The sequence below is a fragment of the Electrona antarctica genome (assembly GCF_951216825.1).
Source record: "Electrona antarctica genome assembly, chromosome: 6".
Lineage (NCBI taxonomy): Eukaryota > Metazoa > Chordata > Actinopteri > Myctophiformes > Myctophidae > Electrona > Electrona antarctica.
In genome coordinates, this window is record NC_136811.1 from 17,400,157 (window position 1) to 17,688,514 (window position 288,358).

Below are 288,358 nucleotides of genomic sequence, written 5' to 3' on the forward strand. Positions count from 1 at the left end.
TACACGCTCACTAAAGATTTTTATTGTAACCTGTGAAAATTGATTATGTAGATGTTTTATACTGTATGCTATAATTTCTCAAAACATTTCAAAAGTCTTCAAGCTATAGACCTATAGACTTTCATGGACTGGAGTCCCCCAAGGCTCTATACTATTCCCCTACAACACCAAATATCTTTGTTGAGAAATATCCAAGCTTATAGAGTGGCTATTTTCAGCCAATGTTCACCCCAGAATAGATATGTTAATTAAGTGTTCAGATGGTTCAACTGTGGTCTCTGTAGTGTGCCTCTCTTGGTGCGCCAATCCAGTTTGTTTACATGTCGTCTCCATGAATCCCTGACTCAGGCTTTTCGTCCTATCAAACTCCTACACACTGCAACCCTCAGCCAATCAAAACGCTCTGATGAGAGGGTACTACTGAACATGCAGTGTATCAGAGATAATGATACTAGCATCTCTTCTCTGACCCCTGGGTGCCACGGACGGACGGCACGGCATCACGCCTCACGCTCCATAAAGAGCTGTTTGGACCCTGCCCTTGTAAACACAGCAGACCAATGCCAAGTGTCGCCAACGGTCACGACCAAGTGTCTGAGCTGTCACACTCAAATATATACTTTTTCTTTCTCAATGGAAAAGCTGTCGGTCGGTTGGTCGGTCTCGGGCTCCCAACTCACCTGTTGTGGCAGAAGCTGGCACAGCTGTGATCGGCAGAGTTGGCACACACACAGCGACCTGTAGATCTGCGACGCCGGGACAGGGCACTGCCCAGACCATAAATCGTTGTCTTGCTGCACCGAGAGAGAGAGAGAGAGAGAGAGAGAGAGAGAGAGAGAGAGAGAGAGAGAGAGAGAGATATCAAGTACTGTTGATACGTTTCAATAATGATGTTTTGCGAGTCAATAATTAACCCATTATTAAGACCTGAGGCCGATTCTACAAATGTATTCTAAACCAGAACTCAAACTTTTTCGTGTCGAGGACCCCCAAATGATTATGTATTTGGCCGAAGACTCCCCCCATCTGAAAATGTTTTGTGCCAGGGACCCCCAGGCGAGAAGATTCGTGAAAAGAAATTCAAAGTTTCATAAAACGTTTTCAAACACTTTCAGAATTTTTCAAAAATGTTCAAAAATAGCAGATGTACAAGCTCGCAGTGCGGCACAAAGTGACACGCTGTGAGCTTGTAGATCTGCTATATTTGAGCCACTGTGAGCCACAGTGAACCTAGGAGTTTACAGGAAAAAATAAAGCGTTATGTTGCTATAATATATAGCTAAAATCTAATCTTTTGCGGTTTTAATGGGTTGGATGGGATGAAATATATAAAGTCTCCCCCTGCCTGGGAATCCTAACCGCTCATCCAAAAGGGAATCCCCCCCTTGACCAGAGGGAGATATTACCGTAGTCGTATCCAGGGCTACTCTGTTATATTCAATCTATGATTCAACCCTGGCCCTGTTGACCTCGGGCAGGGCTACTCCGCCACACCTATTTTAATCCTTCCACTGAAAACAGATAATAAGCGTTTTGTTTGTTTAAACTTTGATAATGATGACGCGCAGCAAGATTAATTATACAGTAATAATCATTGCGTGCAGATAGCATGGGATGAGTTCTCCAGAAACCGTATACTGATAACCTATGGTTTATATCAAACATCCGCTTAGGTACGTTACATACAGAGACAGAACACGGAAACGTTGATAAATGGATTGGATGCTCATCACTTTTGACTTCATGGCGATTTGTGTGGGTGTTTGCAGTGGTGACCGTTAAGTAACTATCTACTTAAGTATAGCTCTTGAGTGCAATGTTGAGGTATTTGTACTTTACATATTTCCAATTTCCAATACTTCTACTCCACTACATCTCGGATCCAAATGTTGTACTTTTGCTCCACTACATTTATTTGAAAACTTGTAGTTACTAGTTACTATTGTAGAATATTTATTATTATTACAAAACATACATTACCCACTTCAGCCCTACTGTATACATTTTGGTATTGCAGTATTGATACTTTTACTTAAGTAAAACATTTGAGTACTTTTTCCACCACTGGGTGTTTGTACACATGTGTGCTTGCCTTGAACATATGATGCATATGATTCCAGTTGCTCTCTCTCAGAGTTGCACCTGTTTGTATTTGTTTTGCTGGCCTTTTTATCACAGATTATGTACGTATTAATTTTCAGGATTCACATTAAAAAGCTCCAAAAGTAGCAGATCGACAAGCTTGCGGATCAGCTACGTTTGATGTTTTGTGACTCTGTAGTATGAAAAAACACTAAAAGTTAAAAGATAAGAGAGGTTTCTTCCCAACCGCGACGATATGGACTTATGGAATTAAGTGCGTGTTTTGTCAATAAAAAACAATCAACAGTCAAAAACTCAATCCAAACCTTGGAGTGTTGACCCAGATGATGTCCAGGTGACAGAAGTAGTGACACTCCGAGTCCAGCTGGTTGCTGCAGGCGCAGCGCTTGGTCCTGACCCGGTGTGGAGGGAGCACGGCGGCACTGGCCTCCACGTCTGTCCCCTCCCTCAGAGGAAGAGACAAACCTGCCGTCGGAACAGACAAGAAGAGACAAGTTTGATTGATTGATTGATTGATTGAATACTTTAACTATTTGCAAAAAAGTACAGACGTACAGCTATACAATAATGTTAAAAGGATAACACAAAAACACTTGTTTGCTTGGGGCAATAAGATCAGTGGCGCTGATTCAGCTGTTCCATTCATGTACTGTCAGCGGCACATAGCGTGCAGTACCATACAGGGAAAAGAATAAGATATCAAATGGATTCAAATAGATACACCTCTTCGGGTGGTGGAGACTGACTTTCCTTGGTGCAACCAATTTAGACATTTTATGAGTTAATAAGAAAAAGTGGACTTTTTTATTAAGTTAAAGAGGCTTGAATTATTATGAGGTTTATTACTTTATTATATCACAGAATTATGAATGAGAGCTGAATGTAACTAGACAGCAGACCAGACGAGTAGCATGACAGCTCACTCTGGTCAAAACATCAATGAAAAATCATCTCTAAGAAAAAGATCAAATGTTATGCAACAGGTTATAGCGAGTGATTGCTGCAGCTATTTGTCATTGTAGTTATTATGCAATGTCGACTAGAATTTGTTAAATTTAAGAAGAAAGGCGAAGGAAAAGGACTTGCTGAAACATGCATCTATAGCCTATAGAAGACAGTTATTGCGTTGTGGCGCAGTGTGTAATGCACAAGTGATTAATTAATTGTGTGCATTGCTCCCTCCACACACAAAAAAAGCATGTCGTTTTCAACAGGTTTTTAAACTTCATTCATGGTTGAGCAACTACCCAAGTTTCAGATGAACTAATTAATGAAATGCAGACTACTCCAAACTCAAGGTCAAGGTTCACTTTGTCTCCCAATGTGGGAGAAATGTGTCTTGGGGATGCAGTACGTACTGGACACTACAAAAACACATGGCCTACATGGGCTAATTATAATACCAGCATCATTACAAAACCCTCCTCCTTACGCATTGCATGTAGCTGCATCTGTTCTCTCTGGGGGTGAAAACAAACAAACAAACATCAGCAGCACTCACCATCATGCAGGGAAGCCCACACAGTGATGAGCAGGAGCAGTCCAGTGTGAGAGGACATGGTTAATAATGGCAGCTGTGTGTGCACAATGTTATCCTTTAAGAGTCCAGTGGGAGAAGAGCTGCTATACAACACTGTTAGTCTGCAGGTGCACATGAGCCTCTCAACTTATACCCAACCTCCCCAGCCATGATGTCACACTGCAAGCCCCGCCCCATGCAAAGCCTGGTCTGCTACAACTTCAGTTATACAACCCCAGGGGCTGTTTGACTAGCCCAAACATTCCAGGAATCTTTGCCATTTCATTGTCTCTACACAGTACACACCACCACCTCCTCCTCCACCTCCTCCTCCTCCCCCTCCTTTCCAACCATCCCTCCTCTTTTCCCTATATCCCCCCTCTCCTCTCCCCTCCTCCTATCTGTCAAGCTAACACACTACAGCCCGCCGCAGGCTGGGACCCAGCACTGTACAGGGAAGAGAAGTTGTTCACTTATCGACTGCCACATGCAGTGGTGGAAAGTAACTAAAAGTGCATGTACTCAAGTACTGTATTTAAAGTACAATTTTGTGTTGCTTTTTACTTTAGAGAGTATGTCCAACTGTTCTACTCCAAACACTATACATCTCAGAGGCATGATATTGTACTTTTTTACTGCACCACAATTATTTGAAAACTTTAAAATTACTTTGTAATTAAAGCTGCAGTATGTAACTTTCCTCTTTGAAAACTTTAAAATTACTTTGTAATTAAAGCTGCACTATGTAACTTTCCTCTTTGAAAACTTTAAAATTACTTTGTAATTAAAGCTGCACTATGTAACTTTCCTCTTTGAAAACTTTAAAATTACTTTGTAATTAAAGCTGCACTATGTAACTTTCCTCTTCTAGCCCGGATTTGAACCTGCCTGCTTGCACAGGGGATAAATTTAATCTTGACCTTCGGGTCAAAATTCGTGTCAGATCCTGACACGAATCGTGTCAAAGGTGAGACATGACCTTTGACACGATTTAAATGTCTGCTCAATAGAAGAGCAGGGAGACTAAATACAACCACTCAAATGAGGCTATATGAGTTATATTGTATAAACATCTACCATACAGATTTTTATTAAATACAAAGCTTACATAGTGCCGCTTTAAGCCCTATTTTATACAGTATTTAGACCATTATTTGAAAATAGATGATCTGCAAGCCCACAACAGTTTGAGGATCTGCTACCTTGGAAATATTTTGACACATTTTTAAAACATAATAATAACTAGAACTGCACTCTATCGAGCCTACTTGCGTGTTGCACACTAGTAGGCCATATAAATGGCCTACTAGTGAGCAAGCAGAGAAAGTACTGTCGACCACTACAAACTTTCAAATCTGTACTCGATGGTGACGTAATAAAGGTAGGTTTCAGATTACATATATGTATACATAGAGGCATTACCTTTAATCCACCCGACACTGAAACATAAAGGTACATATCTTAATATAACCAGTACAACTTACATATACATGTATGTATATGTAAGTTGTATATATACATATACAACTTACATATACATACATGTATATTGCACTGCCACTATGTACATGTATATGCACTTACAAATATGTATGTATGTATGTATGTATGTATGTATGTATGTATGTATGTATGTATGTATGTATGTATGTATGTATACGTATGAGTAGTATACTGTGGTTACTTGGGTTGTTTTATGACATCTTGATGATGTCTTGATGATGTCATCAAGATGTGATTCACCATGTTAATGATTTTTTTCAGACCTCCAGTTCTAGGAAACACAGAATGGGGGTACTTTTTATTATTTCCACACAACAGCTCTAAGGTATATTAATTACATAGTAAAATGTTGAAAATGAGTGGAATGCCCCTTTAAGTTAACATAAGTACCGTATAACTAAATGCATTTGAAATTAAAGAAAAATGTTGCTTTTCGGGATTCCAATTTAAAAATAGCAAAACATTATTCAGGATTCCAATAAAGAAATAGCAAAAATAGTGATCTACAAGCACAAACGTGTTTGAGCTTGTAGATCTGCTATTTTTGCTACTATTGTGTTTTTAGGAAAAAAGTTAAAATACGGAGGTTTCTGCCCTACAATAGAGGCCTTCTGGAGTGAGTGTGGTATTATAATTATAATACAAATCGTGAGAAGTAACAGTTTTGGACATACAGTATGAGGTTTCTACCTGACAGAGACGATATCCTCTGGCAATTACTGTATGTCTGTTGTCAGTGTTTGAGTGATGAATGATGGCTTCATTCTTCCTCCAACTATATCTGTCGAGTTCGAAACCATACGTCCAAAAAACCTTTTTATTCAACTATATCTGTCGAGTTTGAAACCATACGTCCAAAAAACCTTTTTATTCAACTATATTTGTCGAGTTCGAAACCATGTACGTCTGAAAAACCTTTTTATTCAACTATATCTGTCGAGTTCGAAACCATGTACGTCTGAAAAACCTTTTTATTCAACTATATCTTTTGAGTTCGAAACCATGTACGTTTGAAAAATCTTTTTATTCAACTATATCTGTCGAGTTCGAAACCATACGTCCAAAAACCTTTTTATTCAACTATATCTGTTGAGTTCGAAACCATGTACGTCTGAAAAACCTTTTTATTCAACTATATCTGTCGAGTTCGAAACCATACGTCCAAAAACCTTTTTATTCAACTATATCTGTCGAGTTCGAAACCATACGTCCAAAAACCTTTTTATTCAACTATATCTGTCGAGTTTGAAACCATGTATGTCTGAAAAACCTTTTTATTAAACTATATCTGTTGAGTTCGAAACCATATAAGTCCTAAAAACCTTTTTATTCAACTATATCTGTTGAGTTCGAAACCATATAAGTCCTAAAAACCTTTTTATTCAACTATATCTGTCGAGTTCGAAACCATACGTCCAAAAACCTTTTTATTCAACTATATCTGTCGAGTTCGAAACCATACGTCCAAAAATCTTTTTATTCAACTATATCTGTCGAGTTTGAAACCATGTACGTCTGAAAAACCTTTTTATTCAACTATATCTGTTGAGTTCGAAACCATATAAGTCCTAAAAACCTTTTTATTCAACTATATCTGTTGAGTTCGAAACCATATAAGTCCTAAAAACCTTTTTATTCAATTATATCTGTCACATTTGTAACCATGTACGTCCATAAAACCTTTTTATTCATATTATTTTAAGGAAAAAGAAAATAGTGCTGATCTACTGTACAAGCTCACATGTGGCACCTTGTGAGCTTGTCTATTTTCAAAGCATTTTTATACATTGCAAACTTGGACATTCTGCAAACTGAGCACTTTTACATTCAGTACGTATGTATTGAATTGAAGTATTATTTTAATAATACTTTTGTACCTTTACTCAAGTAAAACATTTTATTCCAGACTTTTACTTGTAAAAGAGTATTTCTTGTGACTAAGTACATTTACTCAAGTACTGTATTAAGTACTTTGTAGATTTTTATTATGTAACCCTACCCTTCTGGATGGGAACCCCTTTTGGGGTTCTGTACAGTATGTACAGTATTCAAGAATTACAAAATATGTATGCTGCTACACGTATAAATATTTGAAGTTTTTCAGAAAACTTAGGTCAGGATTTAGAAGGCGTTTTTAGAATCGGCCTCAGTCCAAAATGGGTTAACCTCTTCAGCCCTATATACATTTCGGCCATTTGAAAATAGATGCGACACATTGTGAGCTTGTAGATCTGCTATATATTTGAAAACTTGAAATGTGACATTATGCACAATGAGTACTTTTATTTGTGTACTAGCTTTAAGTATATTTTGAAGCCAAGACTTTTGTAGTCTACTTTTACTCAAGAACATTTTGAATTCCAACTCCAATTCCAGTATTTATATGTTGCAGTATTGATACATTTACTTAAGTAAAAAAGAAATTGAGCACCTTTTCCACCACTGGAGATGAATGGCGATTGGCTGATTTGAATATGCTGTGATAAGGAATGACATGCAGGGGAAGACCGGGGCGGGAGTGGATGAATGGATGGATGGGGGACCCTGGAAACTGTGGCCGGAGGGGACAGGCCAGAATGACATAATCACTGCTGGAAGAAGTACTGTACTGAGATCTTTTACTTAAAGTATAAAGTATAAAAAATATAAAGTATATTTAAAAAATACAATGTTATATTCAAGCAAAAGCCTGATATTCAATATGAATAAAAGTACAAAAGTGTTGGCATCAAAACATACTACTACCTACTTAAAGAACAAAAAAGTAGTTTTCAAGTTTTCAATCTTGTGAAAATTACTGATCTGGTATTTTCATATAGCCGTAGTTTAAATAGGGCTGAAGTGGTAAATGCATATTTTTTTCTAAATCTATAAAATATACTCAATATTACAAATAATTGTAGTAAAAAGTATAATATGTGTCTGTGAGATGTAGTGAAGTAGAAGTAAATGTACTTAGTTAGTAGTTACTAGGATCAACCTTCCATCCTTGTATTTGTCAACGTCTCAGTAAAGACAAGGACCTTCATCATCAGGACATGTTCTGAAAAGTTCTTATCTCTGTTTTCACTCCATGCTGTTTTCTCCTGCTAAAATAATTAGCATAACTTGCTGAAAGGGGATTTATTCTTAGAAACAAAAACATTTATTTCTTGTGTTTTGTTGATGTCTCCATCCTAACAAGTCAAGAAGTGACACACTAAAGCAAAACATAAACGTTTTGTTTGAGTTTTTAAATGACTGACAGAGTCCTTGTCCTTGATACAGGAACCCTACAATAGGCTTATACTGTAGCTTTAAATATTTTTTCCAAACTCTGGTAAGTTTTGTGGTAGCCTTTTCATTTGCTTATTTTTGCTTTTGGAAATATTTGAAAAAAGGGCCATGCTTTGAACACCACAAATGTTATAATAAACTTTGTCTCTGTAGATTTGATTACCAAAAGAGGAAACCTTTTTTAAATAAACATTTGTGAAGTTTTGTTTTATTTCATTATTATTATTTTTACTCTTTGCTACACACAGAGGGTGATAAACTGAACAAATAACATTCAAATCATAGTGAAAAACTTTAACTAAATAGTTTCAGTGACAGAACAAGTTGAACAACACATAGGCTACCTATTTAAGGCTGAATTGTTTAAAAGTTGAATGATTCTAGGTTACATAATATATTAAACGCCGCTTTGAAATCTGTCTGAATGACCCAGGTTTGACCTCTGACCTTGTGAAGTCACTCCTCATTATCTGACACTGTCAACTCAGAAAACCCACCTCTTCAGACCCAAGCCTCAGCACTTCTCATTCCCTTCTTTTTGAGCGGTGCCAAACAGCTCCCATGCCATGAGTGACCGAGTGTGTACAGTACTGTATGTCTGTCTGAGTACGATTGGCGCACACACACACACACACACACACACACACACACACACACACACACACACACACACACACACACACACACACACACACACACACACACACACACACACACACACACACACACACACACACACACACACACACACACACACACACACTACAGTCAACATTTTTCAAACATTTTCAAGATTTTCTCACAAATAATCTCACAAATACTGTCAATATAAGAAATTGTAAAACTAGTAAAATGTGTAGGTCTACAAGCTCACAACGCGAGGCATTGTGAGCTTGTAGATCTGCTATTTTCACAATATTTATCTGTGTAACCAAGTCAAACAACATTTTACGCCTCAACTCCTATATGATTCCAAGTGCTTGTCAGGGTGGGGGGTTCCCAGCTCAAATATGATTATTTTGGGGGGTCACGGCCTGAAAAGGTTGTGAACCACAGGGATATAGACAACCTTTAGTCTAAAACAGCCTGGCTTTCTCCTGTAAATGAGTGTCTGCATCATCATCACTTGCCCACATTGTCTCAGCTAAGGCACAAATCATCCTGACTGACACGTTGATCTGCCTCCATTTCCATACTCATCATTACCTAATTTCCTTATCAGACGATTGATTCCTCCACCTGTCAGCTCGGGCTGAATAGCTGCCATGAAGATACAGCCGCAGCACGGTGATAGCATCATGTTTTCGCTGATCAGGAGTGTATTGGGAGATTAGCGGTCGTTTTCATTTACATGAGCGAGGGCTTCCATTTGGCTATCAGGAAGGGCCGGGGCATGGCTACTGTGTCCAGTCACCGGGCGACACAAGGGTCAGACATAACCCCGGGCTAAAGTCTGCCCCCGGGCAGGGAAGAAACATGACAGTTTATCTGTGTGAGTGGGCTAGTATCAACCATAATGGAAGTATGCAATAACTGCAACGATGCTTTGACAAAGGCGTTGTTTTACATTAATGCACCAAGAACTGTATGGCAGAATAGGTTTGTTCAGTCAAATAATAGAGGGCAAGAACACTTTAGTAGAGTTTTAGGTTGTGTAGTTTACCTTATGTAATAATTGCTCCATTGACTAGAAATTGATCATTCAAAATATACTCCTCTTTGGCTTATACATTGTACGGTGAAACAGCTCTCAACTCAGACACTCTTTTAGCATGTAAACAAACAAAGCTGATTCAGATAATATATAGCATCACCAAACCCAGTTCTGTTTTTGTTTTATTTAATAAGAAATGTCAACTTCCTGTTAGTAAAATCAACATGGAGTTGACATTTGTATCACATGTTCTACATTGCCTGAATCAGGTTTATTTGCATTGGTTTACATGCCAAAAGGATGACTTTGAGAGCTGTTTCACCGTACAGTGCACTGTGGAGCATATTTTGCATTATCAATTTCTAATCTCGTTGATTAGCAATTATTTTTGATGTCTTGTCCACATTAATTTATCAGAATCAACTTCATTTTCACATCACAGTTTTACTGGTGTAAAGAAGAGCGTGCTAAATCTTTTTGTAGTTTCGTGAGAAGTGAGGATAGAGGTAGAGTAGAGCAGGGGATAAAAGAAAAACGGGATGGAAAAATCTAAAATCTAATCAAAGGTATACATATGTACGTGTACTGTTGTACATGATGCTTAGAACATTTGCATCGGATGCAGGTTTGCAGTATTGGAAGAATGAAGTACTCACATACTTTTAAAAAGTTAAAAGTTAAAGTATCAATACTTCAATGTCGAAATACTCTGTTTAAACGTAAAAGTCCGGAATTCAAAGTTTACTTGAGTACAAAATTATTGGTATCAAAATGTACTTATAAGTACCAAAAGTAGAAACTCATTATGCAGAATGTCCCATTTCATACGTTTTCAAAGTGTCGCATCGTGACGCATTGTGAGCTTGTAGATCGGCTGAAATGTACTGTATAGGGCTGAAGTGATAAATGTATGTTTTGTAATAATAATCAAAATCGATCATTCAAAATCGACAAAGTAACGTAGTAACTAAATGGTGCATTTATATAGCGCCTTTATCCAAGGCGCTTTACATAGTGCATTACATTCACCCATTCACGCACACATTCATATACTGATTGCGGCAGAAGCCATGCAAGGCACCAACCAGCACATCGGGAGCAATTTGGGGTTCAGTGTCTTGCTCAAGGACACTTCGACATGTAGACAGGAGGAGCCGGGATTCGAACCGCCGACCCACGGATCATTGGACGACCTGCTCTACCTCCTGAGCCACAGTCATCGTAACTAATAGTAGTGGAGTAAAGTAGGCCTATTGAAAGTAGGCTATTGAAGATTGTTACAAGCTGAGGATGCAGGTGCCTACTCCAAACTTCTTCAGACAACGGCTCCAGTACAGCCCACTTTGCGTACTCTCTCCTCTACCTCCTGTAGTCCACGATCAGCTCCTTTGCTTTTTTGGCATTAGACTAGAGCAAGGTTGTTCTCAAGCTTATAGTGACAAGCCTGGTACAGGCGCTAGGCAGAATATAACGATTACAAACACATAAGCAACCAGGGAAAATACGATAGGCAAACCAAAGAAGGAACAAGAACGGAGAGATGCAACTAAAAGTCCAAAGGCTGAACGCTGAAGAACATATATACTGTAGCCCACACTAAGTGGAACGCAGCAGGAATGTCCATGGAGAGAGAATGGCCAGAAGGGCAGAAGGGCAGAGGGGCAGACACACAGACCATGACATGACTCTGTGTTGAATGCTGAGCTGTACAGTATAGTCCACGAACAACACTGTCCTGAAGGGATCGCAATTCAAATACATACATGAAAATGAAGACAGTATTCACACCAGCATTGTATTGTATACAGTAAGTCTGAAATACAATAAATACAATTTTAAGCATATTATCTAATAAGAATACTAAAGTGCAGTGAATTAAAAACAGCTGCATCCACACCATTCATCATGTCAGGATAAGCATAACCGTCCATGGCAGCATGACATTCTGTATAACAGAACAGCAAGGCAGAACGGCGGTCAGCCTATGGATACTGGATAAAAGCTGAAAAACTGAGCCTGGCTCATCTAGCTTTGATGCTCCGGCAGCCTTTTGCCCGAGGGGAGCGGGGTCAAACAGTTCACAGGCCGGTTGGGTGGGTAGGTGGGGGGGTCCTCCATAATGCAGGGGGCCGCACTGCTCCTGCACCTGCTGCTGACATAGATGTCCTCAATGGAAGGAAGACTGCTGTGAGGGGATATGTTCCTCTGGGCAGTTTCAACAACCGATCAGCACTGCAGCAGAGCAGTTACCCAAAGCCAGGTGCTGATGGAGAATGTGAGAGTAGGCCTACAGCCTCCACCACACACAGCCTCCAGCACTTATGTCTAAGTCCATTTTGTGGTGCCAAAGATAGAAAACCCAATCATTCGATTACCGTAGGCCTAGAGATTTCTGAAATTATTTATATCAATTATTTTAAGCCTGGAACCAAGCCACCCAGGCTCATGACCATTTGATTCATTTGAGTCATATACATATAACCACTTTCAGCCTTATTTAAACTTTGAAACTAGCAGATCTACAAGCTGTGAGGTTGGCTATTTTCAAAAGATGTGTATACATTTTAGACATGACAGCTTGTGAAAGGGCACATTCTGCATAATGTGGACTTTTACTACTTTTATTTTGATGGCAATACTTTTAATACTTTTAATACCGGACCTATAATAGTGTACATGGCCTACTGATACTTTTTACTGAGTATACTCCTTCCATCACTGCCTGCCACAACCTCCTTCCCGTCTGATGGTGCTGTGGCGGCCTGCAGACCCCACATTTCCAGGATCTGAAGGCAGCGTTGCATGCATGTTGTACAGCACTCACTGTACCTCGCCATTAATCCATGGCTACTGCCAGTTATAGGGAACATCCAAACAGGCTGGTTTTAATTGGGAACAAACATCATCAATACAATGCACTTGCTGATAAGGCCAGTCCCTAGCTGTGTCTGAGAAGTCCCTGACATTGTTCCCAGAGGCTTGAACATATGTCCTCCGTCGGCGTGTTCAAAACATTGTAGCATTCATGTTTTGTTGTTGGGAGGTTATTTTGGTTATTTTGCAATATTATTAGACACAGCAGAGCTTGTGTATATACTGTATAAGCGGGCACAGGTGCGGTAATTAGCCAGGGCACACAGGCAGAGGAGGCACACACCGTTCTCACCAGACGCCAAACAAAGACGCACAATCGAGAAACAGAGCAACAAGAAAAAAGTGCGCACTTTGAGCTTGTAGATCGGCTAGTTTTACAATTTCTTTGGATCCTGAAAAGTAACAGACAGGGGGTCCAGGGGGTCTCCAAAAAAAGGGCAAGACCACTTTTGTAAAGGTTTGGGTTAAAGTTGACTTTCCTTGATGTAACTCCAAACGTGGTTAATCTAAAATAGTTGCTCCATTGATTAGAAATTGATCGTTCAGTCAAAATATGCTCCTCGTTGACTTACATTGTACAGTTAAACAGCTCTCAAAGTAACTATTTTAGCACGTTTCTTTGTCATTTATTTTTATAAAAATGTCAACTTCCTGTTGATTTTACTATTTGTAGAACCAGATCCGGCTCCATGAATCCAGTCGGGGTTTTCTTCCTAATAAAAATAGCAAAAGCAACAGGAAGTTGGACATTCTTTTTTATTAGCCTATTATTATTCAAACGAAAAACAATACTGCTGCTTGGTGATGTTCTATATCAGGGGTTCTCAACCTTTTTGGCCGGGGACCCCCGAAAATGCTTTGGCAACGTCTCGGGACCCCCGCCCCGCCCCCTCCCAATATAAATTGACTGCTACAATAACCTTAATAATAGAGACAATACACCATAAATAAATACTGAAACCATCATCATTAGGGAAGGTGTATGCATGTACTATGTGTACTATATGTAAACTCTTCATTTCCACTTTACAGCCATTCAGTTGCAAAAAAAGAAATATATATATATATATATATATATATATATATATATATTTTGAAAATAATTTGGGGACCTCCCAAAATAATTTGGCGACCCCTCGAGGGGTCGCGACCCACGGGTTGAGAACCCCTGTTCTATATCATCTGAATCAGATTTGTTTGTGTTTGTTATGTTTCACTGTACAATGTAAGTCAAAGAGGAACATATTTTGAATTTGAATGATCAATTTCTAATCATTGGATGAGTTATTTCTGATGTCTTGCCCACCTTTGGAGTTACTACACAATAAACCTCTACCAAGGTGGCCTTGCCCTCTAACATAGCATCACAATCATAACCACTTGATTCATTTATATGTATAATAGATAATAGATAATTAATAATCACAATCTAAACTAGTAAAAGTAAATATTTGCTTCTGAGATGTACTGTAGTAAAATTGTACCTAAGTACGTGAGTACATATACTTAGTTACCTTAGATCCCGTCTTCTGCACTTTTTCCCATAGCGTTTATAACCCAAACAAGGAGCCGTCTAGCTCCATGTATACAACATGTTCCTGGGGTGAAAAGAACAGTGTCACACTGTCTTTAAAGGCTCCCTAAATAACTGTATTTACATACAACATGTTCCTGCCAGGGCCGTGTGACCAGCCAATTCCATTCTTAATTTAAACCTTTTGATTAAATTGGTGTGTGTGTGACTGTGCGTGCGTGCGTGCGTGCGTGCGTGCGTGCGTGCGTGCGTGCGTGCGTGCGTGCGTGCGTGCGTGCGTGCGTGCGTGCGTGCGTGCGTGCGTGCATGCGTGCGTGCGTGCGTGCGTGCGTGCAAACATAAACATTAAAGAGAGTGGAAGTATGACATACTTTTTGATGACATACTTTATCAAAAATAAATTACGTAGTATCTCATAATAATGACAGACAGACAGACAGACAGACAGACAGACAGACAGACAGACAGACAGACAGACAGACAGACAGACAGACAGACAGACAGACAGACAGACAGACAGACAGACGTAACTAGTTTCACATTATTTTATTAATATTATATTCATATTATATTATATTATTATTACACGTGTCATTAGCCCATGTGAAATAACCGAACTAGAGTCTATAAGACTATAATTAATCTTTCAACCACGACCACGGACGCGTTGGCGTCATTGTACATGTGAATGCACCGCGTGGTACTACTATACTACTACTACTACTACTATAGTAGTAGTATACTACTAATAGTAGTAGTAGTATACTACTACTACTACTACTATAGTAGTAGTAGTAGTATACTACTAATGGTAGTAGTATACTACTACTACTACTACTACTACTACTACTACTACTACTACTACTATAGTAGTACTACTATAGTAGTAGTAGTAGTAGTAGTAGTATACTACTAATAGTAGTAGTATACTACTACTACTACTACTACTACTACTACTATAGTAGTACTACTACTAGGCCTCACACTCGCGTTGCTATAGTCTGGGCTGTGGCTCAAGGTAGAAGACAGAGTGTTGAATGAACAAACTCCCGCCCATAACACCAGAAGGAGCATCTGACCTTGTTCCTCCAAAACAAATCAAACATGGGTAAGTAGTAGCATACTCTACCCCCACCCCTCCTTTCTCTGTAAATATTGATGCTACTGAGTTTTCCACCATTATTGTATTGTGTTGTTGTATGCATTACTGATTGAGCACAATGGACCACAATGGAAACAGCATCCTTTTAGCACAATCTTTGACTGTACTAACTGCAATGTTACCACACTTGTTAATAAAGTATAAGTATTCAATCTATCAAGTAATCTATCAGTCTGCTGCTGGCACAAAGGACTTACCCCAGTACACAGGTATTGGAAGGATGGTAGCCAGTGGTCACTGCTATTTCCTTCTGGAGGGAATGGAAGGGTCAGCCATGACGGCCACCAGCAGCATGGCTTCTTCATTGTGTTCACCTATCTGCCACCACCTATTCCCACGGTCACACCATCCTGTTTAGCACCAATGACAGAGACACTAGCTTGTTCAGCCTCTTACAGTAATGTACCCCCCCCCCCCCCCCCCCTTCACCCCTGCAGAGAAGAGGATGCTGGCAACAACAGACTGCTACTAGAACATCTGCAGCATCCACCGTTGCCAGATCTTTTGAGAGAAACAAGCAGCCAGGTCTATGAAATTTGAAAATAGCAGATCTACAAGCTCTCAACTTGTTGGCAACTTGTAGATCTGCTATTTTCTAAAAAGTTCTATGGAAGTATTTGGCATGTATATTATTTTTGAGGGGCGCCAGCCCCTCCTATATAGGTTTAATGTTTGTTTGTTTGTTTGTTGTTCAATGTTTGTTTTAAAAACGCCATTGACAATGAAGGGAAATTTTAATTTGTCGTCATCTTCAAACATTAAATGCCATTAACAATAAAGAGAATTTAATGTTTGTTTTGGCACCGTTTGTTTTACATCACCATTACATCACCTAATCAACATCAGTTAGACTTTAATATAATAGCGCCCCTCACTTCACATGGGTGTGATTTTTAAAATACAGATGGGGGTCTGTGGAGAAATGCATTAATTTGGGACGTCCTTGACATGCAAATGTTTGAGAGCTGGTTTAAACAATAATATTGATTTAAAAAAAAGGTTGAAGCAAGCTCAAATAACTACACTTTAAAAACAAGCCAAAAAACCCCAGCAACTACCAATATTTTACAAGCAACTTTACAGAAAAACAAGCCGCAAAGTGGCTTATAATAAGCAGACATGGCAACAGTGGCCTGAGCCCCCTCCTCAGGAGGAAGAACAGTGAGCTCTGGGCCCTCCGTAGTATCTCATAACAATCAGATCGCTTCTCATAATAATCTGATACGTTCTCATAATAACCACTTGTTGACACCTCACAATAATGAGATATTTTCTTCATGATTTATGACTTAGTATCCATCTCAAAATTATGACTATAGTCTTCTTATAATGAGACTTTCACAGAATTTGTCATTATCAGTCATTAGGGAAGGAGGTAGGGCCTGCACACCATTCTTTTGGTAAAGAATTACTTTATTGAATAAATAGACAACGTTTCGATCTTGACAGATCTTCGTCAGGTCAGTGAAGATCTGTCAAGATCGAAACGTTGTCTATTTATTCAATAAAGTAATTCTTTACCAAAAGAATGGTGTGTGGGCCCTACCTCCTTCCATAATTGCCTTATTGGCCCTGCACCCACTGTCGAGGTGCGTGTAAATAGGTATGCTCTGAAATTATCAGTCATTAGCCCATGCAAAATAAGAGGTGCAGGAACAAGAGTCTAATTGATCTTTCAACAACGACCACAGACCGGGCGGGACGCCTGGTGGTGGTTGATCAAGTGTTGGCGTCATTGTATACATGTGAATGCACCACGTGGTTCACAAAACAAAACTACAGACCTCTCAAAACAACCTAATACTATACTACTATTACTACTACTACTACCAGGCCTCACACACGCGTTGCTAGTCTGGGCTGTGGCTCAAGGTAGAAGACAGAGTGCTGAAAGAACAAACTCCTGCCCATAACAGTAACACTCCAAATTAAAAACTCTATCAAACTCTAGAAATGCATTTTATGTTGTTAATGCCACCATAATGTGGAATGACCTCCCGAAACACATGAGGGTTCTCGACCCCCCTATACCCAAACGCAAAACTAACCTAAAAGATGGCCTGACCTTAAAATACAATTGAGCAGCTTGAGTCCTTGAACAGCCTGCTGGTAGCATCCTCTACTCCACACCCCTCCTTTCTCTGTAAATATTGATGCTACAGAGTTTTACACCATTATATTGTATTTGTTTTGTATTGTATGCTTTACAGATTAATTGAGCACAATAGACCACAATGGAAACAGCATCCTTTTGGAATAATCTTTGACTGTACTAACTGCAATGTTAACACACTTGTTCATAAAGTATAAGTATTCAATCAATCAAGTAATCTATCAGTCTGCTGCTGGCACAAAGGACTTACCCCAGTCCACAGGTATTGGAACTTAAGGATGGTAGCCAGTGGTCACTTCTATTTCCTTCTGGAGGGAATGGAAGGGTCAGCCATGACGGCCACCAGCAGCATGGCTTCTTCATTGTGTTCACCTATCTGCCACCACCTATTCCCACAGTCACACCATCCTGTTTAGCACCAATGACAGAGACACTAGCTTGTTCAGCCTCTTACAGTAATGTACCCCCCCCCCCCTTCACCCCTGCAGAGAAGAGGATGCTGGCAACAACAGACTGCTACTAGAACATCTGCAGCATCCACCGTTGCCAGATCTTGTGAGAGAAACAAGCAGACAGGTCTATGAAAAACAAGCGCAAAAGCAGCGAGTATAGGCCTATACTATAGGAGTATAGCCTATGAGCACTTTAAACCTATATAGTATATACCTGTACATTGGCTATTTGAAAATAGCAGATCTACAAGCTCTCAACTATTTTCAAAAAGGTTCTATGGAAGTATTTGGCATGTATATTATTTTTGAGGGGCACTAGCCCGTCCTATATAGGTTTAATGTTTGTTTTAAATGACAATGAAGGGAAATTTCATTTGTCGTCATCTTGTCCTTAACAAACATTAAATGCCATTAACAATACACAGGCTACATGAGCATAACCTATATTGTACAGTAGCAGATCGACAAGCTCCCAACTCATGCTTGAAGATCTATAAAAAAAGAAAGAATTGGAATATCAATTATTTTTGAGTGGTGTAAACAACTCCTACAACTGGCTTTGTTAGTGCAGAAAAAATTAGCATGGTTGCTATGTTCACCCTGTTCACCCGGGTGTGATTTCATTACGTAAACCACTCCTACAACTGGCTTTGTTAGTCTGTGCAGAAAAAATGAGCATGGTTGCTATGTTCACCCTGTTCACCCGGGTGTGATTTCATTACGTCAGACAGGCTATATTACACCACTCAGTTCACACGGGTGTGATTTTTTAAAATTCAGATGGGGGTCTGTGGAGAAATGCATTAATTTAGGGCATCCTTGACATGTTTCAGAACAATAATATTGATTAAAAAATAAGGTTGAAGCAAGCCCAAATAACTACACTTTAAAAACAAGCAAAACTCCCAATATTCTACAAGCAACTTTACAGAAAAACAAGCCACAAAGTGGCTTATAATAAGCAGACATGGCAACAGTGGCCTGAGCCCCCTCCTCAGGAGGAAGAACAGTGTGCTCTGGGCCCTCCGTAGTATCTCATAACAATCAGATAGCTTCTCATAATAATCTGATACGTTCTCATAATAATGAAGTTAACTACTTTCTCATAATAAACACTTGTTGACACCTCACAATAATGAGATATTTTCCTCATGATTTATGACTTACTATCCATCTCAGAATTATGACCATATAGGCTTCTTATAATAATGGGACGTTCTCAGATTTTTTAAGATATTTCTTATCTCAGGTCCTCTGGGAACCTCCCAGGAGGACCAACTGTGTGTGTGTGTGTGCGTGCGTGTTCGTGCGCGCGCGCGCTTCAGAGCGTGAGAGAGAGAGAGAGAGGGAGAGATAAAGGGTGTGTCTCTGTGCACCAGGGAGGATATCATTTAAAAGATAATGAAAAAATAGCATTGTATGCAGAAATGTAATAAATAATAATACATTTGAATGCGTCCTGCTGCATATGATATACAGCACATTGCACTTTTCAGTACATCATTCACGTTTCAGCCGATAGAAACATTTGCGATTAGATATATGATTAATAGTGAGATTAACTACACAATATCATGTGATTAATCGCGATACACATTTTTAATCGACTGACAGCACTAATTGTTGTTTATGCTGTTGGTGTCCTGTATATGTTGTCTAATGCATATAACTAAAAAACATCGCATGGATGCACCTGGGACGTATCCTCCGTGATGTATCCTGAGGTCAACGGGGTTTCGGGTCTCTCAACATCATACCCCTCACTCAGGCGACCCAGCCGGGAGTGATCAAGTCCCGACTTACGTCCCAGTAGCTACCCTCAATCAGTCCCACTAGGCAAAAACCAGGGGCACACAATCCGTTGGAACTACTCCAGAACTACTCTGCCAGGGCTGGGAGGTACACTTCTGGCGCATGGAGGGACTAGGCTCTGTGGGTTGTCTCCTGTCCGGGCCCCTCCTACGTCTCACCAGGTCCACTCCTGCTCTCTCCAGGAGTAGAGCGAGGACCTGTGCGTTGCACCAGAGTCCCAGCACCAGACAGTTCATTCAGGAGTGGTGGGCATTGGGCAATGGTTCCGCAGGGTCATGGTGCTGCGGTTCCGCTTGCTGCTTGCATGTCCCTCCCAAAGGCCTCACCGAGGGCTGTTGGGCTTCCTCCTCACGGAGTACACAGGCTGGGGCGCTAACCCATACTGCGTGTAACAAAGTGTAACCCCAGGCTTTGTTGTGTCTTCCATTGAAAAATGAATACATTATTTCAAAAGATTTAAAAAAGTGAAAAATAAATAATAATCACAACCTTTCATCAAATTTACTGAATCAAATAATTTCCATAAAAAAAAGGTCTATTACAGGAGTAGTGAAAATAGTCTACAAGCTCACAACTCTTGCTTGTAGATCGGCTATTTTCCCTACAGTTTGGGTCCGGAGACAACACATTTCTCTTTTGGGTTCGACTCAAGCTAAAAAGTCTGGGAACCACTGGTCTAATGGATGGCTGGTTTGTATAATTAAGGAATACAATGCTGTATCTTATGTTGTGGAATGTGGTTGTCTGATACTGTATGTGGAATGTATGTCAGTGACAATCACTGCCACACTGTAGCAAGGGAAAACATTAGTTATCTCATTCATTTTCACCCGGACGTGCACATACTACATGTAAGTTGCTCAGCAGCACAGCTGTGTCATCCTTCTCTGCATATACACAACAAAAAGACTGAATGCAGGTTGCCCATGTTGGCTATATAAGTAGACAGGAGGCCTATATAGACTCTAGGCCTACTGCCTACTTATAGAGAGTACTGGTATGTGAAATTGTGAATGCATAAAGAGAGTAGCCTAACGAGTGGCAAAGAGGGTTTAACGTCGTTTAACGTTGTTAAATGCAATCATAAAGGACTTTTCTGTTTGGATGTGGGTGTCAATCAGCCCATTATCACTGTTAAGGCCTGCAGGAAAATGAGCATCATAGTAGACATTATTTCAACACATTAAAACCAGGAAAGCATTTAAGTAATTTTAGATTTTAGTTTTATGTAGCAACTACATTTTTCTGAAAACGCTTAGGAGTGGTTCTCAAAAATCTATTTTTGAAAAATCATTTTTTTGGTCCGTTTTATTTTTTATTTATTTTTTTGTCAACTCTTCTGCGAGGGTAGCTGTCTCAAAACATTTTCAGATGGGGGGTGTGCGGCCAAATATAATTTTGGGGGTCCTTGGCACAAAAAACGTTGAGAATCACTCTCTCTCTCTAGGTCATCCTCAGACTCCATCGTTGCTTCCAGTCATCCCGGTTCTCCATACATCTGGCCAGCTCATTGGTGCTCATCTTGCATTATGTTAATGTCGGATATCCTCGTGACACGGTGCCCGTGTGTTGGTTCCCACAGCAGGCTGGAAGCTCTTGGTGTCTTTGGCAGTGTCCTATAGTCTCATTCTCCTGGCTACTATTTTCTGGCTCACCCTTGGCATTCCATCATACAGATTCATGTTAGTAACATGTGTACTCTTGCTGATGTTAAGTACTGCATGCAACATTCTGGTGTAGCAGTAGCACCCATCTAGAGACTTCATTGTGGTATAGGAGAACAGACTCTATCGTTGCGTAGAAGAAGCAGAGTTCGATTTGACGGGGGAGATTGGAGTTCCATACGCTATGCCGTTCAGGGCCCTCCATGCAAGTGCCTTCCTCACTTTAGGATCTTGCTCAGTTGGGTTGGCCCATGAGCCCAGGTACTTGAAGTCCTTGACTTCCGTCAGAGCGGTGCCTTCTGTTGTTGTCAGAGGTGGATGTTCCGAAGGGATGTTATAGTTGATAACTTCAGTTTTCTTGGCATTCAGCCAAAGGCCAACCATGGCACACTCTGCCTCAACTCTGGTCAGGAGCTCCTGAGCTTGTTCCACGTGGTCGGAGAGCAGGCTGACGTCGTCCGCGTAGTCCAGGTCTGTCAGGAGTCAGGACTACTGTGGGGTGTTCTCTTGACCTCCTTGGTGTTATGGTGAGGCCAAGATCGTGCTCTCGTTCACTGATGGCCTTCCTTAGCACGTATAGTCCAGGACTATGCCGAAGAGGAAGGGCTAGGGTGTCCCCTTGCAGTACCCCAGGCAAGATGTCAAACTCCTCATTGTTGCCATCTGGGGTCACCACCTTAGCCCTTGTTCCTGCATACATGTTCTCTATTGCCCGTCTTTCATCATCGAGCCTCTGTGGATCGAGCCAAATGGCAGAATCACTGCCATATAGACTTTTTCAGGGGCGTAGCTGACCATTTGGTTGCCCTACTCATAGGATATTTGTGCTGCCCCGACCGCCCCCCACCCCCACCCCCTCCCGACGAGAGCACCGCTATTCCTCATCCAGATCGGCTATTTTTGCTGTTCGCAGGACGAACACACGGCTGCTCGTTATTACGTGGCAGAGCCGCGGATAAATTTGTTATTTTGAGGGTCGGCTTGGCACTTTTTGGCACATTTTGTTGCCCCCCTCGGCGTGTTGCCCTACTCGCAGTGCGTATTGCGCTTATAGGTAGCGACAGCACTGGACTTTTTCATTCTTAGAATCAAAAAGTGAGAAAACACCTACAAAAACAAAAACGAAAATAGCTGACTGTTGTGAGCTTGTAGATTGGCCATGCGCACTGTTACAGACTACAGAGCATAAATCAGGCTACAAGGAGTCAAAACAAAGTCAAACGTAAACAGCTACAATATACTCTTGTCCCTGTGTTGACTCCACGGCGGGAGCAAATCAATGGAAAAGTCAGATAAGGGCTTTGTTTCTTTCTGCCGCTACACTCCCCCTGACTGTGTCATGGAAACAGGTGTTTATTTTTAATTAACAACATTGCCTCCTCTACACACTGTCACTCCTAAATAATAGGCCTTATGGCTCTCTCTCTGAGCTCTACCTTTGACCCACTGACTCCCCTCATGGTGCACAGACTGACTCCCTCCTCGCTACACGGCTCTGTTTATTTGTGACATCACTGTTATCGGAGGAAAGAAACCTTCTATCTCCATATTTTAACTGGTTGCGTTTACTTTTTTCGTAAATGAGTGCCCTACTACAGTACTTGATCATACTACAGCGTCACACAAAACTTCAAAAGAAGGTTTGTTTGGAGTTGGTTTGGAGTTTTGGACATAATGAGGTTTCCACCCGACAGAGACGACATAATAATAAACCTTCCAAAAAGAACGCCTCCCTCCCTCATACTGCCGCCCGCGTTTGTAATGTTATGGAATGTTCAAGGCACACTGCACAGCAACAACTATATGGGACTTCCCCTTTGTTGTTATCCTGCTCATGCATGTGTCAGTGTGTGGTGGTTTACATAATACAACACATCCTACTTGCCATGATGAAGACTCCTTTGTGAGACGCGTTAACATTATTAATAAAGTATATCATTTTTATATTTTTAGTGCTCGGATCGCCGCCTTTTCTTCAGCATTTCAGTCCCTTTGATCTTTGAAGCACCAGCCGACTTTTAAAACTTTTGTCTGCACCTCCATTGAGCACCTTGTTGATTTCCTTTTTTCCACCCTGCTGTGCATTTGGTCATGTCATGTTGGAAGACAAGTGGAACTGAGCGAATTAAGCCAGTGACTCTAAATCATTTTCAAAGACGCCCTCATGTTTGGTATGAATGAGGCCACGACCCCCATAACTCTTGACAGTATGCAAATGGAACAAATGGACCCTATACTCACCTATCTTGTGTTTGCCCTGTGTTTTCGCCTTCTACCTCCTTTTTAATTACCTTTAATTACCTTAATGCTGGTCCCTAGCTCTCCACAGCTGTGCCAGGTCCTTAGTCCCAATTAAGTGTGTACACTTGTTTCAGTCAGACTGTTTCTTCCAGTGTGTTTCTGCCAGTCTGTTTCTCCTGTTTGCGAAAATAAACTTTCATTTTAGGTTCATCTCCTGAATCCTGACCCTCCCACACAAGCTGTTGTCAGTCAATTTGATACACATACAGTTATTTATTTAACGCACATGCACACTCAAAAGATGTATGTGTTACTAGGCCTTGATTTAAATCTGTATAGTCACTGTAGGGTCAGGGTCACCAAAGGTCACCAACTCACGCCTCCCATTCTCACGAGCTAAAAGCTTCATTTTTTTTAACTGAAGCCGTCTTCAGTTAAGCTGGCGATGGGTCAGGTAAGGTTAGTGACCTATACAGTGTGTGTGTGTATGTGTGTGTGTGTGTGTGTGTGTGTGTGTGAGTGTGTGTGTGTGTGTGTGCATGCGTGCGTGGTATTGTGTCTGGGGTTTTTTTCAATCGGAGGGAATACCAGCACGCAAGGAAATGCCCTGCAGGCCCTTGTATTTAGTTGGCACTGTGCCAAGAAAATACGTGACTGAAGGACATTTCCCTGAGTGCTGGTATTCCTACTGATTGGAAAGGACCTTTTCTAATTTAGATCTAGACTATATGCAACCAGTAACTAACTGTGTGTGTGTGTGTGTGTGTGTGTGTGTGTGTGTGTGTGTGTGTGTGTGTGTGTGTGTGTGTGTGTGTGTGTGTGTGTGTGTGTGTGTGTGTGTTGTGTATATATATATATGTGTGTGTGTGTGTGTGCGTGCGTGCGTGCGTGCGTGCGTGCGTGCGTGCGTGCGTGCGTGCGTGTGTTGGATTCATTGCTAATGTGTATTTTCAGGATATACCTGGGAGAGAATTTGTGAAGATTGTGCACTTGGTGAAAAGTTTTAGATTTAATTGATAGAGATTAATTTTGTCAATGGATTCTGTTACTATTGGGTATGCTAAATAACATACTTCTTGCCGGGAGCTTATAGACAACAATAGGGAATGCAAGGCTGATGTCACAGTAGGCTGTCACGCACTTGGTGACACGTCACTGTAACTATGGGAATTGCACATACGTTTCCTGAAGACACTGCAGCATACAGACTGAAAAGGACTGGTGATGGAGCCTTGTGGAATACAGGTGATGTTATAATGTTTCACAGGAGTAAATCGAGATACACCAAAAACTAAAAAAAGTGCCTCCTGGTGGCGCTATAATAGGCCAATGTGAAAAGGGTGCCATTTGTTCTTACGCCTTTGATGGCAAGTTTGTTACATGAACCTGTGTATTTTCAGTTTGCACAGTTTGATTTAGTACATTTTCAGTTTGCCCATTTTGCCTGGGGAGAGAGTACAGGAGTTGTATAATGAGCTTTGGCAGATTCTTCACAAGTCTTTTCCTTTGGCCTCACAAACTGTGGCTGGGAGGTCTTTAATTGGAGGCTTTGTTTCCATTAACACTTTACCTTTTTGTTGGGTTTGAGCAGGTAAGTATGTGTTTGGATCTAATGTACCGGAAGTCGTTTCCTTTTGAGTAGCAGCAGCAGCTCCTTTCTGCAAATCTGAGTTTAATGTTCCATTTGCATTTGTTCCTGTTGCATTGTGAATTGTTCCTGTTGCAGTCTAAGCTGTGCATCAATCTGATGTTTTCTATCCAAGGCAGCTGAGCTATCTGCTCCATCAGAGCAGCCTTTTCAGCCTGAGCTATAATGAGAGCGGATGATGTTGAAGAAGATGCTTTGGATGCAGTGGATTTGCGTGTCAATTTTGATTTTGAAATATTTGACACACTGTCATGGGGTCCAACATCATCAGAATTGACAGTGCTCTGGTTTTCACCTTCAGAGATGTGTATCAGTGGTTCATTTTCAACAGTGACATTTTCAACAGTGATATGCATTTGAAACTCATTTTCAACAGTGACATGTGTACCTTGATCATGTTTCACCTCTGATGCCATACTGAAACCCTCCAGAATATCAATATTGGTTGAAACCATTGATTTTGCCTCTCAATCTCCTCTTCAGGTAATGGCAAAACCACCAATGATGAATGATCTGCTCTTGCTTCACCACACACATTAATTATTTAATCTAAGTGACATTTCACTGCTCCTACATTGTCATTGTCTCCACCAGGCCGAAGGCATGGGGAGAGAGTATGTTTTGCACTCCGTCCGTGTGTGTGTGTGTCCGTCCGTCCGTGTGTCCGTCCTTCCTTCCGTCCGTCTGTGTACAGCTAATCTCCGGCACCGTTAACCCGGCCGATGCCAAACTTTGCACACACACTCCCTGGATGCCAACGATGAACCTCTGCCCCACATTTTCCAGAACGGCCTGTTATAGCGCCACCATGAGGCAGCTTTTCACATTTATTACCTAAAACTGCACCAATCTGCGTGAAACGTTGCATGCACACTCCCTAGAGGCCAAGGACAAACCTTTGACCTGCATTTTCCGCATCTGCCTTTTATAGCGCCACCAGGAGGCCGACTTTTGGAAAACACATTTTTTTATATTACTCCTCCAGATTCTGTCCAAAAATCTCACAAATCGTTACACAGTATCTCTATGGTCATGTGCTCAAGTCGGATCTGTCTGATATTTCATATTCAATCCTAATTGCCTATAATTGGCTTTCACAGTTTGCAAGATTGCCCCGTTTTGAACAATAGCCTCAAATCATGAACGCACCATGCAATTTACGTGAAATCTTTCACACATTTTCTTACTAGGCTGAGGAATATATCCCACCCTTTTCACATTGGCCTGTTATAGCGCCACCAACAGGTTGATTTTTGCAAAACACATTTTTGGAACAAAATGCCTCAAATCATCCAATTGCCATCAAAGGCGTATGAAGAAATGGCTACAGAAATACATGATCTCTCTGTAGTCATGTGATCAAGACGAGTCTGTTGGATTTCTCAGATTGTACACTGATTGGCTAACATTGCCTTCCCGTTTTGTACAAAATGCTGCACATGTCCTGCTCATCCAGAATTCTATCCTCAGAGATGCTATGAGTGATCTGGCTCTCCTCAACAAAATTAAGAAAATTGTTGCAAAAACAAATAAAAAAAAACATCCTCCTAAACATTTTGCCAAACATCACACACACTCCTATCCTCCTGGTGGAGACCTGTGCCCGGAAGGGCACTTTTTCTAGTTTGACTATGTTTCACAATTATTTTTTTCCTTTTCAGGATCCTGTGCCATGTCGGCATGTGGCCGGCCGGGCGGGCATCACCATCACCACTAGACATGATTGTTCATGAGTCACAGCCAGCTTCCACACAACTCACCCAATAGAGCTGCACAGGTGTTTCCTATCACCCGTCAATCAGTAGCGTCGGCAGTGAAACATAAATCGGTCCTGACTTTTTGATGTCCTTGAAGTCCTTTCTTTTCCTTTTCAAGAGCGTCGTTCCTACTTGAATGTAACGGCCATTAACTTTCCAATGTCTATACGTTTTGGCACGTTACTATCACAGGCATGTGAAGATACGTACGCAGTAGGCCTACACAGAAAAGATAACAGATGGATGTCCAAGCAAAGATTCCAGTTTGAGGGTAGCCTATTTATTGGATAAAGTTTGTAGCTCCAGACTTTTCTTTTTCTCCCTGGAAATAAAAACTTCTGGGTTTTCCGAGGCTGGTGTCATTCCCAATCTCTCTCCCCATTTTCTGTCAGCCTACTGTCCTATCTATAATAAAGGCATAAAAGCCCCCAATACATATTTGTAAAAGATATAGCCTAGTCAAAGTTCTGAATTTACAAAAAAACAAAACAAAAAAGAAGAAGAAGAAGAGGAAGACGAATAATAAGAAGAAAAGGGCATAAAAAAATTGCAGATCTACAAGCTCATAGCAGCACCTGTATATGAGCTAATTTTGCAGGGGGACCCCCTGGTATTCCCCCAAGGTGGGGTAACCATGTGCGGCTGTGCCGTCATATAGCACCAGACTGTGCATATTAGATGATGACTACTATGCTGCTGTATGCTGGGTGTAGTAGCGACATCTAGTGGTAGTACTGCAGAACGGAGCATTAGGCCATGTGTGCAATGTGCGCAGGAGGGGCTGCCTCATGCAATTTAAATGCCCACCCCATTGTATAGGCCTGACTCCTGAGCCTACAGTACAGATAATTGGCCACTTGCAAGAACTGCCCATTCCCCACAATTTCAATGCCATTTGGCCACTCAGAATAGCCAAATGGCATTGACCATGCCTCCAGGTCTTAAGTTAAGTCACAAGACCTGGTACTTAAGACACGCATAATACTGCCCAATGGGTTCAAAACCTAGTTTTTATAGTGTGTAGTCAGTGTCTTGAGCTCATTGGCCAACCTAGTTCATCTGGTCCTTACAGGTGATGCCACTCAGGCTCAAGGCTTCAGGGAGAGGACAGTGGAGAGGCAGAGAGAGAGGACAGAGACTAATCTAAACCGGTAAACTAATAATTGCAACCATAGGTCACAGATTACTATGAAAACCTGCAAAACCTGTCGCACCGGCAGTCCATCACACCTCGTTACACTCTCCATATATGGCCGTCTCCATAATATGAAGATCACGACACTGAGCTCATCAAACCCTGGATAGCCATAGACTGGTTCATCATCTACAGGCCCGAAAATGAATGCCCGGCCCTATACCTGGGTCCTCATCAAACCCTGTACACTCAAGACACTGCCCCCGCTGCCACCCTTAGATCTCCATATATAGAGCTGACCTGTTCTGACATTCCATGTGCTGATCATCTGACCTCATCAAACCCTGTACACTCAAGACACACTCCATATATGGCCAGTACAGAATTAATTCCATATGTTCGCCCAGCAGTCTGCCGTCACCCAGGCGGATGCGTGCATGTGACCTCGCCCTAAAGGGCATTTGCTTGATTATCGATTATTGAGAGGTGTCTGTCAATCAGAAATGTTGTGATCGATCAATATTCAACAGCAAATTGTGAAATTACAGTGACAAGAGAGTGTACACTACAGTAGGCTATATGTGCACGTGCCTGGAGCCTACACTATAGGTATAGTGACGAGAGAGTGTACACTACAGTAGGCTATATGTGCACATGCCTGGAGCCTACACTATAGGTATAGTCAGGTAAAGAAAACAAAACACAAGGTTTCAGAAATGTTCACAAACAGGTGCACTTTTTATTTAATTTGTTCCGAGACCAAAAGTTTAGCTGTATGCAAAATCCGCAGGCCCTTTGATCCTCTGGCGACCAGCCAACAGATCTCCATTTCAAGTCACAAGAACTGCATGAAAAAAAGACACACTTAAAAAGCTCCAATCCGGGATTTCCCAAAGAAATGATGTTCGAACTACAGCGAAGATGGCAGAGCAGCTCGCCTGGCGCTTCCATAGTTGGTATCCAGCGAACGAAAATAAAAGCCTGCATGGTACCGAGGCTAGTATCCAGCTATCCAGCAGAGAACATCAAAACAAATTCTGTATGTACTGATCTAAGCTCACAACGTGGCACATTGCAAGTATTTTCAATACTTTTGTGTGAAACTTTATAATTCAGCATTAATTTTACAGAAAATAAACAAAAAACAGGAAAGATGCCATTCCAGGGCACCCCCGATTTCCAGGGGGTCCCCAGAATGATTCATAGGAACCAAAAGGAAGCTTTTTAAGGCCTTTATATGCTCCAATTTTAGCCATCCACTCCTGGAGGGCTGGGAACCAGAGGGAGGCGAGGTCAACCCTCAAAAGAGCATGATGGTGTCTAATCCAGAGGTTCCCAAGGAGAGGGCTCAAGTACCACTAGTGGTACTTGAGCCCCCAAGAGTCGCCAAAAAAAGGAGAAAATGACTACAGGTAGTTCTTCTGACCAAGCAATTGGTTGAAATAGGCTATCCAGCCGTGCTGAAATAAGCATGACAGCACACCTAGCCATTAATAGAAGATTTGAGAATGGATTAATCACATTAGAAATATCATCAGTTTTGCTGATTAGTGATTAGAGAGTTTTATCAGAGCAGCAGCATTATTGGCTTAGGAATGGAACAAAAGGGGCTCCTGTATTTTAACATCAGTTATTATGGTGGTACATGGACTCATGGAGAGCCAAATATTTTCTGAGGTGGTACTTCAGTATGAAAAGGTTGGGAACCAATGGTCTAATCAATAAGGAACTTTTGGTAGATAAGTGATAGGAAGAAAGGGTGGGTCGGTATGACGGCAAACATTGGAGCATGGGGACTTTTTTAACGGGTCTGATAAGCAGACCTCACCATTTTTGAGTGGTGCAAACCACTCAAAAATAGATACTCTCTGTATCTATGTGTCTATGTGTCTATGTATGTGTGTACCTATATGTGGGGCCACGTACAGGTGAGCATGGTTGCCATGGTCACTGACATTACATCAGACCACAGCTGATCAAACTATATAAGACCTTGCACCACTCAGTTCACACGGGTGTGATTTTTCATTAACATGGAGCATGGAAAATGTCTCCAACCAAACCACATGTTTTATTGTGTTGCAATACTCCCCCCATACAGAAGCATAAGATAACAATTTATTTAGTAAATCTAAATTCCGGATCGGAGCAAAAAACAATGACCAATGTCATCAAATATCAATAAATAAGGACACTCCTCTTTGTACAGAGATACGTTCTCATTTAAAATGTTTTGTAATAAAAAATATAACTTCAGTGCATTATTTTCTCTTTGACAAGTTCTACTCCTTCAAATGCCTCCTGGACGCTCCCTTACCCTGACATCAAAGCAATGGCCTTTAGAATAGAGCAGCGATTCCCAACCCGTGTGGACCAGGGCCCACTAGTGGGCTGAGAGAATATTGCAAGTGGGCCCCAGTATATAATTGGCAAAACACTAAGATGTTATGATAAATTAATATAACATTATTAGGGTATTAAAAAAAAGGCATGGTATTTTTTCCTAAAAATCTTAAAAGGCCATTTTTATTGTATTTATTTTTTAAGCGTTCATTTATGACCGGGTCCAAATCCGGGGTAGAAGAGGAAAGTTACATAGTGCTGCTTTAACAAGCTGGAACACAATCGATTGATCATTGATCATCAAATACACGCGGCCCACCCATATGACCATATGACATACGAGTGGTCAGATGGGTGGCCCGCGAACACCTTTCAGATTTTCAAGCGGGCCCTATGCAGTGGTGGAAAGTGCTTAAGTACACATTTGAGGATTTTCTTTTTTAGTGTTGAGCGTTTCCAATTTTCAATACTTTTACTTCTACCAACCTACGATCTCATCTCAGAGGCAAATATTGTACTTGTACTCCACAACAATTATTTAACTCAATTAACTTTAGTTACTAGTTACTTTGTAGATTTTGATTATTAGAAAACATACATTAACCACTACAACCCTATATACATTTCGGCCATTTGAAAATAGCATATACAAGCTCATAATGCGACCATTGTGAACTTGTAGATCTGCAATTTTCAAACTTTTTTTTATGCATGTGAAATGGGACATACTGCATAATGAGTACTTTAGCTTTTGGTATTTTGACTATTCCGGGTAAATCTACATTGCAGTTTTGATACTTTTACTTACATTTGAGTCCTTTTTTCACCACTGGCTATATCCCGCAAAGGTTGGGAACCGCTGGAATAGAAACAATCTGAACATCAAACATTACACCCTACCCAACCCCTTCCCAAACACAAAACAAAAACAGGATATTATTTAAAAAAATTCACAGCCTTCCCCATCTTCATTTGACCTGTTACTGTACATCTCAAAACATAAACCCAGACAGAAAAGGCACAAGTAATAACTGTACAGTCTGAATAATACTGGGACAAAAAAGAAAAGAAAAAAGGAATTATTTTTGATTAAAGATTTTGGTCATTTACAAATTGTATTCAATATTCCTTTGACACATTCAAATAGATATTACGATATTAAGCGAGTATCAATAGAGATACATGTGGGATAAATAGAGATTTACAGAAACACTATTTCCACAAAAGAGAGAAAAAAAAGTGCATTTTCTTTTTATAACAAACCTGAATATTGCCAAAGAACGAACATTTAGTATTGAAAACTGTATAAAAACGAAGCAATAAAAGAAAAGAAGAACCAACAAAGCAAAAAATGGATGCATGGTGCATCAAGGTGTAGACACTAATTAAAGTCTGATTTATACATAATTGCACGGAGTGTCGCAAACAAAAATAACAAGCTCACAACGTGTTGTGAGGTGCCCCGTTGTGAGTATGTAGATTGGTTATTGTCAGCGAGTGACACTGTGGCGTGGAACTCGGTACGAATCAGGCTCAAGTGCTCCGGTCGGATCTTTCTGTCTCTCCCTTAGCTCCTCCTTCCACCGGCTCAGCAACAGACTGCGAATCCTCCCACGCTGGCGGCTGTCCAATGGCGTGCAAGGGCAAGGGCGTGGCCCGATTGGGGGGCAGTCTCGAGTGACTGTCTCTCGAGCAGCAGCGTTCAGCGGTCTCGGTGACGGCTACACACCTGGGCATGTGGCGGTGGTGTGTGTGGGTGAAGCTATACAAGCTGCCATATTGCTTTGAGTCCGTGGTCTCTAACTGTGGTCTGGAACAACTGACTGCTGCTGACCGGCTGGTTCCTTCTCCCTGGCTCGCTGACCAGGGGTGCCCAGGAGTCCTAAGCCCTTGAGTTCTGGGGGTCCAGCCCCAAGACAATTCAAACCTGGCCAGTGCCGACGGGGGAGAGTTCGTTGAGGACAGGTGGTGGTGGGTGGTGGTGGGGTGCGAGCGGGGTCTGGCCTGGACCATTTGAATGCCCCCGATGGGGATCATCAGGTAGGGTACCTTGGCCTGCTGGGAGTGCATAGGGAGGTGGCTGAAGACGTAGTCCGTGGCCTGGTGGCCAGGGTGGCCGTCACTGGGGGACAGGCGGAAGGCCGGAGGGAACAATGTGGCCTCTGGAGACATTGGCACGTCGCCTGCTGTACCAATTCTCTCCTGTAGAGGGCGGAAAGACACCATCAATACAATAACTCATGAACTTTTTCATAATCTCTGGAAATGGGAACCTACAATGGTAGTGCTGAGAGTAGTTCTGGTCAAAGGTAGGGCAAGTGATGTTTTTTGGTGAAGACAAAATGTTTATTTATTTTGTCTTTTGTTTTGTTAAAAGTTTAAAGCAGCACCCTTGCGCATCTATTCTGTCAAAAAGCAATGCTAAATCCAGTGGAACTCACCCAGGTGCTGTTGGTCCCAGGGCTCTCCCAGGGCAGGAGAGCAGGAGGTCTGTGCTGGAGCCCAAGTGGCGAGGGAGAGACCCGGGACCTCCTGGCCGTCCGGAACCCGCCGGAGGAGAGGCGGCGCAGGGGTGACGCAGCTCTGATGGGTGACGGGCCTCTCTCGGGGGACGGCGAGAGGTGTCGGCCGGGAGAGGACAGGTCCGTCCTCGGGGACAAGCTGCGGATCGGGGAGGACAGGTCTAGCCTGGGGGACAGGCTACGGCTGGGGGAGGACAGGTCTAGCCTGGGGGACAGGCTGCGAACCGGGGAGGACAGCTCCAGCCTGGGGGACAGGCTGCGGCTGGGGGAGCAGCTCCCGCTGCTGGGGGAGGAGAAGCATCGCCGTGGCCGGCCTGCGTTCCATCCGCCACGGCGCGAGAACGCGGTTCTCCGGCTGCCCGGCGAGGCGGCCTTCCCGCCACCAGGCCACGGCCTCCTGGGGGAAGGCTCCTGGCTGCGGCTAGGGCTGAGGCCCGGGGGCGTGCCCTGCTGGGACCGCCTGCCGCTGCTGGAGCGACGGGTGTCGGTGGAGCAGGAAGACGGCGGGTCGTCATGGGACGAGGACTCCTCCTCGTCGTCCTCCTCCTCGTCCTCTTCGTCCTCGTCCTCTTCGTCGGAGCCGTCCACGTCAGAGAACTGATGCTCCTCCTGCTCCTCGGAGCCGTACACTCGCTCCTCGCTGCCCCCTGTTGGAACAGATGCACGTAGACATAGTTTGTCTTATTATCTTTGCTGCGGGGACACCAAAACAATTTGTAAATGTAACCCCTACAAATCGAATCCTAGCTTCATACAAATTCATATGTACTCAAACCAAGCAATGTAATCAATCATAGCACTACAGATTCATTCATTCTGGTTACCAGGCATTAGCAAACAGTGATCACATTTGAAAACATGTGACCTAAAGTTTATGTCAAATAGGGTGTGAACTAGGGTTGGGATCCGGAACCGGAGGAATGAATCAATGCACGAGGAGTGAGACAGGCCGCTTCTTATCATCTGGCAAGGGGAGTTCCCCCGGTAGGACGTAGCGCGTGGAAGGAACACATTATTCCAACCAGTTCCTTTCCACTCCATCAGGCACCCCAGCTGACCAGGGGGAGGCAGTATAGAAACCAGGATTGGAGAGAACACGCCACCAGCGCCAACACCGCCCGCCAGTGGGAATCGAACCCGGAGACTTCTAGCCGTGAGGCGACAGCGCTACCAACTGTGCCACCGTGCCCCCAATACCGATGGTTCTCAAACATTTTTATCTCAGAACCATCTGAGAGTGGCACCATGGAACCAAATCAGCCCGTCCATTTGGTTCCATGTGTACACTCTTAGAGTTACAGACCTCCAAGGCCAGAATCCTCTAAAGGAGAGAAGTGTTAAGGAACCGGAATCATTAAATTCCTAAAGAATCCCAACCCTAGTCCCTGACACATTTGGGAAACAATGGCCTGAAAGACACAACATGAGCACACATTTTGGGAACCAGCTCAAGGCGGTGTGCCTAGTGACCTGTCTGCCCAACAAAGCTTCCACTGCACCCGTTAACCACTGTAAAACAACTTCGCCTGAGAAAAGAGGAGAACAGGACTTGGCTAGCACCCTCTGTACCTCTATTGATGAACACACAAACAGCAGCCCTGTGAATGGATACATATGAATGGCACGTCCTTGGCTCTAATGAATGAAGTGTGATGTCAGTAAGAAAGACACAGAGGAGGCGAGAGGAGAGGAGAGGAGAGGAGAGGAGAGGAGAGGAGAGGAGAGGAGAGGAGAGGAGAGGAGAGGAGAGGAGAGGAGAGGAGAGGAGAGGAGAGGAGAGGAGAGGAGAGGAGGATGTGACCTGTCACAATTATTACATAACTGTCTAATTGCAATATTATTTGAGATAAAAGCTATTATTTTGCATTTCATCATAGCAGATCTACAGTTTCTACACGCTTACGACATGTCATTTTGTTACAAGTTTTAAAGTGCTTAAGCGAATAATGGCTAAGTAAACAGTAGTGTCTTAAGACAGATTGTTGACTTGAATGGGGGAGAGAGATGGGGGAGTGACATGCAGTAAAGGCCGTCGGGATCGGGAGTCGAACCCGCGGCTTACTGCCAGACTCAGACTACCGGCCAAGGTGCCTGGACCGCTGAGCCACGGCCCAGGCCGGGATTCTCAGATTGAGTAAACAGTGGATAGCATAGATAGGCTAGATGGCTCACCTGCACTGCTGGCCAATGCAGAGCGACGTCGCTACGTGGCGGCCATCTTACTGGGGTGCAGCATAACATTGTGTCTATGGGGCATGTACTTTTTAAATAACCATAACTTGCTAAATTTTCAACCGATTTTCAAATGGTTTGGTTTGTTATAAACGTCTGAGAGAGATGTCTGCATACTTAAAAAAAAATGTAATATACCAACCTTATTGTAAATCCATCAAGATTTGAGCGATTTATGAGTATTTTTGTTTGAGCTGCCATAGAACATACTGTACTGTAGCCGCTCAGCAAGATGGCCGCCGGGTAAACTATGTCAGATACTCCGCCTTGAGCCATCTAGCCTTTATATATGTCTATGGTGGATAGTACCCAAAGCCAAAGGTTCAAACCTGCTTCTTCGCTCTCTGGCTCGTCCAATGACGACTCAGACACTCCCATGGCCTGGCACTTTTTCCCATGAGCCTTTGACTTCATGTGTTTGGTAAGGTTCCCTGGGACGGAAGAAGGAAAAGGATTGAGTGCCTCACGCTTGACCGTGTGGCCATGATGCACATATCATGCTGGATTTCGTTTGTTGGACTATCGTTTGTAATAAACGTTCTTGCAAGTTGGGGAGGCTATGTATCGAGTGCATGCATCCAAAACACGTCCGGCCACCACGTTAAAGGGGAATTTCTCCCTAAACCTTTTTTTTTTACAAAAGTAAGTTGATAATTATGTATATTGACCAAAATAATAATAATAATAATAATAATAATGATATAGGGGAGCTGAAGCAGCAGAAGGAGCTGGAGCTGCTGCTGGAGGGGTCTAACGTCAGCTCACGTAGACCAGGAAGAGTGCAGTATCAACAATGCATGGAGTGTTGCTGTCACATCATCTAGAACATGTAAACAAAAAACAAAAACCAATTGCACGATTGAATAAGAGTTCTAGCGTTAGACCCCTCCAGCAGCAGCTCCAGCTCCTTCTGCTGCTTCAGCTCCCCTATATCTTTTTTTTTTTTTTTATATATATTTTTGGTCAATATACATAATTATCAATTTACTTTTGTAAAAAAAGCTTTAGGGAGAAAATCCCCTTTAAGTTGTCAGATGGGTGGGCCGCGTGCATTTTCAAAACATGTTTATTTTTATAATCAAATCAATCAATCAATCAATCAATCAATCAATCATGTTCGGGCTTCGATCAATGAAACTAACATAGTATACTTTTAAGTTACTATTTATCGGTATCACAAGGAAAACTCTTTTAAAGACTGCCAAATATTCGTCAATTCGTCAATCGACCGCCATTCGTCATGTGGTGTTTTCAGAGTTTACCAATAGAGGGCGCTCTTCCCCACCCTGTGAGTGAACCTAGCACTTCCAAAGAAGGGTACACCCGGAAATGACGTGGTCTAAACAAATGCAACCCCGTCCGATCGAGTGTTAAAGATGGAGTGCTATGATTTTTTGGATAGGTATATGGATAGGTGTATGAAACGCAATGCACTTAATCACCGTAACTGCAACGGACGCCGTGCATTATGAGACGTATATACTGTATATATATGTATATATGTATATATATATATATATATATATATATATATATCTTACCTTTGGTTTTGAAGGCAAAGTTGCAGTGTTTGCAGATGTACGGACGGACGTCTGTGTGTGTGCGGATGTGCTTCCTCAGCATGCTGGGCTTCTTGCAGCGGATCCCGCACTCGCCACAAACGTACTTCCCCCGGCCGCGGCCGCGCACATACACATACTCCTCATTGGACCTGTACCTGGGAGGAGAGCCACAGAGACAGAGAGAGGACATTAACAATTTGACTGCTGCCCTGTGGTCATTGGTGGTAGAAAATGGGGAAAATACAGCATTTCAACATCCGCTTTCCAGGCTCGCAGACCACCATTGTCCACCATATCTTTCGCCAGAAACGTTAATATTCTAATCGCGATTTAAAAAAAGAAAATCACAAATCAGATCCGAAACTCGGATGGTCGGTGGTAGAGCATTAATTTACCCCCCAAAAAAACAACATAACATCTCTGTCGGGTGGAAACCTCATATGACCAAAATTGTGAGTTTTCAGGATTCTAATTCATAAGTAGCAAAAGCAGCAGATCTACAAGCTCGAAACGCGATCGCAAAGAGCTTGTATATCTGCTACTTTTGTGCGCCATAGTATGATGAAGTAGGGTGTTAATTTCCCAAAATAAAAAACACAAAACGTTTGAATATTGAGATAAGAGGTCCTGGCAGGTCCTGGACAGTTGGACACACACCATTCTTCACATAAAGGGCCTCTTTATGGAGGCAGGCTGGAAGGGGGAAGCCCCACCAAAAAACCAAAGTTCACCCCTGGCAGGCAAGCAGTTCCCTCCGTCCTCCATGCACTCTATTCCAAAGTGGAGCGAACACATAATGCCAGCCTTTCTGCAGCGTCCGGGCCTCCCTGCCAACAACAGCAGTCAGCTTATAACCCAGCAAGACCTGCGGCCGATTCTACAAACCTTCTAAATCAGTGGTTCTAAAAGATTATTGGTGCCAAGAACCCTCCACAATTATACGTATTTGGCCGCGCCAACCACCCGGTCTGAAAAGGTTTTGTGCAAGGAGAGAAGGTTTGTGTAAAAATAAAATGATTAAAAAAAATCTAAAATGTTACAAAAATAGCAGATCGCTCGCAACACGAAATGACGTGCTGTGAGCTATCTGCTATTTTTGATTATCAATGTTCTAAATCGTAAGAGTTTTCTGAAACACTTTTGATATTTTGCAGATGCTTCCCGGTTGAAATGGGTTAAGAGAGAAGGATAGGGAAGCCTGCCTATGGCCAACAACTCAAAAATAGGCTGCGTATTTAAAAAATAAAAATCCAGCTACACATTTAGATCCACTCTATAAAAACGTTGTTTATGCAATCTGGAATGTTTACTGAAGGGCTATTTGCAGACCCCGCAGTCAGTGGAACCAACCACAGATGGTTTATGTCCCTGCTATGAATTGTCCTCTCTATGGAAGAACTGCAATCTGCTTCTCCCCACCTCTCACCGACGACACGGACAGCAGGGCCAGGCAATTAACCCAAAACATATCCAAACTGTTTGAAATATATCAACAAACTGACAAGACTTAAGCTCTGTATTATACATCGTTGTACAACGGCGGTGTGCAAAAATAGCAATAAACATGCTCGTAGATCAGCTATTTACCCGTTTTTAATAGAGGGTATGCGCGTGACATCATCATCATAACCGGAAGTTAAGTGGGAATACTACTTAGTGGCAAAAAAAACTACTTTCTGGCCTTGATAGCCCGTACATCCAAACAGAAAAGTCCAATCTGATTGCATTAAACAACGTTAAACAACGTTAAACCCACTTTGCCACTCGATATGTCACTCAATTTTCCACTCACATCATGCATGCGCATACCCTCTATAATCATTCAAAGTTTTAAATAACCGTAATATTGAGTACCACCCTCCCTCCCCGCCTGGCTTCCCTTCTCTTCCCCGAACACGAGCCAATTGTGTTCATATAGACGGTGTATCCACTATCCACCACGGATACACAGTGGTGGATTTGAACCCCCAACCTCTGCGGTATCGCAGCCAGGCACTTTTTACTGCTGCACCACTTTTACCACCCGAGTGCAGTGCTATTGATTTGAAGTCATATCTCCAAGGCCCCTATAGTGTACAGTCCACATTCTGCACTGTACAACATTCACTGTGATTCTCTGCCTAGGAGGTTTAATTACCGGAGGTACAACTCAATCAGCGAAAGCGGCAATCGTCGAACAACGAGGACGGGCAAACGACGAGCAAAGCCAAGCTGTTAGGAACGGTCTCAGGAGTGACATGATTCTGTTGCATTCATTGAGGGGCAGCCTGCCGCTCTGCTCACTGACACACATACAGCGCAATTCTTCTGTCGCTGCTAAAAATACCCCCCCCCCCCGCTTACATCTCTGGCCGCGCTGCTAGACTGTATCTGCTCTCTCTCTCTCTCTCTCTCTCTCTCTCTCTCTCTCTCTCTCTCTCTCTCTCTCTCTCTCTCTCTCTCTCTCTCTCTCTCTCTCTCTCTCTCTCTCTCTCTCTCTCTCTCTCTCTCTCTCTCTCTCTCTCTCTCTCTCTCTCTCTCTCTCTCTCTCTCTCTCTCTCTCTCTCTCTCTCTCTCTCTCTCTCTCTCTCTCTCTCCCCCCCCCCCCCCATTCAATCTGAGAAGCACTCCAGGTGTTCCAGTGAGAAATCAGACCGATTGCCCCCATTTGGTACAATAGCCACATTTAAGAGGTGGAAGAATATTTGTGTGAAGAATATTACTTCCTCCTAGCAGTATGTGTGAGTTGTATAAAGCCGTCAATTCCACAGCGGCAGGAAGGCGACTCGTCTCCTACACATGATGACTGGAGCAATATACGATGAGCCTTTCAATGCTGTTGGGGAGAAACCTCTTATCTCCATAATCTAACTTTTGTGTTTTTAGTGCCCTACTTGATCATACTACCTTATCACACAAAAGCAAGTACTTTTGATGCTTTTGAATTTGAGTCCTGAAATATTACAGTTTTGGACATATGAGGTTTCCATGCGACTGAGACAATTTCCTTTTTAGAAATTAATTTTTTTTTACCCAATTTAGTCGCAAACATTTAATTTACATTTAAATGTTGCCAATGTATTCCTCCCGCTGCTTGCCACTGCTGTTCTTGCTCCCCAGGAGCCCCCACCGGGAGGAGGCAGCACTGTTTCGCCGTCCCGCTTCCTCCTTTTCCACATTCCCCGCTGAGTGGCTCTGTAGGATTACGTATACGTGCAGTGATCAAATATCACCCTCTCTGCCCGGCTTCCCCTCCGGGTTAAAGTACTTTCCCCCTGCAGCACCTGATCCGTGCCTATACTGTGATTGCTGCCATTATAACACAGCACATAAAAATGGTATTGAAACGCAAGTTGCTCTCAAGCAACTGAAAATAGCAGCATCTACTGTACAAGCTCACATGAGAGTACAAATCAGGGATAACTGTACTGTAAAACTGCATATCGTCGCTGTCGGGCGGAAACCTCTATCTCCATATTTAAACTTTGTGTATTTTTTCGTAAAAGAAAGTCCCTACTTGACCATACTACAGTGTCACACAAAGGTAGCAGATCCGTAAGCTTGAAGCGTGGCACGGCTTGGACAGGGACGTCGCTGACGATTTGGTTGCCCTACTCGCATACATTTATATCGTCATTACACAGCAGAGCCGTGGAGAAAATGTTATTATGAGGGTCGGCTTGGCACTTTTTGGCACATTATGTTTGCCCCCTCGGCGTGTTACCCTACTCGCAGTGCGTATTGTCACTAACACCCAAAGGGCCAGACACACTACACTCCCCCCTACGCCCCCCCCAAAAAAAACCATGTGCCCCCCCACCCCACCCCCCCTCGGTGTCCCGACCCACAGGTTGAGAACCCCTGAAGAATCCTATAAAAGTGTGTCTCATCTCTCATCTCATGTCATCTCATCTTACCCGCCTTCAAAGATGCGGACGTGGGGGGGCTGCTCGCCCTGTTTGGAGGTGGAGGCTCCTTCCTCCTCCCTCTTCCCTTTCTTCTTGTCCTCCTTGTGGGGGGGCGGTGGGTGTGGCTCCTTCACTTCGACGGGGGCGACGGCTGGGGCGGCGTGTACCTACACTCCAGACACAACACAGGCACGTTCACACACGCTGGAACTAAACACTGCAGAATCACACGCCATTGGTGGAAGGTAACTGGTGGAAAGTAAACTAAGTACATGCCCTAAAGTAATGTCTGGGACTACTTTCTTCTGACAGACACTTTCATCAAATATAAACTATTCATTGCGATGACATTCAAAAAAAGAAAAAGAAAAAAAGTTAATGTATGTAAAACTATAAATGGGAAAAACATTTAATTGAATTGAATGTGGCTGTGCAAGCATGACACATCTCACAATCTGAGATTATGGACCCCCCTAAACACCAGGGGGCAGTCATATGGTGTGGCACCATATGACTGCATAGTAGGAAAGCAACCCCATCTCACAGAAATACGGCAAAATAGCACGGAATTGCAATTCCGTACTATACACGCCTAGAAAACCCCCCAAATCTGTACATATTACACGACTACTGCTTTGACCACGACGGAGGCGTGGCTTTCACTAGTACGGAAGTGCTATTTCACCGTGGCTGGGAGAGTTCGGGTTTGACATTATTTACTATTCTGTCCATATCGAGGCTGAGTTGGCTCTACCTAACTTCGCAACACTCGACACGGCTACTTGCGGCCCTTTAGTGTTTCCCGTGGCTCAAGTTCGGTAGAGACGGCGTCGGCGCCCCTAGTAAATGTACTTAAGGTTACTTTCCACCACTGGCAGTATACTTACCTCAGACACACAGTGCGGAGTGCTGCTGCTGGCGGCAGTCAGCTTGGGCCTGTCGGGGGGGCCTTGTAGCGGGCCGGTGGCCATGGTGTAGGTGCTGGCGGCAGTCAGCTTGGGCCTGTCGGGGGGGCCTTGCAGCGTGCCAGTGGCCATGGTGTAGGTGTGTGCGCTGTGCCTCTGCTTGGAGCACAGCAGGGACATGGCCACCTTGGTGCTGAGGCCCGGCAGGTTGGGGTTGTGCACACTGACGCTCCAGCCGGAGTAGACGGAGGCGCGGGGGTCCTCCCGGGCCGCGGGATTTGGCTTTGCGTAGTTCAGGTAGCACCAGTTGACCGTGGTGGCTGTGTTGAGGCTCGGGTGCGAGGAGGAGGAGGAGGAGGAGGAGGAGGGGGCGGCGGTGACGACTGGTCCCTCCGGGCTCTGGGGGGCGCTGCTGCGCTGCGCGCACACCCGGCTTCCACCTGGGGCTGTCATGATCATTAGATGTTAAGTAGAAGATAAAGAAATAATTAAATGATGTGCTATTGCCAGGGATAGCATACAGGGATACAATACATTTAATACAATCATGATGTAATCAAACATTTTCGGAATTTTCTACAATTATCTACAAGCTCACAGGTTGCAGATCGAGTATTTCTGAAAAGGTTTGAAAATGTCTGAAAGTATTTCAACGCTTTTGACAAATGTCCCCTTAAATGTCCAATACAAGTGGTTACAAAGAGCATTTGGACAACAACTGGAAATAATGTAAAATATGACATTTCACTTAATTTCAACCAGCTGTTTTATACATATAAATGCAAACAATTCGGAGTGGAGCTAGATATTACATCTCCTTGATGAGGAAACATACACTGCCGACCCGTTTTTTTTTTCTTTTTACTTTTTCTCCTGTAAATATAGCTACATTATATGTATTTTTTGATGACATGTATAAATGTTTTTATATTCTGCTGGTGAATTGAACACACAATGACCAGGACCTTTTTGTGTTATCCTTTTATAGTCCAAGTGTTACTGTACTTCTGTGATGTTTATCTATCTTTGACTAATAAAGTAATCAATCGATAAATAGCGATTATTGATATTAGCTCAAATAATTGCGACCAGGTTATTATTACTACCGTGACAGGCCTACCTGTACCTACGCCCTCTTGCTGCACCACAGTCACCTCCTCTTCCCTTTTTGGCTTGGCCTCCTTCGTAGCTTCCTCCTCCTCCTCCTTTGGCACGTGCGGCTCCTCTTTCTGGTCCCCCTCTACTTTCACACTGGCCACCTCTGCCCCCTTCGCCTCCTCCTCTCCCTCTTCCAGTTTACTCCCCATGGCCTTGCTCTCTTTCTCCTCCTCTTCCTCCTCCTGCTCCCCCTCCCTCTTCTGTTCCTCCTCTTCCTCCTCCTTCACCCTCTTCTGGTGCCTCTGGGCCTCGGTGCTCAGCTCCAGGCTGGCAGCAGGGGACAGCATGCGCTTGCTGCCCCCGGCCCCCAGGGGGCCGTAGCAGCAGCCCTCGTCGGAGCCCGAGCCGGAGGCCAGCTCGGCGGGCAGGGACAGCGGCAGGTAGCTCTTGATGTCCGGCGCCGGGATCTTCAGGTAGGACCTGTGCATCTTGTCCAGGTGACCCATGATGACCATGGTGGTGCAGCAGATGGGATCCTGGGAGCGGGCAGAAGAGGCCAGCATCTGGGACAGGGTGGTGTTCATGGCGCTGCCGTAGTGGGGCATGTGGGTCTGGAGACGCACCGGCACCACCAGGGACACCACCGGCGTCAGCTGGGCCAGGCAGGTGATGATGACCGGCCGTGACTGGCAGGAGGAGCGAGGAACCAGGGACTGGTGGTGAGCAGGAGCAGGGGGAGACATGGAGGAGCTGGACGGCCTGGGGGACGGGACCTGGATGGTGAGTCTGGAGGGTCTGGGCAGGTACGCAGTGCTGGACCCTGGGGGGAAATGGATGGGGAGGAGAGACGACGGAAGCTGATGGAGGGGGATGCCCAGCCGCTCGGCCATGTGGATCTGTATGGGTGGAGGGGGAGTGTGCGACTGCAGGAACGCTCTCTGGACGATCCGGGCGGAGCTGGACAGGACCTCAGAGATCACCATGTCGGGGGCGGGGAGCAGCCGATGAGGGAACCCCTCCCAGGCTCTGGGCTGCAGGGCGAGCGCACCCCGAGAGAGAGGGAGGGTGTGAGGCTGGAACAGCTGCAGGGTCTTCCCTATGGCCTCGGGGGTCAGGCGGCCGACGCCGGCCTCAGGCGAGTAGCGAGCGGGGTGGCTGGAGTACAAGGGCCCGGGATTAGGGCTCTCCGCTCTGGGTTCTTCCTGCTCGGGTTTCCCCAGGGTAGCGTGCTTCACCAGCAGACATTTCCTCCGCTCCTTCCAGGCAGACGCAGGGTGCTGAGGGGACAGCGAGCCGTAGTCGAAGGACTTGCTCCTGGCCTCGGCGCTCTGGTCCGCCTGCTGCGGGCTGGCCGGGGTCTGCTCCGAGGCCGAGCGCCGCATCTCACGCTGGCCTTGGAGGTTCTGGTAGGACGAGGAAGGCACCATCAGCATTTGGGAACCCTGTTGGCCACTGGACCTCCCCGCCTCCTCCACGGAGACGGGGAGGGACGAGGTGTAGGACACGTTGCCCTCCTGGTTGGGGCTGCGAGGCACAGACTTCGTCGACTCGAAGCTGGACTCGCCCGACGACTGCGAGGCCTCCGCCAGGCGGAGCCTCTTCTTCTTTGGTGGCAGCTTCTCGGTGGGGAGCTGGGCCATACTCTGGCTGCGCTGCGGCCACTGGAACTCCTCCACTTTCTCTGGCTCCTGGGAGAAGAACAACATACAGTACAAGTACATACGCAATGGGAGAACCATGACCTTTATGGAGATGAAGAGGAAACATATAAGCACTATAAGCAAGACATACGTATATATGTATATATATATATATATATATATATATATATATATATATATATATACACAGTACCAGTGGTTCTCAAACATTTTCATGTCAAGGACCACAAAATTGATATATATTAGCCCACGGATTTTTCGGTGTGGCTCTATAGCAATTCTCAGGGACCCCATTGTACACTGTTACAGACCCATAAGGGTCAATTGGGTCCCTAACTATCAATATAGCTGGGGACCCCCCTGGACCCCACTTTGAGAGCCAAATGCAGATAGGCTACTTTCACTATTTCTGCAGAAAATCGTTGCTGTATATGAAATAAACGTGCTTCTCGATTATTTGATAAATCAATAAATGATATAATGACAGAAAAAGAAAAACAATGGACGTTTGCAGTCCTACTAGTGAACAGCCAAAGCACTAACTCCTGGAATAATCCTGTACCTTGGACGAGGTCACCGTGGCGGGGGGTGATACAGATGGCATGTCGGCGTCAGGCTCCACGGTGACAAGGATCTCTGGCACTTGGATGTTGGGTTGGCGTTGGAGGAGGCGGGGGGAGGAGGTGGGGAGGGCCGAGGCTTTGGGCTGCGGTGGGGGCGGAGCTTGTTGCTGAGGCGGCGCGGCAGGACTCTCTTGCGGCGAGGGGTCGTGGTGAGGCGGACACTCGGCGGACATCATGCTCTCCTGCTTCTCAAAGGAGCTGGTGTGCTGGATGACGGACACGCCCTTCCTGTCCTGATGTGTGGGCTCGGTCTGAAAGGGAACGCCTAGCAACAATACAAACCACAATTATGACATCTCTTACTCACCCATTAACGCAATTACCAGCAATTCGTTATTTTTTCCATGTTCCATGTTTTTTCTCTGTGCTTCTGCGAAAGAGAAACTAATTCGACCCTTGGTTGTCTAGTTAGCATCCGTTAAATAGCATGCTAGCAACAAAGGTGCACAGGGCATACTGACAAATAACTGAATAGTGGAAATACAAGCTTAAAACGTGTGACTTCTTTTGATCTTGTAGATGTGTATAAACCCCTATTTTTGAAAGTATTTTGAAAAATATATGGAAATTTGGAATGGAATTTAAGTGATTAGGATGATTATGCGAAACATTATTGCGATTAGTTCAAGGCATATTTTCTGGTTAAACAAAAAGGTTTTGTTCAAAATAAAGCTCTATGTTCTGATGGTGATCATAGCTAAACAATAACAGGCCTAGGGGTCCAGTCTTTGGTAAACAGAAAATACATTACGTTTCGGGTGTGATACCAAAGGGGCTAGCATCCGGTTTCTAAATTGCGGACATATATAGGAAGAGCTAGTTTCCTTATTTTCCCCATGATTTGCCGGACATTGCCCTTCGATTATATTACCATCTATCTGCGCCATCTACGAATATAATCGTACCCCCTTATAGGCTAGGGTACGGCATCAGCCATCTACGAATATAATCGTACCCCCTATAGGCTAGGGTACAGCATCAGCCATCTACGAATATGTTCGTACCCACCCGTATAATCCATATATGAAAGCGGTGACCGCCAATTTACCTTTTAGCATTGCTCGGGTTGCTATGGAGCTCCTCCGTCCCCACCAGCTATGGGATTTTTTCCATCCAGCTCCATTGAGCCTCCATTATAACATGATTTTCAAAGCCCTGTATCTCTAAGGCTTCGTACACACATATCAGACGAACATGCTCTGTGCTGTCCGTGTTTCAAGGCCGCCTCAATGCTTTTCCAATGGAAGTCACGTGGTTTGACCAAACAGTTGTGTGTGATGGGGGGAGGGGGGGCAATCAAACACAAGTGTTTGGTCAAACCACATGACTTCCATTGGAAAAGCATTGGGGCGTCCATGAAACACAGGCAGAGCACAGCACAGTTGTTCTTTATGTGTGTACGAAGCCTAAAGCTTCGAGCGCTGTCCATGGTGTGCCGTCGCAACATCCCGACGATCGTAAATCATTTGTGACTTTGTCTCGCATCGTGCCGGACATGTAACCGTTTCTGACGAGAGCTACGGGGATGAGCTAATACTACTGATCACTGTTCTCACAACAACAGCCCCCACCTCACTGATAACCCGGAAGTGAAACAGAGGAGCGTAGAGTGAGAGTGGACGGATGGCACAGGTTAGGTGTGCCTGAGTGAAGACCTATAGCAGTCGTTTACGGTTTTAATTTTGGGACCAGAAGTTCAGTCTGTAGAAACCAATGGGGCTCCCTTTGTCCATTCATTTACAGTCCATGTAGGATACCAATTTCATTTTTATCCCACGATTTTGTAACCCATTTTTCACCCCTGTGTCAATTATCTAATGTGATCCTGGGCTCTACACACCCTCCGCCAACCTAGTCCCCATATATGCGGGACATGGGGCGAGCAACGGACTTGAACTCATGCATCCTTCATGCCTGAGTGTCCAAGTTGCTCCTTTACACTTGACAGGGGGAGTTTCCCTGGTTGGACGTAGCGCGTGGAAGGAACACGTTATTCCAACCAGTTTCTTTCCCCTCTATTAGGCGCCCCGGCTGGCCAGGGGGAGGCAGTTTAGAGACCAGGATTAGGATACCAATTTCATCCAATCACGAGAGAGAACTCATTTCCAGTTTCACTCTCTCCTGAATGGATGAAATTGATATCCTGGCCTGAACATGTATTTTCCGTTTGCTAAAAGAGCTGGAGAGCTGGGGAGTATAACCACTGTTACTGAACAAACACAATATAGCACAGAGCACTTATTTAATATTTTAAAAAACATATCACTTTACAGCACCTTTATAATAGACTTTTGCTATATCATGGCATACAGTGGTGTTTCCATAAGGCAGCTCTGCTATCCGTTCATATTTCCATGTTTGTTTGGTGCTTCACATCAAAGAGGAACCGCTCTGCCGTTTATGTTAATACTGATGTTAATTTGCAGGGAACTTCTGTTTAGCAATTCAAATGTCTGCAGTGTATTGCCAGACTAAACATGACAAAACACCCCCAGAGCATCCGTTCCTCCTGCACAGTGTTCATTTAATTGAACTCTGAGAGTGTAAACACCCGGCTCCATTCTTACTCTCCCAGAGTTCACCCATTAAGACTCGAGGCAGATTCTACAAATGTTTTGTAAATCAATGGTTCTCAAACCGTTGTCCTTCGTGCCAAGGACAACCAAATTGATACATATTTGGCGGCACTGCGGCATTGATAGTTGCAGCCTTAAGGGATATCTCATCTCCATATTATAACTGTACGTATCATACTGTTCGTCAAAGCATCAAAAGTAGCAGATCCACACGCTTGAAACTCACGCTGCGCTTCGAGCTTGTGAGATCTGCTACTTTTGGTACTTTTGAATTTGAATCCTGGACATAATGAGGTTTCCACCCGACAGAGGTGCTATCATTCTACTGAACCGACCTGAGGGGGTGTGGCTGGTGGAGCAGCCCGGGGGCTGCAGGGGGCTGGGAGGGTCCTCCTCCAGGCTCTCCTCTTTCCTCCGCTTCCGGACCGCCATGGCCAGCGCTCTGAACTTGTAGTGCATCATCTGGGGGCGGTCTTCCCTCTGCGTCCCTCCGACGTTCCCTCGCTCTGGTTCCAGCCTGGGCTGCCTGGGGCAGGCGGCACGGTGGGCCTCATAGCTCGCTCTCTCCTGACAGGGGGCGCCACATGCCGCACAATCAAACTGTTGTTGTTGTTGTTGTTGGTGGTGGTGGTGGGGGTGATGCTGTGGCGTTCTTTCTTGCTCCGCCCCTCTGGCTGAGGAGAAGGAGGAGGAGGAAGATGACCCTGCCCCCTCCAGGAGCAGCTCCGCCCCTAGCGGGACTTCTATGGCGGGCTGGCGTTTCAGCAACCGCTGGGCGTGCTGGCCCGCCCTCATCTCCGCCACCATGGCCTGCTGCTCGTCGAGGGAGTGGCTGAGCGGGTGGCCTCGCGGGGACAGGGTGCATGCCGGGGCGCACGACTCCGCCTGGCTGGAAGACGACGGCACCGAGTGGCTTCTGAACAGAGGCACTGAGGACGGGTCGCGGGCGGCGTCGAGGCCGTGCGGGTGGCCCAGGCCGCTGGGGCCCCGGGCCTCCCCTTTGGGGTCATACGCGTAGGGATCTTTAGGGGCGCTGAATTTGGCAGACTCCGAGCTGCTCTTCCTGGACAGAGAGGAGCGCCGCGGCTTGACGCTGTCGATCTCACTGGTGTCCACCACGGCCTCGTTGATGGTGATGAGCTTGGTGATGTGCTCGATGACTTGGGTCTTGGGGACGCTGAAGGACATGCCCTTCTCGTCGGCCCCGGAGGACAGAGGCTGTAGGTGCTGCTGATGGGGGCCGCCGCGCGGCAGACGCCCGTATTTCCCCAGGATAATCTCGGCGTACGTTTTGGCACTGGTGCTGGGGGGGCTGACCTGGGACAGCTCGGTGCTGCCCGAGCCGGAGTAGTAGCCGGACTCTGTGCTGCCTTTGCTGCCGGGGCCCAGGGAGGACGAAGAGGAGGTGGAGAGGGAAGAGGAGGGGGTGTTATTGGGAGAGGCTCCCAGGGGCCCACGTTTCCTCTCACTGAGCCTCATGGCCAGCCTCTGTTTGACCGCCTGGGAGTCCTCGGGTCTCGGGGCCTCCTCGGGGGCTCTTGGCGCTGGCGGCTCCTGACTACCTCTCTTCTGGCCTGCTTTCTCCTTGTGGCGGTGCTCTCCCGTCTCCTCTTCAGAGTCTGTACTCTCGCCCTCCGTGGGCTCTTCCGGTTCCTCTCCCGGGCCCCCGGCCTCGGTGCCACTCAGGCTGGGCTCGTCGCGGCTGGACGCTAGGCCCGCTTTGATGCGGTGTGCGTGGGATTTGCGGTGCTTGTACAGGTTGCTCTTGGTCTTGAAGGAGAATCCACAGGGGACACAAGGGTACGGCCTCTCCCCCGTGTGGGAGCGGATGTGTTTCTGGAGGACGCTGGGCTTGGCGCACGGACGGCCGCAGTACGTGCACACGTATTTCCCTGGCTTCTGGGGTTTCTTGTCCCCCCGCCTGGACGTGCCGCCCGCCTCCGGGCCACCCCCCTCCTGGCTGGGCTGCGGCTGGAGGCCAGGAGAGGCGTGCTGCTCGCTGCGTGCGGAGGAGGACCCGGAGGAGTGCGGTGAGGTGGAGGACGGTTGTGGAGAGAGGAAGCTGCCTCCTCCCGAGGGACCCACGCTGTCCGAGTGCTGCCACGCCACCGCCTGATGCTGCTGCAGCCGCAGCAGCAGGTCACTGCGCTTGGGCTGCCGGTGCTGGTGGAGACGCCCCAGGCTTCCTCTGCGCGGGTTGGGAGGCTGCAGCGCCGGTTCGGCAGACACCGGCCGATGCTCTTGCAGTCCGGAGCGCTCCCCATCGGCCGGACGGCTGGACTCGGCCTCCATGGAGTGGGGAGGGGGGCCTCAGGGACAAACAGGGGGTCGGGCTCTGGGAGCCTCATGGAGCTGGCCGCATGGCGGCAGGGAGGTCAGGGGCATGGGGGAACATGGACTGGCTGAGTCGTGAATCACAAAGACAGAAGGAGGACCTGTGCGGCGCCGGCCAAAAGTCACCGGAGAGGGCGGAGAAAGGCATTGTTAAAAGGTGCCCCGGAGGTGTGAGGATGCAGGTAAGCATAGATGATGGCTCTGCTCTGCGCTGAGCCGCTCGTCTCCCATCCAGAACCAGCTGTGTTTTTAATGTAATGGCTCTGCCACCGTCCTCTCTGCATGTCTTCTTCTGCGGCGTCTTGGCAGAATCCACCGTTCAGCTCATAACAGGCTCTGGAAAACAAAAAAAGCAAGACGAGGAAGCTGTGAGTCACCGAAATGTAAAAATACACCCAGGTGACTGTTGCATACCCTTTACTTGTCAGCACGGTCGGATATATCCTCCATAAGTGACGATTTACAGTACAAATGCCAGTGGGTTTCATCCGTTTTATACTATTCTACAAAAGAATACAAGCTCACAATGCATCACAATACAACACGTTGTGAACTATAGTAAATCTGCATATGTTTTTGTGTGTGAGTGATTTTTTAAAATAATTTCATAAAACATAAATCGTCTCTTCTGGAGGTCTCTGGCACAAAGTCTTTTCATTTCAAATGGGTGTCCGCGGTAAAGTATATATTCCCAAGGGGGGAGTGTGACCAAAACGCTGCCACTAACCTTTCATGCTAAACAGCCGGGAGGGAGTGTTATATAACTTATACAGAGAAAGGCCAGAGTCATTAGTTTCCTCATCATCATCCACTTCCGTCTATAACAATTGACCCTCTCTCTCTCTCTCTCTCTCCTCTCTCTCTCTCTCTCTCTCGCTCTCTCTTATCATATCATATCATATCATATCCGGACTCATCGGGGCTGAACTTCTTGTTCTAATGTTCGGTGCGGTGAGCGGCAGCGAGCTGTAATGAGATCATTAGCACACTTAATTGCATTTAAGCACCATGTTATTGGTCTGACCTCACCTGTAATGAGAACGGCTGCCAGGCAGCCACGGTGCCGTCGCCACATGAGCGCACGCCGCTCTCATTTCAGGTTGTGGCGGGTATGATCAAACGTAGCCATGTAGTGTAATATTTAAAAAAGGAACCGATTTAAATGAAAATAATGGAATATGGAGGAAACTATCGAGGAAAAACGATATATATAAAAATAAAAAGTTAAAGCAAATATCTAATTACTGAAATAAAATATGGTTAAAGTGGTTAAACTGATTTTGAAGCTATATTAAATAATTTAGCTGGAACTCCCTCGAGGACCCCCACCGTGAGAACCACTGCATATTAGACACACGCACGCACGCAAGCACGCACGCACGCACGCAGGCACGCACGCACGCACGCACACACACGCACACGCACACACGCACACACACTCTTTATTTGCGCTCACAAAATTGTAATGTAATTTTCTTGAACACAAACAATAGTAGATGCACAAACTTGGAAAACCAGTGCTTCAGATCACGGGTACAGGAAGCATCGCCTCATCCATATGACGATTATTGCAGACACTGAACAGAGTTTTGCCAATGCCTTAGCTCTCGGCTTGGGCATTCCAATCTGCAGGCATCTTACAATTGATTTATGGACATTACAGAGGCTTCCAAATATGAACACAATTAGTTTAAATTTGTAACCAAGCTGTATAATAGCATCCTTAAGACGCTGGTACTTAAACACCTTGGTAAGGAATGCACACACACACACACACACACACACACACACACACACACACACACACACACACACACACACACACACACACACACACACACACACACACACACACACACACACACACACACACACACACACACACACACACAAAGACTGCATTAAAAACTCTGAGCGGGTATCATGTGACTCAGGAGCGGCCTACACTGCAGGAACCGGAGCGGGTTCTAGGTTCTGGCCCCCGGCCCGGCATGCATGGCACCAACCAACACTTGGACACAGACTGGACCAGGCCACAGCGCCATGGCAACGGATCAAAATAAATGTTGGAATCATAGCCTGGGCTTTAATTTGATCTGACCCTGAAGGGGAAACGGGAAGGTGGGAGAAGGGACTTTATTTTAATGACTCGGTCAGCAGTGAACGTGGAAAGTAAGGCCTACGTGTACTCAGGTACTGTAACTGTACTTAAGTACAATTTAGAGTTGTTGCTTTTCCTTAACCCATTTTGGGCGGGTACCCCTTTTGGTGTTTTAAGAATTATGTTGTACTTTAGATGTTGAAAAATAGCAGATCATCTCCCCTTGTGTGTATTGTACGTATATTGTCTTGTTTTGTTTTGTTTCTGTTGGATGTATTGTCAATTGTCATAGTCGTTTCGTTTACATGTATGTTTGATTCAAATTCAATAAAAACTAAATCAAAATAAAAAAAGAGAAAAATAGCAGATCTACAAGCTCATAGCGCGGTACTCAGTGCCACGCTATGAGCTTGTAGGTCTGCTATTTTTGAAAAATGTGAAAATGTGGCGTACATCTTTGAATATATATTCTTTCACAGCGAACATTTGTAACTCAAATATTTGCTAATATTTTTGCTAATATATATATATATATATTATATATATATATATAATATAATATATTTATATATATAATTATATATTTATATATATAAAAGTGTTATATAAATGCACCATTTACCACCATTTTACCTTTTATTTGGGCTTGCATAAAAAAATAATTATCCATCCTTCTTTAAAGCAGTGGTTCTCAGACATTTGCATGTGTATTTGACCACGGGCCCCATCTGGAAATATGTTGTGCCAGGGACCCTCATACAAGATGTGTGGAGTTCAAATGTTTCAAAACATATTCCAAATATATATATATATATCAAATATAGCAGATCTTACGAGCAATTTGAAAATAGCCCATCTAAAAGCTTGCAACGTGTTGTGATGCGTGAACTTGTAGATCAATTTGAAAATATGCCAATGCATAGTTTTAAAGCGCTCATGTGGTAGCTTCTTTTGGGCTTGTTTTCACAGAGCTGCATGGACACTCGTTTCTCTCTCAAAATCTGGCAACACCGGTAGAGAAAGAGAGAGAAAGAGAGAGAGAGAGAGAGAGAGAGAGAGAGAGATACTCCTGCCAAAATCTACTGTATGAGAGAACCACCGCTCTCTTAGCAAGATATATGTACCGTAATATCCTCCACTTATACACTTCCAGGGAAGCAGAGCTTATTAGGGGCCCTGAGTCTTGGCTTGATCACCAACAAAGTCCGTCGGAGGGAGGGATGGAGGGAGGGAGGGAGGGAGGGATGGAGGGAGAGAGGGAGGGAGGGAGGGAGGGAGGGATGGAGGGAGAGAGGGATGGAGGGAGGGAGTGAGGGAGGGAGAGAGGGATGGAAGGAGGGAGGGAGGGAGGGAGGGAGGGAGGGAGGGAGTGAGGGAGTGAGGGAGGGAGGGAGAGAGGGATGGAGGGAGGGAGGGAGGGAGGGAGGGAGGGAGGGAGTGAGGGAGGGAGGGAGGGAGGGAGTGAGGGAGGGAGGGAGGGAGCGCTCTGATGAAATCAACCCCTCCGTTCATCAAGATATATGTCCTGTAATAATCTACCCACTCACAACACAACCAACATCCATCTCACGGCTGATCGCCCGATTCTTGCGCCGCAGCCAATCAAAACACATTCTGGGGGCAGAGAGGAGCCAATCATAACATTTTCGACTGGGAGAGCCGTCCACCAACAAAGCGCTGGCGGTCGGTCCCGTCCCGGCTCAGAGCTGGTCCAGAGAATCATCAATTACCATCAGATGAGGAGGGAGAGACATCCACACTACAGTGCTCGTTCACCACACAGACTCTAGTGTTGCCAGATTGTGTAGGAGAAATATGCAGGTCTGTATATGAAAACAAGCCTAAGGGAATCAATTGTGTGTAGTATAGTAATACAAGTATACACACACACACACACACACACACACACACACACACACACACACACACACACACACACACACACACACACACACACACACACACACACACACACACACACACACACACACACACACACACACACACACACACACACACACACACACACACACACACACACGTCGAGACAGAGGCAGGTGAATGCTACACTGGCCAGATATCAAAGCTGACGGAAATCAATCCGAATACATAACCTGTGATTGAGAGAGAGAGGTGTGTGTGTGTGTGTGCATGTGTGGGGGGCAAGAAGAAAGATGGAGAGAGAGATGAAGTGTGGAAAAGGTGGAGTGAAGGAGAGAGGGAGAGAGAGAGGGAGAGAGAGAGAGAGAGAGGTGAATCGGTGTTCCAGTGGATAAACAGGCCTAGTAGGAGACCGAGGTGCCAGTTGTGGCAAGACAGCGCTGACAGTTGTTTTTAATGAGCCACACTTTTTGTCTTTCCTCCTGCCTGCCGTATGTTTCTAAAGCACGCACACACACACAAACGTGCACGCAGTACGCAGATACACACACACGTGCACGCAGATACACACACACGTGCACGCAGATACACACACACGTGCACGCAGATACACACACACACGCAGATACACACACACACGTGCACGCAGATACACACACACACACACACACACACACACACACACACACACACACACACACACACACACACACACACACACACACACACACACACACACACACACACACACACACACACACACACACACACACTGCAGTCGGCGGACTTCATTGCAGCCAGTTTACAATGGAGGGGGGGGGACGACGACGAAACGAGGATCACTCTTCCTCCTCTTGGAAAACGACTTGATAGATTCTCTGCAACGTTTTCCACTTTTCTATACCTCCCACACACACACACGCACACACGCACGCATGCATGCACACGCATGCACGCACGCACGCATGCACACGCATGCACACTGCACACACATCTGCTGAGGGCTGGCGTTCCACTGTTCCATCAGAATGTTTCTCTAAGCAAACTGGGGGCTTTGATTACAGCAGCATTTCGCCATCAACGCGAGGCAATTACGTACAATAACAAACCAGATCAACAAAAAAAAGAAGCACAATTCCCTCGTCTGTCTTCGACTGTCTCTCAGCCTCAGACAGGCAGACTTAACACAGTGGAGATTTCTTATTGCGTTCTTCCATGGCTATACAGTTAGCCCCCCTCCCCCCCCTGTTCTGTTGAGCTCCAGGGAGGACTTTGCTCATTTTAGATCCTAAATGCAGCTTACAGAGAGGCTGGACGCTACAGTACTAGAGATGTACCCATACCATGTTTTCCTTCCCTTTACCGAAGCCCATAACTAGATCTCATCATGTGATAAATGACATATGGGACTGGCATAGACTGACGCCCGTCAATGATACCAGCATTTTAGGCAGTATCGGCGATACAGGTATCTGTATCAGAGCATATATATTATGGGGCATAGCAGTGGTGGCCATTTTGTGGATCTTTTTATTTTTTTACTTCAAGCCACCCAGGGTTTGATTCTGTGATTTGTATTATTTTTTTAAACTGCAAAACAAAGGGTATTTATTGCGACTGCAGGTCGCAATTAACTATGGAATCTAGCATTTCCCGTCAGTGTGTGTTGGTTGGTTGGTTGGTCACCCAAGGCAAGCCCCCCAGGTCATCATGACGTCACATCACGTGACATCAGCCCCCACCATACATGGTGCCCAGGTCATCGTGACATCACGTATCCCTGATGTCATAGTAAATGCGACCTGCTGTCACAGTTAAGCTCATAGATGGAGATCCCTGATGTCATCAATATTGGCCAGCAACTCTACATCTGACCTCAAACCCTTAGATCTCCATATATGGATATATGTCACAACCTGTTCTGACATTCCATATGTTGATTCTTTCCCATTCACCATATATGGGAATGCCCCATGCATATATGAAGACAACATAACCCAAGCCTCCATATATGGTCACGTATCGTGACAGCACATCTCCATATATGGTCACGATACCCTGTACGTTCAAGACACTGCCCCCACTGCCACCCTTAGACTCCATATATGGAGCTGACCTGTTCTGACATTCCATATGTTGATCTGACCTCATCACACCCTGTACACTCAAGACACGCTCCATATATGGCCTCAGGCGTCTTACTGGTTAATATATAGTATACCGGTAATTACATACGTGTTTTTCTTCACAGAATCAAATGTTTTATAGTCATGAAAATCAAATAAAAAAATACGTAAAGTACCAAAGGGTAGAAAGTACTCATTAAGCTAGAGTGTCCAATTTCACAAGTTTTTGAATGAATAAAATGCATACAAAATCCATAGCAGATCTACAAGCTCGCAATGCGTCACATCACGACACATTGTGAGCTTGTGGATCAGCTATTTTCAAAAGGCTAATTTAAGTTAAGTTTTCAAATCATTGTACTGTAGAAAAAAGTACAACATTTGCCAAAGGTGAGCCAAGTGCTGCTGGGAATTGACAGGGTGATGACTCCTATCCAGTCCAGATGCTGAGGTGCTCACAAAGTTACAAAGTACAGACGGTGTGTGGGTCTTTGTGCACTTTATGTTTCAACCTTAGGCACCCATGCCTAAGGTTGAATCTCTGAATACAGCGATATACAGTAAACAGGAGAGACAGGCTGCATGGCAGGAGGAGGGCGACAGAAGGGGCAAAGAAAGCAAAACAAAAAAGTGAGAGTTGTAGAGAGAGAAAGAGAGAGAGACGTTGCAGAGGAAAACCACAAGAGGAGAATAAAGTTGCGAGACTTGCTGGGCTTCTTTGTCCGAGAACAAGTTTTCCTGGCCTGCGTGAGTAAGCTTAATGATCTCTGGCAAGGCTGTTGATGCAGAGCGCAGCGTGCATTATTCATGGCCGTCTAGACTCCTCCGAGTGGGGGAAGCACAGCGTCAGGGCCTTGCCAAGGAAGACCAGCCTGAGAAGGAAGGAATGCCACCGTTGGCTGGCACACCTTAACGCACGTGGGCTCACTCACACACTCACTCACACACACTGCTGTGTGAATGGGTGAATGAATTGCACTATGTAAAGCGCTTTGGATAAAAGCGCTATATAAATGCACCATTTATTTGACCATTTACCACTCTTTCATGGTTTGTTACCCTTAAACCACCCCTTTACCTTAAATTAACCCTTATCCCAGGGGTCTTCAACCAGGGGTTCCTCAGTGTTATTAAAACTATTTGTGTGATAGGGTAGTCTTTATTTCTTTTTAACTACTTGAACCTACAGTATAGCATCCATATTCTGAGAACTTTAGCCAAATAATTGCAGATCTACAACGCAATGTGTTGTGAGCTTGTAGATCGGCTATTTTCGATGATTTGGTGTCGAGAGACAAAAAGAGTAGACCAAGTACATAGTGAAAGGTCAAGTTTGCTGGGTATCGACGATTTCAGTGGTTAATTGTCTGAAAATACACATTGACATGAATGAATCCAGCATACACTGATGACAGTGCTGTCAAACACATTGACATGAATCCAGCATACACTGATGACAGTGCTGTCAAACAAGTCTACGAAGATATCCATGAAATCTATGAAAAGTTTAGTCTGCAATACAATGTCATACAATATGTCGTGGGGGTCCTCGTCTCATCTAGGGGGTCCTTGGATTGAAAAATGTTGAAGACCCCTGCCTTATCCTATAAGCCCTATAGCACACTGCAAAAAGAAACAGACCCTTCCCTCTGCATACTGTATGTCCCTTCTCAGAGTTAAAGAACCGGCCAGCACTAGAACAGCCCACACACACAATCATCATGTAAAGTACTCTACACAGCAAAGCCCTCAGTGATGAGTAATCCATGTGTGCATACTACTCTGCCTGTAGATCGGCTATTTTCAGTATACGGCACTGTCATACTGACACTGTACGGCTATACAGTACCGGTAATACATGGATCCTGATGTCCCTAATCTGGGGTAAAAATTGCAAAAATCACTGATCTATAAATCACAATGCATTGCATTGTGACACGTTGAATAATTGTTATAAACTATGATATTGTATATCTGCTATTTTTCATTTTTTATAGTATAAATATAATATAGTATAGAATATTGTATGGTTAAAGTGGTTTAAATGATTGTATTACTTACTTAATACACTATTAAGTACTTTTGCTGGGGGGGATTTGCTATAACTAAAGACTAAAATGTCCACCATCTAAAATCAAATCAGCATCTCCCAGACGTGACAGTCATGGGGTAATCCTAGCCTGGTTCCTCTGCACAGTTCCTTCTATTCATTTCATGAGGGGTTTTCCCAATTCTAATCCATCTTGTTCTACAACTAGTTGGCCTACTACTAGTGCTCCAATGTGCTGCTATACTTAATGGTAGGGTAAGAGATTTTCTTTGAATAGCAAGCCTATATATTCCGATAGTCCTCCTCACTGCTATAGAGCGTTCAGTAACAGGAGTCTCCACTCCATGTCTATCCAGCTCTTTAGAAAATGTTTCAGTTTCAGATCGGGATACCAATTTCATCCAATCATGGTGGACAGGCTACAGATCAAGTTAGTGATATTGGAAGTGATGACATAAAGAAATGAGCAGACATAATTGGAACTGGGACCCACCTGAACATCTATTTTCTGTTAGAAATCTTCCTGGACTAACACTTTATAGCAATGATTACTACCATAATATAGTGCTTTGTGAGCTTGTTGATCAGCTATTTTCTGTGAAAGCTCTGTCCATAACAGAAAGAAGACACTATTGGTCGAAGCAATAACACACGGCAGGGATTGGGTTATGGTGGTTATTGGCACGGCTGTGCTGCAGACGGCAAAGACGGGATGCGAAAGCGAAGGGCTGTCGCCCCCAAGCTAATGGCAATAGACTGCAAAAAAGCTTCTTTCCCCGAACAATCAGGTACATGAAGACAAGGACCATAGCGAACCAGGGCAAAGGAAAACGCTACCCCCCCACCAGCAATCCCTCACACATCGGCTTGAACTGATCATACTACAATCTGCTGTATATACAAGTATGGTATACAACATACCAAGATTATAATTATGCATATACATGTACATTTACGATGATTCTCTCTTATTATTCTTTTGCTCTTTCTTGCACTCTAAATGTTATAATTATTTTATTGTTATTTGCTGTGCTGCACTGCTGCTGCATTGTCTGAAGGAAGCCAAACAGAAATAAGTTTCACTCTTATGTACCTGTACACAAGATGTAACAATAAAGTACAACCTTGATCCGTTGTTTTTACTCTTAGCCACGGAGTGATATAAACTGCACAATTCACAGTGGTATAATACAGTACCTATCATCCAATCAGATGATAGGTCCAACAGTATGCGTACATTATTGTACAGTACACTACAGTATGTGTACAGTATGTGTCGTACAGTACGAGTACAGCACAATATGCGCAATATGATCAAGCAAAGTGATGCCTCCTTCCCCAATTCCGTTTCGTCTCCGAAAAATCTAAAATGGAAAGGACGAACAGGTGATAGTGGTGGTGTACTCTATACAAATCATTGCAAAGATTGTGGAATACAGTAGTTGTCCGACTACTCCTCCGGGAACCGGAGGAAAAATAACTCCCTGTCCCTTTCCTTTGGGTTTCCAAGGTGACCAAACCCACTGACACATCAGCATTCAGCCATATGATGTTTTGTAAAGGGAAGTTGAATTTATACAACTCAGTTTCAGGAGAAGAGACCTCCTTCTGCTCATCTCAACCACTCCTCCCTCCTTATCAACATCTTCCATTATCATTCGGCCAATCCCCGTCACAATCACCACAGTATAAATACACCTGTGAGCCATCACTTACCATGTTCTTACTACCTACGTGGTCTCGAACAATCCCCCCCATCCACCCCTAGCACCTCCATCTCCTCAGTCTCCCCCTCCGACACTCCTCTCCATCTCTTCCAGGAACCCGGGCAGTACAGACTACTCCCCCACCCTGAGTCTCACCCTACCTGGGTTCCCCATCCTCAACCTCCCCTTCTCATTCACGTCAAAAACGCCACACTTTGAGCAGAAGGTGTGGTCTCTTACTAGTGAAAAGCATCACACGCGTGAAGCCGTGAACAGAACACATGTCAGCAGTGAAACAACAACACATGGTGCTGATGCTGTAACGGGGCCTCCGTGATGGATGAGGGTGGGGCTCCTCCTTCACTCTGGTCTATTTATAGACCAGAGTGAACACGAACACACACACACACACACACACACACACACACACACACACACACACACACACACACACACACACACACACACACACACACACACACACACACACACACACACACACACACACACACACACACACACACACACACACACACACGATTAGGTTAGCCATCACCCTATTTTAGATCTGATCTCTACAACAGCATTTGTTTGCTTGATCTGTTGTTGGCCGTTAAAATATGTATTCTTTGTTGTACGAAGAGCTGCTATTTTCGGAATGCGTCTATGCGATCCTCTCGTATACGACAGAACACTTCAAAAGCATCAAAAGTAGCAGAACCACAGGCTCCAACCACGTTGCGAAGCTTGCAAATCTGAGACTTTGGGATTTGAATCCTGAAAACTAACAGTTTTGGACATATGAGGTTTCCACGACCACCCGACAGAGCAATACATTTACCACAATAATGGTGGTGGTGCAGTGTGTGTGTGTGTGTGTGTGTGTGTGTGTGTGTGTGTGTGTGTGTGTGTGTGTGTGTGTGTGTGTGTGTGTATGAAGAAGGAGTCCATGTCAACCTGCCAGGCAGAGGCAGGCATCATCGGGTTGGTGTATCACTTCAATGTACCAACCTATTGGGTCTGTGCCTAAAATGTGACTGAGACTGATGCTCACTGGCAGAGTGTTTGCACGAGGAATGTGCACGGTGATGTAATGTGTGTGTGTATGTGTGTGTGTGTGTGTGTGTCTCGTCAGCAGGAACTCCGACACTGATGCAGGTGCCCTGGGATCTCCTTATACGCAGTACTGCTTACACTGACTGTCCTTGTGGCCCGCGCTCTCCCTCCCTCTCTCTCTCTCTCCCTCCCCCCCCCCCCCTCTCTCTCTCTCTCTCTCGCAAAGAGTACGTAACGCACATACGTACAAATACATCTACACGTCATCGTCGTCATCATCATCATACTGTCGGGCAGAAACCTCTTATCTCCAAATTATTTTAACTTCTGGGTTGTTTTTGTAAATCAACGTCAAACGTAGCAGATCTGCAAGCTCGAAATGTGCTGCATAGCGACGCGCTTTGAGCTTGTAGATCTGCCACTTTCCCCGTTTTGATTTTCAAAAATGGTGAGAATAACCTACGCTATGCATGTAGATCTTCTGTTTGCTATTTTTGTATTAAGTATGAAATATGCCTTTTAGTGGTTAATCAGACTAAAAGCCTATTCATGCTCCAGTTTTAGGTGATAAGGTGACAACCGAAACAGTGGTTAGTAAAAACAGAGAGATGTGTTGGGGTGAGCGGTGAGTCGCTTATCACCGCAGCATGACATCATGTTGTAGTTTTCGGTGGTCACTTTATCATCTAAAACTGGAGTACGAATAGGCCTCAAGCAACTTAATCCCACATCGATTCGTTGATAAAACGTTAAAAAAAAAAGACCAAAAGTACAATCTTCTGGATCATGCGACATCATGTAGCCCTAGTGGATTCCACTGTCTCCATCTCAGGCCCACGCAGGGAGGAGGAGCAGGGAGGAGGAGCAGTGTGCTCTGCTCATCTCAGGCCCACGCAGGGAGGAGGAGCAGGGAGGAGGAGCAGGGAGGAGGAGCAGTGAGGAGGAGCAGGGAGGAGGAGCAGTGAGGAGGAGCAGTGAGGAGGAGCAGGGAGGAGGAGCAGTGAGGAGGAGCAGGGAGGAGGAGCAGGGAGGAGGAGCAGTGAGGAGGAGCAGTGAGGAGGAGCAGGGAGGAGGAGCAGTGTGCTCTGCTCACAGTCTCAGGCCCACGCAGGGAGGAGCAGTAGTGTGCTCTGCTCATCTCAGGCCCATGCAGGGAGGAGGAGCAGGGAGGAGGAGCAGGGAGGAGGAGCAGTGAGGAGGAGCAGTGAGGAGGAGCAGGGAGGAGGAGCAGTGAGGAGGAGCAGGGAGGAGGAGCAGTGTGCTCTGCTCAGTCTCAGGCCCATGCAGGGAGGAGGAGCAGGGAGGAGGAGCAGTGAGGAGGAGCAGTGAGGAGGAGCAGGGAGGAGGAGCAGGGAGGAGGAGCAGTGTGCTCTGCTCACAGTCTCAGGCCCATGCAGGGAGGAGGAGCAGTGTGCTCTCCTCAAAGTCTTTGGAATTGTAATGAAGGTAAACATTGGCAGCTAGCGCTCCTGTCCTGTACGCCCTGCGTCGATACACGCACACACACGCGTGCGTGCGTGCACACAGCCACAGCATTATACCTGCTCTGTAGCGTGCAGCACCAACAATAAGCCCCAGTACTTCATTAACATGCAGGGGCAACATGAAAACACGCCGCGGGGGAGCCAGCCATCGTTCACGTACGTCCGTCCTCCTCATCATCGGACAAACTACGGCGGCTAAACATTAAATTAGCTTTAAGTGCCCCATTTAGAAAATATGCTGCCATTTCACTACACACACACACACACACACACACACACACACACACACACACACACACACCACACACACACACACACACACACACACACACACACACACACACACCACACACACACACACACACACACACACACACACACACACACACACGCCCCGCGCTCTCTCTCTCTCTCTCGCTTACTGGCAGCAGCCTGGCACACCGGTTCCCATGGAAACCAGCCTACTCGGAGCAAACGGCAGATGGAGAGAGGGAGCCGACTCAGCCGAGGATCTAAATTTATCTCCCAGCATCCTCTGTGAGCACAGACTGCACACACTGACAGCGTAGGAAGTGTGTGTGTGTGGGGGGGTTGCCTGACCTCTGCGTGTGCCCACCCCACGCCCCCCCCCCCCCCCCCCCACCCTACCGTGAACCCCTCACCTCTAACCGCGGCCTGATGGGGGGTGTGGCGGTGGAGACACGCACAGCGTAGCCTGGCCCAGCCTGTGTGGTTTCTGGTCTAGAGGGGCGGGTGTCGGATCCTATTGGTTCACCAATCTGAGCCCCCGCCCCTAGTCCTCCCCTCCCCGGTAGAAAACAGCAGAGAACAATGACGTCACCAAAGTTGAAGCGACGCAGCTCTGTGCGGCGGCGCGGTTAGTGAAATACCTTCAAAACCTTCCAATGGGTTTCCCCAGGATTTTCTTTTTGAGCCGAATGCGAACGAAAATAAAAGCCTGGGCACAGCGGACCTCACGACGGCTGAGACTGGGGGGAAAAAAGAACCCCGTCATCCGTATTGTGGCGAAGGCTTTAATAGCAGATCGACAAGCTGACTGCGCAGAGTTGTGAGCTTGTTAATCGTTTATTTATTATTATTATTTATTAATTTTTTTAAATGTTTTGAAAATGTTTGAGATTTGTAGAATAAATAAGAGTTTTGATTTGTGGAATACAACAAGAAATGTGGTTAAACTTTGCCACAAATTTCTTTTTTTTCAGGTTAGTTACTACTAGCCGCTGTGTACTAACGTGCCCCCCCCCCCCCCCCCCCCCCCCCACAGACTGGGTATAGGAAGCCATCCAGAGGAGAAAACCACCATACAATCTGTTTGGCTGTAAATCTGCTATTAGAGCGACCCAGAAGACATTAGGCTGCCAGAACAGACGGAACAGTGAATGCATAAAAAAAGAAAGTGAGCAGTCCCCAGACAGACAGACAGACAGACAGACAGACAGACAGACAGACAGACAGACAGACAGACGGACGGACGGACGGACGGACGGAACTACACCAGTAGGGACCCCTTGGGACAAAACCGTTTTAAGGTCAACCACACCAATGCAACTCTTTGCAACTCAATGAGTTGCATTGGTGTGGTTCTCGTCCCGTGTCGACCCTTTGGTGTGGTTTGAGCTTTAGACGGGGGTCCTGGGACGCAGTACTGTAAAAAAGTCCACGACCACAATCAATTAGCATGGCCGCATCAGACTACATCCTACGTTATAAACAATAAAATTCACGTATAAGTCACCGTAGAAACATGATCAAAATGATAATAATAACACGAGTGCTGCCATTTTGCTTACTGTAAATCGCTCTGGATTAAGAGCGTCTGCTAAATGCCTAAATTGTAAATTGGAAGAGCAGATCGCCCTGATTGAAGGTAACAAACAGTATCTGAGTATGAGTGTACCCCATAGATAGCACCTGATTTTCCCTCCCATCCACTTGCATTGACACCCAGCGCATACTCCCATTTTGGGCCTAAAATTAACGTGCCGGACCGAAAGCACCGTGTGTGCGTGTGAGTCATGAACGAGCGAACAAACGAGTATTGGCTTGTTACCAAAATTTTTAACTTTTCTCCTGGGGGTCCCTGGAACATCAATGGGGGTCCCTGGAACATCAAATTGCATCAATCGTCCACCATACCGGGACCAGCTTGTTCCTTACTGCCAATCATCTCTCTTGGTGGAACAAGGAATTACATTACATTACATTACATCAGGGGTTCTCAACCCGTGGGTCGCGACCCCTCGATGGGTCGCCACATTATTTTGGGGGGTCCCCAAATTATTTTCAAAACATTTGTTTTTTTTGGAACTGAATGGCTGGAAAGTGGAAATGAAGAGTTTAAACATAGTACACATAGTACATGCATACACCTTCCCTAATGATTATATCTGGTTTCAGTATTTATTTATGGTGTATTGTCTCTATTATTAAGGTTATTGTAGCAGTCAATTTATATTGGGGGTCGGGCGGGGCGGGGGTCCCGAGACATTGCCAAAGCATTTCTGGGGGTCCCCGGCCAAAAACGTTGAGAACCCCTGCATTACATGATGCTTTTGGTCCCATCTGTGGATTAGAAGCCAAGCCAAACATAACGTTGCTCTTATGCATATTCTAACATTTTGTGTTTTCTCCTAAATCAACGCCCTACTTGATCAAACCACAGCATCACAGTAGCTACTTTTGCTACTTTTTGAAAAGTAACAGTTTTGGACATACAGAGGTTTCCGCCCGACAGAGACGATAAGTAAAACAAGAAAGGAAAAACGGCGTCCAATGTTTCAACACTGCTCTTGTAAACACGCTATAAGACAAAATGTCCCCCACAGTTCTCCTAGCGTTTTCATTCCAGTAAAACAAAAAGAGAAAAAAAAACTCCCAGCCTCCAGCATTCCCACAGAACACCCTGTAACTACAGTACATTCACAACACCATTGTCTGGCTGCTAAACTCCAACCATCACCAACCACAACATCATCATCATCATCATTACACCCAAGATAGAAGCACTGAGACACACAGCCTGACATTCACGCACACGCGCACACACACGCACACACACACACACGCACACGCACACGCACACACACACACACACACACAATTGTACAACAGCAGCAGCAGCATGCTCAGTCCGGTCCTACACCGTAGATACCTACCACACCTAAAGAGCTATAACCATTCAGTTCAATGACAAACCTCACAAGGTGTGTTTGGAGAGAGAGAGAGAGAGAGAGAGAGAGAGAGAGAGAGAGAGAGAGAGGAGCTGCTGGAGAGAGAGAGAGAGAGAGAGAGAGAGAGAGAGAGAGAGAGAGAGAGAGAGGCTGAAAGAGAGACAGAGCGAGAGAGAGAGAGAGAGAGAGAGATATGGAGAGAGATATGGAGAGAGAGGGGGGAGTGAGGTGGGGATAGGCAGGGCAGGTGTGGTGGATTAAAGGAATAGTTGACCCCCCAAAATGACTTTCTTTCTTATCAATTCCACAGCCCATGAAGCCCCGGAGTCTCCGCTATGGGTCATCCAATTATTGACTCAGGAATGCGACAAAACACTAAATCTCTAAGGCTTCATGAGGTGTGTAATTGATAGAAAATAAGTTGGGTTTTTTTTGGGGGGGTGAGCTACTCCTTTAAGGGAGGCGATATGGATAGAAGAGCGAGAGACACGAGGAGGAGAAAGACAGAGTGAGAGACGGGCGGATTACCTGAGGGAGAGAGAGAGAGAGAGAGCAGCCTGGTCTTCCCTCTCACAGAGACGTCTCGCAGCCACTGTGATACGAGCACAGAGAGAGAGCCCGACAGTGTGTGTGTGAGAGAGAGAGAGAGAGGGAGAGGGAGAGAGACGGAGCGGATATGACTGTTTGAGTGGGTGTGTTGCTTAGAATCAGAGAGAGAGAGAGAGAGAATGGCAGTGAGCCCAAACAGAGAGAGAGAGAGAGAGAGAGAGAGAGAGAGAGAGAGAGGCAGTGAGCCCAGAGAGAGAGAGAGAGAGAGAGAGAGAGAGAGAGAGAGAGAGAGAGAGAGAGGCAGTGAGCCCAAACAGAGAGAGATGGAGAGAGAGAGAAACAGAAAGTATATGAATAGTTCCTCTATAGACATCATTTATTAATTAGACGTGATCTGGAACAGCTTGTAAAGTGGACTATTAAAAATAATAAACCTTGCCTAATTCAATCAATCAATCAAGAGAAACGATTGATTGTTAAGGACATGTGTTCCATAGCAACATAAAAAATATCATACAAATGCAAAGACATATTCCACATGAAATCATACATTCACAATAATCATGCCCATCTATTTTTTAAATAACAGTTATTGTTTAATTAATATCAGTGTCAGCGCTGTACAACCTGCCATGTACAGTAGCTGCCATGTAGTTCAGGACATGCCTGAGTCATGTTGGGCACACACACACACAGTCGCACACGCGCATGCACACGCACACACACACACACACACACACACACACACACACACACACACACACACACACACACACACACACACACACACACACACACAGAGTGTGGTACTGTATGGTACAGTGGCGGTGGCAGAGTGCCTGCAGATGGGATTACAAACAGGTCTTGCACGGGGTTTTCCCTGCATGACTGCGACGCAGGCGGGACCCTGTCTGGAGGCGGGTCCTGACAGGAGGAACCGGCCAATCAACAGCCTCCTCGTAGGGCCATCGTTGTATCCTGATGGATTAGCAGCCCACGGTAAACACCAGCGGCCCTAGCTGTCACTCACATGCATGCTGGAGGTGTGAGAGGGGAAAAAAACTATCGCTGTTGTCGGGCAGAAACCTCCTATTACCATATTCAAACTGTTTGTGTTTTCATTTAGTTTTTTCTTAAAACAACGTCCTACTTGACCACACTACAGTGTCACTACAGCAACACCAACCAGCACATCAGGAGCAATTAGGGGTTCAGTGTCTTGCTCAAGGACACCTCGACACTAACTCTGGGGGAGCCCGGGTTCGAGCTGGCAACCTTGCGGTTACCATCCAGCCACTCTACCCCTGAGCCACCGCCGCTCATATCAGGGGTCATTCACTGGATTATCACGACATGTTTTGTTTGTGATACACCCATTCTTAACAGAGCCGAGTCATCTAGCATTTGTTTTCATGTCATAATGGAAGCAGGGAATTGTAGAGCTACAAATTGAAATGTTGGTTGTGCAGTTTGACCCACCGGTTTTAGAGATACAGTATGGCTTATCAACCCGATCTCCCCCAGACACGGTGAAATAACACGGATTGGCAATTCCATACATACACTACTAGAAAAGCCCAAAATCTGTACATATCACACTGAAATCAATCCGTACATCTTACACTGCAATCACCGTGACGGAGGGGCACCGTCTCTAGCGAACTTGAGCAACAAGAGCCACCGCCGAGCGAGTTGCCGTGGCGAACGTTCTGAAGTTCGATTAATAGAAGTAGTTTTTTTTAATATAATAACTAAATCGATGAGTCTGATTAACCTCTGTGTACCTTGTTGTACACAAAATTGTAGCCAATCTGATCTGCTATTTTCACTTTCAAAAGTATAAAATAATAATGACGAAGCAAAAGCTTGAAATAATGGTGATATTGGTAGCCATGGTTGGTCTGAAACACATAATAATCCCCTGGAAGGAATCCCAGTAACTACATCCCAAAGTGATGTTGTATTTTGCTGCAGACTGCACCATCTGAAAATGTTTTGTGCCGGGGACCCCCACAAGAGAAGATTTATGTAAAAAAAAACATTTTCAATATTTCCAATAGTGTGGCACGACGTTAGGTTGTAGGTCTGCTGTTTTTGACTTAGAGAGGTGGGAAATTGATAGAACAGGGGTCCTCAATAGGCGGACCGCGGTCCACGACCGGACCGTGGACCACCTCTATGTGGACCCTGGACAAATAAAAATAAAAATAAAGTGTTTTGCCTCAACACAATACCTCTCATTTGCTGTGCATTTTTGGAGGGGAATATTTGTGAAACATTCAATTTCCATACTCTGCACCCCAGTATTGGTTGGTTGGGAGGGGAACCGATTTGTATAAGCTTGCCTTGGTGTGACTGTACTAAACAGGCATAGAGCCCCGCTCTCCGCTGGCCGCTGCGTGGCCCGCGCCGCGCTCATGGGACCGGACCTTAGTCTTTTAAAAAAATTATTAGTGGACCTTCAGCATTTCTAGTTGAGGACCCCTGTGATAGAACATGATAGGTCAGTTGGTGATACAAGCGTGAAATTTGGCACAGATGACCTTCATATGATGAAACTCGGGCCACGCAGAATTCCTACATTTTCATGATGGCCACCAGTTGCAGCAATAAGTAATAAAACTGGCGTCCATCTTTATTTTATTTTGCATGGCCCGAGGTTGATTATCAATTAGGGTGGTATAAAGGTGATCTTTACCAAATTTGAATTTCATGCTTGTATCACCAACTGTGGATTTAACCACATTGTACATTCTTTGGCAGCCATATTGGAAAATATACCGCCATATTGGAACCTAATGTTATTTTGACTTGGTAGAAACACCTCCAGAACATATTCTCCATTTCTCTTATATCAAAATGAGGGGGAAATCAAAGATTTACAGACCCAGCAAAGTGTTATAGGGGAATCGAACCAGAGAGACCCGCTGATCACGAGTCAGGACATTGTGATCAATGTGGAACGCACCGTAACCACTGGTCTATGGGGGCTCACCACCACCGTAACCACTGGTCTATGGGGGCTCACCACCACCGTAACCACTGGTCTATGGGGGGCTCACCACCACCGTAACCACTGGTCTATGGGGGCTCACCACCACCGTAACCACTCGTCTATGGGGGCTCACCACCACCGTAACCACTGGTCTATGGGGGCTCACCACCACCGTAACCACTGGTCTATGGGGGCTCACCACCACCGTAACCACTGGTCTATGGGGGCTCACCACCACCGTAACCACTAGTCTATGGGGGCTCACCACCACCGTAACCACTGGTCTATGGGGGGCTCACCACCACCGTAACCACTGGTCTATGGGGGGCTCACCACCACCGTAACCACTGGTCTATGGGGGCTCACCACCACCGTAACCACTGGTCTATGGGGGCTCACCACCACCGTAACCACTGGTCTATGGGGGGCTCACCACCACCGTAACCACTGGTCTATGGGGGCTCACCACCACCGTAACCACTGGTCTATGGGGGCTCACCACCACCGTAACCACTGGTCTATGGGGGCTCACCACCACCGTAACCACTAGTCTATGGGGGGCTCACCACCACCGTAACCACTGGTCTATGGGGGGCTCACCACCACCGTAACCACTCGTCTATGGGGGCTCACCACCACCGTAACCACTCGTCTATGGGGGCTCACCGTAACCACTCGTATGGGGGCTCACCACCACCGTAACCACTGGTCTATGGGGGCTCACCACCACCGTAACCACTGGTCTATGGGGGCTCACCACCACCGTAACCACTGGTCTATGGGGGCTCACCACCACCGTAACCACTGGTCTATGGGGGCTCACCACCACCGTAACCACTGGTCTATGGGGGCTCACCGTAACCACTGGTCTATGGGGGCTCACCGTAACCACTGGTCTATGGGGGCTCACCGTAACCACTGGTCTATGGGGGCTCACCACCACCGTAACCACTCGTCTATGGGGGCTCACCACCACCGTAACCACTGGTCTATGGGGGCTCACCACCACCGTAACCACTCGTCTATGGGGGCTCACCACCACCGTAACCACTCGTCTATGGGGGCTCACCGTAACCACTCGTCTATGGGGGCTCAGCACCACCGTAACCACTGGTCTATGGGGGCTCACCACCACCGTAACCACTCGTCTATGGGGGCTCACCACCACCGTAACCACTCGTCTATGGGGGCTCACCACCACCCGCTATGGTCCTACACTTTTTGTGAGCTGGCTGGACGGACGGATGCAATATTTCCTGTCTGCTCGGCTTGCCCATGTCGTTGTGCCCAACACGGCACAGGAAACATTAAAAAAGCACAGCATCATCTGCGTGTAGCCAAATATACTTTGTGCAAACACCATACATTATGTCTTGATGATAGAGCACCCACCCACACCCCCAGAATAAACACATAAACAGGTATAGAGAGGTAAAACAGACCACACTGCTCTTTGTGCACTAGGTGGGCTGCCCTCCTTAAATGGATCTCATTTCTAACATAACACCGCAGTCATAAGCACCCCAGCGGGGGGGGGGGGTCAGTTGACTGGAAGACCACACGTCTCAAATAAAGCGGCCTCTCTGCCCTCCAGACAGAGAGAGGCCTCTCTCTCTCTCTCCGAGTTCTTCCCCATCCATTCTTCCAGTTTTACAGCCCCTGTCTAGCAGTTTATGGGGTGAATATCCCAAAATATGCCAGCCCGTATTCGTAATGCTGGTGTGTAAATTCACAGACCGCTCATTCGGGCCCAAATTATAGTCTCTGCGGTCGCGCCAAAACAACATGGCCCGGGCTCCCTCGTAAAGTATGCCCTTTGTGTTGGAGGTGTCCCTGTGCGATTTCTGTGTGTGTGTGTGTGTGTTGTTGGTGTGTGTGTGTGTGTGTGTGTGTGACCTTACATGTGTGTGTGTGTGTGTGTGTGTGTGTGTGTGTGTGTGTGTGTGTGTGTGTGTGTGTGTGTGTGTGTGTGTGACCTTACATGTGTGTGCAGTAAATCCAGAACTACTGGAGGTTTGTGTAGACGGGGTGGTCAATCAGCGGATGATAAGCAGACATTCCCAGTGATGGGATCTAAATCACAAAACATTTCCCATTTGAAAATGTTTTGTGCCATGCAGGGACCCCCCGAACACAAGATCAATATACATATAATTCAAAATGTTCCATACAAAAAGAAAAGAAAAATCTAAAACAGCAGATGTACAAGCTCGCAGCGCATCATTCAGATGCTACATGAATTACTTCCATTGGGGACCCCCTGGATTTGGGGGTCCTTGACATGAAACTCTGGGTTTGAGAAGTCACTGCCGTAGAGAATACCAAGCGTCTGCCAGCCTCCCGATCATAATGTCTGTGTGTAGAGAAGCTTCCCCTGTCCATCGTCCCCACAGAGGCTGTTTTGTCTCCCCTCTGCCACCTCCCTCTTCCCATCAGAGCACCCCCCACCCCACCCCACCCACCAGTCAGTGCGAGGACAAACAGAGGACAAAGGGATGACGGATGGGGCGAAAGTCGCTCACAGGGAAGTACAGCGCAAGAAGGTGTAGTAGTACATTTATACTGCGACAATGAGCACATTCACAGCAGACACAATGCAGGCCCCGGCAGGCAGGCAGGCAGGCAGGCAGGCCCCATCCTCATCATCCTCAGAGCCAGCCTGCTGCCCCCCTATACTTGCTGCAGCCACACAGTGCCTGGGGTTAGCACCCTGCGCAGTGAGTCCCCAAACAACACTGCTATTGACTGGCACCAAAGTGAATAGGAAGGAAGCACAAACACACACACACACACACACACACACACACACACACACACACACACACACACACACACACACACACACACACACACACACACACACACACACACACACACACACACACACACACACACACACACACACACACACACACACACACAGTCCAGGAAGAATAGGGTAACAGCGTGGATCAATAAGAGAAGATGGAGAATGACATTGGCGCATGAGGAGAAGAATAGTTTAATGTTGAGTCTATTAGAGGTATGTGAATCATGTACTGTAACTGTACGGTATTCCACACTGTAAGATCCTGAATGTTCATTTAAAAGGTTGATGCAGGCCCAGGCGGTGGCGTAACCGTCTGGGCACCCGACTGGTAATCCAGTCGCAGTGTGCCGCGGGTTCGACTCCCGAGCCCGACACGGCCTTTACTGCATGTCTTCCCCCATCTCTCTCCCGTTTCCTGTCAGCCTACTGTCTGTCTCTTCAAAAAAACCAATAAAAGGCGTAAGCCGCAAAAAATATATATATATCAAAAGGTTGATGCAAGTGATTCTCTCCTTTTTTTGGAAAATCAAAAACATTAAATGTATATTTTGTTAAGGAACACGTTATTCCAACCAGTTCCTTTCCCCTCTAGTAGGCACCCTGCAGGACGGTCAGGGGGAAGGCAGTATAGAGACCAGGATTACTGCATGTTATTTGTGAGGTAACGTACCCTAGGGGACACGGCATGAATTTGGGTGGGTGTTAATCGTTCAACAGTGGATTGTCAGGATTAACGAGGGTTAATGAGGGTTGCGTGTTTTTTTGGGCTTGTTTTTAAAGTGTAGTTGGTTTTTTTGGGCTTGTTTTTAAAGTGTAGTTGGTTATTTTGGGCTTGTTTCTAAAGTGTAGTTGGTTATTTTGGGCTTGTTTCTAAAGGTTATTTTGGGCTTGTTTCTAAAGTGTAGTTGTTTTTTTGGGGCTCGTTTCCAAAGTGTAGTTGGTTATTTTGGGCTTGTTTCCTAAAGGTTGTACTACGTGTTGTTTAAATTATTTTAAATAGTTTTGATAGATGGGCAATTTTCAAATGGCCGATGCATAAATTATACTGTACAGCAGGTTTAACGGTCTCATGTAGCCTAGTAGTCGCTTCTTTTGGTCTTGTTTTCACAGACTCACACTCAACTGGCTGTCGTGCATGTTAAGTGGTCAGATGGGTGGGCCGCATATGGGTGGGTCTGCCTGTTCTGTGCATGCTTATTTGAATGATCACTCAAGGAATCATTCAGATATTCTGCGTGAAGTCGCGGCCCATCCTAACACCCTCTCGTGTTGATCCAGGGCCCAGAGGGAGCCATGTGTCCATGGTGGTGCTTCTTTCACAACGGTAGACAGACACTCTGCATTCCACCTCTTCTATCTGCTCTGTGTGCTGGCTCACCCCGCTCTGTGTGTGTGTGTGTATGTGTGTGTGTGTGTATGTTTATTTTAGAATGTGACTCACACTTCCTGTACTCTGCCAGTGAGGCAAAAGCTGGTTCTTTGGAATAAGCAGGAGCTCCTAGCTCTCATTCTTGTGTGTGTGTGTGTGTGTGTGTGTGTGTGTGTGTGTGTGTGTGTGTGTGTGTGTGTGTGTGTGTGTGTGTGTGTGTGTGCGTGTGTGTGTGTGTCTCTCTCTCTCAATTCAAAGGTTTATTGGCATGAGAGAACATAGCTCTCTCTCTCTCATGCTGCACTATTCATAGTCCCTCGCCCTCGCAGGAGTGTGCCCGTATCTCGGGAGCTTGAATGATGCAACGTTGCGATGTTGTTCCTGTTTTACACACACCGTGCTTGAACTCAGAACATGCCCTGAGACACTTACTGTACATGTGGAGAGAGTACCTGTGGCTTGTATTATATTAGGCTTATACTGTATCAGTGGTGGATTGATTGATTGATTGACTGATTGATTGATTGAATACCTCATTAGTCAAAAAATGTAAACAGCACAGACACAATAACATCTGGGAGACTTTCCATTGTGGTCCGATGTTGGACAGTAACAAAGTACATTTACCTAGTATCTGCAACTTGACTTGAGTATTTGTTTAACAGCACCCAAGTGGACAAACACATTTGTCCTTGACATGAAAATATTTGAGAACCTTTGGTTTAAACAACATAAAAAAACAAGCAACTACACTTTAGAAACAATTGAGTCTAAATTGGTCTGGATGAATATACATACCGTTAACCAAACAACACTGCACGCACGCACGCACGCACGCACGCACGCCATGCACACACACCCCCAGTGACAGAGTCCAGGGGCCTGGCCAGCTAATGGAGTCTTTCATGCAGGTCTTATGTTAATGCAAATCAATACTTATCCTCTCTGTACATCAGACATCTGATCCTGTTACAACGCTAACACACTGATCACCACCCAACTGCAGTGACTAGCCATCTCCCTTTAGCCTTTGTACACCCCCCCCCCCCCCCCCCCCCATGTAGATGTCGGTATTATCCTCACACACGCCACCACTCATCATTATCTCAGATCTCTTGCTTTTTGCATTGTACTCATCGTTGCTGCCGTTGTGTTCCAATGTATCCAGTGTAGTTTATATTTGTTTGATATATTTCGTTGGTTAAGCATTTTATAAAACCCACAGACATACTTGAAACCACTCTTCACTTTAACATAACAATCTAAAACGTGATGCGTTGTGAGCATGTACATAGGCTATTTTTTTTTACTACTGTATGACAAAGTAGGGCATTCATTTACGAAGAATAAAAACATAAAAAAGTTGAAATATGGAGATTCAAGATTTCAGAAACGTTATGTAGGCCTACTGTATAACATTAACAGTATTTCATTACTATCGGCTATAGAAACTCGTTTTTTCGTAAATGAACGCCCTACTTTATTATTGAATTACTTGACATAATCTAATTTGGACATCAACACATCTTTTTGCATTTCCAGTGTCACCCTAAAGCCTAATTAAAACTTGTGTTGGGAAATAATGAGTTATATTGGTCGTGCCACAGAGTATAAATCAGCCCCAAAGCACTCAAACATGGAATAGGAACAGATTGGATGAATGCAGCTGCCACCAATAACAGCAAATATAACAAACACAGACCCAGGGCAAACACAGCATTAATCACCAAGCAAATGAGAGAGGGGGGGGGGGACGACACACAGATATGTTTACCAGAAGTGAAAGAGTCCTGTCTGTCAAAGTAACTTGGTCTGGCTTTGGTTAGCTCTGCATCACGCGCACGGACGCACACGCGCACGCACACACTTTATGACGGTACCTCTATGAATGCCGTTTTTGCCATTTCAAATGCTAACTCTAAAGCCAATCAATATCAGATCTATAAGCATAAACACAGACAGACAGACAGACAGACACGCACGCACGCACGCACGCACGCACGCACGCACTCACACACACAGTCGCATGGCAGTGTGACAGGTTGTGATCTTGTAGATCTGCAATTTGTGGTGTCTCACAACTATAAATATGTGAGAAGACAGGCACCTAACACTTTGAAGTACTGTCAATATTCTGAGTTTGTGTCAGTCGGTCAGAGATTCAAAGAACACTGCTGTCCATTGTAAACTCTGTGCGGGCAGCAAATCTCTTTCCACTGCCAATATTTGTCTCCACCAGGCCGAAGGCATGGGGAGAGAGTATGTTTTGCACTCCGTCCGTGTGTGTGTGTGTCCGTCCTTCCTTCCGTCCGTCCGTTATCAGCTAATCTCCGGTACCGTTGGCCCAATCCATGCCAAACTGTGCACACACACTCCATGGATGCCAACGATGAACCTCTGCCCCAAATATTCCTCAACGGCCTGTTATAGCGCCACCATGAGGCCGATTTAGGCAAAACACATTTCTGTAGATTACCCTACACATTTTATCCATACATCACACAATTCGGTATACACTATCTACATAGTCATGTGATCAACACGGATTTGCACCATTTCCCATCTTCCATCCTGATTGGCTAATATTGGCTTCCAAAGCTCACATGATTGGTCCGTTTCGAACAAAATGCCACAAATCAAAAAAACAGTGTGCAATTTCCGTAAAATTATACACGCACATTTCCACTAGGCCGAGGACGACATGCCACTCATTATTTTCCAAATCAGCCTCATGGTGGCGCTATAACAGGCCAATTTTGGATAACTGCATCAATCTGTATACAACTTATGTATGCGCACTCCCTAGAGGCCATGGAAAAACATTTTCCCTGCATCCCTCCACATCTGCCGGTTATAGCGCCACCATGAGGCCGATTTCTGCTAAACACATTGCTTATGTTAGTTGCACAGATTTCATCCAAATCTCACGCAAATCGGTACACACGATCTCTGTAGTCATGTGATCAAGACGAGTCTGTTGGATTTCTCAGATTCTACACTGATTGGCTAACATTGCCTTCCAAAGTTTTCAGGAGTGGCCTGTTTCGTTCAAAATGCTGCACATGTCATGCTCATCCAGAATTCTATCCTCAGAGATGCTATGAGTGATCTGGCTCTGCATTTCCTCAACAAAATGAAGAAAATTGTTGCAAAAAACAAACAAACAAAAAAACATGTTTATATTACTCCTAAACATTTTGCCAAACATCACACACAGTCCTATCCTCCTGGTGGAGACCTGTGCCCAGAAGGGCACTTTTTCTAGTTCAACATGTTATTATTTGAGCCAACGTGGCTGGCTGCAATGTTGGTTTAATTCTGCCGTTTGGTTGATTTCTATGACTCCTCCTGTAAGGATCACTATTGTTTCTATTTCTATGACTCCTCCTGTAAGGATCACTATTGTTTCTATTTCTATGACTCCTCCTGTAAGGATCACTATTGTTTCTATTTCTATGACTCCTCCTGTAAGGATCACTATTGTTTCTATTTCTATGACTCCTCCTGTAAGGATCACTATTGTTTCTATTTCTATGACTCCTCCTGTAAGGATCACTATTGTTTCTATTTCTATGACTCCTCCTGTAAGGATCACTATTGTTCCAATGAGTGGAATATCACCTCTGTCTGTCGGGTGGAAACCTCATATGTCCAAAACTGTTACTTTTCAGGATTCAAATTCAAAAGTAGCAAACGTATAGCAGGTCTGCTGGCGCTACGTTTGATGCTTTTGTGTTCCACAGTAGTGTGATCAAGTAGGGCGTTAATATACTAAAAGAACACACACACAAACATTTAAAATATGGAGATAGGAGGTTTGTGACCGACAACAGCGGAAGTTAAGCAGTTTGGTGACTCCTAATTATCGTTCCATTAAACAGATTACAGAGTGAATTTGAAATATGAGTATTGTACATTACTTTTTCAGGGTATAATCTAATTTGTAATGTAACTAGCAACTCTTGATGCCAAGTAATTATAGTCCTTTTTAATGGAGTAGGCCTAATTATGTAACTAATAACTCATTACTCTTTGTGAGTAACTTGCTCAACACTGACAGACGCACGCACGCACGCGCACACGCACACACGCACACACACACACACACACACACACAGAGCGTGTGACAGCGGCGTACAAATTAAATAAAGGATACACTGACAAGGCACTGCTGAGGAGATAAAAATAGAACGAGGAAGTGACATTTTCAAGACACACACACGCGCACACACACACACACACACACACACACACACACACACACACACACACACACACACACACACACACACACACACACACACACACACACACACACACACACACACACACACACACACACACCCTCCTCCCCACCGCCAACACGTTTCACTGATGATAGCGTGGGCGTCCAACACTTTATTCAAATGACTTCCTGTTACTGTAGATGATATACTATGTGTAGCATCCTGCTCTGAACGCACCGCCGCCAACCCGCCAGGAAGCCAGCATGAAACCAGCAAGGTCAACATTAATACCAATAGAAACTCTTTCACACACACGCACGCATGAACACACACACTCACTCACTCACGCACGCACACACACACAGGCAAAACAGCAGTCTGAAGGAAAACGGTGATACTTTGTCAATTGCCACTTTATTTCACGTGGGAGGTTTGAAATGATGGTGTGTGCTGTGCTGCTGATCCCAAGATGTGTGACATTGTTGCAGTCATCCTTCTACCATCTACCACCACCAGCTGCCTATACTGGCACGTCCCCATCTCACCTTCTCATTTCTTTCTTCATGTATTACCCTCCTTCCCCCCCAAATACAAAGTGAAAATGATTCACTTCAGAGGCGTATATATATTCTACGTCCGAGCATAGACATGGTAACGCCCCGCCTGCCTCTGATTGGCCTACCGACACTGCCCGTCTTGCCTGTCCTCCGAGATGCAAGGGTACTCCGTGGTGGGAAATAATACAAGTACAAGAGAATGGCAACACGCGACAGTAACCAATATTGTTTGTGCCGTTTGCTTTGATTGAATAATTGATTGAACACGAAGGCCTATGTACTATGATTTGATTTGGCTGTGTTCTAAATTAAAGTGTTAGTGTTGATTATTGTGTATTAATCTAATTATAGTAAACTAATACTATTATACTAAAAAAGATAAAGATCAAGGGAAAAGAGACCTTTTTACAGTACAATAATGTTTCAAGTTTACACATGTATACAAATAAACAGGCCAACGGCATAAACAATATGCAGTTTGCTTCTTCTACAAAAATAAAAGTTACTGTTGCGCGTGCCAAGCTGTCATTCTCTTGTATTATACTAGAATTTCGCGGGCCTTCGGCCCGCTCATCCCAGCGCCATGCGATGCGTCGCAAATGGGAAGAAGGCAATGGCAACCCATGATGTTTTCATTTATGCATTTGCTTGGAAAGCGCAAATTTGCCCAGCTGGCTGAGTGGCCCTGTTTGGTTTTGTGTATTTGCGTATGAAAGCGAGCATGGCAAGGCGCAGGAACAGTATACTGTACTGTACTGTGCTGTACTGTAAGTCTTTGTACTGTACCGTACTGTTCTCTGTACTGTTGTTATTAGTGTTGTGTTCTTATTGTTTATTATTATTATTATTACATGGATTAATATTCTGATGTACTGTACTGTACTGTTGTCTGTACTGTTGATATTATAGTTATTAGTGTTGTGTTCTTATTTTGTATTATTATTATTACATGGATTAATATTCTGATGTGAGCTTTCTTTCTGTACTGTACTGTACTCATGTGTACTGTACTGTTCTCTGTACTGTTGATATTATTGTTGTTATTAGTGTAGTGTTGTTATTTTTTATTATTATTGAAAGAGAGCATGGCAAGGCGCAGGAACAGTATACTGTACTGTACTGTAAGTCTTTGTACTGTACTGTACTGTACTCATGTGTACTGTACTGTACTGTTCTCTGTACTGTTATTAGTGTTGTGTTCTTATTTATTATGATTATTATTATTACATGGATTAATATTCTGATGTACTGTACTGTACTGTTCTCTGTACTGTTGATATTATAGTTGTTATTAGTGTTGTGTTCTTATTTTTTATTATTATTATTATTACATGGATTAATATTCTGATGTAAGCTTTTTTTCTGTACTGTACTGTACTCATGTGTACTGTACTGTTCTCTGTACTGTTGTTGTTATTATTATTATTAGTGTAGTGTTCTTATTTTGTATTATTATTATTAACGTTTTGTGGCGTGTGTGTGTGTGTGTGCGTGCGTGCCATTTCAGCTGCATCGCGAAGCGATCCGCACACACCACACACACACACACACACACACACACACACACACACACGTGTCTGCAGTGACACTGCGTTGTACACAGCTGTTTTGTGTTGCAGTGCGTTGTTGCAGCGCGCGCGTGTGCGTGTAGTGTTGGTGTTGTTGTTCTTATCCATATATGCGCCTCGGTTCGTCCCGATTGTACCACGCCAGGTGTCGACGCGGTCGTGTTTGCATTATTGTAACTGTGCATGTAATCGCGGCGCTCTCCATCCAAGTTAGAATCAGTGTAGAACCTGTGTTGTTGTTCTTCTTCTTCTACTTTTGGTTTCCGGCTGGCTGTACACTGTGTGTGTGTGTGTGTGTGTGTGTGTGTGTGTGTGTGTGTGTGTGTGTGTGTGTGTGGCGGCTGGTGACTTTTGTCCTAGAGAGGGCGCTATAAAAATATCAAGAAAACATGCACTATAGGTATCATCACATTCAATGGAAGGCTTTTAAAAATAAAAAATAAACATGGCATTGCCAAACATGGCTAATTTCATGTAGATTGAGGCTACAGTTTTCTTGTGTTGTTGTTCCATTATGAAAATGAATTATTATCTTTACCTGGCTCCATGTGGCTCATCATTCATGTTTTTCTAGCGTCTATGGTGACTGTGTGTTAAACTATATGTCAAACTGTGTTGTGATGTTTATGCTGCCCCCAAGTGGTTTGTGGTGTGAATAACATTGATCGCACACATTTTGCGACCCAGTGGCTTCCTATCGTTTGTATTGAAGACATGTGGACCGCAATGCATTACTCTTCAGTGCTGAGAGTCAAGGGCTACAGATGAACGCGCACCAACATGTGACACTCAGTAACCAATCAGAAACGTCACACAACGTAAACAACATTTGACATTTCATGGCAGCATAATACAACGTGGCAGCATAATACAACTTTTAATCACTGCCTTTGGTTAGTGGTTCCTTATATTATATAATCTTTACGTTTCTGGATTGCTAATTTTAAATAAATTACAGGCTGCAGATTTCGTTTCTCACTTTTCTCAGTCATTCTTATTCACGTTTTATTCAGGGGTTGTGCATGGTGGTGCGGCGCACCAGCGCCCCCTATGGACCGGCCGCCAGTGTGTGTGTGTGTGTGTGCGCGCGCGTGTGTGTACTGTGTAACTTCCGGTAGTGTTTCCACCACGTGGGTCACGTGGTGGGGTTTTGAGCCATTGGGAAGGGGTGATGTAGTGTTGCCAGGTCCACGTATTGTAAGCGAGTGGTAGTGTGTGTAAGTATAGGCTGTAGGCTGTAGGAAGTCAGGGTTTGCGGCCTTGTTTACATAGACGTGGCAACAATGTTGGCGGCGCAGCCTATGGGCGCAGCCAATGAAAAGAGGGGAAGCACGGGATGCAGTGTTGCCAGGTGCGCGAATTGTAAGCGAGTTGTAAGTAGCGTGTTGAATGGCATTTTTTCTGGGCTTGTTTTCATAGACCAGGCAACATGTGAGTGTGTGCGTGCGGGGGTGTGGGTGCTTGGGGAGATATTGTTTGTTGTGAAGAGATACAATGCCGGCGTGGGTGTGGAAGGGAGGCAACGTTGGTGTCAGTGCAATGAGTAATGGTCCGCGGGTGGTGTTGAGGGTCGGCGTTCGGCGCGATATGAGGAGATAGCGGCCGAACGACGCGGAGGGTAAGTGTGTGACGTCACTGCCGTGTGAGTGTAGTGTGTTGCAGTGTGTCAGTGACGTGTCAGTGATGTATGCAGTGTGTGACTTTGGGTCCCTTTTCCTGGGTTGGGTACAACTTCTCACTTGTATATATAGATATCGTACTTGTATTATTTATTTATTTCCCACACGGAGTAACCTCGCGCAGCAGACTATCCAGAACGTATCCTCCACCTCGGAGACACCGGCTGTGTCGGTAGGCCAATCAGAGGCAGGCGGGGCGTTACCATGTCTATGCTCGGACGTAGAAAAGATATACGCACTTCAGAGTAGTGTACAAATGGAACGAAATGGACCTTTCCGAGTTAACCTAGAAAGTGAAACGGTGTTTCACAGTGCTTGCTATGTCACAATGACATCAAAATATAGTTCTACACGGCTACATATTTGCCTCTGCTTTGACTTGAAGTAATAAAAAAATAAAAAAGTAAAAAACAAGTGAAAACATACAAATGTATCAAGAAATCTCATGATTCTAAAGGAAACTGAACAGCTTAAAAGCACGAAGGAGGAGAAAGGCTCCAAAATTGCTGGAAAAGAATAAGAAATAGAAAAAAAACACAAGCAAGCTCCGTTAACAAATTCCCTACCAGGTATTATTTAATGTATTTATTTATTCGCCACTGCCATGGTCTTTTCAGTGCATACTCGGAAGTAAACAACGGCTGTGAAAAGGTAACCGCGATCGACGATCATCGTGAATAAAGCTTGTTATCCAAGACAAATGCATTTTTAATGGTCATCGGTGCTTAAACGCACCAGTAAGACGCCTGAGGTCAGATCAAGATATGGAATGTCAGAACAGGTCAGCTCCATATATGGAGATCTAAGGGTGGCAGCGGGGGCAGTGTATTGAATATACAGGGTTTGATGAGGGCCCAGGTAGGGCCAGGCGTACATTTTCGGGCCTATTGAGAACTCTAGTTTTCGCCGGGATTTGAGTTAGGTGACGTGTGAGAGTGACGGGGATTGTGGGTTAGGTGTCTAAAACACAATGTTTTATAGTTATCTGCAACCTCCGGTCGCAACAATCATTTCAGCCACTTTAACCCTCATTTTATACTTTGGCTATTGCAGATACAAGCTCATAGCGCGTCGTTTCGTGCCACACTATGAGATTGTTTTCTCCTGGGGGTCCTTGGAACAACATATTTTGTGATGGAGGTCTGTGGCCAAATACATATAATTTTAAGGGGGTCCTTGACATGAAAACGTTTTGAGCACCACTAGCAACACAGGTTTTTTTTTAAACATTTTTCTAATAATGGGCCTCAGGTCTTGATGGGTAATCACAGGATGTGACTGTGTACAGCTGTGTACAGCGCCTGTATAAACGGCCTCAGTAGAGCTGGGAGGAGCGCGTGTGCATGCGTGCCTCCACCAGGTGGCGTGCAGCGTTACTGTAGGCCTGACCTGGCGGCGTACCTCATCATCGCAACATCGCCGCTGCGCTCCATGTTAATTTCTTTTTAAAAAGCCGTTATACGTTTGGAGCCACCCGCACCCACCTCCTGCGCAAACACCACCCCAGCAGAGCAGGGCCGGCAGGTGGGAGCTCTGTCTGGGAGTGTTCAAACACCAGGGCAAGGCCGCAGAATGTGTAAACAACCACACGCACGCACGCACGCATGCACGCACACACGCACACACACACACGCACGCACACCCTTGAAGAGTCACTTTTCAGGACTTTCTCTCTCCTTGTGAGGACCTTTGACGCAGGAATATGAGGTGCAAGCATGCACGCGCACACACTCGCACGCACGCACACACGTCACATCCTTGGTCTGGCAGAGAAGGCACCCCTGCCGCGCGAGGGGAGTTTACACAGAGGCTGGCCAATCCAAGTAATCGCCGCTCAACAGAAAACAAACAGCTCCATTCAGGGGCGGCGTGTCGGTTTCCCCACACTCGCCCCCCCGCTACCCGCCCAGTGCCCACACTGCCATGCTGTATTAGCAGTCTGTCAACAACAGAGAGAGACTCTTCTGAAAGGCCCGTCAACACCCTGCTCCAAAACCCACATCTGTTTTTGTGTCTATTTCATGCAAGACAGATAGTTGAAGTTTGTGTGTGTGTGTGTGTGTGTGTGTGTGTGTGTGTGTGTGTGTGTGTGTGTGTGTGTGTGTGTGTGTGTGTGTGTGTGTGTGTGTGTGTCAGTGCGTGCGTGCGTGCGTGCGTGCGTGCGTGCGTGCGTGCGTGCGTGCGTCCGTGACTAGTGCCACTCATGAAACTCTCTCCCTCTTACAAAAAGGAAGCGAGGAACAGAGAGGAACAGAGTGTGAAACAGAGAGAGAGAGAGAGAGAGAGGATGAATTGTATAAAGGCTGTCAAGTGCATGTCTTCCACATCGTCTCCGTCGGGTGGAAAACCTTGTATGTCCAAAACTGTAACCTTTCAGGATACAAAAGCATAGAAAGTAGCAGATGTACAAGCTCGCATTTCGAGCTTGCAGATCTCCTGCTCTTGATGCTGTTGTGGTGTGATCGAGTAGGGGACAAACACAACAACGTAGAATATCAGTGTATATAGGCTATTCTACTGAAAACAAGTCCATCATCCATCTTGTTTCACAACTAGGGCTGTCACCATTATAAGATTTAAGTTGACGATGGATTGTCACTCAGATAATTGTGATTAAAACATTATTGTGTCGCCAAACATTACTGGAACATTATGAATAGAATTGGGGCTTTTAGGCTTTGTAAATAAAAGTTGCGCAGGGCAGATAAGACAAATAACTTATTGAGATTAGGCAATTATGTAATAACTGACATGGCCTATTCACAACTTGCTTTGTCTGCTGTTAAATGTGGTGCAAGTTGTTAATACTAATTATTGATATTAGTATTTTGTTCAGTAACAGGAGTCTCCCTGTCTCTCCAGCTCTTTGGTGAACAGAAAATAAATTTTCAGGTCGGGATACCAATTTTATCCAATCGGGACACAAAGAAATGAGCAGACAAAAAAAAACGAAATTGCAACTGGAACGCCATCAAATTGAAGCTGATAGATTGAATAGCTGCTCTCTGGATAAAATTGGCTAACCAGCAGTAACCAACTGAACATTTATTTTCTGTAAGACCCCCGTTACTGAACAAACGAACACCATCAGCAACGATTCCTATCAGAGTATAGATTAGATCTGAACCGATGGACAGCAGGATGCGAGCAATGACATCACGAGTGGAGGAAGTCACCAGTTGTACAATGTACATGGTGTGTAGACGATTCACTGTACAATATAAGCCTCTAAATAAATGTACATTGGAAATGTCTAGCTATAGCATTGAAACCCAGAATGTTTGCAATGCTCCGGAGGCCTTCCCAGTTCCCACTGTGTTAACTGTGAAATTAAATGTATTACGGATGATACTAACTGTCACTGGGTTTGTTAGTTTACCAGGGTGGATGATATCTTCCTGACATCACAGCCTTGAGTAAAGAGTTTACCAGGGTGGATGATATCTTCCTGACATCACAGCCTTGAGTAAAGAGTTTACCAGGGTGGATGATATCTTCCTGACATCACAGCCTTGAGTATGGGAAACGCGGGGGTGGAGCTGCTGTTCAAACACCCTAAAATGTTTACGCGAGAATGTTTATGAGAGTGAAAACAAAACTACAAGACAGGTACGGTTTTCTTTTTTTGTACATTATTTGCTTTTCCAGCATTAATAATGATCTGCATCTCTTGGTATTTAGTCTTATCGCTAAACATAACACTGTTGTGTTTTCACACCTGACGTCATCCCAGCACTGTATCCTTAGCCTTCAACGGTGGCTGTCAGCAGCCTAAGTGCTGAGAAAACACCACCTTTACACAGATCAGTGATAGTGGTGGAACGTAGCTACTAACTGCATTTACTCAAGTAAATACTTGAGTAAATGGTACTTTTACTTTACTTGTGGCTTTTTTTAAATGTCAATACTTTATATACCGTATACTTCTACTTCATTATCTGAGGGGCAAATTATTGTACTTTTTACTCCACTATAATAATTTGAAAACTTGATACAAAACATACATTAATAACCACTCATGTCTACATTTTATACTTGGGCTATTTGAAAAATAATTACAATAATGTTACAAGCTTGTAGATTAGATATATTTTCGAACACATTACACATAGGCCTACACATTTTTTGAGTACTTTTACTTTGGTACAGTAAAGTATATTTTGATGCCAAAACTTACTGGCACTGCTACTTTTACTTATAGTGAAGAATAGCAGATCTACAAGCTCACAATGCATCGCAGTACTTCCTCTCACTACTGATCAGTAAGAACAAGCGTTTCTATGGATCAGTTACATGAGGATCATCTGACAACACCTCTGTACTGCTGAGCAACAGCCTGCAAAGAAAAAACAATAGTGGGTGTCCAAATGTCTTCCTCTTCGCCTGTGTATAGAAAAAGATGCAAATCTCTGGCAGCCTCATGCAGACTTGCTAATTTGCCACGAGGAAAACACTAAGCTCATAGTTGTAACTACAGATGGGACGATATGAAAATTACACGTCACGATTATTGTGGCAAAAAGAATGTGATTAACGATATTCTCGCGCGTGTGTGTGTGTGTAAGCCGCATTGCCAGTGTTTGCGAGAGAAATAGTCAAACAGTTCTATGAAAACAAGCCCAGAAGAAATGACTGGTCGATCAACTTGTAGATCCGCTATTTTCCAAAAGAAGTTAAAAAATAAAAACCTTGAGGACATTTTATTGTATGAATTTATGTATAACTAGACCTGTACGTACCCGTCGGCTACTGGCCTACTTGAGAACGATGCAACTTGGGAACCTAATAATACCCGTTGTCAACTTGTCATAGCACCCGTTTTAACTGTCTGTGTCCCAAATGATGATCTGCCTGTGAAAAGTGGACTGGTATAGGCTAATCAATTGTCAGGTGTGGGGTTGCCATGGCAATCAATTGGCTGAGGCAGAGGCTGGAAATTGCACAGGTGAGGGGATTTAGGCTGATTAGGCCCACTGCCAGAGCCTGAGCAGAGCCTTTTGTGGTGGTTCTGGAGAACCGTGGGTCCGACGGACTCGATACCGTGCATTACAACCGTACACACACGCACGCACCCACCACGCAGAGACGTGGCGCATTTATAGTAGGATAAGCAGACATGGCAACACTGTGGTGTGAGCCGAGCAGACAGAAATGTATCACTGCCACTGGCTACCGGACAGTGCTGCCGCCGCACGCACAGACACACACACACACACACACACGCACACACACACAATAACATGCATATCTGAGAATGATCTATAAGTGCAAGTATACCTGGCTGTATATTAGTGTGATATATGCACATATGCACGCACACGCACAGTTTCCGAATGAATTTGGGCCATTGTCGCCCCTTTCTCTTTAATGACACAGGCTAGGAAGGTCGGACGGCGACCAACTAGATGAGTGAAGTTCACTTTGAGCTGCATCCAACACATTTTTTCTTTTCTTTTTACGAAACCCGAGACTAGGCCCGGCACGACAAATTGGCATACAATTTGGGCCCGACTTGGCCTGAAAGCATCGGGTTGGGTCGTGTTGGGTTCGTGCAGAATTTGAGAACTCAAATGACCATAACTGCACTGATGTACTATATGGCAATAGTAACTAACCACTGATCTACCAGAGATAGAGACAAGAAGAAGGAGAGATGGAGAAAAAGAAAGAATGTAGAAAGAGGAAGGGGGGGGGGGGCGAGGGAGGGAGGGGCCAGTGGTATTGATGCATCATGGGAGGTTGAACACATTGATTTACTGTTGGCTTCTGTCACCCAATACAGGTTGAATGAGTGTGTCAGTCAACACCCTGCCAAGCACCGCCTGGCTGTATTGACTCACTGTCACATGCACACAGCCACATGCGCGCCGCACACACAGCCACATGCGCACACACACATGCAGCCACATGCACACACACACACACACACAGCCACATGCACACACACACACACACACACACACACACACACACACACACACACACACACACACACACACACACACACACACACACACACACACACACACACACACACACACACACACACACACACACACACACACACACACACACACAATACAGTAAAAAGTAAAACAGGGGGTGGGGCAGAGGATGCCAGTACGGGCAGAGGATGCCAGTACCACAGGGCTCCTTCTGTGGAGCTCACTTACACACACACTTGCGGTCTCACGCACGCACTCACGCACGCACGCACGCACGCACGCACGCACGCACGCAAGCACGCACGGCGTACGCACGCACGCACGCACGCACGCCATCCAACCAGACAATGACACCGGGAACACTGTGACTAGACAGACAGCTATTTTGTGGCTGTGCGAGTTAGGAGGACAAAGGGAGAAACACAGACAGACAGACAGACAGACAGACAGACAGACAGACAGACAGACAGACAGACAGACAGACAGACAGACAGACAGACAGAGAGACAGATACAGATACAGATACAGATACAGAGACAGACAGACACAGAGAGACAGGCAGACAGACAGACAGAGAGAGAGACAGAGAGACAGGCAGAGAGAGACAGCGACAACCACCACGGTCAGTCACATGGCCAGTGTGCCCGCCCCGCCTCCCTCCTGGCGCCACCGGTGTGTCACAGTGACATATGGAGTGAGTCTAACCTTAACACCGCCCCATGGGCAAGAAGGGCTGTGCTGTGGCAGGAGCACCGTGTCCCCCCCGACCGGTCACGCAAAAACTGCACTCCATTCCACTGGCACAGTGCTGCCCTCCATGAGCCTCCACCGCACACGCGCACGCACGCACGCACGCAACGCATTTGTCACAGCAATGACGTTTTGAGACGGCTTGTAGACAGTGATTTGTTTTTTTCTGCTTTTGTATTTATTTGTTTTTCATTTATGTTCAGAATAAGCCAATGCATTCATTCATGCATTTTTCTGTATTAGTATAAACTTAATCTTTTAGTTTAGTTTATTCGCACAATAAAAACAGTACAAAAAAGGTAACATCAATAAAAGAGAAATATGTGCAGGTGAGAAAAGAAACCCATGGAGGCTTATATGTGCTTCTCACCAAATCCTAACCCTAACCTCACAAAAACTAGGCCTACACCATAACCATAATCCTATAACGTCACAAAAACTAGGCCTACACCATAACCATAATCCTATAACGTCACAAAAACTAGGCCTACACCATAACCATAATCCTATAACGTCACAAAAACTACGCGTAAACATGATACAATGTGCTAAGGCGCAACCAAGGCTAGTCCTTGGAGGACGAGCGAGCCATTAGGCATATTAAAGTGTCACTGTGTGTGGATGAGGGGACCTCCTCTCTCTGGGGTCGTTCCCCTGGTGGGAGAACTGCTGACACAGCAACAACACTGTGGAACAACCAATCAGAGAGAGAGAGAGAGAGAGAGAGAGAGAGAGAGAGAGAGAGAGAGAGAGAGAGAGAGAGAGAGAGAGAGAGAGAGAGAGAGAGAGAGAATAAGGAGGGAACTACCTGGGAGAGAACACAGGGACTGCTGACTGCTTGAGGTTGTTGGGGACAGCATGATTACATAACGGCGCGCGCACACACACACACACACACACACACACACACACACACACACACACACACACACACACACACACACACACACACACACACACCCCCCAGGGTGCATGAACAGCCGTCTTCTCGCTGCTGCAACCCTTTTTTCTTCAGTCACCAGATACACGCACAACTACACACAATAACACACCATATAATGCTACACACAACAACGACACATCATTAGACACACATACACCACCCTATGGATCAAAGTGAAATAGCTTTAGGGCCCTATATCTTGCGCCACACCTAAGCCCTTATCCCTAAACGTATTTGCCATTTTGTACTATTTAAAAACATTTTAGCTGATCTATTATCAATACTGCAATGTAGAAATACTCTGCTACAACGAAAATAGCAGATAGGGCTGAAGTGGTTAATGTATATTTTGTAACACAAATCCAAATGTATGAACTAACAGTTGTAACAACATTTTTTTCAAATAAATGTAGTGGAGTAAAAGTACAATATTTGGATCCGAGATGTAGCGGAGTAGAAGTAAAAGTATTGGAAATAGGAAATACTCAAGTAAAGTACAAATACCTCAAAACTGTACTTAAGTACTGTACTTAGGTATTTTTCACCACTGGAGGAAAGTCAAACCTGACCCTGGCCTCAGACCCTCCCTCCGTCTCTCCCCTCCCCCGCCAGAGGTGGTGAAAGCAGCCGTGACTTTAATATAATATCCTAGGAGTGCTCCGTAAACAACCTGAGCACCGCTGCGTAGCTAGATAGCTAGCGGCACAATTTCTTATCAGCTGTTTATTTATTTTCCCCATTATGACCATGGCTCTGCTGCATGGGCTCTGGCCGCGTCGGCACCTCTGAGGTTAAACACAGGGAGTACGGCCCGGCTGTCTCCGTTCTTACATAGCCGTCTCATCGCTGGCGTTTGAGGTCATCACAATTAGCCTATCTCTTGCATAATCTACCATACCGTATGTAAGTGGTTCTCATACTGTGGGTCAGGTCCCTAAATACCCACCACAGTGGCCTTGTGGTTAGAGTGTCCGTCCTGAAAAACTGGGAGGTCGGGGTTCGATCCCCGGCCAGGTCATACCAAAGACTGTGTAGAAAATGTAGTCTGAGCTAACGTGTTAGGTTTTTGGTCTAGAGGGGCGGGTCGTGTCTGAGATTTGCGCACGCCCTGATTGGTTCACTGATCTGTCCGTCAGCCCCGGTCCCTCCTCCCCCCAGTGCAGCGCTACGTCACATAATTTGGAGCGACGCCCACCCGAAAGGGTTGACTCCCACTTCTAGACCAGAGCGGCCAATGCGTTTCCCCAGGCTTTCATTTTTTTTTTGCGCCGACGAAAATGAAAGCCTGGGTACCGAGCCCTCTCTCCCCTTCTGCAACGTCACAAAAGGCAAGCTTGTTTGCGGCAGTGTGGAGCGGACTGGGTTATATCCTCTGGTGGCATGGAGGGGATGGGACATTCAACATCAATATATGTATGCCATGACTGGGCCTCCAAAGCAGGGACTTTTTTTAACACTCATATCATTTTGTTGCTGTCGGGCAGAAACCTCTTATCTCTTACCTTATATTTTAACTTTTTTAAGCACCCGACTTGATCATACTAAAAGCATCGACCATGGCAGATCCGCAGCCTTGAAACGCGTCTTGACCCCACCACCCGACAGAGACGTTTTATTTATTTGCATTAAAAAAAGGGTACACTTGAACAGTTTATTCCACTGCCAGCATTTTTACTGGCATCAAGACCCAGAGAATATTTTGTTCTATGACTACCGGTATGTAAACACCAAATATCTCAAACCAAAGAAGAGAGTTTCTACTTTCTTGGGGAGAGGGAAAGTGTGTTACCGCAATGTTCCGTTCTTTATTGGCAGCTGAATATAGCTTGTTTTCACCACAAACGCTGTCTGGGAACAGAAAGCAGAGAACATTTTATTTTTTATAAATCCTATAATACTCTACTAAACCATCTTGGATTTGTTTTGTTTGTTTGTCCTCTAATCAGGAAGCCGTAGATTAAGTTGCGGAAGAGCACCCTCTATCGTAAACACTGAAAACACCAAGTATGCAGTATGTCAATGGCAGTTAAGCGTTGGATTTGAAATGACATGGCAGTCAATCTCTAGAAAAACAATGGGGGCTTTGAGAATATATTCTGTAAGAAAGTTGGGGCATTAAAGTTATCAATAATAAATAGCCTACTTGATATCAGATGCCAATGGTGAACCATAATGAATGGCAAATGACCTGGTCCAAGGACATATTTTTGTCAAAAGGAGAGAGACACGCACACGCGTGCACACACACACACACACACACACACACACACACACACACACACACACACACACACACACACACACACACACACACACACACACACACACACACACACACACACACACACACACACACACACACACACACACACACACACACACACACACACACACAGCGTTGATGGACAGCACAGCAGAAAAGATACCTCCTGCATGACATACTGCCCCGTTCCACCAGCCAGCCAGCCAGCCAGCCAGCCAGTCAGTCAGTCAGTCAGCCAGCCAGCCAGCCAGTCAGCCAGCCAGTCAGCCAGCCAGCCTGCCAGTCAGTGACACTGTGACAATTCTTTTGAAGATGTCATATGAGACCCCAGCCGGCTCCAGTGGGTGAGGGTGACTTGTCTTTTTGTCGAGGAAACTCAAAACAAGCCAAGTCATCTGACTCGGTCTCAGGGCCATGATGGGCCCCACGGCGGGCGATTCTGAAGATGTTATTCTTTGTTGTGCACCGGCCGGTCTAGTGTGGCGGAAATAGACTATGTACAAGCTCACAAGATCTTATACATTGGCTAGTTCCAGCCGTGCGGACCCATCGTACCGGAGCACAAATAATGAAGCATAATGCAGTACACAAACACTCTAAACAGGCATGCAAGTGGTACTCTGGAAGTCTGTATACACACCAGGGAGTCTTAAACTCTCTTTCAGCCCCACGGACCAAATGAGGCAATTTATTCTTGTCCTGGGACCTGAGGTTATTACTACACACACTGCTTGACTTGTCATGTGAGGATTGAGGAGAAGTTGGTTTGTGACCTATTTTTGGGCTCCAAAATAGGGTTTACAACCATCATCCAAATACTGATTCAAAGGAAAGTTTTTGCCACCCTCAGTATAGCCTGGCCAGATTTGTTTTACATTGGCATACTATACTAAATACTAAATATGGCTGTCGTGGGCTAAATTTGAAAAGCGTGAAGAGAAGTAAAGTGTAGGCAACTCTCTTCTAGGGAAATGTAGTGTAGAAAATAAATGGTGGCCATTACTACATCACTCAGAAGTTCTGTGACTGCGTTACTGAAGTCTTTAAAAAATGTTGTTGTCACACAGGTTAAAGTTAATAGCAAACTGATGTCTGACATCACTGCCACTAGACGCCATCGTCCTGGGTCACAGAGTTTTTTTTTTTTCTATTGAAAATCCCATAGGGTCATTTGATCTTAGATTGTGTCGTATAAGAACTGTGTAACAAAAATAAACAAATCAGCAAAGAGATTTTACTCTCTAATGCACATGAAGCGGACGGTGAAAAAGTCCTAATTTATCCAAAGAGTAAGAAAGAAATTGTAATCTCCAAACACAGACATTATCAAATGTAACTCAATAACATAAACGATACAGAGTCACATGCCTGACAGAATCAAGGGGCCGATTTGTTTATTTTTGGAATATACTATAGTTCTTATATGACTCAATCTAAGATTTCCCTATCAGACTTTCAATCGAAGAAAAGGTGTTGTGTGGATAGTTCCAAAAGTGCGTCACTTGAAGATCTGCTATTTTCACTAGTTTTGAAAAATGTTTGAAAATATATTTTTTTTAAAAATCAATATGGAAATGATTGAGGATTATGCAAAACATTTTTGTGATTACCTCAATTAATTGTGATTATGCAATAATGCAATAATTGTGACAGGCCTGTAGGATCCAAAGCAAGCTGTATAAAATATGCCGCTGGAAAAAAGTGAAAAAGACGACAAAACAAAGCAGGCCAACGGAGGAGAGCCCATGGTGGAAGTGCCTCGTCTGAGAAAACCTCCATTATGGTTTCTATCGGAGATGGAGAAAGGAATTCAGACGATTGAAACCATGATTGAGGGAGCGACTGAACAAACTGTCCGAGGCAGCGGAGAAAATTACAACTGACAATGATAAAAGCCATTTGGACATTGTGTCAAAAGAAATGTGAAATTGGCGAGGCATTAAATCTACCTGCAACGTGACTTTTGATTATTACCATCGTAATATAGAGCTCTACCTTTTTAACAATACAATGATCTGAATGTTCTGAATCTCATACTCAATACCTTTTTCAAAGCAGCCATGCATTTTTACATGAAATAGTAGGGTACAGTAAACGCAGGTGTTACTAATGATACTAATTATGGTGGTGTTCCATTCAGGTCAAACAAGAGTTAGGCAATTATACAGGATGGTTCACTGGAAAGCCTCCGCTACACTAAATGGAACAGAGCCTCAATTAGTAGCATTGGTAACACCTGTGTTTACCCTACTAGTTCATCACATCAACTATGGCAGCCCACGAAAAAAAGGTCTGCTGTCTCTGATTCAAATTGGGGATGCTGGAATATCCAACAGGTATAGGCTACATGATGTGTTGATGGCACACAGCAGGCCTCAGACCTGTGTTTCCCAGAGAAACAATCAACCAGGCCTATGAAAACAAAGCCCAAGAAGCAACAATAGGCCACATTGGCTATTATGTCGTATCGTCATATACATCGGCTATTTGAAAATATCCGCTAATTTCAAATAATAAACGCGCAAGCAACTACCAAATTGGGATTGTGGAAAATCCACCCGGTGCACGAACCGGTGTGTTGTCGGATGATGGAACACAGCAGCAGGCAGGCCCCAGGTCCGACCCACCTCATCATTATCACGTTGTGCGTGCGTGCGTGCGTGCGTGCGTGCGTGCGTGCGTGCGTGCGTGCGTGCGTGCGTGCGTGCGTGTGTGCACACGCACCATGACAGGCACTTCCAGGCCTAGTTAGGGACACACAGCCGGCCTGTGTTCAGTCCAGTCCAGTCCTGGCCTGGTCTGGTCTGGTCTGAAGGTCTGTAGGAATGCTCATGCAAATATTGACCTTCAATTAGGTAGAGCAGACGCCCTCGCATGGGTCTGCGATATGAAGGCATCAGCACAAACATGCACATTAACAGCCCCATACACTCTGTGTGTGTGTGTGTGTGTGTGTGTGTGTGTGTGTGTGTGTGTGTGTGTGTGTGTGTGTGTGTGTGTGTGTGTGTGTGTGTGTGTGTGTGTACCTGTATCAGGTGGCAAGGATCTTTTTTTTTCAATGAAGCCAATGAGGAAGCCATTAAAACGCTGCAGCTCTCATTAATGGCCTCTAGAGGGTGTTGCCACTTCCACTCCTGCTGGTTGCAGAAGCCGTTTCATGCTATTAATCCCAATGGATGATTACACTTGATAGTTTAGTAAACGTTGTCATAAATACGTTATGCTTTCAGTCGCTAGTTTAGAGTCATCTTTCAATTACCATGATGTTCCACTGGTTCTACAGCATGAAGACCAGGCCCTCGCTTCAAAAGGGATCTGACATCACAGGCTGCCTTCGTCCATATTTTCTATGGATGGTACAGTGTGTGTGTGTACACACACACACACACACACACACACACACACACACACACACACACACACACACACACACACACACACACACACACACACACACACACACACACACACACACACACACACACACACACACACACACACACACACACACACACACACACACACACACAGTCTAAAGCGCCTTGGATAAAGGCGCTATATAAATGCACCATTTACCATTTCACACACATATCTACTACAAACACTCACAAACATGCTGTGGAAACGTACCTCCTCAAGTTCTCTATTACTCTTTTCACACACATACAAATGGAATGGCAAAAGAAATGGGGATACATTGTAACCTTGTATAGGGAGTCAGGGACGGCACATTGTGAGCTTGTAGATCTGCTATTTTGAAAGGATTTTGTATAATTCTGCTGCAAGCTGTACCATTATTGTTTGCTCTTGCTTTGAAACAGTGTTTTGTATCGACTGTTTTTAACTTCTTGTACGAGTGTCCTGAAAGGCTCCTTATAAATAAAATGTAATATTATTATTATTATTATTATTATATTACATTTTACGCTTTTGAAAACATTCTGCATAATTAGTTTAGGTACTTAAAGTACATTTTGATACCAATACTTTGTACCAAGAGTATTTCTACATCTTACTTAAGTAAAAACGTGCAAGTATTTGGTCCACCACTGCTGGGCTCAACAGGAGGGTGAGCGAGGAGGGAATGACCTTCCCTCCCCAGCCACCGCTCTGCATAATTAAAAAGCATCTAAAATAAGATGTGTGTTGCATATGACCTTACCTGACAATGCTGGGCCTCTGCACGCGCACGCACGCGCGCGCGCGCGCACACACACACACACGCACACACACAGCTATATGACATACAGTACATACTGCATGCATTGTTGATTTACTCAACGTCTGCACTATTTAATGGCACTGCCACTCACTGGAGGAGTGAATCTCAGCCATTTTATTTATTCCACAGTTTGGTTATGGATTATGGCCAAGCCGCCAATGACTGACCCCCATTTGATACCTGTTTTACCTCTGACACCTCTATCTACACTGTAAGGTCTTCAGGTGTTAAATTAGATCTTAGTATATATAAATGGAACCAATAGGACCCACACACCTGTAAAGTGTAAACTATAAATCATTGAGAACCAGTGCAATTAGAATGGGCTGGGAACATATCTGGAACAGTTGTCCGGAAATGCTTTAATCACAGTCAGAGCTGGTATGTGGACTTCACGTCTGCTCTACAATTGCATACCAGTGGTTCTCAAACTTTCTCCTTTCAAGGACCATCTTAACCCATTTAGGCCTGACCTCGAAATTTAAAGGTATATTCAGTGATTTCACTTAATTCAAATATCACTTATTTTTTCTTATTTTTTGGATAATCCTCCCTACTATAAAGTGTGCTGACCATAATTATAAAGGAGTTCCTCCCTGTCCCCAGTGGTCAAAAAACCCTAGTTTCGGTTTGGGCTTTGGGTGTCAAAGCCTTCATCCAATCAGGATGAGAGGGGCCTTCTTCCAATCATGATCGAGTGGGGCGGGCATTGGTGCACGTGCTGTTGGTCTGTTGTACTTCCCCCACTGTAGAGCGTGTGCATGTGCACATCTTGTTACCGGGTGGACCAGGTTTTTTTCCAAATCACCCAAATCACTGAATGCTCCTTTAAATAAATTCTTCTAAATCCTTCAGTTTTCTGAAATAAATATTTTCACGATTTTTCAAAAATAGCAGACCTACAAGCTCGTAGCGCGCCACTCGGTGGCACGCTATGAGCTTGTAGATCTGCTATTTTTCAATAGCTAAATTATAACATCATGTTTAAAACACCAAAAGGGGTTCCCGCCCAAAATGGTTTAACTCTGAGTGTACAAATGGAACCAAATGGACCCGTAAGTGGAGATGTCCCGATACTGTATCGGTATCGGCAGAGATGGGCAGTATTTGAAAATACAGAAAGGTATGGTAAAAAAGTATTTTCTGTATTTGAAAATACAGAAAATGCGTATTTTCTGTATTTGAAAATAGTTCAAAAATACATTTACAATGTGTTTTAAATACAAAAAAAGTATTTCAAATTGTATGTATTTCAAATACTGACCATCTCTGGGTATCGGAAAAGTATCGGATCGGCCCTTATTTGGTCAACAAAAAAAGTCTATCGGGACATCCCTACCCGTAAGGGTCCATGCAACCCCTTATAGAAACCGTTAAAGGGAAACGTTAAGGAATCGGACCGTTAAGCAACCGGAATCGTAAAAATCCTGAAGGATCTCAACATTATGTGCAGCACAGCACAGCACAGCACAGGACAGCACAGCACAGCACAGCACAGCACAGCACAGCACAGCAGACTGTGACACAGGACTTCGGATGTGGTGTTGAAGAAGCCCCCCCAACAAGAAACAGAACTCACCATTCACAACAAGCCACAAGCAGACAGGAGGCTTCCCGGATGCAGCAGCAGCAGCAAATCAGGGAGCCAAAGTCATCCTCAAAGCCAGGGTGCAGCCGAGACGCTGGGCTGGCAGCGCTCTGAGACATGGGAGACAGCACATCAGGGGCTGCTGTTAGGACCATGCCAGGGATTTCACAGGGCTTTGCATGGGGCGGGAAGGGGCTGGGGGCTATAAGGGTCCCCCGCTTCCATCCACAGCCCTGCTTGAGTGACAAGCCATGATTGTTGGAGTGTCGCCCGCGGTCTGGATGGGCTCAGCAGCGGGACGGCACGGCTTCGAGGATTTCCCCTAAAGCCCGCCTCCCCCCAAGCAGAAATCTCCTCCAATCCTCACTGGCTGTTTAAGCCACCACACACGCACACACACACACACACACACACTTACACGCACACACAATGAGAGGTACAGAGACTGGTGGTACTGTAGGTGGGCGGTTTCAAGAGATAAATAGCATTAAAATCATTCGTGAAACCATTGCCAGAAAGTCAATGCAAAAACAAACCCGAAATATAAATATTTTGGTGGAGCCAGGACAGTCAAGCCCCCGAGTTATACATTTTAATCAACAAAACATTGTGAGCGGAGAATAGACACTGCATGGGAGGTTATGAAAATGATGTGTTATTGGAGGGTGTTGTGGTGCTTGGGTGCACTCTGGGACCGAGAGAGAGAGAGAGGGGGGGGGGGGGGGGGGGGGGGGGGGGTAGAGAGAGAGAGGTAGAGAGTAAATAGGGATTTTAGAGAGACCTACAGTACCAGTGAAACATAATGCTTTGCCTCCAAGGCCAATCGATGAAACATCTTGGCATGCGTCTGTGTATGTGATCTGTGAAGGCAGCGCGCCACCTCTCTAGTACAGTAGTAAACACCTGGCCCAGCACTTCATTCACTAACCTGTACTGTATGTGCAGAGACACGACATGAGCTGTTCTCTCTGTGATCAGTTGAGTACGGGCCTCTCCCTGGTATAACACTATGCCTCACCGAGGCCAAACCCTGCCACACACATACCTGTGGTGGGGAACACACAGTAGCAGTGCTAAAACAATTACACAATAGTGGCTAATAATATGCACACAAAATACATACACACACCTGGCTCTCAACATTGACAAAACAAAAGAGCTGATCTTCGACCTCCCAGACACCACTCTCCCATCCAGATGGGGTCACAGAGTTCAGAGTTCAGGGGTGCACATCACTGAGGATCTCACCTGGCCAGTACAGGCATTGCACAACAATGCCTCTGAGGAGACTTAAGAAAGCTGGCATGGGCCCAATGTCCTAAAAGCTTTATACAGAGGCATCACAGAGAGCATCCTGACTGGCTGCTTCACTGCCTGGTATGGCAGCTGCACCGACCTCAACCGCAAAGCAATGCAGAGGGTTGTGCGGACAGCCGAACGCATCAGCGGATGTGATCTCCCCCCCATCGAAGCCCTGTATGACGAACGTGTATTGTGTCAGCAAAGCTCGTGGAATTATGAAGGACCCAAGCCATCTCAACCGCAGGTTGTTTGAGATGCTGCCGCATGGAAAACGCTTTCGCAGTCTCAAAGCCACTGGAAACAGACTGCAAAAAAGCTTCTTCCCCAGAATCAGATACATGAACGAACTGATAAGAACCAAAGCGAAACCGGGCAAAGGAAAATGCTAGCGAGTCCTTGACAGGAAACGTTGGAGAACCAATGGTGCAGGGGAGCTGTATGTGTCAAAGGCTCGTTCTAGGCTAGTTCAGTTTGTGGTGTCCCAGGTCAGCTAACCTGAGTGACCTGGGCATAGGAAGATATGTAGTACTAGTACTACTACTACTACTACTACGAGGACTACAGGTATTTTCAGACAGGCAGCGCGTGACACAGACATTGTCGCCTGGCTCAACGACAGGTCTGCTCATGAGGGGCGCGCCACGCGACTCGCACTGCGTAAAAAAAAAAATGAACTCAACACAATCCAGCATGTGCACGAAACGAGAACGCGTGAGACAATTTCACGAGACCGCGGCCCCGTAATTATGCTTGCATAATTGCTCGCCCCTCAACTTTTCTGCATGTCCAAAATAAACGCTCGCCTCTCATTGAAAATGAATTACTAGGCGCGTCAGTCGCTGCCCGTCTGAATAGACCTTACTACTACTACTACTACTACTACTACTACTACTACTACTAAGCTCCAAATTCAGCAAGATGAAGTTCAGTGCCAAATGACCTCCGCTTTGAGAACACACCCCTGACATAACAGCTGGCCAGCAAGCGGTGCAGCAGCAGGTAATGATTAACCGTTATGACGACCCAGTCTTAGAGCCATGCAGTAGTAGGTAACCTGGTGAAATCTCGCCGTTGTCCCCTCTCTTCCTTCCTGCAGGGCTGTGTGCGTAGCATTACGTAACACAACTCCAGGTGCATCCAGAGACCACTCGCCAGCCAAAGGCAAAGGAAATTCTATCTGCCATCGTAGGAGAGAGAGAACAAACACACCGGCCCGGGACAGGGGTTGGGCCGAGGCCAAGGCGTGCACACACGCGCACACACACACACACACACGCACACGCACACACACACACGCACACGCACGCACACACACACACACACGCACGCACACACACACGCACACACGCACACGCGCACGGCTCCAACACACTAACCCAGATGATACGAGCAGCATTCCCCATACACGACGCCACAGCCCCAAAACTAACAGCAACGAGTCCTCACAAAAGGCCTTTTCAGTCTGCAGAATTATGAGCAGCGTTGAATAAAGAGTAGGCAAAACCATCCTGTATTCCCCAGCTCTCTCCAGGGTTGTCACCATTATGACATTTTACTTGACGATTGTTATACGAAATAATTGCGATTGACAGTTTTAGGATTTGTAAACAAATTAACAATGTAGACAATTGTAGACAATGAACAATACCAATAATCAAAAGAAATAATGTATTATGGCCAAAGTACGCCATATTTAATATTTTACACTCTATTTACGTTATTTCCACTATTTTTGGAGAATGTTTAAAAATGTTTTCAATTATTATGAAGATTATGCAAAATAAATAATTGCGATTATCTAAAATAATTGCGATTTTGTAATGTATGTGATTGTATGTAATCATTGTGACAGGCCTATCTTTTCTGCACGCACGCACGCACGCACGCACGCACGCACGCACGCACGCACGCACGCACGCACGCACGCACGCACGGTGATGATGGGTGGACACGTTCAAGAGATAAATAACACAAAATCTAGTGCAATGATTGCCAGAAAGTTAAGTACAGGCTAGAACATGTGGGTGGTGGAGGAAATGCATCCCCCGAGTTAGAGACAAGCCACAATACATCTTTAATTAACAAGTAACTTTGTGTGGAGAATAGACACTGGGACGGTGTGAAAATGATGTGTGTGTGTGTGTGTGTGTGTGTGTGTGTGTGTGTGTGTGTGTGTGTGTGTGTGTGAGTGTGTGTGTGTGAGTGTGTGAGAGAGAGAGAGAGAGGTACAAAGACAGAAAAAAGCGAGGGAGAAAAGGAATGCAAAACCAGATTGGAAAGCACAAGTGAGAGAGATATTATCTACAGTAGCAGTGAAACATAATACTTTGCCTCCAAGGCCAATCGATGAAACATCTTGGCATGCGTCTGTGTATGTGATCTGTGAAGGCAGCGCGCCACCTCTAGTACAGTAGTAAACACCTGGCCCAGCACTTCATTCACTAACCTGTACTGTATGTGCAGAGACACGGCATGAGCTGTTCTCTCTGCGATCAGTTGACTGTGGGCCTCTCCCTGGTATTAACACTATGCCTCACCGAGGCCAAACCCTGCCACACACATACCTGTGGTGGGGAACACACAGTAGCAGTGCTGGAACTATTGCACAACAGTGGCCAACATGCAAAAAAATCCCCACCTGTACTTAAACAGACAAACGGAAAGAAAAATAAACCAATATATCGGTCAGCCATTGGACAACAATGGCTATTTTTTTTAACAGAACAACCAGAAAAAGACGCTTGGGGTAATTCTTTTTTTTAAATTGTTCCATTTGGGTAATATATTTTTGGGTTGTTGTTGTTGCTATGTACAGTGTGTATATATATATATACACATATATATATTATATATTACCTTAATGACCTCCTAGTCTAGCTTTGAGAGCACACCCTGACAAAACAGCCGGCTAGCAAGCAGTGCAGCAGCAGGTAACGATTAACTGTTATGACCACATGTAGGCTTGTCGTTTAGAGCCAGTAACCTGGTGAAACCTGGCTGTTGTCCCCTCTCCTAGTTCCTGCTGGGTGTGTATAGCGCCAGCCGAGGCAAAGGAAACTCTATCTGCCACTGCCACGATAAGAGTGAGAGAACACTGGCTTGGGATAGGGGTTGGGCCTAGGCCAAGGAAGGCACTGATAGACTACACACACACACACTCACAGGTTTGTATTGCTATACTTGTGAGGACATTGGCATTTTGACAGTAATTTTATAAATGTATTTTTGCCATTTTGAACCATGAGCCTAAAAGCTGAAAGGTATCTACAAGCCCACAATGTGCCATGATGACACATGTGACCGATGAGAGCTTGTAGATCCGCTATTTGTCAGTGCAAGACACCAGCATGCACCTTAGTGTTATTCAGGCATACAGGGCCCTATTTGTGCCAGTGCCCTCTTACCCCTTCTCCCGAAACATCTTTGCCTTTTTTCTTTTTGAAGGGTGCTAAACCCTCCTATATTCAGCTATTCGTGTAGATTTTTGTCTTACACAAACATTAAATTCACATTGACAATGAATGGAGAATTTAGCAAATCTGTATTTTTGTCCTACATTCTATATAGCCTACTTGTGGGGACACACAAGGTCTTCACAAGTAATACAAGTACAGACACACACACACAGACACAGTGCTCCAACACACTGACCCAGATGATACGAGAGTGCAGCGAGCGGCAGCATTCCCCACACACACACACACACACACACACACACACACACACACACACACACACACACACACACACACACACACACACAAGGCCACATGCAGCCGCAAAACTAACCGCAACGTGTCCTCACTAAAGACGTGATTCAGTCCAAAAGTTTGTTACAATGGGAGGCAATGACTGCAATAAAGATTATTAGGCTAGTGGAACATTCAAGAGTATTCCAGACTGGCACTCCTCCTGGTCTCCATTTGGGTGCGTGTGTGTGTGCGTGCGTGTGTGTGTGAGAGAGAGAGTGTGTCAGGCCGTGTTCCTGGCTCGCTCTGCTCTCCCAGAGCTACAGTGCTTCCATTATTCCCGGGTGTTTCGGAGAACAGGATTAATGGCCGGTGTCAGGAACATGAAAAGGTTGTGTCCGTCAGCCACCAGGGATTACACGGGGCGTGAGTGTGTGTGTGTGTGCGCGTGTGTGTGTGTGTGTGTTTGCATGCATGCATGCGTGCGTGTGCGTGCCTGTACTCAATGACCAACTGGCAGGACAAAGCAAGGGCAATTGATAATGGCAAGTGACAACACTTTTAAACACAAAGACAAACACAACTGCCTTCCTTCCCGCAGGAATAATAGAATGAGGCAAAACAAGAGTCACGCAGGAGGCAGGTGAACAGGGCCGATGACGCCCATCAGGAGGAGGCAGGTGAACAGGGCCGATGACGCCCATCAGGAGGCAGGTGAACAGAGCCGATGACGCCCATCAGCAGGAGGCAGGTGAACAGGGCCGATGACGCCCATCAGGAGGAGGCAGGTGAACAGGGCCGATGACGCCCATCAGGAGGCAGGTGAACAGCGCCGATGACGCCCATCAGCAGGAGGCAGGTGAACAGGGCCGATGACGCCCATCAGGAGGCAGGTGAACAGGGCCGATGACGCCCATCAGGAGGCAGGTGAACAGGGCCGATGACGCCCATCAGGAGGCAGGTGAACAGGGCCGATGACGCCCATCAGGAGGCAGGTGAACAGGGCCGATGACGCCCATCAGGAGGCAGGTGAACAGGGCCGATGACGCCCATCAGCAGGAGGCAGGTGAACAGGGCCGATGACGCCCATCAGGAGGCAGGTGAACAGAGCCGATGACGCCCATCAGCAGGAGGCAGGTGAACAGGGCCGATGACGCCCATCAGGAGGCAGGTGAACAGGGCCGATGACGCCCATCAGGAGGCAGGTGAACAGAGCCGATGACGCCCATCAGCAGGAGGCAGGTGAACAGGGCCGATGACGCCCATCAGGAGGCAGGTGAACAGGGCCGATGACGCCCATCAGCAGGAGGCAGGTGAACAGAGCCGATGACGCCCATCAGCAGGAGGCAGGTGAACAGGGCCGATGACGCCCATCAGCAGTCCCTGGAGGAGGCAGGTGAACAGGGCCGATGACGCCCATCAGCAGTCCCTGGAGGAGCGCTGGTGGTGCTGCAACTAGGGATGCTCTGATCAGGGTTTTTGGGACCGATCCCGATCACTGATTGTTTTTCCTCATGATCGGCCGATACCGATACCGTAAGGGGCAAATTTGAATATTTCCAAAATTACTATATGTTTAAAAAAAAACACGTCCTATTATATGTCAAACCCCACATCCACGTTCCTGTGTGTGGGGAGGACGGGGAGAATGTTTAGGCCTGTCACAAAGATGCAAAATGATATTATACTATATATATCTGATTGACATTATACCACTTGAATGGTGTAAAAGATCGGATTCTCCAGATTGGTAAATTGCCGATCACCGATCGGTGGCCGATTATCGGAGCATCTCTAGCAGCAACCAACCTACATGGAACCCTACATAATATCCATGGGTTCCATGTGCTGCCTTTTATTACTGTGTAGCAACTTCACCCCAACAGCAGCTTATAGCCTAAACCAGGGGCTCCCAAATGTTTCCATGCCCATGTTCCACAAATAGCAACAGTGGAACTATTGGGGTCACTCCTATGTTCCCGGGGTTCTACAATAATGTTCCCCGACGCTTACCAATGTGCGTGTGCGTGTGTGTGTGTGTATATGTGTGTACGCGTGCGTGCGTGTGTTAGGGATGGGACAACAATCGTTATTGTTTTCATTATAGATTTTAAGTTATCGTGAAATTGTTCTAATACACTAGGATGAATTAGCTATTACTGAACTGCAAACTCAGAAAAACGGATCTGTAAAGAGTGCATTTGATACGCATTTAGTAACTACTATTAATAAGAATGCTTCTGGTTTGGGAACGGCACCAAATCGGCACCTTTTGATTGCGGTTTGTGAACAATAATGAGACCCAGTTACAACAGTTTGATGATGTTCCAATAGCCTATACACTATACAGTACATAACTAGCCGTTTCATTCTCTTTATTTTCTCTCTGCGCAAAGAAGGCTAATAATGACATTCTAAAAGTCCAGTTAAATGTAGAATGTGTCATTTGGTATTCATTCAGTGAGATGTTCTAAGTTCTAAGAATAATACATACATTTTCACAGCAGAAAGGGGGGTGGTGTGGGGTAAGGGACCTGGATATTAGAAAAGGGGGCACAGTTGGTTGAGAAACACTGTAGTCTACCGGTATCTCAGTCTGTCTGACAGACAGACAGACAGACAGCTGAATACTGTGCAGCGGGGGGGCAACACACCACCCTGTGCCATTACATGCATTTAAATCTGTGTAGATGTGTGTGTGTGTGTGTGAGTGAAACACTCTCTAGACATGCGAGGTGTTGAGTCCTGTGTTAACAGGCAAGACATGATCCTTGACCCATCTGGACGGTTGCACGTGCCAGGGAGAGTTCCAAGAGACAGAGGATCGCACGCATGCACGCCCGTGCACGCGCGCACACACACACACACACACACACACACACACACACACACACACACACACACACACACACACACACACACACACACACACACACACACACACACACACACACACACACACACACACACACACACACACACACACACACACCTGTCTGATAGTAGTTCATGTCCTGTGGTTGCCAATATTGGGACCAACAGGTTAGGTCTAATTTTATCTCTCACACATTCTCTCAAACAAATTCACTGCATAAATTGATGGCTGCCTGTGTGGACTCTTTATATCAAGCAAGTTCGTATATGGAACTGACAATGAAACTGCTGACTGGCGAACATAAAGCAGGAAAGAAAAACAGATAATCGCACATGTTCACTTTCGACTTTATATCCTCCTGGCAGCTATTCCTAACAAGCCCATATCTGCCAAGTTACAATGATATAAAAAGATCAAAGCGGGAGCGAACTGGCAGCTCTCATCCATATCATCCACATATGGGTGTAACCATAAATGGCAGCAATCCACTGCAGCCTACAACATTATTTTTTTTATATGATGATCCAATAGATTATGTTGTCATACAATCCTGAAAATTCACAAAAGAGAGAATGTCCCTCTGAGTCCCTGTTGGTCTCTCCAGCCATCGCCATGTGTGGTGTTGATCCACACTGGATGGAGTGGCGTGCCGGTCAGTCTCGATTCCATAAAGTTGTGAGCATATAGATTGACTATTTTCGGTGCACGATAGTGCACCATCGCATGACAGGGCGACCACTTTGTGGAAGCTAATGGTGATCCGAATAAAGGGCATAAAGCGCAATACATACTCCTTCTCGACGGCCGAAGTTTTCTTCGGAAAAGTGAGGTGATGGAACTACAAATTGACGTCGTTCCGAGCATTGGGAAAGGCGTTCTCAGAAGCTTTCCACGTAAACCTGTGCACCTCCAGATGTGCTGAAACTTCGTAAAGCCTTTCTGAGCTGGACGATTTACTGACATCGGAAGGAGTATGTATTGGCCTTTAAGAACTAAATTGGGTCTGGGCTGAGTCTTCTACCCAAAGCAGCACTCAATGCAGTTATGACAAGGCATAGCAGTACTCTGTGTACAGCAAGCTGTAATTTCTCTTGCAGTCTGTTAAATTTAAACTCTGCTTTTTGCAGCTTCACTGTATGGTCCCAGACAGTGGCACTAGGGGAAAGGAGACTGCAGAACTCACTGTGGCTTTGTTTGGCTTGTATTTACCCATGAAGACCAGAGGCAGATTCTACAAATGCCTTCTCAATACAGTTTTCTGAAAGGCGTATGTTGCTACATGTACTGTATATTATCGTCCACACCATATGTCCACACTTACTTTTCACGATTAAAAGTATCAAAAAGTAGCAGATCTACAAGCTCAAAACGTGTGCTTGTGGATCTGCTATTTTTGGATGTTCTACTGTTACGGATGTTAGGTTCTTAGCTTGCTTATGATCCTTGATGACAATTTTTCTAAGTATTTGATGTATTACCATATGTTACTCTTACTCTAAGTCGGCTAAATGCCTAAATTGTAAATTTGTGCTTTCGGGTGATGCTCAGACGCTGTAGTATGATCAAGTAGGGCGTTAATTTACAAGACAAAAACCCCACAAGTTGTAATATAGAGATAAGGTTTGTACCCCACAGCAATGAAATGTAGCTAAAATCTAAAATGACACAGATGCTTTCCCGGTTTTAGTGGGTTAAAAAACAACATTGTCTTCCGTTACCTTGGGCTAGTGGCTGAAGGCCGGGGCGCCGGGCCTGTACTGATGTCATATAAGAGCCGGGCCTGGCCTCTTCACCAGACAGCTACGTAAGCGCTCTCTATCGCTCTCTGCAGCTCACTTAATGAGCAGTGATGGTTCTCATAAGCTCGGAGAACATTTTCAGAGCATCACCTCATTTCCAAAAGGGGCATCAGAGTCAGAAAGAGTCGTCAAGATGCTCATTTCCACACACACACACACACACACACACGCACGCACGCACGCACGCACGCACGCACGCACGCACGCACGCACGCACGCGCATGTAAATGGGTGCTGCTGTCTCGTGTCTTCTCTCTCCAGTAAGCTAAAATCTGAAGTTGCCCTGCCAAGTTCCAACGTGCTATCCTGATGTCAGATTTGATTTGCCTGCTTGGCCAGTTCATTTTGCTGTTCAGCTAGCTATCGATCGTGGATGGAAGTGAGACGAGATTGACCTCCAGGTGGACATTACACTGATTAGCAGCCCTGTATAGGCTACTAAAGACCACACTGCGTTATATTTAGCAGCCGAGTGGGTCTGCTTGTAGAGCTTTGTGTTAATGCACACACAGGCACATGTTCAATTACAATTAACTGATAGACTAATCTCTCAAGACACATTCAGAGCTCCGCAGCTGAATCTGTCGGCAACTCCAGTATACAACGTGTAGAGTTTGCTGTTAGTATGAAAACATAGAGGACTGAAGAAGAGTGAACGGGCCGACATCCGGTCTCTCCGCGGGGACGCAGGTTGTGCCCCAGAGGAAAATTCTAAAAAAATAAACTGACATCACACAGTTTGTTGAACGTCATAACAGGTCTCACCTGCTCTATAAAGCAAATATCTATCTATCAATCTATCTACTACAGCAGGGGTCCTCAATAGGCGGACCGCGGTCCACGACCGGACCGCGGACCACGACCGGACCGCGGACCACCTCTCTGTGGACCCTGGACAAATAAAAAAAAAACTTGAAAAAAATAAAAGTGTTCTTTGTGCCTCAACACAATACCTCTCATTTGCTGTGCATTTTTGGAGGGGAATATTTGTGAAACATTCTATTTCCATACTCTGCACCCCAGTATTGGTTGGTTGGGAGGGGATCCGATTTGTATAAGCTTGCCTTGGTGTGACTGTACTAAACAGGCATAGAGCCCCGCTCTCCGCTGGCCGCTGCGTGGCCCGCGCCGCGCTCATGGGACCGGACCTTAGTCTTTTTCAAAAATTATTAGTGGACCTTCAGCATTTCTAGTTGAGGACCCCTGTACTACAGTATCTGTCTCCCTGTCTATGTAGGCCTGTTTGCCTGTCTGTCTGTCTGTCTGTCTGTCTGTCTGTCTGTCTGTCTGCCTGTCTGTCTGTCTTAGTATCAGAAACACATTGTCTCAGTGTATTTCCCTCCATGCCCTTGCCCCACAGTATCTAACAGACCTCCTCAAGGACTACACCCCTGAGCGGAAACCTGAGGTCTTTGGACATGGAGTTCCTCACCATCCGTCACGCAAGAAAGCGGACCCTCGGCGATAGAGCTTTCCATGTGGCAGCCCCTGCCCTCTGGAACTCTCTCCCCTTGGAGATTCGCCAGACTCCTACATTGGACTCTTTCAAGTCTGCACTGAAGAGACATTTTGTTCACTCAGGCTTTTGGCAATTAGTTTTGTTTTTGTTTTTCTGTTTTGTAAAGCGTCCTTGGGTTTCTTGAAAGGCGATATATAAGTTGTTATTATTATTATACAAATGAATAATGGGTGTGGGTGCACATAATTGTCATTGCATTTACATTTCAACAAACCGTTGTGTGTGCCTACAGCTACTAGGGTATAGCCAAGATAAACACAATTAATGTCGGCCAACCCGTGGACGTTTTCCAACATTAATAGAGGACATGACACAGCTAGCACATCAACAGTGCAATCCTCCACCGAGTCAAAGCCAAGAAGCATGATGTCATCTCCTAAAAATCTGGCAGAGTGTAGGTGTAGCCCGTTTGAAACGTGGCCTGGATCGCATATTGCATGAATCTACAACTGTCTTACCTCTCTCTCTCTCTCTCTCTCTCTCAGCACAGGAGACTGTCTGTCTCTTTAAAAAAACGGCTGATTTGGTGTCCTGGAAATCGGGGTGAAATGTAAGTGTACTGATGTCTCTATGTCGCCAGTCTCGCCACTGCCAGTGCAGAGTGCGTGTGTGTGTGTGTGTGTGTGTGTGTGTGTAAACCATATGAGCGCTGCTGGGTTTCATGTAGCTACTGGTATATAGTTTTCAACTGACCGCGGCACGCACGCACATGCACATGATAAACCGTGCAAAGAAATCGCCCAATTTTGACATTTCGTTGGAGTGATTTTTGTGTGTCTGACAGCGCGACACACACACACACACACACACACACACACACACACACACCCGACATCACAAATACATACATCAAAATATATACAAATACATAAAGACGAATTCGTCTCAAATAAATGCACCCTCCGACTTCACATCATAGATCTATCAACACAACATATAAAAGGCCTTAATTTATTACTGTAGCGTAGCCTATATGTTACAGTGTGTCAGTGGCTGCATGGCATTGGCAGCTTAGTATAACTTCACACCATCACCAGCAGCAGTACTGTCTCAACACATCGTCACTGACTGTTGGATTCTCTGACTGACCTCAACTTCACACAGAGACGTTTCCGACAGTCTCAGTCACAGACATGCTGACAGCCAGCTTCACGTACAAGACTAAGGAAAGGCGCTGCACAGAAATGAACAGAAGTGTCCCTTTACATTATACACAACACATTTTTCGCGTTATTAGACAAATACATATTTACCAGCTTTGCTACAGTAAGCCGATCATGCCGATGCAGCCATTTATCCCCGTGTAATAGTAGTAGGTCTAGTAGTAGCAGCAGGCAGGAGAAGTCCGCATTTCCTTCCTTCCTGGGGCTCAGTGGGCTGGAATGTGTCGCGTCGGGCAGAGAGAGTAGAGTAGAGTAGAGTGTGTCTGGCTGCTCCTCCTGCCAGCCAGCCAGCCCTCCTCACGCTGCCTGCTCTGCTCTGGTGGAGCCGAGGAGAGGAGAGGAGAGGAGAGGAGGGGATGTTCTCCGGCCAGGGGGAGGGTGTGGAGCCGAGACGGAGGGTGCTCCCGCTGCGTTGACAGTCCAAGTCAGACACCCGTTCCCGTTCTTTCGGTGGGACGGCGATGCCACTTTAATGCAGCTGATCGCCACAACAACAAAAACAAACACCTCGCACTGGCTGGGCTGCTGCCCCTCCTCCTCCTCCGCTCCTCACCACACACCACCACGAGGAGGAGGAGGTCCGGTGGACCCCGCCTCCCTCCTCCTCCTCCTTTGCCCTTGTTGCGCTCCCGAGCCTTCATTTATGCCCCGCAGTACGAGGTGTTGCTCAACTTGCTCTCGACTGTTCATTTTTGTTTGTTTGTTTATTTGTTTTTGGGGTTTTTTGACAAGCACACGCTCTTATTGCGTGATCAGAATGATTAGCTTGCAGTTCTCCCGCCCGCCTCGGTCAATAACATTACATAACACGACACACCGGCACCGCGTTAACGGAAGATTAGCCTGCGTGCACTCGCAATTAATTTGTGGGCGCCCTGGGGGGTCCTGTCCGACAGTCCGACTCCTCTCAGTCAGAGAGAAAGTCCTTTCCTTGGTCAGAAAGAACAACTGTCTTTTTCACTTTTCACAATTTCCTGCCGCACACAGCACTATTTCACTGGGGCATTAAGTGACAGCTTGATTTACAAGTCGTCCCCGGCGGGGCCAGGAGCGACCAGTACAACCACAGTCTGATACTGTTGTACTGGGAGATGACCAGTACAACCACAGTCTGATACTGTTGTACTGGGAGCTGACCAGTACAACCACAGTCTGATGCTGTTGTAATGGGAGATGACCAGTACAACCACAGTCTGATTCTGTTGTACTGGGAGCTGACCAGTACAACCACAGTCTGATACTGTTGTACTGGGAGCTGACCAGTACAACCACAGTCTGATGCTGTTGTAATGGGAGATGACCAGTAGGCTACAACCACAGTCTGATGCTGTTGTACTGGGAGCTGACCAGTACAACCACAGTCTGATACTGTTGTACTGGGAGCTGACCAGTACAACCACAGTCTGATACTGTTGTACTGGGAGCTGACCAGTACAACCACAGTCTGATGCTGTTGTACTGGGAGCTGACCAGTACAACCACAGTCTGATGCTGTTGTAATGGGAGATGACTAGTACAAACACAGTCACTTGGGTCCTATTTTCGTCCCCTAAACCCCTTATCCCTAAACTTGTTTGCCTTTCTTTTCTTTTTTTTACTATTTTGAAAAACATATTAAAATTGTTCAACTAGCCAATCTATATCAACACACTGTGAGCTTGTAGATCGTCTATTTCAACTATTCAAACATGTTTTTCAAAATAGTAAAAAATGCAAAGAAGTTTAGGGATAAGGAGTTTAGCTCTGACAGAAATAGGGCCCTACTGTTGGCCACTAAACAGCTCCACTGGAGCAGTTACGGGGGTTAAGTACCTTGTTCAAGCTAGGGCACTTCAGTCCGGGGAGTCAAACCGGCAACCTTCCGTCAACAAGGGCACTCCTCTAACCTTAGTATAATAATATATTGTATATTGTATAGTATAGTATTGCATGTCTTTGTGTCTTGATTGATTGAATACACAGGACCACAATGGAAACAAGCCACCAGGGCATTTTTGTATTATCCTTTTGGCATTATTACCTCTATACTTTTTTGCAAAATGTTAAGAAGGTATATAAGTGGTGCAAATTCTATGCATATAGCACCTTCATCCAAAGCACGTTATGTCATTCACTAATTCACACACATTCCAGGCAAGGCACCAACAACCTGCTCATCGAGCAGTTAGGTGTTCAGTATCTTGCTCAAGGACGGGACACTTGAGTATAACTCATGGGGGAAACCAGGGATTGAACCGGGAACCTTCCATTTTCCTCAAACAACCTCTTGAGCCACTGCTGCACCAGCTGCCTCATGCAACATGACCCTTTATGTATTTATTTCTGGTACATTGTCATACCAGTGTCAGTAATGAACATTCCAATCAATAAATGTGATATCATAAGCAAATCAATAAGCAAATCACCACCCGTATTCCCACATAGATATGACAAAACAGAGAACATACTGAAAAGAGCTACCTACCTACCTACCTACCTACCTAAACCCCACTAAAAAGCCACATAAAGACTAATACCTAAACAATAGAATATCTAAAGCCTAATTTGAAATGTATAAAAACAAAGTATCAATGGTCACATGTTTGAGGCATCGTTTTAGTTGCGTTATGTTCCATGTAGCTTAACGATCATAACCAGTGCATTGTCCCGCTGATGTGACAATATTCCTTCTACCCTGCTGCAGGCGCGGTTGGAATGTTCCACGGGCCCTAATTGATTGATTGACAGCCCAGGCCCCCCCATGGGACAGCTTCGGGATTCGGAAAGTTGATTACATTAGTCTCTTCATTTTTCAGATCAAGTGGTAAAGTTAACGTGGGCATGTATCCATCTTTATGATTACTGTTGTTGTCTTTCACCAGAATGCAACTTCACTCTCCTCCAGTGTCGATGGAGCTGTTGTGTTTGTTATGGTTCCATTTCCAATATGCCACCTTTACTCCATATATCTTGCCCTCTCTTCTGAAAGTGTCTGTGGTTCTTTTATGTCTTGTTTTGACTGTTCAAGGAATCAAAAATCTACTTTACCAGGTGACTGCAGAGTGCTAAAACTGTTCACAGCAATACCGGGCAGACCGGAGCAAATACATCTGTTCTCTGTAACGTTACGTTATAAGCAGCCCAGTTTAAACACTCTCTTTCCGTTTACAGTTTACTACGGTAGGAGCGGCCGCCGGGCCCCCTCCCCTCGCGGGCCCCGATGCGACTGCATCTACTGCTTCTACTATATGACCACCTTAAGGACCACTCCCCCCCCCCCAGGGCTTGACCTCAGTAAAGGTAAAGTACAAAGTGGGGCAGGTTAAACCAGTGGTTCTCATTGTCAATGACTCCCAGGGGTCCTGGAGGGGGTTCCAGGGGGGGTCCCTATACTAATAGTTGGGAACCGAATGGAGCCTTACAGAATTGTAATCCTGAGATGGAACCGTCTGTACACTTTCTGGGTTGAAATTAAAAGGTTTGAGGACCCCTGGGTTAAACGCCCCCCCCGCCGGACATCAGACGGTGCTTTGAAAGGCCAGCTGACATCAGAGCTCCGCCAGTGAGCGGCGACGGTGAGTCACGCCACGGCGGGCACACCTGATCTGTACTCACATCCACAATCGCCATGGTGACACAGCCCATGGAGGATGTGGGTGGCGGTGTGTGTGTGTGAGGCCGTGTGTCGTGTGTGTGTGTGGTGTGTGTGTGTGTGTGTGTGTGTGTGTGTGTGTGTGTGTGTGTGTGTGTGTGTGTGTGTGTGTGTGTGTGTGTGTGTGTGTGTGTGTGTGTGTGTGTGTGTGTGTGTGAGAGAGACAGAGAGAGGGGGGGGGGGGTGGCAGAGAGGGAATAGAGAGAGAGCAATGTCATCACATGGATTGGAAGTTGGAACAATTCCATTTCATTCTCTAGCTTCACCCAGTTGGAGTTGGACTGCATCATCATGGAATGGTATTCTGTGCAGCTCTCCAGTAGAGAGGAAACATTTCTGTCCCTGCCTCTCTCTCGCTTTATTTGTCTCAACATACATTATTCTCAATTCAACTCAATTCAAAGGGGCTTTTTTTGGCATGAGAAAACATACGTTTACATTTCAAAAGCAATGCATCTCTTTGTCCATCCGTCCATCTGTCTGTCTCTCATCCAAATGTGCATAGTTATGCATTGCGTGTCACACTCGAGCTGTTGTCCATACATCTGCAAGTGGCAGCAGCAGCACACTCACCCTTTGTTAACCCGAGTTGAGAACAACAGCACCGCAAAGACAACAGAAAGAAAGGGAAGGAAGATGGAAGGAAAGGGGGGGGGGGGGCAGAAGTATAGAAGAAGAGGAGGACTGGGGGGAGAGGAAAACGAAGAGAGAGAGAGAGGGAGAGAGAGAGAGAGAGAGAGAGAGAGAGAGAGAGTGGGGAGAAGTGAGAGACTGTGAGGGAGGAAGGAAAGACACAGCATGTGGTCAGACCAGTGGTGGGCACAAAGTACTTGAGTCAAAGCATACTGGTCAAGTCCTGGCATTGGAGTACTTGCTTTTAAAAATACTTGTGTAAAAGGTATGTGCTTTTAAAAATATTCAACAAAAGCACAAATTAGAAGGCATTCTTTTTCCTTTTTAATACCAATGCATTACTGTATTAACAATTTTGCCATTTTGTAAGATTTTCCAGAAATGTAAAAGAAAAAAAAAATAGTGACAATGGCAAATCTACACAGTCACAATGCAATTGGCGATCTGCTATTTTCACTACCATTATATTTTAAATGGGCCTTAGGTAATTGATAATATCAGGTGGAAACCATTATGTCCAAAACTGTTCGAAACACTGTTTCGAACTTGTAGAAATGCTACTTTTGTGTGACGCTGCTGTATGATCAAATAGGGTGTTAATTTACGAAAAAACACAAAAAGTAAAAAATGTGGAGTTAAGAGTTTTCTTCCTGATAGCGACGATAAGACCAATACTCCAGTAGTGTGAATGTAGCCTACTTGGTTGGTGTCCATCACCACCACTGGGTGGGTGTGAGCTGACTTCAGCTGATCCTCTCCACAATACGACTCTGACAGGCTTATGTAAGCAGGCTGGCCCGCCGCTCACACTCACACTCACACTCACACAGACACAACACAGCAGACGCCGGCTGCATGCTCTGCCTGTTATATAACTGCATTAGCTGCTACTCTGGGCTGCAGGGGACCATGCACAACTGCACACACACACACACGCACACACTATGTGCCATTTTGCATTGCAACACAAATAAACAGAAACATACACACGAAAAACACATCCTATTGGGAGAACTGCATTTCACTGCCCAGTGCGCACGCACGCACGCACGCACGCACGCACGCACGCACGCACGCACGCACGCACACACACACACACACACACACACACACACGTGTGGAGAGGATCAAAGAGAATAGGGAACAGGCTGACAGTCCAGTGGAGGTTGGAGGTTCAGGTGCAATATCATCATCAGGTTGTTGATGATGGGGGGGGGGGGGGGTCACCCCAGAAGTAAACTGGGGGGGTCACCCCAGAAGTAAACTGCAGGGTTTTTGGGGTGTCAGCCCAGCAATCATCATGAGCATACTGTATATCTCCCTCCACTATACCACCTGTCGTCCAAGTCGTCCATCCTGGACAGAACTAATTGGGCCTTAATGTTGGGTAAATGTTTCCAGTACACATACAGTATGCCAGCAGGACACAAACACAATTATCCCTCCCGCATGCAGAGTTTAATTCAATGTGCCTGGGTCCAAGCATAACCAATTTCAACCTGCCATCCCTATGTCATTATACGAGAATTTATTTTATTTGAATACCTAGTGAAAATAGCAAATCTGCAAGCTCACAACATATGTACGTTGCATTGCACGATGCGTTGTAATCTTGTAGATCGACTAGTCTGGCCATGTGACACCATCCGAAATATGGCTTAAATGGTTCAAATGCAATGACAGGCATCGTCATTCTGCAAATAGAGGTGTTCAGGACTCCTATTTGCCACAGTCTATGTCAGGACCGCACTCACCGCACAATGCTTCACTGAAGCTTGAAAAAGCTGCACTAGTCGATATGCATTATATGAAACAGCGGAGCAACATTGCAATATATGAGCATCTATTTCAACAATACATACTAGAAATGTATTATGTATTATGAATATTATGATCATGATGCAATTTAAAAAGATATACAGTAGTGGGTAGGAGATATACAGTCAGTACATTCTAAGTGATTCTAAGATTTTGTCTTTCTCTTTTTATGAGGGAGCCAGTATGTCCAAGACACATTTCTCTAAAGGGACAAATAAAGTTACCTTGAACCTTGATTTTATTTCAACTGTAATTAATTCATGACAAATCCTCAAGATATTAAACACACCATATGGTTGAGCGGAGTCCCTCAGGGCTCTATAGTGTCTTTAGTTTTCTGTTATTCTGATGACAGTTGTGACTGCTTGTTGATCGGCTATTTCCAGCGAAAGCTCTTCCCACACTACGGATGATGGGGTTTAATTGGTTAAAGCAAAGATGGCAGCAGAGTTACACCCGAGAATGTCATTTTAATACATTACAACCTTGAAGCTCTTATTACGGGTATACATTGGACTTTATAGTATAAGAACAGAACCAGTCATCGTCGTTGCATTTATGCCTCATCCTCCTCAGGATTCATTGGCCACACAGTGAGCGTATACCTTTGTTTACCTCTGTTTACTGCTTGCATGCACCTGGCGTAGACATTTTCATTTGTTTGTGGACTCCCATGTGAGTCTAAAAAGTTCTATAGCACTCTTCCAATAAGTCATCCCTGCTTGGTCAGGTCAGGGGAGATATTGCATTATAGGCTTTAGGCAGTACTACTTGTGCAGCAGCAAAGTGTCCTACCAACACCAGGACCTAAATATCTCAATGGAAGAGTAGGGAGATATCCTTACTAATTATATTCTATTAACATACTATACTCTACCATACAGATAGTTACATTGTATTACTCCACAGGTTGGTTAAATGCATTCACTAAAATAGGCTAAATTCAAGTTTGCAGCTCAACAATAATAAATGTAGCCAAATGGATCCTTTTTTTTATCCATCCAAATGGATCCTTAACTGGTCCATTTGGACATTATTGAGGGGCGCTAGCACCTCCTATATTCAGCTATAGTGCAGATTTTTGTCCTAACACAATGAAATGCCATTGACAATGAATGGAGAATTTACGTCATATGTAGATGAGCAAATCGTTTTTTTTGTTAAATTCCCATTGACAATGAATGGAGAATTTACGTCATGTGTCTGAGCAAATCGACACACATTGTTGCGTCATGATGATGTACGACGACAAAAGCGCCCCTCACTTCACACGGGTGTGATTTTTATACTCTAGCAGTCAAATGAACACTGAAGAGGCCTTTAGCAGGCTGATGATGGTAGCCGGGTGGATAAACAACTGTTCAGAAATCATGGAGGTCTCTCGCCCCCTTGATGCTGCGAAAAAACAAAAAACAACGCTTGTTAAATGAGAAGAGGATGTTCCCGGGACGGAGTGCACACAGCAGCAGCACAGGTTGGAAGAGCTCATTGAAGAGCCATAAACAAGCTGCATCATTCATTCATTCCACGCGGTGACTTGAAGCGTGAAGACCTCAAACACACACACAGCTCCACTCCATCACCCTCTGTAACCTTCACATGGCCACAACAACACAGCGGCAGCGGCTGGCATTGGTGGAGAAACTACTCGACATATTTTATTACTTAAATAAAAGTATCAATACTGCAATGTAGAAATGGTAAATAATGTTACGAGTAAAAGTCTGGGATGCAAAAGTATTGCCTTCAAAATGTACCAAAAGTAGAAAGTACTCATTATGCCGAATGTCCCATTTCACATGACTTCAAATGTATAAGATTTATAAAAGATATATTTAAATATGGCTGAAGTCGTTAATTTGCGAGATCTGACACTGGTGTATGTTTTGTAACAATAAGTCGATTCAAGTAACTAGCAAATAAGTTTAAAAATAATTGTAGTGGCGTAAAAGTACAATATCTGAGATGTAGTGGAGTAGAATTAAAAGTATTTAATTGGAAATAAAGTACAAATACCTCAAAATTGCATTGAAATACAGTATTTAAGTAACTCCATCCCTCCATCACTAACCTTCACATGTCCACAACACTGCTGGCTGGGATGTGATGGCTCCATCGCTACATGTCGGTCTGTTGAGTAGAAGTACAAAAGTATTGGCAGGGCAAATGTAGAAGTACAGTTGTTGGTTTTTGTGTTTTGGGGGGAGGGGGTGGGGATATTCCAAAATGTGTAATATCTGTGTGTGTGTGTGTGTGTGTGTGTGTGTGTGTGTGTGTGTGTGTGTGTGTGTGTGTGTGTGTGTGTGTGTGTGTGTGTGTGCGTGCCCCAGTGGCATCACATGGGGCAGTCTGGGCCAAATATTAAATTGTTGTCTGTTTCAGTGTAGTTGTCTGTTGGTTGGGTATCATTTATGTTGTTCTGTAAAAGTGGTGGTATTAAGTGCTTATGTATTTCAAGTATTTGTATGTGCCTCTACCTGACACATTGGTGGAGTATCTGCACGCTGGTTCTGGTGGGCCAGTCTGGCCTCTGGGCCAAATTCTGCAAAAATGTCATAGCCGAAGTCTCAGTCCAGCGCTGATAGCATTTCATTATTGAATTAAAAAGAAATCGGCAAAGAAACTAGTAACAAACGATTTCAAATAATTGTAGTGGCGTAAAAAGTACAACATGGGTATCAGACAATGGAAAGATCGAGTACAGTACTGTGACTCTGTGAGTGACCTCACACGTGCGTGCACCTCTCCATCACCACCCTCTAACCTTCAGGTGTCCACGGTGCTGTGTGATGGCTCCATCCATGCACGTTGTCGGTCGGGCAGAAACCATGTATCTCCATATTTCTATTTATTTCTTTACATTACTTGCTTCGTCGTGCAATACAAGGGCATCGTGCAAACGTAGCGAAAATTGTCGATCTACAAGCTCACTGCACGGCGTGATGCGAACGTTGAGCTTGTAGACCTGCGATTGTCACTATAGGCGTTTGAATTGTATTTTTAAATGAAAGCGGTTACGTGTTGTTTTTATTAATATCAAACCAATGACAAGTATCAACAGCTTGCGACAAAATAACAACTACATTGGATCTATTGGAACACAAGTTATTTTAATCTCCGGCACCGTTAACCCGGTCGATGCCAAATTTTGCACACACCCTCCCTAGATGCCAACGATTAACCTCTGCCCCACATTTTCCAGAACGGCCTGTTAGAGTGCCATCAGGAGGCCGACTTTTTCATATTACTCCTCCAGATTCGGTCCAAAAATCCCACAAATTGTTACACACTATCTCTATAGTCATGTGTTCAAGACAGATCGGTCCGATATTTCATATTCCATCCTAAATGGCTAACATTGGCTTTCAAAGTTTGCAGGATTGGCCCGTTTTGAACAAAAAGCCTCATGAACGCAGCATGCAATTTACATGAAATCTTTCACAAACTTTCCTACTAGGCTGAGGAATACATCCCACCATTTCACGTTGGCCTGTTATAGCACCACCAACAGGTGGACTTTTGCAAACCCCATTTTTTGAACAAAATGCCTCAAATCATCCAATTGCCATCCAAGGCGTAAGAAGAAATGCCCCTCTTTTCACATTGCTCCACCAGGAGGCCTAAACCTGACCTGCCCTGGTGGAGACCTGTGCCCCGAGGGGCACTTTATCTAGTTCTTTTCCTCATTTCGTCTCTGTTACGATAGTGACGATTTCCTGAAAAGGAATAGTTTTGGACGTACAAGGTTTCCACCCCGGCCATGTCTGGGGGGGAACTAGATGTTTAGCACTGTGCTGCTTGTCGTGACACAGTCCATCAACCTTGGGCTGTCAGCAGCAGGCTGAGCGAGGAGGAGAGAGAGGAGGACAGGAGGGAGGTGACAGGTGGCAGAGGGGAGGTAGTTGAAGGCTTTGGAGGAGCAGCCAAAGTCAACAGGCCCCTTCTGCCAGCCGAGCCGAGCAACAAGGACATGACACAGGCACGCATGCTAGCACGCACGCACAGTCTGTAAGCAGTAGCACATACAACTCAAACATGGATGTGTAGAGACGGTCATGGATAGAGGGCCACCTGCCAAACAGAAGTTTGTCGAGGCGTGATGAGTTTGTAGATTTTCGGGGAAGAGGTTTGGTGTAGAGCAAGTACAGAGCCGAAGGTCAAGTTTACTAAGTATTGAGGATTTAAGTGGTTGCATGTCTGAACATACACATTAACATGAATCCAACACCAACACTGATCAAGCGAGCTGTCAAACAAGTCTATGAAGCGATCTATGAAATTGTGTTGCAGATTAAACCCTGCTTCATCTCACTCTGAGCTAAGTGGTCATTGGGCTGAAACCCCCCCCAGTATTTGGGGATGAGAGCTCTTGGGGATGATGTGGTCGGCTGCTATGAAGACGTTTGGCTTCAGACACTTTTGCCAATTTGGGTTCAACGCCTCCTCCTCCTGCCAGACAAGACTATAATTATAACTGACTAAGTCATGCACTTTCAATTCTCCCTCACTCTCTCTCCGGGAGAGCCGCTCCGCCGCTGTCACGAGCACCTAATTAGCACAGTCACAGCTCAGAGAGGGGCTGGGGACACCGTGGGACATGACACTGCTGCTGTCAGAGCTCACTGACAGACAAGTACATCAGGTAGTGAGTGAACACTGGCGTTGGATGCAACATTTCGTAGCTGTCGGGCAGAAACCGATTATCTCCATATTTGAACCTTTGTGTTTTTTCGTGAATTAACAACGACTAGGTCAAACTACGGTGTAACACAAAAGTATTCAAAATAGCAGAACTACTACAAGCTTGTCGGCTGCTTTTTTAATTTCAATCCTGAAAAGTAACATTTTGAACAGAGTATGAGGTTTCCATCCAACAGAGATGAATTGCAAAACGTCATAGCCGAGACAAGCGGCAGCTTGATAGCAACAGGAGGAGAAGCGAGGAATGAACAGGTAGGCAGGACAGTTTAAATAGCCCCGCCCTGATCAGGCTTAGAGTCCATGTGACTGGTCACCTGATCAGAGTTTGGTGTGATGCCTTGAGTTGTCTGCCTGAACTAGCTCTGCAGATTTTGCATTATGAGTTTGGTCTCCTCCCATGTGGGAGACTTGGGTTCAAATCCTGGGTAAATGAAACGTATGGATTGCAGCGTTTAATTGACTTTCTCTTGCCTAACTGATTCAATTTTTTGTGGGGGCAGTCCATATAGTTTACCTGGGGGTCCAGGGCCCCACACCCAGCAAAATGTGTTAATGTAGCATCAAAATCAGTCCATTTTAAAAGGAGAATTCCGGACTAGCCGTTTTCTTACCAGAATCTGATGCGATTATATTTCCAAATCCAAGAACGAGTGGTACCTGTACAGGTGACATAACTCCATCCAGAGCTCAATGCAGCTCTGAGCATGCACCGTGGGTTTAACGGTACATCACCCATTATGGCAGCCCATTTGGGACAAAATACTGTGGAGAGTTATGTGACATTATGAAAGACAGATGTCTACAAACAAAATTAATTTTCAAGCGATCAAAATAAGCGATTTACCGTTAAACCCACCGCGAACACTCGGGAGCTGCAGTAGGCTCAGGATGGAGTTATTATGAAAAGCTAGTCTGGAATTCTCATTTAACCTCTTCAATCCAATTTTATACTTTGGTTATTCAATCAATTATACAATCTAATATATATAATTGTATAATATATATCTGTATAATTTGTTAAGTTATATAATCAATCAATCAATCAAAAATTGATTGATTGGGCCATGGCTCAGTGGTCCAGGCTAGACCGAATCAGCCGTTGGCAAAAAAAAATTGCCTGCCGGCGGATTACGGTCTGGAGAGGCTCAATTGTACGCCCATTTCCTACACCAGAGAACTGGTGTGGCCAATCGGGACACGGTATGCAATATGGGCGGGCTTTGGTACAGTGACGTTCAATGCTTGAGACCTTTGACTGACAGTAGCTCTGACCAATTGCGTCAAAGAGAAAATGTTTGAACCCGCCCCCCGGGAAACAAGATCCATACACAGCATCTCCAGACTCAAATACCACACGACAGTGTGATTTGAGTCTGGCTTATTAGCCAGGCTAGGTCCAGGCACCTTGGCTGGTAATCCAGTCTGGCCGCGGGTTCGACTCCCGATCTGCATTTTTCCCCCCATCTCTCTCCCCATTTCCTGTCAGCTTACTGTCTGTCCCTCCATAAAATATATAAAATAAAGACGAAAGCCACAAAAAAACATAACAAAACAAAATTGATTGATTGTAAATAGTCTCTTTTCAAAAAGAACAAAACAACACGATTTCTTATAAGATGTCCTGGCAAAAAAGATGGGGTTCTGCATCTGCTGCATATACATTTCCTTGACATGAACATGTTTGTGACAACCACTGCTTTAAGGCATAGAAAGGGAACCAATGCAAGGGGTGAGGCACTGAGGCTCCTAGCCTCCTACCACCCGCCACACATACAGCCATTGCACAATAACAAGTTGTTGGGCTGTTGTTTAGCAGGCCCACACTGACACTGAACCCTCTCTGGTGACCTCCTCCTCCTCCTCAGCCTCATCTGTGCAGGATCAGGAGCCCCTGCAGCAACAATCTGATGGGGAACGCTATCATCATCAACTCAGCAAACCAGATATAGACAGCACTCTGTCTGCTTCTGAGTCGCCTCTGGAGATAAGCGCATGCAGTCTCTGAAAGGGTCACCACATTCAACTGGAGGCCAGTGCAATGTCTCAGGGTTGCTTTTCCTGCCAATTAGAGCAGGTGAAAGACATCCGTTTTTCTTTTACTGTGCAACTTCAGTCTGTATACAGTCTGATCTCTTTTCCACCGGTTGGTTCCCGGTTCAGTTCTTTGTGGTCCATGAGCCAAGCTCCAAAATTGGAACGTTAATTATGAATTGAGTGGGCAAAAATATACCTATATTAAATTGTTTATAGGATCAATATAAGTAAATTAATATATGATAACCCTTCCACAGTAGTAGTTTTTGCATATTTTCCTATACGATGCCTCATTTGCATATTTAAAATCTTTAAATTTGTAATACAATAAATCATTGTCTTCGTGTAAGGAATCAACTGGGGAAGTTTCATGGTGATAACAATCTAATATAGGTATACGGTAGTTTTGCCCACTCAATTCATAATTAACGTTCCAATTTTGGAGCTCTGGCTCATGGACTAAGAACCACAAAGAACTGAACCGGTTCCCATTGGGAACCAACCGGTGGAAAAGGGGTATATGTGTAGACAATACAAAACAATACAATTAATAACAATTATAATGCAATAATACATTTACATAGTTGTTTTCACAACTTTGTAACTCTTCAATCTGTATATAGTTGGGGGTGTGTTTACCCTGTAGCATTGAGATTTCCTTCAAATGTAAAGTGTGTTATAAATCAAATGTATTATTATTATTACAATTAAATTAAACATATATTTCTGCTTATAAAGGGACCCACCCGATGAAGAGTCCATTGTTGATCCTACAGGAAGATAATAAGCAAGACTGAAAGACTTAGAGTTCCACCTAGTGGGCAAAGTTTATTAAAAACACTATTTACAAAAAACATTTCCAATGTCATTGAATGAAATGGGCCTGTGCCTCCTAAATGGTGGAGGGGGTGGGGGGTTACAAATGGGTCCTTACAGCTTTGTAACTCTGAGAGTTATGGTGGTTCTTAAAATTTTTGAGAACCACCGGTATTGTATTTGTGTAGTATACATGTATACTATAGCAGACGTGAAGACCACATACTAGCTCTCAAAAGTGTGATACCCGATTCCGTAAACGGTTCCAAATGTGATGGAACCGATTCCATTTCTTCAATATTGGATACGGTTCCTGCGGTTTCTCCAGGTCCAGATCCCAACCCTAGCCTTGAGGCATGCAAACTGCTGCCTCACCAGGGTGCATACATAGTTTAGACTAGTCATTGGTTAGACATGGGTTAAGGTTTAGGTGTGCTGCCCTGTGGGAGGTTAGGGTTAGGGTGAATGTTTGAGATAGGTTGTAGTTGTAGGACTAATGACTGGTCTAACCAATGACTAGTCTAAACTAAGTACTGTCTAAACTAAGTACTGCACCCGCCTCACCACCATGTCTGAGGAAAGGCACAAGAAGTACGCATAGGAATTATTAGCGTGTTCTTTTCTTTTGGAAACGCAGGACTATAGAAAGGCACATTTTAAGAAAACATTTCTTCTAGCTGACAATTCTTCATTCAATCAATACTGAAGGATCATCATCCCAACCGATGAAGTCATTAGCAGGGCAAACATATTGAAATACCTACTATATTCTGCATGCCTCATACGGTATAAATCGGACAGAATTTTCATTGTCATTTCCATTCACAATACTCATCCACTCGGGGTGTTAATACATTTGAAATGCTGGGAAATACACAACTCTAGTCTAGTGTGTAGTAGTGTATGTAGACAATTCAAGTTTTCTTCCCCCAGAATGTGCCAAAAAAACCATTCTCACTACATGTTACATTACATACAAAATATACTGATTTGATTAGAATTCTATTCATATTCAAATAGAGGCAAATATATGATGCATGACATTACTGTACCACCCACCAACGGCATCAATACCATTTAAACACATCATCACTGAAATGCATTGTCATTGTTACGTAAACTGCCACACAAATTCCCTTTTTCCATCACATCACTAGAGCACATTCTGCCAACATACAGGTGGTATTTAGTGTTTGCCCAGCGGTGTGAAGTAAAGTTCAGGATATCATCAGCAGCACTAGGGAGGAATGCACCGATATGGACATTCTGGGCCCATACAATACCACTATTTAACCCACTATTGCCGGGAAAGCATCTGTGTCATTTTAGATTTTTGCGTTGGCTATTCACAAATAGCAGATGTACAATCTCACAAGACCCCATGGGTCTTGAAACGTTGAATCCTAATAAAATACTACTGGGAGCTTAAGAACGATGTGCAGACATCCTACCTTCTTTCTGCAAAACAATGTTGCCTCACAACAACAGAAAAACTTTGGCTAACTGCCATCGGTGAATGTCAACTTATTTGCCGATATGCCGATGGCAGTCAACGAGGCGAATAGCGGCCGATATCGACATAAAGCTGATATATCGGTGCATCCCTAAAATAATCAGCAGTCTGAATTCGATGCTGATGTTTGTCAATCAGTCGTAGACTCGGTACCCAGGCTTTTATTTCCGTTCGCATAAATCAGTCGTTGACACCTATAGTGCGTATACATGTGCACGTGCATGAACATGCATGAATGGTCGTGCACGTGCATGCTGAACGTGCACATTGATTTCAGGGTCCCGGTTTAAAAGTAAGGGTCTTCTTAGTAGTCTGTAAAAGACTGTTACTTTAGGCTGAAAAGACTACTAAAAGACTGTTACTTGTGAGTGCGGTTGTTTTTGATGTCATCATTGTTGCGTGTATGGGGCTCAGAAGCCTGTCAAGAGGCTGCATGCACAGATTGCACACTAAAGTGCAGGAGGGGGACACAGTGTGGTGGTGAGCCATAGGGTGTGTCCACATCTCTGGTCTTATCTCACCGCTACACCCAGGCTCAGAGGGGGCTCTGAAGAGGGTTTCCCTGCCAATCAGGGAAACCCCCCCCACACACACACACACACACACTCCTTGTTTGTATACCTCTGAGATGGAATCCCCCCCTCACTGAAACATGTCAGATATCGAGTACCTTATTATACTGAGTCATTACTTATGTACCTTATAACTGAGGCATTGCTATATTAGCCTGGTTAATAAACCAGACCGAATCAGCCGTTGGCAAAAAAAAATTGCCTACCAGCGGATTACGGTCTGGCGAGGCTCAGTAGCACGCCTCTTTCCTACAACCGAGAACAGGTCGGACCAATCGGGACACGGTATGCAATATGGGCGGGCTTTGGTACAGTGACGTTCAATGCTTGAGACTTTTGACTGACAGTAGCTCTGACCAATTGCGTCAAAGAGAAAATGTTTGAACCCGCCCCCCGGGAAATGAAATCCAAGTGGAGCCAGCCCAGACTAATATACCGCGACAGTGTTGTGTGATATTAGTCTGGCTTATTAGCCAGGCTATTGCTATATAGTATCTGAGCTTCCTGGTGAAATCGCCAAAAGGAAATCAAACTACTTTGCGTGGCTGAAAAAAAAAGAAAAACGGTTGTGGTCAGCATAGTCTCGCATAGCCAGGCAACTATTCCACAATCTTCGAATGCTACATACTACATAGTTGTAGTTCCAGACTCTATATAGTATATAGAGTCTGGAACTACACCTCCCAAAACCCGAGGCAGGAAGCTGTCATCTGTTCATTTCCGTTGATGTAAAATATATTTTAAAATATCTTATTTTATTTCTGAATTGACATTTCTCCTAAGCAGCAGGCTATGCTTAGATGATTTTGAGCTATAATATTAGGATACGTTTGTGTGACGGTAAAGACGAAACGGAAGCGGGGAGGAGGCGTCAAATTCGCTTCATCCTCTGATCATCAACAGAGCTTCCGTTGCTCTAGACTGTATGACTGGAAGCATTTGAAATTTGTGGGAGGCAACAGCCTTGCCACGCGAGACTATGGGCAGCATGACGATTAAAAGGCAAACGTGAAAGTGACATTACATAGTATCCTACTGTACAACTTCACAGAAATGATCAAAGGAAGCAGCCAAGAGGAGTAAACAACAGAAATGAGCAAACCTCAAACTATAACGATAATAATATTCATCAAACATTTCTCCCTTTACAATATCCTTCATAGTATAATTCTTAATTTTAGGATTAAAACAGCAACTATATAACCACTTCATGACGACGGTGATGATGATGTGGACGACCAGTGCATCTAGTTGAATTCTCGGTCTGGGAACATGAGCGGGGCGACCAGGGTCCAGAGGTACAGAACCAGACCCAGCCAGCTGGAGCTGATCTTCACCCACACCGCTGGCATGCTGCTCTGCATGGCCTGCATGGTGGTGTCTGGCCTGGATGGACGGAGCACACAACAGGACAGACCATTCACTATTTAGGCCAGTTAGTACTGCTCAAACTTTTTCATGTCAAGGTTAGGACACCCAAATGGATATGTATTTGCTCGCAGTGCTGCACAAAGTGACGTGCTCTGAGCTTGTAGAGGTCTGTACAGGCCCCTCCCCCCCCCCCCCCCCCCCCCCCTGCCGAAAATAGCTGATCTACAAGCTTGCGACGTGTTGCTGCCAATCAATACAATTACTTGCTGAGAACAGGCCATTTCTCTCTCCCATTTCTGAACACTGTGCTTTTTGAGATGTCATTGAGGCCTGTGCCCTCTAGTGGTAGAGAGGAGAACGGTAGCCTGGCATGGTAGATATTATGCAGTGACGGTTGTCACATGATTTGCCTGCAGCCGGTTTAGGTTATTTAAAAAGGCTTTAAATGTCAGAGACTGCTCCAGAGCCTTCCTTCTTCAGTCCTAAAGACAGGATTCGAATAGTGGAGGCTAAATAGTCTACATCCTTTATAAATAGTGGAGGGACATTCAGGACCTTCTGACTAGGGTTGGGATTCGGAACCGGGTCCATTTCAGACCCGGTTCCGACATTGCGGATCCGGAGCCGGTTCCATGGTTTTTTTATTAACGGTTCCCCAAACGGTTCTCATCAGTCGTCATTTAGCTCTGCTGTGTCTGTGCATGCATGCATGCAGAGCCACGTTACTGGGGTGACGTCTACTACTTGACATGAGTGAGTAGATTAATCGTGTGACTCGTGTAGGCGTATTGATTTTGAGATGTTTCCTCAATGTGGACGTGCAACTGGTGCAAGTTGCAACAACCTTTGCAGGAAACTATGGCATCGCATTTATTGCACTTTGCGATGAGTGAGTGAGTGAGTGGGGCAGATACCACTGTTCTGTGCATTCAGCGAGCGGTCACCGCCGCGGAGCGAGTGTGGTTAACAGAGAGGGAAATGACTGAGGCTGAGAAGGACGCAAAGTGCAATAAATGCGATGCCATAGTTTCCTGCAAAGGTTGTTGCAACTTGCACCAGTTGCATGACCACATTGAGGAAACATCTCAAAATCAATCAACTATAGAGCCATGAATTAAATAAAAATCAATTTGTCTGCACTTATTTTTACAACTTATAAGCAACTCAACTGCTTTTGATTTGGCTCTAAATGAATCGCGCAACTGTTGAGAGCTCAGCCTTTAGGTGCATATATACATCCATACATTGATTACTTTATAAACAGTTTGCAGAAAAAAGCACAGGAACATAGCCTTTCAATACAGGTCTGGAGGAGGATTTTATAACCCAAGAAAGCACTATGGCTTGTTTCCATTAGGGTAACTGGGGTCCTTCATATTAAATTAATCTGAATATTAAAGACACAACATTTGTCACCACAACAATATCATTATTGCAATGTGTACTGTATATTTAATATACAGTATAAATTGCAACAATGATATTGTCGTGGTGGCTAGCTGGTGGTGGTGAAGTTTAAATAATAGTGCCACCTCATAATTGTAAAGTGCAAATACAATAATTTAATTTGTGTTTATTAAGTACTTGGTTAGGTTAGTTATAATATAAGCATAATATATGTCAGAAAAAAAGGGGAAAAAAATAATATTAGGAACCGTTAAGGGAACCGTTAGGAACCGGAACCGTTAAGAGGGATCCGGTAAGGATCCAGAACCGTTAAAATCCTAACGAATCCCAACCCTACTTCTGACCCCCCTTCTCGCCTATGGTCCTGAACATAAGAATAAGGGTTTACCATGATGTACATACAGCACCGTTTCCCAAACACTGGGTCTGTGTGTCACAGACGGGTCCCTTTATTTTATGTTTCCTACATTCTGTTTTTAATTAATATTATTTAAAGAAATATTCAAAAAATATTCCCCAAATAGCAAAATAAAATTCATGACTTAAAAGCAAATTCAATGATTTTTTTGGAAGTAATTTCATGAAGATATCAACGAAGAAATCTGATAAATACCACGAATACCATTGAACTGTTTAAGAAGTAGTGAAAATAATTTTCACTATATTTTGGGTCCCCGGGGCGAATATCTAATTTTTGTTTTGGTTCATGGGCTGAAAGGTTTGGGAACCACTGATGTACAGTACAGTGAGTATACGTACCGGTACAAGTTGGTGAGCGTCATCATGATGTAGAGAATAGAGATGGGTACAGGTTTTAGTTCCGACATACTATTGATCCGACGACCCAAACCCCTAACCTAACCATGTGTTGGTCCGCATGCCGGACCAACGCATGTTCCGGAGCGACGGGTGATTTCCGCACACCGGAACCTTTGGTGTGTCGGATCTGCGTGTACATCCCGTAGAGATACGTACCGGTACCAGTTGGTGAGCGTCATCATGATGTAGAGCGAGGCCAGGAATAGGTGGAAGTGGAAGAAGGAGTAGCTGTAGGCCACGGTCTCCTCCTCGTTGTCCACGGCCCGCAGGACGCCGTCTGCCCCCACCTCCCCGCCAGACGCTCCGCCCCCCTCCTCCGTCAGCATCAGCTTGTTCACCTGAGTGTTGCTGGAAGAGCGGATACTGCAGGGGGAGGAGAGAGAGAGAGAGAGAGAGAGAAGAAGAAGAAGAAGGACATTTTGATTTAGTTTTAGTTTTAGGTGCAGAGGTGACGACCGAAAACTACAACATGGCGTCACACTGCGGTGGTCACCGCTCACACAACACATCTCTCTGTTTTTGAGGGGCACTAGCCTCTCCTATATTCAGCTATAGTGTATATATATTAGTGTATGTATATTATTAAATGCCATTGACAATGACTGGAGAATTCACGTCATATGTAGACGAGCAAATCGATAATGAATGGATGATGTACGATGATAAGAGCGCCCCTCACTTCACACGGGTGTGATTTTTACTAACCACCCACGGTGGTCACCTCTCCACCGAAAACTGGACTATGAATAGGCCTTTAGTCATTTGACATTTTTTCTTTGGCTAAATCTACAGTTGATTTAGCTGAATAAAAGGTAGGTTGGTGGGCCATGATGTCGCCGTAATGGCTGATTTTAGACTTGGTTGCATGCTGAAAATAGCCAATGTGCAAGCTCACAACGTGTCGCAGTTTTGAGCTGGATTTCTTCTCCACTAGTCCGTCCCTAAAATATTGTCTAGTTTTAATTTCTTGAGAAAATTGTCAATATCTTAGTTTTAGTCAAATGTATGTGTAGGTTGTCTGATTCTGCCAACAGCATTATTGTTATTCTGACTAACCCTTTATTGAGTTCAGTCAGGTTTGTTTCTAAACTGTGGAACCATTGGCATGTAAGCCTGTATAGTATGCATTTGTGATTTTATGTAGACAATGTCTGCCTTTTGTTTGTCTCTGTATTTGTATGTTTTGTTTTTTTATGTCACTATGGACCTTGTGTCTTTAATAAAGTTTGATTGATTGATTAGTCACCAAATCGTCATAGTTTTACTCGACGGAAATTAACAGTGGAGAGAAGAAGGGTTAATGAGGGACAGCGAGAGTGATGACGAGAGAAAAACACAGGTGAAACAAAGCGTCGCTGTCGGGCAGAAACCATATTCTAACTTTTTGTGGGTTTTTTTCTTTTGTAAATGAATTACTTGATGCTTGTTCATACTACAGCGTCACACAACCGAAGCATCAAAAGTAGCAGATCTGCAGCCGTGGTTCAAGCTACTTTTGCAGTTATTGAATTTGAATAGCTGGCCTAGAGGGTACAGAATAGACATTAATCTTACCTGGCATAGAGGGTACAGAATAGACATTAATCTTACCTGGCATAGAGGGTACAGAATAGACATTAATCTTACCTGCATAGAGGGTACAGAATAGACATTAATCTTACCTGCATAGAGGGTACAGAATAGACTTTAACCTTACCTGGCATAGAGGGTACAGAATAGACTTTAATCTTACCTGCATAGAGGGTACAGAATAGACTTTAACCTTACCTGGCATAGAGGGTACAGAATAGACTTTAATCTTACCTGCATAGAGGGTACAGAATAGACATTAATCTTACCTGCATAGAGGGTACAGAATAGACTTTAATCTTACCTGCATAGAGGGTACAGAATAGACATTAATCTTACCTGCATAGAGGGTACAGAATAGACATTAATCTTACCTGCATAGAGGGTACAGAATAGACTTTAATCTTACCTGGCATAGAGGGTACAGAATAGACTTTAATCTTACCTGCATAGAGGGTACAGAATAGACTTTAATCTTACCTGCATAGAGGGTACAGAATAGACTTTAATCTTACCTGCATAGAGGGTACAGAATAGGCTTTAATCTTACCTGCATAGAGGGTACAGAATAGACTTTAACCTTACCTGCATAGAGGGTAGAGGGTACAGAATAGACATTATTCTTACCTGGCATAGAGGGTACAGAATAGACTTTAACCTTACCTGCATAGAGGGTACAGAATAGACTTTAACCTTACCTGCATAGAGGGTACAGAATAGACTTGAACCTTACCTGGCATAGAGGGTACAGAATAGACTTTAACCTTACCTGGCATAGAGGGTACAGAATAGACTTTAATCTTACCTGCATAGAGGGTACAGAATAGACTTTAACCTTACCTGCATAGAGGGTACAGAATAGACTTTAACCTTACCTGCATAGAGGGTACAGAATAGACTTTAACCTTACCTGCATAGAGGGTACAGAATAGACTTGAACCTTACCTGGCATAGAGGGTACAGAGGAGGAAGATGATGAGACCAACGATGCCCTGAGCGTCCCACCACTGCACAGGAGGCGCGGTGCTGCCGTCGGGGCCCGGGGTGGGTTCCACCAGGCTCACGTTGGACACCAGGCTCAACAGGCTGGGGTTACACTTTCTATCTGAAAACGCCACAATATGCAAATATGACGTGCTGCACACAGAATGCACACAATGATTGTTTTCAGATAGTTTAACCCATTTAAGCCTGATGTCGAAATTTAAAAAAAATTCTTCAAAATCTGAAAAACCTTATGTTATCAGTAGCGGTGCTCAATATTTCATGTCAAGGACCCCAAAAATATATGTAATATGCCTCCGCCCCCCCATCTGAAAATATGTTGTGCCAGGGACCTCCCCAGAAGCAAAGATTTGAGTTAAAATGTTCACTCTGTAATAATATATATTCAAAGATTTGAGGCACATTTTCAAAAATAGCAGACCTACAAGTTCATTGCTCTATGCTATTTTTCAGTAGCTAAAGTATAACATAATATAATGCTTTAAAACACCAAAAGAGGTTCCCGCCCAAAATGGGCTAAACTAGTGATTCTCAACCGTAATTTCAACAATGCGGCCACGGATCCCCATTTAATATGTTATCTCTGGGACCCATCTACACTGTGACATCCACAGTGTTAATGTAACTCTGAATGTACAGTACAAAATGCAAGCAAATGGAACCGCAATGGTTTCATTTGCACCCTTGGTTGGTCCCCGGACCTGATGTTGAGAACCATTGAGAACAACATGACCACATCCACGTGTAAATTACATCCACATTAAACTACAATCAGCAAGTTTTATGTCCTGAGATTCAAACCCGGCCCGCCTGTGTGTGAAATCCAAACATTTACCGGCGCTCATGCCCCTTGGCCAGGGGAGAGCGCATTTACAACAATCAAAATGTACAGTGCTGTACATGGAAGTAAGGAAACAACAGAACAGGCCTGTGCAACAACATAGTCACAGGACAAAGCAAAAGATAAAAACATTTGACACAAGGTAAACGACAAATATTCAAACATAGAAACACAGAGAAAAGAAAGGAGTCTTGAGGCAACATTAGACTGAGCACTTCAGCTTCAGGCAGTACTATTTGTCCACCACTAGGTGTCCTACCTGTCACCAAGGTAAAAAGAAAATCACTAACTGGAAGAGCAGGGGAGGGAGACCACCTCCAACCATTTCACATTTTTAAACATTTCATGTACTAGTTATATTGTATTAATATACTCTATGAGGATATATTAATGAATGTCCAGAGACTGTATTTCTGTGTCGAGTGGCCCACTTTTGTGCTTTCTGTCGACCAATAAGGGACACACGTCGACACATTGCTGGCCTGGCGGCCGGCCTGGCTGGGAATCGAACCTGCGACAACCAGGGCCTCTGGTTTTCCAGGCTGAATGACTCACTATCCACTCAGCTTCAGACTTACAAAAGCACTAGCAATGCAGATGAGGTTGGAAACTTGGCTAATAGCAGCACAATATGGAAGACCAGCTGTTGCCTGTGATGTGCTTGCCTAATTAATGAAGCCAGGCAAGCCTTCATGGGGGACAAAAGACACACACAGCTCTACAGCCTCCCGAGAGTCAAGACGCTAAAAGTACTCTGGATGCATTACCATTATTATATGGTTATAAAATGCTCAACACCTATTTAGTGCTTTTAATTATCAGAGGAAGTTGTCAAGGCTGATGATACATTTTGCTGTTAGAATTTAACTCAGCTGAGATGCATTTTTTTTTTACCCCCCAGGTTGATGTCAAGAATAATGTTTGGTATGAATAGAAACAGGTGACAGACTACAATACATTATACTGCAGTACTTCAAATGAGCACTTAAAAGCAAGAGTGTACAGAGTCTACTGTAGATTCAGCATGCATCCACCCTAGTCTAGGAGTACCGAGACTAGGATATTACATAAGACCACTCAAAAAAGGATTAATAACACAGAAATGTAGACCATCCGATAAGTATGACAATTTATGCACTCAATACTTTTGAACAAATTACTTCAATTTGGCCTGAAAAGGTGGAGAACCACTGCTGTAGATGGACAGCGGCAGTGACTAAATAGACGCCTGTAATATAGATATATAATGTTACTTATTATTATGTATTCTGTATTTGCGGACCCCCTTGAAAACGAGATGGTTCACCTCAAGGGGTTATTCCCAATAAATAATTTCAACACACAACACATGGACAGAGGCAGTGACTAAATAGATTCCTGTATAGACGAATCCACAGAGCGCTGGCCTGTAGTTACGGTTTCATTACTGGCGCAATTATGATTGCCGCTCTGTGGATTTGTCTATCGATGGACAGAGGCAGTGAGTGACTAAATAGAAGTCATTAGGGACTTACTGGGATTGTTGGTCATCGCAGACCAGGTGACGTACATGGTATAGAGGGAAATGAGGGACGCCTGGAGCAGTCCTGAATGGGGCTGGGCTGCCTGCGCGGGTGCACGCACACGCACACACACACACACACACACACACACACACACACACACACACACACACACACACACACACACACACACACACACACACACACACACACACACACACACACACACACACACACACACACACACACACACTTTGAGAGCAAAGCCACATCACCAATGTAAAATGTCCAGTAAAAATGCACTGTCCTGCAGCAATGTAGTAGTAGTAGTAGTAGTGTGCAATTGATCATCTTGTCAATATAGAGCGTATGCACATGCATAAAGTGAATGGCAAATGTTTTTGTGGTTGAACCAGCGCCAGTGGGGTTAGTCCAGCCAAGTCTATAAACAGTTTGACTCAGTGAGTCATCAAGTTCTTCATAAATTTATAAATTGACATGTTAGCAATTGTTCAGTCAATCTAATGAATGTTGTAAATCGCTTTGGATGAAGGCGCTATAATGCATTGGGGCGGGCAGAAACCTCTTATCTCATTATTCTAACTTTTTGTGTTTTGTTGGTAAATGAATGCCCTACTTAATCATACTACAGCGTCACACAAAAGTATCTCGACTGCCTTTAGAGCTTTCATCTCTGCTACATTCTTTTCAACCTTTTTTGCATTTCAATTCTGAAAAGTAACAGTTTTGGACATATGAGGGTTTCCACCGGACAGAGAAGAAATGCACCATTTACCAAAAATTGTTGTGAAGCCCACGTCACCAAGTCAACTGCTGAGGCCAAATAGACGAGACATGTTGCCGTACTACTGTACTGTTACCTGTACTTTGGGCAGGATGGAGACGATGGAGACGATGACGCAGAGGATGAGGTTGAGGCTGATGAAGACCTTGTGCTCGGTGCAGTCGTCAGGCTGGGTGTAGTAGACGTAGAAGAGCACCACCGCCACGAAGGCCATGGAGAATTGGAGGACGGTGAAGGTCAACAGACCTGCCAGAGACAATACAACACAGACACTGAGGGTTATAAACCTTTTAAAATGCCTACACCACATTCTCTATTCTGGGCATATCATAATAGGCGAAGAATTGTAGATGCACTGTAGATGTAATGTATTCCACTGCCGTCTGCCCGTTTTGTTTTTATGTTTTGTGTGGGGACTGCAGATGTAAACTAGCATCTTTTCTAAAACCGGTGTATTTACGTTGCATTCATATGTAATGTCCAAAAAAAGAAAAGAAAAAGATGGGCTACTTTCGCTATTTGATGTTACAACAAGGTTTAAGTGGTTAAACCATACAAAGCAAATAAGCAATTAAATCATCATATGGCCTAAGGCTAAGCCATTAAGCAGCGGTGGCTTAGGATTTAAGATTCCGATTCCTTAACGGCCAGTATTAGGGACAGCGGTGACCTAGGTTAGAGAAGTGCCCTTGTTGCCGGAAGGTTGCAGGTTCGATTCCCCTGACCGGCAGGAAAAATCTGTGTTGGGAGAGTGAATGGCCATAGCTCACCAAACACTGCTGAAGTGCCCTGGAGCAAGGGACTGAACTCCAAACTGCTCCAGTGGGGCTGCTTAGTGGCCAACAGTATAAGACTGTGGTTGTACTGGTCAGCTTGTGTGTGCAGGGCGTTGCTGAAAATGAGCACTTGTGCTCAGCTACAGTACTACCCTGGGTAAATACATGAAAAAACCAATGCAGTGCCATAGCGTACAAAACTAAATTATGAGCTGAGATCTATCTATCCCTGTCTACTAACAGTGGGATGGGTTTGCAGTTGCAGGTGGGTTCATTACAATTCCGGCTCTAGCAACTTACAAAGTGCAAGAGTGCTACAAAGTAACAAGGATACCGGGTAAACAACATCAAACCTACAGCAGCCTATAGCGTCTAAAAAACATCTAAATAAGCTTTAGCAATCTTTTATGTCAACAAGTAAGTTGAAGTAACCAACATACATCTGCATAGTATAACTAGTATCTATCAGTTAATGTAATACAAGGACAAATAAGGAGTGCTAGAGGGTGAGGTGGTGAGCTGAAGTGGTGCGTTTTCATAATGCAGTGAAAAATGGGGAGTGAGTCTGCAGTTCTGGCTGAGGGGCAGTTCTGGCTGAGGGGGGAGGTCATTCCACAGCTTGGTAGCCAGCAGGGAGAAGAGTCGAACGCTTGGAGCGACGGCAAGGGTGTTGTACAAAACAGAAGGACAGAAAGTTCAGCTCCGTGTTTTTTAAAACTTCTGTGCCCAAGGCTGACCAACGCCAGGCAAGTAAATATATCAAGGCACACATGTATAAGTTTCAAATCTATAGTTTTTGGGGGGCACAGTATTTGCCTCTGTGCAGGGAAATGAGTGTGCACATAGTACTGATATAAGCACATTAAAAATGACTAATATATTTTTGTATAGTTTACATTGCAATAATAATGTGTGATTGTGACAAAATTCCAAGGCGTCACCTGGACCTGGACTCCAGAGCTGACCTGAGGCATCACTAATGCACGATAAGTTCAAAGTGGCCGAGTTACTTTTTGGGACCGCTATGTGATCGCACTTGTTTGTAAGAATATACTGAATAATAGACTGAGCTGATACATTTCATTGTCTGCCAGGTTACGGTCTGTAATATGAATCCAGTCCCTGCGACGACTACGCCCACGGCACCACACCGTACCTGCATACCAGCATTTATTGTCACCGCCTTCGGCGTTCCCCACCCACACTTTGTTCCACGAGTGGGCGAAGTCGATAAGGAGAATGAGCTGGATGACGATGAAGAAGAAGGATCCCGCCATTCCAAAGTAGAACCAAACTGTTGTTGAGGTGCAGAACAAAAACAAGACACGTGGATTAAAGCAAAATAAAATCTTACGTATGGCCAAGTCCTATTATTATGGGATTTGTGTGAACAGTGTGAAAGGAGCCCCCCCACACTATAAGTGCTGTTTCCTAAACAGTTGTAAAATGATGGTGTTCTAGTCATGTTGTTTTTGCTGTTCCACATGCTGACAACCAGGTGAGGATATCACAGATTGAGGCTTTAACCTTTGCTTTATAGTAAGTATACAAGACCATTAGGGTTTTATAGAAAATGATAGTTTGACCATTCAAAATGCTCAAATCTTGTTTTTGTTTTTTAATAACCTATATTTTCGCTGTGCGACATGCTTCTATGGAATCCAAATAACTGAAATCATTCATGGCGACTGAGAACTTGAATACATGAAGACGTCATGAAAACAGCTGATCCCATGTCCCCCGGCTGTACTCAGAATAGGCCTGTATCCCAGACAGTCACTGGTGAATGATAAAGCCAGTGCACTATTTTCGATTCAATTAAAAATGTATTACAGTGGCACTCGCACTATACTAAAATCCACTAGGCAAGACTAGTTTCCTTGTACAGCCCTTTTCAACAAAAAGGCAATTCAAAATGCTACACAAAAAAAACATTAAAAGCATTAAGACAAAAACTGCTACTTTTCAGGATTGAAATTCAAAATTTTCAGAATTAGCAGATCTACAAGCTCAAAACACTTTACGCCATGCTTCGAGCTTGCAGATCTGCTACTTTTGATGCTTTGTGTGACGCTGTAGTATGATCAAGTATGCCATTAATTTACACACAAACACAAAAAGTGAAATTATGGAGATTTGCCCGACAGCAACGATTATGCCTAATAATAGCTACTGTATGTGTTGTCTGTGGTGTGAATGTGCCTGTCAAAGACTGTTAGTACCGGTATGAAATGTTCCATCTGGGATGAAGAAGGCTCCCACTGTAATCCCAACCAGAATCAGGAATTTAAAGAACCAGAAACTGGAAGATATACAACAGAATTTTAGGGGAAATCTATTATTGGCACATTGGCAGATGGATTGAAAATAACACATTAGAAACTGAATTTCTCCTTGTCCATTATAGTTATTATCTACTTAGTGCAAAATGTCCTATACTATATAAATGTCCTATATTCAGAATTTGAATATGTTCAAGAGGAAATGGAATTGGTTGATTGCTTTTTAGTTCCATACACACACAGTACACAGTATTATACTGAAACGCATGCATGGTAAATGGTAAATGGCGCATTTATATAGCATGCTACACATAAATAAAGCTGTAACAGCCCAGTTACCCATTCTGGATGACGGCACGACAGTCTTTACTGCTGCGAACGCGTAACATGATTACAAAGAAGAGGAAGAAGAAACAGGCCATGGCGAAACACATCCGGTACACAGACTTGTAGCCCACAATGACATCACAGTTCACCTGGTTCACCTGGTTTTCCACACCAGGTATGGGTATGGTGCTGCCTCCCTTACAGAACAGTGGGATCTAGAAGTCAGCAAGAAAAAAGGAAAAAAGATCAATTATGCTTTACTGAAACAATATAAGAGACTACTAAACCATGCACCATACTCCAAAAAATAAAACAAGCTTTGTTTCGGCTTCAATGTCGTGTCAATAAGAAATAAATGGGGGTCACTCAAATGTTAATTCAATTTAATTCACTGAACAAATTTCATGACAATTTGCCCATCAGATTACACGATATCTTGTGAGCAAGTGTAAGCTTTGTTCTAAGGGTGACACTAGAGAGAAGGCCATGCACCAAAACAAGTAGGGAAAGCCCATGACCATAATTTACACTTGCACACAAGATATCTCAAAGCCGCCCTGCAAATCCCAAGGTAATCCATGGAATTCGTTTGCTATGTATCTTGTTTCGTACCAAAGTGGAGAAAGGAGTAAGGACGGACTAGCATCGTCAACCCTACTGCAGTGTTATTAAGGACATTTCAAATGGGGAACGACTGACGCGTCTCATTTTCAATGAGAGGTGAGCAGGCATGTAGGAAGGAGCGGGCAATCTGACAGGCCTGACTCATTCATGCTCATCGCACACCAGAGGTGAATTGTCCAAGATCCAAGTGAGTATGTAGGTGCTGTGTCGCTTCCCGTGATAAAATACCTTTAAAGGGCACTTAGGGTACAGTTAACTCACTTCTCTGAGATATGCCTCGATTCCAGGGAGGATCATAATGACAGACACTGCAGTCCCCAAAAGCAAGAATATGGAGAAAATGAGGCGCGTGATGGTGGAGTTGTTGGAGGAGGGGCAGCAGCCGCACAGCAAGCATGGTGCTGATCCACACAGACAGGAGGCCTGAGAGGGAGAGAGAGAGAGAGAGAGAGAGAGAGAGAGAGAGAGAGATACAGAGACAGAAACACAGAGACAGAAACAGAGAGAGACAGTATCAAGCATCCACAGTACTGAGAGCCTCACGCAACGACTGGGCAATAGACAAAATTACTATTGATCTTGTGATATAATAACTTAGTGTGTACTGTAGTGTACACGCCAACAGCTAATGATTGAACCACCATATACTCACATTTTCTGTGTGAGTCAACAGTCTGGCTCGAGAGACTATGCCCACTAGGACTACTGTATGAGCAATCAGCATTTTTATGTGCCTTGTGACATGTTCATGTCACAAGGCATACGGGTCAGTTATTATGTCCTGATTTCACCCAGCCATGCAATTCGAAACTTAGTTCAATGAATTAAACGTTATTTTTATTTTATTATTTTTTAAAGATATTTTTGGGGCTTATATCTGCCTTTATAGTTTATTAAATAGTGTACAGTAAGTTGACAGGAAATAGGGAGAGAGAGATGGGGAGTGACACGCAGCAACGGTCGTCGGGACAGGGCAATTAAAAGTTATTTTAACCAATCTGTATGTTAGAATCTGTTCATACAATATAACTAGAACATCTGTATGGTAGAGTATGTTAATACAAGTATAGCTATATGACTAGTACATCTGTATGGTAGAAAATATTAATACAATTATATAACTAGTACATCGGTAGAGTATGTTAATACAATAACTAGTACATGTACAGTACAGTGGATGGAGGTGGTCTCCCTACTCTCAAGTTCCATTTAAGCACCTGCTGTCAGGTAGGAGTCGGACACCCACTAGCTGACAAGTTCCCTTCTTCCCTGGCCAGGCAGGGGATTATTTATTGCTTCAGCTTTGGATGTGAGAGACCAGGGTTCAAACCCCAGTGAGGATACAACTTTATGGACTGGAGCCCCACAAATGGCTGCGATATTACACACATTTATTTCATGTGTAATGACATGTATAATTCTAGGGCCACAGGGATTGTAGCTGTTTAAACTTTCCTGCTCTGGTCCAGTCAGTCAGTGGTCCACATTTTGCACATATACAGAGTACAGTACAGACCATGACATTATACCCGGCTGCTATCCAGGAACAGGAACCACACAGATACAGTACACAGCTGTTCATCTCAACATCTCCAATGCAAATCATGCGGTCTGCCTGCCTGCCTGTCTCTGACAGTTCTCTTCAGGACTGTATATATTTTAGAGTTCTCTATAAAACACAAACACAAACAAAATGAACCGTTTCTGCTACCTTGAACTGAAACATGGACTTACTTGAATGATGTCATTTATTCATGTAATTCCTGGGTGATTCAGTGGCTATAACGCTAACCTACGTGACATTTTCCCTGGACAAAGACATTACAACTTGAGTATATACCAGCAATAACAACAACAATACAGCTGTTAACGTTCATTTTTAATTTTAGCAAGACTTGAGATGGTGACAGCATTAGCAAAACATGCTAACAATGATTAGCCCACTATGGGACATAAAACTCTAACGTCAGTTACTCGCATTAATATAAAAAAATAAAAATACTTACACAGCTGGCGACGGACGCTAAGGCCATACACGCCCCCATTTTTTATATTTTAATATATATCTTATCTTTATTTATCATGTGTAAACATGTGAAATATACAGTTGACCGACGCGACGACGAAAGTGATCTTCTTCCACTCAAAACATAGCCTGCCAAAACAGAGCTGATCTACACGCTATCGACGCGCCGCCCCGCGCCGCGTCGATATCTTGTAGATCCGTTTTTCTTTTTCTTTTTCTTTTTTTCTTCTTTTTTTGCAGTTTCTACAGTCTGTCCTGTTTGCTGTTTCCAAAATAAAAGTATCCCCCCATGGTAACTGACTGACAGTGACTGAGAGTTACAGACAGACAGACAGACAGACAGACATTTTTTACAGTATAGATATACCTTCGTAGATCATGTAGCCTATTTTATCGTTTTTCCACATACAATGTCCAAATCGATAGCGGTAGGCGGTAGCCTACATACCGATAGTCTAATCTAAATCTAAAGATGATAGGTCGGATGTGGCTTTCCAAATCAATACAATGAACACATAAGTAGGCCTATAAATAAATAAAAATCAAGATCAGCAGCATAATCGAATCAATTATTTATTTGTCACGTCACTCATACAGGTATGTAGCACATACATAAGTTGGATGACTGCTAATAATAAACCAAAAGATAGCCTAATAAATTAATACATTAAATTAAACAAAAATTATAGGCCAGCCCACATAAAATAAAATAGTAATAATAATTATAGTCTGGATATATTAAAGTAAAACGTAAAACGAAATACATATAAATAAAGAAACAATCACTTTATCACTCAGTCAGCATCATTATCCTCATCACCACCACGATCGTCTGATCTTCTCGGGGCCTAATTTGACATATAATATAATATGGCATACAGCCGCCTACTATCATAGCCTACTACTATAAATAGCCTATCATCTCCAAGCGCCCTCTTGCTTTCGCCTTGGCTCTGTCTGTCCACGTCAATCGAAATTTACCCAAACAACCAAACATCGAAGATGTGCACTGGATTTTGATTAGCTTATGAATGTGGTGGTGCATGATGTGGTGATCATTCCGATCAATTTCCAGTCCATCCATCCATCGTGAATAGGCTACAATCTGTGATTGATTCGTTGCAAGAATTCAGAGGCTTAAATGAAATTCGTCTTTATTTCAAATATAGAACCCTTTCAGCAGTCAGCTCTATAACGGTAAGCAATTAACCATTATAGCCTAGCATTTTTGTAGAACATGCAGCTATCTTTGTAGCTGTTCTGTTTACCTGTTTACATTCATTATTCTCATGGATCTTTTGACGGTCAAACAGCGTGTCTATGTCGGGCTGAAAAAAGCAGCTGTTTTCTGCAAGACTCTCCAGCTGTCAAAAAGATATAGCATGGATGTGGATAACAGGTGAATGTAGGCTATAGCCTACTTCCATATTTTGTCGTCAATATACATTACTCATTTTCATCTATAGCCATATGGGACCGATGTGAAATTGTGAATACCTTCCCCAAACCAAATTCTATTTCAGTGCACGTGTTGTTGTTTTGCCCTGGCGGTATGGCCTGGCTTGGTACAATATATAGCCTAAATGACGAGTTTGATTGATTCATTGACAGCTGCTGGAAACATCTGCATACTGCATTCATTTGTCTAAGATGCTGTCATTCTACTAGAATGGCTGGGTTGCTAAGGGAACAGTTTGGGTCCAATTAAGTTTATTTCCTGCCAATCTGCCATGATACTGATGTTCACAAACACACTGCAAGAGGAAATCAACCCATTTAGAATGTTTATGCTGTCCAGTGTCCACTGTTAAAAAGGTCAAGATTTCTGTATCTAGACCTTAATTGTTAATACTGTGTGTAGCATGTCTGACATGTGCACATGCACAGTAGCGTGTGTGTGTGTGTGTGTGTGTGTGTGTGTGTGTATACAGGTCTATTTCTATGGACCCGAATCGGCTTATAAAGATTTTAATATCTGTCTGTCTGTCTGTCATAAGCAAAGAGCAAGCACTTTACATTTTAGTCCTAAAATGTTGGATTTTAAAATGTGAGCATCATCAGTGAGAGGAACATGAGCCAAAGTGACAGATCATCATGATGAGTTGAGTTGGGTAGAGCTACGGACAGTACAGTACTGTATCTGCTGGATGAATGTGGACTGAAGGCAGCAGGACATTAATACTGCATGGACAAGCAGGTTAACATACTGCTAGACAGAGAGAGAGAGAGAGAGAGAGAGAGAGAGAGAGAGAGAGAGAGAGAGAGAGAGAGAGATGGGAACAGCCTTGGGCTACTACTCTGTATAATCCACTGTGAGTGTTACAAATGAAGGACACCTTAATTTCCCCTCAGAAGTAATCGTTTGTTCCGTTCGTTAGTTCGATCTATCTCCAAATCAAGACAGTGTTTTGTTGCTTCTGTCTTGCAGCCCGATAAGGACCACAGAGATGACGGAGGTGCCAGTGATGTTGGACTTTGCCTCATCGGACCGCGCCGGTCGTAGGAACGCCCTGCCGGACATCCTGGGCTCCCCGGCGGGGGTCAACCCAGTGGACCTCTCAGTCAAACTGGCTGAGTTAACTCTAACAGGTCAGGTGACTGTAGTCTAGATTAGAACACACCCACCGGCCACCCATCTGAACACTTAACACAGCAGCCGTTATGTGGTCAGATGCGCGTGCATGATCCATCAATCAACTAACATTATAGTATACTTTAAGTTCTTATAGCATATATTGGTATCACAATGAAAACAAATTTGTCAAGGTTTTAAAGATTTTTTTTTTTTGCATGATTTAAAAAACAGGCATATCAATAAAATCTTAGTGTTTCTCCAATTATTTGGAGGTCCACTTGCAATATCCTCACAGCGTGTACAAATGGAACCAAATCGGTTGTTACGAATGGATACATTGCATTAGCGTGAATTAGTGAATATGTTGTACAACCTTGTATTACCTTATCTGACAATGCACTGTGCATGGCACTGTGCAGTAAAAGAGAAACACACACACACACACACACACACACACACACACACACACACACACACACACACACACACACACACACACACGCACACACACACACACACGAGAATATGAAGACACTTTCTTTGTTTTCTCTCAGATGGTCCGGGGGGAACCCAGTCACCTGATTCAGAGGAGCTGTCTTCCACCTCCAGAGACAGTACAGAGGGAAGTCAGGCTTCATAGTGGAGGAGAAGTGATCTCTGTGCCATGGACGATCCAGAATGGGACTTTAAGTACCGGTACTTCATTTGATTTGATTGATCTGCTAACTTTGCAACTGGACTAAGCTCAAATTAGCCTGAACTGTTGCAAGTTGTAGAGAGAGTTACTGTACAAAATACTCACTCTTGAACCTGGGATGTGTGCCCAGTACACTACAGCTGTCTATTGTGAACTGCATGCCAGTCAGTGTGGGTTCGAGGGATGAAGAGATTCAAGCGTAATTTCAAGAGGAGGAGGGAGTTACAGTGTTCTCACTTAATTACCTGACCGTCCAGGGACTTATAGGTGAGTTTTGTGTCTTTATTGGGATTTGAACCCGCGTCTTGTGCGTGGGACCGCTGACTCAAGACAGAAACCCTCCTTGGCCAGGGGAGTTATTGGCCTTCTGATTTTCAGGCAGTACTACTTCTCAACCAGCTAGCAGACACCAACCACTGCAGATGTGCTAGTTATATTGTGTTCAAATATTGTACTATACAGATTGGTTAAAATTAATTAAAATAAATTCCGGATTGTGGCTTTAAATGGCAGGTTTCCAGGAATTATCTTCTTTGCCTACAATAAAGCGATTGCTCCTCAAGTATGCAGGACAATTAACTTATACTGAGCACTCTGCAGAACACCTACAGCCAAAGATGGAGATTGATGACGTATGGTACATATAAATATGTATAAATATGTGTATATGTACTAGTGACATACTGTACATGGAAATGAATGTGTGCTTTCATAGTTCTTGTTTCTATTTAACAAAGTCTGAATAATCAACCAATCTTTAGTAAGAATAAATAATGAAAAGGGGTGATTATGTAGGAGAATAAATCAGTCAGTTTGTTGTACAATGCAATCAAAAAGCCTTTTAAAGATACTTTTTGTATTGAATATATTTTATACAAAAAACAACAACGTAATAACCAGTTGTTAAGGCTGTATGTTTTGTGACTATGTAAGAAAATCATCTTTACAAATATGTAAATACTTATTGCTTTGTGTATGTAAATTAAATATTTGATTCTAGAGACTACAGTACACTAATGTAGATCCTTGTCAGCATCTGTTATTTGCCTTTATCCAACACAGGGTGGCAGTATTTCCCCCATTGATGCCACGGCATAGTAATTTGCATTTTATGCTGTTTGTTCTTTCATTTTATTCCCTGTAAATCCATTTAAACTGCAATGTGGTCTGAATGTTGCTACATAAATATAAACAATATGCTTGATTTAGTTTCAGTAAGTGTATGATCTTATTGATTTTCTTTATTATGGGCATTTCTGTGAAAGTTTCTGTGAATACTGCATTCCAGGACATGGCTCACATGGCTCATTTAACTCATTTAGGACTGAGGCCGATGTTTGCTATACTATAGATAGCAACAAGAACCCCAAAAAGGGGTTCCCGTCCAGAATGGGTTAAACTAAATGCACCCTGAATAGCAGATCTACAAGCTCATTACGCGTAGCAAATTATTTTTATTTTTTGATCTCACGATTTTGCAACGAAGTTTTTCACCCAGTGTCAATTATCTAATCATTAGATTAGATAGAAGCAGCTTGGACTACTCAGGTTGGCAGAGGAAGTGTAGCGCCCAGGATTATTAATCCTGGCAGGACCCAGGATTAATAATCCTGGGCAGACTTCATGCTTCCTTCTATGCATGAGTAGTCCAAGCTGCTTCTTTTCACCTGACAGGGGGGAGTTTCCCCGGCCGGACGTAGCGCGTGGAAGGAACACGTTATTCTGACCAGTTCTTTTCCCCTCCCATCAGGCGCCCCAGCTGGCCAGGGGGAAGTAGTTTAGAGACCAGGATTACTGCATGTTTTTTGTGAGGGTACATACCCTAGGCCCTAGGGGACACGGGGAGAACATGCAAACTCCACACAGAAAGGCCCTTTCGCCAACCCCGCCTCGGGTATGGGCACTGATGACGTGGAGGAGAGAACACGCCCCCAGTGCCCACAGCATCCCCAGCAGGAAGCGTACCCAGGTACGTGTTGCAAATTCTGATGTGAGCTTGTAGATCGTCTATTTTTTTGTCGTGCAACACTGATGTATGACGCCGTATAAATCAGGCCTTAATCACTTAGTTATCACCCCAGCATCTGTATTGTGGGGAAAGCTTTTGCTGGAAAATAGCAGGCTATTTTCAGCCAGAAAACAGAAAATACACCAGTATAGAGCCCTGAGGCACTACGGCCAACCAGGGTTTAATCCATTGATACCTGGAACGCATCCATGTCACGTTAGCGTTAGCGTTTTAAACATTATGTTATAATTTAGCTATTGAAAAATAGCAGATCTACAAGCTCATAGCGCGCCACCGAGTGGCGCGCTATGAACTTGTAGGTCTGCTATTTTTGAAAAATCGTTAAAATGTGCCTCAAATCTTTCCGAAAATTGTCATGATTTAGAAAACTTTTTTTTTTTAAATTTCGACGTCAGGCCTGAATGGGTTAAGTGGTCCTAGTTAGTATACCACATGAGTTCCAATGGTCAGATGAAGCGCATCACCTGCTCAATGATAGTTTTCCCTTTTTGGGAGAGTAGGCCTACTGCTTTGCATCAAATGTCCATCCAACCAACCAAAGGTGTCCCATAGAAAATATAAAGTGTAATTTGGTACATAGAGACATTATCTTGATCCAAGACATAGGTTTATGAATTCTAACTTGAGCAACACTTCCTGCGACAAAGTAAATTTGGGTTTATCCAGCCGTGTATTATTAATGTTTGACTCACTAGCAGTGGGAGTTTGGCCCACAGAGGCATATGGTGGCTGAGATTAGAGGCGGCATAATTACAGTAAGATACATCCTAATGTCCACCCACCCATCTGTGGCCTTACCAGCTACTGCATGACTCTACCATGCTCCTGGCCTGCGACCCCGGCCCACTGGATTCTATTTCTATTCTTAAGTAAACAAGTAGTTGTTTACTGTGTTGTTTTCTAGTAAACAAGAAAAAGTGCCCTTCTGGGAACAGGTCTCCACCAGGAGGATAGGAGTGTGTGTGATGTTTGGCAAAATGTTTAGGAGTAATATAATCATGTTTGTTTTGTGTTGTGTGTGTGTGTGTGTGTGTGTGTGTGTGTGTGTGTGTGTGTGTGTGAGAGAGTGACTTGGCCTGTTGTAGCGCCACCATGAGGCTGATTTGAAAACTGTCAAGTGGCATTTCTTCCTCAGCCTAGTGGGAATAGGCATGCACAGTTTCACTGCAATCGGACACTGTATTGAGGAGTTGTGGCGATTTGTACAAAACGGGTACAAAACGGCTACTCCTGAAAACTTTAGAAGCCAATCGTAGCCAATCAGGATGGATAATTATGAGAAATCAAACAAATCACATGATCACATGACTGGAGAGCATGTAAAAACACAAATCGGTCAGTTATAGCGCCACCATGAGGCTGAGTTGAAAATATTCAAGTGGCATTTCTTCCTCGGCCTAGTGGTATTGTGCGTGCACAATTTCACAGAAATCACACGATGTGTTCATGATTTGCAGCATTTTGTTTGAAACGGAGCACTCCTGCGAACTTTGGAAGCCAATCTTAGCCAATCAGGATGGAGTCTGAAAAATCTGAAAGACCCGTTTCGTTGAATGGCTCTAGAGAGACTGTGTACCAATTTGCGTGATGTTTGGACAAAATCTGTAGGTGTACTGTCAAAACATTTGTTTTGCACAAAGCGGCCTCCTGGTGGCGCTATAACAGGCCAATGTGAAAACTTTGGGGCAGAGGTTATTTCAGGGAGTGTGTGTGCAGACTGCAGAGTATGGCTACGATCAAGCCAACGGTGCCAGAGATTAGCTGTTCACAGACGGACGGACGGACACACGGCCACACGGACACACGGACGGACGGAGTGCAAAACATACTCTCTCCCCATGCCTTCGGCCTGGTGGAGACAATCAGCAATACCACAATGTAGAACTACTCTGTTTGACTTAAGTAAAAGTACAAAAGTACTTGAAAGCAGCAAAGTGTACTTTACGTATTAATTTCTGAAGATATTTCATTTTGAGTGAATTATGAAATCTGAAGGATATGGTTTATATTTATAATGAAAGGTATGAGCTTTAAGGGTAAAGATGACCAGAAAAAGGGTCACCAGTGCCACCACTTAAAAAAAGACTAGCCTGGTTTCAGGTGTGGAAATGCTCCATCCACAACAATGACAATATAACTACGTTTTTGGTTGGGGTAATAATGAATTGTGTAAGTCTGATCTACGGCATTCACTGAGAAGCCAAGCAGGCATGGACACTAATTCTGAGCTTAATACACTACACGCATAGAAATATGATTTTTTTTTTTTTTGCATAGAAGTGTATTGATTAATTGAAAATGGAGGGCTCTTATATCGGTCTTATGTAAACAAGAAGTCTTAGTGCTTTTTCTGGTTTTATCCTCTTTTATCCTGGCAGATCCTTGAACTGTACCCATTCTGCAAATTCACAATGTTCGTTTCTTCAAACAGCAGCACTCACTCACTCAAGTCCTCCATGCTGGATAATTTGTACTAGTAGTTTCCTCCACACCACGTCACACACACAACACATGGTACAACAAGTTTTGTGGGGGTGGGGCGGGTCATACCCGCCACTGCCTGATTCAGACCAATGGCTGAGAAGAAGTAGCCGTGACGTCACGCTTCAGTCGGTTTTTGCCGCGAAAGTGGATGCTGCAGGGCAAGGGCAGGCTGGCGCACAGCCGCACACACACATTCATCACATTCAGTTGAGTTCACACACAATACAATAACACACTGGAAAACACACACCGACTGACAGAAGAGACGACCTGTCCCAAAAAACGACAACAATAACAACACCAGAGCATTTAAAACCGTGAGTAACTTTACAAAACACCGACTAATATGTGGAACAACGAAACTATTACAAGTTATTAACCCATCCTGGTCGAATTTTGGACACTATGATGAAAAATTGTTGCTGGTAAAAACGAGCACATTTTGTGACAATGCAGAGTTTGATTGATTGATTGATTGAAGAATTTATTAACAGTTTGCAGAATTACAGTACATTTCAAGCACAAACTCAATACAGAGCTCTTTGAAACCGTGAGTTTAACTTAACAACACATCGATTAATATGTGGAATAACCGAACTGAAAAAAGGTTATTAAACAGTTGGTCGAATTTAGGCTTAAATTTGATTTGAAGAAGTGAAGGTTATAAAGAAAAACAACCATGCGAGCACATTTGCATCTATTCTACCATGTGTTAGCTAACCGTACTAAAACTCATTAAAGTATTATCTAATTCGTTTTTAAACTCGACGATTTGAATCTTTTTCGTGGTTTAGGTTTCTAAAACGCATATAAAATCTTGAATTTGACAGCTTTAGGTTTAGTTTATATAGGCTACACGCCTACACGACTCCATCGTAGTGGGAGTGGACAGTGGTTCGCTTGCCAAAAAAAGAGCAGATCTACAAGCTATCAACGCGTCGCGTGCGACGACGTGATAGCTTGTAGATCTGCTCTTTTTCGGGACGGAATCAACTTGACAGCGGGCTTTCTTCTTTTGTCCGGGCGCGTTTTTGAAACGAGGTGGAAACAACAAACAACCACAGCTTTGCTGCAGGTGGGTGAATTTGTTTTAGCAGAAGAAACTGGGTTTCTTCTCTTTGTTTAAACATTTTGGGAAGAAAGGGATACTATGAGACGAGCCACAGTGCCACACCATGTTTCAAAGAAAGAATCAGTACTACTAATTATTTTACGTAGGTTGATGTTACAGCAGCCATGACGGATCAGTAGGCTACATATGAACTACATATGAAAACACTTTTTCGCATTTAGGCTTCCCCCCTTCCTTCATGTATTAGTGATTTTATTGAGCTTAGTAGTGTGAGTATCACAAGTGAAGTGAAGTGGGTATCAGGTAGTTTTATGCTATAGTTACAACAACTTGAGGTTAAAGATAGGTTTAATTTGGTGTGTCCTGCTGTGTTTGAATACTTAATTAGTCAGAAATGTAAACAGCACAGGTACAGTCAGATATGTACGGCCTTATTTTTGCCAGTGCCGAGGGAAAAAAAGCTCAAACAGCCCACAGCCTGTCGATGTCAAAATAGTTAAAAAAGAAAAAAGAAAAAAAAAAGAAAGAAAAGAAGGGATAAGTTGGATAACACGTTATGTTACCATGCATGTGCAACAATATTTAAGTGGCTAATCATCTTATGAGATTTTTTTTACAAAAGGCTAGATATTCACATTTTTATTGTAAAATAGTTTGGAAGCAGTGTGTGCATACTGCATAAACATGCATGATGCACATTGCTTAGCAACACTGAGACTTTTCCCATGACCTGGGCATCACTTATATAATGATACAGCAGCTAAGACAACACTGGGTGTGCATGACTTGTCTTTTGTCTATCAGCATCGACAGACAAAAACCTACAACCGAGTAACCGACGTAACTCCTTTGTTGCGTGTTTGTGTGCACTGCGATTTACCTTTTTTATTGCCTCTGCCAAATAGGTTATGTTTTTGGCTCTCTGTTTGTGACCAACATATTTGGAAAAGGAATCGTGGTCGGATTTTTCATTTAATTTGATGTGCACATTCGTGCTCCCAAAATTAGACAGATGCAACCCATTGATTCTGGTGCCAGCAAATGGGGGAGGGTGGAGTAGTCCCAACCCCCAACCTCAGGGGTCAGTCAGTGAGGATAAATGTGGGGTTGTTTATGAGCCTAACTGCCTGGGAGGGTGGGGGAAGGCTGTTCTAGTAGCGTGAGGAAGTGGTCTTGATAGGTATCTTCTATCTTTTGAAAGAGGTGGTGATATTGTTTGACTGCGTAGTGCGTATCCCTGCCGTCTATCATTCTGTGACTGTGTACACACAGAGTGAAAGACCTTCAATCCTTAGTCACTCTGAGATAGCATGTTTTTTGTGTAGCTTGATGGTAGACTGATCCCTTTTTCAAACTTTCTTCCTAGGTACAACGGAAACAATTCTGCTGAAATGGCATCTCAAGGTGGGTGAGGTCATAAAGAGAGGCCTGTACAGACAAAAGCAGATAACATTTTAGCTTACAATACATATTATATAACATGCATATCACGAGGATATCATTTATATCGTCTGTCGGGTGGACTCCAAAGTAACTCCAAAGTAACTGTTCGGGATAAAAATTAAATAAAAAATAGCAAAAGTAGAAGCTCGACAAGCTCAAAATGCGTCACTTCACATCACGATTTGAACTTGTAGAACGCCTACTTTTGATACTTTTGTGTGACACTGTACTAGTGTGATCGAGTAGGCCATTTTATTTGAAAAAAGTGACTAGTTCAGCATTAATTCATGGAAAAAAAAGGTTTCTGCCCGATAGAAACAATATTGTTTTTGTACAAGGAATTGGTGCACCTTCATGTTTGTAGACTAACCAGCTGTTTGTTTAACAACCTATAATGTGACGTGTGCATCTACTGTGGTCTAAGGGCTCTATTTTCCATGTTAAACCCCTTATCCCTAAACTTCTTTGCTTTTTATTTTTACTATTTTGAAAAACATTTTTGAATATTTAAAATATCTAATCTACAAGCTCACAACGTGTCGATGTAAATCGGCCAGTTATACTATTCAAAAATGTTTTTCAAAATAGTAATAGTATGTATTAGTTTGTATATATACATATGTATATGCACATTATTGTATCTATTTTAAAAATTGTTGCCTATTTTAACCAATGGGTACACTAAATAGTGGCATGGCAACAAATACTGTGTAGTCACATCAGTGGCCCCGCATATAATTATATACTGCACAATTCAAGTGACTGAATAAAATGCTTGCACTTTGCATACACTAACCACAATGCAATTGGTGCATTCCACACTGTCACATAGCCACCATTAGTGAGAGCACACTTTGGCTAAACGTTTCGTTAATTTGGCTCTCCGTTGTGCTTGTAACGCAGACGCACACATCCTCCAAGTCAAGGAGCTGAACAAGCGCGCCTCTGGCCAAGCCTTCGAGGTCATCCTCAGCCCTTCCACTGCACACGTGAAGGGAAAGAAAGAAGACGAGCTTCCCTTTTCCCCACCCAAGAAGAAGGAAAGCTCCCTGGAGGAGATCCAGAGGAAACTGGAGGCTGCAGAGGAGAGGCGCAAGGTATGTTTCCATAAGTGGACCAATGGCGAGATGCAGTTCATGAATTAAGAGGCACGACACTGTTCGCAGACACATTTTTGTGGGCCACAAGCACTTTTTGTTTCCTACCTTTTGTTTTCAATTACTGTTATTTTAGAAGATTTTCCAAAATGGCCTACATTTTATTCACACATTTTCAAAATTATTTCATAAATAAGTAGAAAAAGCAAACATGAAGCATTGTGAGCTTGTGGATTTGCTAAGTTCTTTTTTTCCTCCTAATTTATGAAAAGTGATTGATTTTTCTATTTATTTATGAAATCCTTTTCCCCGGTTTGGGAACTGGAGAAACTTTTCTTTTGGGTCTCGAGCTAAAACGTTTGGGAAGCCCTGCTGTAGCACACAGATGAGAAGTGTAGTTTACTGCTAGAGTCTGACCGATGATGGGCTGAAATTCTTACACTTGTGACAACAACACACACAGCTATGATCTTTTACAGAAAGAACAAGGCAACTAGATGCTCACCCGAACTTCCGGAAGACATAAAAGTCAACATAGTTGAGTTAAAATAGTAAAAGATGCTCCTGGATCAGACAAATTTATAAGAGGTAGCAGCCGCAATTTAATACAACAACATGTTTCGACCACCAGCAACCTTCCTCTTAGCCCTGACCGTTGTGGTCGAAGTCAAGTGCCCGGATCTCCCATTTTTTTATCCTATGCTATTTTACCAGTTGAACATTCACGTTTATTGTCCAAAATGACACCAGTTCACTGAAACATTAAAGTTGTGGTGAATGTAATCATTATAAATATAAACATATAAATGTGTAGATGTTTTAAAGCCCGAAGAGGTCACACTGAGTTGACTTTATTTCATTCCTCTCCAGACCCAGGAGGCCGAGGTTCTGAAGCAGCTGGCTGAGAAACGAGAGCACGACAAGCAAGTGGTCCAGAAGGCCGTGGAGGAGAACGACAACTTCAGCAAGACCATGGAAGACAAGCTCAACCAGAAGATGAAAGCCAACAAAGAGAACCGTGAGGCACGCATGGCGGCACTCGACGAGAAATTCAAGGAGAAGGTAGACGTCTTCTCACCCTATTTACGTTATATGGAAATAAGATCGAAAACAAAATATTTTGCCATATTGCAAGAGGCTACATCCTATTTCTTTTCTTTTGTAATAGAAGGAAAATGTTTTGGTCAGTTGGTCCTGAACAAAATTCCAGCTCTGTACAGAATCTCAACACTTGCAGATCAAAGGATCTTAAAGGAAATCTTTCTTTATATTAATTTCTGATAGCAGTCATACACTACAGTTCCTCTGCTACCCCCATCAATCAATCGAACAAACACTTTATTTATGTTTAGTTTCATTTCATTAGAAGAAAAGTTTGGTAAATGTGTTGCAGTACTCATTTTAATATCAAAAAAAGAAAAATTCTGGTTGTGCTCGGCTGCCTATTTAGCATAGCCTAAAAAATGTAGTAGCTTGTAGCGCCTTCTTATTTGACGTTACTAGGCCGGTCCGCCTTCGATTCATTTGATTGGACAGAGAGGGAAAAGCAGGAACTGCACAATAGATATTTTATTTTTCTACTTGAGGTGCCCTGGAGTATAGGAAGCATAAACACATGGAATGCCGTGCAATGCCAACTAAACAATCCGTTCCCAAGACCATTGCACAAAGGCAGCCACAAAGTTAGGTGCGACCGTAGCTTAAGTCAAACGAGTGAATAAATACTGTACATTGTGATTTTCTTTACAGGACAAGAAACTGGAGGAGGTACGGAAGAACAAGGAAACAATCAAAGGATCCGGGATCTGAAAAGTGTTTGGATAAATTTAATAAGTGTTTCTACATGTCCAAAGAGGTTTATATATATGTGTTCACTGGCAGTAATATAATATTCTTAGGTTAGCGACTGCCATGGTTTTGGATGACATTTTCAACGTAAGCACTGTTATGCGATTGTACCGTATTACTTAGATCTGTGGCAAGTTCATGTATCTGTATTGTTCTGAATAAATACACATTTTGTTTTTCAAATTTGTGTATTTTTTTCCAAGGCTAGGGATATTCAGGTATCTTTTTTTAAAGCTCAAATTCAGTGCTTCTGCCTCATGAGCCTTTTGTCACCTTAAATATTTGATGACTGCAATCTCCATCTCTACAATAGACAGAAAAAATACATTTTCAGGGTTCTTCTGTTATGCAGACAAAATTGGAACTGGAAAATGATCAAATTTAAGCTGTTAAAATGTTTTTTGTTGTGTCCTAGAACACAGCTACTTAACATTTATTTTAACCAACAAATATCACGTACATCACCTTTAAACCCATTAAGACCTGGAACACGTGTGTCACAGACTGTAGGGTTGTGTCACTTAAGCTTTTCTTTCTTTACGATTTTTTTTGTTGCTTTTTCTGCTTTTATTGATAGGATGAAAGTAGTCACCTAAGCTTTTAACCATTATTTTAAACTTTAGCTATTGAAAAATAGCAGATATTTTTGAAAAATCGTGAAAATGTGCAAATCTTTGAATATATATTCTTTCCCAGCGAACGTTTTTAACTAAAATCTTTGCTTCTGGGTGTCCCTGGAACAACATATTTTGAAATGGGGTTCTAATCTGTGGCCAAATACATATAATTGTGAGTCCGGCTTGACATGAAAAGGATGAGAACCACTGACAAACCCTTATTTTTTTTAAAGCCTTAATGGGTTGATATAAATCAGGTACTGTTCATTGACAGTTGCAATTTAGCAAAAAGATCAATGGAATGTTAGAGGAAGGAAGAAATTATTGTTTTAATGTAGGCCTATTGCTTTTGTGGGGGTAAATGGTTTGGAACAGCTGGGCAGACTGTTGCAGGCGGCAGCCAATACCCTTCCTTGGACTTTACTGCCACCTTGTGGTTATTAATATTAACCCATCTGAACCATAGAGTTATGTGATCTGAACACAGGATTATTTATGACGCAAACTATGTGCAAAAAAGTAAAGAAACTAAAGCCATAGAGCAAAGTGGATTGCAGAACATTACGTTCTGCTTTTTAGTTAGTATCATCTTTCTAATGTTTCTACTTTTGTCTGCAAGTTCAGTTCTGTTGATATGCATGTTCACACCAAATTGATGGCAGCGCCAACAAACAAGCACGAGAGTAAAAGTGTCATAATGTCAATAAATACACTTCAGGCATGCATTGCTATTATGTTTACAGTCCAATAAATTGTCTTTTGGTCACATGGCAGTGTACACAGCCAACACAGGGATCAAAGGCGTCCTTACAAATTATAGGCCTAAGGCCTATACTCATGGCCATTTAAAAACACTCAGAAACTTCAATAGGCTTAAATGATTTGATATCATTCAGTCACCAGAAACAGGGACGTGTGTTTTAAATTAGTCTATTAAACATGATTAAAATGGAGATTGAAGTTGAATGGCCTTAATATAGGAGGGTGTCTGATCTAATATTCAAACAACTTAAAAAACGGTCTGGGGTGCACACATTATAATTACCCCATATTGCTTTAACTTCACTGTGACACATTTGTCCAGACACACAGACAACATCAGCTTTATCAAATAGAGTTACATTTAATCTTGATGTGGCCTATAGTAGTGCAGTAGGCCTACTATTATTTCAGTTGTCTTGAGGACTTGGAGGCCGGTCTATGACATTCATGTAAAAGTTTGGGGATCTACATATATGGGCATAACTAAGGTGACGTCACATGTGTTTGAACTTTGAACCAATCAGCGAAGTCGATTGAGAGACAGACAGACAGAGATATGACTGGATTTATAAAGAAGAGATACATTTACATTACATTTTTTATTTTGGGGCTATTAGTCCTAAAATTGAAAGACATAAGTACAGTATATGTAGCCGCCAGAAGATGGCAGGTCACTCCTGTAAGTGATACTAGGAGCAACAGTCTGTTTAGGAACTTCCACACCTTGCTAACACATAAAGAATGGCACGGGTGGTGTTCCTCCACCCAGACCTGGGCATAGGTGGAGCAGAGAGGTTGGTGGTCGACGCAGCGGTTGCTCTGAAGTCCCAGGGCTGTAGCGTCCAGATCTGGACGGCACACCACGACCCCGCGCACTGCTTCCCTGAAACCCTGGACCCCGACCTGCCTGTGGTGTGTGTGGGCGACTGGCTACCCACCAGAGTGTGGGGATACTTGCATGCCCCGTGTGCCTACCTACGAATGGTTTACGTGGCTCTCTGTCTGATCTTCAGCGGGGTCGAATACGACGTCATCTTCTGCGATCAGGTGTCGGCGTGCATCCCCGTTCTGAGGCTGGCCCGTCACAAGAGGAAGGTACTGTTCTACTGTCACTTCCCTGACCGGCTGCTGACTCAGAGGAGGTCGACCCTGAAGAAGATGTACCGCGCCCCTATCGACTGGCTCGAGGAACGCACCACCGGCATGGCTGACGTAGTCCTGGTCAACAGCCGGTTCACCGCAGGGGTGTTCAGGGAGACCTTCCGTAGTCTCGGAGGAGTCCAGACGGACGTCCTTTATCCTTCGCTCAACACCGACACCTTCGACTTGCCCTCCACTGAGGCGAGGGGCTTTGAAGGCTTTCTCCCCGAGGGAACCACCTGCACATTCCTCTCACTCAACCGCTACGAACGCAAGAAGAACCTGGGGCTGGCCCTCGAAGCCCTGGCCGCCCTGAGGGAGAGGCTGCCCATGGGCCAGAGAACAGGCGTCCACCTGGTGGTGGCAGGGGGGTACGACGACCGGGTCGCCGAGAACGTCCGCCACTATGCAGAGCTGAGGGAGCTGGCAGTACGGCTAGGCCTGGATGGCTGCGTCACCTTCCTACGCTCCCCCTCCGACTCCCAGAAGGTGGCGCTGCTGCGAGGCTGCACGGCCGTGCTGTACACCCCAAGCGGGGAACACTTCGGCATCGTTCCCGTGGAAGCCATGTACTGCCGCTGCCCCGTGATCGCCGCAAACTCCGGAGGACCCCTGGAGAGCGTGGTGGACAGGGAGACAGGGTTCCTGTGCGAGCCCACACCGGAGGCCTTCTCCGAGGCCATGGCGAGGCTGCTCAGCGAGCCTCAGCTCCGCACGGACATGGGGCAAGCTGGGCGGAGGAGGGTGCAGGATAAGTTCTCTCTGCAGGCCTTCTCAGACCAGCTACACGGTTACATACTCAGGCTGATCCAGTGAAGTGCTGCTGCCTGGTGACGGGGATCATGGCTCAGAATGAATCCTGGCTGGTCATCACTTGTTCCTCGGTCTATAGTGGATCCCCACATTCCTAGTGGGCACTGTCTGTGATACCCCACTTGAAGGAGGGGAGAAGAAGCCTCCACATGGCCTCCCCCGCAAGTAGCTGAAGAGTAGTTGCAAGGTTGCATGCCCTTTAAGCAAACATTCTGTCGATCTGCATGCTCACATGTTAAAGATGGAGTGCCACAATTTTTGTATTTTTCCAGTTTTTCATGTGTCTATGAGGTGACAGTACTTCATTAGACACCCTGGAGTTGTTTTTATGTGCAATGGTGTATTAACTTAACTAACTATTTAGGGTTTCTTCCTGGAGGCTGAACCCTTGACAGTCAAACGGGCCAATGAAATAAACAGTAATATAGTGACACCACACTATCAGCCCTAACCTCTCCCCCTTTTATCATACAACTACAGCTGTGGGTGCGGCTTCAGTTCAGGTGCATCACCACCCATCACCACCCACCAGGCAAACCAGGCATACTTAATTAACTGGTGGGCGTGTCCACATAAAAGCATGATTTTAACAAATACTGTACACTTTTTGGAAAAAGTTCTTCCCCCTTATATTGTAATTATACCTGATGATCATGTTTTAGGGTGGAAAAGAATCGTGGCACTCCATCTTTAAATTGCGATGTGAAAAAGGAGAAAACAAACAAACGTATCTACTTATTCACATCACGCATGAGGTTAAACTTAATGTCAACGTAGTAGCTGCCCTCACTTCCTTCTTCCCAATTCCCCTCACCTGCTTCACTACCCCCGGCATCATCCACACCATTTCATAAGGTGGTTAATGTGTTTTTCTCAGCTTTTTTCCAAGTCATGTCAGCAGCTTATGAGACCAAAATGGTAGTGTATACAGTCACACTTAAAGTTCCCTTCACAAAGGTGTTAAACCACATGCTTTTAGTTTCACACATCCATCATCACCTGTTTAGAACATGTAGCCACATTTCCACCTGCAAATGCAGGACGTTACTGCCATGCACTTGACCTGCATGTGTCACAATGGTATTAAGGTGTTTTATGCAGCTAATCATGAAAATATTGTATTGATTGCACAACATTATACTAATTTGTCTTACTTTTATAGGTTTTTGTGTCGCATAGTAAAAGGGTTTAGTCATTCATGTCAATAGAGGGTATGCGCATGCTTAAAGTGAATGGCACATCGAGTGGCAAAGCAACAGGCAAAGTGAGTTTAACATTGTTTAATGTTGTTTAATGCAATCAGATAGGACTTGTCTGTGTGGATGTATGGGCTGTCAAGGCCAGGAAAGTAGTTTTTTGCCACTCAGTAGGCGTTCCTGCATAACTTCCTGGTTTGATGATGATGTCACGCGCATACCCTCTATAACAGAGACCCAAAAGCCATAGTGATTAACTGAATGTTAAGTGACTACATGATACAATAAAGAAACCATCACCTTGGAAGTGAATGTTTTTCCTCAGTTTATCTAAAGGCCTGTAGAGGAGCTGAGATGTCCTTGCAATATGGGCCCTTTAGCTCAGCTGGGGAGAAAAACAAGTTCAAAACAACACCATAAGAAACAGTCCACCCCCCTTCACAAAGACCCCTTTATGTTATTGTCCACCTCTGATCTGCCTGAATGTGGCCCTTTAATCATATTTCATATACCACTTGACTATATGCTTCATGTTTCATGTAAAGCACATTGCTTTGTTGTTGAAATGTGCTATACAAATAAATGTGCCTTGCATTAAACACGCTTACTTACATGCTTACGCCTCAACACAACATGTATTTACTGCGGCCTCACTCTGGCAGTCAGCACTAGACCAAACATCACCAAATGGATGATCTTTCTGTAACCAAGACAACAGACTGCAGAGCCCATACACTTACATGTTTCTGAAAAACAAGACAACAGACTGCAGAGCCCATACACTTACATGTTTCTGGAAAAACAAGACAACAGACTGCAGAGCCCATACACTTACATGTTTCTGAAAAACAAGACAACAGCCTGCAGAGCCCATACACTTACATGTTTCTGGAAAAACAAGACAACAGCCTGCAGAGCCCATACACTTACATGTTTCTGGAAAAACAAGAACCTCTTAGGCCTCATTCACACGTACCAAACACCAATCAAGCAATGTTTGGTCGTTTTTTTGTTTTTTTGGGCCACCACAATGCTTTTCCAATGGGAGTCACATGGTTTGATCAAACATTTGTGTTTGATCGCTGATTAATGATTGCTCCCCCCTCATCAAACAAAAATGTTTGGTCAAACCATGTGACTCTCATTGAAAATGAATTGGAGCAGCAATCAAAAAGCAATCAGGCATCACACACGGACCAAACATTTGTTGTGTAGGTGTGAACTAGGCCTTAGGCCTCATTCACACGTACCAAACACCAATCAAGCAATGTTTGGTCGTTTTTTTGTTTTTTTGGGCCACCACAATGCTTTTCCAATGGGAGTCACATGGTTTGATCAAACATTTGTGTTTGATCGCTGATTAATGATTGCTCCCCCCTCATCAAACAAAAATGTTTGGTCAAACCATGTGACTCCCATTGAAAATGAATGGGAGCAGCAATCAAAAAGCAATCAGGCATCACACACGGACCAAACATTTGTTGTGTAGGTGTGAACTAGGCCTCAGGCAGACAACATTCTACACATTATGTTTCCGTGAATGCGTAGTTACAACTACAGTAAGTATAAATTAGTTTAATAGTTATGTATTTACTATTTACAGTATGACAGTGGTTCTCAAAGTGAGGTCTGGGAACCGGAGGGTAAATAGTTCAATGAATGAATGAATGAATCAATCAATCAATCAATCAATCAATCAATCAATCAATCAGCTTTATTGTCAGAACACAGTTACAGGTAAAAGTGAGGTGAAACTTTTTTTTATGCAGGCTTTCACCTTTGCAGTTCAACGGGTACAGGGTTAGGATAGTTAGGAAGCAAATGAACCCTTACTGATCTGTAACTCTGAGATGTAAACATTTGTACACTCTCAAGAGTTATTCCACTTATAACAGTATCTGATATTTAGGAGCATAGATATAAGGCATAAAAGCAATGTCCCTGGTGCTTCACCTGGAAAGACTGCAGCCTTGAAGTACAGGCTCAAATCCATGCAGTATTGTGACATTACCTCACTCACTCCTTTCTCAACAAACAAACCATGCAGATTTTCGAGGAGCGCTAGCCCCTGCCTTTCGGAAATCATGTCAAATGGCAGCCAAGTCTATGTTTGTTTAGGGCACTTTAAACAAAAATAGAGTAGTCTGAGCCAAGTCTATGGACGTTTTTAGAGTACAATGTTTGATTAAAAGGAGTGAGGCACCCCTCACTTCACACAAGTGTGTTCCACAGGTGGATCACAAAATAAGTAGAAATAAAAATCACACCCGTGTGAACTGAGTGGTGTAAGGTCTTATATAGACTGATCAGCTGTGGTCTGACGTAATGTCTGATGTAATGAAATCACACCCGTGTGAACTGGGTGACCATAGCAACCATGCTCATTTTTTGGTACGAACAGACAGACAGACAGACACGTAAACTAACAAAGCCAGTTGTAGGAGTGGTTGCACCACTCAAAAAAGGAACCCTAGAGACCATGGACAGTTTATCATTCTAGGATAAACATTCAAGCCAGCCATCCAAGGTCAGTGACTGTTGTCACGCCGTATCAAGTACATTAATGCATGCCAGTGTGATGATGAGGAATGGATTACGTTTGTTTTCCTTCACCGCAATCCTGTTTTCAACGATGAAAAGAAACAAAAGGCACTCCGCTATTGCTATTCATTCATTCCTTATCTATCAAGCTTGCTCCCTGTTGTGTATCACATCATCACGAGTGAGGATACACAGTATGTTGCCTTGACCCCCCCCCCCCACTGGCCTGCAACAATATTTAGCCCTCCTTGAATCGGGCAAATAGACAAACACTGAGGACAGGCAGGTTAGGAGGGGAGAGGAGAGGCATGGGAAGTAGAGTGGAGGAATATAAAAGAGCAGAGCATGATGATGATGAGACCTTTGGATGTGTTGACGTCCAGAATGGCACTGGAGATGTCAGCGGTCACAGTGGGAGCGGCGGTTCTGGTTGTGTTGTTGTGGCTCGTGCTGAGCTACAGGTCCAGACAGAGAGACACATCCACGCAGGGGGAGCACCACGATGGAAGCCAGTCAAACGGTAATTCATTATACTTGACTAACATACTTAACTAACATTTCAATGTCAACGTTCCAATTTTGTCTTCTAAAACTACTTTGACCACATTAAATTATTTGGGGGCAAAGTTTATAAACTGATAGCTTTATATTCTGAATTCTGATAGTAATCATAACGATCTCCAGCTCTAGACCAGGGGTGCCCACACTTTTTAGACTTGAGAGGTATAAATGACCAGCTCAACCAGATCTACCCACCAAAATATATATTATCCCATTGCTGAAAATAGTTACATTTTAGGCAAACGCACTTGGAATGGGAAATAGAGGGGGAAATGAAATTGGTAGGGTTTTAACTTTGTAATACTGACGTTAAACACTCTTGGAAACAAAGTATTGCATTTTGGGTTTGAGCTTCCCTTTTTGATGGCAATCATTACTATCAGAATAGCTATAGAGCATGTTGACCAATAATTAGTTTAACCAAAAATAATAATAAAATAACTACAGCGTCTTTATTTGTCAGTCGAACAAAAAAAAAAAAGATTGCTTTTCGATAGGCTAATCAAATAAAACATAACATATCGCTCAAAAATTGTTACTTTTCAGGATTCTAATTTAAAAAGTAGCAAACGTAGCAGATCTACAAATTCAAAAAGCGTAGCACCACGTTTCAAACTTGTAGAGCTTGTAGATAGATTAGATTAGAACATTAGATTATACTAAGATCCCCTGACCGTGTATGATCATCAAGTAGGGCGTTAATTGTTTTACATTTGAAAACTTGAAATGGGACATTCTGCATAATGAGTACTTTCTAATTAAGTACATTTTGATACCAATACTTTTGTACTTTTACTCAAATAAATGTTGAGTTCCGGACCTTTACTTGTAACAGAGTATTTCTGCGTAATTCATGCTTTTACTTAACATTTTGGGCGGGGACCCCTTTTGGTGTTTTAAGCATTATGTTACACTTTAGCTATTGAAAAATAGCAGATATACAAGCTTGTAGGTCTGCTATTTTTGAAAAACCGTGAAAATGTGGCGCAAATCTTTGAATATATATTCTTTCAGAGCGAACGTTTTTTAACTCAAATCCTTACTTCTGGGGGCAGTGGGGAGATCCCTGGAACAACATATTTTCAGATGGGGGTCGGCGGCCAAATACAGATATAGTTTCTGAGGTCTTTGACATGAAAATGTTTGAGAACGACTGACATAGAAACATAGGGTTTTTCAGAAAACTGTCATGATTTAGAAGACATTTGTAGAATCGCTCTCGGTCAAAATGGGTTAAGTAAAACATGCAAGTACTTTTGCCCCACCACTGCCTCTCATTCCCTCTCTGTCTCCCTGCAGTGAAATCTGGACTACAACACTATCTCTATCAGTTTCTCCCTCGCTCGTCCTCCTCTCCCTCGCTGCCCGGCCCGCCCAGCCTCTTCCTGCTGGGCAACATGAAGGAGCTGGCACACGACCACCTGCCCATACATCTGACCAACCTGGCACAGCGCTACGGCAGCATCTACCGCCTCAAGTGTGGCAGCACCAGTAATGAATCCTTTACATGATCACAGTTGTTGCATTTACTATGGAATCTTGCATTTCCCGTCAGTGCGTCACACGGCAAGCCCCCAGATCATCGTGACATAACGTGACATCAGCCACCATATATGGTGCTCAGGTCATCATGACATCAGCCCTCATATATGGTGCCCGCCCTGGTCATCGTGACATCATCAGGGATGGATATCCCTGATCATAGTAAATGCGACCTGCTGTCGCAGTTAAGTCCATATATGGAGATTCCTGATGTCATCAATATTGGCCAGCAACTCTACATCTGACCTCAGACCTCAGATCTCCATATATGGATATATGTTAGAACCTGTTCTGACATTCCATATGTTGATCCTTCCCCATGCATCCTTCCTCTTCGATGTCTCCCTTTTTACCTGTCCATTCAAACTGTAGACGGGTCTGCCCCAAAGTTATTGGTCTGGCCTAATCAAGCCCTGTACACTCAAGACATGCTCCTTATATGGCCAGTAAGTTCTACCTGTCCATTCAAATTCTAGACGGGCCTGTCCCAAAGTTATTAGTGCAGCTGCACCCTGCAGCAGCTGGCGAATCAACAGGCCCGAAAATTAAGGCCCGGCCCTACCTGGGCCCTTATCAAACCCTGTACACTCAAGAGAATGTCCCCCCTACCACCCTTAGATCTCCATATACTGTATGGAGCTGACATGTTCTGACATTCCATTATGTTCATCTGGCCTCATCAAGCCTTGTACACTCAAGACATGCTCCTTATATGGGCAGTACAAAATTCATTCCATGTTGATCTGAACCCCCCATGCCAAAGCATCAGCGCTCGCCCAGCAGTCTGCCGTCAACGAGGCGGCTGCGTGCACGCAACTTCGCCCTTTAGGGCTTACTGGTTACTTTTGATGCAGTAATGGATTTATTTATTTCAAGTGTGTGGGTGGAAGAGTGGCAATTTAATTTGATTAATCAAATGTGTCCTAAAAGCCTGTATTTAAAATGAGTATGTGAAGTACACTGTGACGAGATCTCAATATAGCTGTTCCATAGCTGAGCCCTCCTGTACCCGATGGAAGATTGACACAGACCAGTACAGAACTTTAGGAGATGTAAATAATTTTCCTGTCTTGTATTGAAATTGTGTACCTCACTGTTAGTGTATATGTCGACATTCCACTACCGTCGAAAGATTCTAGTAGTCAAGTTTGTCACCACTTGGACATTTGTTGTTTTGTTTTCCACTATGTAATCATCTCGTGTCTTTGTCTTCCTATAGCCATGGTGGTGCTAAACAGCAGTGATGTCATAAGAGAAGCATTGGTGAAGAAATGGTCAGACTTTGCTGGGAGACCAATTTCATACACAGGTAAAAAAATACAGGTTAAAATGAAAATGGACAACCACCAATGTATTCTTAAATGTTTAGCTACAGTGTTGTGGATACATATTGTTTCACCATCACTCTTTCCCTGGTCATGGTGAGGACCCAGAATGGTGAGGACCCAGAATACTTAAAGGAGAATTCCTGACTAGCTATTATCTTACCGTAATCTGATGTTATTGTATCCATGAACCAGTAGTATAGGCAATTGTTTTCCCTCACTAAATGCATGGCTTATTTTGATCACTCGACAATTATTTGTTTTTTGTTTACATCTGTCTTTCATAATGTCAAAGATGTTGCTAGAGATGGATTTTCTTTTTGTAAGAAGAGCACTATTCCAGAATTCAACTTTAAAAAGGTGACTCTAATTCTCTCAGGCTGTAGCTCCCAAACTTTGGCATGCTCTTCCACAGCTCTTGAGAGCTGCAGCCTCTGTGGACCATTTTAAGAACAACCATAAAACGCTACTATTCGAACATGCATTTGCGGAAGTTACTTGATTTTATTTCCATGCTTGTGTTATTATTATCTGCTGTCCTCCTCGAGATGAATTGCACAGCCTTTTTCTGTTCTAACTCATGTCCGGTTTTTAATCCCACTGTAAAGCACTGTGAGATATCTCTGTGAGAAGAAATGTACTCCCTACTTACTTACTTCACTGCCTCGTTTGCCGTCAATTCGGTGCGTCAATCAGGAGACATTGTGTCGTGGGGAGGCCGGTCCATCTCTCTGGGGGACTACACAGAGGAGTGGAGGGCCCATCGCCGGCTGGTCCACGGCGCCTTGCAGCGTTGTTCTCAGAGGTCTTTGCACGGTGTGATCGAGAGGCAGGCTCTGCACCTGCGACAGGTAGAGCACCTGTTAATGGGTTATATCAGTGGTTCTCAAACCTTTTTCATGTCATGGACCCCCAATTGATATGTATGTGGCCACGGACCACAAAGGAAAAAAAATCACCAGTTTAACCAGCATCAATACTTAGACTTAAAAAATGTCCATTCCATCGTGCTCTCTCACAATTCAGGTTTTGATGGACTATCAGGGCAGTGCTGTGGATCTGTCAGAGGATTTCACTGTAGCAGCCAGCAATGTGATCACTACTCTAGTCTTCCAAAAAGAAGTGAGTAACTAGCTGTCCTCCCATGTGGCTGAGTGTGTTTTTCCTCGGAGGAATCAAAACAGACCAGAAAGAGAACATGCTCGAGTGGCACAGTGGTAAAGAGCGAAATCCACCGTGTGTCGATCGTCAATATGAACACAATTGGCCCGTAACAGAGCATTTCTACATTGCAGTATTGATACTTTTCCTCATAAGTAAACAAATGTGAGTATTTTTTTTACTGCAGTATGACAAGAGCTCTGAGGAGCTGCAGAGTCTGCACGGCTGTCTGAACCAGATCGTCGCTCTGTGGGGCTCCTCCTGGATCTCTGCTCTGGACTCCTTCCCACTGCTGCGGGTGAGTCCACCAGCCACACACACACACACACACACCACATCCAACACATTAACCACTTCAACTTCATTCATCAGGGTGACCCAGGGCTCTAACCCTGAGTACCCGGCCCTGAACCCCCAAATCTGGCATGGCATGGCATGGCATGGCATGGCATGGCATGGCATGGCATGGAGTCTGTCATAAGAATGCTGAGCAAGGCGTGAGTCTTGCTCAGCAGCTGCTATGCTCACACACCTTTATATATAATCTTATCTAAGGCACTATTGGGCTATATCTTGCGCCACCCCTTAACCCTTATCCCTAAACTAATGTCATTTTTTACTATTTTATAAAACCATTTAAAATAGTTTAAATAGACGATCTACAAGCTCACAATGTCTCGATGTAGATCGGCTAGTTGAACTATTTTAAAATGTTTTTCAAAATAGTAAAAAAAAAAAAAGGGATTTAGGGATAAGGGATAAGGGTGGCGCAAGATGGAGCCCATGGGCCCTATTAAGCAAGTGGAATCTAATTACATATAATTTTACAGTTTTTAAGACGTGGGGGCGGGTGCAATGTCATATTACAATTATGGGCCAGGTAAGAAGCGCTTTCGACACCCCGTGGTGTGAGCAAAACGGCCTTGAATTAGTCATGGGAGTGTTTAAGGGAGTTTTGAGGCTTACCCAATGAACATGTCCGTACTATTCTCTTTACGACACCAGCTGATGATGCGCCCTTTTCGGCAAGTGGTATTACATTTCTGCAGACTGGCACCATAGACATGACATGACTTTGTCACATATGTGTAATGTTTTTTTTGTTTTTTTGTTTTTTTGAAATACCTGAGACAGTTTGTTGTACAGTTTGTGGCAAAAGTTTGTAAATAAGCTAAGAGACCTTTCGGTTGTACTGTTTGTAGTAAAAGATTGTAAATATCTAAGACCCACACAGAAGAAAACCCTTTACCTGTACTTTTTGTGGTAAAAGCGCTCAAACTGTCTTTATTTTCCTGCCTTGATCTCCTTGATCCCCCTATCTTCTTCCCTTTATTTGTTTTTCTTGGAAAAATGACACAAAAACATGCACAAAAACATTGGTTTTACCTGTAAAACTGTGTGAAAATAAAGCTGATTCTGATTTTGATCTGCTATTTTCTATCCCTGGATGTTAGCCTGTCATGACATGCCCCGTATAGGGACGATACGAGCCCTATTAAGCAAGACGAAAAACCCATGCGGTAATACAGATTTCGCCCTCGCTCTGCGCCTTTTCGTATTATGGAAGCCGTGGTGAGCGCTCACTCATATGGAATACCACGTTCCTGCATAATTTAGCATTGGGGGAGTGTCCATATGTTAATTATTTTCGCTTTGCGCTAATTTGCTATTAAGCCCCTTGACCTAAAAACACTCAGCGCATACCGATTCCGCCTGGGTCTGACCACGTCTTAAAAGCAAAAAGCACTGTTTCATTTTACACTTGAGCGGCTCTGGAGTGCTGCTGGAGTGTTGCCATGTCTGTTTATTATAAGCGGCTTCTTTTTCTGCAAAGATGCTTGTAAATATTGGTAGTTGTGGTTGCTTTTCTTGTTTCTAAAGTGCTTATTTGGGCTTTTCTCCTAATGTTGTTTAAACCAGTGATCCTCACACAGCGACATTCCCATGTCAAGGACCCCCAGATTAATGCATTTGCCCAACTAAGCCAGTGACCCCCATGACAGATTTGTGTTTTTAAATGTTTCAATAACATTTTTCAAAAATATTCCACAATTGTCACTTTTTTCTGAAAATAGCAGATCTACCAGCTCACAATGCATCACATTCATTCATTAAAACAATGAACTCTGACTGCAGGGGGATATATATTTATAATGATCATTCTAACAATGTGCAAGAAAATATGTAAAAAGAAGGAAGAACTTTATATTTGTGGACAATCAAAATATGCTGGAAATTTTAATGTGGTGTCATTAAAAGGAATCTTGATATGGCAGACTCACTATCTAGAAAATAAAAACATGGCACTTCATTTAAAATAGGTTGTAGACCCCTGTTATATGCGATTCTTTTGGGAGTATGTTTATAGACCTATTTACTTGTTTCTATGACACATGGCAACAGCTCATTTCTCAACCTTTTTTAGAAATTAAAACATCTCCATACTCATTGGGAGGTTTGCTTTCATACGCTGTATCACACCCGACTCAATTCTTCTTCAATAATATGCTACGAGCGAAGACCATAACATTGGGGCCGCAGCAATACGCATGGCGCACGTATGGCATTTCAACTCATTCCTTCGTCGTGACTCGAATGAAATAAAATAAAATAAACGTTATTTTACTGGTGTTTTTCAATAGAAACAAATAAAGAGCGTGTGTGCAACAGTCAGTGCATATACGTGCATGCACTATAGGCTATATTTCCTCCTTGTCGGGATGGTGAGCTGAGCTCTTCACAGCCCGTTTGTCTTTCATATTATTCTTATAATATTTGATATTATAAACACTCATGGTTCTCTCATTTCTCAACCGTTCTTTAAAATGTAAAAATCCCCATATTCCTTAGGAATCTTGCTTTCATTCGCTGTATGGTACATGGTTCTATTTTTATCGAATTAAACAATATCAAACGAACTTGTATGTTCGGGGGTTAGACGATTCTGGGAACATTACGCATGGATTGCCAATTTGCCAGCCAATGCTGCGTATCTACTCGCAGTTCCATTCCGATCTGAAAGGTATAGGTAGGTGCCATTTCAAAGTCTTAGTTATTCATTTATGAATCAAATGAACTAGAATAAAGATTTTTACAGCTGTTTTTCATGCTTAGAACAGAAACAAATTAAGTGACGATGTGCGTATATCTCCCTCCCTTAGCATATGGCTGCGCCGCTGTAATGACTTTCCAATGAAAACTGCAAGTTACTTAACAAAATAGAGACATAGGCCTACAAGCTATGCACATCATGGCTGTGACAGCTTGTGGATCTGTTCTTTGGAGGCATAAAGGTGACAGCATGCAGTGCAATATGAATAATTAACCCAAATGTGACAAAGTCATGTCATGTCTATGGTGCCAGTCTGCAGAAATGTAATACCACTTGCCGAAAAGGGCGCATCATCAGCTGGTGTCGTAAAGAGAATAGTACGGACATGTTCATTGGGTAAGCCTCAAAACTCCCTTAAACACTCCCATGACTAATTCAAGGCCGTTTTGCTCACACCACGGGGTGTCGAAAGCGCTTCTTACCTGGCCCATAATTGTAATATGACATTGCACCCGCCCCCACGTCTTAAAAACTGTAAAATTATATGTAATTAGATTCCACTTGCTTAATAGGGCCCATAGGGTTCAACTTGATGCTTCAACTTTTTAATTTGATCTTTCCGTAAAGAAATTCCCCAATCCGCCATTTTCCCGACTCCTTCAAGAGGTGGCCAGGAGAGATGACATGATACGAGCGCAGCTAAATGATTACAAGGTTTGTAACAAACAAAATGGAAAAACATCATGTGATTTGAAGAGCGGTCAATGACCATGTTGTTTACTCAAGATAGACGGACGGACGGACGGACGGATAGATCATCCATCCATCCATCCATCCATCCATCCATCCATCCATAATATTCAGAGTGGTGGATGAAGAAACTGACATTTTAACTGCTAGTTACAGCCTGTATGCTAGTCTTCTATTTGCCACACTGTAGGCTATTAATCAACAGTTTTGTTGCACAGTCACAACAGAAGACATGCAAAGATGCCATCATAGGATCTCTGCTGCTGGCCACCGACCAATCAGCAGACACGACCCATGAAGCCACTGACCAATCACCAGACACAACCCATGGAGCCACTAACCAATCACCAGACACGACACATGAAGTGGTGGGTATGACCTTCAGCTATTAGGTCAGCGCACTAATCATCAGCTTGGAATTAGAAACAGCATTGAGAGATCTTAAGATGTTAATTCATTTATTTGTATTCAATTTGTCTGAAAATGTCTCCCTCTTTCCCCCCCCAAGATATTTATTAATATGTACACATATTAATAAATACATAATTTAATTCAAGTGAATTTCCCCTCTTCAAGTCAGCTTAATTTCAGCATCCTCTTTGGTATTGAAGCAACATTCACGATTGAATGCTTAATGAATAACATTAACATTGAATAGCTGCATAATGAATCCATGTTGTCCTTGGGTATGTATGTATAGGTGCTGACAGACAGCCATGTCCACATGGCCACAGTGGACCTCATCATAGGAGGGACAGAGACAGTTGCAGCCTGGCTAAACTGGACTGTTGCCTTCCTACTGCATAGACCGGAGGTACCCCCCTAGCTCTTATAAGACTTCATCAAACCTCCCTATAGCACTCAGCTCTTCAGACTCCACCCTACGCCCCTAGCACTCACCTCTTCAGACTCCACCCTACGCCCCTAGCACACTTTTTGCAATAGATGGTATACTATGCAGATACCATGATGACCTTGGACACATGTTCTCACGTTTTTGTAACTTGGATTTGTTTTTCTTGACTACAAATGTGAAGAATGCTATATAACCGATTATTTTCCTGATATACTACTTTGTTTCAAAGCTCTGCTTATTCTGATCTCGCTCTTTGTCACTCTGGATATGAGTGTCTGCTAAATGCTTATGTTGTAAATTGTGAAGTGGTTGAATGGTCTTCAGACAGCCATGCCCTAAGCAGGCAATGAATGTAAATGTTTGCCTGGTAGCTGCAGTGCAGAGTGTATGAGGAGATGTGCACGGTGCTGGAGGGACGCTACCCCACGTACAGCGACCGACACCGCCTTCCCGTCCTGGGCTCTGTGATCAACGAGGTGCTCAGACTGAGACCCGTAGCTCCACTGGCAGTGCCACACAGAGCCATCAGAGACAGCAGGTCAGCGCTGATAATACTATACGTACATATTATTTTTCATAGATTCTAATTTAATTCTTGACTGAGGCTTGTTTTCACAGTTTTGAGTATGGACCTCAAAAAGCAGTAGTTCTCAACCTTTTCAGGCCACTACGACCCCCCAAAATAATTATATTTGAACTGCAGTTCTTGTCTGGACCCCAACATCGAGAACCACTGATCTAATCTGTGTACCTTGTATGTGTTTAGCATCGCAGGCTACTTCATCCCTAAGAACACGGTGATCATTCCCAACCTGTTCGGAGCGCACCACGACCCTGCAGTTTGGACTGACCCATATGACTTCAAACCAGGTCCATCCTGGGCGGGTTGGGGTGCACACCATTCCTTTCACTTGGCTAGACATTTTCTTAACCACTTGAACTTACTTTAAGCCATACAGCAAACAGTATATTGTCGCTGTTGGGCAGAAACCTCCTTTCTCCATATTTTAACCGTTTGTGTTTTTTCGTAAATGAATGCCCTACTGCCTACTTGATCATACTATATCATCACACAGAAAAATAGCAGATCCACAAGCTTGAAATGCATTTGTGCTTGTAGATCTGCTACTTTTGAGTAGTTTTGGACATAATTAGGTTTCCACCCGACAGAGACGATATACTAATTACCATATATTACTATATATGTTCAGAACGATATGCGACCTTCACACCTATAGCACAGGGCACAGAGTGACCTTTACCCTATGATTCTACTCAGTCTGAGCAGAAGCATGCAGGGACAAATCATATCCCCACAGTAGCCATACAAATGAATGACCAGATCGGACATACTGTATGTTCACTTCGATCCCTCTTAGCAAATAGATCCATGCTACATCAATCAAATATAACGCTAACTCTCTCTTTCAGAGCGTTTTCTGGAGGGAGGCGGAGGCTCCACGCGTGCTCTGCTGCCTTTCGGAGGAGGTGCTCGGCTGTGTCTCGGGGAATCCGTTGCCAAAGTGGAACTCTTTCTGTTCACTGCCTACTTGCTGAGAGATTTCCAGTTTGTTCCTCCTGAGAATGAGGCCTCTCTGCCAGACCTGAGAGGAGTTGCCAGTGTGGTGCTCAAGGTCAAATCCTATGACGTTATAGCTCGCCCAAGACCCGCCACTTAATCTGTAGTGTTTTATTCTGTGTTTAATATAAGAAGTTCGGAATGTGTGTGGAAATGTGCATGAAACAAATTTGTTAAATAATCATTAAACCTTAAGATGTCTAAATTGTCTATTCAGCATAATGTTGTTATCTTCATCAGTGCAACTGAAACATTCTGGATGGACAAATTAACAAGAATATGGGATCTCAACCTGTAACTCAAACAGTCAGCGGCCCTCATTTGATTGGTCGTGCTCCCAGTCAATCAAAAGGGCACGAGTTAACCCCAAGCCCTTTCTTTCTGTGTGAGCCCTGCCCATTCTTACCTAACCGTGACCCCACAAACGTCATGCTTGAACTTAAAGTCATACTGTGTAACCTTTTGAATTGAATAAAAATTGTATTTTTGATATACATTCTCACTGGCATTTGTTTCCCCACAATAACCATGGTTGGGGGTAAAATCAGATAGTGAATGCAAACTCAGGTATGCATGTTGATAAACAAAAACAGAAATGAAACCCATGTGTGTTCATAAACAAAACAAAAAAACAAACAAGAAAATTAACTTTTAAAAGTTGAGCCTGACTCGGTGTTGATTTCAACCACAGAAGTTATTACAGAGTTATTAGCGAATTATTTTGGGATGAGGTTATTAGGCTATCGTGTTTGTTTCACTCTCCATGGTGCTGAACAGACATACAGTAAAGCATAGTGAACAGCTCATGGACAGTAACAAAGTATATTTACTGTACTGTACTGCTCATACAATTAAAACCAGCCTGTGAAGGTGTAAGGGTTTTACATCATGGCACGTAGGGGCAATAAGCTGTCAAGAGCTTGTAGATCTGCTATTTTCAAATAGAGTACTTGGAGGTAGAACTAGCCAAAGCTAACCCCTTTGGTAATGTCATCGCCATGATATCAGGTATATCCATATTTGGGCCTCATCATGATCACAAGTGAAAGTCAGAGCGGTCAGATGAACCTACACTCTCCACAGCACTGCTCATGTACATATGGAAGACAAGGAGACAGTCTCGAGGTGAGTTAACTTCATACACATGTACAGTATGTGTTGTTTAAGTGCATGTGTTCTGTACCACTGTCATCATAGAGGTTGGTGTTATAGTGTGTTAGACTGGTAGAGGTGACATTCACATGTAGCATGGCTCAAATGCCTAATATCTCCCCCTATACCCTATTTTCATGTGACACCTCATTGTGCGATGCAGGCCTCGATCTCTCCAAACACAGCCAACACACCATGGCAGACTAAGCTTTGCAACTATCAAATATATGAATGCAACTTAACTAGAGTGACTTAGTTTAACTGTTTATGTGTGTGTTCCACAGGGTACTGTACCAGAGGAAAAGCAGACACCGGGAATTCTAAAACACATTTGTATCTTTATTGCTGTCTGTGTACTCTCAAACAACTATGGTTAATGCAGTACTACTACTATTGATAGATAGATGGAGCACTTCTACCACAACTACTCTATTACTAATGCAGGCAAATTGAACCTGACATTACAGAAGAGACAGAAGAGAGATCTAGGAGGGGAATTGTTTTATTTTACTGTTGAAACGTAGAATGAAAACAGGAATATTTTCCCATATTTTTAATTCAATTATCTAGATCTAATAAAGGTTATATTGATTATATCTATACAATATTAATTATTCTGTTGTTTACATCCTCAGATGGTCACCTTACGGTCCTTACCTATGACAGCTGCCCTCCAGAGTTAGACTCGACCTACCAGAGTCTCAATCCAGCCACCATGGATCACAACTTCACTGTGCTCTACAGTCATACCAACACACACATAGTGTACACTATGTAGGCCTACACACTGTACTCTATAGTCATACCAACACAAACTTGTAGAGTACAGTGTGTACACTGTACTTCTACACCAAGGCTTCCCACACATTTCATGCTGTGACCCACAAAATAATTTGAACTGAGGCATTACATTTAGTTTGACTCTGTTCCACAGATACAGTAGCTGGCTCTAGCCCCTGAATCGCTATAACAATGCCCATTCAAAACAATATGTTCTGGTGAATAATCAATGATGGAGTGAAACAAAATGAAAATGAGAGTGTCAGGCTACAGATACAGCCATTTTCTTGTGTTTGGAAGCGCTCGTTATCAGTAAAGCAACCTCCTGCTGCCTCCTGCATTATGTGTACATTCTAAACAGATGGTACACATGGGCTGTTGAGTGATAGTCAACGAGCACTTCCAAACTCCAGCAGAAAAAAATCATCTGCAAGGAATTTCTTGACAGGAAGTAGCTCATAACATGTCTACAGTGGATTTTCATTAAATAAACATTGCAGACAGAAAGAGGATAATTCAAGCTTTCCGTTCAGCTGCAATGTTGCTGAGTTTGACGTAATTTAATACAATTAGATAGGACTGTTCTGTTTGGATGAATGGGCTGTCTATGGGAAGTTGCACCTAGGTAGCACCTTGCTGGCAAGATGGCAGCCGTGTGCATATCATCAATAGCCTTAAGTCCTCAGGCTATGGACCTGTGACCAGGGCCGTATTTATGCACAGGCAAGCTAGGCAAATGCCTATGATCTGTCATGGGAATTGCAATTGGGGGCCCTGGCTCCACCAGCCCAATGGCTAATTTGGCCCTGGCTGTACCTTGAGATGGCAGTACGTTCCATGTACTCCATGACATAATTTCTAATGAGTTAACTAATCTGTAGCACTGTCTCTGTCTGAAATGATGCTGCTGTAAACTGCAGTTTAATGATTATTAAAGAGTTTTTCATTATTAAAGAGTTTTCAGTTTGCCAACTTCTGTTAAAGTGTTTTCTGTGTGACAGTGTCATACCTGAAAGTAACCACTGAGTGCCGCTATAGAACCAATTATATCCTATCCTTCCTCACAAATGCAAGAAGACAAAGTACAGTATTAAACAGCAAAGATATGACATTTATAATGGATCAAAGTTCGCAATGCTCAGCATTATATTCAGCAGACAGTGTTGAACATGTAGCCTAACAAAATAAAGCTAAATTATACAAATAATTTGTTTGATTGGCTAGTGTTAACTAATTTGTGGTATTTTAATGTATGTTAAAGCCCTATCGTAGGTTGTCCCTCCTACTGAGAAGGAATTGTTTACTCAGGGAGGATTCATAGTCATAGTTGAAAGTGAAGTGCCTGTCAGTATCACCTTGTTTTTTCACTATTAATTAGTTATGACACACACACTTGATGTTAAGGATATGAAAAACGTTTATTTTTTTAATGATCAGTGTGTTTTCTTACAATACTCCACATTATTTTTAATCTATTTTTATGATTGAGGCTACATACGTATGTTTTTTTTTGTATTTTTTATCATTGAGCATTAACATTTATTTCTATATTTACATACATGTTTTTTTTGGGACTAGAACCTTAAAGAAGCAGACACAGATTTTGCCATTCCATGAATTTTATTTAATCAATCAAAATACCATTTCATTATTATCATAATTATTGATTTGCAGTATTTCTTTTTCAGAAAAAAGAAATGAAACATTGTTAATGATTTGTTAACTATATCATTAGATTAATCATAGCATAGACTATTTATGAAACCTACGCACACACAAAAATAAAGTCCTCATGAAATCATGCAATCATTAGAAAATGTAAGCAAATGGAATATATTGGAATCATTTAAAGATGTCCCCTGGTTCACTCCACTACCTTGTCCCCTGAAGATCCAAAGCAAAGAGAAAACAAAACAAAAACAAATGTTATCAACTTTAATTATATTGAGATGTCAGCAGTTCCGATCCTTGCTGTCTCTGTTATTGTTATTCTTGATACTCACAGCTGATTGGTCCAATGGTGATGGGTTTGACGGGTGTGGAAACGGAGCGACGACGCCTCCCTGAGCAAACCTGTGAATGGTGAAGGAATAGCAGTAAGCAGTGAAGCACACAGTTTGCTACTGACTTTAACTGTCTGGTGTGAAACAGCAGAGTGTGGAAATAAAGTGTGAAACTTACAGGAGAACATGAGGAGGCTCTCTGGTCACACAGGTGGAGGCTGCAGTGAAGGTAGATATCTCTGTAGTCTCCATCGAACAGGAAGAGCAGGGCAGAGAAACGAGCCTGGAGGGAAGAGCCGCTCTCAACCACGGTCACCTGACGACGGTTGGTAGAACACCTGGAGAAAATACATCATCATATTTTTCATCCCTCATTCTTCATTAATTAATTAACTTATTAATTTATGAAGGATTTTACATTCATACAAAGACACTGAGTTCACATCATAGTTACCATATACCCCATACCACACTCCGACCCAACCTTCACTTATTGTGACACAAACATCTGCTGAGGCTGAAGAGAGAAACATACTTGTTTTGAATGAGGAAGTGTCGCATGACGTCATCAGGGCTGGAGGAGTGAGTGGCATAGCAGTCGTCCAGAACGACCACAAACCTTGGATCTGTTTCCCCTACAGATACTCCTACATACAGGGCAGAGCCCACTGGCAGGGTGACTGAGCCTGCTGGGTAAGGCTGTGTGTAGTTGGAGTTTTGGAACAAGTACATGGAGGCACTGGCTGGGGAACCCACACCTGAATTGGCACCTTCAAGCCTGTCAGGGAAACATATGGCATTTAAAGGATCAAACTGTATCTATGGTTTGGTTTGGCCTTGTGGCCGGCTGGCTGTCACTGTTGGCAGACACATTTTGAAGTGCAAACTAAGAACTGTCTTGGGAAAAATATATATGGCCAACACTGAATGTATAAAATGTGGCACAGATCATATTTTGATATTGGCAGCCTGGAACAGAGAAACAAATTGAAGCCAGAAATGTACGGTAATTACTAGTCTCTTCTTGTATGGCAGCAACTAGAGGCCATTATAACAATGGCAGATCAATTAATAAAGAATCATTCAAAACACACTTAAATCTGTCATTTGTCTGCCTTTTCACAGTTCTGTACTGAGGTTGTTTGCTGCAATTTATTGACATTGGCATTTATTGTAGCATACTGCAATAGATTGTATATTCAGTGTGTTTTCAGTGTGTATATTCACTAATACTGTATGTTTTCACTGTCATTTGCATTATTGAAAATAGTTTACTTACTCAAGGTTTGGTCTGATAGCCACATCTAGGCTGCCAACGCTGGTCTCTGTGTCCAGAGGATAGACACAGGAGAAGGGAAACCTCTCAGGAAGTGAGGTGTTATTTGCAGAATAGATAAACAAACTGTTGGAGTAGATGGAATGGGTGTTGTTGGTCTGAAAGACAAATTACTGAATGGTCAGTCAAGTGAATCATCTAGCCGCCTCATAATTAAACAGAATGAAAAGGAAAAAAAATCGTCTTGACCAACAATTTTGTCCAACCACAAAGTAAGTTTGGTTTCTAGCTCTATATTGTACTGTGGCAGTGTGGCCAACAGCATCACTGTCCTCACCATCAATACGTTTCCACAGGTGTCAGCCTGACGTTCCACTTGGTACCACACTGTTCCATTATGCTCTGTGAATGATGAGCACTGTGGGTCGGCCAGGTGGCCAGAGGTTCCATTCAGACCAAAGGATTGCAGACCAGCCAGTGTTAGTCCAATTTGGATTTGATTCTGACCACAAATGAGGTCAGAAACTTCAGGATAATGTGAGGAGAACTCTAGGAAGGTAAAATAATGATTTAAATCAAATTATTATTATCAAACAAGCACTCAAGCCTTCAATGTCACAAATAAACGTTGTAATAATAATAATATTATAGATTCATATTTTGTAAAAAATAAAATAAAAACACCAACACCACTTTTCACCACTTTTACCTGCACAATAGGCTAAATGGCAGTTAGTTGGCGTTACAAGCTTGTAGACATAGTAGTTCCCACAGTTCTTCACATGGATGGGATGTGACGCAAAACGGCAACAGTCGTTATTCCAGTGACCACAGACGCTGCGCTGTACGACTCCCTCTGACACTGCAGGATGAGGCTGTGTCATCCATAGAGGAGCATGTGTTCCACACATGTTTTTTTGCACACATGTCTCTGACATCTGGGCACTGCTTCTCCCCAGGAACAGTCGATACCACCCCTGCCAGTTGACGTATCGGTCACAGCGCACGGTACCATCATAACCATAATCTGTTGCTCTCCAGGCATCATTCAGTACTGTGTAGTGATCACAGGGATCTACACAGCGAGAGTTGATTTGATTGAACACATCATTTTGCCAGTTGTGAATATATAGGCATAATAATAATAATAATAACAACAACAACAACAACAACAACAACAACAATAATAATAATAATTTAATTGAAGTGATACAGATCTGTTCAACATGCCTAACCATCCTATTCACACGCACGCGCGCACACACACACACACACACACACACACACACACACACACACACACACACACACACACACACACACACTTTCTTGTTTCCAGGCATAGGAGCAGAGAACCCCTTTCTATATTATTTCATAATTTCATACTGTTTTCAGCCTTATATTAGCACGTTTTACAATAAATATACAGGTCAATAGGCCTATATGAAAAACATCACTTAACCTTTCAAAACAATGATGCAAATGGTTTTCAATTGATTCTGGTACCTTTTACGCAATGTTAATATTATTTGTGGTATTAGTATATAACAGTAGCACAATTTGAAATTACCACTCTATGGCCAGAAAAATAATAAAATCTGTGTTTGACTAGTAGTCTAGAATCTTGGAACAGGAGTCCACGTGCATAGGGTGGCTTCTTTTTTACGCCACCTGTTTTTTCTAAATCCTTGAAGGGTGTATTTTAAGATCAGTAAGGTAACAGCTAGGCTAAAAACATGTCCCATTGGGTTCATTTTTAACCCTTTCTTACCAAATCCTATACCCAAATCCGAAAAAACAACCTACAGGGAATTACAATAGTCCAAATGGGATGAAATAAAAGCATGGATATGTTTTTTTCCCAGGTCTTGTGGTGTTAGTAATGTCTTGATTTTGGCAATGTTTCTCAATTGGAAAAGGCATGTTTGGACAACCTTTTTTACATGTGGTTCAAAATTAATTTGGTGAGCATGTCACATGCTACTTAAAGCATAAGGATTTTTGACAATGTTGCCTGCCATAGGATGTTAATGGTAGGGTCACAAGAAACCCATATAAGAAAGATTGCTCAATACCGACAGCCAGTCAGCAGGTGGATTCATGAATGTATATATAAACAATATTTTAGGCCAATAAAAAAGACTATATACCAAATTTCTGGTGCTACAATGTCTGTTTCTGTAATAGGCCTACCAAGCAGGACACCCATATGCATTATACATACCAATAAGAGGACATTAAAGTCAGTTTACCTGGACTTCCACTAACATTCTGTATGAACAGAACCAACAGAACAGACACTCTCACCATGGTCCACATCCTGGAGATCATGACACAAACCTGTTGAAAATACACAAAACATTTTTAGACATAATATATACAACATCACAAAGACAATTAAGCCATCTAGTGGTGGCTTAGGGCAGCGCTTTTGCCACCAATGCAAAGTGAACAGAGGTACCCTTATGTTGAAAGGGCTTTTGGACAGAAACCGCTGAGCCAGGAAGTAAAATCCGCAATTTAATGTCCCGCGATTGTAATTTAATACACCCAAAACATACTTTTGGTAAGCGAAATACTATCGTTTGGATACATCAGACGCAAACCAAGCTTGCATTTTGGTCTAAAAAGCGATTTCGAGATATTTACGTTGTAAGATGCTACGCCCCATAGCAAGCATAAGCCAGCGGAATTTTCATTTCCAGTTTGTACCGGATCCTTTCACCACGGCGAGTGTTACACAGGGAAACTGGACACAGCTGACCACCCGAATTAATTGATATTAAAAAAGGCGTCAAAAGGCACCATCGGCAACAGGGTACATACGCAAACAGGCGTCCAAAGGCGTCACGTGGCACTCTGTGAGTTAAAGGATAGAATGTAAATGTAGATAATTGACAAAATGTTACATGCAGAAAATTATTCGTCTGTCCTCTTACCTTGCAAATGTTTTATACAACCTGGAGGTGAGAATTTATAAGCCTGAGCCTCTAGAGCTGAACAGTGACATACCACAACTTGAAAGAGATAGAGATTAGTGTCAGTTAAGTATGTTAGAAATGACTGATGGTGATGGCTGATTTATATCCCACAGTATCTCATTACAAGGTGTGACAGGTGTCATGCATGGATGATCATGTTTTTTTCTTCCTCATGCCTTCAATATTTATTTATCGTGCCATTTACTATATGAAATCGTGCATTTCCCGTAAGTTTTTTGGTTTACAGTTTTATTAACAGTTTGCAGAATTACAGTACATTTCAAGTACAACTCAATACAACAACTGTTAATTGTGAGTGGACGACACCATAAAGCATTACACTTGTTTACAATAGGGCCCACCATTTTCAATTCATCAAAACAATTAGAGACGTACGAATATACACAACTATATAGTCAAAACAGGAAATCATCATAGAGGAGGTAAAAAGGGAAAAGAAACATATACAGTGAGGGGAAAAGGGGTGGGGGGGATTCTGATTTTACGGGGGCCAGTTTCTAATTGCAGCCGTCCGTAGGTTCCCTTTGAGGGTGGTTTTGAAGGAGTCAAGGGATTTGCATGTCTTAGTGACTGTTGGTAGGGCGTTCCACATTTTGGTGGCATATGAGCGAAATTAATTTAGTCTCTTGTTTGTGCCGAATCTGGGTTGCACATGGTTTGTGGAACTCCCTCTGGTGTTGTGGGTGTGGACTTCGTTGACATTAAGGAAGTATTTAGACAGGTACATGGGTATCTTGGTGGTGTATCGAATCTTGTGGACCAGACCCATTGCAAGATGCTGTACTCTGTCGTCAACCCTAAGCCATTCCAGCCTGTCAAAGTGGGCAGGGGTGAGGTGGGTTCGGGGAGTGAGGCCAAGTAGTAGCCTGACCAGTTTGTTTTGGGAAGTCTGGAGCCTAGTTTTAAGGGCCTTAGAGGTGCTGTGGTACCAGGAGGTGCATGCATAGTCGAAGAAACCTTGTACGAGGGCTCCTGTTAGGGTCTTCAAGGTGTTTTTGTTGACCAGTGAGGAGATCCTGTATAAAGGAATCTTGTTCTTTGGTCTTACTTAGACTCTCTATTGGCAGTTGGAGTATGTGCCCAGCCATTGTCAGACAGTGGTGCTACCCCTGCCCTTCTCATCACCTCCTCCATGAGATCCTCAGGATGGATCTGAGGCATCGTCGGTGGAAGACATCCAACTTGTTGGTGATGCTGGCTGTCTTCATCCACGTCTGACAGGCGTAGGTCGCTGTTGGGATGACCATTGACATGTAGAGGCGTAGCTTGGTGGCTGTAGTGATGGCTTTAGACGACCAAATGTTGCAAAGCCTGCAGCTCTGCCGATTCTGTTGTTGACGTCTTTTTCCATGTCTCCTGTACTTGAGATGTTACTTCTAAGATAGGTGAAGTTGTCAACATACTCTATGTCGTGTTGGCCTAGAGTGAGTGGTGGAAGGTGTTGGTGTTGTCCGACGGTCATGGCCTTGGTCTTTTCTTGGCTTATCCCTAAACCGATCTTTTCCCCGTGCTCATGTAGATTGTTAGTCATCTCTTGGAGTGCATGCTGGGTATGATTTGTCAGAGCCAAGTCATCCGCAAAGTCCAGGTCGGCCTTGCCACTTGATGCCGAAGTTTCCCCCGGTGACGGACTTCCTCATCACATAAGTATGTTAAATGACCTTATCTAATTTAAAGCAGGCAGGTTGGTCACGCCCCCATATATGGTCATGCCTCGTGACATCACGTGATGTCATCAATATTAAGCCCATATATGGAGATCCCTGATATCATATTGGCCAGAAAATCTGACCTCAAACCTCAAACCCTTAGATCTCCATATATGGAACTGACCTGTTTTGACATTCCATTATGTTGATCCTTCTCCATCCATCCTTCCTCTTCGATATCTCCCTTTTGACTTATACCTGTCCATTTAAACTCTAGAAGGACCTGCCCAAAGTTATTAGTGCAGCTGCGCCCGGCAGCTGGCAAAAACTAGAGAAAATGAATTAAGGCCCGGCCCTAACTGGGCCCTCATCAAACCTCAAGACACTGCCCCCGCTGCCACCCTTAGATCTCCATATATGGAGCTGACCTGTTCTGACATTCCATATGTTGATCTCACCTCATCAAAACCTGTACACTCAAGACACGCTCCATATGGCCAGTACAGAATTCACATCATATGTTGATCTGACCACCCATTCCAAAGCGTCAGTGCTCGCCCAGCTGTCTGCTGTCACCCAGGCGGATGCGTGCACGCGCTTCTCACCCTGAGGCGTCTTACTGGTTGTATTTTTATTTTATGCTACTGCTATAGCAGTTAGAGTAATACACCATAAACATAATCTAAATCCCATTGTATTAATTATTAATACATTAAATGAATGTATTAATTTATTATATTGAATAAATAGCCTAAGTAAAGTCTAGGGAAATACAGTATAATAGCACTGCAATCCATTTGGAGAGATTTCTTTTCAGGTTATATACGTGGTAAAAAGCATGAGAAAGGAAATTGCAATGGAATTTTGGCTGTGTTTTTTGGCTGTGGGTTCCAGATGTGTGTGTTGCAAGTTACCACACAATACAACTTCTACACGTTCTGATTTAACCCACCAGATGTCCAACAGCAGGCCGATGGCAAATTAGGGGGATAATGTTTTTGCCCACATGTGTGTGTGTGTGTGTGTGTGTGTGTGTGTGGTTGTGTGTTGTGTGGTTGTGTGCGTGCGTGCGTGCGTGCGTGCGTGCGTGCGTGCGTGCGTGCGTGCGTGCGTGCGTGCGGGTGTGGTGTGTGACAACTGACAAAATCACAAATTGACTTGTCGGAACCAGTACATTTTCAACAGAGTATTATGGTGCTAGGCTGGTAGAGTGTGTTACTGTCTGTGTGCACGTGATGTCATTAAAATACCGTGGTACCGAAAACATAATCACTATTACACCACTGATGTCCAGAAAAGCCTACTGTAGGTCAGGCTACCGCCACCGCGCCTCCATCACCACATGACATGTAGCCCCCTCTGTTGTTGTGAGGTTGCAGATCTGCTATCACCATTTTTGGGAAATGTAATTAAACACTAATGGTGTGTATTGGTCAACAAGTCAAGGCATTTGTACTTTTTATACTGCTATTTCTTTGGCTTGAAGCGAACCCACATTGTTTCTTTTGGAACAATATTTTCTAGTTTACAGTATGAAACACTAAATTTAATTTCCAGTTTCTAAACGGGAACAATTAGACCTAAGTAATGAAACGCTTAAGGCCTATTCATAGTCTAGTTTTCGGTGAAGAGGTGACCACATGGTGGTTAGAGTGTATATGTATTAGAGTGTATATGTTGTAGTTTTCGGTGGTCACCTCTTCACCGACAACTGGACTATGAATAGGCCTTACGATAACTGACGATGACTTTGAACATTACTGTCAAATAACCTCAAATAACGATGTGCCATTAGTACAGCAGCCCATTGTTCTAAAGGCCATTGTTATGGCTAAACCTAATCTTAACATCACGCTATATACTGTAATAATATTTATCTGACTATGAGGACATCGGAATAATGGGAATAACATTGGAATAATGGGCAGCCCCCCACGCAATGCCATTGGATTTCCCTAGATTTCCCCAAAATGTAAGGCATGATGAAGTAAACCCCATAAACAATACTAGGTTGATGAGTTCATGTTGTTGCATAAATCCTGCTCGTCTTTCTGCCCTACGATTAGTGTTTCATAAACATCTCCTGACCTGGAGTACCTGTTGCCCTGCATGTTTGAGGTCTAGTTGCGCTCCAACACTGTTGGAGCGCAACCAACAACAACACGAGATTGGTTTGCCAGATAAGTTACAATACATTTGCCTTTTATCAAACTGATTCGCATTACGGGTGGTTTGAAGAGGCACTCTCCGTTGTCCTAAGCGCATAACATGCCTACAGACACACCTCCACCCGCAAATATGGGAGTCTGCTAAATGTATAGTGGGTTGTGTGGCCGCAACATAACGTTTACGCATAGTGGAAGCTCCTGAATGCGTAATTCACGGAAAGTGTTTAATGCAGATACGATAGAGCCCAGTGTCTATTTTACGTCATGATGATGTACGATGATAACAGAGCCCCTCACTTCACACAGGTGTGATTTTTCATTATCTGATATGGTTTTTTGAGTGGTGTAAACCACTCCTACAACTGGCTTTTGTGTGCAGAAAAAAATGAGCATGGTTGCTATGTTCAAAATAATTTCTGACGTAATTAAATCACACCTGGGTGAACTGGATGACCGTAGCAACCATGCTCATTTTTTCTGCACAAAAAAAGCCAGTTGTGAAATCACATCCGGGTGTGATTTCATTACGTCAGACATTACGTCAGACCACGGCTGATCATGCTATATAAAACCTTACACCACTCAGTTCACACGGGTGTGATTTTTACTTAACATTAGTTGTACATGCTGGTATAATGTTCTGACTCTTAAGTGCTTATTTTTACATTGTTTTATATTAGTTAAGTACTATAGGAGCAGGTGTATTGTTGTTATCAGCACTGGCAATGGGCTTTGCTGTTCAGTTACGGCAGATACGCTTTTCCCCATTTCTTATAGCTGCAAGCAGTGATAAGACGGGGCCAAGCAATAAGAAAAATCACACCTGTGTGAGCTGAGCGGTGCAGGCTGCTCAACAACACCACTGGCTGGCTGTAGTAATAGTGCTCAGTGTGATTGGCCCTTTTAGGCTCCTCAACAGTGCCAGTGTGCCACTTTAGGTCACCCAGCGGTATTGCAGCTGTTCGTACCCCAAACGGACGAACGGACGGACGGACGGACAGACAGATAGACAGACAGATAGACAGACCTCCTCAGTACACTTCCCTCTCGTTTCAGTGTTGAACAAATGTAATGCCAAACCAGTGATAACTTGTAATAAGATTATGTGATAAAGTTAATGGAGTATGGGTGCCCGCTTATTGTAAACCCACCTTTCGATTAGTTTAGTTAGAGTAGTTAGTTTGGAATAGCATTTATTTTGTGCTTGCGTGCGTGCGAGAGACAGAGAGAGAGAGAGAGAGAGAGAGAGAGAGAGAGAGAGAGAGAGGCAGAGATAGTACAGCATTCATGGATGGGACTGGGAGTGTCCTTCACATGCTTTTATTCAGATAAGGAAAACCACAAGCACATACTGGTAGTGATGATATATCACGTTGAGGAAGTCTTTGGCCAAAAAACATGTTCATGGTTCATGGTTCACATTATGTGGATTCTAATAATGGGCAGCCCCCCACGCAATGCAATTGGATTTCCCTAGATTTCCCCAAAATGTAAGGCATGACAAAGTAAACCCCATAAACAATACTAGGTTGATGAGTTCATGTTGTTGCATAAACTCGTCTTTCTGCCCTATGATTAGTGTTTAATAAACATTTCCTGACCTGGAGTACCTGTTGCCCTGCATGTTTGAGGTCTGGTTGCGCTCCAACACTGTTGGAGCGCAACCAACAACAACACGAGATTGGTTTGCCAAATAAGTTACAATACATTTGCCTTTTATCAAACTGATTCGCATTACGGGTGGTTTGAAGAGGCACTTTCCGTTGTCCTATATAGGGAAAGCACATAACACGCCTACAGACACACCTCCACCCGCAAATATGGGAGTCTGCTAAATGTATAGTGGGTTGTGTGGCCGCAAGCTAACGTTTACGCATAGTGGAAGCTCCTGAATGCGTAATTCACGGAAAGTGTTTAATGCAGATACGATAGAGCCCAGTGTCTATTTTACGTCATGATGATGTACGATGATAACAGCGCCCCTCACTTCACAGGGGTGTGATTTATCATTATCTGATATGGTTTTTAATTAACATTAGTTGTACTTGCTGGTATAATGTTCTGACTCTTAAAGTATACAGCTTTGGCCCATGGTCCATAGCCTTTAGGGCTGATTCATACTCCTATTTTACCGCTGTAGTGCCGAAATGATTTCGGCTCGTCAGAAATTTACAGTGGAGTGGGGTTGTCAAATTATGACAGGCAATTCCTGCTGTCAAAATATGACCCCCCAGTAAAAAAACACTTTGTTTGAAATAGACACTCATGCTTTCTAAGGTGTAATTTGGGGTCCTAAGGATGAGTACAAAATGAATATCAACATCTTAAAACCAAAATGTTGAATAGGGCTTGCAAACCTTGCACCTTTGGTATGCAAATTTGGGGGGTGTGCCATTTTGATTGTGATGAGTCACTACTATACCTGGCCAACGGATAGGCTTAGGCCTCACTCACACCTTCGCAACAGACTGATGTATGCTTGTATTCTAGGTGCTGCCACACTATCGAAAGAGCTGCGCACGTTCTCGGCTGCGCGCAGCTTAAATTCTGAGTTTTTAGACAGCTGGTGGATGGAAAAGAAGCTCCACCTCCGCGGACTTTTTGCGCGACGGCCAGATTCCCGGAAACGCTCTCCTCCGCGCAAAAAGTCAGCGGAGGTGGAGCTTCTTTTCCATCCACCAGCTGTCTAAAAACTCGTAATTTAAGCTGCGCACAGCTTAAGAAGTGCGCAGCTTAAGACCGTTTTGCGCTAAGGTGTGGAGACGGTGACAAAGGGTGTGATACATCTTGCCCCAATCCCAATGCATTTCCAATGGGAGTCACATGGTTTGACACAACATGTGTGTTGTATGAGGGGGAGGGGGGCAGTCGAAACACAGCCGAAAGCCATACAACGCAGCTTGTAGTCCAAAATGTGGACTACAAACCATGTGACTTCCATTGGAAATGCATTGGGGTGGCCATGACACTCACAACATTCATACAACAAGCATGCATCAATGTTGTATGCTAGATCGAAAGGTGTGAGTGAGGCCTGGTGGAAAAAGTACTCAATTATTTTACTTAAGTAAAAGTACCAATACTGAAATTTAGAACTACTCCGTTACAAGTAAAAGTATGGAATTGAAAATGTACTTGAGTAAAAGTACAAAAGTATCGGCATCAAAATGTACTAAAGTACTAAAAGTAACTGATAATAAATTCAATTCATTTGCACCACTCAGTTCACACGGGTGTGATTTTTTCAAGTCCTATGACACTGTTTTCCCCCCAAGCAGAACTAAAAACCTATGGGTGCTTTGTCACTTGTCAAGAAAAAAAAATGGACAATACAAATATAGTATAGCCTTACCCTAATAATACTAGGGACTTTCTGAGAAGGGCACTTCTCATTGAGGTTTTTACACACTAAAACACGAGTGTTCATTTAACTGGGACCGTACCCACTACCCAAGTTCCCTCAGCCCTATGTTCCCTCAGCCCTATGTTCCCTCAGCCCTATGCTCCCTCATTCCAAAACAGACCCTATGTTCCCTCCAGTGGGGGCTGGTGGTGATTTGGGGTGGGGGGCTGTAAGGCATCAATTATACTATAATAATGCTACCCATAATTCACCCTGCAGCAACAGCATCACATTGCAGATACCAAGTTACAGCAATGACACTACTGGCGTCTAGTCTATCTACTTTGTTATAGCAAATGCTCCACAACAACACAGTGAACTCCAGTGAACGTTGTTCGTATGTCCGTATACAGTATATACAGTATATTTGAATATTCACAATTTTAAATATATAGTGCCAGGATGACATGCTCATTAATATGTTGCAGGAGATTTGTGGTATTGTATGCGATATCGGTACCACATTTGTCATGGTATGTGTGACCACAGTGGAAAAGAACATGGCATGACATAATTGTTAAAGAGGGCAGAACTGCACAAGTAAATAGTTTTTTGTCAGTTGAGAGAAAGTGTTTCAAAGTGTCAAATTACAATTACAACTAAATCATATTAACACTCAAGAAGCATAATTCATGGAAACCCTTGATCCTCAGACCTCCTCCTCAGCTCTGATCAAGGTTGGGCACCCCAATCAAACTACTATTGTGACACTGCATTCCTTTAAATCCTGACATGGCCTTCATTAATCACTCATTATGTACTTAATTATCTGTTTTGAATCTCAGGTATGTTTCCATTGTCATCTGTATAGTTTTCTCAACAACATAGAGTACAGTACCACACCTTAATTGACACCACAACTATTTAAGCCACATAACTGACTAACCCTAACCCACAGGCATGGCCCTTCTCAGCTTCAATTATGTTTTTCATACCAATTGTTGCATAGAAGCATCATGGTTTTGTTATGCGTACACACCCATGGTACTGTGCCAAGATAACTCACAAATCAAAACAAATAAATGGTGCATTTTTTTTATACAGCACCTTTATCCAAGGTGCTTTACATCGATTGTGCATTACATTCACCCATTCATACACATGGCAGAGGAAACCATGCAAGGCACCTACCAGCACATCAGGAGCAAATAGGGGTTCAGTGTCTTGCTCAAGGACACTTCGACACTAACTCTGGCAGAGCCCGGGTTCGAACTGGCAACCTTCCAGCCACTCTACCCCTGAGCCACCGCCGCCCCTACGCACACGCAGTCAAGTTGTCTACCGATGTTAACCATCTCAAACCCTCACCCTAACCTAACCTCCCACGGGGAAGCACACCTAAACCTAACCTAAGAGTCTGTTTAATTATTTAATCATTTCGTTTTATGAAGGTTTACATTTTATACTGTGAATTAATTGCACTAGCAAAGTGTAACATGCAGTGAGGATGGAACGTTTGTTCTACCCCATGGGTTCTCTGGGGTCCTAATATAAGGAGCGCAGCTTCCGGTTCCCCATAGTTACATTCTGGAAAGAAAAGCAACACTTCAAATCTTTTCATTGCTCCGTCTTTATCCCTGTTTATTCAGGTTCAGTTGTTAATGAGGTACTCATCAGCCCTGAGACCCGTAACAGAGGCTTGTCATGTCAGCTGTCACTCAGCTGTCACTCAACTCAATGAAGGCCAATGGAAGACGATTTGGGCTGTAAAACAATCTGCCCATTTTGACCTATTTTGTTTTTCTTACAAATATTTGATGCTGCTGCTTTAGATTCTACCTGCATATAAACACAGCAGAGGCCCTTCCAGGGACCCCTGTGTGCCAAAGGCACACAGTTTCATTCGACTATGAATGGGCCTTTTGCGCCATGACACAGTACGTGCCCTCTTGCCCGAGGGTATAAATGCACATACTCGCCATGCGAAAACTTTATATGCCTTATATGCTCCAAGGGCTAACTGAGCTGACAGTCCTGGTCCACCTAAATGCTCCGGGGTATGCAATATGCCCTAGGTACCAGGGTTAACTCACATAAGTTACCCAAACACAAAAGTCTATGTACGTGACCTGCCTCGTCTAGAGGCGACACCATAAAGCATTACACTTTTACAATAGGGCCCACCATTTTCAATTCATCAAAACAATTAGAGACGTACGAATATATTAGTATGTATATATATATATATATATATATATATATATAGTCAAAACAGGAAATCATCATAGAGGAGGTAAAAAGGGAAAAGAAACATATACAGTGAGGGGAAAAAGGGGTGGGGGGGATTCTGATTTTACGGGGGCCAGCTTCTAATTGCAGCAGTCCGTAGGTGCCCTTTGAGGGTGGTTTTGAAGGAGTCAAGGGATTTGCATGTCTTAATGACTGTTGGTAGGGCGTTCCACATTTTGGTGGCATAGGAGCGAAATTAATTTAGTCTCTTGTTTGTGCCGAATCTGGGTTGCACATGGTTTGTGGAACTCCCTCTGGTGTTGTGGGTGTGGACTTCGTTGACATTAAGGAAGTATTTAGACAGGTACATGGGTATCTTGGTGGTGTATCGAATCTTGTGGACCAGACCCATTGCAAGATGCTGTACTCTGTCGTCAACCCTAAGCCATTCCAGCCTGTCAAAGTGGGCAGGGGTGAGGTGGGTTCGGGGAGTGAGGCCAAGTAGTAGCCTGACCAGTTTGTTGACCAGGGAAGTCTGGAGCCTAGTTTTAAGGGCCTTAGAGGTGCTGTGGTACCAGGAGGTGCATGCATAGTCGAAGAAACCTTGTACAAGGGCTCCTGTTAGGGTCTTCAATGTGTTTTGTTGACCAGTGAGGAGATCCTGTATAGGAATCTTGTTCTTTGGTCTTACTTAGACTCTCTATTGGCAGTTGGAGTATGTGCCCAGCCATTGTCAGACAGTGGTGCTACCCCTGCCCTTCTCATCACCTCCTCCATGAGATCCTCAGGATGGATCTGAGGCATCGTCGGTGGAAGACATCCAACTTGTTGGTGATGCTGGCTGTCTTCATCCACGTCTGACAGGCGTAGGTCGCTGTTGGGATGACCATTGACATGTAGAGGCGTAGCTTGGTGGCTGTAGTGATGGCTTTAGACGACCAAATGTTGCAAAGCCTGCAGCTCTGCCGATTCTGTTGTTGACGTCTTTCTCCATGTCTCCTGTACTTGAGATGTTACTGAAGTTGAAGTTGTCAACATACTCTATGTCTTGGTGGCCTAGAGTGAGTGGTGGAAGGTGTTGGTGTTAATTGTCCAACGGTCATGGCCTTGGTCTTTTCTTGGCTTATCCCTAAACCGATCTTTTCCCCGTGCTCATGTAGATTGTTGGTCATCTCTTGGAGTGCATGCTGGGTATGATTTGTCAGAGCCAAGTCATCCGCAAAGTCCAGGTCGGCTAGTCTGCCTCCTTGCCACTTGATGCTGAAGTTTCCCCCGGTGACGGACTTCCTCATCACATAAGTATGTTAAATGACCTTATCTAATTTAAAGCAGGCAGGTTGGTCACGCCCCCATATATGGTCATGCCTCGTGACATCACGTGATGTCATCAATATTAAGCCCATATATGGAGATCCCTGATATCATATTGGCCAGAAAATCAGACCTCAAACCCTTAGATCTCCATGCGGAGCTGACCTGTTTTGACATTCCATTATGTTGATCCTTCCCCATCCATCCTTCCTCTTCGATATCTCCCTTTTGACTGATACCTGTCCATTTAAACTCTAGAAGGACCTGCCCCAAAGTTATTAGTGCAGCTGCGCCCGGCAGCTGGCGAAAACTAGAGAAAACTAGAACTGCACTCTGTCGAGTGCCTACTTGCTTGTTGCACACAAGTAGGCCATAAATGGCCTACTAGTGCGCAACCAGAGCGTGCAAGTACTGTCGACCGCTACAAACTGTCAAATCTCAGCTTCTCTGTGAAAGAACATTTGAAATATTGAAATATTAGGTTTAGCTATTTGCTACGTACCTAGTTTTTGGAGGTAAAAAAGTAGTATTGTTAAGTAAGGTAAGAGACAGCTTTTGATGGTGACGTATATGTCGATCAGTGTCGGGTGGATTAAAGGAAATGCCTCTATGTATATGTATATGTAATTTGTAAATTGATTAGCAGTATACTGTGGTTACTTTGCGTATGCCCTGTTTGATGCGTATGTATCGTAGCAGCATATGACGTCAGGTATAACTGGTATAACTAGCTCTCAATGATGACCTAATAAAGATGTGGATTAAGCACAAGTAGTCATTACGTCATACGCTGGCACGGCGCATACGCATCAAACGTCGACATGGACGAAAACTATTACTTGCTCGCTCTGCTTGCGCAAGTAACTAGAGAAAATTAAGGCCCGGCCCTAACTGGGCCCTCATCAAACCTTGTACACTCAAGACACTGCCCCCGCTGCCACCCTTAGATCTCCATATATGGAGCTGACCTGTTCTGACATTCCATGTGTGGGTACGTGCGTGCGTGCGTGCGTGCGTGCGTGCGTGCGTGCGTGCGTGCGTGCGTACGTGCGTGCGTGCGTGCGTGTGACAACTGACAAAATCACAAATTGACTTGTCGGAACCAGTACATTTTCAACAGAGTATTATGGTGCTAGGCTGGTAGAGTGTGTTACTGTCTGTGTGCATGTGATGTCATTAAAATACCGTGGTACCGAAAACATAATCACCATTAAACCACTGATGTCCAGAAAAGCCTACTGTAGGTCAGGCTACCGCCACCGCGCCTCCATCACCACATGACATAGCCCCCTCTGTCGTTGTGAGGTTGTAGATCTGCTATGACAATTTTTGGGAAATGTAATTAAACACTGGTGTGTATTGGTCAACAAGTCAAACTGCATTTGTACTTTTTATACTGCTATTTCTTTGGCTTGAAGCGAACCCACATTGTTTCTTTTGGAACAATATTTTCTAGTTTACAGTATGAAACACTACATTTCATTTCCAGTTTCTAAACGGGAACAATTAGACCTAAGTAATGAAACGCTTAAATCTATTTTACACATACCGTGGAGTTCTATATCTCCTACCGGAACTCATACTCTCGGTACAACACATGCAAAGGGTCAGATACAATATTCCGAGCTTGTCTCAACACTGCTTGTTCAAAGATGGCCTGGGGAGTGATGGAGGGGGGGGGGGGATGAATATAGTAGGCCTACAAACGTATTCCATTCATGGCGATGCAACTGTGATGTGTCATGTAGCCTTGGTGCGTGCGTGGACATGACAGCCAGCCATTATTTAATTCATGCAGGTGTTCGTTCTTTATTTATTTAAGATACAACACACCGCTGTGCCTGCGTGCGTCTGTGTGTGTGTATGAGGGGGGGGGGCAGGATAAGGCTTTTTCCATCATGTAACTATGGTTTCCATACGTCGTTTGGTCGTATTGCAGTTGTTCATGTCGCAAAAACGAGGGCGAGGCTTGATTTCATAGAGCGTGCCAGATTGATTTCAGCCGTCACATTTATCACTGCTAGGAACGAAACTAAGGAATGATCAGCTGTTTGCGATCACTTCATAAATGTCATGCCGACGTGAGTGTACTCCAAAACCTACACTTGAATCTGAGGCAGATTTTACACTCAATTGAATTGATAAATGAGGGCCTAAGTCTTCTGAGAAAGTGTAGACGCTGGTGTATTTTAGAACACAGTGTTGTAACATGCGTTTGCCAGCTCAGGTCCTCATCGATCTGTACTCCCAGGTATTTATACGAGGGGACCTGTTTGATGGTATGGTCATGGACACTAATCATACTGTGGTCTCCTTATATGGACCTAGGATCCACTACGACCGCCTCTGTTTTGTTTACATACATTTTCAGATGGTGTAGGTCACACCACTCTATAAACTTGTCTACTCTACATTATTAATGTTACCGTTCAAAATGATACGATGTTGACTTGTTACAGTCTGGAGAAATGCATTGTCCTCTATGGCAGTGGTTCCCAAAGTGGGGTCCTGCACCGCCAGGTGTCCTTGAGGGAGTTGCAGCTAAGTGATATTTTGGAACCAAATGGACCCTTATGGGATTGTAACTGAGAGAGTTACAAAGGAACCAAACGGATGCTAACGGGTCCATTACTTTTTCAGAGTTAAATAAACTTTGATTTTACAATATAAACTGGGGGTCCCAGAGATATAAATGCCATTAAATAGGTGCCCGTAGACTAATGCATGTCAAACTGGGGGTCCTTGAAATTAAACGGGTTGAGAATAACTGCTAGAGCCGTCAAAATCTTCTCTTATGGGGGTCCCTGGCATATCTTTTCAAATGGGGGCCTGCGGGCTAATGAGTGTCAATTTGGGGGTCCTTGACATGAAAAAGTTTGGGAACCACTGCTTTACGGGCAAAATCTGCGGATCCCCTTCAACGCAAACCCAGAAGTAAACCGGATGTTGTCAACCATCAGCGTGCATAAGGTGTATGTATGGTAAGCAGAGAGCAGTGGCTATACCGATGTAAAAAGCTTCATCGCCTTCGCTGTTCAGCCATCTACAAACTCACAATGAGTCATGACGCAACATGCCGTCAATCGTGCTCAGTCAGTGTTACAGGAATTCAGCTTCTGTGTTCACATTCCAAAGACATAAGCTAGCTTCCAGTAAGGACGTTAATGAAATATAGTAAACATTGAATCAGGGCTGCCAATTCCCATGCTTTGAGAGTGAGAGTCACGCAATGTAACCTCTTTGCATGCCACATGTCACACGCCACTCGCTATTTCACATGCTCATTAATGAACATAATCGACATAACTTGCTGCTTGTGGTCTGCCCTGCTTTGATCGAGGGCAGGCGTGCTTTCAAATGCCATCGCAAACTAATCAGAGGCCCCGCCCCTTGGAACCCAAACACAGTTTTGGCGACAGAATATATATATATATATATATATATATATATATATATATTAACTCAATTCTGAAAATAGACAACACATCACAATCCATCCATCCATCCATAATATTCAGAGTGATGGATGAAGAAACTGACATTTGAACTGCTAGTTACAGCCTGTATGCTAGTCTTCTATTTACCACTGTAGGCTATTAATCAACTGTTTTGTTGCACAGTCACAGCAGAAGACATGCAAAGAAGCCATCATAGGATCTCTGCTGCTGGCCACCGACCAATCAGCAGACACGACCCATGAAGCCACTGACCAATCACCAGACACAACCCATGGAGCCCCTAACCAATCACCAGACACGACACATGAAGTGGTGGGTATACCTGTTGACCTTCAGCTATTAGGTCAGCGCACTAATCATCAGCTTGGAATTAGAAACAGCATTGAGAGATCTTAAGATGTTAATTCATTTATTTGTATTCAATTTGTCTGAAAATGTCTCCCTCTTTCCCCCCCCAAGATATTTATTAATATGTACACATATTAATAAATACATAATTTAATTCAAGTGAATTTCCCCTTTTCAAGTCAGCTTAATTTCAGCATCCTCTTTGGTATTGAAGCAACATTCACGATTGAATGCTTAATGAATAACATTAACATTGAATAGCTGCATAATGAATCCATGTTGTCCTTGGGTATGTATGTATAGGTGCTGACAGACAGCCATGTCCACATGGCCACAGTGGACCTCATCATAGGGGGGACAGAGACAGTTGCAGCCTGGCTAAACTGGACTGTTGCCTTCCTACTGCATAGACCGGAGGTACCCCCCTAGCACTCACCTCTTCAGACTCCACCCTACGCCCCTAGCACTCAGCTCTTCAGACTCCACCCTACGCCCCTAGCACACTTTTTGCAATAGATGGTATACTATGCAGATACCATACATGGACACATGTTCTCATCTTTTTGTAACTTGGATTTGTTTTTCTTGACTACAAATGTGAAGAATGCTATATAACCGATTATTTTCCTGATATACTACTTTGTTTCAAAGCTCTGCTTATTCTGATCTCGCTCTTTGTCACTCTGGATATGAGTGTCTGCTAAATGCTTATGTTGTAAATTGTGAAGTGGTTGAATGGTCTTCAGACAGCCATGCCCTAAGCAGGCAATTAATGTAAATGTTTGACCGGTAGCTGCAGTGCAGAGTGTATGAGGAGATGTGCACGGTGCTGGAGGGACGCTACCCCACGTACAGCGACCGACACCGCCTTCCCGTCCTGGGCTCTGTGATCAACGAGGTGCTCAGACTGAGACCCGTAGCTCCACTGGCAGTGCCACACAGAGCCATCAGAGACAGCAGGTCAGCGCTGATAATACTATACGTACATATTATTTTTCATAGATTCTAATTTAATTCTTGACTGAGGCTTGTTTTCACAGTTTTGAGTATAGACCTCAAAAAGCAGTAGTTCTCAACCTTTTCAGGCCATTACGACCCCCCAAAATAATTATATTTGAACTGCAGTTCTTGTCTGGACCCCAACATCGAGAACCACTGATCTAATCTGTGTGCCTTGTATGTGTTTAGCATCGCAGGCTACTTCATCCCTAAGAACACGGTGATCATTCCCAACCTGTTCGGAGCGCACCACGACCCTGCAGTTTGGACTGACCCATATGACTTCAAACCAGGTCCTTCCTGGGCGGGTTGGGGTGCACACCATTCCTTTCACTTGACTCAGGGTTCCATTTGTAAAGACATTTTCTTAACCACTTGAACTTACTTTAAGCCATACAGCAAACAGTATATTGTCGCTGTCGGGCAGAAACCTCCTTTCTCCATATTTTAACCTTTTGTGTTTTTTCGTAAATGAATGCCCTACTGCCTACTTGATCATACTATATCATCACACAGAGAAATAGCAGATCCACAAGCTTGAAATGCATTTGTGCTTGTAGATCTGCTACTTTTGAGTAGTTTTGGACATAATTAGGTTTCCACCCGACAGAGACGATATACTAATTACTATATGTTCAGACCGATATGCGACCTTCACACCTATAGCACAAGGCACAGAGTGACCTTTACCCTATGATTCTACTCAGTCTGAGCAGAAGCATGCAGGGACAAATCATATCCCCACAGTAGCCATACAAATGAATGACCAGATCGGACATACTGTATGTTCACTTCGATCCCTCTTAGCAAATAGATCCCTGCTACATCAATCAAATATAACGCTAACTCTCTCTTTCAGAGCGTTTTCTGGAGGGAGGCGGAGGCTCCACGCGTGCTCTGCTGCCTTTCGGAGGAGGTGCTCGGCTGTGTCTCTGGGAATCCGTTGCCAAAGTGGAACTCTTTCTGTTCACTGCCTACTTGCTGAGAGATTTCCAGTTTGTTCCTCCTGAGAATGAGGCCTCTCTGCCAGACCTGAGAGGAGTTGCCAGTGTGGTGCTCAAGGTCAAATCCTATGACGTTATAGCTCGCCCAAGACCCGCCACTTAATCTGTAGTGTTTTATTCTGTGTTTAATATAAGAAGTTCGGAATGTGTGTGGAAATGTGCATGAAACAAATTTGTTAAATAATCTAAAAACCTTAAGATGACTAAATTGTCTATTCAGCATAATGTTGTTATCTTCATCAGTGCAACTAACAAGATGGGATCTCAACCAGTAACTCAAACAGTCAGCGGTCCTCATTTGATTGGTCGTGCTCCCAGTCAATCAAAAGGGCACGAGTTAACCCCAAGCCCTTTCTTTCTGTGTGAGCCCTCCCCATTCTTATCTAACCGTGACCCCACAAGCTTGAACTTAAAGTCATACTGTGTAACCTTTTGAATTGAATAAAAATTGTATTTTTGATATACATTCTCACTGGCATTTGTTTCCCCACAATAACCATGGTTGGGGGCTAAAGTTGGGGTAAAATCATATAGTGAATGCAAACTCGTGTTGATAAACAAAAACAGAAATAAAACCCACGTGTGTTCATAAACAAACAAGAAAATTAACTTTTAAAAGTTGGGCCTGACTCGGTGTTGATTCCAAGTTATTAGCGAATTATTTTGGGATGAGGTTATTAGGCTATCGTGTTTGTTTCACTCTCCATGGTGCTGAACAGACATACAGTAAAGCATAGTGAACAGCTCATGGACAGTAACAAAGTATATTTACTGTACTGTACTGCTCATACAATTAATACCAGCCTGTTCACCCACAGCTATATGAAACGATGCATGTCCATGGGATTTCGTGAAGCCCGGGGATTAGTAACCTATGCAATTACAAAACAGTGACCACTGGAGTCACATACTTTGGCAGGTTACCAATTCTGACATAACAGCAACCAACATGAAGCTGGGCAAATGAAAGTATGGGTTGTGATGTGAAAGGTGAAGGTGTAAGGGTTTTACATCATCTGATCTTACAGATCTGCTATTTTCAAATAGAGTACTTGGAGGTAGAACTCCATATTTGGGACGGCTAACCCCTTGATATATCAGGTATATCCATATTTGTCATATCATGATCACAAGCGAAAGTCAGACCGGTCAGATGAACCTACACTCTCCACAGACATTAGAGTACAGAACCTCCAGACTCTCCACGTCTCTTCCCCCTTCTACAGGTCTTCCAGAATAACCTCGCAACACTGTATGGAATTCAGACACATTACTGTCTCCACACCCTTGTTGACAGTCCCTCAAAATCCTAACCCATGTATCACAGGGTTAGACATTGCAGGTTAAGTAGTTGGACACACTGGAACATCCTGGTCCAAGTTAACCACTCACCTTTTCTTTGAGTCATTTTCTACACTTTATATATTGTTTTCATATTGTGATATACATGTAGAGCAATTTGATATACATTTACAACACAAATTGTCCCCCTGGAGATAATCACAATTTGTCTCGTCTAAAGTTGTCTTGTCCGAGGTCCACCCCACTTGCTGTAGTTGTAACGATGGCGACTGCTGTGCTAGTCGGCCGTCCTGCGAGTGTCTTTATTAAGACAACAAGCTCCTGTTCCCCTGTGGCCATCCCAGCAACAGTCCAACAGAGGAAGATCCACCACAGTGACCACACCGTTATACCCAAAGGGAAAGGAGGTCGCTGCCAAATGGGGGACCCCATGCCTCTGCTTTTGATAACATATGAAAAAGAAAGTAAGTAAGAAAAGATAGGATGAAAAGATAAAAGTAACACAATTTGAATATTTAATAACAAAGGAATGAGATAAAGCTATACACTTAAGATTATTCCATTAGAGGAATTTATTTGAATTGGATCAGAGAGAGTCGAGGCTGCCTACTTCCACAGCTGACTGTCTGGCTTACTGAGGATTCATATCAGTTTCAAAGTTTTTCCTCCCCTCATATACTTATACTGATGACAGATTCCACATCATGTCGCAATAAACAAGACATCATTCAGTAATGAACCTTTTATATCTTAAGACTGTTTCTTCTGCCTTGTGCACTGCAGGCAACACTTGGACTTCAGTTTAAAGGTGGATAGAGCCCGCACACCAGGATATACAGTAGGTGCAAAAATGTGTCTTTATTTCATTCTTCTGACAAGTTTGTATCCTAGGCTGTTGCAGGCCTTGTATTCAAAGTTTGAATTGAATAAAATTACAAAAGTACTGTATAGTCTTTGCTAACTAAAACTCATGTAATAACGAAAACAGTGATTGACAAAACGTTTTAGTTTACAGAAGACGATAACTAAATGAAGCTGTATAACAAATATCCTAAAAGAGTATAGGATAGGGAACATATTAAACACAATCTATATATTTTCATAGATATATTTTCCTCAGAAACATTGAAAATCTATACTGTATGTACAACTGCTGTGATAAACCATGACAGAGACAAATAAACTAACAGTAACAGGATAAAGAATGTATAGCCTCCAAACTGGTATTTATAAATGAATGAAATACATAAAAAAAATGATGTTGCTTGCTTGCTTTATTACAGTCATTACAGAGAAGGGAATAACATTTTACTCGTTTCACTCATGATATGACCAAATTTCACAATTAAAAACGGTTTATAATGTTTTAGAAATATGAAATAAAAGCAATAGCGTAATCCAGTATCCAGGCAAGAGTCATGAGATCAATCAATCTTAACCGACAGGGATGAGACAGAGTCATAGCCATAAATCTAACTTAACCGACAGGGATCAGCCAGATATTCAGAACCAGGTAATCAGGCAGGAGTTCAGACAGGAAGGTTCAGGAGTCATAATAAACATTAGAAGTCTTAGCTTGTAGCCTTGTAGACACAAATCTTATTTTATTTATTTGGTAAGTGACGCGGTATTGTCACGGTAGTGTCTTCCACCAGTAGTGGAAGAAGTAAGGCCTTACTCAGATGCTTTACTTAAGTAACAGTACCACAGTGTAGAAATACTCCCTTATTTAAAGCCCTGGCTGTAATCACATTTTTACTTGAGTAATAGTACAAAAGTATTGGCATCATACTTAAAAGTAAAAGTCCTCATTGTGATTGGCCTATTTATTTTAAATCTTTAATGTTTCAAAATTCGTGAAACGTGTGCCTGCACGTGATCTTATATATCTGCAATTTTTTACATTTTTGAAAAATCTTGAAAGTGATTGAAACATTTAGAATAATTTGCCTTTTTTAACACAAATCTTCTCTTCTCGGGTCCCTGGCACTAAGAAACATAATCGTTTGAGAACCACTGATTTAGACGGCATTTGTAGAATCAACCTCAGGTCTTAATGGGTTAACATAATTAGAGTGAGTCTGACTATGTGTCTGAAGTGTCATACATGACTGTCCTGCTGCAATGGATCTATTCACCTGTCTGTTCATCCTGCTCTTCTCTTCTGGGTATAGGTCTGACCTTCATGCTGATAGACTTCAGGGAATAGAGGCTACCTTTCCAATAATGCCACATAACACCAATTTCAGAATTTCTGTCATAAACTCCCCACATATAAATTCCATTGGGATTTGAAATCGCACAATTGTAGTACCAGTACCCCCCAAAACGTATTCCTGCACAATTTCCTGTGCTATGATCTCGGTCTAGAGTGGAGAATTTCTGTCCATTGTGATAGCCCAGTGAGTCACCTGTGTGGAGAGAGTTAAAAACAGAAGGTAAGTGCAGTTCAACATTGACTACATCATCATCATCATCATCATCATCATCATCATCATCATCATCATCATCATCATCATCATCATCATCAACAACATCAGCAGCAGCAGCAGCATTATAATCATCAACACAAATCAATTTGTCTTTAGTTTAAAATTCCTGTTTAAAGGACAACTTTGTTTTTTTTTCCCAACCAAGGTTCATGTTTTAGGTTGCTATTAGAGAAAGTAAAAGGTGAGTGTTAACTTTTTTCATTTGCTGCTTTATTTAGTTTTAAGGATTTTAGCATTCGAACAAGTGGATAAATACGTCTTTTTACAAAGATTTACGCAGATTTCTTTATTATTATTTATTATAGTCCTACTAGACCCCAGGAAATTACATCTGGCCACAAAAGATCACAGGATCTATTGAATGTGAAGGTGGAGGTGACAAACTGATGATCCTATATGACACACCTATATGCATCCCCCTAGGTTCCAGGTGTTCGTTCAGAACTGTGGCCAAATGTAATTTCTTATGGGACTATAAGAGGACTATAGTAAATAACAATGAAGAAATCTCACTACATCTTTCTACAAAAAGAAAGAGTAATATTAGAAAATGTGTTTTACATATGTGGGCCTCCTGGTGGCGCTATAAAGAGCAGATGTGAAAAATTCCAGGCAAAGGTTTTTCCTTGGCCTCTAGGGAGTTGGCATAAAAAGTGATCCACAGATCCGTGCAGTTAGAGGTAAAAACACTTTTCGGCCAGTTATAGCGCCACCATGAGGCTGAGTTGAAAATGTTCATGTGGCATTTCTTCCTCGGCCTAGTGGGAATGTGCGTGCACAATTTCACGGAAATCACACGATGTGTTCATGATTTGCAGCATTTTGTTTGAAACTGAGCACTCCTGCAAACTTTGGAAGCCAATCTTAGCCAATCAGGATGGAGTCTGAGAAATCTGAAACACCAGTTTCGTTGAATGGCTCTAGAGAGACTGTGTACCAATTTGCGTGATGTTTGGACAAAATCTGTAGGTGTACTGTCCAAAAACTTGTTTTGCACAAAGCGGCCTCCTGGTGGCGCTATAACAGGCCGTTCTGGACATTTTGGGGCAGAGGTTCATCGTTGGCATCCAGGGAGTGTGTGTGCAAAAGTTGGCATCGACCAGGTTAACAGTGCCGGAGATTAGCTGTTCACAGACGGACGGACACACGGACGGACGGACACACGGACACACGGACGGACGGACACACGGACGGACGGAGTGCAAAACATACTCTCTCCCCATGCCTTCGGCCTGGTGGAGACAAATATTGTACTTTATTTAGTTACTTTGATTATTATTACAAAACATACATTACCCACATCAGCACTCGGCCATTTAAAAATACCGATCTACAAGCTCACAATGCAATGTGTTGTGAGATTGTAGATCAGCTATTTCCGGCTAAGGGATTCTGTGTAGAAGGGCAGGGCAAGGGTAAGAAGAAGGACATGCAGGGCCAAGAATAGACAGAAAAGTATATTTAGTTTAGTATTTTTTAAGTTTAAAGATTTGAATATTGTTTTTCTTGCAGTGTTTGTTCAGCCTAAAGTCGACTCAGGTGAAATCAGCTTGAAAAAGAGGGGGAAAAGTAAGTCTGTTATTATTATTATTATTTTTTTTTAAGAAAATGGGCATGTAGGCCTATTGTAGTTTTGTAGTGTTTTTATTTGTACATGTGAGAGGGGGGAAGGGAAGGGCAATGGCAAGTTGCAACACACACACACACACACACACACACACACACACACACACACACACACACACACACACACACACACGTTTTCTGATGTTTAATTGCTATATATTTTCCAGTTGTTGGCAGGTAAGCTCCAGGCTCTTCTTTTTTGTATAAAGGCTGTCAAATTCAGCAAAAATGTATGTACTTTTACTTTGATAATTTAGGTATATTCTGATGTTAGACCATCCCCTGAGCAGAGTGGGCTAGCCTGCAGACCTCAGAAAACCTGTATTTCTACATACAGGGCATTCTTAATGGCTTGTGCCTTGTTTATGTAACCACAGACAGTTTTTCCTTGATTCAATAGCAATATATTTGATTATATTGATTAGATCAGATATGCTCCGATCATATTCAACATATGCAACATTTTCTCACAACAGTAAACTGGACACATTGTGGTGATATAATTGTAATTCTATTTTTGTTGTTGTTTAACCAGAAATCAGTTTTGAGACCCAGTGAGGAAAGTCTGTGTACTGCAACTCCAGAGCGTCAGAGATGGACAGCGTTCGCTTTCCACGTGTGGTATCTGGTTTCTACCATTGTAGGCTACACTCTATCATACAAAATACTAATTGGGAGAGGACGTTCGCGAGCAGCTCCAGGAAAGGGGGTCATGCCTATGTTCCCTCAGCCCTAGTATGTTCTCCCATTTCAAAACAGACCCTATGTTCCCTCAGCCCTACGTTCCATCAATCCGATAAGTGCAAGTGTAATAAATGTAATAGTGTAATAAGTACATTAGTGTAATAGTGTAATAAGTATAATAGTGTAATAGTGTAATACAGACAGCATTTTTTTTCAATGAAATTGGCTGAAAAAAGCCACTCGTACTATAATCTCCTTTTAGCCATTAGATGGCACCATTTCCCCCAAAAACAGCTCGTCCCGTCTCGTCTTTTTTTCTCCTCATCTTTTTTCTCGTCTCGTCTTTTTCTTCTCGTCTCGTCTCTTCGTCTCGTCTTTTTTGTCTCGTCTCGTCTTTTATTTCTCGTCTCGTCCTTTTTTCTCGTCTCGTCATACTAATAGGTTCATAATCATTTCTAAAATGAATTAACTTATAATTATATCGGTCGGCCTCATGGTGGCGCTATAACAGCCCACTTTACGTATTGGCTTATAACTCTTGAACCATAGGTTCAATTTCTTTTTCCCTGGATTTCTTGGGCCATGACGCATCTGACCATATAGGCCACGCCCATTTCCGTCAGGATAGATTTTCCGCCATTTTCAATTTTCTCCAAAACACACTTGTTGCTCCTCCTCCTACAGTTTTTGTCCAAATATCACAGAAATTGGTACACATGATCTCTGGACCTATCCGATTAAAACACCACAGGCCAGACTTTTGGTAGTCCATATCGTTCGTCTGTAATCGCCGTCCGAAGTTTTTGCCAGTTTGCCAGTCAGTAGGCGTTGACACCACGCATCTAAATCAAGGAAGCAGGCACGACTGCAATTCATTTTAATGTCTCTGATTTTTATCGGGTGCACGGTCTAGGAAGAACCTGTTAAACAAGAGAATACCAGCACTCATGGAACTGTCCTTAAAGGAACTTTATTGTTTCCATAGGTTTTTAATCTGAGCATTTCCCAGAGTATAATTTGTCAGTGTTCCTTGTATATATATTTTTTACCTCATGGTTCAATTTGGTAATGTGTAAAAAGGCTGAGTCACACTTGTTGTTCACAGCACACACCTGACAAAAGACCATTGATATGAAATATTCAGACTGCACATGACCAAGACATCTCCCTTCAGGAAGGGTACATGGGTATTTGTGACATGGGGTGCCGGAGCTAAAGGAAACCCTATTACTAAAGTACGGCTTTCCCGGTGGATTGTGGAGGCCATCCAACTGGCTTATGCCAGTACAGGGTTGCAGCCTCCTGAAGGCCTGAGGACACAGGATGCTGCCATACCCTGCGTAGAGCAGGTGTCTTATATATACAGATATAAGACACAAAGTTAAGAAACAAAATTGCTAGTTCAATCACATTGGAAGTGGCTCGGGAGGCATCCTTTGGTTAGACATAAGGTTGATGAGGGGTGCATTAAGACGACCGGATTAAGGTTGGTGAGGGGTGCGTTAAGGGTTGGGAGAGGGTTACGGTTAGGTTTAGGTGTGCTGTCCCGTGGGAGGTTAGGTTAGGGTGAGGGTTTGAGATGGTTAACATCGGTAGACAACTTGACTGCGTGTGCGTGCGTTGGTTTTGATTTGTGAGTTCTCTTGGCACAGTACCATGGGTGTGTATACGCATAACAAAACCATGATGCTTCTATGCAACGATTGGTATGAAAAACATAACTGAAGCTGAGAAGGGCCACACCTATGGGGATTAATGTGGTTGACACGCACTGTAGGAGGAGAAGATGAGTTCAGATATGTACCAGTGCCACTGTCTGCTATTTTGTTTAAAGCTGTATTACACCTCAAGCAGACTGTAATTATGAAACCTTTTAATTAATTGTCTGGTTTGGGTGTTATTTTGTTCATAAAGTGCATGCTATTCTTGTGTGATCCTCAACACAGGATTTGATATATCCAGACTAACATTATTAGTATTGCTGCCACCACCAATAACCATGATAGTATATCTGCACCCGGGGGCATCACTATGCCAGCTTGTGAATGTGATGGACATTTCCATTAATGTTTTTTTTTTGCCCACGGACATGCAAAACAAGTGATCAATGATATTACCAGAACACAAATGTACAGCCTACAGTACTAATTGACTCTTGACGTGTCATAGTGTCTACTCTATTCCACTGCGCTACACATTTTAAAATAAGTCACTTATCAAAACTTATTTTTGGGGAAAAGCCAATCTACAAGCTCACAACACATTACGGCATGTTGTGACCTTGTATAGATCAGCAATTGTCCTTTCTTCTTAGCCTATAATGACATGCCCAAAATTGGGATGTCAGGGTTAAAGTAGTTACCGTAGCTATAGTTCTCTATCGTGTTCGAGACTGGCTCTCCACTACAAATTATTCAATTTGTACGGGAAGCTGACCCCTCGGGGCAGTGTTCATGGATATCTCTTTAAGACACATCATCTACGGTGGCCCTGCCCAGATGCCAATCAGCGGGCTATTTAAGCCCCGTCTGGACATGGCCACTTCGATCTTTTGATTTCCACGAGAGCAGACGTTTCGTGTATCTCAGCAGTTTTGACACTTAAACAATATATAAATATATAAACAACATACAGCTGCGTGGCACAAAGTCCACTTACCGAGGTAAGAAGAGAGCTGGTCGTCTCGACGACTCCTCTCGGGGCGCCGCGTAGCTCCACAAAAACAACAACAGCAAACAAGCTGAGTGCCGAACCCGCTCGCGGAGGAAGCCTCAGTCTTGTCCGTGTGTCCGTCCCTGGTGAAACCTGACCACGTTGGGGGAAACCTTGCGACGGCGCTCGGCGTGGCCAAAGGGTCCCAAGCGTAAAACCTTGGGCACCCTGGCTGCATAGCGTTGTGAGACCCGGAGCGGAACCGACCCAGTCGGAGAAACGCCGGGTTAATCATCGCGGCTGTATACCGCTGCGGCGGTCGGCGGGGTAGAACCCAGAGGAGCTGACCCAGTCGGCGGCTCTCTGAGGCCATCTGCTGTCGCTGTTCGCTGCCGCCGCGGTCCAAACCGGACCACACGACAGAGAGTGAGACAAGCTCACGAGAGTAAACAAAACATTCCAGCGTGCTCCAACTTCCTCATGGCATGAGCGTCATAGTGTAGGAGGAGGCGCGTCAGGGACGGCTGCCAGACTGCACTGTGCCTCATGGTTCACAAGAGGGCGATGTGGCTCAAAGATCAGGAGATAAAAACTCCCGATGACCCACAGCGTCAGGCGCTGCAAATCGCTTACTCTGTCACAATTGGTTCTGGTTAATATATACTGGTTAATATATACTTATGCTTATAAGTATGAAAATGGCGATCTACAACAACACACTATGCATGTGGACTTGTAGGCCGACTTGAATTATATACAAAAGTTTGGAGGGCTCCAGGGTGCTTAATGTCAGATCGTTTTGTGCTAGAGCGCCTCAGAGTGGCCTAGCAATAAACTGCTAGGCTAGCAGTTTATGTGCAACCTCTTTTAGAAAAAAGAGAGGTCCATAACTCTGCTGGTGACACAAAACAAACGGTGGACATTGATTTGTTATGGACATCTGTCCTAACAAAGAGAGAGCGCATGAGAGTCCCGTGTCATGGGGTCTTAGGGTACCATGTTGCCTTGATTCATTGATGCAGCTTGTGAGATTCTGCATAGGGTAGATTGTGACCCTTCACGTTCAAGCAATTACTATGTGCCCACTCCCTGTTGAGCACAGTCCAAACAGGTAAAATATGTGTACAATACAATAAGTATATACATATAGGTGTATATAAATACACATATAATAAAGAATATAGGTATATATAGAATATGTTAATATATCTATATAGAGACAAGAGGAGATGGAAACAGTGGGGTTTCTCAGGCCACATGTGGAGCTCATATGCCCACAGAGGATGGCCATGACCAGGGTGTGTCCCGCAGGGGCCCTGGTATGAGGATCCCGCCTCCTGTACGAATGGTCTCATCCTTCCAGCTGAGGCTGGGGGGGGGGGGGCATGGGGGCCTGTTTTTAGAGGCAAAAGGCCAGTCATTTCCACTTCAGCCTAACAGACTAAAATGTTCCAGGTTGGCAGAGCTGGGTGAGCTAAGCTCATGCTATGGCTCCGCCTCTTTTCTGCCCTGCCGGGTATGGACAGGTCTGTAAAGAGGGATTTTGTGAAAGTTTCTGTGAGACTACTTACGAGTGTCGGCAGCCTATTAATGCACTACAGTGTGCAGTTTAGGGAGTGAGCGTTGAGTCGCCCTCTCTGGGTAGCTGTTGTGTCTCGTTTGTAGGGGAGACTAACAAAATCCCTTGGGGTCAGACGGCCATTATAGCACACTATACAGGCGTATTGTTTATTGAATGGATCCCCATTAGCTGACGACAGCTAATCTTCCTGGGGTCCATATAAAATACATACAAAAAGTACTTAGATACATGTATTGTTGGTCTTGCGCCAGCTTACGCGCCTGTGATGTAGTTCGGTATTGTGGATCTGGGTTCAGTGACACAAACAGAACATGCTGGGTCTGTCGAATGTTTCCCTTTATGCTGGGCAGTCATCATAGCGCACTATACTGTCGTATTGCTGGCGGGGCGTCAGCTCACGCGACAGGGGTGTAGTTCTGTCACAGACAGGACGTACTGGGTCTGTCTGTCTGTTAAAGGCAACATACAGCTGCGTGGCACACAGTCCGCTTACCGGAGGTAAGAAGAGAGCCAGTCGTCTCGACGACTCCTCTCAGGGCGCCGTGTAGCTCCACAAACAACAACAGCAAACAAGCTGAGTGCCGAACCCGCTGGCGGAGGAAGCCTCAGTCTTGTCCGTGCGTTCGCTCCCTGGTGAAACCTGACCACGTTGGGGGGGAAACCTTGTGACGGCGCTCGGTGTGGCCAAAGGGTCCCAAGTGTGAAGCCGACCTCGTTGGTGGAGCCTTGGGTCCCTGGCTGCATAGCGTTGTGAGACCCTGAGCGAAACCGACCTCGTCGGAGAAACTCTGGGTTAAACATTGCGGCTGTATACCGCTGCGGCGGCCGGCAGGGTAGAACCCAGAGAGAGAGCTGACCGAGTCGGCGGATCTCTGAGGCCATCTGCTGTCGCTGATCGCTGCCGCCGCGGTCCTGGGGCCCGTTTACGCACCTAGGTGTGACTCTGCGTGGTATAATCCGGTTACCGGTTTGAAACCACAGAGAAAGCTCTTCTCATCCAGAGAAGTCACAAACTCCTGGCTGTCTAGGCGCAGCTAGCCAACACAGGGCTATTTTTTCAATGCCGCCAGCACCTGCTTACACATGGCGCTTCGGTGACCATAAGGGCCCCGACCTTATGGAGGAGCTACAGCAACTGGCTTCAGGCTCCCTAGGCAGTGGCAGGCAACTGGCCTCGACAGCTCCTCAAGCTGCACAACCCCAGTTAGGTTTGGCAGCTCCGGTTGGAGGCCAACCGGCGGGGTATGGCTAGACGTGCTCAGCGCGCTGAGCCCACTCCTCAGTCCTGACAGTTCAGGGAACCCAGCCCCCGCCTGCTGTCTCTCGAGACAGTGGCTGTCAATTCAGGTGGACCCCTGGGTAGGTTCCACCATGTCTTAGGTGGGTTGTATGCTACATACAACACTCCCCGGTCAAGGAAGGGCTAGGGTTTGACAGGCCGGCCTCCGAGGCAACTGGCCTGCCATGCTCGAATGGGGGATGCTTATTCTCAGACCCCGAGATCCGACGCACTGACGCTATCTCACGACAGAACCTGAGTTCTGTGCCCTCCCATTCAGCATATACCTAGCCCCCTGCGTTGACGCAGTCCTGGGACCCTGGCATCGGGAGAGCCTTCACATCCAAAATTGGTTGACCGGCTGTTGTGCGTTTGCTCAAGAGGTGAAGTGCCACAACAATGTGGCTTCGGCAGCACGTTGGGCACCTAGGCCGGTGCCCCAACTGGAGGGCTTGCAGGAGTCAGTTCTCACAGTCCGCAAGGTTTCTCGCCATGTGTTGGAGGGAAAAGCTGGGACTCTGTCCCTCGCTCCAGTGACGGGCCACCTTCAGGGCTCACCCCGATTACAGTGAGCCAGCTTGGGCCTCCGCCCCTTAGGGCTGAGGGCAACCACGGTGCACTTTGTTCCCCCGGCTCCCCGGAACATGTGACCAGTGCATTATCTGTCATTTACGGTCAGGCACAGTGTCAGTTTACATGTATGTAAACGTGTATAGTTCCGTCTGTTCACACAGCAGAGTGTGACGAGACTGTCAGGGGTGAGCAGAACCACCATAAGGGTTATTACGGCATGGCCGTTTAAGCGCCTGGGTGTAATTGTGTGTGGTGGAAACCGGTTATCAGAGCCACGAAGTGAGCTCCCTCCATCCAGGGGTAATGGGCTAATAGATGGTATACTATGCAGATACCATACATGGACACATGTTCTCATCTTTTTGTAACTTGGATTTGTTTTTCTTGACTACAAATGTGACGAATGCTATATAACCGATTATTTTCCTGATATACTACTTTGTTTCAAAGCTCTGCTTATTCTGATCTCGCTCTTTGTCACTCTGGATATGAGTGTCTGCTAAATGCTTATGTTGTAAATTGTGAAGTGGTTGAATGGTCTTCAGACAGCCATGCCCTAAGCAGGCAATTAATGTAAATGTTTGACCGGTAGCTGCAGTGCAGAGTGTATGAGGAGATGTGCACGGTGCTGGAGGGACGCTACCCCACGTACAGCGACCGACACCGCCTTCCCGTCCTGGGCTCTGTGATCAACGAGGTGCTCAGACTGAGACCCGTAGCTCCACTGGCAGTGCCACACAGAGCCATCAGAGACAGCAGGTCAGCGCTGATAATACTATACGTACATATTATTTTTCATAGATTCTAATTTAATTCTTGACTGAGGCTTGTTTTCACAGTTTTGAGTATAGACCTCAAAAAGCAGTAGTTCTCAACCTTTTCAGGCCATTACGACCCCCCAAAATAATTATATTTGAACTGCAGTTCTTGTCTGGACCCCAACATCGAGAACCACTGATCTAATCTGTGTACCTTGTATGTGTTTAGCATCGCAGGCTACTTCATCCCTAAGAACACGGTGATCATTCCCAACCTGTTCGGAGCGCACCACGACCCTGCAGTTTGGACTGACCCATATGACTTCAAACCAGGTCCTTCCTGGGCGGGTTGGGGTGCACACCATTCCTTTCACTTGACTCAGGGTTCCATTTGTAAAGACATTTTCTTAACCACTTGAACTTACTTTAAGCCATACAGCAAACAGTATATTGTCGCTGTCGGGCAGAAACCTCCTTTCTCCATATTTTAACCTTTTGTGTTTTTTCGTAAATGAATGCCCTACTGCCTACTTGATCATACTATATCATCACACAGAGAAATAGCAGATCCACAAGCTTGAAATGCATTTGTGCTTGTAGATCTGCTACTTTTGAGTAGTTTTGGACATAATTAGGTTTCCACCCGACAGAGACGATATACTAATTACTATATGTTCAGACCGATATGCGACCTTCACACCTATAGCACAGGGCACAGAGTGACCTTTACCCTATGATTCTACTCAGTCTGAGCAGAAGCATGCAGGGACAAATCATATCCCCACAGTAGCCATACAAATGAATGACCAGATCGGACATACTGTATGTTCACTTCGATCCCTCTTAGCAAATAGATCCCTGCTACATCAATCAAATATAACGCTAACTCTCTCTTTCAGAGCGTTTTCTGGAGGGAGGCGGAGGCTCCACGCGTGCTCTGCTGCCTTTCGGAGGAGGTGCTCGGCTGTGTCTCGGGGAATCCGTTGCCAAAGTGGAACTCTTTCTGTTCACTGCCTACTTGCTGAGAGATTTCCAGTTTGTTCCTCCTGAGAATGAGGCCTCTCTGCCAGACCTGAGAGGAGTTGCCAGTGTGGTGCTCAAGGTCAAATCCTATGACGTTATAGCTCGCCCAAGACCCGCCACTTAATCTGTAGTGTTTTATTCTGTGTTTAATATAAGAAGTTCGGAATGTGTGTGGAAATGTGCATGAAACAAATTTGTTAAATAATCATTAAACCTTAAGATGTCTAAATTGTCTATTCAGCATAATGTTGTTATCTTCATCAGTGCAACTGAAACATTCTGGATGGACAAATTAACAAGAATATGGGATCTCAACCTGTAACTCAAACAGTCAGCTGTCCTCATTTGATTGGTCGTGCTCCCAGTCAATCAAAAGGGCACGAGTTAACCCCAAGCCCTTTCTTTCTGTGTGAGCCCTGCCCATTCTTACCTAACCGTGACCCCACAAACGTCATGCTTGAACTTAAAGTCATACTGTGTAACCTTTTGAATTGAATCAAAATTGTATTTTTGATATACATTCTCACTGGCATTTGTTTCCCCACAATAACCATGGTTGGGGGTAAAATCAGATAGTGAATGCAAACTCAGGTATGCATGTTGATAAACAAAAACAGAAATGAAACCCATGTGTGTTCATAAACAAAACAAAAAAACAAACAAGAAAATTAACTTTTAAAAGTTGAACCTGACTCGGTGTTGATTTCAACCACAGAAGTTATTACAGAGTTATTAGCGAATTATTTTGGGATGAGGTTATTAGGCCGTGTTTGTTTCACTCTCCATGGTGCTGAACAGACATACAGTAAAGCATAGTGAACAGCTCATGGACAGTAACAAAGTATATTTACTGTACTGTACTGCTCATACAATTAAAACCAGCCTGTGAAGGTGTAAGGGTTTTACATCATGGCACGTAGGGGCAATAAGCTGTCAAGAGCTTGTAGATTTGCTATTTTCAAATAGAGTACTTGAAGGTAGAACTCCATATTTGGGACGGCTAACCCCTTTGGTGATGTCATCGCCATGATATATCAGGTATATCCATATTTGGGCCTCATCATGATCACAAGTGAAAGTCAGAGCGGTCAGATGAACCTACACTCTCCACAGCACTGCTCATGTACATATGGAAGACAAGGAGACAGTCTCGAGGTGAGTTAACTTCATACACATGTACAGTATGTGTTGTTTAAGTGCATGTGTTCTGTACCACTGTCATCATAGAGGTTGGTGTTATAGTGTGTTAGACTGGTAGAGGTGACATTCACATGTAGCATGGCTCAAATGCCTAATATCTCCCCCTATACCCTATTTTCATGTGACACCTCATTGTGCGATGCAGGCCTTGATCTCTCCAAACACAGCCAACACACCATGGCAGACTAAGCTTTGCAACTATCAAATATATGAATGCAACTTAACTAGAGTGACTTAGTTTAACTGTTTATGTGTGTGTTCCACAGGGTACTGTACCAGAGGAAAAGCAGACACCGGGAATTCTAAAACACATTTGTATCTTTATTGCTGTCTGTGTACTCTCAAACAACTATGGTTAATGCAGTACTACTACTATTGATAGATAGATGGAGCACTTCTACCACAACTACTCTATTACTAATGCAGGCAAATTGAACCTGACATTACAGAAGAGACAGAAGAGAGATCTAGGAGGGGAATTGTTTTATTTTACTGTTGAAACGTAGAATGAAAACAGGAATATTTCCCCATATTTTTAATTCAATTATCTAGATCTAATAAAGGTTATATTGATTATATCTATACAATATTAATTATTCTGTTGTTTACATCCTCAGATGGTCACCTTACGGTCCTTACCTATGACAGCTGCCCTCCAGAGTTAGACTCGACCTACCAGAGTCTCAATCCAGCCACCATGGATCACAACTTCACTGTGCTCTACAGTCATACCAACACACACATAGTGTACACTATGTAGGCCTACACACTGTACTCTATAGTCATACCAACACAAACTTGTAGAGTACAGTGTGTACACTGTACTTCTACACCAAGGCTTCCCACACATTTCATGCTGTGACCCACAAAATAATTTGAACTGAGGCATTACATTTAGTTTGACTCTGTTCCACAGATACAGTAGCTGGCTCTAGCCCCTGAATCGCTATAACAATGCCCATTCAAAACAATATGTTCTGGTGAATAATCAATGATGGAGTGAAACAAAATGAAAATGAGAGTGTCAGGCTACAGATACAGCCATTTTCTTGTGTTTGGAAGCGCTCGTTATCAGTAAAGCAACCTCCTGCTGCCTCCTGCATTATGTGTAAATTCTAAACAGATGGTACACATGGGCTGTTGAGTGATAGTCAACGAGCACTTCCAAACTCCAGCAGAAAAAAATCATCTGCAAGGAATTTCTTGACAGGAAGTAGCTCATAACATGTCTACAGTGGATTTTCATTAAATAAACATTGCAGACAGAAAGAGGATAATTCAAGCTTTCCGTTCAGCTGCAATGTTGCTGAGTTTGACGTAATTTAATACAATTAGATAGGACTGTTCTGTTTGGATGAATGGGCTGTCTATGGGAAGTTGCACCTAGGTAGCACCTTGCTGGCAAGATGGCAGCCGTGTGCATATCATCAATAGCCTTAAGTCCTCAGGCTATGGACCTGTGACCAGGGCCGTATTTATGCACAGGCAAGCTAGGCAAATGCCTATGATCTGTCATGGGAATTGCAATTGGGGGCCCTGGCTCCACCAGCCCAATGGCTAATTTGGCCCTGGCTGTACCTTGAGATGGCAGTATGTTCCATGTACTCCATGACATAATTTCTAATGAGTTAACTAATCTGTAGCACTGTCTCTGTCTGAAATGATGCTGCTGTAAACTGCAGTTTAATGATTATTAAAGTGTTTTTCATTATTAAAGAGTTTTCAGTTTGCCAACTTCTGTTAAAGTGTTTTCTGTGTGACAGTGTCATACCTGAAAGTAACCACTGAGTGCCGCTATAGAACCAATTATATCCTATCCTTCCTCACAAATGCAAGAAGACAAAGTACAGTATTAAACAGCAAAGATATGACATTTATAATGGATCAAAGTTCGCAATGCTCAGCATTATATTCAGCAGACAGTGTTGAACATGTAGCCTAACAAAATAAAGCTAAATTATACAAATAATTTGTATGTGTTGTTTTTAATAATTTGTTTGATTGGCTAGTGTTAACTAATTTGTGGTATTTTAATGTATGTTAAAGCCCTATCGTAGGTTGTCCCTCCTACTGAGAAGGAATTGTTTACTCAGGGAGGATTCATAGTCATAGTTGAAAGTGAAGTGCCTGTCAGTATCACCTTGTTTTTTCACTATTAATTAGTTATGACACACACACTTGATGTTAAGGATATGAAAAACGTTTATTTTTTTAATGATCAGTGTGTTTTCTTACAATACTCCACATTATTTTTAATCTATTTTTATGATTGAGGCTACATACGTATGTTTTTTTTTGTATTTTTATCATTGAGCATTAACATTTATTTCTATATTTACATACATGTTTTTTTTGGGACTAGAACCTTAAAGAAGCAGACACAGATTTTGCCATTCCATGAATTTTATTTAATCAATCAAAATACCATTTCATTATTATCATAATTATTGATTTGCAGTATTTCTTTTTCAGAAAAAAGAAATGAAACATTGTTAATGATTTGTTAACTATATCATTAGATTAATCATAGCATAGACTATTTATGAAACCTACGCACACACAAAAATAAAGTCCTCATGAAATCATGCAATCATTAGAAAATGTAAGCAAATGGAATATATTGGAATCATTTAAAGATGTCCCCTGGTTCACTCCACTACCTTGTCCCCTGAAGATCCAAAGCAAAGAGAAAACAAAACAAAAACAAATGTTATCAACTTTAATTATATTGAGATGTCAGCAGTTCCGATCCTTGCTGTCTCTGTTATTGTTATTCTTGATACTCACAGCTGATTGGTCCAATGGTGATGGGTTTGACGGGTGTGGAAACGGAGCGACGACGCCTCCCTGAGCAAACCTGTGAATGGTGAAGGAATAGCAGTAAGCAGTGAAGCACACACTTTGCTACTGACTTTAACTGTCTGGTGTGAAACAGCAGAGTGTGGAAATAAAGTGTGAAACTTACAGGAGAACATGAGGAGGCTCTCTGGTCACACAGGTGGAGGCTGCAGTGAAGGTAGATATCTCTGTAGTCTCCATCGAACAGGAAGAGCAGGGCAGAGAAACGAGCCTGGAGGGAAGAGCCGCTCTCAACCACGGTCACCTGACGACGGTTGGTAGAACACCTGGAGAAAATACATCATCATATTTTTCATCCCTCATTCTTCATTAATTAATTTACTTATTAATTTATGAAGGATTTTACATTCATACAAAGACACTGAGTTCACATCATAGTTACCATATACCCCATACCACACTCCGACCCAACCTTCACTTATTGTGACACAAACATCTGCTGAGGCTGAAGAGAGAAACATACTTGTTTTGAATGAGGAAGTGTCGCATGACGTCATCAGGGCTGGAGGAGTGAGTGGCGTAGCAGTCGTCCAGAACGACCACAAACCTTGGATCTGTTTCCCCTACAGATACTCCTACATACAGGGCAGAGCCCACTGGCAGGGTGACTGAGCCTGCTGGGTAAGGCTCTGTGTAGTTGGAGTTTTGGAACAAGGACATGGAGGCACTGGCTGGGGAACCCACACCTGAATTGGCACCTTCAAGCCTGTCAGGGAAACATATGGCATTTAAAGGATCAAACTGTATCTATGGTTTGGTTTGGCCTTGTGGCCGGCTGGCTGTCACTGTTGGCAGACACATTTTGAAGTGCAAACTAAGAACTGTCTTGGGAAAAATATATATGGCCAACACTGAATGTATAAAATGTGGCATATAAATAGTTTCTGAAGCCTGTCATATTTTGATATTGGCAGCCTGGAACAGAGAAACAAATTGAAGCCAGAAATGTACGGTAATTACTAGTCTCTTCTTGTATGGCAGCAACTAGAGGCCATTATAACAATGGCAGATCAATTAATAAAGAATCATTCAAAACACACTTAAATCTGTCATTTGGTTGTTTGCTGCAATTTATTGACATTGACATTTATTGTAGCATACTGCAATAGATTGTATATTCAGTGTGTTTTCAGTGTGTATATTCACTACTACTGTATGTTTTCACTGTCATTTGCATTATTGAAAATAGTTTACTTACTCAAGGTTTGGTCTGATAGCCACATCTAGGCTGCCAATGCTGGTCTCTGTGTCCAGAGGATAGACACAGGAGAAGGGAAACCTCTCAGGAAGTGAGGTGTTATTTGCAGAATAGATAAACAAACTGTTGGAGTAGATGGAATGGGTGTTGTTGGTCTGAAAGACAAATTACTGAATGGTCAGTCCAGTGAATCATCTAGCCAGCTGGAAACAAAGTATCCAGCCTCATAATTAAACAGAATGAAAAGAAAAAAAAAAGAAAAAAAATCGTCTTGACCAACAATTTTGTCCAACCACAAAGTAAGTTTGGTTTCTAGCTCTATATTGTACTGTGGCAGTGTGGCCAACAGCATCACTGTCCTCACCATCAATACGTTTCCACAGGTGTCAGCCTGACGTTCCACTTGGTACCACACTGTTCCATTATGCTCTGTGAATGATGAGCACTGTGGGTCGGCCAGGTGGCCAGAGGTTCCATTCAGACCAAAGGATTGCAGACCAGCCAGTGTTAGTCCAATTTGGATTTGATTCTGACCACAAATGAGGTCAGAAACTTCAGGATAATGTGAGGAGAACTCTAGGAAGGTAAAATAATGATTTAAATCAAATTATTATTATCAAACAAGCACTCAAGCCTTCAATGTCACAAACAAACGTTGTAATAATAATAATATTATAGATTCATATTTTGTAAAAAATAAAATAAAAACACCAACACCACTTTTCACCACTTTTACCTGCACAATAGGCTAGTTCGCAGAAAGTTGGCGCTACAAGCTTGTAGACATAGTAGTTCCCACAGTTCTTCACATGGATGGGATGTGACGCAAAATGGCAACAGTCGTTCTTCCAGTGACCACAGACGCTGCGCTGTACAACTCCCTCTGACACTGCAGGATGAGGCTGTGTCATCCATAGAGGAGCATGTGTTCCACACATTCGTTTTTCCACACATGTCTCTGACATCTGGGCACTGCTTCTCCCCAGGAACAGTCGATACCACCCCTGCCAGTTGACGTTTCGGTCACAGCGCCAGGTACCATCACTGTAATCTGTCGCTCTCCAGGCATCATTCAGTACTGTGTAGTGATCACAGGGATCTACACAGCGAGAGTTGATTTGATTGAACACATCATTTTGCCAGTTGTGAATATATAGGCATAATAATAATAATAATAATAATAATAATAATAATAATAATAATAATAATAATAATAATAATAATAATAATAATAATAATAATAATAATAATATAATTGAAGTGATACAGATCTGTTCAACATGCCTAACCATCCTTTTCACACGCACACACGCACACACACACACACACACACACACACACACACACACACACACACACACACACACACACACACACACACACACACACACACACACACACACACACATTCTTGTTTCCAGGCATAGGAGCAGAGAACCCCTTTCTGAAACTCAGTGTGGGTTCTGACTGAGCACTGAAGCATTTATAAACTATACATATACCTGTTTATGTGTGTGTGTACAGTATAATGACATACATGATTTCTACTTGAACTACTATAGCCCAGATGTCCAAATGCATCTATTCTCTCTCTCTCTCTCTCTCTCTGTGTGTGTGTGTGTGTGTGTGTGTGTGTGTGTGTGTGTGTGTGTGTGTGTGTGTGTGTGTGTGTGTGTGTGTGTGTGAGCGTGCATCCGCGCGCGTGCGCGCGTGCGTGCGTGCAGTAGCACAATTTGAAATTACCACTCTATGGCCAGAAAAATAATAAAATCTGTGTTTGACTAGTAGTCTAGAATCTTGGAACAGGAGTCCACGTGCATAGGGTGGCTTCTTTTTTACGCCACCTGTTTTTTCGAAATCCTTGAAGGGTGTATTTTAAGATCAGTAAGGTAACAGCTAGGCTAAAAACATGTCCCATTGGGTTCATTTTTAACCCTTTCTTACCAAATCCTATACCCAAATCCGAAAAAACAACCTACAGGGAATTACAATAGTCCAAATGGGATGAAATAAAAGCATTGATACGTTTTTTTCCCAGGTCTTGTGGTGTTAGTAACGTCTTGATTTTGGCAATGTTTCTCAATTGGAAAAGGCATGTTTGGACAACCTTTTTTACATGTGGTTCAAAATTAATTTGGTGAGCATGTCACATGCTACTTAAAGCATAAGGATTTTTGACAATGTTGCCTGCCATAGGATGTTAATGGTAGGGTCACAAGAAACCCATATAAGAAAAATTGCTCAATACCGACAGCCAGTCAGCAGGTGGATTCATGAATGTATATATAAACAATATTTTAGGCCAATAAAAAAGACTATATACCAAATGTCTGGTGCTACAATGTCTGTTTCAGTAATAGGCCTACCAAGCAGGACACCCATATGCATTATACATACCAATAAGAGGACATTAAAGTCAGTTTACCTGGACTTCCACTAACATTCTGTATGAACAGAACCAACAGAACAGCTGACATTCTCACCATGGTCCACATCCTGGAGATCATGACACAAACCAGACCTGTTGAAAATACACAAAACATTTTTAGACATAATATATACAACATCACAAAGACAATTAAGCCATCTAGTGGTGGCTTAGGGCAGCGCTTTTGCCACCAATGCAAAGTGAACAGAGGTACCCTTATGTTGAAAGGGCTTTTGGCCAGAAACCGCTGAGCCAGGAAGTAAAATCCGCAATTTAATGTCCCGCGATTGTAATTTAATACACCCAAAACATACTTTTGGTAAGCGAAATACTATCGTTTGGATACATCAGACGCAAACCAAGCTTGCATTTTGGTCTGAAAAGCGATTTCGAGATATTTACGTTGTAAGATGCTACGCCCCATAGCAAGCATAAGCCAGCGGAATTTTCATTTCCAGTTTGTACCGGATCCTTTCACCACGGCGAGTGTTACACAGGGAAACTGGACACAGCTGACCACCCGAATTAATTGATATTAAAAAAGGCGTCAAACGGCACCATCGGCAACAGGGTACATACGCAAACAGGCGTCCAAAGGCGTCACGTGGCACTCTGTGAGTTAGGATAGAATGTAAATGTAGATAATTGACAAAATGTTACATGCAGAAAATTATTCGTCTCTCCTCTTACCTTGCAAATGTTTTATACAACCTGGAGGTGAGAATTTATAAGCCTGAGCCTCTAGAGCTGAACAGTGACATACCACAACTTGAAAGAGATAGAGATTAGTGTCAGTTAAGTATGTTAGAAATGACTGATGGTGATGGCTGATTTATATCCCACAGTATCTCATTACAAGGTGTGACAGGTGTCATGCATGGATGATCATGTTTTTTTCTTCCTCATGCCTTCAATATTTATTTATCGTGCCATTTACTATATGAAATCGTGCATTTCCCGTAAGTTGTTTGGTTTACAGTTTTATTAACAGTTTGCAGAATTACAGTACATTTCAAGTACAACTCAATACAACAACTGTTAATTGTGAGTGGACGACACCATAAAGCATTACACTTGTTTACAATAGGGCCCACCATTTTCACTTCATCAAAACAATTAGAGACGTACGAATATACACAACTATATAGTCAAAACAGGAAATCATCATAGAGGAGGTAAAAAGGGAAAAGAAACATATACAGTGAGGGGAAAAGGGGTGGGGGGGATTCTGATTTTACGGGGGCCAGTTTCTAATTGCAGCCGTCCGTAGGTTCCCTTTGAGGGTGGTTTTGAAGGAGTCAAGGGATTTGCATGTCTTAGTGACTGTTGGTAGGGCGTTCCACATTTTGGTGGCATATGAGCGAAATTAATTTAGTCTCTTGTTTGTGCCGAATCTGGGTTGCACATGGTTTGTGGAACTCCCTCTGGTGTTGTGGGTGTGGACTTCGTTGACATTAAGGAAGTATTTAGACAGGTACATGGGTATCTTGGTGGTGTATCGAATCTTGTGGACCAGACCCATTGCAAGATGCTGTACTCTGTCGTCAACCCTAAGCCATTCCAGCCTGTCAAAGTGGGCAGGGGTGAGGTGGGTTCGGGGAGTGAGGCCAAGTAGTAGCCTGACCAGTTTGTTTTGGGAAGTCTGGAGCCTAGTTTTAAGGGCCTTAGAGGTGCTGTGGTACCAGGAGGTACATGCATAGTCGAAGAAACCTTGTACGAGGGCTCCTGTTAGGGTCTTCAAGGTGTTTTTGTTGACCAGTGAGGAGATCCTGTATAGGAATCTTGTTCTTTGGTCTTACTTAGACTCTCTATTGGCAGTTGGAGTATGTGCCCAGCCATTGTCAGACAGTGGTGCTACCCCTGCCCTTCTCATCACCTCCTCCATGAGATCCTCAGGATGGATCTGAGGCATCGTCGGTGGAAGACATCCAACTTGTTGGTGATGCTGGCTGTCTTCATCCACGTCTGACAGGCGTAGGTCGCTGTTGGGATGACCATTGACATGTAGAGGCGTAGCTTGGTGGCTGTAGTGATGGCTTTAGACGACCAAATGTTGCAAAGCCTGCAGCTCTGCCGATTCTGTTGTTGACGTCTTTCTCCATGTCTCCTGTACTTGAGATGTTACTTCTAAGATAGGTGAAGTTGTCAACATACTCTATGTCGTGTTGGCCTAGAGTGAGTGGTGGAAGGTGTTGGTGTTAATTGTCCGACGGTCATGGCCTTGGTCTTTTCTTGGCTTATCCCTAAACCGATCTTTTCCCCGTGCTCATGTAGATTGTTAGTCATCTCTTGGAGTGCATGCTGGGTATGATTTGTCAGAGCCAAGTCATCCGCAAAGTCCAGGTCGGCTAGTCTGCCCCCTTGCCACTTGATGCCGAAGTTTCCCCCGGTGACGGACTTCCTCATCACATAAGTACCGGTATGTTAAATTACCTTATCTAATTTAAAGCAGGCAGGTTGGTCACGCCCCCATATATGGTCATGCCTCGTGACATCACGTGATGTCATCAATATTAAGCCCATATATGGAGATCCCAGATATCATATTGGCCAGAAAATCTGACCTCAAACCTCAAACCCTTAGATCTCCATATATGGAACTGACCTGTTTTGACATTCCATTATGTTGATCCTTCCCCATCCATCCTTCCTCTTCGACTTATACCTGTCCATTTAAACTCTAGAAGGACCTGCCCAAAGTTATTAGTGCAGCTGCGCCCGGCAGCTGGCGAAAACTAGAGAAAACTAGAACTGCACTCTGTCGAGTGCCTACTTGCTTGTTGCACACAAGTAGGCCATAAATGGCCTACTAGTGCGCAAGCAGAGCGCGCAAGTACTGTCGACCGCTACAAACTGTCAAATCTCAGCTTCTCTGTGAAAGAACATTTGAAATATTGAATTATTAGGTTTAGCTATTTGCTACGTACCTAGTTTTTGGAGGTAAAAAAGTAGTATTGTTAAGTAAGGTAAGAGACAGCTTTCGATGGTGACGTATATGTCGATCAGTGTCGGGTGGATTAAAGGAAATGCCTCTATGTATATGTATATGTAATTTGTAAATTGATTAGCAGTATACTGTGGTTACTTTGCGTATGCCCTGTTTGATGCGTATGTATCATAGCAGCATATGACGTCAGGTATAACTGGTATAACTAGCTCTCAATGATGACCTAATAAAGATGTGGATTAATCGGCTTTCGATGGTGACGTATATGTCGATCAGTGTCGGGTGCATTAAAGGAAAGGTGAAAGGTGGAAAGGAAATGCCTCTATGTATATAATGTATAAAATTTGTAAGTTGATTAGCGGTATACTGTGGTTACTTTGCGTATGCGTATGTATCATAGCAGCATATGATGTCAGGGTATAACTGGTATAACTAGCTCTCAATGATGACGTAATAAAGATGTGGATTAAAGGACCCAATGCCAGGGTGTAATTGGTTTTCGATGGTGACGTAATGGTGATATGTTTTAGTGTCGGGAGGATTAAAGGTAATGCCCCTATGTATACATGTATGTATACATGTATGTAATCTGACACCACTGCCATATCAAGCACAAGTAGTCATTACGTCATACGCTGGCACGGCGCATACGCATCAAATGTCGACATGGACGAAAACTATTACTTGCGCGCTCTGCTTGCGCAAGTAACTAGAGAAAATTAAGGCCCGGCCCTAACTGGGCCCTCATCAAACCTTGTACACTCAAGACACTGCCCTCGCTGCCACCCTTAGATCTCCATATATGGAGCTGACATGTTCTGACATTCCATATGTTGATCTCACCTCATCAAAACCTGTACACTCAAGACACGCTCCATATGGCCAGTACGGAATTCACATCATATGTTGATCTGACCACCCATTCCAAAGCGTCAGTGCTCGCCCAGCCGTCTGCTGTCACCCAGGCGGATGCGTGCATGCGCTTCTCGCCCTGAGGCGTCTTACTGGTTGTATTTTTATTTTATGCCGGTAGGCCAACCGGACAACAGCTACTGCTATAGCAGTTAGAGTAATACACCATAAACATAATCTAAATCCCATTGTATTAATTATTAATACATTAAATGAATGTATTAATTTATTATATTGAATAAATAGCCTAAGTAAAGTCTAGGGAAATACAGTATACTAGCACTGCAATCCATTTGGAGAGACATTTTATTTCAGGTTATATACGTGGTAAAAAGCATGAGAAAGGAAATTGCAATGGAATTTTGGCTGTGTTTTTTGTGTGTTGCAAGTTACCACACAATACAACTTCTACACGTTCTGATTTAACCCACCAGATTGAACGTATTATGTCCAGCAGCAGGCCGATGGCAAATTAGGGGGATAATGTTTTTGCCCACATGTGTGTGTGTGGTTGTGTGTGTGGTTGTGTGTGTGGTTGCGTGTTGTTGCGTGCGTGCGTGCGTGCGTGCGTGCGTGCGGGTGTGGTGTAGTGTGTGACAACTGACAAAATCACAAATTGACTTGTCGGAACCAGTACATTTTCAACAGAGTATTATGGTGCTAGGCTGGTAGAGTGTGTTACTGTCTGTGTGCACGTGATGTCATTAAAATACCGTGGTACCGAAAACATAATCACTATTACACCACTGATGACCAGAAAAGCCTACTGTAGGTCAGGCTACCGCCACCGCGCCTCCATCACCACATGACATGTAGCCCCCTCTGTCGTTGTGAGGTTGCAGATCTGCTATCACCATTTTTGGGAAATGTAATTAAACACTAATGGTGTGTATTGGTCAACAAGTCAAGGCATTTGTACTTTTTATACTGCTATTTCTTTGGCTTGAAGCGAACCCACATTGTTTCTTTTGGAACAATATTTTCTAGTTTACAGTATGAAACACTTAATTTCATTTCCAGTTTCTAAACGGGAACAATTAGACCTAAGTAATGAAACGCTTAAGGCCTATTCATAGTCCAGTTTTCGGTGAAGAGGTGACCACATGGTGGTTAGAGTGTATATGTTGTAGTTTTCGGTGGTCACCTCTTCACCGACAACTTGACTATGAATAGGCCTTACGATAACTGACGATGACTTTGAACATTACTGTCAAATAACCTCAAATAACAGTGTGCCATTAGTACAGCAGCCCATTGTTCTAAAGGCCATTGTTATGGCTAAACCTAATCTTAACATCACGCTATATACTGTAATAATATTTATCTGACTATGAGGACATCGAAATAATGGGAGTAACATTGGAATAATGGGCAGCCCCCCACGCAATGCAATTGGATTTCTCTAGATTTCCCCAAAATGTAAGGCATGATGAAGTAAACCCCATAAACAATACTAGGTTGATGAGTTCATGTTGTTGCATAAATCCTGCTCGTCTTTCTGCCCTAGATTAGTGTTTCATAAACATCTCCTGACCTGGAGTACCTGTTGCCCTGCATGTTTGAGGTCTAGTTGTGCTCCAACACTGTTGGAGCGCAACCAACAACAACACGAGATTGGTTTGCCACATAAGTTACAATACATTTGCCTTTTATCAAACTGATTCGCATTACGGGTGGTTTGAAGAGGCACTCTCCGTTGTCCTAAGCGCATAACATGCCTACAGACACACCTCCACCCGCAAATATGGGAGTCTGCTAAATGTATAGTGGGTTGTGTGGCCGCAAGCTAACGTTTACGCATAGTGGAAGCTCCTGAATGCGTAATTCACGGAAAGTGTTTAATGCAGATACGATAGAGCCCAGTGTCTATTTTACGTCATGATGATGTACGATGATAACAGCGCCCCTCACTTCACAGGGGTGTGATTTATCATTATCTGATATGGTTTTTACTTAACATTAGTTGTACTTGCTGGTATAATGTTCTGACTCTTAAAGTATACAGCTTTGGCCCATGGTCCATAGCCTTTAGGGCTGATTCATACTCCTATTTTACCGCTGTAGTGCCGAAATGATTTCGGCTCGTCAGAAATTTTCAGTAGCACCGAAGAGCCGACTTTAGGACGGTACCCGTCAAAGTTCGCAATGCTCAGAATTATGTGCAGCAGACAGTGTTGAACATGTAGCCTAACAAAATAAAGCTAAATTATAAAAATAATTAGCTTTAATAATTCAATTTATTAATTTGTTTTTAATCATTTGTTTGATTGGCTAGTGGTAACTAATTTGTGGTATTGTACTGTATATGTTAAAGCCCTATCGTAGGTTGTCCCTCCTACTGAGAAGGATGTTTACTCAGGGAGGATTCATAGTCATAGACAGTTGATGTTTAAAAGTGCTTGTCAGTATCACCTTGTTTTTTCACTATTATTTAGTCATGACACACGTCCTCTCTGGGGGGGGGGGGGGGGGGGGGGGGGGTGGTACTACCTGTGAGTGGGGAGTGTTGTGGGGGGGTCAAATTATGACAGGCAATTCCTGCTGTAAAAATATGACCCCCCAGTAAAAAAAACACTTTGTTTGAAATAGACACTCATGCTTTCTAAGGTGTGATTTGGGGTCCTAAGGATGAGTACAAAATTAATATCAACATCTTAAAACCAAAATGTTGAATAGGGCTTGCAAACCTTGCACCTTTGGTATGCAAATTTGGGGGGTGTGCCATTTTGATTGTGATGAGTCACTACTATACCTGGCCAACGGATAGGCTTAGGCCTCACTCACACCTTCGCAACAGACTGATGTATGCTTGTATTCTAGGTGCTGCCACACTATCGAAAGAGCTGCGCACGTTCTCGGCTGCGCGCAGCTTAAATTCTGAGTTTTTAGACAGCTGGTGGATGGAAAAGAAGCTCCACCTCCGCGGACTTTTTGCGCGACGGCCAGATTCCCGGAAACGCTCTCCTCTGCGCAAAAAGTCAGCGGAGGTGGAGCTTCTTTTCCATCCACCAGCTGTCTAAAAACTCGGAATTTAAGCTGCGCACAGCTTAAGAAGTGCGCAGCTTAAGACCGTTTTGGTGGCCATGACACTCACAACATTCATACAACAAGCATGCATCAATGTTGTATGCTAGATCGAAAGGTGTGAGTGAGGCCTGGTGGAAAAAGTACTCAATTATTTTACTTAAGTAAAATTACCAATACTGCAATTTAGAACTACTCCGTTACAAGTAAAAGTATGGAATTGAAAATGTACTTGAGTAAAAGTACAAAAGTATCGGCATCAAAATGTACTAAAGTACTAAAAGTAAAAGTACTCATATTGCAGGGCCAGCAGACCACCATGTCCCATCACCATTACTTTTTTTAACCGATATTAATAACATCCTGCATTCCTGCTTCTCAAGATACCGATAACTGATAATAAATTCAAATAAAAAATTATAAAGATATAGGCTATTTGTAAATTTATATTAATCTGTGTAGTATTAGCACACCTGAAGGTAACAAATACTAGTAGTGGGCAAAGATGGATTTAACATAGCTTTGACTTAACCAAATACAGTATATCATTATTCATTATCATGAGTATTAAAAACAGGTTGTGTGCCCAAGACGTCCACAGACGTCCTAGGAAACGTCCCGTATGTAAAAACATATGTAAAAAAAAAAATGAATGTAAAAAGTCGACACCCTGGGGTTTTTGAGTGGTGCAACCACTCCAAGGAACAGCAATGTCCGTGTTCAACTATGTTTGTGACTATGTTTGTGTGTGACTATGTTTGTGTGTGACCAGTACCAATGAGTACCAAAAGTGGCGCTGTTGTGCAAGAAACGGAGAGAGAGAGATAGTACTGCACTGTTGCCTGCTAATGAGAGAGAGAGAGAGAGAGAGAGAGAGAGGGGGGGGGGATTTGCACCACTCAGTTCACACGGGTGTGATTTTTTCAAGTCCTATGACACTGTTTTCCCCCCAAGCAGAACTAAAAACCTATGGGTGCTTTGTCACTTGTCAAGAAAATAAAATGGACAATACTAATAATACTAGGGACTTTCTGAGAAGGGCACTTCTCATTGAGGTTTTTACACACTAAAACATGAGTGTTCATTTAACTGGGACCGTACCCACTACCCAAGTTCCCTCAGCCCTATGTTCCCTCAGCCCTATGTTCCCTCAGCCCTATGCTGCCTCATTCCAAAACAGACCCTATGTTCCCTCCAGTGGGGGCTGGTGGTGATTTGGGGTGGGGGGGCTGTAAGGCATCAATTATACTATAATAATGCTACCCATAGTTCACCCTGCAGCAACAGCCTCACATTGCAGATACCAAGTTACAGCAATGACACTACTGGCGTCTAGTCTATCTACTTTGTTATAGCAAATGCTCCACAACAACACAGTGAACTCCAGTGAACGTTGTTCGTATGTCCGTATACAGTATATACAGTTTATTTGAATATTCACAATTTTAAATATATAGTGCCAGGATGACATACTCATTAATATGTTGCAGGAGATTTGTGGTATTGTATGCGATATCGGTACCACATTTGTCATGGTATGTGTGACCACAGTGGAAAAGAACATGGCATGACATAATTGTTAAAGAGGGCAGAACTGGACAAGTAAATAGTTTTTTTGTCAGTTGAGAGAAAGTGTTTCAAAGTGTCAAATTACAATTACAACTAAATCATAATAACACTCAAGAAGCATAATTCATGGAAACCCTTGATCCTCAGACCTCCTCCTCAGCTCTGATCAAGGTTGGGCACCCCAATCAAACTACTATTGTGACATGGCCTTCATTAATCAATCATCATGTACTTAATTATCTGTTTTGAATCTCAGGTATGTTTCCATTGTCATCTGTATAGTTTTCTCAACAACATAGAGTACAGTACCACACCTTAATTGACACCACAACTATTTAAGCCACATAACTGACTAACCCTAACCCACAGGCATGGCCCTTCTCAGCTTCAATGATGTTTTTCATATACCAATTGTTGCATAGAAGCATCATGGTTTTGTTATGCGTACACACCCATGGTACTGTGCCAAGATAACTCACAAATCAAAACAAATAAATGGTGCATTTTTTTTATACAGCACCTTTATCCAAGGTGCTTTACATCGATTGTGCATTACATTCACCCATTCATACACAGATGGCAGAGGAAACCATGCAAGGCACCTACCAGCACATCAGGAGCAAATAGGGGTTCAGTGTCTTGCTCAAGGACACTTCGACACTAACTCTGGGGGAGCCCGGGTTCGAACTGGCGACCTTGCCATCCAGCCACTCTACCCCTGAGCCACCGCCGCCCCTACGCACACGCAGTCAAGTTGTCTACCGATGTTAACCATCTCAAACCCTCACCCTAACCTAACCTCCCACGGGGAAGCACACCTAAACCTAACCTAAGAGTCTGTTTAATTGTCTCCACCAGGCCGAAGGCATGGGGAGAGAGTATGTTTTGCACTCCGTCCGTCCGTCCGTGTGTCCGTCCGTGTGTCCGTCCGTCTGTGAACAGCTAATCTCCGGCACCGTTAACCCGGTCGATGTCAAATTTTGCACACACACTCCCTGGATGCCAACGATGAACCTCTGCCCCATAATTTCCAGAACGGCCTGTTATAGCGCCACCAGGAGGCCGCTTTGTGCAAAACAAGTTTTTGGACAGTACACCTACAGATTTTGTCCAAACATCACGCAAATTGGTACACAGTCTCTCTAGAGCCATTCAACGAAACCGGTCTTTCAGATTTCTCAGACTCCTTCCTGATTGGCTAAGATTGGCTTTCAAAGTTTGCAGGAGTGCTCAGTTTCAAACAAAATGCTGCAAATCATGGACACATCGTGTGATATCTGTGAAATTGGGCACGCACATTCCCACTAGGCCGAGGAAGAAATGCCACATGAGCATTTTCAACTCAGCCTCATGGTGGCGCTATAACTCGCCGAAAAGTGTTTTTACCTCTAACTGCACGGATCTGTGGATAACTTTGTATGCCAACTCCCTAGAGGCCAAGGAAAAACCTTTGCCTGAAATTTTTCACATCTGCTCTTTATAGCGCCACCAGGAGGCCGACATATGTAAAACACATTTTCTAATATTACTCCTTCAGATTTTATCCAAATTTCACGCAAATCGGTACACATGCTCTCCATAGTCATGTGATCAAGACGCGTTTGTTTGATTTCTCATGATCCACCTTCATTGCCTACGATTGGCTTCTAAACCTTTCAGGAGTAGCCAGCTTTGTACCCGTTTTGTACAAATGGCCACAATTACTCAACGCAGCGTCCGATTGCGGTGAACCTGTGCATGCATATTCCCACCAGGCCAAGCCGCGTCACACACACACACACACACACACACACACACACACACACACACACACACACACACACACACACACACACACACACACACACACACACACACACACACACACAACTCAAAACAATGCAATTACTGCATAAATTGCATTATTCATATTGTACTCTCATCATCTGTCTGTCTGTCTGTCTGTCTGTCTGTCTCTGCCTGACTTTCTCTCTCTCTCTCCCTCCCCCTAATGGCGGTAGCATGGTGGTGATGATTGCATAGTATATAGTATGAATTAAATGAAATGAAATGAAATGAAATGAAATGAAATCTATATTTACCCAGGGTATCTGGGCTAAGCTCAAGAACTTGTTTCCAGCCAGGCCCTGCTCATAGAACACATTTCATCGTAGTGGTTGATGCCTTGTTCAAGGGCATTTCAGCGGTGGTAATTTTAACGTGTCGGACGGCTGATTCGAACTGGGAACCTTCCGGTATCTAGACCGCGCCGCTATCCGTTCGGCCACCGCTGCCACCATCCCGTATCCCGTATGCGTGCATGCGAGCACGTGTGTGTGGGTTAAGGTATTTGTATGTATATGGGTGTGTGTATGGGGGAATACATATGCATACAACAAATCATAGACAATATATTCATGTGTACGAGGCAACCACTTTGTGTACGTGTGTATGTGTGTGTGTGTGTGTGTGTACGTGTGTGTGTGTGTTTGTTCGTTCATGTACACACACACACACACACACACACACACACACACACACACACACACACACACTAAGGCTGTCCCCAAACATTCAAGGTTCGAATGTTCGCTCGTTAGGGTTGGCACTCGAATCTTAATTAATGGGCTTGAACCATTCGTTTTTTTTATTTTTATTTTTTTATTAAATAAAAAATATTTCCCTTTTTTTATTAACTCGAAAATATATCTCGGCGAGAATGCGATATGAGCATGTAAAAAAAAAGTAAGTTTCTAGTGCATTCCTGTCAGAGGGTTAGGGTCATTTTTTAAAGAAATATCTCCTAGTTCTGCTGTCCCATCTCCCGTGCACATTAATTTGCTGATTGGCCTACAGCTGAGGTGATTGACCTTTCTCACCTTGTTCTGTGAGAACAAAAGAGTTCCATTGAATGGAATGTCTGACGCGTCTCTCTCACACACGGACACACACACACACCAGCATGATCGCTGACAGGGGAACCGTTCTTAGCAGCCATGATATATTAGCATATGCTCTCTAGCATCACATCACAAAAAGCAGGGAACTCTGATCATTGTTTCATCATTGCAAAACGGATACACAGGTGGAACAAATAACGAGCAATATACGCTGTTTTAGCTGCCTGCCAGCAAGCTCACATGAGCTTGCAGATCAGCTGTTTTCGCGGAGCCACTTGACGGTGTGTGCGTGTGTGTGTGTGTTGGGAGAGACGAGAGAGATTGATAAAGAGCAGGGGAGACGCGCTGCGCTCTGATCGAGACGGATATCTCAAAGTTTATTTTTTAAATTAATTAGAAACAAATGGTCCGGATGTTCGCTCGAAAATTCCTGCCGAAGTTCGAGTCCTAAAAAAAGGGCTAAGGTACAGCCTTAACACACACACACACACACACACACGCTTTTTTATGTGAACACACATACACACACCCATACACACATATATATAAACACACACACACATCATGTATCAATAAATCTGGAAATGCTTTTTCTGTCAAAAATCAAACGTCCAGCATTGTTTTTCTTTTCACTCCACTCAACAACCCTGCATCTTGTTTTCCTTATTTATGCTTTTGTTTTCCTTTTTATGTAATAATTCAGTAAATTGTCAATAAGGTGGGCATAATAAGCTTCGGCTTCAGCCCTTTCCTTTTTGGTCAATTGTAAAACACAAACCTTTGTATATTGTATGTACAACAGATGTGATAAATGACCGAGCCAACTAAACTAACTAACTAACTAACTAAGTCAAAGGTGTTTAATGCCAATATGAAAGTTTATTCCAGTATTGTTTGTGGCATACAAGTTAGTGAAGACAATTTAATCTGAAGTGCTGCTAAGTGAGCAGGGCTGAGCAGGAACCTAAAACAAAGAACGAAGCAACATTTACCTAATACTTTATCCACAAAACACACAGCCACACAGAGCAAGAGGTGTGTGTGCTGATTTCACAACCTGCGTTGACAAAACAAAACAAAACAAAACAAGATCACACTCGAGTGATTTAAAACTGATGTGTTCATAGGCCACGCACGTACACAACAGAATCTAACTCCCGTTTTCGGTGGAAAATTCCTGAGGTCTGACTTCCCAGTAACATTCGTGTTCGTGAGAAGCATTTGTTTTCGTGAGAAGCGTTGATACTTTTTCTTCCCATTGTTCGAACGGCATGCCTTGGCTTGGCATGGCAAACCACACCTATTCAAGCTACCTTTTGCCAAAACTAAAACTAGTTTAGCTGACGTAGAACGTCTCTATAATTATGATACACAGCCACAAACCCCCTCAACGTTGCAGCTAAGTGGCCCTCTTGCAATGGAAGCACCATCTGTAGCTTCTGATCCAATTAGTGAAATCCAAAACCCCAGTGTTGAATTGATGATTTGATCTATGTTGTCTATGTTAATGTCACACGCACGTCACGCTCGCCCATTCTGGGCGGGAACCCCTTTTGGTGTTCCAACCCTTCTGGATGGGAACCCATCTTGGGGTGCTGTACAGTATGTACAGTATTAAAAAAATGATTTTGCTATATAAATATTTGAAGGATTTCAGAAAACTTTTTATTTTGTCTGTTTTGTTTAGTCTTCACAGTATACCATTGTTGGATAGGTTGCTGTAGTTGTCCTGTCCACTAGTTGTTATGGATACCACCATGATCGAGTCAGGTAAATGGTAAATGGTGCATTTATATAGCGCCTTTATCCAAGGCGCTTTACAGAGATTGTGCATTACATTCACCCATTCACACACACATTCATACACCGATGGCAGCGGAAACCATGCAAGGCACCAACTAGCAATTAGGGGTTAATCGGGAGCAATTAGGGGTTCAGTGTCTTGCTCAAGGACACTTCGACAGTAACTCTGGGGGAGCCCGGGTTCGAACTGGCAACCTTATGGTTACCATCCAGACACTCTACCCCTGAGCCACCGCCTCCCCTGTTACGAATGTCTGGAACTCCATATACTTTATGGCAGTGGTTCTCAAATCCTTTGAACTCAGGGCACCCCTTTAAAGAACTTTTCCATCCATGGCTCATTTTCAGAATCTTATGTCATATACGGTACGTACATTTGGAAATCTTCCCCCCTAAGATACAGCATGTCACAAGGAGAACTTGAGAGAGAATATCAGTTTCCATTACATATAGGACAGACTGAAAATAACTTTTATACTTTATACTATACTGAAGACGAGATTTGGTGTGGCCTTAAATGACCTGGCGGTGACATATGGTGACGCATCGACTTTGTCAGTTACTGGGAAGTCAGAGGTGAAGAGATTCCACAGAAAAGATAAGATTCTCAAGAAGGCGAAGGGGAAGGAGGTGTACCTGATTGTTGGGCTGACAACGTGCCATGGCTAACTGCCAGGCCACTGTGCTTTCTGCTCTACAGGGGCGGATACACCTTTTCCAGCGAAAACAGCTGACAAAATGGTTAGCAAAAAACAAGGTTCACTCCTAGACTTCATTCCTATGCCCAGCCTTTATTGTTTGTTTTTGTTTTTTTAACAAAACGCCCGTGGCTAGGGTTAAGTCATCATTATCAGGAAATGCACTCAGAAAACAGACCTGTATTGCACGGTAAGCCTACTTGAGTTGTTTTTTCAACTGCAAGTACAGTGCAACTCACGTCTGTTTGACTAAATCTAGAGGGTCTACGTGATTATACTGAAGTGCTGTTGATAAATTAAAAATATTATCTGTATATAATGTATTCTGAGGCACTGCTGGACTTGTGCCACGGCACCCGGGTGTCACCCATTCTGTATGGAGACTTACATAATGTAAGTCTGACATCATAGACTCCAAGTTGGCTATAGCATCAAGCACTATAGCCAACGGTATAAAAGGCAACAGAATGCCAGTGATAGATTTGCAACAAAGACCCCCAGAATCCACCCTCAGACCTGGAGGACCCTGATGAGGACCCGAGTCTTAGTGCTTTTTCTGGTTTTATCCTCTTAGCAGTTATTGTATTGACCTGTACCTTCCTTGGACTGTACCCACTCTGCAAACTGTTAATACAATTATTAAGGGACCAAGAAGTCACGAAGTGACTTTGGTCACTTATTAAGGGACCAAGAAGTCACGCAGTGAGTCACTTATTGCTTTTGTGTTTATTAGGGACCAAGAAGTCACGCAGTGACTTTGGTCACTTATTGTTTTTGTGTTTATTTTTCTTCTCCTTCTTCTCCTTCTCCTTCCGCCAAAAATAGCTGTTCTGACTGAATGGTGCAGTCGGTTTTCGCGAAACGCAGTAATCTGGTAGAGGGCCATGCCAAACGGTGAATATGCGAAGCCCAAGACGATTGGCCAAATGGTGGCGCTATAGCGCTCAATTGATGCAAAACTTGCAAACTTGCAAACTTTGAACGTGCATATCTCATGAACCGTTTGACCGTTGGCAATGACACTTTGATACACATATGTGTCTCCTCATGCTTTTTTCATGTTCTGACTTTTGACCTCTGACCTTTAGATCACCCGCCATTTTGAATTATATGAAAAACAGTTCAAATGTAACTCCTCCCAGAATCTTTGCTCAAAATGTACGAAAACTTCTACACGTGAACTTTGGACCTATACGGACAAATAATCGTAGCACATTTTTTCTAAGTGAAAAAATGAAGTTTTTATGAACCAATGAAAATTGCTGGTTTGTGAAAATTATTCTTCTCCCTCTAATACACACATATGCTTATGTCACTTTACTATGCGAAGCCCATCACGATTGGCCAAATGGTGGCGCTATAGCACTCAATTGATGCAAAACTTGCAAACTTGCAAACTTTGAACGTGCATATCTCATGAACCGTTTGACCGTTGGCAATGACACCTTGATACACATGTGTCTCCTCATGCCGAACAACTTTCGTGTTCTGACTTTTGACCTCTGACCTTTAGATCACCCGCCATTTTGAATTATATGAAAAACAGTTCAAATGTAACTCCTCCCAGAATCTTTGCTCAAAATGCACGAAAACTTCTACACGTGAACTTTGGACCTATACGGACAAATTATCGTAGCACATTTTTTCTAAGTGAAAAAATGAGGTTTTTATGAACCAATGAAAATTGCTGTTTTGTGAAACTTCTTCTGCACCTAATACCTATATGAATACTGAATGATGTTACTGTTTAGAATGAATCAACTGACTGTGTCTGCACAGTGCTTTTTGAAAATATTCGGATACATTATCGCTTGCAGCAGGATTGTACATGAAGCTGAGTTAGAATTGCATCCATTCCCTTCCATTTTCTCAAGTTTTCTCTCCTTTTCTCTTCTTTCTTCTCTTTTCTTTCTCCCCCTTCTTCCCCCTCCATTTTTCTTCTTCCCCCCCTCTTACAGTCTAGTGTTCCCCAGCTTTAGCTCAGTTGGTAGAGCTCGTGCCTTCAGACCACAAGGTTGTGAGTTCAAATCCGGGTACCGACAACTCAGCTCGTCAGTCATATTGTCTCCACCAGGCTGAAGGCATGGGGAGAGAGTATGTTTGTCCGTCCGTCAAGTTTTTGGACAGTACACCTACAGATTTTTTCCAAACATCACGCAAATTGGTACACAGTCTCTCTAGAGCCATTCAACGAAACAGGTCTTTCAGATTTCTCAGACTCCATCCTGATTGGCTAAGATTGGCTTCCAAAGTTCACAGGAGTGCTCAGTTTCAAACAAAATGCTGCAAATCATGAACACATTGTGTGATTTCCGTGAAATTGTGCACGCACATTCCCACTAGGCCGAGGAAGAAATGCCACATGAACATTTTCAACTCAGCCTCATGGTGGCGCTATAAGTGGCCGAAAAGTGTTTTTACCTCTAACTGCACGGATCTGTGGATAACTTTGTATGCCAACTCCCTAGAGGCCAAGGAAAAAACCTTTTCCTGGAATTTTTCACATCTGCACGCAAGCACGCACGCACGCACGCACGCACGCACGCACGCACGCACGCACGCACGCACGCACGCACACACACACACACACACACACACACACACACACACACACACTCACTCACTCCTGGTGGAGACCTGTGCCCAGAAGGGCACTTTTTCTAGTTATTTAATCATTTCGTTTTATGAAGGTTTACATTTTATACTGTGAATTAATTGCACTAGCAAAGTGTAACATGCAGTGAGGATGGAACGTTTGTTCTACCCCATGGGTTCTCTGGGGTCCTAATATAAGGAGCGCAGCTTCCGGTTCCCCATAGTTACATTCTGGAAAGAAAAGCAACACTTCAAATCTTTTCATTGCTCCGTCTTTATCCCTGTTTATTCAGGTTCAGTTGTTAATGAGGTACTCATCAGCCCTGAGACCCGTAACAGAGGCTTGTCATGTCAGCTGTCACTCAGCTGTCACTCAACTCAATGAAGGCCAATGGAAGACGATTTGGGCTGTAAAACAATCTGCCCATTTTGACCTATTTTGTTTTTCTTACAAATATTTGATGCTGCTGCTTTAGATTCTACCAGCATATAAACACAGCAGAGGCCCTTCCAGGGACCCCTGGGTGCCACAGGCACACAGTTTAATTCGACTATGAATGGGCCTTTTGCGCCATGACACAGTACGTGCCCTCTTGCCCGAGGGTATAAATGCACGTATACTCGCCATGCGAAAACTTTATATGCCTTATATGCTCCAAGGGCTAACTGAGCTGACAGTCCTGGTCCACCTAAATGCTCCGGGGTATGCAATATGCCCTAGGTACCAGGGTTAACTCACATAAGTTACCCAAACACAAAAGTCTATGTACGTGACCTGCCTCGTCTAGAGGCGACACCATAAAGCATTACACTTTTACAATAGGGCCCACCATTTTCAATTCATCAAAACAATTAGAGACGTACGAATATATTAGTATGTATATATATATATATATATATATATATATATATATATAGTCAAAACAGGAAATCATCATAGAGGAGGTAAAAAAGGAAAAGAAACATATACAGTGAGGGGAAAAAGGGGTGGGGGGGGATTCTGATTTTACGGGGGCCAGTCAAGGGATTTGCATGTCTTAATGACTGTTGGTAGGGCGTTCCACATTTTGGTGGCATAGGAGCGAAATTAATTTAGTCTCTTGTTTGTGCCGAATCTGGGTTGCACATGGTTTGTGGAACTCCCTCTGGTGTTGTGGGTGTGGACTTCGTTGACATTAAGGAAGTATTTAGACAGGTACATGGGTATCTTGGTGGTGTATCGAATCTTGTGGACCAGACCCATTGCAAGATGCTGTACTCTGTCGTCAACCCTAAGCCATTCCAGCCTGTCAAAGTGGGCAGGGGTGAGGTGGGTTCGGGGAGTGAGGCCAAGTAGTAGCCTGACCAGTTTGTTGACCAGGGAAGTCTGGAGCCTAGTTTTAAGGGCCTTAGAGGTGCTGTGGTACCAGGAGGTGCATGCATAGTCGAAGAAACCTTGTAAAAGGGCTCCTGTTAGGGTCTTCAAGGTGTTTTGTTGACCAGTGAGGAGATCCTGTATAGGAATCTTGTTCTTTGGTCTTACTTAGACTCTCTATTGGCAGTTGGAGTATGTGCCCAGCCATTGTCAGACAGTGGTGCTATCCCTGCCCTTCTCATCACCTCCTCCATGAGATCCTCAGGATGGATCTGAGGCATCGTCGGTGGAAGACATCCAACTTGTTGGTGATGCTGGCTGTCTTCATCCACGTCTGACAGGCGTAGGTCGCTGTTGGGATGACCATTGACATGTATAGGCGTAGCTTGGTGGCTGTAGTGATGGCTTTAGACGACCAAATGTTGCAAAGCCTGCAGCTCTGCCGATTCTGTTGTTGACGTCTTTCTCCATGTCTCCTGTACTTGAGATGTTACTTCTAAGATAGGTGAAGTTGTCAACATACTCTATGTCGTGGTGGCCTAGAGTGAGTGGTGGAAGGTGTTGGTGTTAATTGTCCGACGGTCATGGCCTTGGTCTTTTCTTGGCTTATCCCTAAACCGATCTTTTCCCCGTGCTCATGTAAATTGTTGGTCATCTCTTGGAGTGCATGCTGGGTATGATTTGTCAGAGCCAAGTCATCCGCAAAGTCCAGGTCGGCTAGTCTGCCCCCTTGCCACTTGATGCTGAAGTTTCCCCCGGTGACGGACTTCCTCATCACATAAGTATGTTAAATGACCTTATCTAATTTAAAGCAGGCAGGTTGGTCACGCCCACATATATGGTCATGCCTCGTGACATCACTTGATGTCATCAATATTAAGCCCATATATGGAGATCCCTGATATCATATTGGCCAGAAAATCAGACCTCAAACCTCAAACCCTTAGATCTCCATGGAGCTGACCTGTTTTGACATTCCATTATGTTGATCCTTCCCCATCCATCCTTCCTCTTCGATATCTCCCTTTTGACTGATACCTGTCCATTTAAACTCTAGAAGGACCTGCCCCAAAGTTATTAGTGCAGCTGCGCCCGGCAGCTGGCGAAAACTAGAGAAAACTAGAACTGCACTCTGTCGAGTGCCTACTTGCTTGTTGCACACAAGTAGGCCATAAATGGCCTGCTAGTGCGCAACCAGAGCGCGCAAGTACTGTCGACCGCTACAAACTGTCAAATCTCAGCTTCTCTGTGAAAGAACATTTTAAATATTGAATTATTAGGTTTAGCTATTTGCTACGTACCTAGTTTTTGGAGGTAAAAAAGTAGTATTGTTAAGTAAGGTAAGAGACAGCTTTTGATGGTGACGTATATGTCGATCAGTGTCGGGTGGATTAAAGGAAATGCCTCTATGTATATGTATATGTAATTTGTAAATTGATTAGCAGTATACTGTGGTTACTTTGCGTATGCCCTGTTTGATGCGTATGTATCGTAGCAGCATATAACGTCAGGTATAACTGGTATAACTAGCTCTCAATGATGACCTAATAAAGATGTGGATTAAGCACAAGTAGTCATTACGTCATACGCTGGCACGGCGCATACGCATCAAACGTCGACATGGACGAAAACTATTACTTGCTCGCTCTGCTTGCGCAAGTAACTAGAGAAAATTAAGGCCCGGCCCTAACTGGGCCCTCATCAAACCTTGTACACTCAAGACACTGCCCCTGCTGCCACCCTTAGATCTCCATATATGGAGCTGACCTGTTCTGACATTCCATGTGTGCGTGCGTGCGTGCGTGCGTGCGTGCGTGCGTGCGTGCGTGCGTGCGTGCGTGCGTGCGTGCGTGCGTGCGTGCGTGCGTGCGTGCGTGTGGGTGTGTGACAACTGACAAAATCACAAATTGACTTGTCGGAACCAGTACATTTTCAACAGAGTATTACGGTGCTAGGCTGGTAGAGTGTGTTACTGTCTGTGTGCATGTGATGTCATTAAAATACTGTGGTACCGAAAACATAATCACCATTAAACCACTGATGTCCAGAAAAGCCTACTGTCAGGCTACCGCCACCGCGCCTCCATCACCACATGACATAGCCCCCTCTGTCGTTGTGAGGTTGTAGATCTGCTATGACAATTTTTGGGTAATGTAATTAAACACTGGTGTGTATTGGTCAACAAGTCAAACTGCATTTGTACTTTTTATACTGCTATTTCTTTGGCTTGAAGCGAACCCACATTGTTTCTTTTGGAACAATATTTTCTAGTTTACAGTATGAAACACTACATTTCATTTCCAGTTTCTAAACGGGAACAATTAGACCTAAGTAATGAAACGCTTAAATCTATTTTACACATACCGTGGAGTTCTATATCTCCTACCGGAACTCTCGGTACAACACATGCAAAGGGTCAGATACAATATTCCGAGCTTGTCTCAACACTGCTTGTTCAAAGATGGCCTGGGGAGTGATGGAGGGGGGGGGGGGGGAGGGGGGGATGAATATAGTAGGCCTACAAACGTATTCCATTCATGGCGATGCAACTGTGATGTGTCATGTAGCCTTGGTGCGTGCGTGGACATGACAGCCAGCCATTATTTAATTCATGCAGGTGTTCGTTCTTTATTTATTTAAGATACAACACACCGTTGTGTCTGCGTGCGTCTGTGTGTGTGTATGAGGGGGGGGGGGCAGGATAAGGCTTTTTCCATCATGTAACTATGGTTTCCATACGTCGTTTGGTCGTATTGCAGTTGTTCATGTCGCAAAAACGAGGGCGAGGCTTGATTTCATAGAGCGTGCCAGATTGATTTCAGCCGTCACATTTATCACTGCTAGGAACGAAACTAAGGAATGATCAGCTGTTTGCGATCACTTCATAAATGTCATGCCGACGTGAGTGTACTCCAAAACCTACACTTGAATCTGAGGCAGATTTTACACTCAATTGAATTGATAAATGAGGGCCTAAGTCTTCTGAGAAAGTGTAGACGCTGGTGTATTTTAGAACACAGTGTTGTAACATGCGTTTGCCAGCTCAGGTCCTCATCGATCTGTACTCCCAGGTATTTATACGAGGGGACCTGTTTGATGGTATGGTCATGGACACTAATCATACTGTGGTCTCCTTATATGGACCTGGGATCCACTACGACCGCCTCTGTTTTGTTTACATACATTTTCAGATGGTGTAGGTCACACCACTCTATAAACTTGTCTACTCTACATTATTAATGTTACCGTTCAAAATGATACGATGTTGACTTGTTACAGTCTGGAGAAATGCATTGTCCTCTATGGCAGTGGTTCCCAAAGTGGGGTCCTGCACCGCCAGGTGTCCTTGAGGGAGTTGCAGCTAAGTGATATTTTGGAACCAAATGGACCCTTATGGGATTGTAACTCAGAGAGTTACAAAGGAACCAAACGGATGCTAACGGGTCCATTACTTTTTCAGAGTTAAATAAACTTTGATTTTACAATATAAACTGGGGGTCCCAGAGATATAAATGCCATTAAATAGGTGCCCGTAGACTAATGCATGTCAAACTGGGGGTCCTTGAAATTAAACGGGTTGAGAATAACTGCTAGAGCCGTCAAAATCTTCTCTTATGGGGGTCCCTGGCATATCTTTTCAAATGGGGGCCTGCGGGCTAATGAGTGTCAATTTGGGGGTCCTTGACATGAAAAAGTTTGGGAACCACTGCTTTACGGGCAAAATCTGCGGATCCCCTTCAACGCAAACCCAGAAGTAAACCGGATGTTGTCAACCGTCAGCGTGCATAAGGTGTATGTATGGTAAGCAGAGAGCAGTGGCTATACCGATGTAAAAAGCTCCATCGCCTTCGCTGTTCAGCCATCTACAAACTCACAATGAGTCATGACGCAACATGCCGTCAATCGTGCTCAGTCAGTGTTACAGGAATTCAGCTTCTGTGTTCACATTCCAAAGACATAAGCTAGCTTCCAGTAAGGACGTTAATGAAATATAGTAAACATTGAATCAGGGCTGCCAATTCCCATGCTTTGAGAGTGAGAGTCACGCAATGTAACCTCTTTGCATGCCACATGTCACACGCCACTCGCTATTTCACATGCTCATTAATGAACATAATCGACATAACTTGCTGCTTGTGGTCTGCCCTGCTTTGATCGAGGGCAGGCGTGCTTTCAAATGCCATCGCAAACTAATCAGAGGCCCCGCCCCTTGGAACCCAAACACAGTTTTGGCGACAGAATATATATATATATATATATATATATATATATATATATATATATATATTAACTCAATTCTGAAAATAGACAACACATCACAATCCACACATTTTAACTGCTAGTTACAGCCTGTATGCTAGTCTTCTATTTACCACTGTAGGCTATTAATCAACTGTTTTGTTGCACAGTCACAGCAGAAGACATGCAAAGAAGCCATCATAGGATCTCTGCTGCTGGCCACCGACCAATCAGCAGACACGACCCATGAAGCCACTGACCAATCACCAGACACAACCCATGGAGCCACTAACCAATCACCAGACACGACACATGAAGTGGTGGGTATACCTGTTGACCTTCAGCTATTAGGTCAGCGCACTAATCATCAGCTTGGAATTAGAAGCAGCATTGAGAGATCTTAAGATGTTAATTTATTTATTTGTATTCAATTTGTCTGAAAATGTCTCCCTCTTCCCCCCCCACAAGATATTTATTAATATGTACACATATTAATAAATAAATAATTTAATTCAAGTGAATTTCCCCTCTTCAAGTCAGCTTAATTTCAGCATCCTCTTTGGTATTGAAGCAACATTCACGATTGAATGCTTAATGAATAACATTAACATTGAATAGCTGCATAATGAATCCATGTTGTCCTTGGGTATGTATGTATAGGTGCTGACAGACAGCCATGTCCACATGGCCACAGTGGACCTCATCATAGGAGGGACAGAGACAGTTGCAGCCTGGCTAAACTGGACTGTTGCCTTCCTACTGCATAGACCGGAGGTACCCTCCTAGCACTCAGCTCTTTAGACGATCACCTAACCCCCCTAGCACTCACCTCTTCAGACTCCACCCTACGCCCCTATAGCACTCACCTCTTCAGACTCCACCCTACGCCCCTAGCACACTTTTTGCAATAGATGGTATACTATGCAGATACCATACATGGACACATGTTCTCACGTTTTTGTAACTTGGATTTGTTTTTCTTGACTACAAATGTGAAGAATGCTATATAACCGATTATTTTCCTGATATACTACTTTGTTTCAAAGCTCTGCTTATTCTGATCTCGCTCTTTGTCACTCTGGATATGAGTGTCTGCTAAATGCTTATGTTGTAAATTGTGAAGTGGTTGAATGGTCTTCAGACAGCCATGCCCTAAGCAGGCAATGAATGTAAATGTTTGCCTGGTAGCTGCAGTGCAGAGTGTATGAGGAGATGTGCTCGGTGCTGGAGGGACGCTACCCCACGTACAGCGACCGACACCGCCTTCCCGTCCTGGGCTCTGTGATCAACGAGGTGCTCAGACTGAGACCCGTAGCTCCACTGGCAGTGCCACACAGAGCCATCAGAGACAGCAGGTCAGCGCTGATAATACTATACGTACATATTATTTTTCATAGATTCTAATTTAATTCTTGACTGAGGCTTGTTTTCACAGTTTTGAGTATAGACCTCAAAAAGCAGTAGTTCTCAACCTTTTCAGGCCATTACGACCCCCCAAAATAATTATATTTGAACTGCAGTTCTTGTCTGGACCCCAACATCGAGAACCACTGATCTAATCTGTGTACCTTGTATGTGTTTAGCATCGCAGGCTACTTCATCCCTAAGAACACGGTGATCATTCCCAACCTGTTCGGAGCGCACCACGACCCTGCAGTTTGGACTGACCCATATGACTTCAAACCAGGTCCTCCCTGGGCGGGTTGGGGTGCACACCATTCCTTTCACTTGACTCAGGGTTCCATTTGTAAAGACATTTTCTTAACCACTTGAAGTTACTTTAAGCCATACAGCAAACAGTATATTGTCGCTGTCGGGCAGAAACCTCCTTTCTCCATATTTTAACCGTTTGTGTTTTTTCGTAAATGAATGCCCTACTGCCTACTTGATCATACTATATCATCACACAGAAAAATAGCAGATCCACAAGCTTGAAATGCATTTGTGCTTGTAGATCTGCTACTTTTGAGTAGTTTTGGACATAATTAGGTTTCCACCCGACAGAGACGATATACTAATTACTATATGTTCAGACCGATATGCGACCTTCACACCTATAGCACAGGGCACAGAGTGACCTTTACCCTATGATTCTACTCAGTCTGAGCAGAAGCATGCAGGGACAAATCATATCCCCACAGTAGCCATACAAATGAATGACCAGATCGGACATACTGTATGTTCACTTCGATCCCTCTTAGCAAATAGATCCCTGCTACATCAATCAAATATAACGCTAACTCTCTCTTTCAGAGCGTTTTCTGGAGGGAGGCGGAGGCTCCACGCGTGCTCTGCTGCCTTTCGGAGGAGGTGCTCGGCTGTGTCTCGGGGAATCCGTTGCCAAAGTGGAACTCTTTCTGTTCACTGCCTACTTGCTGAGAGATTTCCAGTTTGTTCCTCCTGAGAATGAGGCCTCTCTGCCAGACCTGAGAGGAGTTGCCAGTGTGGTGCTCAAGGTCAAATCCTATGACGTTATAGCTCGCCCAAGACCCGCCACTTAATCTGTAGTGTTTTATTCTGTGTTTAATATAAGAAGTTCGGAATGTGTGTGGAAATGTGCATGAAACAAATTTGTTAAATAATCGTTAAACCTTAAGATGTCTAAATTGCCTATTCAGCATAATGTTGTTATCTTCATCAGTGCAACTAACAAGATGGGATCTCAACTAATAACTCAAACAGTCAGCTGTCCTCATTTGATTGGTCGTGCTCCCAGTCAATCAAAAGGGCACGAGTTAACCCCAAGCCCTTTCTTTCTGTGTGAGCCCTCCCCATTCTTACCTAACCGTGACCCCACAAAGGTCATGCTTGAACTTAAAGTCATACTGTGTAACCTTTTGAATTGAATAAAAATTGTATTTTTGATATACATTCTCACTGGCATTTGTTTCCCCACAATAACCATGGTTGGGGGTAAAATCAGATAGTGAATGCAAACTCAGGTATGCATGTTGATAAACAAAAACAGAAATGAAACCCATGTGTGTTCATAAACAAAACAAAAAAACAAACAAGAAAATTTACTTTTAAAAGTTGGGCCTGACTCGGTGTTGATTTCAACCACAGAAGGAGTTATTAGCGAATTATTTTGGGATGAGGTTATTAGGATATCGTGTTTGTTTCACTCTCCATGGTGCTGAACAGACATACAGTAAAGCATAGTGAACAGCTCATGGACAGTAACAAAGTATATTTACTGTACTGTACTGTACTGTACTGTACTGTACTGTACTGCTCATACAATTAAAACCAGCCTGTTCACCCACAGCTATATGAAACGATGAATGTTCATGGGATTTCGTGAAGCCCGGGGATTAGTAACCTATGCAATTACAAAACAGTGACCACTGGAGTCACATACTTTGGCAGGTTACCAATTCTGACATAACAGCAACCAACATGAAGCTGGACAAATGAAAGTATGGGTTGTGATGTGAAAGGTGAAGGTGTAAGGGTTTTACATCATGGCACGTAGGGGCAATAAGCTGTCAAGAGCTTGTAGATCTGCTATTTTCAAATAGAGTACTTGGAGGTAGAACTCCATATTTGGGACGGCTAACCCCTTGATATATCAGGTATATCCATATTTGGGCCTCATCATGATCACAAGCTAAAGTCAGAGCAGTCAGATGAACCTACACTCTCCACAGACATTAGAGTACAGAACCTCCAGACTATCCAAGTCTCTTCCCCCTTCTACAGGTCTTCCAGAATAACCTCGCAACACCGTATGGAATTCAGACACATTACTGTCTCCACACCCTTGTTGACAGTCCCTCAAAATCCTAACCCTTGTATCACAGGGTTAGACATTGCAAGTAGTTGGACACACTGTGGAACATCCTGGTCCAAGTTAACCACTCACCTTTTCTTTGAGTCATTTTCTACACTTTATATATTGTTTTCATATTGTGATATACATGCAGAGCAATTTGATATACATTTACAACACAAATTGTCCCCCTGGAGATAATCACAATTTGTCTCGTCTAAAGTTGTCCGAGGTCCACCCCACTTGCTGTAGTTGTAACGATGGCGACCGCTGTGCTAGTCGGCCGTCCTGCGAGTGTCTTTACTAAGATAACAAGCTCCTGTTCCCCTGTGGTTCTGTCGGCCGTCCCAGCAACAGTCCGACAGAGGAAGATCCACCACAGTGACCACACCGTTATACCCAAAGGGAAAGGAGGCTGCTGCCAAATGGGGGACCCCATGCCTCTGCTTTTGATAACATATGAAAAAGAAAGTAAGTAAGAAAAGATAGGATGAAAAGTTAAAAGTAACAACATTTGAATATTTAATAACAAAGGAATGAGATAAAGCTATACACTTAAGATTATTCCATTAGAGGAATGTATTTGAATTGGACATCAGAGAGAGTCGAGGCTGCCTACTTCCACAGCTGACTGTCTGTCTTACTGAGGATTCATATCAGTTTCAAAGTTTTTCCTCCCCTCATTTTCTTATTCTATATTTAATATCCATGTCCTTTCTCAGGCCTCTTTATTTTTCATGCGTGATGAGCTTGTTGGCCCAGCACCCTGCCTAATACAAGCATGTGCTTGCCTAGCACATGCTTGTTTTTTCTCTTTTTTCTTACCTTGTTCAGGGAACTGACACCACAGCATGGGTGCCACTAGTCCTCATCGTCACTAACAGTCCGTTACTGTGGTGTCTGTCTTTTGTAATCCACTTTGCTCTCTTCATGATATTGAGAATGAGATGGAGAAATAACTAATTTCCTGAATATATTTATACTGATGACAGATTCCACATCATGTCGCAATAAACAAGACATCATTCAGTAATGAACCTTTTATATCTTAAGACTGTTTCTTCTGTCTTGTGCACTGCAGGCAACACTTGGACTTCAGTTTAAAGGTGGATAGACCCCGCACACCAGGATATACAGTAGGTGCAAAAATGTATCTTTATTTCATTCTTCTGACAAAGTTTGTATCCTAGGCTGTTTGAATTGAATAAAATTACAAAAGTACTGTATAGTATTTGCTAACTAAAACTCAGGTAATAACGAAAACAGTGATTGACAAAACGTTTTAGTTTACAGAAGACGATAACTAATTGAAGCTGTATAACAAATATCCTAAAAGAGTAGGATAGGGAACATATTAAACATAATCTATATATTTAGTGTGTTCACTTATACACAGTACTTTCCTCAGAAACATTGAAAATCTATACTGTACTGTTCAACTGCTGTGCCATGACAAAGACAAATAAACTAACAGTAACAGAATAATGAATTTATAGCCTCCAAACTGGTATTTATAAATGAATGAAATACATTAAAAAAATGATGTTGCTTGCTTGCTTTATTACAGTCATTACAGAGAAGGGAATAACATTGAGTTAAATAGTTTCACTCATGATATGACCAAATTTCACAATTAAAAACGGTTTATAATGTTTTAGAAATATGAAATAAAAGCAATAGCGTAATCCAGTATCCAGGCAAGAGTCATGAGATCAATCAATCTTAACCGACAGGGATGAGACAGAGTCATAGCCATAAATCTAACTTAACCGACAGGGATCAGCCAGATATTCAGAACCAGGTAATCAGGCAGGAGTTCAGACAGGAAGGTTCAGGAGTCATAATAAATATTAGAAGTCTTAGCTTGTAGACACAAATCTTATTTTATTTATTTGGTAAGTGACACGGTATTGTCACGGTAGTGTCTTCCACCAGTAGTGAAGAAGTAAGGCCTTACTCAGATGCTTTACTTAAGTAACAGTACCACAGTGTAGAAATACTCCCTTATTTAAAGCCCTGGCTGTAATCACATTTTTACTTGAGTAATAGTACAAAAGTATTGGCATCATACTTAAAAGTAAAAGTCCTCATTGTGATTGGCCTATTTATTTTAAATCTTAATTCTTAAATGTTTCAAAATTTGTGAAACTTGTGCCTGCACTTGAGCTTGTATACATCTGCAATTTTTTACATTTTTGAAAAATCTTGAAAGTGATTGAAACATTTAGAATAATTTGCCTTTTTTAACACAAATCTTCTCTTCTCGGGGTCCCTGGCACTAAGAAACATAATCGTTTGAGAACCACTGATTTAGTGTAGCATTTGTAGAATCGACCTCAGGTCTTAATGGGTTAATAATTAGAGTGAGTCTGACCATGTGTCTGAAGTGTCATACATGACTGTCCTGCTGCAATGGATCTATTCACCTGTCTGTTCATCCTGTTCTTCTCTTCTGGGTATAGGTCTGACCTTCATGCTGATGGACTTCAGGGAATAGAGGTTACCTTTCCAATGATTCCACATAACACCAATTTCACTATTTCTGTCATAAACTCCCCACATATAAAGTCCATTGGGATTTGAAACCGCACAATTGCCATACCAGTACCCCCCAAAACGTACTCCTGCACAATTTGAGCTATGATCTCGGTCTAGAGTGGAGAATTTGCGTCCATTGTGATGGCCCAGTGAGTCACCTGTGTGGAGAGAGTTAAAAACAGAAGGTAAGTGCAGTTCAACATTGACCACATCATCATCATTATCATCCTCATCATCATCATCATCATCATCATCAACAACATCAGCAGCAGCAGCAGCATGCAGCATTATAATCATCAACACAAATCAATTTGTCTTTAGTTTAAAATTCCTGTTTAAAGGACAACTTTGTTTTTTTTTTCCAACCAAGGTTCATGTTTTAGGTTGCTATTAGAGAAAGTAAAAGGTGAGTGTTAACTTTTTTCATTTGCTGCTTTATTTAGTTTTAAGGATTTTAGCATTCGAACAAGTGGATAAATACGTCTTTTTACAAAGATTTACGCAGATTTCTTTATTATTATTTATTATAGTCCTACTAGACCCCAGGAAATTACATCTGGCCACAAAATATCACAGGATCTATTGAATGTGAAGGTGGAGGTGACAAACTGATGATCCTATATGACACACAGTGCATCCCCCTAGGTTCCAGGTGTTCGTTCAGAACTGTGGCCAAATGTAATTTCTTATGGGACTATAAGAGGACTATAGTAAATAACAATGAAGAAATCTCACTACATCTTTCTACAAAAAGACATATTTAGCCACGTGTTTGAATGCCCCCGCCCCCTTGTCAAAAATAGATAAAAACGCTAAAATGAAAGAAAGCAGCAAATGAAAATAATTTAACACTCATCTTTTACTTTCTCTAATAACAACCTAAAACATGAACCTTGGTTGAAAAAACTAAAGTTGTCCTTTAAAATAAAGGACAACTTTATTCGAAAATACATCACTTGGATGCAACTGGGACGTATCCTCAGTGATGTATCATCAGGGTTTCGGGTCTCACGAACATCATACCCTCACTTGGGTGACCCAGCCGGGGTGATCAAGTCCGGACTTACGTCCTACCAGGGCCACACAATCCGTTGGATCCACTCCGGAACTACTCTGCCGGGACTGGGAGGCACAATTCTGGCATGTGGAGGAACTAGGCTCTGTGTGTTGACTCCTGTCCGGGCCCCTCCTACGTCTCACCAGGTCCACTCCTGCTCTCACCAGGAGTACCGCCAGGACCTGTGCGTTGCACCAGACTTATATAGAAAAATAGATGATGATGATGATGATGATGATGATAACCAACAGCCAGCGCAAAATTGATGCTTATCAACAACAGATAAATGTCGGTTTATGTCAGCTTTATTTCCTGATACCGATATTGACCGATGCTGGTAAATATAGTCTGTTACCATATGTGGCAGATATATCTGTGAAGCACTAAAGAAAATAATGGATAGCTGCAGGTAGCCCTACATTTATTAATTTGTGTCTGAAAGCCAGTGGTGTAAAGTAACTAAGTACATTTACTTTAGTACTGCACTTAAGTACAATTTTGAGTATTTGAGTATTTCCAATTTCCAATACTTTTACTTCTACTCCACTACATCTCAGAGGAAAATATTGTACTTTATTTAGTTACTTTGATTATTATTACAAAACATACATTACCCACATCAGCACTCGGCCATCTAAAAATACCGATCTACAAGCTTACAATGCATCGCACTGTGACAAAATTAACTTTAAATGGGACATTCTGCATAATGAGTTATTTTACTTGTACTTACTTTGGTAAGTACATTTTGATGCCAACACTTTTGTACTTCTACTCAAGTACATTTTGAATTCCAAACTTTTATTTGTAAAGGAGTAGTTCTACATTTTCCCTGCACTGCTGAATCAGTCATTTGTGGAAATCACTCTTCTCCTATACTTATCAAACATACCTGCATTCCCACCCTTGAAAAGTTCAAAGTGCAGTGCGTAGTCACGCTCCTCAGAGTTGATGTAGAAGTTGCTGTACTCAGCAGAAGCAGTGTTCCCACTGAAGTCCTCCATGTCCACTCTCAACTCACTTCTTTTGTAGGTCAGATAGTAGATGTTCTCCAGCCCTGCAGGACATGAAGACCAGTGGTGTAAGAAGTACCCAGATTATACAACAGGTAGTTCATAGGAAGGAATCTGATTGGTTTAGCTCTCTACCCCTAATCAAAACATAAAAAACAGCTGTGCTGGGCAGTCCCCAGATGGCACACCATCTTGTGTAATATTTCTTAATTATCTTTTTACTTTAGTAAAAGAGGCAATGCACAATGTAGACATACTAGCTGTTACAAGTAAAAGTCCTACATCAAAAATGTTACTTGAGTAAAAACTATACTTTCATCAAATACTTAAGTACCAAAGTATATATACATATATTGTATATATTATGCAGAATGCCGCATTTCACATCATCTTAAAAATGCAGTAAAAATGTGTCAAAGTTCAACGCGTCACATCACAATCCATTGTGACCTTGTGGATTAACTATTTTCGAATAGCCACGTTGTGAGCTTGTCGATCGGCTATTTTCAACAAAAACGTTCTCCAAAATAACAGAAAACATGAACGACACTAGTATAGACCAGTAGTTACTATATACTGGGTGTTCATTGCCCATTTTGGCCACTGGGGGCGCCAGTGAGTCATTTATGTTAATTTATGTTAATTTATTCATACATTCCATACATTCCATACATTCCTGGATACATTCCATACATTCCATACATTCCATAATCATATTGTATATATCATAAAAATCATATTATATTATAATAATAATAATAATTATTATTATAATCGTTTTATTTATGTATGTGATGTATTGCCATGCTTTTTGTTCTTGCTTAAGTGTTAAGCTTAAGTGTTTTATAACATTAAGTGTATAAATCGGCCCTATCTCTCCCTCTCTCTCTCTCTGTGTCCCCTTTGCGTGCGTGTTTTTCATGAAGGGGGGTGTGGCAGTCTCTCACACCCCCAAGCCTAGCAGACATGGCGTCTCCAGGTGTGAATAGGACAATAGAAATGTAGATTAACCTCTGGTGGGGGCCAGGGGGGTGGGGGTCGTTTCTCTTCTGAAGTGCCAGCTGGTAGTTGTAAACCCCCTCCCCCCTCCTCAAAACATTTGTTTGTTGTGTTAATGTGTTAATTAGTAGGAGTTAAAACCGGGGGTGGGGTCCCTTTCTCTTTGAAGGTGTTGGTATGCAGTGTGTGTGTGTGTGTGTGTGTGTGTGTGGGGGCCATGGGGGTGGGGGGGGTCCCTTCTCTTTGAAAGTGACAGGTGACAGGTGACAGATGACAGGTGACAGGTGACAGGTGACAGATGACAGCAGCTGACAGCTGACAGGAAAACACACAGCTTGTGTGTTGGTTTAGCCCTAACATTGCAATTTCCAGGTGCATATATACGTTGGAGTATTGGGTGTACAGTAGGTGTATACTATTGAGTATGGGTATGGACAAATAAAAGTATGAATAAATTATGCAAATTTAAAAAAGAAAATTAATTTAAGCAAAACTTATAATGAAAAAATAAAAATGAAAAAATGAAAAAATAAAAATAGAAAATAAAAAACTTAAAAAAAACTTTAAAAAAAAGAAAAACACTTACAAAAACATAAAACAAGAAAAAAGTTTTAAGAAAAAAAGAAAAAAAGAAAAAAAGAAAAACTTAGTTAAAAAGTTACAAAACAAGTTAAAAGTTAAAAACTTAAACAAATAAAGAAAAGGAGAAAAATGAAAAAATCAAGAACTTTTAGTGTAAATGTGGTTTCTCAATTGTACTGCCTATGTATGTGTGAACTCGTAGTGAAGAAAGCTTGAACTAGCTTGGGTGCTGTAGATGCCGCAAATATGTTCGAAAAGGTTTGCACAATGGTTAGTTAGAGGGGTTGGTCTACTGTGTGGGTGGGGTGTGTAGGGGGGTTGGTCTACTATGTGTAGGTGTAGTCTAGTGTAAATGTGGCGTATAGCTGGTACTGCAGGTTTAAACATCAGGTTGGTCTGCTGTCTAGCTTTTCTTTTTTGTCTAACATATTTGTCCATTTCATGGTGTAATTCCATTTTTGACCATAGACTATGGATCTAATAATGTAGGTGTAATTCCTCATACAGCCACTACAGACCTGTAGAGGGTTTTCAGCCTCCTAGTGCAATTCATCTATTTATTTTTTGTCCCAGTGGTTCAGAGGACACCCCCATCCAGGGGCCCTACAAGGGGGTGTAATACCAGTTTTGGCCCATAGACTATGGATTTGAGCATCTCATCTGTGTAATACCGGTTAACACCACTACACCCCAATGCATTGGGGTTTCAAGCCCTCTAGGGGAGTGGATCTCAGTTCACTTCATTTTGGTCCACAGACAGCTAAAATCATGATGAGCATGCAACCAAATGGACTCTTGATGAAGGCTTTATGATTATAGGGGTCATGCTTTGCTAGTAAATGTAGCAAGTCTTCAAAATTACTAAAAACTATTTAGTTGTATTGGTTATTCTTTAGACTTTTTAGACTAATTCAGGCTTACAATGTTCAATGTTATTGGTGGTATGGTAACCAAATACCCCACTGTATATGGACCTGACTGTATAGTATATAGTATAGTATGGCTGTCTATATGGCTTTCTATGGGGTGGTTTACTGTCTAACTGATTTTTCTATATGTCTGTAACATAGGTCTATTATGGACAGGTGGGACCAAATGGAACCCATTAGATATTTAACTGAGATGCTATCTAACTGTATGCTTGGATGACTGTATGCCTATTTGGCTGTCTTGTGCATGTGCGGAACCATAAAGGGTGTAATATCAGGTTTGCCCCCATAGGCTGTGAATTTAAGTAATGTAGGTGTAATTCAGATCTACCCCATAGGCTCAATACATACATGAAGGGGTTATACTTAGCTTGAATATTGACCGGTGTAAATCTAGCCTGTATAGCCTATCTGTGAACAATTACACAACATACAGAATAGTATGAGAGCCATAGGTGTTTACGATTATTTGTACGCAGTAACGGGCAGTTTTTACAGTATTACATGGATCCAATATTCTCTGCTATTATTTGGTATCCTTCAGACATGATGAGGCTCTTACATGTAACATATCTGTCCTCTCTAATTATATTACAAGCATATGTTATGCTCATAGGGAACAGTGGTTCGAGCAGTAATTATTGTCTTCAGACATTGTATGATCAGGTTATTAACCAAACATTACAGGTAGTACATCATAATACCATATGGTCTAGTGGCTTAGGATGCTTGGAGTCTAGCCATGAGACCAAAGTTCGACTCTTGGTGTGGGAAATATAAGTATATGTTTTCAATTATAGTGAAAGTTAATGATATCCACCTAGTGGGGAATTTCTATAGATGTTGATCAACCAGTCATGCAAACGATTTCAGCACCATAGATAGCATTATGCCCCTATTGTTAGGACTGTTAGTACACCTTATGTAGACACAGAACTCTATAGTGCATACGTATTGGTTCATCATACAGATATTCCACTGATGGATTGATGGTAGGTTACTAGTTAGCGTATGATTCATGTTGATAATCTTTTGAAAAATGTGATTTTATGGGGATTCATATGGTAAAATGCCTAAATTGTAAATTGTAAACTATATAACAATACTATTTACAGCATCACATACACAAAAATGATACAAAAACAAACAACAATCATACAACAGCAGAAAAACAAGACAATATGTGACACAACAAACAAAAAATACTAAAACAAAATAAATAAACTACACAGCAGACAAAACAAAAACTTGACAAAGCACAACACCACAAAAACTGGACAAAACACAACAAAACAAAACACCCATTAAATAAATATCATGACACAAAAGCAAAAATACTGAAACAAAAATAAAAAAGCTACACATCAGACACAACAAAAACTTGATAAAACAAAAACCATGTCAAAACAAAAACACAAAACATACATTAAACAAATATCATGACACAAATGCAAACAAAATAAATAAACTACACAGCAGACAAAACAAAAACTTGACAAAGCACAACACCACAAAAACTGGACAAAACACAACAAAACAAAACACCCATTAAATAAATATCATGACACAAAAGCAAAAATACTGAAACAAAAATAAAAAAGCTACACATCAGACACAACAAAAACTTGTCAAAACAAAAACACAAAACATACATTAAACAAATATCATGACACAAATGCAAACAAAATAAATAAACTATACAGCTTACAAAACAAAAACTTGACAAAACACAACACATACAAAAATACTAAAACTAAAATAAATAAACTACACAGCAGACAAAACAAACTTTTTCAAAACAAACTTGACAAAACAAACTTTTTCAAAAACAAACACAAAACACACATTATACAAACATCATGACACAAAAACAAAACAAAAATGACACAAAGCAAACAGTAAAAACATAACACAGCAACAATACGAAACAAAATCAAAAGGCTACACATCAGACAAGACAATATGTAACAAACATATGTGATAAAAACACAAAACAAAATCAAAAACGACAAAACACAATATGTAACAAACATATGGGATAAAAACACGAAACAAAATCAAAAACTGGACAAAACACAACAAAACAAAAACTTGACAAAACACAACACAAACAAAAAAAAATACTAAACAAAATAAATAAACTACACAGCAGACAAAACAAACTTGACAAAGCACGACACAACAAAAACTGGACAACAAATATCATGACACAAAAGCAAAAATACTAAAACAAAAATCAAAAACTTGACAAAACAAAAAAAACCTCGACAAAACACAACACAAACAAAAATACTACAACAAAAATAAATAAATTAACTACACAGCAGACAACACAAAAAAAAGTGCTATCATGAGGCCCACAACCTGACAGGGGCCGGTTTTTATCTAGTATCTAGTCTAGGTACATCTATATAGTTGTATCTAGTATACAAGCTTTTGCTCAATATTACAAATTATTTACAGTTTTTATTTTATTTGTAATGATAAGATGTTTTGTGGGAGAAAACGTATAATTCCTACATAGGCATGGGTTATCGATGTATACAAAAACATCTACTCGGATCAATTATCCTGGAATTATTTTTACTTCTAAGATTATATTCTTGAAAAAGTTGCTAAACTCTGTTGTTAAATGCTAAACGCCTATTTTCTAGATCTACAGTGATCTGTATAGATAGTTTCGTCAGTGATAGATAGTAAATCCTTCACCATCAATCACCAGGCACTTTTGACTCATTCACTCAGTTGTTCTCCCACATTATATTATGACTAGTACATTATTCAACCAATACCAATAACTATTAACTAATAACTATTTTGCCAACTAAATTTGGAATAATTGTTAATTTCAGCTATTTTTATCATTTTTCAGACATGTTCTCTATCCATTTTGTAACTGTGCAAACCTCTGTAGTGGTAAAAGACCCCCATACTTCACCATTCCCCCTGGCGGGTAGATAATTACAGAGCCAACAATGCCCTAACAGCATCCTAACAGCATCCTCCATCTGATTTCACCAGCCAATGGTCTATCAGAGATACAGGACAGCAACATTTTGAGTACTGGTATTCTGAGTACATACACAAATTAACCTCAGTGACATATCCAACACTCATTTACCATTACATTCTGGGTAAAACATGGTTTTCCCCCCTATTATCTCACTAAATCGATCCCTAGGGGGGTATTGTACGGAAAAAGCACACACCTGGGGCATGAAATCTGATGTGGAACACCGTATCTTAACATCTTAGTCAAAATAATAGGCTAAATCATCATATTAGTTCTCAATCCTGGCTGAGGATAGTAGGTAAATTAGGTCACTAGATCATTTGCACACCCAAAGTTGCTGTGAAACTTCACAATATACAATAAATATATATATATTTATGTCAGGGGCTAGTAAAATATAGTGTAAGGGGATGCATTGGGGTAAATAAATAGGCATTTTCGGTTTATAAAGACCTAAAGAGCCCTGAAGATACTGTATTAATTGTTCAGCTCTGCATAATATAGATCCAGCTACCACTTATTGTACACTAAGGGTTGATTGTTTTAATGATAGACACAATATTTCGGACTTTTGACACCCTGATATATGACTTGGGTACTCTCTGTCACAACTGGGTCAATAAAAAATATACCAATTATGTACAGATTTTGGTGTCTCTCATCTCTACACAAAACTTTTTAGCGTTAGGGGTGATGAAGACGATCATTGTATGAATTCTATCAGGGTTTTCTGGGGAAGTTTTGAAAAGAGTCAGCAAGTTGGCACATTAAACTTGAAAATACTACATTCAAGTTGTGTATGTTTGGGACAAGGGTCACAATTTCAGACAAAATTACTCCCCATCACTGGGGAACACAGTCATGTGGACACAGTCACTGTACGTTTTACATACATAAACTATGTTGTTCATGGTGTAAATCAAAATATTATACACTGAATCACTAATATGACTTAATATAAAACCCCTTTTGACTAGACCCAATCACTCTTTGTATCACCAAATTTCATCTATTTTTTGTCTATTCTATACACAAAGTATGAAGTGAGAGGCTAAACGCCACTCAAATGAGACTTAACCCTAAACCATACCAAACCAAGCTACCAAAACTAATTAATAAAACAGATACTGATGTTAAACTACATGTTAGTGCAATTCATTTCTATAACATTGTATGTGTTTAACATCAGTATCTGTTTTATTAATTAGTTTTGGTAGCTTGGTTTGGTATGGTTTAGGGTTAAGTCTCATTTGAGTGGCGTTTAGCCTCTCACTTCATACTTTGTGTATAGAATAGACAAAAAATAGATGAAATTTGGTGATACAAAGAGTGATTGGGTCTAGTCAAAAGGGGTTTTATATTAAGTCATATTAGTGATTCAGTGTATAATATTTTGATTTACACCATGAACAACATAGTTTATGTATGTAAAACGTACAGTGACTGTGTCCACATGACTGTGTTCCCCAGTGATGGGGAGTAATTTTGTCTGAAATTGTGACCCTTGTCCCAAACATACACAACTTGAATGTAGTATTTTCAAGTTTAATGTGCCAACTTGCTGACTCTTTTCAAAACTTCCCCAGAAAACCCTGATAGAATTCATACAATGATCGTCTTCATCACCCCTAACGCTAAAAAGTTTTGTGTAGAGATGAGAGACACCAAAATCTGTACATAATTGGTATATTTTTTATTGACCCAGTTGTGACAGAGAGTACCCAAGTCATATATCAGGGTGTCAAAAGTCCGAAATATTGTGTCTATCATTAAAACAATCAACCCTTAGTGTACAATAAGTGGTAGCTGGATCTATATTATGCAGAGCTGAACAATTAATACAGTATCTTCAGGGCTCTTTAGGTCTTTATAAACCGAAAATGCCTATTTATTTACCCCAATGCATCCCCTTACACTATATTTTACTAGCCCCTGACATAAATATATATATATTTATTGTATATTGTGAAGTTTCACAGCAACTTTGGGTGTGCAAATGATCTAGTGACCTAATTTACCTACTATCCTCAGCCAGGATTGAGAACTAATATGATGATTTAGCCTATTATTTTGACTAAGATGTTAAGATACGGTGTTCCACATCAGATTTCATGCCCCAGGTGTGTGCTTTTTCCGTACAATACCCCCCTAGGGATCGATTTAGTGAGATAATAGGGGGGAAAACCATGTTTTACCCAGAATGTAATGGTAAATGAGTGTTGGATATGTCACTGAGGTTAATTTGTGTATGTACTCAGAATACCAGTACTCAAAATGTTGCTGTCCTGTATCTCTGATAGACCATTGGCTGGTGAAATCAGATGGAGGATGCTGTTAGGATGCTGTTAGGGCATTGTTGGCTCTGTAATTATCTACCCGCCAGGGGGAATGGTGAAGTATGGGGGTCTTTTACCACTACAGAGGTTTGCACAGTTACAAAATGGATAGAGAACATGTCTGAAAAATGATAAAAATAGCTGAAATTAACAATTATTCCAAATTTAGTTGGCAAAATAGTTATTAGTTAATAGTTATTGGTATTGGTTGAATAATGTACTAGTCATAATATAATGTGGGAGAACAACTGAGTGAATGAGTCAAAAGTGCCTGGTGATTGATGGTGAAGGATTTACTATCTATCACTGACGAAACTATCTATACAGATCACTGTAGATCTAGAAAATAGGCGTTTAGCATTTAACAACAGAGTTTAGCAACTTTTTCAAGAATATAATCTTAGAAGTAAAAATAATTCCAGGATAATTGATCCGAGTAGATGTTTTTGTATACATCGATAACCCATGCCTATGTAGGAATTATACGTTTTCTCCCACAAAACATCTTATCATTACAAATAAAATAAAAACTGTAAATAATTTGTAATATTGAGCAAAAGCTTGTATACTAGATACAACTATATAGATGTACCTAGACTAGATACTAGATAAAAACCGGCCCCTGTCAGGTTGTGGGCCTCATGATAGCACTTTTTTTTGTGTTGTCTGCTGTGTAGTTAATTTATTTATTTTTGTTGTAGTATTTTTGTTTGTGTTGTGTTTTGTCGAGGTTTTTTTTGTTTTGTCAAGTTTTTGATTTTTGTTTTAGTATTTTTGCTTTTGTGTCATGATATTTGTTGTCCAGTTTTTGTTGTGTCGTGCTTTGTCAAGTTTGTTTTGTCTGCTGTGTAGTTTATTTATTTTGTTTAGTATTTTTTTTTGTTTGTGTTGTGTTTTGTCAAGTTTTTGTTTTGTTGTGTTTTGTCCAGTTTTTGATTTTGTTTCGTGTTTTTATCCCATATGTTTGTTACATATTGTGTTTTGTCGTTTTTGATTTTGTTTTGTGTTTTTATCACATATGTTTGTTACATATTGTCTTGTCTGATGTGTAGCCTTTTGATTTTGTTTCGTATTGTTGCTGTGTTATGTTTTTACTGTTTGCTTTGTGTCATTTTTGTTTTGTTTTTGTGTCATGATGTTTGTATAATGTGTGTTTTGTGTTTGTTTTTGAAAAAGTTTGTTTTGTCAAGTTTGTTTTGAAAAAGTTTGTTTTGTCTGCTGTGTAGTTTATTTATTTTAGTTTTAGTATTTTTGTATGTGTTGTGTTTTGTCAAGTTTTTGTTTTGTAAGCTGTATAGTTTATTTATTTTGTTTGCATTTGTGTCATGATATTTGTTTAATGTATGTTTTGTGTTTTTGTTTTGACAAGTTTTTGTTGTGTCTGATGTGTAGCTTTTTTATTTTTGTTTCAGTATTTTTGCTTTTGTGTCATGATATTTATTTAATGGGTGTTTTGTTTTGTTGTGTTTTGTCCAGTTTTTGTGGTGTTGTGCTTTGTCAAGTTTTTGTTTTGTCTGCTGTGTAGTTTATTTATTTTGTTTGCATTTGTGTCATGATATTTGTTTAATGTATGTTTTGTGTTTTTGTTTTGACATGGTTTTTGTTTTATCAAGTTTTTGTTGTGTCTGATGTGTAGCTTTTTTATTTTTGTTTCAGTATTTTTGCTTTTGTGTCATGATATTTATTTAATGGGTGTTTTGTTTTGTTGTGTTTTGTCCAGTTTTTGTGGTGTTGTGCTTTGTCAAGTTTTTGTTTTGTCTGCTGTGTAGTTTATTTATTTTGTTTTAGTATTTTTTGTTTGTTGTGTCACATATTGTCTTGTTTTTCTGCTGTTGTATGATTGTTGTTTGTTTTTGTATCATTTTTGTGTATGTGATGCTGTAAATAGTATTGTTATATAGTTTACAATTTACAATTTAGGCATTTTACCATATGAATCCCCATAAAATCACATTTTTCAAAAGATTATCAACATGAATCATACGCTAACTAGTAACCTACCATCAATCCATCAGTGGAATATCTGTATGATGAACCAATACGTATGCACTATAGAGTTCTGTGTCTACATAAGGTGTACTAACAGTCCTAACAATAGGGGCATAATGCTATCTATGGTGCTGAAATCGTTTGCATGACTGGTTGATCAACATCTATAGAAATTCCCCACTAGGTGGATATCATTAACTTTCACTATAATTGAAAACATATACTTATATTTCCCACACCAAGAGTCGAACTTTGGTCTCATGGCTAGACTCCAAGCATCCTAAGCCACTAGACCATATGGTATTATGATGTACTACCTGTAATGTTTGGTTAATAACCTGATCATACAATGTCTGAAGACAATAATTACTGCTCGAACCACTGTTCCCTATGAGCATAACATATGCTTGTAATATAATTAGAGAGGACAGATATGTTACATGTAAGAGCCTCATCATGTCTGAAGGATACCAAATAATAGCAGAGAATATTGGATCCATGTAATACTGTAAAAACTGCCCGTTACTGCGTACAAATAATCGTAAACACCTATGGCTCTCATACTATTCTGTATGTTGTGTAATTGTTCACAGATAGGCTATACAGGCTAGATTTACACCGGTCAATATTCAAGCTAAGTATAACCCCTTCATGTATGTATTGAGCCTATGGGGTAGATCTGAATTACACCTACATTACTTAAATTCACAGCCTATGGGGGCAAACCTGATATTACACCCTTTATGGTTCCGCACATGCACAAGACAGCCAAATAGGCATACAGTCATCCAAGCATACAGTTAGATAGCATCTCAGTTAAATATCTAATGGGTTCCATTTGGTCCCACCTGTCCATAATAGACCTATGTTACAGACATATAGAAAAATCAGTTAGACAGTAAACCACCCCATAGAAAGCCATATAGACAGCCATACTATACTATATACTATACAGTCAGGTCCATATACAGTGGGGTATTTGGTTACCATACCACCAATAACATTGAACATTGTAAGCCTGAATTAGTCTAAAAAGTCTAAAGAATAACCAATACAACTAAATAGTTTTTAGTAATTTTGAAGACTTGCTACATTTACTAGCAAAGCATGACCCCTATAATCATAAAGCCTTCATCAAGAGTCCATTTGGTTGCATGCTCATCATGATTTTAGCTGTCTGTGGACCAAAATGAAGTGAACTGAGATCCACTCCCCTAGAGGGCTTGAAACCCCAATGCATTGGGGTGTAGTGGTGTTAACCGGTATTACACAGATGAGATGCTCAAATCCATAGTCTATGGGCCAAAACTGGTATTACACCCCCTTGTAGGGCCCCTGGATGGGGGTGTCCTCTGAACCACTGGGACAAAAAATAAATAGATGAATTGCACTAGGAGGCTGAAAACCCTCTACAGGTCTGTAGTGGCTGTATGAGGAATTACACCTACATTATTAGATCCATAGTCTATGGTCAAAAATGGAATTACACCATGAAATGGACAAATATGTTAGACAAAAAAGAAAAGCTAGACAGCAGACCAACCTGATGTTTAAACCTGCAGTACCAGCTATACGCCACATTTACACTAGACTACACCTACACATAGTAGACCAACCCCCCTACACACCCCACCCACACAGTAGACCAACCCCTCTAACTAACCATTGTGCAAACCTTTTCGAACATATTTGCGGCATCTACAGCACCCAAGCTAGTTCAAGCTTTCTTCACTACGAGTTCACACATACATAGGCAGTACAATTGAGAAACCACATTTACACTAAAAGTTCTTGATTTTTTCATTTTTCTCCTTTTCTTTATTTGTTTAAGTTTTTAACTTTTAACTTGTTTTGTAACTTTTTAACTAAGTTTTTCTTTTTTTCTTTTTTTCTTTTTTTCTTAAAACTTTTTTCTTGTTTTATGTTTTTGTAAGTGTTTTTCTTTTTTTTAAAGTTTTTTTTAAGTTTTTTATTTTCTATTTTTATTTTTTCATTTTTTCATTTTTATTTTTTCATTATAAGTTTTGCTTAAATTAATTTTCTTTTTTAAATTTGCATAATTTATTCATACTTTTATTTGTCCATACCCATACTCAATAGTATACACCTACTGTACACCCAATACTCCAACGTATATATGCACCTGGAAATTGCAATGTTAGGGCTAAACCAACACACAAGCTGTGTGTTTTCCTGTCAGCTGTCAGCTGCTGTCATCTGTCACCTGTCACCTGTCACCTGTCATCTGTCACCTGTCACCTGTCACTTTCAAAGAGAAGGGACCCCCCCCACCCCCATGGCCCCCACACACACACACACACACACACACACACTGCATACCAACACCTTCAAAGAGAAAGGGACCCCACCCCCGGTTTTAACTCCTACTAATTAACACATTAACACAACAAACAAATGTTTTGAGGAGGGGGGAGGGGGTTTACAACTACCAGCTGGCACTTCAGAAGAGAAACGACCCCCACCCCCCTGGCCCCCACCAGAGGTTAATCTACATTTCTATTGTCCTATTCACACCTGGAGACGCCATGTCTGCTAGGCTTGGGGGTGTGAGAGACTGCCACACCCCCCTTCATGAAAAACACGCACGCAAAGGGGACACAGAGAGAGAGAGAGGGAGAGATAGGGCCGATTTATACACTTAATGTTATAAAACACTTAAGCTTAACACTTAAGCAAGAACAAAAAGCATGGCAATACATCACATACATAAATAAAACGATTATAATAATAATTATTATTATTATTATAATATAATATGATTTTTATGATATATACAATATGATTATGGAATGTATGGAATGTATGGAATGTATCCAGGAATGTATGGAATGTATGGAATGTATGAATAAATTAACATAAATTAACATAAATGACTCACTGGCGCCCCCAGTGGCCAAAATGGGCAATGAACACCCAGTATATAGTAACTACTTAGACCACAGAGGGACTCCGTTCAAACCATAATATGGTTGAACGGAGGGGGAAGAAATCATGGCACTCTGGGCTATACAGTATCTTGTGCCACCCCTTAACCCTTATCCCTAAACTTATTTGGCATTTTTTACCATTTTAAAAAACCTTTTAAAATAGTTCAAATAGCTCACAACATGTAGATGTAGAGTAAAAAATCACACCCGTGTGAACTGAGTGGTGTAAGGCCTGTCTGACGTAATTAAATCATGTCTGACATAATGAAATCACACCCGGGTGAACACGGTGAACATAGCAACCATGCTCATTTTTTCTGCACTAACAAAGCCAGGTGTAGGAAATCATACCCGGGTGAACAGGGTGAACATAGCAACCATGCTCATTTTTTCTGCACTAACAAAGCCAGTTGTAGGAGTGGTTTACACCACTCAAAAATGGCAAATAAGTTTAAGCCCTCTGTCTTTAACCACGTAAACCCCATAATATGGGGTTATATATGATATTTTCCCCCCAAAAAAGTAGTATCAAGTAGTATTATACTTGGAGGAAGGTTTAAAAAAAAAAGAAAAAAAAGAAAAGTGAACAGAAAGTGTTAAAATTATGTTTTTATGTGGCCACAAGTTCCACAACCAACAGTTAATTAAGTATACCTGGTTTTCACCTTAGCACCACCCACCTGAATTTAAGCCTATATAGCCCACAGGAGTTGTAAAAAGGGAAGGGCCTGATTTTAGTGTGTGTGTATTTCGATTGGGCCTTTTGACTCAAAGGCTTTCAGCTTTCCAAAAATACACATATTTGTATATTATAACCACACCCCGGGGTCTATTAGAGTAATGTTAACTCCATAGACACTTACAAAACAGAAAAAGTAGAAAACTATGGCACCCTCATTGTGCGTTTGTCTGGCGAGTGGGAGACTGCGGTTCAAATCCAGCATTCCAGCTCAGTGCGAATCACTACATAACGTTTGATTGATTGATTGCATACTTTATTAACTGTTTCTAAACAGTACAGTGTTACAACTTTTCAAAGATTGTTAAAAGGATATTCTTTCATTTAATGTCAATTAAGAATTAAGTAAATATCTCTGCGTCTGACAGCACATGTTAACTCTACATATTGCTTCTTACCTAGCCAGTATTCTCCATCAGCATTGCCAAAACCTGTCTTGTATTTGTCCCATAGTCTGGTAAATCCCACTGAGCCATCCACCCGTCTTTGAAAAACCTTAAAACACAGAGTGGGGAAGTGAATAACAGAAAGACGGAGAGAGAGGCAGAAAAAGGGAAATTAAGGGGATAGAAGTATAATGACTGAATGGCATAAGCTCTGCTTGTCCAATATAAATAACATTGACTTGATGTTATTATTGAGTTTCAATTCAATTCAATTTTATTAAAATGTCAAATCACAACAAGTTGTCTCAAGACACTTTACATAGAGCGACAAAGCTCTGTCGGTGTTTGCAAACCGACAGAGATCCCCACCAAGAGCAACAATGATTAACAACAATGTTATAGACATGCATATCTCACATGTGTATATAAATAGTGTCAGTGTAGCCTATTGAAGCAGTTGAACTGACACTTAAAGGTCATATCATTGTGAGTTTTAAGCTGGCAGCCCCAGATCTTCCAGACACCAAAACAAAAGATGGGAGTACGAACAATTTTTCTGCAAAATGTCAGATACTGTCACTTCTTCAGAGACTAGTTAAAACTGCAGTAAATTATATTTTATATTATGATAGTAATCATTGCTGTAGACTGTAAAGTACTATAGTGCCTGTTCATTAACAAGGGTCTCCCTGTCTCTTCGACGTAAAATTTAGTTCAGGATACCGATTTGATCCAGAGAACTATAGAGGCTACAGGATAAGCAAGTGAAACGTGGAAGTGATGACCCAAAGTGAGCAACTGGAACACTATAGCATTGACGCTGATAAATATAGTCTATCCTTATTGGCTGAAATTGGCAACTCGTCTGAAAATGTATTTCCTGTTTATTAAACTGGAGAGGGATGGGGAGTATGCTATTAGTAAACAAACACTCTGATTGGTATCTGAATATAGCAACATTTTAACAAAAATCACTACCTTTAACTTGTTGCCATTCAGTGCCACCCATGGATATGACACGTCACGCACTTTCAATTCATAATAAATAAAGCAAATAAATAAAGCAAATAAATAAATAAATAAATAAATAAATAAATAAATAAATAAATAAATAAATAAATAAATAAATAAATAAATAAATAAATAATAATAATTGTAATAATAAAAAAATATAAAAAAAAAAAAAAAACATTCTTACGGTCCATTTTCCTCCATCGGTGTCCATGTCACAGTAGGCAGACACAGCAGTATCATCGTCAACAGGATAGATGTCATAGACCCCACTCAGAGCACTGCTGTTCAGGCTGTGGACGTCATCACAGTCCCTTGGCAGGGAACTCACAACCACCGGGCTCAGGGCACACAGGAGGACCAACACTACGTCATACAATGGCTAGGATTTCAAATTGGATGGAAAGCAAAATGTTTATTATAACAACAATTACGCCATAACACAGTGGTTCTCAAACCTTTTCATGTCAAGGACCCCCAGATTGATGACTGTATTTGGCCACTGATAGCTAAACATATTTTGACCCCCATACAAGATGGCAAATTGTGAGCTCTTAGATCAGCTATTTTCAAACAGCTTGCATATTGGGTTAAAGTGGTTAAACTGATTTTGATACTAGATTAACGAAATTGCTGGGGACCCCCTGGAAACCACTCACTCAAGGGCCACTGGGTGTCCCTGGAGCACTTTGAGAACCACTGCCATAACATACAAGTGACTATTATAACAACAATTTAGTTCACAGGACAACTTGCATACTGTAAATAGGCCTAGTCTCAACCCAAACTAAAATAGCTCTTCACATTGAAATGAATTCAAGATTCTTTGTATGAAATGAAATATGATTTGGTTATACTAGTAGTCAGCATAAGGATATCAAATGTCTAGTCCCCAACATGTCCACATTGCGGACCAGGGGCAATTCATGGCACGAGGGTAGATTTTATCTGGCCCACGGCTTCTTTCCTATTGGAAATGAACCTGGAAAGATAGACTATTTCTCAGTAGAATTTGTAAGGAATCCCACCTTGAATGTTGTTTCATAAATTCTGAAAGAAAAGCTATTTTTGTAAAGACCCTGTCATACCCGCTAATATTTGGCTACACTGCTAAATGAACAAAAGACAATTACATTTTCCAAAAATATAATAGTAATGCAGTGCACGAATATGAAAAAAGCATTTGGCTAATCTGAGCTGCCAACAAAAGACTATTACTATTGCACTATACGGTATTGAATACTATGTAATGCGTTGGAATGTCACTTTTTGTGGTCCAGACAAGCTGTATGGTACAGTATGAAGCTCTTTGTATGGTACAGTATGAAGCTCTTTGTATGGTACAGTATGGTACAGTATGGTACAGTATGAAGCTCTTTTATTCAAACATTCCCCCCTTTGAAAAACGTTAGGGCACCCCTGTCCCTGCATGCACTATAGTCAAATATATACAAATCCATCTTCTCTCAATATAGGTCAGTGAAATACTTCTTACCATGGTTCAGCAGATGGTTCAGACAGCTCTCAGGCTGAGTGTCCTTGGTGTGCTGACAAGGGTTCTTTATATACAGTATGAGGTTGTCGCCGTGGTACACATCAACCAAACATCTGTCAATGTCAACATGTTTCTGTGGAACTTCGATCGCTGAATTGGGTGGGAAAAGTTGGCGTTCATGCCAAAGGCTGAGAAACAAACACGTGGGAACTTAGCACCTGTGCACCAGAAGCAAGGGTATTAATAGTATTGCCTTTTTCATTCGTTGTTCGTTTTAGTTTTGGCTTTATAAATATTATTGTTATTCATTTATAATAATAATACTAATAATAATAATGTATTATTATTATTATTACCCTTATTATTATTATTATTATTATTATTATTGCGACTGTAGATCACAGTTTACTATGAAAACCCCGTCAGTCGGTTGTTCGGTTGGTTGGTCGGTCGGTCGATCACGCCTCCATATATGGTCACGCCTCGTGACATCACGCCTCCATATATGGTCATGCCTCATCACATCTCCATATATGGTCACGCCTCGTGACATCACGCCTCGTGACATGTAACGCCACCATATATGGAGATATGGCCGTCTCCATATATGAAGATCACGACACTGACCTCCTGAAACCCTGGATAGCCATACATGGAGAAGACTAGAGTTCTCAACAGGCCCGAAAATAAAGGCACGGCCCTACCTGGGCCCTCATCAAACTCAAGACACTGCCCCCGCTGCCACCCTTAGATCTCCATATATGGAGCTGACCTGTTCTGACATTCCATATATTGATCTGACCTCATCAAACCCTGTACACTCAAGACACACTCCATTTATGGCCAGACCTCATCAAACCCTGTACACTCAAGACACGCTCCATATATGGCCAGTACATAAGTAATTCCATACAGTATGTTGATCTGATCCCCCATGCCAAAGCACCAGCGCTCGCCCTGCAGTCTGCCGTCACCCAGGTGGATGCGTGCGGAGGGTGAAGTCGCTTCTCGACCAGGTTATTATTATTACCAGTAAGAAGCCTGAGGGCAAGGTCGCACGCATCCGCCTCGTTGACAGCAGACTGCTGGGCGAGCACTGGCGCTTTGGCATGGGGGGTCAGATCAACATGGAATGAGTCTTGAGTGTACAGGGTTTGATGAGGTCAGATCAACATATGGAATATCAGAACAGGTCAGCTCCATACACTATATGGAGATCTAAGGGTGGTAGCGGGGACGTTCTCTTGAGTATACAGGGTTTGATGAGGGCCCAGGTAGGGCCGGGCCTTAATTTTCGGACCTGTTGAGAATTCTAGTTTACGCCGGCTTCCGGGTGCGGCTGCACTAATAACTTTGGGGCAGGCCCGTCTAGAGAATTTGAATGGACAGGTATAAGTAAAAAGGGAGACATTGAAGAGGAAGGATGGATGGGGAAGGATCAACATATGGAATGTCTGAACAGGTTCTGAAATATATCCATATATGGAGATCTAAGGGTTTGAGGTTTGAGGTCAGATGTATAGAGTTGCTGGCCAATAGTGATGCCATCAGGGATCTCCATATATGGGCTTAACTGCGACAGCAGGTCGCATCTACTATGACATCAGGGTCTCCACATCTCCATCCCTGATGTCACATGATGTCACGAGACCTGGGTACCATATATGGTGCCCGACACACACTGGTGCCCGACACACTGACGGGAAATGCTCGATTCCATTATTTGTATTATTATTCAGTTTATAGTGGGCTGTCACTGTGTGAATTTGGGAATGTAAAATGTGCGTAAAGCACTTTGGATAAAGGTGCTACAGACATGTTCTAACTATCTTTTTTGTATCATTGTTTGTTGTTTCATCTTTTACTTTCTCTAATAACAACCTAAAACATGAGCCTTGGTTTAAAAAAACTAAAGTTGTCCTTTAAGTATGAGTTTAATGCAAGACATTTTTCACTAAACTATGCTATGACAGCTAACCTAGTTGGGGGAGTGGTTAGGGGGTGCAGAGCAAGTACCCATTCATCTCAGCTCAGAGGTGCTAAAAGATTGAAATCTATCCAAGGCAATTTCTCTACTTTGGGTTTTCTGCTTCAACAAGTTTCAAAGAGTCATATCTTCTTATGTTTTATATTTTATGTTCTTCTTAATATTTTCAAATTTCATTGAAATCATATCATATATGAAAGTAAAGTATATATAAGTATATATGAAATATATGAAATCCTCATATGAAAGCTTACATTCTGTAGTTTCATAATGTGTAAAAAAATTACCATGGCCCCCTTGTGTCTCAAACCACTGTAACTGGCCACATATATGCATATAAAATAGAATTAAAACAAACTATATATACTGTATATTTAAAAAAAAAAAGTAATTCTGGCTGGAATCCCCCCCACGCACCCCGACACGCACGCATGCATGCAAAGTTGGCTTGGTGTGTGTCAACTTTGTGAGAATCCAAAGAGTGTACCAACTGGACTCAAGGCCTTGTTTGTTCTGTCCAACTTATCATCATTGACCTCTGATTAACACTAAAGGACTTCATAGCACATACAGTACATAACTCGACCTTGGCACTAAGGCACTTGTTGACTTTTAGGCCCTTCACATTTAGTCCAGTTCTCAGTGTGTGTTTTTGACTGTTAAAGCGCGCCGTCTCAAGCGGACTTGAGCCACCGGAAGCACAGCCGAGTGACCTTAGGTGAGCGAGTCGCCGTGCCGAACGTTGTGAAGTCCGCTTGAGCCAACTCAGTGGCACTGGGTAGCGCTAGAGTAGGTAGCACACAGAACCGTAGGTATAGGCAAAATCATTAATTATATTCCCGAAAACTTTTTGCGATCTGGAGCACTGCCACTCAGCGTATGAGTAGCATGGTTTGGGTGTGGTAAGTCGTGTCGTAAACTCACTGGGAGCTGACGGTGTGTGTTGCATTCCACCTCAGTGATCCACCTCCTATAGGGTCTGTAGCGTATTGCGAAACGAAGATAGACTCCCACGCTCTGGTTGATGCCAAAGAACTTCACTGTTCCCTGCACACATTTAGAGGATTTATGACCGCAGTGGAATACAAATGACATGGCTGAATGAGGACAATATGCCATTAAAGGGAAGCAGATTTGACATTATTCTGAAATTCTATAAATAACGGCTTCTCTAAGACCTTTGATCACGCAGAAATGCAATCATAGTGCATGAACGTAATTCAATGGCAATTGTTTTCTGTACTTCCTGTTGTCTAGATGGCGTGGAGGAAGTGTTTGTGCAGTCGTTCCTCTCTCAGTGTGGGGGACAAACCAATTAAGACTCTACTAACAACACATCATCCATCTCCAACGACATTGAAGAAGTTCATCTTGATCATTTGCCATTTGTCTTTCTTCTCTCTAAAAAAAAATCTTTGACAGAGTTGAGGAAAGTTTATCCTTGCTTTCATTTCTTCAGGTGTGGACAAATTATTTCTAAGTCAGCTTATTTGTTTTTAAAGTGTTTTCTATCATTTCTTTATTTTTTGATTTTATTTCATCACTATTCAAATAATTCTCATACATATATATTTTTTATTATAGGCCTATTGTTGTATATGGTTTGTGTTGCTGTTGCACAGTCCGATGAACAATGTCTCACTACTAACATTCCACTTAACTGTCTGCAGTGACAAATAAACTCTTCATGATGATTTTTGTTTATTTGTGTTTTGGACATTTACTATGAAAGCCATGAATGAGTTTTTTTTCCCATGGAGACTTCAGTAAGTTAGTTCCTATTTTCAATGAGTGCCACGTATCCAAGTAGGCTGTACCTACACAAACGTACTTTTTTTACTGAAGTAAATCACTGTATATTACTGTATTTCCATATGCTGGAAAAACAAGGCTAAACGAAGAGAGGCTTCACCCAAGTTAGTGAAGAAACAATTTGTTAGCTGGGAATGCTCAAAATGTAAAGAATACATGGTTTAATAAAACATATTAAAAAGGCTCAGCTGTGAATCATGTCATGATGAGGCTAAATGCCTGGAGTCACCTGTCAAAACAGAGAGAGGCGACACCTTCAGCCAATCAGTGTCCTGTGTGTGTAAAGAGAGTTTCGTGGGTGACGGCCTCGCCTGTTACAATGTAAAGCTCTGCAGTGATTCCTCCTGTTGTCACCAAGGTTACAGATGGTCACCAGAGAAAGGCTGTGTGGATATTGATGAGTGCTCCCTCTCTGAGGCACCCTGCACCCATGGCTTTCAGGTCTGTGTGAACACACATGGCTCCTTTGAGTGCCTCGTGCCTCCCTCCAGAGAGAGAAGATCTGTTGTTCAGTTCTCCTGTGGCAACATGGTTTGTCCATTAGGGCAGGACTGTGTAGATCCCTGTTGATCACTACACAGTACTGAATGACACCTGGAGAGCGACAGATTTCAGTGATGGTAACTGGCGCTGTGAAAAAAATGCCTACTCGCAGAGGTGGTATCGTTCCTGGGTCAAAGCAGTGCCCAGATATCAGAGACATGTGTGGAAGAAAGACGGTGTGGGACGTATGTTCCTCTATGGATGTCACAGCCTCATCCTGCAGTGTCAGATAGAATTGTACAGCGGAGCATCTGTGGTAAGTGGAATGGTGACTGCTGTAGTAAATGGAGCCCATCTCCCATCCATGTCAAGAACTGTTGGAACTAATATGTCTACAAGCTTCTACCACCAAAGTGGTTGTAAAATTGTTCATAAAATATGAATCTATAACAGTAAAAAGCTTGTTTGGTATCATTAACAAAAGTATGAAAAATAGAAGATCTGCGAGCTGGAAACGCGGCTGGAAACAACGCTTGAAAAGCAGCGTGTTTTGAGATTTGCAATGTTTTAAACCTTTTAATTTGAAAACAGTTTTGGACAAAATTAGTTTTCTACCCGACTGAGACAATATTCAATTAGTTTTCAATGTATTTGATGTTTTCTTTTTCCAATGTTAAGTCTGCATGGCCCACATTATGCATCAGGTGATTGGGTCTATACCTTGAACACTGAAAGGCGATGCTAAAGAGCTTCAGTGCTTTGACCGGTGAGGAAAGGAGGTCCTGACCAAGTGTTACATGTGACCAGTTCAGTGAGAATATGTTGGGGTGGCCTGAAATTCTATACATCATTGAACCTTTAAAAAAACAAGATTTTCTTTTAATGTTGTTAAAAACAGGGAACAGACTGCTGCATAGGCAGTGAATCAGAGCTTGCACGGTGCTCACATAGAGGGTTGGGAAACCATGATTGTAGTCATATTGACGATGCTGGTGTTGTCTGTAAAAAAAAAAATCTAAATAAAACATGATGAAGTATTTACAATATATTTAAATCATCAAGTATGTTGTAAATATACGTGAAAATGTATATGTAGTAATGTAGCATTTAAAAATATTGTAACACATTGTAGGCCTTTATGTGCAATTAAGCATAACAAATTGAAATATTAAGTGCCTAGTTTTACCTAGCCTGGGCAGCATTCCTTTTCGCGTTTATGATCCGGTCAAGAGTGGATGATATCGTTACGTCATGTTGTAGTCATTGTTTTGTAGTCATCAGTCCGGAACCCTCAATCTAGCACTTCCTTTCCCTCAAACCGGAAGAATAATACCTTCCCAATAAAAGCCTTGATGCGGAGTAGTTTAGCTGATTTCTAAAATATGAATGTGAGTGTACTTTCCAGAGACTATTTAGCGTCTGTATACCTTTTTTTATCCCATGGGGAAATTCTATTCTCATCGCAAGCGAGTCACACTTTTATTGGGAAGGTATTCTTCCGGTTTGAGGGAAAGGATGTTCTGGTTTAGAGGGTTCCAGCCTGATGACTACAAACCAATTACTACAACATGACGTAACAATATCATCCGCTCCAGACCGGATCACATGGCAATTTAGTAACGAGGTTAAGTTTTACCTAAAGCCAGTCCACATCACATCACAACTACTTGGAACTCCTTGGAACTTCTTGCGACCATTATCCCCAAATGCAACACCACTGCAATGTATTGCAACTGGTTGCTTCTTGAGGGCTGGACTTTATAGGTAGTGGGAAATGTTTTGGTTGAAAAAAGGTTTTGATAAAAAGTTAAAGCTCTATTCTGATAGTAATCATTGTTATAGACGATAGAGTATTTGTCTCCCCATCTCTCCAGCTGTTTTGTTTAGTAAACAGAAAATATGTCTCTGTCTGTCTGTCTGTCTGTCTGTCTGTCTGTCTGTCTCTCTCTCTCTCTCTGCCTGTCAGAGTCAGTCTCAGAAGATCAGAAGAAGTTCTCAGAAGTCCAGAAGAAATACTTCCTTGTGACTGTGGTTTTGGGTGCGAGTTTGTGTGTGGTTGTTTTCTTTATGTGTGTACTGCTCATGTACATATGGAAGACAAGGAGACACTCTCGAGGTGAGTTAACTTCATACACATGTATGTGTTGTTTAAGTGCATGTGTTCTGTACCACTGTCATCATAGAGGTTGGTGTTATAGTGTGTTAGACTGGTAGAGGTGACATTCACATGTAGCAGAGTGGCTCAAATGCCTAATATCTCCCCCTATACCCTATTTTCATGTGACACCTCATTGTGCGATGCAGGCCTCGATCTCTCCAAACACAGCCAACACACCATGGCAGACTAAGCTTTGCAACTATCAAATATATGAATGCAACTTAACTAGAGTGACTTAGTTTAACTGTTTATGTGTGTGTTCCACAGGGTACTGCACCAGAGGAAAAGCAGACACCGGGAATTCTAAAACACATTTGTATCTTTATTGCTGTCTGTGTACTCTCAAACAACTATGGTTAATGCAGTACTACTACTATTGATAGATAGATGGAGCACTTCTACCACAGTTACTACTAGTGCTGATAGTAGTAGTGATCACTACAACTACTCTATTACTAATGCAGGCAAATTGTAGTCTGAACCTGACATTACAGAAGAGACAGAAGAGAGATCTAGGAGGGGAATTGTTTTATTTTACTGTTGAAACGTAGAATGAAAACAGGAATATTTTCCCATATTTTTAATTCAATTATCTAGATCTAATAAAGGTTATATTGATTATATCTATACAATATTAATTATTCTGTTGTTTACATCCTCAGATGGTCACCTTACGGTCCTTACCTATGACAGCTGCCCTCCAGTCTCCACACCAGAGTTAGACTCGACCTACCAGAGTCTCAATCCAGCCACCATGGATCACAACTTCACTGTGCTCTACAGTCATATACCAACACACACATAGTGTACACTATGTAGGCCTACATACTGTACTCTACAGTCATACCAACACACACATAGTGTACACTATGTAGGCCTACACACTGTACTCTATAGTCATACCAACACAAACTTGTAGAGTACAGTGTGTACACTGTACTTCTACACCAAGGCTTCCCACACTTTTCATGCTGTGACCCACAAAATAATTTGAACTGAGGCATTACATTTAGTTTGACTCTGTTCCACAGATACAGTAGCTGGCTCTAGCCCCTGAATCGCTATAACAATGCCCATTTAAAACAATATGTTCTGGTGAATAATCAATGATGGAGTGAAACAAAATGAAAATGAGAGTGTCAGGCTACAGATACAGCCATTTTCTTGTGTTTGGAAGCGCTCGTTATCAGTAAAGCAACCTCCTGCTGCATTATGTGCAAATTCTAAACAGATGGTACACATGGGCTGTTGAGTGATAGTCAACGAGCACTTCCAAACTCCAGCAGAAAAAAATCATCTGCAAGGAATTTCTTGACAGGAAGTAGCTCATAACATGTCTACAGTGGATTTTCATTAAATAAACATTGCAGACAGAAAGAGGATAATTCAAGCTTTCCGTTCAGCTGCAATGTTGCTGAGTTTGACGTAATTTAATACAATTAGATAGGACTGTTCTGTTTGGATGAATGGGCTGTCTATGGGAAGTTGCACCTAGGTAGCACCTTGCTGGCAAGATGGCAGCCGTGCATGTGCATATCATCAATAGCCTTAAGTCCTCAGGCTATGGACCTGTGACCAGGGCCGTATTTATGCACAGGCAAGCTAGGCAAATGCCTATGATCTGTCATGGGAATTGCAATTGGGGGCCCAGGCTCCACCAGCCCAATGGCTAATTTGGCCCTGGCTGTACCTTGAGATGGCAGTACGCTCCATGTACTCCATGACATAATTTCTAATGAGTTAACTAATCTGTAGCACTGTCTCTGTCTGAAATGATGCTGCTGTAAACTGCAGTTTAATGATTATTAAAGAGTTTTTCATTATTAAAGCGTTTTCAGTTTGCCAACTTCTGTTAAAGTATTTTCTGTGTGACAGTGTCATACCTGAAAGTAACCACTGAGTGCCGCTATAGAACCAATTATATCCTATCCTTTCCTCACAAGAAGACAAAGTACAGTATTAAACAGCAAAGATATAAGACATTTATAATGGATCAAAGTTCGCAATGCTCAGCATTATATTCAGCAGACAGTGTTGAACATGTAGCCTAACAAAATAAAGCTAAATTATACAAATCATTTGTATGTGTTAATTTGTTTTTAATAATTTGTTTGATTGGCTAGTGTTAACTAATTTGTGGTATTTTAATGTATGTTAAAGCCCTATCGTAGGTTGTCCCTCCTACTGAGAAGGAATTGTTTACTCAGGGAGGATTCATAGTCATAGTTGAAAGTGAAGTGCCTGTCAGTATCACCTTGTTTTTTCACTATTAATTAGTTATGACACACACACTTTGTTGTTAAGGATATGAAAAACGTTTCTTTTTTTAATGATCAGTGTGTTTTCTTACAATACTCCACATTATTTTTAATCTATTTTTATGATTGAGGCTACATACGTATGTTTTTTTTTTGTATTTTTATCATTGAGCATTAACATTTATTTCTATATTTACATAAATGCTTTTTTTGGGACTAGAACCTTAAAGAAGCAGACACAGATTTGCCATTCCATGAATTTTATTTAATCAATCAAAATACCATTTCATTATTATCATAATTATTGATTTGCAGTATTCTTTTTTCAGGAAAAAGAAATGAAACATTGTTAATGATGTGTTAACTATATCATTAGATTAATCATAGCATAGCATATTTATGAAACCTACGCACACACAAAAATAAAGTCCTCATGAAATCATGCAATCATTAGAAAATGTAAGCAAATGGAATATATTGCAATCATTTAAAGATGTCCTCTGGTTCACTCCACTACCTTGTCCCCTGAAGATCCAATGCAAAGAGAAAACAAAACAAAAACAAATGTTATCAACTTTAATTATATTGAGATGTCAGCACTTCAGATCCTTGCTGTCTCTGTTATTGTTATTCTTGATACTCACAGCTGATTGGTCCAATGGTGATGGGTTTGACGGGTGTGGAAACGGAGCGACGACGCCTCCCTGAGCAAACCTGTGAATGGTGAAGGAATAGCAGTAAGCAGTGAAGCACACAGTTTGCTACTGACTATAACTGTCTGGTGTGAAACAGCAGAGTGTGGAAAGAAAGTGTGAAACTTACAGGAGAACATGAGGAGGCTCTCTGGTCACACAGGTGGAGGCTGCAGTGAAGGTAGATATCTCTGTAGTCTCCATCGAACAGGAAGAGCAGGGCAGAGAAACGAGCCTGGAGGGAAGAGCCGCTTTCAACCACTGTCACCTGACGATGGTTGGTAGAACACCTGGAGAAAATACATCATCATATTTCATCCCTCATTCTTCATTAATGAATTAACTTATTAATTTACGAAGGATTTTACATTCATACAAAGACACTGAGTTCACATCATAGTTACCATATACCCCATACCACACTCCGACCCAACCTTCACTTATTGTGACACAAACATCTGCTGAGGCTGAAGAGAGAAACATACTTGTTTTGAATGAGGAAGTGTCGCATGACGTCATCAGGGCTGGAGGAGTGAGTGGCGTAGCAGTCATCCAGAACGACCACAAACCTTGGATCTGTTTCCCCTACAGATACTCCTACATACAGGGCAGAGCCCACTGGCAGGGTGACTGGGCCTGCTGGGTAAGGCTCTGTGTAGTTGGAGTTTTGGAACAAGGACATGGAGGCACTGGCTGGGGAACCCACACCTGAATTGGCACCTTCAAGCCTGTCAGGGAAACATATGGCATTTAAAGGATCAAACTGTATAATGGTTTGGTTTGGCCTTGTGGCCGGCTGGCTGTCACTGTTAGCAGACACATTTTGAAGTGCAAACTAAGAACTGTCTTTGGAAAAATATATATGGCCAACACTGAATGTATAAAATGTGGCATAGAAATAGTTTCTGTAGCCTGTCATATTTTGATATTGGCAGCCTGGAACAGAGAAACAAATTGAAGCCATAAATGTACGGTAATTAATTATTAGTCTCTTCTTGTATGGCAGCAACTAGAGGCCATTATAACAATGGCAGATCAATTAATAAATAATCATTCAAAACACACTTAAATCTGTCATTTGTCTGCCTTTTCACAGTTCTGTACTGAGGTTGTTTGCTGCAATTTATTGACATTGACATTTATAGTAGCATACTGCAATATATTGTATATTCAGTGTGTTTTCACTGTCATTTGCATATTGAAAATAGTTTACTTACGGAAGGTTTGGTCTGATAGCCACATATAGGCTGGTCTCTGTGTCCAGAGGATAGACACAGGAGAAGGGAAACCTCTCAGGAAGTGAGGTGTTACTTGCATGATAGATAAACAAAGTGTTGGAGTAGATGGAATGGGTGTTGTTGGTCTGAAAGACAGAGATTACTGAATGGTCAGTCCAGTGAATCATCTAGCCAGCTGATACAAAGTAAGATACAAAGTATCCAGCCTCATAATTAAACAGAATGGGGAAAAAAAAGAAGAAAAAAAAGAAAAAGAAATCGTCTTGACCAACAATTTTGTCCAACCACAAAGTAAGTTTGGTTTCTAGCTCTTTATTGTACTGTGGCCAACAGCATCACAGTCCTCACCGTCAAGGTGTTTCCACAGGTGTCAGCCTGACGTTCCACTTGGTACCGCACTGTTCCATTATGCTCTGTGAATGATGAGCACTGTGGGTCGGCCAGGTGGCCAGAGGTTCCATTCAGACCAAAGGATTGCAGACCAGCCAGTCGCAGTCCAATTTGGATTTGACTCTGACCACAAATGAGGTCAGAAACTGAAGCTGGAGGGGGTTGAGTGACAGCTGGAGTGGGTTCAGGATAATGTTCAGGATGTGAGTAGAACTCTAGGAAGGTAAAATAATGATTTAAATCAAATTATTATTATCAAACAAGCACTCAAGCCATCAATGTCACAAACAAACTTTGTAATATAATATTATAGATTCATATTTTGTAAAAAATAAAATAAAAACACCAACACCACTTTTCACCACTTTTACCTGCACAATAGGCATGAGAGCAGCCAGTTGCCGCTACAAGCTTGTAGACATAGTAGTTCCCACAGTTCTTCACATGGATGGGATGTGATGCAAAATGGCAACAGCTGTTACTCCAGTGACCACAGACGCTGCGCTGCACAACTCCCTCTGACACTGCAGGATGAGGCTGTGTCATCCATAGAGGAGCATGTGTTCCACACATGTTTTTTTGCACACATGTCTCTGGCATCTGGGCACTGCTTCTCCCCAGGAACAGTCGATACCACCCCTGCCAGTTGTTACCATTGTTGTCACTGTTGTCACAGTGCACGGTACCATCATTGTAATCTGTCGCTCTCCAGGCATCATTCAGTACTGTGTAGTGATCACAGGGATCTACACAGCGAGAGTTGATTTGATTGAACACATCATTTTGCCAGTTGTGAATATATAGGCCTAATAATAATAATTTAATTGAAGTGATACAGATCTGTTCAACATGCCTAACCATCCTACACACACACACACACACACACACACACACACACACACACACACACACACACACACACACACACACACACACACACACACACACACACACACACACACACACACACACACACACACACACACACACACACACACACATGCACACTTTCTTGTTTCCAGGCATATGAGCAGAGAACCCCTTTCTATATTATTTCATAATTTCATACTTAGGTGGTGTTTTCAGCCTTATATTACAATAAATATACAGGTCAATAGGCCTATATGAAAAATATCACTTAACCTTTCAAAACATTGATGCAAAGGGTTTTCAATTGATTCTGGTACCTCTTACGCAATGTTAATACTATTTGTGGTATTAGTATATAACAGTAGCACAATTTGAAATTACCACTCTATGGCCAGAAAAATTATAAAATCTGTGTTTGACTAGTAGTCTAGAATCTTGGAACAGGAGTCCACGTGCATAGGGTGGCTTCTTTTTTACGCCACCTGTTTTTTCGAAATCCTTGAAGGGTGTATTTTAAGATCAGTAAGGTAACAGCTAGGCTAAAAACATGTCCCATTGGGTTCATTTTTAACCCTTTCTTACCAAATCCTATACCCAAATCCGAAAAAACAACCTACAGGGAATTACAATAGTCCAAATGGGATGAAATAAAAGCATGGATACGTTTTTTTCCCAGGTCTTGTGGTGTTAGTAACGTCTTGATTTTGGCAATGTTTCTCAATTGGAAAAGGCATGTTTGGACAACCTTTTTTACATGTGGTTCAAAATTAATTTGGTGAGCATGTCACATGCTACTTAAAGCATAAGGATTTTTGACAATGTTGCCTGCCATAGGATGTTAATGGTAGGGTCACAAGAAACCCATATAAGAAAAATTGCTCAATACCGACAGCCAGTCAGCAGGTGGATTCATGAATGTATATATAAACAATATTTTAGGCCAATAAAAAAGACTATATACCAAATTTCTGGTGCTACAATGTCTGTTTCTGTAATAGGCCTACCAAGCAGGACACCCATATGCATTATATCTACATACCAATAAGAGGACATTAAAGTCAGTTTACCTGGACTTCCACTAACATTCTGTATGAACAGAACCAACAGAACAGCTGACACTCTCACTATGGTCCACATCCTGGAGATCATGACCTGTTGAAAATACACAAAACATTTTTAGACATAATATTATACAACATCACAAAGACAATTAAGCCATCTAGTGGTGGCTTAGGGCAGCGCTTTTGCCACCAATGCAAAGTGAACAGAGGTACCCTTATGTTGAAAGGGCTTTTGGCCAGAAACCGCTGAGCCAGGAAGTAAAATCCGCAATTTAACATGTCCCGCGATTGTAATTTAATACACCCAAAACATACTTTTGGTAAGCAAAATACTATCGTTTGGATACATCAGACGCAAACCAAGCTTGCATTTTGGTCTAAAAAGCGATTTCGAGATATTTACGTTCTAAGATAATCTGCCCCATAGCAAGCATAAGCCAGCGGAATTTTCACTTCCAGTTTGTACCGGATCCTTTCACCACGGCGAGTGTTACACAGGGAAACTGGACACAGCTGACCACCAGAATTAATTGATATTAAAAAAGGCGTCAAAAGGCGCCATCGGCAACAGGGTACATACGCACAGGCGTCCAAAGGCGTCACGTGGCACTCTGTGAGTTAAAGGATAGAATGTAAATGTAGATAATTGACAAAATATGTTACATGCAGAAAGTTATTCGTCTGTCCTCTTACCGTACCTTGCAAATAGTGTTTTATACAACCTGGAGGTGAGCATTTATAAGCCTGAGCCTCTAGAGCTGAACAGTGACATACCACAACTTGAAAGAGATAGAGACAGTATCTCATTACAAGGTGTGACAGGTGTCATGGATGATCATGTTTTTTTCTTCCTCATGTCTTAAATATTTGTTCCTCTCAGAGAACACCGACTTATTTATCGTGCCAGTTTCCTTCTCTTTCACACACTATAGTAATTTAACACCAATAATTATTGCGACAGCAAGTCGCATTTACTATATGAAATCGTGCATTTCCCGTAAGTTGTTTGGTTTACAGTTTTATTAACAGTTTGCAGAATTACAGTACATTTCAAGTACAACTCAATACAACAACTGTTAATTGTGAGTGGACGACACCATAAAGCATTACACTTGTTTACAATAGGGCCCACCATTTTCAATTCATCAAAACAATTAGAGACATACGAATAAATATATATATATATATATATATATATATATATATAGTCAAAACAGGAAATCATCATAGAGGAGGTAAAAAGGGAAAAGAAACATATACAGTGAGGGGAAAAAGGTGGGGGGATTCTGATTTTACGGGGGCCAGTTTCTAATTGCAGCAGTCCGTAGGTGCCCTTTGAGGGTGGTTTTGAAGGAGTCAAGGGATTTGCATGTCTTAATGACTGTTGGTAGGGCGTTCCACATTTTGGTGGCATAGGAGCGAAATTAATTTAGTCTCTTGTTTGTGCCGAATCTGGGTTGCACATGGTTTGTGGAACTCCCTCTGGTGTTGTGGGTGTGGACTTCGTTGACATTAAGGAAGTATTTAGACAGGTACATGGGTATCTTGGTGGTGTATCGAATCTTGTGGACCAGACCCATTGCAAGATGCTGTACTCTGTCGTCAACCCTAAGCCATTCCAGCCTGTCAAAGTGGGCAGGGGTGAGGTGGGTTCGGGGAGTGAGGCCAAGTAGTAACCTGACCAGTTTGTTGACCAGGGAAGTCTGGAGCCTAGTTTTAAGGGCCTTAGAGGTGCTGTGGTACCAGGAGGTGCATGCATAGTCGAAGAAACCTTGTACGAGGGCTCCTGTTAGGGTCTTCAAGGTGTTTTGTTGACCAGTGAGGAGATCCTGTATAGGAATCTTGTTCTTTGGTCTTACTTAGACTCTCTATTTGCAGTTGGAGTATGTGCCCAGCCATTGTCAGACAGTGGTGCTACCCCTGCCCTTCTCATCACCTCCTCCATGAGATCCTCAGGATGGATCTGAGGCATCGTCGGTGGAAGACATCCAACTTGTTGGTGATGCTGGCTGTCTTCATCCACGTCTGACAGGCGTAGGTCGCTGTTGGGATGACCATTGACATGTAGAGGCGTAGCTTGGTGGCTGTAGTGATGGCTTTAGACGACCAAATGTTGCAAAGCCTGCAGCTCAGATTCTGTTGTTGACGTCTTTCTCCATGTCTCCTGTACTTGAGATGTTACTTCTAAGATAGGTGAAGTTGTCAACATACTCTATGTCGTGGTGGCCTAGAGTGAGTGGTGGAAGGTGTTGGTGTTGTCCGACGGTCATGGCCTTGGTCTTTTCTTGGCTTATCCCTAAACCGATCTTTTCCCCGTGCTCATGTAGATTGTTGGTCATCTCTTGGAGTGCATGCTGGGTATGATTTGTCAGAGCCAAGTCCAGGTCGGCTAGTCTGCCCCCTTGCCACTTGATGCTGAAGTTGCCCCCGGTGACGGACTTCCTCATCACATAAGTATGTTAAATGACCTTATCTAATTTAAAGCAGGCAGGTCACGCCCCCATATATGGTCATGCCTCGTGACATCACGTGATGTCATCAATATTAAGCCCATATATGGAGATCCCTGATATCATATTGGCCAGAAAATCAGACCTCAAACCTGAAACCCTTAGATCTCCATGCGGAGCTGACCTGTTTTGACATTCCATTATGTTGATCCTTCCCCATCCATCCTTCCTCTTCGATATCTCCCTTTTGACTGATACCTGTCCATTTAAACTCTAGAAGGACCTGCCCCAAAGTTATTAGTGCAGCTGCGCCCGGCAGCTGGCGAAAACTAGAGAAAACTAGAACTGCACTCTGTCGAGTGCCTACTTGCTTGTTGCAATGGCCTACTAGTGCGCAAGCAGAGCGTGCAAGTACTGTCGACCGCTACAAACTGTCAAATCTCAGCTTCTCTGTGAAAGAACATTTGAAATGTTGAATTATTAGGTTTAGCTATTTACTATATACGTACCTAGTTTTTAGAGGTAAAAAAGTAGTATTGTTAAGTATGGTAAGAGACGGCTTTCGATGGTGAAGTATATGTCGATCAGTGTCGGGTGGATTAAAGGAAATGCCACTATGTATATGTATATGTAATTTGTAAGTTGATTAGCGGTATACTGTGGTTACTTTGCGTATGCCCTGTTTGATGCGTATGTATCGTAGCAGCATATGATGTCAGGTATAACTGGTATAACTAGCTCTCAATGATGACGTAATAAAGATGTGGATTAATCGGCTTTCGATGGTGACGTATATGTCGATCAGTGTCGGGTGGATTAAAGGAAAGGTGAAAGGTGGAAAGGAAATGCCTCTATGTATATAATGTATATGTAATTTGTAAGTTGATTAGCGGTATACTGTGGTTACTTTGTGTGTAATCGCAGCAGCATATGACGTCAGGGTATAACTGGTATAACTAGCTCTCAATGATGACGTAATAAAGATGTGGATTAAAGGACCCAATGCCAGGGTGTAATTGGTTTTCGATGGTGACGTAATGACGATATGTTTTAGTGTCGGGAGGATTAAAGTTAACTGTTTTAAAGTGCTGGTGCATATTCACTGTGAACTCAATAAACATTGTCTGTAGCCGAACTACGCCACCTTTTTGAGGTCTGGTCCTCTATTAAATAATACACATATAAACCAAGGCAACACAGGTTCAAGTCTAAAACCAGGTAAAAAGAGCATAAATAGCTAAAAACACAGGGAAGGACTGAAACAGGATTAAGGTGGGGGATTACAAAGTAACTTTATTTGTCCTATACAGGGGCACGCTAAAATGGCCAATAGAAAATACATATATTATATATTAAAATATTATATTAAAAACGCCCTAAGCCTAAAATCCCTATAAAAATCCTAACTAATTAAACTAAAAATAAACACTTAACCAAAATAACCAAACCAACTTTAAAATACGTTTTCCCACAATGTGCAAATCAACAATGTGCAAAATGCAAGAGGAGGTGCGGGCTGCGGGGACAGTCACGATCACACGGTTTGTAATCAGTTCATCGGTGCCTTCTACTCTTCATGGCCACTGAAACACACAAGAGGACTGGACACAGTTCATCTGGTTCACAATACGGCTATAAGGATGAGTGACAGGTCGGTCTATAGTGGGTCCAGAGCCGGATTTACCTTGCTGAGGGCCCCCGGGCTGGAGCAAATCTGAGGGCCCCCCTTCGCGATTTGGCCGAGCGGCGCAGCCGCGAGGCCGAAAAAAATTTGGGCTATTTTGTTTTCATTTTGGGGTACCCAGGCCCCTAAAAAGAGAGGCAGGCAGGCAGAAGCTCTCAATGGTTTAACCATAATACAACTAAATACAATAACAATACACACATTTCACTTGAATTGGATTTCACTTTACAATTTTATAATTCAAAAAAAAAAAAAAAAAAAAAAAAAGTTCAGCCCACCCTATCCCAACGGTAAGTCCGGCTCTGAGTGGGTCGGCAATACTACGTGTACAGGCTACTTACAGGCCACCCAGGTCTGAAACCTGGGCACGTCTGTCATCGGCGTGCAGTATTGCGACCTCGCTGTTCTCTCTCTCTCCGTCTCGTCTCTGATGATGATCCAGCTCCCGATCTCACTGTATCCAGGACAGGTCACAGTCGAGCTCCTCGGCTTGGCTCGAACGTCTGCTGTGGGACCTGTTCCTTACGTTATATCCGATTCCTAACCGTCTCCCGTCTTACTCTTCTGTCTAAACACCTCACTCTCTGCTGTCGTCCTTCCGTCCGTCCGTCTCACTCCTGCCTCGCTCTGACCGCCCCCACGGGCCGGGCCGGGTACACAGCAGCCGGGGGACGTTGTCGTGGCACTTACAGAGCTTGTTGAAGGCCTGGCTCTCTCGGCAGTTACGGCCCATCGAATGTCAACCTGCTCACGGCTACCACTGGCCCCCAGCTGGAGTGTCCCGACCCCCCCGTCTGACCCCAGCCCATGGGAGCTATATGGTCTGCTCAGCTCAAACACACTCCAAACTCTCTTTCTCTCTCTCCTTCTTCTTCTTCTTTTTTGGGGGTTTTATGGCGGGTTGCTACCTAGTTAAGGTGTATACTGCCACCTACTGTACCGGAGTGTAGTCCAGCTCCATTCACCTTACTCCTTATTTGTTACAGTCTACTGGTGTTGAGTATTGTGGGGTATTAAGCCCTATATCCTGTGATAGATTCCAATCTCCAGCAAGAAGTTAATCACTGCTTTCTGTGTCATACAGACTCCATTTCCTGATGTTCCCAGGATACCTGGTATGTTCCATTGTCTTTTTGCTTCAGCCATCCTCCGTTTCAGGATTGTCCTTTCCTCCCCATATTTCCTGCAATGCATCATCACGTGTTCCACATTCTCTGTGTCATCACACTCTGGACATCGGTCTGTGGGGCTTTTCCCTACCATAAACAGGGTCTTATTTAGGCCAGTGTGGTCAAACCTAAGTCTGGTCAGGACTGTTTCCTCTCTTCGGAATCCTCTCCTTACTCCTTTTGCATTGATGCCTTTCTGAATGTTATAGTACGTTCTTCCTCTGCTGTTATTGTCCCATCTCTTCTGCCATTTCTTCTGTAGCTCTTTTTTCAGTATGGCCTTAGCTTCCCCTTTGCCAAAAGGCACCTCAATCATTTCTACCATTTCGAGTGCTGTTTTGGCAATTTTATCTGCCTCCTCGTTCCCCTCTATGCCCACATGTGCAGGTATCCAGCAATAGCTGACTTTTATACCCATCCTATACAGCCGAAACAAACATTGGTGAACTTCCATGACCAGATCTTCTCTTGTTGATTTCTGGCTCTGCAGGCTTAACAGGGCCGATACTGAGTCTACGCATAACACCACTCTATCTGGTCTGACTTCTTCCACCCACTGAAGCCCAATTATAATTGCCATAATTTCTGATGTGAAAACTGACAGTTTGTCCGGGATTCTTCTACCTATCTTAACCTGCATTTCTGGTATATAAACACCTGTGCCAACTCTGTCTTTTTCGTCCTTAGACCCATCTGTGTATATTTGTAAGTAGCTGTAATATTTGTTTTCTACATACTTGCTTGACTTTTGTCCTTTTTCATTGTTGTCCCATTCTTTCTTTAGCTCTAGTATGTTCAAATCTATGTCTGGTTTTGGAAACAGCCACGGGGGGGTGCTAATTTTCGGTGTGGGTGAATTAAACTTTAAACTTCCTATATTATACTCCAGGGTTCCCCAATAGGCGGCCCGCGGGCCATTTGCGGCCCGCGGAGCGCCCCCTGGCGGCCCGCGGAAGAATTAAAAAAAAAAAAAAAAAATCTTTTTTTTTTGTTTTTTTTTGGGGGGGTCCCAGATATAAATGGCATTAAATGGGGGTCAGTAGCCTATGCATGTCAAACTGGGCATCCTTTTCAAATGGGGTCCTGCCCTGAAAATGAATTTTCAGGGCAAGACCTCGACCTCACGCGTGCAGACTCGGCCCCCAGCCTGGTACCCTAGTCAAAATATGGCCCTCGAGGAAAATTAATTGGGGAACCCTGTTATACTCGATTGCTTTATCGTTTGTGATCCAACCGAATCCTCTACCTGTGTATTTACTGTATTCCCAACAATTCTGTACCACATCCTTGGTGGGGTTTTCTTCGCCACAGCCCCGTAGCCGGCTCCAATATGTGAGCATCAATTTCTCACGTCTTAGGTCAGTAGGGGCTTCCCCTACTTCGACCTGCAGTGCATTTATCGGCGTTGTTCGCATTGCGCCCGTGCAAATTCTAAGTGCTTTGTTTTGTACCTTGTCTATTCTATTTAAGTGGGTCACGGCTGCTGCTCCATACACAAAGCACCCATAATCTATCTTAGATCTCATCAGGGCTCGGTATATATACATTAGGGCTTGCTTGTCAGCGCCCCAATCTTTCCCCACTACTGCTCTCATTAAGTTATTCACTTTCTTACATTTACTTTCTACTTTCTCTACATGCGTTTTCCATGTCCCCCTCTCATCCAGCCATATTCCCAAGTACTTAAAGCAGTCTACCTTTTCCATACTTTGGCCATACAGCGTAAGGTTCTGAATCCCCACCCCTTTCTTTTTGGTGAATAGCATATAGCACGACTTGCTTACAGACAACTTAAACCCCCAGTTATATGACCACTCTTCTACTTCCTTGATTGCTTCCTTCATTTGCCCCATTACATGCTTAGCATTTTGTCCCCTTAGCCAGATGGCCCCGTCATCTGCGTAAAGCGCTGACCCGATCCTTCTATCAAGGTTCATAAAAATGTCATTAATCATTACATTAAAAAGTACTGGGCTGATCACGCTACCTTGCGGAATTCCATTATCAATTTTAAATTCTTCCGACATTTCTGATCCGACTTTAACCCTGAATCTTCGGTCAGTCAGGAAATCTAGTACCCAATTGTAGAACAACCCTTTAACTCCCATTTTGTTCAGCTTAATTAATAGCCCTTCCCTCCACATTGAATCATAGGCCTTTTCAATATCGTAATAAACAATTACCATTATCTCTTTCATTTTAAAGGTTTTTTCTATTTCACTACTTACTTTGACTACAGCATCCATAGTTGACCGACCTTTCCTAAACCCGCTTTGGTATGGTGCCAGCAGATCTTTCTGCTCTAAAAAGTAGTTGAGTCTTCTAACTAAGATCTTTTCCATCCACTTGCATAAATGTGACGTTAGGGCTATTAGGTCTATAATTACCGGCATTATTAGGATCTTTACCAAGTTTGTTAAATGGTAGTATTACTGCACTCTTCCAGTTCTTTGGCATTTTCCCTTCTTCCCATATTCTGTTAAATAACCTTGCTACAAGTTCTAGCACTTCATCGGGGAGGTTTTGGAACATAGTATAACTAAGTTGATCTTCTCCTGTAGCAGACTGCTTAACTCCATGTAACGCCAATTGTAATTCATACTGGGTGATTTCAGCATCTAATGTATTTTCCTCTCTAGGTTTCAACTGGTATACTTCTCTATTTTCATTTATAACCAATTCTTTCCTTTGTCTGTGAGTTTCGTCAAGGTGCTTGCCACTGTGGACTCTTTCCTAGTATATTTGCCTTTTTCTTATCTGTTATAGCCATACCTCCGTCCTCTATTAGCACTGGGATTTTGACACTCGCAGTTTTGCCACTCATCTTTTTTAGCATTGCCCATACATCTCCTATTTCAACCTCTCTTCCTATTGTTGAACAGAAGTCTCTCCACACTTTACGTTTACTGCTCTTGATTACTCTGCGGGCTAAAGCACCTTTTTTCTGGTAGTCAATCACGTTTTCCTGGTTTAGGTCCTTCCTCAATTGTCTTAGTGCTTTGTTTCGGCTTTTGACAGCCTTGGTGCATTCTTTATTCCACCACGGGACTATTTTCCTTCTCCCCTCCATTTCCCTGATTGGGATACTACCCAACGCTGCGTTAAGGATTAGGTGTGATATTTCGTTTGCGCATTCCTCAATATTTCCCTCCATTGTACTAAATTCTGCTGATTGGCAGCATATTTCCCTAAATGTATGCCATTCGGCTTTTCCAAAGCACCATTTCTTCTTTGTACATTTCTTGGCTTTCTATGTCTATATTTACTGCGCACATTATTGGGAAGTGGTCGCTTCCACAATTAGCATCCTCATTAATAGTCCATTCACAGGAGCTTGCCAAATTATTTGAAATTAGTGTGAGATCTAGGCATGATAACTTATTGGTTCGTATATCAAGCCTTGTGCCGCCCCCATTATTTAAGCAGACTAGTTCTCTTATATCAATCATTTCTTCTACTACATCACCATTGCCATCTGTGTGATCACTTCCCCATAGATTGTTATGTGCATTAAAGTCTCCACACCATATTTCTCTTCTGTTTCCTTGGCTATTTATTACATTTCCTAATGTTTCTTGGTTTAATGGTTTGCACGGGTTATATAGATTGACTATCGCGATATTCCCATCTTTCTTGCATATTTCGATTACCTCATTTTCAATTTCTGTCACTGCTGGGATTCTTCTGAACGCTAACCCTTCTCTGATAAACGTTGCACACCCTCCACCATAATTTTCACACCTATCAAACCTTTCTGATACATACCCAGGGATGATGAAGTCCAGATGCGGTACAAAGTACATCTGGTTTTATTTCTGATTTTCCTATAAACCGTTTAAATTCTTGGCCATTTGAGATTAAGCTACGAGCATTCCATTGAAGTATATGGAACACCATTATGGGTTTATACCATCTGGAGATACACCATCGCTAGTTCGCATCATTCCATCAATTTCTTCTGCCTTTAGGTCTTTCATGTCTAGAAATTCCACTGCGGCTGCAACCACTGCCTTGATTCTATCACTTTTCCCTCTGCGTAGCATAACACCATTGACAATGTTACACATAAAAATTACAAATTGCTTTTTTTCCACCATTAAGGTGTCTTCCTTTACTTTACATGTGTGGTTGCATCGCTGTGGTAGTGGCTGTTGCTTCGTTACTGTGATGGCCTTATTTGGCTGCTCTCTCCTGCTCACTGGTCTGGCACTGGGTGCCGGCCTGTCTCTCTGTACTGGTTGGCTCACTGCGAGCTGGCTTTCAGACACTAGTGGCCTGTTTTGTGAACTACTCTCTCCTCCAACACTCCTTACTGCCTCTGCATATGAGACCTTGTTGATGGTCTTGTATTTCTGAACTTCTTTGGCTTGTTTAATAACACCACAGCCAGCATACGCTGCGCTGTGCTCTCCTCCGCAATTACAGCATTTCAGTTTGGCATCCTTTTCACATTTACCATATTCATGGTCCCCTCCACATTTCGCACATCTCTGCTTCCCTTTACACTGGCTTGCTGTATGTCCCATTCTCTGGCACTTAAAGCACCTTAACGGTTCAGGGATAAATTCCCTCACCCTAAAGTTGATCCAACCCATTCTCACCTCAGGGGGTAGCGATTTCTCAAAAGTTATCAGCACAGACAGGCTATCAGCTTTGATGCCTCCTTTATAGGTTTGGAGCCGCTTGGCCTCTAGTACCTTTCCACCACTGATCACTTGCTTTACTTCTTCCATATCCAATGGGACATTTGATATCACTCCTCTCAGTTTTGCTGCAGATCCGGGGGTATGCGTTTTGACGGATCCTCCTTCTAGCTGTGTTAGCTTCAGAAGTAATTCATACTGGGTTTTACTTCCCGTTGAAATCAGGATTCGTCTGTTGTTAAGCAGTTTAGCGTATTTCACTTTCCCGACTTTAACTTCAATGATAAAGTGTCCTTTATCATTACTAAGCGTGATAATGACTTTCCACTCCTTGGGAGTGTTCACTACTCATCACTACTCATCACTACTCCCTGAATTGCTTTGTTTTCTGCTCCGTTTATTATCTTTCCTTCCTCTTTGCTCATCCCCACTGCTTCCCTCTACATATGCA

The 288,358-nt window shown here is 43.0% G+C and overlaps 12 protein-coding genes and 1 long non-coding RNA gene across 17 annotated transcripts in view; 6 read left to right on the plus strand and 7 right to left on the minus strand.

Annotated features, from left to right (window-relative positions):
• The window catches only part of LOC306924446 (uncharacterized protein), a 6,701-nt gene extending 2,835 nt beyond the window's left edge, over positions 1-3,866 (minus strand). Inside the window, exons 1-3 of the mRNA XM_079502952.1 lie at positions 3,605-3,866; positions 2,409-2,568; positions 681-794 (exon numbers count right to left, since the gene is read on the minus strand). Of these exons, the coding sequence (XP_079359078.1) occupies positions 681-794; positions 2,409-2,568; positions 3,605-3,758 (428 nt within the window). The 5' untranslated portion in view covers positions 3,759-3,866. The remainder of the gene's footprint in view (positions 1-680; positions 795-2,408; positions 2,569-3,604) is intronic.
• A 27,987-nt stretch (positions 3,867-31,853) lies between these two features.
• Positions 31,854-110,125, minus strand: hivep3b (HIVEP zinc finger 3b). 4 transcript variants are annotated; one of them, XM_079504008.1, is made up of 12 exons: positions 99,510-99,633; positions 98,177-98,293; positions 97,240-97,358; positions 48,192-50,526; positions 45,220-45,545; positions 43,019-44,684; positions 41,881-42,344; positions 41,003-41,160; positions 37,086-37,261; positions 35,874-35,975; positions 33,232-33,959; positions 31,854-32,992 (listed from the first exon to the last, which is right to left on the minus strand). In XM_079504008.1, the coding sequence occupies exons 4-12, from the start codon at positions 50,146-50,148 to the stop codon at positions 32,324-32,326; spliced, it is 6,246 nt and encodes a 2,081-aa protein (XP_079360134.1). In that variant the 5' UTR covers positions 50,149-50,526; positions 97,240-97,358; positions 98,177-98,293; positions 99,510-99,633; the 3' UTR covers positions 31,854-32,323. The 4 variants fall into 4 exon arrangements, with proteins under 4 accessions (XP_079360134.1, XP_079360136.1, XP_079360133.1 ...); XM_079504010.1 differs by lacking the exons at positions 98,177-98,293; positions 99,510-99,633 and adding an exon at positions 109,686-110,125 and having other exon boundaries at positions 37,086-37,255; XM_079504007.1 differs by lacking the exons at positions 98,177-98,293; positions 99,510-99,633 and adding an exon at positions 109,686-110,125.
• A 13,718-nt stretch (positions 110,126-123,843) lies between these two features.
• Positions 123,844-140,807, minus strand: serinc2l (serine incorporator 2, like). Its single transcript, XM_079504178.1, has 10 exons — positions 140,648-140,807; positions 138,903-139,064; positions 138,030-138,232; positions 137,631-137,710; positions 136,565-136,702; positions 134,709-134,878; positions 133,840-133,930; positions 131,425-131,584; positions 129,067-129,273; positions 123,844-126,699 (listed from the first exon to the last, which is right to left on the minus strand). Exons 1-10 carry the CDS (start codon positions 140,684-140,686, stop codon positions 126,561-126,563), a joined length of 1,389 nt encoding a protein of 462 aa, XP_079360304.1. The 5' UTR covers positions 140,687-140,807; the 3' UTR covers positions 123,844-126,560.
• A 7,806-nt stretch (positions 140,808-148,613) lies between these two features.
• On the plus strand, positions 148,614-154,095 carry LOC306925247 (stathmin-like). Of its 2 annotated transcripts, none has more exons than XM_079503972.1 (5): positions 148,614-148,769; positions 150,891-150,928; positions 151,871-152,064; positions 152,935-153,126; positions 153,814-154,095. In XM_079503972.1, exons 2-5 carry the CDS (start codon positions 150,916-150,918, stop codon positions 153,871-153,873), a joined length of 459 nt encoding a protein of 152 aa, XP_079360098.1. In that variant the 5' UTR covers positions 148,614-148,769; positions 150,891-150,915; the 3' UTR covers positions 153,874-154,095. The 2 variants fall into 2 exon arrangements, with proteins under 2 accessions (XP_079360098.1, XP_079360099.1); XM_079503973.1 differs by lacking the exon at positions 148,614-148,769 and adding an exon at positions 149,412-149,527.
• A 1,937-nt stretch (positions 154,096-156,032) lies between these two features.
• Positions 156,033-157,247, plus strand: LOC306924626 (alpha-1,3/1,6-mannosyltransferase ALG2-like; the record flags this gene model as incomplete). The annotated part of the gene is made up of 1 exon (XM_079503203.1): positions 156,033-157,247. One exon carries the CDS (start codon positions 156,033-156,035, stop codon positions 157,245-157,247), a length of 1,215 nt encoding a protein of 404 aa, XP_079359329.1.
• Positions 157,248-161,367: 4,120 nt separating this feature from the next.
• LOC306924981 (steroid 21-hydroxylase-like) lies at positions 161,368-171,907 on the plus strand (the record flags this gene model as incomplete). The annotated part of the gene is made up of 11 exons (XM_079503660.1): positions 161,368-161,501; positions 162,842-163,033; positions 164,304-164,393; positions 165,106-165,260; positions 165,436-165,531; positions 165,758-165,868; positions 169,250-169,336; positions 170,073-170,186; positions 170,600-170,766; positions 170,995-171,098; positions 171,660-171,907. Exons 1-11 carry the CDS (start codon positions 161,378-161,380, stop codon positions 171,905-171,907), a joined length of 1,488 nt encoding a protein of 495 aa, XP_079359786.1. The 5' UTR covers positions 161,368-161,377.
• A 3,441-nt stretch (positions 171,908-175,348) lies between these two features.
• On the minus strand, positions 175,349-177,539 carry LOC306924982 (uromodulin-like). Its single transcript, XM_079503661.1, has 6 exons — positions 177,356-177,539; positions 177,022-177,176; positions 176,278-176,520; positions 175,921-176,080; positions 175,743-175,812; positions 175,349-175,623 (listed from the first exon to the last, which is right to left on the minus strand). The coding sequence occupies exons 1-6, from the start codon at positions 177,356-177,358 to the stop codon at positions 175,604-175,606; spliced, it is 651 nt and encodes a 216-aa protein (XP_079359787.1). The 5' UTR covers positions 177,359-177,539; the 3' UTR covers positions 175,349-175,603.
• Positions 177,540-189,109: 11,570 nt separating this feature from the next.
• LOC306924983 (steroid 21-hydroxylase-like) lies at positions 189,110-196,632 on the plus strand (the record flags this gene model as incomplete). Its single annotated transcript, XM_079503662.1, has 6 exons — positions 189,110-189,139; positions 190,570-190,638; positions 194,830-194,943; positions 195,320-195,486; positions 195,715-195,818; positions 196,385-196,632. 6 exons carry the CDS (start codon positions 189,110-189,112, stop codon positions 196,630-196,632), a joined length of 732 nt encoding a protein of 243 aa, XP_079359788.1.
• Positions 196,633-209,335: 12,703 nt separating this feature from the next.
• Positions 209,336-210,624, plus strand: LOC306924984 (steroid 21-hydroxylase-like; the record flags this gene model as incomplete). The annotated part of the gene is made up of 3 exons (XM_079503663.1): positions 209,336-209,478; positions 209,707-209,810; positions 210,377-210,624. The coding sequence occupies 3 exons, from the start codon at positions 209,336-209,338 to the stop codon at positions 210,622-210,624; spliced, it is 495 nt and encodes a 164-aa protein (XP_079359789.1).
• A 3,469-nt stretch (positions 210,625-214,093) lies between these two features.
• On the minus strand, positions 214,094-215,243 carry LOC306924807 (pancreatic secretory granule membrane major glycoprotein GP2-like). Its single transcript, XM_079503458.1, has 4 exons — positions 215,023-215,243; positions 214,666-214,825; positions 214,488-214,557; positions 214,094-214,368 (listed from the first exon to the last, which is right to left on the minus strand). The coding sequence occupies exons 1-4, from the start codon at positions 215,217-215,219 to the stop codon at positions 214,349-214,351; spliced, it is 447 nt and encodes a 148-aa protein (XP_079359584.1). The 5' UTR covers positions 215,220-215,243; the 3' UTR covers positions 214,094-214,348.
• A 23,752-nt stretch (positions 215,244-238,995) lies between these two features.
• Positions 238,996-242,706, plus strand: LOC306924985 (steroid 21-hydroxylase-like; the record flags this gene model as incomplete). Its single annotated transcript, XM_079503664.1, has 5 exons — positions 238,996-239,037; positions 240,866-240,979; positions 241,394-241,560; positions 241,789-241,892; positions 242,459-242,706. 5 exons carry the CDS (start codon positions 238,996-238,998, stop codon positions 242,704-242,706), a joined length of 675 nt encoding a protein of 224 aa, XP_079359790.1.
• Positions 242,707-273,825: 31,119 nt separating this feature from the next.
• LOC306924760 (pancreatic secretory granule membrane major glycoprotein GP2-like) lies at positions 273,826-276,191 on the minus strand. Its single transcript, XM_079503394.1, has 6 exons — positions 275,989-276,191; positions 275,620-275,765; positions 274,888-275,130; positions 274,533-274,692; positions 274,355-274,424; positions 273,826-274,235 (listed from the first exon to the last, which is right to left on the minus strand). The coding sequence occupies exons 3-6, from the start codon at positions 275,082-275,084 to the stop codon at positions 274,216-274,218; spliced, it is 447 nt and encodes a 148-aa protein (XP_079359520.1). The 5' UTR covers positions 275,085-275,130; positions 275,620-275,765; positions 275,989-276,191; the 3' UTR covers positions 273,826-274,215.
• Positions 276,192-276,420: 229 nt separating this feature from the next.
• On the minus strand, positions 276,421-278,644 carry LOC306924454. The gene is made up of 3 exons (XR_013790162.1): positions 278,538-278,644; positions 277,968-278,052; positions 276,421-276,776 (listed from the first exon to the last, which is right to left on the minus strand). It is a non-coding gene; the product is annotated as an uncharacterized lncRNA (long non-coding RNA).
• Between the last annotated feature and the right edge of the window lie 9,714 nt (positions 278,645-288,358).

Coding starts and splice junctions, on each gene's coding strand:
- hivep3b (XM_079504009.1), bottom strand. CDS start 50,148: ATGGAGGCCGAGTCCAGCCGTCCGGCCGATGGGGAGCGCTCCGGACTG. Junction 45,546..48,191: donor CACCAGCCACACCCCCTCAG/GTCGGTTCAGTA, acceptor TATTGTTGCTAG/GCGTTCCCTTTCAGACCGAG. Junction 42,345..43,018: donor GCAAGAGGGCGTAGGTACAG/GTAGGCCTGTCA, acceptor TGATCATGACAG/CCCCAGGTGGAAGCCGGGTG.
- LOC306924760 (XM_079503394.1), bottom strand. CDS start 275,084: ATGTCCTTGTTCCAAAACTCCAACTACACAGAGCCTTACCCAGCAGGC. Junction 274,693..274,887: donor CACTTCCTCATTCAAAACAA/GTATGTTTCTCT, acceptor TATTTTCTCCAG/GTGTTCTACCAACCATCGTC. Junction 274,236..274,354: donor CACCATTGGACCAATCAGCT/GTGAGTATCAAG, acceptor TTGGATCTTCAG/GGGACAAGGTAGTGGAGTGA.
- LOC306924982 (XM_079503661.1), bottom strand. Junction 175,813..175,920: donor GAGCCTCCTCATGTTCTCCT/GTAAGTTTCACA, acceptor CACCATTCACAG/GTTTGCTCAGGGAGGCGTCG. Junction 175,624..175,742: donor CACCATTGGACCAATCAGCT/GTGAGTATCAAG, acceptor TTGGATCTTCAG/GGGACAAGGTAGTGGAGTGA.
- LOC306924807 (XM_079503458.1), bottom strand. CDS start 215,219: ATGTCCTTGTTCCAAAACTCCAACTACACAGAGCCTTACCCAGCAGGC. Junction 214,826..215,022: donor CACTTCCTCATTCAAAACAA/GTATGTTTCTCT, acceptor TATTTTCTCCAG/GTGTTCTACCAACCGTCGTC. Junction 214,369..214,487: donor CACCATTGGACCAATCAGCT/GTGAGTATCAAG, acceptor TTGGATCTTCAG/GGGACAAGGTAGTGGAGTGA.
- serinc2l (XM_079504178.1), bottom strand. CDS start 140,686: ATGGGGGCGTGTATGGCCTTAGCGTCCGTCGCCAGCTGT. Junction 134,879..136,564: donor CAATAAATGCTGGTATGCAG/GTACGGTGTGGT, acceptor TGTCTCTGGCAG/GTCTGTTGACCTTCACCGTC. Junction 129,274..131,424: donor CTCTGTACCCTCTATGCCAG/GTAAGGTTCAAG, acceptor CTCCCCCTGCAG/TATCCGCTCTTCCAGCAACA.
- LOC306925247 (XM_079503972.1), top strand. Junction 152,065..152,934: donor CTGCAGAGGAGAGGCGCAAG/GTATGTTTCCAT, acceptor ATTCCTCTCCAG/ACCCAGGAGGCCGAGGTTCT. Junction 153,127..153,813: donor ACGAGAAATTCAAGGAGAAG/GTAGACGTCTTC, acceptor TTTTCTTTACAG/GACAAGAAACTGGAGGAGGT.